Source organism: Ursus americanus, chromosome 27 (assembly GCF_024610735.1).
Source record: "Ursus americanus isolate L20-20 chromosome 27, mUrsAme1.1.p, whole genome shotgun sequence".
Taxonomy (NCBI): domain Eukaryota; kingdom Metazoa; phylum Chordata; class Mammalia; order Carnivora; family Ursidae; genus Ursus; species Ursus americanus.
The window spans coordinates 39,439,289-39,727,646 of record NC_142153.1 but is presented as its reverse complement, the minus strand read 5'-3'; the positions used below and the strand labels follow the sequence as shown (position 1 = coordinate 39,727,646).

General features: G+C 43.0%; 4 protein-coding genes and 3 pseudogenes across 21 annotated transcripts; 3 read left to right on the top strand and 4 right to left on the bottom strand.

The window, feature by feature from the left end:
- Positions 1–31,340: 31,340 nt before the first annotated feature.
- Positions 31,341–96,197, top strand: ACSL1 (acyl-CoA synthetase long chain family member 1). Of its 10 annotated transcripts, none has more exons than XM_087856521.1 (23): positions 31,373–31,498; positions 43,607–43,691; positions 51,868–52,094; positions 66,201–66,315; positions 70,490–70,554; positions 73,108–73,209; positions 75,894–75,993; positions 76,428–76,606; positions 79,491–79,523; positions 79,688–79,739; positions 80,257–80,330; positions 82,729–82,806; positions 84,493–84,627; positions 86,011–86,145; positions 87,125–87,220; positions 87,899–87,971; positions 89,786–89,874; positions 90,848–90,964; positions 91,374–91,535; positions 92,502–92,645; positions 93,914–94,015; positions 94,111–94,182; positions 94,532–96,197. In XM_087856521.1, the coding sequence occupies exons 3-23, from the start codon at positions 51,900–51,902 to the stop codon at positions 94,670–94,672; spliced, it is 2,259 nt and encodes a 752-aa protein (XP_087712647.1). In that variant the 5' UTR covers positions 31,373–31,498; positions 43,607–43,691; positions 51,868–51,899; the 3' UTR covers positions 94,673–96,197. The 10 variants fall into 10 exon arrangements, with proteins under 10 accessions (XP_087712650.1, XP_087712645.1, XP_087712652.1 ...); XM_087856520.1 differs by having other exon boundaries at positions 31,384–31,498; positions 43,604–43,691; XM_087856524.1 differs by lacking the exons at positions 43,607–43,691; positions 82,729–82,806 and adding an exon at positions 82,878–82,955 and having other exon boundaries at positions 31,341–31,498.
- A 9,280-nt stretch (positions 96,198–105,477) lies between these two features.
- LOC148107656 (uncharacterized) lies at positions 105,478–106,497 on the bottom strand (annotated as a pseudogene).
- Positions 106,498–111,880: 5,383 nt separating this feature from the next.
- CENPU (centromere protein U) lies at positions 111,881–150,326 on the top strand. 3 transcript variants are annotated; one of them, XM_045785812.2, is made up of 13 exons: positions 111,881–111,967; positions 114,803–114,851; positions 116,459–116,576; positions 119,969–120,074; positions 127,152–127,212; positions 127,661–127,903; positions 133,460–133,523; positions 134,591–134,699; positions 144,395–144,473; positions 144,698–144,745; positions 145,893–145,954; positions 147,751–147,907; positions 149,672–150,326. In XM_045785812.2, the coding sequence occupies exons 1-13, from the start codon at positions 111,927–111,929 to the stop codon at positions 149,801–149,803; spliced, it is 1,269 nt and encodes a 422-aa protein (XP_045641768.2). In that variant the 5' UTR covers positions 111,881–111,926; the 3' UTR covers positions 149,804–150,326. The 3 variants fall into 3 exon arrangements, with proteins under 3 accessions (XP_045641768.2, XP_045641770.2, XP_045641769.2); XM_045785814.2 differs by lacking the exon at positions 111,881–111,967 and adding an exon at positions 112,029–112,148; XM_045785813.2 differs by lacking the exon at positions 111,881–111,967 and adding an exon at positions 114,024–114,556.
- Positions 150,327–152,413: 2,087 nt separating this feature from the next.
- PRIMPOL (primase and DNA directed polymerase) lies at positions 152,414–202,337 on the bottom strand. 6 transcript variants are annotated; one of them, XR_006777477.2, is made up of 17 exons: positions 202,128–202,337; positions 201,205–201,281; positions 200,760–200,828; positions 198,859–198,988; positions 196,925–197,164; positions 190,129–190,226; positions 189,117–189,246; positions 183,631–183,778; positions 176,139–176,426; positions 165,017–165,179; positions 163,270–163,358; positions 161,402–161,491; positions 161,216–161,324; positions 159,391–159,470; positions 157,870–157,952; positions 157,742–157,788; positions 154,792–154,884 (listed from the first exon to the last, which is right to left on the bottom strand). XR_006777477.2 is itself a non-coding variant. In XM_045785815.2 (16 exons), exons 5-16 carry the CDS (start codon positions 197,102–197,104, stop codon positions 154,636–154,638), a joined length of 1,674 nt encoding a protein of 557 aa, XP_045641771.2. In that variant the 5' UTR covers positions 197,105–197,164; positions 198,859–198,988; positions 200,760–200,828; positions 201,205–201,281; positions 202,128–202,337; the 3' UTR covers positions 152,414–154,635. The 6 variants fall into 6 exon arrangements, 5 of the variants coding, with proteins under 5 accessions (XP_045641771.2, XP_045641772.2, XP_087712654.1 ...); XM_045785815.2 differs by lacking the exon at positions 159,391–159,470 and having other exon boundaries at positions 152,414–154,884; XM_045785816.2 differs by lacking the exon at positions 159,391–159,470 and having other exon boundaries at positions 152,414–154,884; positions 161,402–161,488.
- Positions 202,338–202,634: 297 nt separating this feature from the next.
- On the top strand, positions 202,635–224,699 carry CASP3 (caspase 3). 2 transcript variants are annotated; one of them, XM_087856518.1, is made up of 8 exons: positions 202,649–202,760; positions 213,699–213,775; positions 214,649–214,713; positions 217,254–217,378; positions 220,339–220,467; positions 220,785–220,960; positions 221,383–221,503; positions 222,840–224,699. In XM_087856518.1, exons 2-8 carry the CDS (start codon positions 213,713–213,715, stop codon positions 223,067–223,069), a joined length of 909 nt encoding a protein of 302 aa, XP_087712644.1. In that variant the 5' UTR covers positions 202,649–202,760; positions 213,699–213,712; the 3' UTR covers positions 223,070–224,699. The 2 variants fall into 2 exon arrangements, with proteins under 2 accessions (XP_045641776.1, XP_087712644.1); XM_045785820.2 differs by lacking the exon at positions 213,699–213,775 and having other exon boundaries at positions 202,635–202,760.
- A 6,565-nt stretch (positions 224,700–231,264) lies between these two features.
- On the bottom strand, positions 231,265–232,022 carry LOC123784569 (calcyclin-binding protein pseudogene; annotated as a pseudogene).
- Positions 232,023–275,136: 43,114 nt separating this feature from the next.
- On the bottom strand, positions 275,137–275,780 carry LOC123784552 (protein N-terminal asparagine amidohydrolase pseudogene; annotated as a pseudogene).
- Between the last annotated feature and the right edge of the window lie 12,578 nt (positions 275,781–288,358).

Sequence of the window (288,358 nt, the reverse complement as noted above, 5' to 3'; positions counted from 1 at the left end):
CACCGTAGCATCCGCATGAGGCCGTATAACCAGCCGTCATAAATGAACTATAGTGGAAGTGATACTGGCCCTGAGGGGCTAAAGAAGTTCTGCCCCACTTTCCCCACCTGCTGACTGGATGATACCGGAATGATCTTGAGATCCTGTGTTGACGGTAGAACTGCATGAAGGAAGCCAGGTCCCTGAATGATTGTGGGAAAGGCCACATGCCTACCTCCTGATGGGACGTGAGGTGAATCACTGGAGTTCTGGGGCTGTTTGATGCAGTTAGCAGACCTGGCTGACACATTCCTCTCCTCCTTCACGTTGGACAACTTACACACTGCAGCCTTCGGAGCAAACAGCCTTGCTACATGGCACCGTCAAAGATGGCGCTTCATGCGTGACTTAACGACACTCCTGCTGCTTAATTTGCCTTCACGCCAAGTAATGTAAGTTACATCTCCTCAGCAGAATTAGAAGCGGGTTCAAAGTCATGAACACATTCTCTCCTTTCAGCCTATCTTTGCTGCTCAGCCATGGTGGCCAGTGCCACCTGTCAAACCTCACAAACTCGTCAAGATCACTGCCCATGTTGGCAGCTTCATGACTACGGCAAAATGGCTCTCTGGTGGGTCTCAGCCTCAGAAACCAACGCAAAGCATTCATATCTAGCCCCTTCATTTCTTTCAGGTCACTCAATAAACATAATCTGGTTTCTTTCAAAATAATGCAGTTATCTAATTTCCTTCATTAGTAGCTAGTTAGGCAAAGCTCTGGCTTCCCACGACCCAATTTACTGGGTCCCTGAGCTCATTTAAGGCTTCTCCTCTTACTCTTGAGGTCAGTCACAATCTTACTTCTGTAACCTAACCTCTGGGTTTTCTGTTGAAATATATTTCCTGTTTTTCCTGTTATTAAAAAAAAAAAAAAGAATGTCTTGGATCCTCTTTCGCTATTTCCAAGCTACTGATCCTCACTCTTATGTGTGTCTCTTTCACTATCATTCCCTAATAATGTATCTCAAGCCATTTCTTCGAAGTAAGAGTTTAGTAGTATAGAGATCTACTTTTCTCTTTCCCTAGACCATAGTTGTTATCAGCCAGTTTTCTGAACCACCTCTTCTAGTCCAGGCCTTATCTTATAGGATAAACTAAATGCAGACCATTGATTGCTAAATCAAATCAAACAATTTGCTCTCTTTTCTCTCATGCTTCTCCTAATGTTTAAATTTCTCCATCAATCGATTAACAAATCACTCCGGTACACTTCACCAGGACCTTTGAGATAGGAACAGAAAGAAGATAAGAACAGAAGAAATACAAGTGAGTGCACAAGTCATGTGTGGGTCTCATTTACAGGAAACCACCGGACAGTAAGATAGTATATAATACTAGTCATCTCGTATATACAAAAAGCGTATTCACAATTATAGAGGGGAGAGATCAGTGTTTGCTGGAGTAGAACAGAGTGTCATAATGGTGGGATTTAGCCTTTAAGAACTGTTAGGTTAGACCAATAGGAAGGACAAGCATTTCATATGTGGGGAAGATCATGAACAAAGGCAGAGGCAGAAATTACTCCATCGTCACAGTGGGTTCTGTTTATTATGCACCTGTTACGTGCCTCATACCATGTCACGCCCTGTATATTCATTATATCTAATCCTCACAGCAATCTGGGATTATAAGATGGATACTTTACAAGTAAGAGAACTCAAATTTAGAGAAGTACTAAATGTCAGAGTCGTGCTTCAATGTCTGTGCTCCACCCACTACATAGGAAGGTGGCGGCAGTTAAGAAGAAGGGTACCACTCTGGAGAGCAGATCGCAGTCAACTAGACAGCTTGGTGAAGCTCGATTATGGAGACGCTGGATGTTGAACAAGGGTGCTGGGCTTGACCCGATAAGTAACATGAGATGGCGGGAGGTATTTTAGCACATACGTAGCACAGTAGACTTTGGAATTAGACAAGATAGGAGTTCAAGGCCGTACTCCATGTTAGCTGAAGGACTCTGGGAGACAGCTGAACTTGCTGAGGTTCAGTCTTCTCACTTGTAAAATGTGTTTGACCGTAGCACCATTTATAGGGTTGAAAGGCTTGGGGGGGGTAATGTATTTAAAGCTTCTGCTAAAGTACTTGATGTACAGTAAGCGTTTGACACGTGGTATTCCTGCTACTATCACTGCTGCCAAAACAGCATTTCAAGATGATAATTTAGAGAAAACAGCTAGCTAGCTACACCCTGAAGACAAGTGATGAGGGGGCCTGGGATTCTTGGGCGAAGGAGAGACAGGTGAGGATGAATTTACAAACATGGCAAAGATGAGTCCAGGGGACATGGTGGCTGATGTAGGGGACAAAGGAAAAGATAAGCCCAAAGACACACATTTGGAAGCATCAGAGAAGTGTGATAACATGACCAGAAATTAGGAAGCAAGGGAGGAATTTAGTTTTAGGAGCTAGACGAAGAGTTAAATTTTGGATATTTTGAGTTTGAAATGATGGTAATGCATTGAGGACTAGGTATAGAAACTTTGACAAAATGTTGACTCTGGACACGTAGATTTGGGGATTGCTATAATCATTGTATTTATTTGAAAAACAAAAATGAACTCGAGCCCAGTATAAAAAGAGAAGACCAGAAGACTTGGACTGATATCTGGAGGTGCCTGCAGTTGGGGAACATGAAGTGGGAGAGGAGCCATTGAAAGACCAAATGAAGGAGCAGAGGGAGGGATAAGATAATAATCATAATTTAAAAAAAGACAATAACACAGATCACTGAAGTCACAAACCAGAGAAGGGATTTTCCAAAGCAGAGTGAGGTCTGCTGTGCCCTGGGCTGCTGAGGGGAGAAAAGACGGAGGGGGCTGAAAAGGAAGTCTACAGTTGGTGTGGTGACAGCTAGAACCCAGCTTGGGAGGAAGCAGGTGGCAATAAAAGTCAGAGGGCACTGCCCATTCATCCATTCACTGGAGATGTAAGGGTACAGGGAGCCAGGCTGTGGCCAGAGGTAGCAGCAAAGGAAACATGGAAAGTTATTTTTGTTTTTTGGAGAGGCCAGTACCACCAATAATCCTCAGAGTGCATTTCAGTTCCTCCCCACCCCTTCCCACAGCATATTTCTTCGTGGACATGTCCTCTTTGCCCATCACTAGGTCTGCAGTCTTTGTCTGACCTCTGTGAACTTTTGTCTTCTCCTTCAGGTCTCATCGCTCTTCACCCTGACCCATTTGACCCCAGCCCCACCATGTCTGATGATATCCTGGGTCCTATGACCTTTAACAAACATCAAACATTGTTTCTCTTTCAAAGTATCATCAGGATTGAAGGTTATTTTACCTAATTTCTTTTTTTTCTGGTTTGATGCAGATGTCTAAAAACATGATAGCAATTGTTATCATTGTGGGTTTTAGATCACTCCACAGACACACTCAAAGTTCCCACCCCTCTTACACTGGAATTCCATCATGAGCTGTACCCCCCAACTGTTATTTGGAGCATGGCCTGGGAATAATCTCCCTGCCCCAGCCCACTTTGTAAGTCATTCTTAGGATCGTATTTCCTCCACAAAGCCTCTCCAGTTGGATTTCTCGAATTCCTGCCCTGGTGAAGCATGGGACTTCAGTGATTCTTTTCCATCTATCTCCTTCCCAAACATGACACCTGTATTTCATCTCAAATGACAAATATTATATGCCAATGAATAACGTAGGCACAGTTGCCACATTGTATAAGTAATGTTTACTTTTCTTTCTGTTGTTGGTTTCACCCAATGAGCTAGCCTGAGTTAGCTTCAGTTGACACTACCTTGTATCCCACAGGTTGGAAATCATGTCTAATTCAGTGTGTCTAACTAGCCGTCATCTTCTGCACTCCAGTATCCTCACCCGGTGTCATGTAAAGAGTGGTACTTTATAAGTGCTTTTTGTTGCTGGTTGATAATGATTGTGACCCCACTCTTCTCTGCAGGTTCCTCTTTATGGTGACGACTAGGTAGCCTTATTTCTCTTCCACCTCCTGAACCCACTGCAAGCTTCACTTCTTACCTGTTAGCAGCTCCGAGAGCCAGTCTTCCTTTCAGAGACTCTCAGGACAGACCCTCTTTCTTAATACTTGTATCATAAGTTTTCTGATTTCCTTGCATTTTTTCCCCACCTTTGAAAAGGTACAGCAATTATGTCCTGATCAGAAGCATCCTCCATGGACAAGCTTCTGGTTATGTACATTTTAACTTTGTTTCTCTACCACTACCCATATATTTCCATTCTAATTCCAGATACCACAGGGCACAGTCAAATCACAGCATAACCTCGAGTCCCAGACTTCAGTATCACAGGGTTGGGTGAGTCAGCCAATAAACTCTAGGAGTATTCCTGGAAGTCATTCTACTTTGGGATTCCCAGTAATACCTTAACTATATGTTGAAGTTCCTGGAAAACACATCAATCTATCCTACTCCACCAAAAATAAATGTATCCGTAATTTAATTTCTCCTTAACTAGATCTCCAAAATGCAAATTTCCACTCCAATGACACCTGACACAAGGAACAATGTGTTGGAGGGGAGGTTGAAGTGAAAAAGTTCGGTAGGTTTAACCAATTGCAGTTAATATCTCTTACCTCTGAACATTTACCAAACATGACTATGTGACCACAATTCTGGGCCCCTTCTAGGGCTTTGGAAGAGGTGTCAGTGTTAGTGAGGGGCTCTGAAGCTAAAGCTTCATTAAACTCATGGCAAATCCACTTTCCCACACCATCTCTCTGAGTGTCTTTTCTCATCTGCAAAATAAGAATGCTATTTCCTTTGCCTATTTAGAAGGCTGGTGTGATACATGTAATGAAATCATCTATGTGTTTAAAAAGCACTTGAGATTACTATTTAATGCCTTATTGGAGTTTCTTCTCATATAGATTTTCTGACGTTGGCTACAACATCTCCCTTTGACATTCCTGTCATTGAGAGCTGTGGTCTCTGTTCCTACTCTTTGAATTAGGGGTGGGCTTGTGGCCACAGCAGAAGTAATATTAGGAACCCCCCCCCAAAGGTCATAAAAGGTGAGAGATCTTCCATCTGGCTCTCTTGAAATGTTTACTTTTGCAACCCAACAGCTGTGAGGAAGCCCAAGCTATAGAGAAGCCCACATAAAGAAGAGCAGATAGCCACCTCCAACTTCCTGGCCATGTGAGGGGGCCATCTTGAAAGTGCATCCCCCAGCTCCAGTTAAGCTGACACTGATGGGACAAAGCTATGTTGTAGAATCCTGAGCAAGATAAGTGATTGTTGTTGTTTTAATAAACCTTTAGGTTTTGGAGTGGTTGGTCATGCAGCACTAGATAACTGATATACCATCCATGTTTCCAATTAAACCCCTCTCCGCTTACTCCAAACTCAATCTCGTGATCACACCTTACAGTTCTCTGCGCCTATGCCTTTCCTCGTACCATTTCTTCCATTGGAATGTCCCCTTCCCATTGCAATCTTATCTATCCTTAAAGATCTCCCTCAATTGCCACTTCCTCTGTGGAGCTCCCATCACTGCTCCAGCTGGTTGTAATATCTTCCTTCTCTTAAATCTTGATGAACTTTGTTTCTATTATTTATATAGTACTTATTGCCAGGATGGATATGCAGAATGTTTACCAACTAGCATGGCCAAGTACTGATCAGTCAGAAGGGGGGCCTCCTGAATTATCAGTCCTGGGATTGACCTCAGCCATGCAGCAAAGTTGGTTCCACAAGATCTTAGCTCCTCCTCTGGCCTGTATGCACCTTCAGGGCAGCCACCTCATATATTTTTGTAAGTATCCCATCCCCTGTGTAAAACATAGAGTCTTGCATGTAATGTGCTATGTACATTATTTTTAAGTAATTTGCTAAGACTTAAAAAATAGATCTCTTGGGGTGCCTGGGTGGCTCAGTCGTTTAGCGTCTGCCCTCAGCTCAGGGCCTGATCCCGGGGTCCTGGGATCAAGCCCCATATCAGGCTCCTCTGCTTGGAGCCTGCTTCTTCCTCTCCCACTCCCCCTGCTTGTGTTGCCTCTCTTGCTGGCTGTCTCTCTGTCAAATAAATAAATAAAATCTTAAAAAAAAATAGATCTCTAACTAATAAAAGAGAAGGCACAGAGAAAATACCCAAGGGGAAAAGGAACTTAAAACTTTAAAACTGTAAATCACTGAAAAACAAGATAAATTTTCTCAAACCAGGGTCATGAAGCCACAGGATTTTTTGATCTGAGAGCTTAGACATCATCTAATTGGGACTCACACTTCTGTGGGCAAAGAATCACTTGGGGAAAATTAGTGTATGTGTGGAAACAATAGAGATGGGCATTCTGTACCCAGGCATTCTGAATAAGTAGGTCTGGGTGGGACTGATGAAGGTTCCTTCCTTCCTTCCCTCCTTCCTTCTTTCTTTCTCTCTCTTTTTCTTTCTTTCTCTCTCTTTTTCTTTCTTTCTCTCTCTTTCTTTCTTTCTTTCTTTCTTTCTTTCTTTCTTTCTTTCTTTCCTCATTGTGTTTTTTTTATTGAAGTATAATTAACATAAAATGTTATATTAGTTATGTTCAGGTGTACGACATATCGATTCAACAGTTCTATAAATTACTCAGTGCTTTCCAGGGTAAGTGTAGTTACCATCTGTCACTATATAGCAGTATCACAATATTATTGACTATATTCCCCATGTTATACTTGTCATCTTTGTGACTTACTTATTTTATAACTGGAAGTTGGCACTTAATCTCCTTCACCTATCTCACCCGTTCTCCCATCCCCATTCCCTCTGGCAACCATCAATGTGTTCTTTGTATTTAAGAGTCAGATTTGCATTTTCCTGATGATGAGTGACTTGAGCAACTTTTCATGTGACTGTTGGCCATCTATATGTCTTCTTTGGGAAAATGTCTATTCAGATCCCCTGCCCAATTTTTAATCGATTGTTTGTTGTTTTGCTAATGAGTTGTATGAATTCTTCATGTGTTTTGGATATTAGCCCCTCATCAGATAAATGATTTGCAAATATTTTCTTTTTCTTTTTTTTAACACAGTAGTAACATTACTTTTACTATTGTTAGCTAATGACTTTGATGCTGGCTGATTGACATTTTCTTTCATTTTGCTTCTTATTTGCAATTCCTGGGAAGCTTTTTTTTTTCTTCCAAATTTTTATTAAAATTCTAGTTAGTTAACATGTAGTGTAATATTGGTTTCAGGAGTGGAATTTAGTGATTCATCACTTACGTACAACACCCAGTGTGACGAAGCCTTCTTAATGAGCTCTCCAGGTGACTCTGAAGCAGGGACTCAGTGGATCTCACTTTCAGAAGCCCTGGCTTAGTCAGACCCCCTCTGTCCGGGTCCAGTTTATTCCCTCTTGCTGTAGTCATGTGCCCCTTGAACTGGCCATAGATGCAGGACTGCCATAAAGTAGAAGAGGTAGCATGGCCAGAAGGAAGGAGAAGTTGGGAAAGCCATAACTTTAGGGCTGCCTTTGAAGGAGAAATCACTGCCTTTAATCTCTGGGTGGTGGCAAAATGAAACAAAGCACTTCTCTGAGATCAGCAGGGAGACAAGCAGCCTGGCTGGGGAATCTTCTGTCTGGGGCGTCCTCGGGTGGAGCGACATGTTTCTTCATAGTCAAGTACATTGTTACTGGGCTGAATCACTTGGTATAGTTCAGCCTCCACCCTTGGCTACCCGGTTCCTACCAGTCCAACATCTCATTTCATTTACGCACAACCCCAGAGCTAACATTAGAACCCTAGAGTCTAACATCAGATTAGCTACTTCCAGCCCCCACCTCCCCCTTTTTTTTTTCAGAACAAAATCTACACCATTCTAAATCCTTCGACTATTTAGAAATAAATCTGTGGAGTCTTTCCAGCTTTGTTCTTCCAGCTTTCCACACTCCATCTTCTAGAATCCTTCACAAACTGAGTGATCTGAAATCTGAGTGTCCGGATGAGCTCTCAGGGCCACTGCTTATGCCTGTCGTCTTATGCCCTGCAGTGTCTAAGCGAAGTCTGTGCTGCGTTTCAAACCTTAGTATTTGCCAAGACTATGAACTGAGGGACATCCTTTAAAACAGCTTTGCATCAGCAGGAAAATGCTGCTGACCCTCGAAGGCAGAAAAGGCAAGCAGGGCAGTGAGCCGCTCCCACTGACGTAGCATGAATTATCATCAACGGTGCATTATTTGGGAGCAGCAGAATAGCCCTTTCTAATGGAATGTTAGGTCTTTCTGAAAATACTCTGTATCTCCCCTAATCCCTGTGCCTTTTTAAATTTTTTTATAAATATCTGCGTAGAGAGTATAATCTAGAAGCCAACATCTAGTAAGTGATGAGACCCTCTAGAATCTGAATCCTGGACGAGGACACAGTATTGTACAGATGTGACCACAAAGATGAGCAAATCTCTCTCATTGCCACAGACTTTTCTGATGGCAAAATTCCAGACTTTCTGTCGTTGGTCTTTAATAACTGTGCTTTGTTGATTTTGTTACAAGGGTGCGTTCGTATCAGCATTGTACACAGCACTCTACACCAGGTGCGCTCATTTCATTCCTCACCACACTGTGAGATAGGTGATACTTCAAAATCAAGAAACTGAGGCTCTGAGAGGTTAGGTGACTCATCTAAGGTCACAGGGATAGTGACAGTCAGGGACTCTGGGCTCAACCACCCAGAACCTCGGTGCCAATTCCCCGGGCACATTCCACCATGTCACATGGACTTGCTCTGTGTATGAGCCAAGCTGGGCCTGCACAGCTCATTCAAGAGAGAGCCTGGACATGGGCCTACAGGGGTCCCCGAGGATGCAGACCTCCAACTACTAGGGGCATAACTGGCCCACGGCACCAGCCGCTGCACTCTGCTCTGCAACCCATCTCTGCCTTGCTGAGGTCACCCTTCCCACAGGCTGCACCCCACCGATGACCCACGTGGTGGGACGCTGGGAACAGGCCCCTTTCCTGGGAGCCGTGGGATGCATCTGACTGGTGACTTTGTCTCAGGATGCCCTTGGGCCTTGCCCAACTTTCCTGATTGCACGGAAACCAAGGAAGTGTCCACTCCACCATCCTTCCCCTCCTTCACTCAAGGTCACACTTGCAGGACAGCCGGATGGCCATCCCACCCTTCTCCAGCTCCCGAAGCAAATCCTTGGCTGCTGCTTCTCAGGGACCCCAGATTATCCCAGCCTGTCGAATGGAGTCACTATCACATGGCAAGGGAACAAGACAAGAAGGGCTGTCTGGGGAGACCCTGGGATTTCGTCAGCTTGATTTACTGAAAATCAACTTTTTTTTTCTTCAACCCTACTCTTACACATATTTACCCTGGTGGCGATGTTCTCATTTTAAAAACACACAGCAATTATCCTCCAGTGGGTCAACAACTAATCCGGGTGTGGCTGGGGATAGCTGGATACTGATCTGTGTCTTGATGGCGTCTGTACCATCAGGCTGCCACTGCCGGCCCTTTGGGGAGCGTGAGCAGAAAGTTTTGCTCTGGGGTTGTGATCCTCAGAGTTTTGGCCTCACTATTTGACAATATCCTGGAGCTCCAAATGGTCCCCAGTGTCCCGAGATGACCGGTGCGCAGAAGGGAGGGCTTTAGACCTCAAGGAGCAAAGTTGCACAACACCCTCTGGATCTGGGCTGTATGTGGCTACTGAGTCCCTGAAGTGTGGGGTTCGTCTGAACTGGGACGTGCTCTATGTCTAAAATACGCGATGGATTTTGAAAACCAAATTTAAAAAAAAGAACATAAGCTATCTCGGTAATCATTTTTGTATTGATTACGTGTCGAAATGACATTATTTTGGCCATATTGAGTTAAATCACATATATTATTAAAATGAACTTTGTCTATTTCTTTTTACTTTTTTAATGTGGCTGTTAGAAAATCTAAACTTAGGTCAGAAGCTCAGACTGTATTCGCAGGGCTCCTCTAGAAGCCAGACTCACTGAGGGCGGGGCTTGCACCTGTCCGTGTTCATCGAATCACCATTGTCCTCATAGAATGTAGCACAGTATCTAGCACTGAAAAGAACTGAATAAATAATTCGAGGAATGAATGACACAGTGAGCAAATGGAGATCAGTTATTCATATCTCTGAAGCAAGAAGCATTTCTACCCCCTCTGACCTCCTCTGACATCTGAGAAAGAGGCCAGAGATTTGCAAAAATCCATCTCCCAAATTTGAATCTCCAGCCCTGAACTCCCCTGAGTGTAAATCTGATGCCTGCTCAGAAACTCCACTGAGGTCGGTAACAGATGTCTCAAACTTAACATCTCCAGAGCAGAATTCTTTATATTCTTCCCAAACTGGTTCCTTCCCAAATCATTCTCATCTCGATAAATGGCACCGTGATCTACCAGTCTTTCAGGGCCAAAAAAAAAAATCCCAAAACAAACCCTAGTCATTCTGGAGTACTCTGTTTGCCCTGTTAATACCACCACCCAATCCCATCCAACCAAGAAATAAGATTTATTGGTTCTACTGCAAAATATATTCCAGATATACCCAGATTTCTCCACCATCACTGCTGCCACATTGGTAGAAGCCACCATCATCTGTCACTGGCATGGCTGTTCCCAGTTGGTCCACGTGTAGCTGCCACGGCCCTCAGAAATTCTGTGAACCATTATTATCCTTCCAACAAAGACAAAGAAATGGATGCCCAAGAAACTCTAAAGATGACTTTTATTTGTATTTAACAGGTGTGTTTCAATAGAGCACACAAACTTCAGGACGGATACAGGTGGGCAGTCATCAAAATATACACCAGCCTTCGGACAGGTCTTGAGCTTGTCCAGACAAAACTCTGCTCTGTTTAGAAAACACTCCACAGATGTGGGACCCGGAGACAGGCTGGCAGAGGCTTTAACCCCATTATTTAATAGCTGTATCACTCCAGCCTTTCCCGGGGGTAGGTACAATAGCAGAGCAAGCATCACTCCCCCTCCTAGCACAGTTTCCTGCTGCCTTTTGGGGAACCTCATCAACAGTGCCCCCCCCCCCAGCTCAGAGCAAGTGAAGCACACCCCTTACCCCCATGTAACACACACAAAACATAAAATAACAGTTTTCATCTGCTGGATCACAGATAAGATGAAGGAGATATCAAACACTTACGGAAATAAATTATGGTCACCCTTTGCTGATTTGGTTATTTAAGGAGTTAGCATTGCTACGGAACTGCAGGGGGAATTAGCTTAAAGGAAGACGGCACACTGAGCTGGAACATTTCACATGGGATTCTGCCTGCCCTCTTTCGTACGGGAAAGTAGGCACCTTCGATGCACATCTCTGCCATTGGACTGGGGGCTCTACATCCTCATGCCCTCCCTCCCCCCACCCCTGAATTCACCTTCTCCTAGGACGACCCTCCTCAAACACCCTCCTCCCTTACAAACACACCACTATCCCTCTGGTCCCTGGTGTCATCTTTGGCTCTTGCTGGTGTGATTTTTGGCTCTCCTTGTGATGCCACATTTCCCAGGGGTGGCCCTCTCTTCACTCTCTCCCACTCTGCTGTGCCAGGCGAATCTTCTAGAAGCACCATTTTCTTTAAGTCATTTTCCTAATAAGAATCTGCAGTAGCTCCTATGGCTTATTCGTTCATTTTTTAAAATTCATTCATCCAACATATATTTATGTCAGGCCATATGCCGGGATGATGGTGAGCAAAACAGGCCAGTGCTAACTCCCTGAGTCTGATTGAGCTCCATACTCTTCCCTATGATTTTTAATACTTTACTATCTCTCAAATGGGCCGTTGGTGTCATTATTTCCCCAAACGGGAGTTCTTCCTTCACTCATTTTCATACTATGAATTTTGCTCATCTTGAAAGACCAATTCAAAGCCTTTCTCCTCAATACTTGTCTGAATTTATATCATTTATTTTCTGTAAACCACTAATTTGGTTCCTATCCTTCATTGTCTTATTTTTTTTAATGCAGCTACTTTCTCATATGTGTGGGTAAATATAAATATAATTTATATTATATTTATATAATATAATATAATATAGTTAAATATAAATATAAATACCTTGAGTGGGATTCGCCCACAGTGTCTAGTTGGTAGAGTGTTTTGCAATATTTTTGATGAATTGCTTGATCTATATAGAAATTTACTATTTGAGAGATCTACTCCATTATCAGTGAAAGTCCTATATAGACTACAGTTGACCCTTGAACAACACGGGTTTGAACTGTGCGGGTCCACTTGTACATGAATTTTTTCAGTAAAATATTAGAAAAATTTTTGGAGAGTTTCAACAATTTGAAAAACCTCATAGACAAACCCCATAGCCTAGAGATATCGAAAAAATTAAGAAAAAGCTCTGCGGGGCACCTGGGTGGCATAGTCGGTTAAGCATCCATCTTGGTTTCGGCTCAGGTCATGATCTCAGGGTCCTGAGATCAAGCCCCATGCTGGGCTCTGTGCTTAGCACAGAGTCTGCTTATCCCTCTCCCTCTGCTCCTACCCCCACTCTCTCTCTCTCTGTCTCTCTCTCTCTCTCAAATAAATAAAAAATCTTAAAGAAAAGAAAATCTATGTCATGAATGAATAAAATATATGTAGAGACTAGCCTGTTTTATCATTTGCTACCATTAAATACACACAAATCTAGTATAAAAAGTTAAAACTGATCAAAACTTACGCACAAACACAGACTCTACATGCCACGAGTTGCAGTCGGGAGAAATGTAAACAAACAGATGCGGTCTTACAACCATAACTGCATTGAACTAACTGTAGTACATAAGACATCGCACTAATAATTTCGTAGCCGCCTCCTGCTGCTCTTGCGGGGAGCTTGAGTGTGGCAAGTATCCTCTAAAATCGCCCTGTGGTGCTAATATCTCCATATGGGCGGTCCATGTCTCCAGTAAACTGTGTATCTCAGTAAAGAGTGATCCCTCACAAGTCTTGCATGTTTTTCATCATGTTTAGTGCAATACTTTAAATAACGCCATGGAATCCATAGGAAGTGCCACTGGTGATGCTGAAAGTGCTCCCAAGAAGCAGAGAAAAGTCCTGACCTTACAAGAAAAAAGTTGAATTGCTTGATATGTACTGGAGATCGTGATCTATAGTTGTGGTTGCCTGTGGTTTCACATAAGTGAGTCCAACATAAGGACCATTGTAAAAAAAAGAAAATTCATGACGCCATCGCCACAGCTATGCCAGCGGGCATGAAAACCTTGCACTCCTTGCTAAATACCCTTTATCTCATACTGAAAATGCGTGCGTGTGCAAGCTGGGCTGGGGGGGGGGGGCAGTGAGGGGAAGGGCCAGAGGGAGAGGGAGAATCTCAAGCAGGCTCCATGTGGAAGCTTGATCCCATGACCCTGAAATCATGACCTGAGCCAAAATCAAGAGTCAGACAGTTAATGAACCGCAACACCCAGGCATCCTGAGAATGCGGCTTTTGTCTGTGTGCAGGATTGCTGTAAGAATGACCTACCTACTGCCTCTAACATGATTCAAGACAAAGTGAAGTCCTGACATGACAACTTGAAGCAAAAGGAAGGCAAATGATCTAAAGCTGAAGAATTAATGCCACCGAAGGATGGTTTGATTTTAGAGAGAGGTTTGGCTTAAATAATCTCAAGATAACAGGAGAAGCAGCTTCTGCTGACTGAGAAGTACCAGGTAAGTTCCCAGACACATTAAGATAACCACTGTGGAGAAAGATCTGCCTGAACGTTTGTCTTTTTAATAAACTTTTTTAAAAGATTTTATTTATTTGTCAGAGAGAGAGAGACAGAGCGAACACAAGCAGGAGGAGCTACAGGCAGAGGGAGAAGCAGACTCCCTCCTGAGCAAGGAGCCCGATGCAGGACTTGATCCCAGGACCCCAGGATCACGACCTGAGCCGAAGGCAGACACTTCAACGACCGAGCCACTCAGGTGTCCCCCGAATTGGTTTTTAATGCAGACGAAGGGCAGAAATGCCACAAAAGATATTTATTAGTAACGAAGAGAAGCAAGTACTGGGGTTTAAGGCAGGAAGGGATAGGCTAATGCTCCTGTTTTGGGCAAGCGGAGTTGGGTTTATGATCAGGGCTGCCCTTACCTATGAAGCTGTGAACGCCTAGCCTTGATGGGAAAAGATAAACACCAGCTGTCATCTTTTGGTTGTACAACAAGAACGCTTTTTTTCTGGATTAGTTCCATCAATACGTTGTTCCTGAATTCAGGAAGTACCTTAGCAATAAGTGACTGCCTTTTAAAGTTCCTTTGGAAAAAAATAAAAAATAAAGTTCCTTTGACATTGGACAATGCCCCTGGCCCCCCATAATCCCATGAGTTTAACACCAAAGGCGTCGGAGTGGTCTACTTGCCCCCAAACACCACATCTCTGATTCAGCCTCTAGATCAGGGGTCATAAGGACTTTTAAGGCTCATTATACACAGTACTCTGTAGAAAGGATTGCCAAAGCTATAGAAAAGAACCCTGAGAGAGGGAAATCATGAAAGTCTGGAAGAATTACACCACTGGAGAGGCCATTGTTGTTATAGAAAAAGCCATGAAAGCCATCAAGCCCGAAGCAATAAATTCATTCTGGAGAAACGTGCTCAGATGCTGTGCATGACTTCACACGAGTTACGACAGAGCCAATCAAGGAAATCAAGAAAGAGATTACGGATATGGCAGAAAAAAGTAGGGGATGAAGGGTTTCAAGATATGGGTCTTAGAGAAATTCAAGAGTTAATAGATACCGCACCAGAGGAATTTAGGGGATGACCTGATGGAGGTGAACGCTTCCCAACCAAGGCCAGACGATGAGAGAGAAGATGCAGAAGGGACATTGGACAGTCTGGCAGAAAACAATCTGATTATTCAAGACTGCTTTGACTTCTTTTTTTAAATAACATGGACCCTTCTATGATACAAACATTGAAACTGAAACAGTGGAAGAAGGATTGGTACCATATAGAAACATTTTTAGAGAAAAAGCAAAAAAGTTAGGCAGAAATTAGGATATATTTCTATAAATTTACACCCAGTGTGCCTGCCTCTCCTGCCTTCCTTTCTACCTCCTCTACCTCTTCCTCCTTTGTCTGCCCTGAGACAGCAAGACCAACACCTCCTCGTCCCCCTCCTCACCCTACTCAATGTGAAGATGATGAGAATCGAGACCTTTATGATGACCCATTTCCACTTAATGAGTAGTATATCATTAGCAAGCCACTCCATGAAGAATGATCTGCCATGTATGTGTATGTGGCCTCTATGAAAATCAAACATCAGTAGGGCAAGAACTGTACGAGACCTTCCTGTGTCATCATCCTCGCTATGGCCTCCTTGCTATGGCCTGTGTTCACTGCATAGAATACCGTGAGCAAGACTTGTATGGAAATGCGTGGCCTAGCCTTATGTAGGCATAGCATGAGTGGTATTTAATATAAAATAATGTGTTCATTTTCTTACTGTTTTATAACTTTGCTTTCAAAGAATTACATCACTATACAGTATGTCTCTCTTTCATAATTGGAGAAATTCCATATTGGCCAATCATGGGTAAGTGGTTTTAAACAGTGCAACAGTGTATTCAGTACTGGGCTACTGTGTTATGAATATGACTATAATGCTGTGTGCCATAAAAATTTTATAGCAATTCATTCATTAAGGTATAGGCTAGGCTCCTATGAAGCAATCATATGGCATATACGAGGCTACCATAAAGCAATTGTCTTGCTGCTTTTTCATTATCAATGCATGAATTATTATACCTGTACATAAATAAGAATTTTTTTACATTATATTTTCATCTTTTGATGTCTAGTGTTATTGATGTATATTAACATCTATAGTGTTTTGTATCACATAAGACAATATTGAGGTAGGTACTGACAGATAATTCATTTTGTAAACATGATATAAAGTTACAGTATTGATAAATGAAGTACAGTTCTGTAAATGTATATTCTCTTCTTTATGCTTTTCTTAACATTTTTTTTCTCTAGCTTGGTTTATTATAAGAATACAGTATATAATATATATTGGGGCACCTGGGTGGCTTAGTCGTTAAGCGACTGCCTTCGGCTCAGGGCGTGATCCCGATGTTCTGGGATCGAGCCCCACATCAGGCTCCTCTGCTAGGAGCCTGCTTCTTCCTCTCCCACTCCCCCTGCTTGTGTTCCCTCTCTCGCTGGCTGTCTCTATCTCTGTCAAATAAATAAATCTTTAAAAAAACACATATATATATATATATATATATATATATAAAACATACAAAATATGGTTTAATTGACTGTTTACGTTATTGGTGAGGCTTCTGGTCAACAGTAGGCAATTAGTAGTTGAGTTTTTTGGGAGTCAGAAGTTATACACAGATTTTCAACTGTGTGTGGGAGGGTCAGCAGCCCTAGCCCCCTGAATTGTTCAAGGGTCAACTGTATTTTTGTCATCATACTAAATTATCCAATTGTATTTCTATTATTTGAACTTTATATGAAGACTTTAATCAACAGATATTTAATATCTTTCCTCTACACTGGAAAATTGTTTACAAATTCTTTTTTTTTTTTTAAGATTTTTATTTATTTATTTGACAGAGTTAGAGACAGCCAGTGAGAGAGGGAACACAAGCAGGGGGAGTGGGAGAGGAGCCTGATGTGGGGCTCGATCCCACAACGCCAGGATCACGCCCTGAGCTGAAGGCAGACAGTTAACCGCCGTGCCACCCAGGCGCCCCATACAAATTCTATTTGTAAAACAGGAGATACGCTTAAAGTCAGGATTTGGTATTTCACTTTTTATTATTATTCATTGTGTTAAATATTGGCATTGGGCAAACAGGAAGTACCTGATTACAAAAACAATCAAGGGGCGCCTGGGTGGCTCAGTCGTTAAGCGGCTGCCTTCAGTTCAGGTCATGATCCCAGTGTTCTGGGATCGAGCCCCACATCGGGCTCCCTGCTCAGCGGGAAGCCTGCTTCTTCCTCTCCCACTCCCCCTGCTTGTGTTCCCTCTCTCACTGGCTGTCTCTCTCTCTCTCTGTCGAATAAATAAATAAAATCTTAAAAAAAAAAAAGCGATTGATTGTAATGTTTCCTGTATTTCAATGGTTGATTTTCTTGTCAAACTGTGCCATTACATTCTGACTTAATTGAAAGCAGGATTGTGTTTTGTTTACTGCTGCATCAGCAATGCCCAGGACAGACCTGCTACCTGTTAGAAAGAAGAAGAATCAAAGAATAGTTTGGACGGACAGAATAAGAAATTTCCTGAAGAAACTGGTATTTGAGCCTACTTTAAAGACTAAGGAAGCTTTAGATACATAGGTTGATAATAAGGACAAAGCCGGTCAAAGGAAACATGTTTAGCAACAGCCTGATGGATCAGAAGAGTTTGACTGAATTGGCAAGACCTGAAGTGCTGGAAAATATGGCCGATGACTAAAAATGTGTCTGACGAACTGTGAGTGCATTAGAAGCATTTTAAGCTCCTTGAAGCCATGGCCAGTTGATGGGTGTGTCCCCAGAGCTTAGCCCCGTGCCTGCCACACTGAAATAATGGAATAAAAAACAAGTCATGGAGGAAGGTTGGCCCATAGCCACTTCTCTGAAGTCATCTAATGAAACCCTTTTCCTGGCTTGCTCCGTTCTACCATATTGATAGCCCTGTCCTTTCAGAAAACATGACTCAGAGCCTTTGCCTTCTCTCTTCCCTTTACCTGGAACTTTCCTTACTCTGCTCTGCTTCATTGACCTTCCTGCTCTCCTTCACACATACCTCCCTGACACCTCTGCGGTTGCCATTTATTTATTTATTTATTTATTTATTTATTTATTTATTTATTTATTTATTTATTTTAGTTTCAGAGGTAGGATTTGGTGATTCATCAGTTGCAAATAACACCCAGTGCTCATTATATCATGTGTCCTCCTTAATGCCCGTCATCCAGTTACCCCACCCCCACCCACCTCCCCTCCAGCAACCCTCACTTTGTTCCCTAGAGTTAAGAGTCTCTTATGGTTTGTCTCCCTCTCTGTTTTTATCTTATTTTATTTTTCCTTCCCTTCCCCTGTGTTCATCTATTTTGTTTCTTAAATTCCACATGTGAGTGAAATCATATGGTATTTGTCTTTCTCTGACTTATTTCGCTTAGCATAATATCCTCTAGTTCTATCCACGTCGCTGCAAATGCAGTTGCCTTTTATTTGCTCACTTTGCTGGGAAAATCCTTCCCACCTGTCTTCATGGCACTTGATCCCTCCTTCATTTAAATATCTTCTCAAAATCTTTTTTGCTTCCTTGAGAAGCCTTCCCTGCCAGCACAAGTAAGGAGTGCCTCTCTCCTGTCACTCTTAAGCCCCCGCAACTTTTGTTTTTCTATTGCTTTATTTATCTTGATAGCACAAGAAATCCACCTTATGTTGTTAGAACAACTGTCTCTTTATTGTTGACCTCCCATCCTGTTAGAATGCAAGCTCTTATTCCAAAAAGCTCACATAGTGTTGGGGAATTTTCTTGTCCTCTGCTGTGTCCCTAGAACAGTGCTTGACATAGAAAACTCAATAAATATTTGTTGAATAAATAAATAAGTAGTTCAAATACCTTACCCTAGAACTGAAGGCCTTTTATACTTGTACTCCAATCTTCCTTTGGGGTGACTAAACCTAGAACTTCTAAAGGGAGAATGGACCACATTCAGATTATCTTATCTATAACCCGGGGCGCCCGGGTGGCTCAGTTGGTTAGGCATGGGACTCTCGATTTTTGCTCAAGTCATGATCTCAGTCAGGGTCGTAAGATTGAACACTGCCTCAGGCTCTGCGCTCAGCAGGGGGTCTGCTTAAGATTCTCTCCCTCTCCCTCTGCCCCCCCCATCTAAAATAAATAAATCTTAAAAAAAATATCCATCCAAAGCATTTTATTTTATTTTTTTTTTTTTTTAAGATTTTATTTTATTCGACAGAGATAGAGACAGCCAGCGAGACAGGGAACACAAGCAGGGGGAGTGGGAGAGGAAGAAGCAGGCTCATAGCGGAGGAGCCTGATGTGGGGCTCGATCCCATAACGCCGGGATCATGCCCTGAGCCGAAGGCAGACGCTTAACCGCTGTGCCACCCAGGCGCCCCTTTCCAAAGCATTTTAAAGATGAGAATAATGAGGCCTAAACACGCAAAGCCTAAGTTGGAGGCCAAATCACACAGTTAATAGGCGAAAGAGCTGGAAATAGAAACTCGATCTCCCATGGCCTATCAGAGTTAACCCCAACCCACACCCATTCCTGTTGTCCACCCTCCATCAGGGATCAGAGTGCGCTTTCTAAAATGCAAGTGTGAGCCCCCTCTGTTTGAAACTCTTGAGTGCCTCTCCAACACCCACTGCAACCAGCTGGGCTGGCTGAGAGCAGCTGTCATGGCGGCCCCACGTCCTTGTTCTACTCCTGGTACTTCACGGTCAGTGCTGTTTCACACATCTGTGCCTCCCTCCGTGCTCATTGGTGCCTGGGCTTGTTATTGTCAGCTTGATGAGCCTTATGCATTTATCCTTCAAAACTTTGAGGGGCTACTCCACCCTGAGGCCTACTGTAATCCCATCACCCTAAGCCCTTGAGAAATAAGTAACTCCCCTCCTGTACATTAATTCCAATCCTAGTACTTGCCTCTATCATTGCATATATTATATATGCATATCTTTGCATATATATGCGTATAAGATATATGGTATATATAACCGAATCCCTCCCTGCCCTCCCCCGCCCTGCCACGAGGTTACAGAATGTGGTGGACATTCGTCATTTTTTACTCTGCAGTGTTCAACCCTCCTGCTATTTGGGGATCACACTACCTTGTCAGCAACTCCAGATGACAAAGCAGAGAGATCCTCCCTCTTTCTCTCTCTACAGCTGGCAGCCAGGGCGCAGGCACAGGGCCAGAGCCTGGCAACAAGAAGCTCGTCCTACAATTTGGACTTCTGAGTAGGGCTAATAGATATAAAGGGAAGGTTGAGGTCTACGTATGGCGGTTACCGAGGCTGTCGTGGTGGCATTCTAACCAGACTGTTCTTGCTAGGAGATGGCTAGGCTTCTCCTGCTTCTCGGCTTAGATACCAGGCCAATGTCCTGAATGTCCTGTGAGTTCTTTCCAGTGTTCTAGATCTATCCACATTAGTCATAATGGGCTTCTATTGCTTACAGCTAAGCAGCCAACTGTTCGGCATGGGTATAGGGCAGGTGTATGAATCCCCCCAGGCTCTACCAGTGGTGGCGGAGTGAAGACAGTGTGCTTCTGCCGCAGACTGCCTCGGTTTGAATCCTGACTTCTGTGCTCACCAGCTTTGTGGCTTCAGGCCAGGAGCTTGACCACTCTAACCCGCAATTCCTCTAAAATGAGGAGAAATCTCATGGTAGAATTAAAGAAACGTATACTTACCTAAACTCCAGGTGCCAAGTTCAATAAATAGTAGTAGTTACCATCACTTACCCATATATAGTGATTCAAGTAGTTCAACCTTTCTCCTAAACAACGTGCCTCCTCCAACCCTATTCTTTCTGAATTGTCTATTTCTTGTCATCTGAATATGTCTTGGGCACTTGGCCACCGCATCTAAAGGGCCCGGCACCACCCCACCTCTCTAAATCCTAGCCATCGTTCAAGGCCCCTTTGGTGGCTCCAACTGAGGGCACCGCCATGACTACTCTTGCCGGAGGGCTTCCCGCCTCTTGCTTCCCGGAGCGCTCTTTCCCTGTGCGGTTTAGGATAGATGGTATTCTTGGGCCCTGTTACTTGAAGCCTTTCTTGTGGAAGGATTATATGTCACCCTCATAACTTAAGGGGGCCAATAAAAGGTGAGCAGAAGTGGCATGGGTCCCATCCAATCAGAGCCTTGAGGGTGATCTCGTGGCCCTCCCTGTGCACTTCTTCTCACCACGAGTGGCATCTCCTGAGAGAGAGGCTGTCCCTCCAACCTGGGTCCTAGAGAGATGAAGATCTGTGGTGTCAACAGTTGATCTCCAGTTCAGTTGTCATGAGAATGAAAAAAGAAACTTGTGTTGTTATCAGCCACTGACATTTTAGAGTTCATGTTACTGTAGCAAAACCTAGCGTAAGCTGACTGAGGCGCCACTCATTCACATTTTTCATGTGCTCTTTGGTATTCTTATTTATCTTTAAATAAATATCTGTGTTTCTAGGGTATTTTCCAACACCAGCAGCCAATTTTCCACTGACGTCAACGATTCAATTCTGTGCCTAACCCTAGAGTCAACACACACCCCTGCAGGTTAAGGGGTCGGTCCCAAAAGACTGCCCCCCAGCTTCAGACGTCAAATGCAAGTAGTGAGGCCCCACACTTATGTCTGATTTGGCTACAAATTGGGGGTTCCTGGGACCCACTTCTCAGGTTCCATAATTGGCTAGAACAACTGATAAAACTCAGAGAAACAGTTATATTTACTGGTTTACTCTAAAGGAAAATATGAAGGATAAAAATAAACCTCCAGATGAAGAGGTCCGTAGGGCAAGGTCCAGGAGGGTCCGGAGTGCATGCACCCACTAACCCAGAGGCTCATCAAATTTCTTCTTTTCGGAGGTTTTATAGAACTTAATCTCCAGACCCCTGCCCCTTCCTGGAAGTCAGTGAGTGAGGCTGGAAGTTCAACCCTAGCCAGAGACCACCCCTAATCGCCTCATTAGCATAAACTCAAGCTAAAGGAACTACTAACTTTGAGTAACAAAAGACACTTATCACTCGGGAAGTTCCAAGGGTTTTAGGGACTCAGTGCCAGGAATCAAGGACAAAGACCAAATACATTCCTTATTATATTACAGCTCCCAATTTAACTTAAAAACCATTGCAGACAGAAATCATGTCTTATACCCACAACAGTTCCTAGCCCCAGATGGTGCCTGCTCAGTAAAAGTGAGTGGATAGTAAAGATTTGATTTACCAAAGGTATGATTTCTCGATAAACTTGAAAAGGAGACAAATTAAAGCAGACCTATTAACCCAACATTTAGACTAGACCACTATGCTGTTTTTTCCCCATCTAACATGAAAGTTACAGAAACTAAATAGCATGGGGTACCTCAGTAAGAACAACACCCAGGGGAAAGAGATTTCAGAAAATTACAATTATTTAAGTCTTCAGTAAACTCTCCAGATTATTACCAAAATGCCAAGCGCTTGGCAGAGTGGGAGCTTTGTAAATTCTGGCAAATCAACCGACCTGAAGAAGACCCCATGAGAGTAGAGGCATCTAAATGTTTTTAATAGGGAGTCCAAATGACAGAAGCCCATATACACGTACGTGAGCTGCCTGCATTTTAAATGGAAGAATAGCCTGTCAGCTAAAAAAAAAAAAAAAAAAAGTATATAGATTTTTAACAGTGATGCAAAACCAGTCCTGTACAAAACACACTTTAATAGCCGTTAGCTGGGCAGAGTGAATATTATAATCAATTTTATTCAGCCAGTGAGAACATTGATACTTACCACATTGAACTAAGAAAAAAAAACCCAAAAACACATGTATTCTGTGTATTTAGGCCGAAGACATCTCCCTCAGTTCTGACTCCGTAAGAATATTCCTGAAGGGGACACTTGGCTTTGACTTTAAGAGTCAAGGAAGAGAAGGTATTGTCACAGACAGAGGTGGGCACCAAACAAGGGTCAGACTTGGATCACATGGCCAAAATGCTGGAGGCACCCATACTGTTTTTTTTCGTGAGTGAATTAGGTAAAATATTTTGTGCTAAAATGTTTGAGAGTCTATTCTAGAGATAGAGAGGCACGCAGTCATCATACTGTGAGCTGCGGTCCCATATATGAGTCAACTCTGTACATCTTTCATGAGCAGGTGTACATACACGTGGACATGCACATACCTGCACGCTCAGCCCCTGGCTTCCGGACAGCATCTAGTAAATGCCCAGCAGGTGTTTTTCAGTGGACCTCTGCTTTGCTGCCTACAGGTGCCAAACTGATAGCACCACGCGCTTAAACATGGTTACAGCATCCCTGAGAGCTTGGGCTGGGGAACCTAGAACCAAGGACCTATTAGGTGGCAGGCCCCTTACCACCTATGGTTTCAGATGTGGGAAATGAGGCTCAGAGAGATAAGTTACACAACTTGCATGAACACAAATTTCTAAGCTCAAGATGGATCTGCTTCTGCCCAGGGTGTACCATCAGTAAACCAAAATTCAGGTTACTTCAGTGTCCCTGTAAATGTTCCACTTGACCAGAAACGCAGTATATTGAGTTGGCCAATCCCCAAATGCCAAGCCAACTCAAGCTCCATATTGTATTTCTTTGTTCCTTCTCACTCCAATCAAGGTTAACTGAGTAGCCGCAGCCAATCAGATATTTTCTGTTCTTCTCTTCCCTGTTTTTTATTATTTATCTTATAAACACTGCCTTCCTTCCTCCCTGCTTTACAGTTCTTGCATGGGGACTATTGGCTCCATGAATTGTTAAATAATTTGTTTATAGTAGTGTAGTTTGGGAATGTTGGTGAGGTCCAGAGCCGAAGGCGAAGAAAGAATTCTCAAGATGTCTCTGGGGCAAAAAGGTGATTTTATTAAAACGCGGGGACAGGACCCATGGGCGGAAAGAGCTGCTGCACTGGGCTGGTGAAGGGTGGCTGATTTTGTACTTGGGAGTTGGGGGAGATAAGGAAAAAGGAGGTGTTCAAAAGGACTTTGATATGCTAAGGAAGATTCTCAGGATCCTGGAGGCCTTGCTATTGTCAAGCTAGGGTTGTTTTTTTCCTCTAGCAAAGCATTAACATTCAGACCTTTGGGAGTTTCCTGGAGGAAGGTTCTATTCTGCCTGCCACAAGTACTTGTCGTTGGGCTGCAGGTTGGGAGGAAATTGTATTTTATTTACATTTCCTTCTACCTTTGATTCCCACATCTCTTTGGATCAGAGGGTGGTAGTAGGGCTCCAGGAAATTGATTCTAGGGGGGTCTATCAATAACCTAACTTCCAGAGACCCATAAGAATGCTTTTCTCTTGCAAATCACAAAGACGTTTGTAAACTTACAGAGACTGGGTCGAGCGGGGCTGCAATCTCTGCTAATTAACCCTGTGTTTTTTTACATCCCTTAATTTTAGGGCAGTCAGGAGTGCCTGAGGAATGTCACACAGATCCCACCTGGATTGGGGGTGTGCAGTGTTGTGGGGTGTCAGCTTGTGCTTTGCCCTCAGTTTGCTTTCTTCTCCCTCATCAATATCACTTAAATTGTCTTCTTTACCCATTTTTAAAAAACCGCTAAGAGGCAGTGTCCAGCCTTGAACTTAGATCTTTAATCTCCAAATTGAATACTCTTTCTAGTCTATCAGAGACTCTTAACCTAGGGACCCTTGGACACCGACAGACAGCATACGGAAAACATTTATGAAGTGAGGATCCATATCTTCCATGAGATTCTCAAGGTGGGCCGTGGCCTCCAGAAGGCTAAGATGTGGGCTTGGGGTGGCAAACAGGGGCTGGGCTGGTGCGGGGGGGTGAAGGAGAGGCCAGGGCAGATCTGATCTTGCCCCACTCTCCCAGTTTCAACACCTCTCCGAGTTGATGTGCCAACCCTAGGGGGGTTACCAGTGTCCTGTCCCCAGGGACATGGGGTGACCAATGATGTGGTCCAAGTCCCTTGCACTCCCTGTGGTATTTTTAGACATGTTCTATTCACTGAGAGAAACTTAAAATACTGCTGGGTGTCGTGGGCCTGCCACATAATAGTTCCTTGGGTGGGGGTGGGAGGGTCAGAGAGGCCCCAGGGACAGGGGTGGGGTGGGGTGGGGTTGGGGCCTCTCTAAAGCTCTCAAGCAACACTCTCTCAAGCACGTGGTGAGGGAGAAGTGTTGTGACCTGAGAGGAGAGGGAAGCCAGGGAGCTCAGGTTCTAGGAAAGGACTAGAACTGATGAATTACATACTAAATCTAATTTTTCTCTGGACTTCTAAGCCACAGGCCTTCCTGAGTATAACTAGAACGGGGATTTGAAACACTGTTTTTATTAATTTACAGGACTCTATAGAGTACTCACTGCTACCATCTGGCACAGTGCAGGGAAGCAGGGGTGTGGAAGGGCGGGGCGGGGGCTCTGTGTGATATAAAGAGAATAAGGCACATTCTATCCGTGTGTGTATGTGTTACACAAACAAGTCATCACAACTGAACATGACAAGTCCTATGATGGAAACATTACAAAGAGCTGTGGGAGCCCCTCCGGGGGAGAGAACAATTATACCTAGGGAATGAGAAGCAGTTCAGTTGAATAAATGTGTATCGAGTGTCAGGCGTTGTATTGGCATGAGGTGGGAGATGGCTAGACCCCGAATACCCGCCCTCAGGGAGCTCAGGGGCAGGCCCGTGGGCCTAAAAGCACGGAAGTGACAACCTGTTGGTTACAACAGGTAACGCATCTTAAGTGCAGGCTAGCCCTGCTCTGGGGACAACACGTTGTGTGTGTCTGTGTGTCTATGTCTGTGTCCTGAAGAAACGGAAGCCTGAGTTAGGTTTTGGATGATAAATACGACCTTACAGGGTTGCAGGTAGAAAGAAGCATAAGCTGCAAAGGCTTTCTAAAGAGAAGCAAAAGTAAAGTATTTACAGATCATTCATGGGGTGGGCGTGGCAAGCATGGTCCTAAGTGCTTTGCAGACATTATCTCACAGAGCGACTCACTACCCCCCACCCTGCTTTTTTAAAAAACATAATCATCTTTTCTTAGATCGAAGATGACACTTGGTCCCCAAAAGGCCCACCATACTTGAAGCGTATCTATCTCTCTGTCCATCTCTATCTATCTTTCTACCAACCTGTGTATCTATCTGTCATTATCTATCTATCTATCTATCTATCTATCTATCTATCTATCTATCTATTATCTATCTATCTATCTATCTATCTATCTATCTATCTCTCCATCCATATCTAGCCAGTGTTTATTCAGGAATCAGATATAGGACTTTGTTTTCTTAAGAAATTATGGTTTTCTTCTAATAAGCAGAAAACACACTTTCAAAAGTGTTGGCTTGTGTATTCCTCTATTAGGTCAGTGGAGGGATTATTGAACAAAAAGAACACAATGTTTGGAAGGCAGGGGTGTGATTAATATTTAAGTTCCCTGCAAGGAGCTCTCTTGGTGATATATTTCATCTTGTCACCCTAAAGTCTTTAAAGGGACACTCCAGATTTTAAAGCAGAAATGCATGTTTCGTCCGAGCATGAGTGGTTATGAACTGGGAACTTTAGTTCGATGAGCTCTGCTGGCTCACTAAAGTTTACGGAAGGCTGGACCTGCCAGGGGTGCTCAGAGGTTGAAACTCTTAGGGGAAACAGTATATATTAGCACTGTCCATTGAACTGCCATCACACATGTTTTCAGATGGACCAAGGAACTATTTCCTTGGCTAAAACTCACAGAAGCCTGCTTTTTCCCGAAAACACATTATTTCTTCTGTGAAAACATGGGGAGCACAGGACTGTAATCTCTTGAGGAATGGGGAGGGGGAAAAGGCATCACAACTATATATTTTTTAGAATGAAGAATATTTGATTTACTTTGGTCACAAGAGTGGAGGGCAGGATTCCTTCCTCTTTCAGCTCTACCATTTTCGAACTTTATCTGTATCCACTTGAACTTCTTTCCCTCCAGTCCCAGAAAAAGGTCTTTTCCTCTGCTAGAAGCTAATGATTTCCCCTGCTTTCCAAAATATTTACCTCTCATCTCCTGGAGCATTGGGGTGTCCCTCACCAACAAAGCTACAAACTAAACATTCTTAGACTCTACCTTCACTTTGGCTAATATGTTTCTTCTTTACTTTCTTAAATTGAGATATGATTGACATATAACATATATTAGTTTCAGGTGTATAGCATAATGATTCGATGTATGTATTTGTGATATGATCACCATAATCTTTAACATCCATCACTACTACTATATTTTGTGTATTCTTAAATGAATATTTTTTCCCCAGATTTTAATATCTGGCATCAGGCTGTGTAGATTTTTTGCAATGTGGTCACCATAGTTCCCCTGTGAATCAATGTCCTTGAGTAATCCTTTCCCACGTGGATACTTGACTTGGTCATGTGGCTTTCTTTGGCCGATGGAATAGTGGCAAACATGAAGTTTGAAAGGCAATTGTACTTTGGGGCTTGTCCTGTTTGTTGAGCTTGGAGCCCTGAGACCACCATTTTAGCACACATAAACTAGCTGACTGGAGTGGGCACGTGGAAGAGAACTAAGGGACCCCAGCAAACAGCCTGGCGACCAAGTGAGTGAGGCCATTCCCAAACCAGCCAGCTCATCTGTCTACCAGCTAACTGGCTGCAAGACAGAGAGCTCAGGAGAAACCAGCAGAAGAACTACCTGGTTGAACCCAGCCCAGGTGCCAAGCCACAGAACCATGAGCTAAGCAACGGTTGTAGTTTTAAGCCACTACGTTTTGGGGTTTTTTAAAGATTTTATTTATTTATTTGAGATAGAAAGAATGAGAGGAGAGCACAAGCAGGGGGAGGGTGCAGGGGCAGAGGGAGAGGGAAAAGCAGACTCCCCGCTGAGCCAGATGCAGTTGCTCGGATTCCAGGACCCTGGGATCATGACCTGAGTCGAAGGCAGACGTTAAACCACTAAGTTTCAAGGTGATTTGCTATGTAGTAAAAGCTAAGCAGTATAGGGTGCTTCTCTCAACTGTGATGTAATTATAATGCAGAGCATTTTTTTTCTTTCTCAGAGATACATAAAATAATGGTGCATCTTACAATGGGTTGTGACTTAGATTGGATGCCATACGATATTATTCTCACTTGGCAGACAAGAAAGCTAGGGATTAGGGCGCCTGGGTGGCTCAGTGGGTTAAGCGTCTGCCTTCCACTCAGGTCATGATCTCCGGGTCCTGCAATCGAGTCCCATGTGGAGCCCAGTGTCAGGCTCCCTGCTTGGTGGGGAGTCTGCTTCCCCCTCTTCCCTTGGCTGCTCCCCCTGTTCATGCTCTGTCACACTCTCTCTCAAATAAATAAATAAAAATCTTAAAAAAAAAAGAAAAAGAAAAAGAAAGCTAGGGATTAGGTGGTTTCTTGCCCAAGATCTGGAATCAGTAAGTTGTGGAATTTGAATCCAAGCAGACTGACTCCAAGCCTTTGCTCTTAACCTGTAAGTATTTCCATCCAGCCGGACAGGACAGGAGCCTGGGCGAGCCTCCCAGTGGGAAGAGGAGCACACCCATGTAAGTCACTGCCTACAGAGCTGTAGACTAACTCTCCCTCAGACAGTTAATGAAGTAAGAGGATAAAATGGACATCAACAATAAAAGGGATGTGGAAGAAAGGAGGATTATGGCCTCAGTGCGGGCCACCGGAGACCACGTGATAATCACCAATAGTTATAGAACAGTGTCTGTTTGGTGGAAACGTCCTTTTTCCCTATTGCTGGAAGCCCAGCAAATCCGAGATTAATGGCATACAGTGCCTGCTCTGTAGGCACTAACAGTTACATGGGGGAGATGGATATATGCCTAACATAGATGTAGCCTCAAAACAGTCTGAGTGAGGAGCATCCAGCCACTGATGCCAACCCTTTCTTCAACCATCCTGGAATTAAAAGCACATTGGCCACTATTAATTGATGTGGCTATCCTTCAGATGACCATGCTCGAAAGCAGTAGATACTGAAGATTGATGATAGTCACAACTCTGCAGTTAGCAATCACAAGTGGGAGCTTTTGAGACAAGATCATTATCAACCTGTCCCCCATCTTGTCCCCAAAAGGACACTGACTCTCTTTAGCTTCTCTAGAAGATGGATCAAGCAGTGTTCGATAGATTTGGATCTAGCCAGAATTATCCACAACATTTTAATCAAGCCATAATGGGGCTGAGAACAACTGATCAGGGACTCAAACTTCCATTAGGAGATTTACTCCACTGCAATATCCAATTGGCTACAGAAATGTTTGGGGAAAAAAGAAGCTGGAAAAGAGACTTGAGACTGTGTTTCTGTGTCTTCCCTGAGTCACAAAATGGAACCCCCGACTATGGAGTCTGGAACCTTCATTTAATGAGAAAACTGAGGCCACGGGCTGACACCCTTCTAAGGTGGGTACCATGATTCCTGTCTTGCAGAGGATGAGATGGGGATTAATGCCCAACTCCGAAGCCTGTGTTTTTAACCATTATGCCATACTGCCTTCCTTCAAAGTCTTTATTTCATGGTCATGGGACAACCCCATAAATTGTGAAACTTTTTGAAATGATTAGGGAGATAAGTTTTTTTTTTTTTTGTTAGCTCTGAAAGGGACCTGAGAAATTATTTAGTCTAGTCCCCTTATTTCCAGAGGAGAAACCTGAACTTGATTCCCTGTGTCACACAGCAGTTTTACCAGAGAGTAGGAATTGAGGTGTAATCCTTGGTCTTGTCTTTCCCACTCTGGAGCTGTCAGTTACCTGCATTAGGGCTAGAAACCAAGGAAGAGCATACCGACGAGGAGAAAAGTGTCTCGGAGGGTGAAAGGACAGGGAAGACAGTCAGTGACAGCTGTCACATGTTGTCCCCAGATTTATTTATTTATTGAAGTCTGAACCCCCAGTACCTCAAAATGTGACCTTTCTTGGAGATAGGGTCTTCACAGAGGTCATCAAGTTAATGCCCTTAGGGTGGACCCTAATCCACTATGACTGGTGTCCGCATAAGAAGACACAGATGTGTACCGTGGGAAAACCAGCTGAGGAGACACAGGGGAAAAGACAGCTTTCTCCAAGCCCAAGAGAGATGCCGGAAGCAGATTCCTCCCTCGCTGCCCTCAGAAGGTACCAACCCTGCCCACACCTTGATTTTGAATTTCCAGCCTCTAGGACTATAAGGCAATACATTTCTGTTGTCTGAGCTACCTGGTTGGTGATACTTCATAATGGCGGCCCTGACAAACCACTACAGAGGAGAACTTTGAAGTGCCTAAGGAGGGGCTGGAGGACTGGTTGGAGAATCAGGAGAAAAAAGAAGAGGCTAAAAGGATGAAATCACGGGTGAAGAGGAAGAGACCTGAGCAGAGAAAACAAGGGTTAGCCAAGTGAAACCAATAAAAAGGACAGTGGAGTACATTTTTAATTTTAGACGGAGAGTCGATGTGTAGAAAGGGGTCTTGGAGCACTGAGCTGCTACAGAGGCCACTGGAGTGTGGGCTGCCCTCACCGTCACTGTCCTCTGGTGCCCGGCACACTTTGGGAGGAAAGCCTTAGGATATTACTTGCTCGCCTCAACTTGATATGCTCGAGGCCTCCAGTGAGCCCAGGCTCACAAACACGGAAGTACCAAGTGTGGTCCCGTGGTTATTGTGTGCATGCTCTGGAAGCAGACTGCCTGCGTCCCAGGTGCGGCTTTGCCCCTCTGTGACTCAGTTTCTCCCTCATCTGTAAAAGGGGAATCATGTCATCATCTGCCTCGTGGGGTTATGATGAAGATTCAAGAAGGTAATGTGTGTGAACGGTTTCAGTAAACCGTAGCTCTTGTTATCAGAGGGTTTTATCATCACAATAATGCTTCTCATGCTTCAAGTTTAAAGAAGTACTAGATAGCAGACCTCCCAATACTGGGCGCAAGTACCACTGTAACCCGAACCGCGGTTGGTAGAGGTTAGGGACACCGGCAGGCCTCAGGTGCTGGGAGGAAAAATAACATTTGGGATAGGACCTGAAAAAGTTCATGCCAGATGGAATCGCATGGATGCAGAATCCTTCAGAATCACAGCCAGGGCTGAGTAGGATATACAGGCTCCAAGAACTTGGCAGGTGCATATTGCCCGTAGTAAAGTTGGGTCTGCGTTCTGCTGTTAACTATAGCCAGTATGATAGGTCCAGCGTTGCTTCACGACCAAGGTATTGCAAAAGTCCCGACAAGAGTCTTCCCTGCCAGGGACTGTGGCGAAACCCCATGTGGGGACCGTGGTGAAATCGGGTAAAATGGGGCTCCGCAAGTGGTCAAAAAAAATAGGCAAGGGAAGCCCTCCGGCCACCAGGGTCCCTCCCTGCAGAAACCCCCTACTGCCAAGAAGTGGGCAAGGCAGGCAATTGGGAGTGGAAGACGCCAAAGGGCGTCTTCCGGTCCCCGTGGCAACGGGACCCCAGGGCTGGCCGGGCTTCTAGGTTGAGGCTCTACAATGTACCCTTTGCCCTTCCACAGATTCGCTATGAAATCGAGGGCAGGCGAAGCGACTCTTGCTGAGTTTGCTCGCCGCCTCCCGGCACCCGCCAGCAGGCAGCCGGGCTCGCGCTTCTCCAGACTGGAGGCCGGCGCGCGTCGGGGGCGGGGCTTGCTGGCGGGGGCGGGGCCTGAGGACGGGGCGGGGCCTGCGGGGCAGGCGCGGCTGGCGCACCGGCAGCAGCTTGGCTCTGCGGCGGCAGCGGCTGGGGCGCAGCCAGGGCGCAGCGGCTACGGCGGCGCCCTTAAATAGCCTCCGGAGCCGGCGCCGGACAGGCAGTGGGCTGCGGTGACAGCCGGCGGCGTAGCGGCCCGGCCAGCCGAGGAGGTGAGTGCTCTTGCCGCGGGGAGCCGCGTCCTTTCTGGCTGCGGCTCCGGTGGTCTCGGCGGAGACGCGGGGGCTCAGGCTGCCCCGCCGGCACGAGCCCGGGGGGCGGCGGCCGCAGCGGAGACGCGTGAGCCTCCCCTCGGCTCCCGGAGACGTTCCCCTTTTCCGGCCTCTGCCCTCGGCTCCCCTTCCCGCGGCAGCGGAGGCCTTCGGGCCGCCCGAGCCGTCGCCGCTTCCTGTGCCTGAGCCGGGGATGCCCGGCCGCCGTTTCGCGCGGGCTGCGCGGGCGCGGGGCTGGTGCACGGCGGGGTCCGGGTGACGCGCGCCGCGGGACCGGCCTCTTGTTTGTGTGGCGGCGGGGACCGGCCCGGCCCGGAAGCCGGACCCCGAGCTTCAGATGCGAGGGATGATCCCGCGGGGCTGGGGCCGGCGGTCTCTCGGCCACGGGCATCCCTCCTGTCCCAGTGGCAGGGTTTCTGAGGCGCTCTCGGACCGCGCCTGGAAGCCTCCGAGCCGGACGGTCCTGCTGCCTCGGTGTGATGGTGGCCCTTGCGCGGAGCGCTTGCAGGAGGGTCAAATGCAGCATCAAAAAGCCGGTTACCAAATGTAGAAATTCTCGCGGTGTCTCCAGAGGAGTGCCCATAGCCGCTGCACATAGCGTGTTGCAGTCATTGATGCACGAAGCCTGGTGTTTTGAAATTAGGAAGCAGAAATGATACCTGTCACCTTGCAGCGTAGCCGGAGAGGGGTGGTAAATGACTCGAATGGACACGTGGACGAGAACCTAGAGACAGACACTAATCAGTGTGTATGTTAGGATCTCAGACCCCTTCCCCAGTCCAGCCCCTTTCAAGGTTATGGAGCTGAATTTAGACCATTATAAAAGTGCTCTTTGCCCTTTAAAGTTAACACTTTAAAGCATCTTCTTGGTGCAGGAGTATCCAAAGTGCCCCCGACTGTCAATACCCTTCCTTTTATTTTTTTTGTCTTTGCTTAGCACAAGAAAAACATGAAATCTCACAGTTTCCGACACAAATTTCACCTGTGATTATCCCAGTGTAAACAGTTATTTGCTTAACACAAACAAAACGTCAGTCAAAAATTTCTGGTTGATTCTACACTTTCAAGTGGAGATGGCGGGTTAGATTGGCAGATGAGTGGGGTCGAGGAGGTCGAACTTTTAAAGGAAATCTTGCTTCCCATCATTGTGGAGCCAGTCTTTGGAGATGTTTTTTCTTGTCCTCACTCAACTGGGAGAATCCCTTCCCAGTCTGAAACTTGACTCCTTATTTGTGAAAGGACTGCATTAGGCTAAAGTCTTTCATAAGCTAAGATTCTATGACTGGAAAAAGAAAATCCTTAAAAGAGGCAAACCTCACACCTCCCTTCTTCACTTAAAATAATATAGATATATTATAGACCATATATTATAGATCTCTGTTTTCTGCATTTACTGTAAACAGAAGAATTTTTTTAAATCACCTTTCCCTCACAATTATAAGCATTTTGACCTGTTTCCTTCCTGTCTCTGTTATGCATATTTTGGCAGTATTTTTATTATTATTGCAGGCATCCTGACTAAAAAGAGATCTGTGGGCTTTTTAATTTGGGGGCATTTAAGAGATAGCTATTTGGGACAAATGCAGGTAAGGACAGGTTTCAGTTTGTATCATAGAGGTAGTTTTCATGGCTAGCTCTCTTTTGAATGAAGTTTGAAAGAACTGAAAGTGTCCTAGCATGCCGCAGTGTCCATGCCTCAGGTCCAGGCCCTACTACATCTTTCGTTTTTCATGTAGCTGTCTTGTGGAAAATGGACGTGTTCAGAGGAGGGGCCAGGGAAAGATCAGACTATTTCCTCATTACATCTGGGGATTTCTCCTCTCTCCCTCCAAGTTTCACTTTTCTTTTTAGATTTTATTTTTATTTATTCGACAGAGATAGAGACAGCCAGCGAGAGAGGGAACACAAGCAGGGGGAGTGGGAGAGGAAGAAGCAGGTCATAGCGGAGGAGCCTGATGTGGGGCTCGATCCCATAACGCCGGGATCACGCCCTGAGCCAAAGGCAGACGCTTAACCGCTGTGCCACCCAGGCGCCCCCCAAGTTTCACTTTTCTGGAAAGAGCAAGACTATAGGAATATTAGTAATTTTTAGATGTTGATATTCAGTAACCTGAGATGAATATATATTTTAAGGTCAGTTGCTGAATTTATTGTGCACGTTTGCCACATAAAGCGTATGTCCATTATTCTTCTGCACTTACTCTCTCTTGTTTCCAAATTCTGTTGAGTTAGGATCCATTGAGAATGTTTTATGAACAGTATGGTTTGGATGACACGATGGGTTAGACTCTTGTGTTAAAAAATACAGAGGAACTTCAAGGCAGCTCCAAGCTGCTGGTATCCAATGGCCTAACTTGAGATCTTGGTCTTCAAGCCTTTCTTTCTCACGGTAGGGTCAGTCCGAGGAGGTGGACTGAAGATGCCAAGAGTTTTTACTGAAGGTTGTCACTCCAACTTGGGCAAACATCTTAGGGTCACTTTTCTTTGATACTCATGCCTGGAGACAACCTCTCAGTGAACAGTGCTGATCTGAAGCTGCCAGTGGTTGAGTTTAGTTTTAAATATTGTTGTACTTAAAGGGGCTCTGAGAGCTTTTTTTTTTTTTTTTTTTTTTTTTTAAGATTTTATTTATTTGAGAGAGAGCAAGCACGAGCACGAGCAGGGGCCGGTGAGAGAGGCAGAGGGAGAAGCAGACTCCCATGAGCAGGGAGCCCGATGTGGGGTTTTATCCCAGGACCCTGAGATCATGACCTGAGCTGAAGGCAGACTCTTAACTGACTGAGCCCCCCAGACGCCCTCCCTCTGAGAGCTTTTAAAGAAACCCAAGTTGGTAAAGCTTATGGACTAGAATAGAGGCAGTTCTACCAGTGTTTGTGGCTACAACTCTGAAATTATCATTTTATCTCCAGTTCCTTAACTAAAAGCTGAATGATAGCTCATAGGAATTTCTAGTTTGTGTTAAGCCCAAGGTGATACATAATTTGAAAAAATTGTCCAGACCACAGGGACAAGAGAAAACTAGTCCGTGTTAGGTTACCTTTTCTGCTTTTTTACATGCTGACATTTAGAAGTTCTTGACTGAATTGTAACCTTTGTGGAATCAAGAGGGGACAATGAAATACGGAATGAGCCTTGCTTGAAATATGACTGGCTTGGAGAGAGGGCACATTCTTTGGACGAAAGCTTAGGTGGAGCTGAGCGCCCCGTTGCCCTGTGCTGCCTGCCTAGAAGAATACCTTTGGCTGGAGGCAAATGTCTCATTTCCAAAATCTAAGATTTCAAAACTGGTGGCTCTGTGTACCTGGGCTAATTCTCTTCATGAGTTAGATGCCAGTCTTCCAAGTTTTTTTTTTTTTTTTAAGATTTTTTATTTATTTATTCGACAGAGACAGAGACAGCCAGCGAGAGAGGGAACACAAGCAGGGGGAGTGGGAGAGGAAGAAGCAGGCTCATAGTGGAGGAGCCTGATGTGGGGCTCGATCCCATAACGCCGGGATCACGCCCTGAGCCGAAGGCAGACGCTTAACCGCTGTGCCACCCAGGCGCCCCCCCAGTCTTCCAAGTTTTAAATGAAAATTTGAAAGCTGTCTAATATCTAAATCAAAAACCGTTTGCCTCAGAAAACCTATATATATATATATATATATATATATATAAAATAAAAAATTATAATTTTTAAAAGCACATACAGTATGTAAATATGAAAGTATTTATAATAGGACTGTATGCTTTCATTATAGAATTATATGAAAATAGGAATATATATTATATGCTTCTTATATTATAACAGGAATCTATGCTTATAGAACATTTGGGAGCTATAAAAAAGGTCTTCAGGAGAATAAATGCTAGTAAGGTTTGTGTATTTCCTTTATGTGTTTTTTGAAACAATTTTTTAAATTTATCGTTTTAATTTACTATATCGTTTTAATTGAAGATAAAATTTTGATAACTATATTTTAATTACCTGTTATATTGTGAACATTTTTCCATGTTGTTACCTGCTCCTCAAAAAATGAATTTTGAGGATAACTGCATAATGTGGTGTATGTGATATGTCCCAATTTCTTTGCCCTTCTCCTATTGTTGGATGTATATTTTTAAAGATTTATTTATTTATTTTAGAGAGAGAGGGTGCCTGTGTGTGTGTGTATGGGGGGAAGTGCAGAGGGCACTCCTGCTGAGTGCAGAGCCCAACATGGGGCTTGATCCTAGGACCTTGAAATTGTGACCTGAGCTGACATCAAGAGTCAGACGCTCAACTGACTGAGCCACCCAGGCGCCCCTATTGTTATATTTAAGAATAACTATTTCAGAACAGTTTGCCAAGCATCTTATATATTTAAGTGTATCTTTTAAAAAAATTAGGGCATGTTCTGCTCTAAAGCTGTTGAAATTGACAACGATTTGAAAATCATTTTTGTTAGTGAATAGTTTTATTGGACTTTTGGGTTCATGTGTTCTAGTCAACAGCTGTCGAAATAAGGATTTCATGGTCTGGAGAGATAAATGGAAAAAATTAGGGCATCAAAGGAGAAAATGTGGATTGCTGTTTATACCATTTACTCATTCTGGAAGGCCTTCTGATAAATGTATTATCTTCTACATGCACAATTTTGGCTGTGGAAAAAATTGGTGCTTTCCCCCTCAGGTTTGTTATGAGAGAAATGTCTGTATATCTAAGGCCCAAATACCTCGAATACCATTTATTCTTTTAATAACTAGAGTAAAGAGAAAGTTGCTGCAGAGACTAGTTTCTCCCTCAAGGCTCAGCTGTCACCTACAAAGCAGGGCAGTGTCAGCTGACTAACCTTATGGCCACAGCTCGGGCAGGGGCAGGCTCAGGACATGATAGGTGGTGATAACAGCCAACCGTGCAAGGCCCTGTTCTCAGTTCTTCTGATGTGTTAACTCAGTTAATCCTCCCAACAGCCCTGCAATAGATCTTACTATTATCCCTATATCACAAAAGATATAAAAACAGGTGCAGGGATTAAGTTGTCCAAACCAGGATTTGAACCTACACAGTCAGGCTTCAGGGTCAGAGCTCCTAATTAATTGGCTCGGCTGCCTCCCTAGAGCTCGAAAGGTTCTTAGTCCAGGGAGTGTCTGGAAAGTTCCAGGTTACCCAGCTAGTGGCGAGACTGAGGACAGAGCTGGTTCTTTTCCATGCCACTGCTCCTTGATATTTCCCTGTCTCATTTTTGTACTCGGTCGTATGCCACCAGAGTGCTGAAAATGACGACAGATTTTGGTTCAGCTTGGTTTGGTGAGCGGCAGGATCACCTGCTACACGGCTATGACTTTCTAGAGAATTAAAAAGTAAAAGGCTTTGCCTGCTCTAGAAGCTGGTCTCCTAAGAGTGGTCAGCAGTCGAGGCGCATGGTTAATGCACCAAGTGTGTGGAAGGAAGAGAGCACGCGGCTGGGAACAGGAGCCCGGGCTTAGCAGACGTGGTCGAGCGTCACTCACTTAAAGAAGAGATTGGCTTCACCATGGCACATAGGTTTGCTTTCTGCTGCACATCTTAGGGTACTTTGAACCAGAAACAGACTTTCTCAGCATGTTTTAGACAAAACAACAGAACTGTGAATTTTCAGGCTTTGAAGATACAGTGGTGTCGTCTAGTGGGTATGGGTGCCTTTTCTCTAGTACAATTTTAGGCAGAACCCCAAGATAGCATAAAAAGCAGGGCTGCCACAGTCGAAGGGGGCAGGGGTGGGAGCCCCAGCTCACGCACATGGACTCGCTTCCGCAGTCACCCTGGTCTGAGGGACTTCCAAATGACCCCAGGCCCCAGGAACACTGAAATAGCCTAACTTGCTCCCTTGGCTGACCTGTTGTGTGGGAGCTGGGTGACTTAGCCCAGGTTATACAACCTGTGTTCCCCTCTGGCTATGACACGTAGTGGAGTTTGTTCCTGGGCCTGTTCGGGGAATGACCGGATCTCGATGTACTCCTTGATTTGTGCCCTGCAATCTGTTTTTCCTAATTTACTCTCTGTACAGTATTGCACAATACATACCCATTCTTCTTTTTTCTCCTGGGCATCACTGCCCAATCCATAGCCCTTCACCTCTGCTTTAGACAGCAGAGACCCTTCGTTTAAAAAAAAAAAAAAAAAAAAGAGGGAGGGTGATTACTTTTCCTAATGCAGAGCTCTGATTGAATCCCTCCTCTGGCCAGAAGCCTTCCAGGGCTCCCTCTAGAAGGCCTCAAGTCTTTATTTAGCTTGGCTCTTGGGAGCTTCTAGAGTCTGCTTCCAACTTGCTGTTTCCCTGCCTCTCCTAAACTACCACATCCTGGGACTTCTGGAAAGCAAACTCTGGAAGCACAGGGTTACATCAAGATCTCCGCATCCCAAGACCCTTTCTGTGAGCTCTCTCTTCTGCCTGACTGGCCTTCCTGTGTCCTGGAAGGGCCTCGTGGACCCTGTACACTTAGCATAAGCTTTCTGCAATTCCTCATCGCACCCTCTTGCCTCACAGCCCTGCTCCTTAGAGATTCCAGATCACTCACTGGAACCCTAGGCTGACATTCAGCTAGGTGTGGTGCGCCAGCAGCCACAATGATGGTTAAAATGCTGAAACACTCCCATATTGGTTAGAAATAGTTGCCACCCCAAGTGCCCCCACCCCTAATTCAGATTCGGAAGACTTAATGCCTGGTTCATCCTGGGATCTCCTGAGCCTGTTCTGGGCCAGTGTCCTACTTCTTTCCCAACTGGTTGATGTCTAGCTGTACTGGTTATTCAGTGTGTGGAATAGCACCCCTCCCTCCCTCCTTCATTTGCCTTTCATGTGAACATATCTTGCTCCTTCACATAGCTACGTTCTAAGGCTCTGGGCATTTAATAGACCTCGTCATTGTCATTTGTGTGTTTTAGGCAGCATTTAACACGGGACCTTACTGCTAGTAAGCACTTAATATTGGCCGACGGTTGGTTGAGACCAGGAGACGTTCAGATGGTCGGGTGTCCTATAGAGGGGGGTCACTGACAAGAATATACATTTAAATGTTCCCAGTTTGTGTATTATGTCATCAAAAATCACTAGACCAAAGCCTGAACTTTCATTGGGTTGAACTTAGTGTCTAGGGGTACATCTGAGGTATCTCTTTCAGGGTACTTTCAGAGATTTTCAAACAGCAGGTGGTTGTAGGCTTTGCAGGATGTGGGAGGGAGGCAGATCAGTGTCAAGTTCTAGATAATCTTACATAACTGTACTGTAGTCTTCATTTACCTGGTATTTCTACTTAAAACCATACCTTGTTTCTGTGCCACTAGTGAAAGGGTCAAATAGCTTATTTGTTCCTTCTGCAGGGACACTTACCCACATTGTGCCTCAGGCAAGCTTCTGAGGTACCCCAGAAGGTGGAGCTGGCAGGGGACTTGCCTGTCAAGCAGTCCAACCAGCCACCTCCGGGAGGACAGAACCGCGATCGAGAGGCGTGGCTGTGAGCCCAGAGACAGGCTAGACCCCGAAGACAAAGCCAGCCTGTGTCTTCCTCTCCTGACAGGATTGAGAGATAAGCGCCACCAAGGCCAGCACCTCTCTAGAGTGTAGGCTGGCTGGAGATCCCTGGTCCTCGAGGCAGGGGCTGAAGCTTGGGGCTCCCCAGGAGAGGCCTACTCAGATGAGGCCAGCCTCTTAGCCGTGGCCCTGAGGCCTTGATTCTCCTTCCTCCAGACTAGCTGGCCCAGTCCATTTGGGCTGTCACGTTTGGCCAGGCGACGTCACTGGCAACGTCCTGTCCTTTCCAGGATACTTCTTGCCCTCATGGGCAACGCTGAGTATCTTTGTCTCCCTCTTAGATGGGAAGTCTGTGTGTTGGCTTTGGCGGCAACTGTTACGCTGCCCCCTAGCTGTGCCAGCTTTTCAGGGTGCTCCAATAAGCACTTTTATTTATTGCCTCGAATACTCAAGAACCGACAGAGACTCTAGCCAGGCAGGTGCCCAGAGAATTCGCAGGTACTGCTCAGTAGTAGTCTCCAAAATGGGGCACATGGGCTCCGTAGTGAGGGCAGACCATGCAGGGTGCAGAGTGACTGTATTAGAACTTCGGTAGATATTTATTTTTTAGCTCAAATTCATAGATGTGTATTTTATAATGTTCAGAAAATATTTGTCAATGTCTTGAGTTCATACGTGAGTGCATTTACATATTAAGCACGCATTTGTTTATTATTTTGGATGCATTTTAAAAAGTTTAGAGAACCAGAAAATTAAGTCCTCTACATCAGCATGGCAAGATACCTGTAAATGGCTTTTTAAAAAAAAGAGAGAGAGAGAACTCAGTTTGTCAGTTGAGGGGGGATCAAAACTGTTTTGCAAAACTAGGTTGTGATTCCTGTCAAATTGGCCTCAAGCGTCAGGAGAGTCTGTTAAATCCAGAATATATTTTGACTTTGGACCAAAGCTTAACAGTGGAGAAGCCTCATTAGGACAAAAATTTTATTTTATTTTTATTTTTTAAAGATTTTATGTATTTATTTGAGGGAGAGAAAGAGCATGAGGAAGGGGAAGTGCAGAGGGAGAGGGAGAAGCAGACTCCCCGCTGAGCAGGGAGCCCAACACGGGATTGGATCCCAGCACCCAGGGATCATGACCTGAGCCGAAGGCAGCGCTTAACTGACTGAGCCACCCTGGCATCCCCAGGACAAATATTTTATTTATTTATTTTTTTCTGTTTTATTCACTACTGTGAGCCTGGAGCAAAGTTCTGTACAAAGTGCGTACACAGTAAATATTCTCGGATTGAACATATGGACTTTTTCTTGTGTGACAATTAAATATCATGGTGGGTATGGCGCTTTGTGTCAGTATTTAGGTTGGCTTTCTTTGTCGAAACCTTGAGTCGGTCGGCAGGACCCAGTGAAGGTGTCAGGTCAGCGCGACCCCCAGCAGATCCGTTCGCAGAGCTGTAGGAGCGTCGTGCTGGATGGGCCTCCGACGCGCCACCTGAATGAGAAGCTCTGTGGGATTGGCTTTAAAACCATTTTTCAAAAAATGGGTGTAAAATGAGACCGTAGTCGCAAAACGTTGATCATGATTAAAGGTGAAGCTGGGATTAGGGGCACGTAGTGCCTTCTTACACTATTCTATATACCTTTGAATCCATGTGGAAATTTTCATAATAAAATTTAAACAAAACGCAAGGGGAAAATAGAGACCCCAAACTCGTGTCACTTGTTGCAAGTAGGTAATAGCCAGATGAGACCATCTCTTTTTCTTCCTACCCTTTTGAACATGGCGTCATTTTTCAACAGTCCTCTGCAACTTGTTGGATTTGTTTTGTTTGTAGCTTCCCTCGGGCCAGCCACCTCCTCTCCTAGTTACCTGAACTCTGGCTGTTATTCTAGCCCTTGTCCCGGGGTTGTCACCAAGCCCCCCTCCCTCCCCTCCACCTACAATGAGCTTAATCCTTCAGCCCTGTCTGTGTCTCCTGTGTCACTTCCTCCACCACCACTGAGGTCTCCCACAGAGCTGACGACATTTCGAGGTCACAGCGGGGTCCCACGCTCTTCAGAGGCTGTTTGGTCTTGAGGAAGCCCACGGTGTGAGAATATTTGGTAGGTTCCCTTCATCGCTGCTTTTTAGGGACACTGCTTCATGAAACAGTTAATTTCCGTGCTGAAATCCACACACACTCCAAAGCGTCCCCATCCGTGAGTGGCTGGCCTTCCTCTGTGTGGGTAGAGGTCTGTCTGTGCTCTGTCTCCCGCTTACCCTGTGCGGCTAAGCCATTCCTCTAGTGTATCAGTCCCCCTGAACCGCAGTCTATTTTAAGAGGTGTAAGTAACTCTACCCAACCTTGTGTCCCTTCAGCCTTCTTATCCAGGTCACTGCTATTTGATCGTCGTGACCTCTGTGAGCAGCAAGGACTGGGCCTTGTTCTTCTCTGTCTCCCGCACCAGGCCTCGCCCTGGTGGGGACACGGGATACTCTGCAGACGGCGCCCCGCTGCAGGGGGACAAGCTTCAGCAGCTGGCCGGGCTGAGTCTGAGCACTGGTGGCGTGACCATGACCCTGGTTTATGGCACCGTGGTCCCTGCCCCGCCGGCCAGCCGGGGCTGGCTCTCAGGCTGTTTCCCCACCCCCACAGGTCTCTGCCTGCTTCCAGCCAGCTCTCTAGAAGGCCCTGCCTTCACAGTCTGGCCCATCCATAGGCTTTCTCCCTCCTGAAGCCCGCCACCGCTTGCTTCTTCCCCTTCTGTCTGCATAGTTTGGTTAAATCTTTCCTGCAGGTGCGTTTGTTTTCACTGATACCGTGAACTCGTTGAAGGCAGAAGGAAGCGCTGCAAAGTGTTGGCCTTCTGTTGGCAAGGGACGAGGGGGAGTGGCTTTTTCCCCTGCGATTTTGTTCATTCGCAGTGGGACCTTTCTCAGAGGGACCCTTGTGTGGAAGTTGCCACGTAGTTGGTCCATGGCTGTGCCAGGGTCCCAGACGGGGCGGATAGTGAGAGCCTAGGTGTGTATTATCTGGGAGGGGCTTCTCGCCATCTGTCTCCTCTTAGCTGGAGACGTTGCCACCCTTGGCCATTTTCTGGAGTAGGTGGGAAATACATATGTATAAGAGGAAGTGAACTGACCTGACCTAGTGATATCATCTTTATCTGGAGAAATAAAAAAATAATAACACAGCAAAGTACATAGAATAATAAAATCACAAAACAAATATCTATGTGGCACAGCATAGAATTGACGGTTTTTAATGTTGCTTGTTTTCTTTCTGTGTCGTGCTCTCATCTGGAGTTTCTGGGTGGAGGTGGAATGCTGTTATTGAGTCCCGAACGTTCAGGGCCGTGTGGCCATCTTTTGCTTTCTCTAGCATCGTCTTGGAGATGCTCCGTGGTGTCGGTGACAGAAGGGGGCGTACATTTCCGCTGTTCCCACCCTTTCTTTATCCCCTTTGAGGCCCACAGGGCAGCAGCAGAGTGGGCATGAGACTTTGCAGCTCATCGGGGGCACAGCCAGTACCTAGAACAGTGAGGTTTTTGCGTCTGAGACTAGTATCTCTTGGACACAACATCTGAGGGGACCCCGGGACTTAGGTACCTTCTCTGTGTGCAGTTTCTCAAACAAATGGGCCCTCCTTCCCGTCCTGGGGCCCCAAGTGGAGAGGAGTTCCTGCCTTGCTGGGTCTAGCTGTGGCTATTGTAAAAGGACGGTTGTCCTCTTTCCTATTAAGTTCTTTCCCTCCCAGGAGGGGGAGCCTCCTGCCTCAGGGCTCGCTTTGTCGTTCGTCGCAGGCCAGGAAGGTGGAGAGTCCATTCTGAATTATATTTCCTTCCCTAGTTCTTGTCATAATAGGCTCTGCTTGTGTTGCCCTGCCCCCTAGCCTATGGTGTCATGTTCTTAAAATGCAGTCCTCCAGACATATTTAGGGCTCTTCCTGTGCCAGATGTCAACTGAGGTAACGTGCCTTGTTGGATTCAGTGGATGAGTGGGAAGCCGGACCTGCAGAAGCATCTTCTGTCTCGGTTCCTGCAGAAGGCTTGGGCCGGCCTAGCCAGCGGGTCTTGTGTCCATCAGCTCAAGTGAGGCGACTGACTGTGGCCCGTTCTGCCCAGCCCGCCCCTTCTCTAACACGTACCAGGAAACGTCCCTGCCTCATCATGGCTTCCAAGGACTCACTTAACAATATTAAATCAGTGTTTGAAGACCAATGGAAAAATCTTGCTTCCCTTAGGATTTTTTTTTTTTTAATGGAAACGTCTTCTCTTAAATCCATGCCACCTCACATCGCCTGGATGTCTACGCTGGGCATGTCCAAACGGTAATTAGCCTTCTCCTAAGTGGCTGTATGGGACACGTGTTCGTAGCTATGTTGAAGGGTGATGGAAGGAGAACTTGTTGGCTTTCTTCCCCTCTCCTCTGGAGAATGCTGGGCAGGTCCTGCTTGCAGCATTCCTTACATCTCAGATGGCCACCCACCCGGGGCCCTGGGCGTTTGCAAGGGCTCTCCTCGCTGCAGTCCTGCCATTGCTCCCCAGCAGCTTCTGAGAGGTTTCTCTGGTTTCAAGGCTTCTCTTTTCTGTCATAGAAGACTTGCTTACAGAAGCTGGATGCCAGCCTGGTGTCGCGCTCTGGATTCCAGCCTTCTCCTGACTCTGCAGTTCTACTTAAGAAAGGTATTTGTTTGCTCTCGTCCCTTCCTTATGGGCAACCTTGATCTTTCAAAAAGTGACCCACAGTCTCCTGTCTGAATATATGTCTAGATGTCTGCTAAGGAGAGGAGAGGACCCTTGTCCTTTGTTGACCCTGAGGTGACATACATAAGTGAAACAGTCTGAGAATTGAAAAACCTCATGGGAAGATGGGCAGGAGAGTAGTTTTATGTAGCTTTGAATCAGTGGTTTTCCACCTTTTCTGCCCCCGTCCACGTCACCTGGGAGGTGGTGCTTACTCCCTTCGAGCACACGGGCTCACGGCAGCAGCAGCCACCACCGCAGTGGCGGGTATGGAGGCAGAACGCTCAAGTTTAGAAATACTTTGAATGCCTCCTTTCTGTTTGGAGAATCGTTGCTCTATAAATACACCGTCCTGGGGCCTGTAGCAGAGAATTGGTCGGAATCACAGAGGCTTCTTCGTAACTCAGGAACGGTTAATGAAGCACCTGTCCTGGGCAGGGCGTCAGGGGCACATAAAGTCAGATGGACAGAGGCCCTCACCCCGAAAGAGAGAGGCGCATACACTCCCCACAAGCAAAAAGTAGGAGGTGCTAAGGATCGCACACAGGCTGCGAGGACCATACTCCTGGAATTCAGAGGAGGACTGACTGCTTCTGACTCTGACTGAGGAGGAGGTCGTGTAATCATGAATTGATGAGAGAAAGTGGCCTATTTGGGTAGGGCTGGACATCTTAAAACAGGACCAGGGAAGGGGCTGTAGGTGAAGGAGACGGCAAGGGAGGGGGATGCAGAGCGGGCATGGAGACATAGGAAAGACTTTCTGGTGGCTTCCAAGGAAGGGCAGAGCTTAAACTTCTTATTGTAAAATAGGCATAACGCAGAATTTACCCTTTTAACCATTTTTAAGCATACAATTCATTGGCATCAAGTATGTTCTCAATATTGTCTAATCATTAGCGCTGTGGAGTTCCAGAATTTTTCATCATCCCAAACACAAACTCTGTACCCGTGAAGCAATAACTCCCCTTTCCCCTCCCACCTCTATTTCTGTCTCTACGAATTTGCGTCAAAGTCCCTAGAACATGTACCCTGTTTTCGAGGTTCATCTATGTTATGGCGCATGTCAGAAATTTCTTTTTTTTAAAAGGCTGAATAATACTCCATCGTCTGCTGGTACCACATTTTGGGTGTCCTTCTATCTGTTGATGAGCATTGGGATTCAGATCCTGGCTTCTCAAAGCCATGTGTGTCATGGCTGTCATCCCGGTGGCAGCACGTGCCTTTGAAGGTCCACAGGCTTTGCCTTCAGCCCCGGCGTTTAGTCCCGTTCTCGCATGGAGCTGGGGCAGGACATTGACCTTTTCCCGGGCACGGTGTCCTGTCTTTGAACCGAAGCTAATAACATGTCCCTGCGGCGAGGACTGTGGTGAGGATTGCATTTAGTCATGTTTGTAATTGCTTAGCACAGCGGCTCCTAAAGAAATCATTTCAGACTGATTTTCCTGGACTGTCTTCCTTCCCTTCTCCTGAACCCGATTTAATCCTGTCACTCCGTCCAGATTAACTTGCCGGAAGTCCTAGAGCTGAGCCAGGGAGTTGCTTCTAGACGTCCCGTCCCGTTGGTCCGCACACCCTGAAGCAGAGCTAATGTTCTGAGACCACCCTCATCCCTTGAGGACCAGCCCCCCTTGTGCCTTCCACAGGCGTCCCCTCCTTGAGGGCGTGTGACCTCTTTCCTCATTTGCACTCACTGCGGCCTTGGTTTCACTATGCTGTATATATATTTGTGTTACGTCTTTGACTTCCAAGCCTCACGAATGGGGTCCACAACTTTTTCACAGTTTGGACTACATGTGAAGAGTAAATAATGTACATGCCCCAAGAGAGAGTGAGGGTTTCCCCCAAACTCTGTCAGTCATCACGTGTCCCCCAGGCTTCCATTTTGTGAGGTGTCCTCTCTGTCACCAAGGCTCTCATTTTGTGGGGCATCCTGTTGGTCACTTCAGTTTGAACACCCATCAGGCAGAGAAGGCCCCTTTCCTGAGACCACCTCTGCCAGTCCTAGTCTTGGGTCCTCACAAAGCCCCCCTCACTGATTTCATAAGCCAGAGAAATGTAACACTAGCTGGGTTGTTATTTCTGGAGGCTTGACCTTACAAAGGCAAACATTGGATATTACTGTCAAAAGCTTTTAAAAGTCAGTTTTAAAAAGCAATCAAGTATGAGGTCGAGTTATATGAATATGGACCCATCAGACACATTTTTTAAACTGTCCTAACATTATACAAATGTGTTCCTGTGACATGGAAGAATTTGTTCAGTGGTCGCCACACATGTGGCCCCACAAAATCCTGTTTGAAGAAGCATGTTTGAAGATCCTGTTTGAAGAATCATGTTCAAAGAATTTTAATAAAATATCAGTAAAATGTAAATAGGGAAAAAGCACACACTTTTCAAGTAACTTTTTTTGCCGTGTGACTGAAATATATATGTAGCTTACTGAGTACAGAAACTATTACAAGTAGACATTGGACCATTTCTTCTAACCCTAAAAGTTGATCTGTTCAAGTTGGACACATTATGATTGGAATCTAGTACTGGGGGCATATGTGGAAGTTGTGGCTTGGTGGCCAATATGAACAGGTGAGGTATCGCCCTATTCTTACTGGTCACAGATTAGTCAAGCTTGATGCTTTAAAAGCATTATGTCCTACTCTTTCTGACTTTGGGGAGATGGGCAGGGAGTGGTTTAGTAGAGAATTTTCAACTTGACTTGAATATTTCAATAAATTCAGGTTTCTAAAAGCAGAGCATCTCTACCTCATTTCTCCTTTTAAAATCTTCTTGGAAATTGAATTGATGATCCAGAGAATCGCTTTAATGGAAATGAACTGCGCTAAGGTTTACTATACTTAGTTGGGAGGAAACACTCCAGGCAGTGGAAGGGAGTAATTAATTCCCTATGGAAGTACTTGCCCACTGCTGTGTGGGATCCCGAAGTTTCCTGGATGGTCTTTCTCCTTTTCATGCTCAGAATGGGAAGATGGTCCAAGGGCAGTGACCGTGGTCAGGAGTTCCTGTATAGCATGGGGTTTGGACAGCGACTTCTGTTGTTCCTCTCTGACTGGTGGACCCTGGCATCCCTACATCCCTCTTCAGGGAGAGCCCGGCTGCTCTTTTGGTTCGAGAGGGGATGGCTTAAGCAAATCTAGCCTTAGGTAATTTGCCAGCCAGGGTTAAGGATCACGAATCCAACGGTTTTGGAGTGGCATGCTGAAAGAACAGCACACGGTCTGGCTGCTGCCCTCTTGTTCGTCCCGGAGGCCGAGCTCTGCCCAGCCAGCGCAGGACAAAGGGGCAGTTTCAGCCTTCTGTAAATGGCCTATTGTACAAGGGGAGTAGGCGGAGCAAGGAATGGCAGCGTCTTGCCAGCTTGGCTCGCTGCTTTTAAGGAGAGATGTCCAGATTTCTTCATTCGCTGCTGCCGGGGCAGGGGTGCCATTTATGTGGGTTTGCTTGAAGGCTGCATTCCTAGTGAAGTATTCCATCAAACCGCGATTATTCAGCTGAATGGAAGCTTGAGGAACTTTAGAAGGGGAGACACGTCCAGATCACCCATTTTTTTCGTTCGTAAATGATAGGAAGAAAATAAAATGCTGATGTAAGTATACATCTGCGGAATCACAGGAGCTGTGTGTGTGTGTGTGTGTGTGTGTGTGTGTGTGTCTGCACATGCGCCCATGTCCCTGTGTCCTTAGAGAATGATGCCCTTGTGAGTCACCTTTACCCCAAAGCACTTTTTCCTTGTGTAAACAAAATGGTAAGAGGTGAACCTTTGTGTCCGGGTGGCCTTGGACCCATATGTTTGGAGTCCAGGGTGATGGGGCAAACGCTAGCAGTTATGTAAGACACGGAGTGTTCACATGGAGTTCACATGCTAAGCTCTCATCCTGCCATGGAAAGTGAGTGCGCGAAGGACACTGCGCTCGCAGTTCCTGAGCCGGGGTGGGCTGCAGGGGACTTGCGAGCCCCCCGTGCAAAGCAGTACGTGCGGGTTCCCAAAGCAGAGGTTAGGAATCGTTCCCCTAGAGGAAAAAGCATGACTTGAGAGTCAGGTCGGTGTCCCCGTCTTGCGCCACACCTCGGGGAAGCCTCTTAGATCTCCAGCCTCAGCTTCCTTATGATCGTTTTGTATCGTGATACAGTGTGACACAGGATGTGAAAGACTTTCCGAAACATTTACTCTGCGTTTGTTGGGCTGCTAGCTAGGCTTCCCAAAGTTTGGGTTAATAAGTCCCAGGATTTCTGTTTTCTGGCAGTCATGTGATCCAGTTTCTATCACTTGGCCTCATCTATCTATTTCTGCCCAGGTCTGCGCTCTTCGCTCCGGTTCTTTGCCCCGGACGTGCACCATGCTTCCCTGACCACTGTCACTGTGTCCTCTGTCGTTCTGTGGTTTTAGACTCCAGGACCCAAGTGAGCAAACCCACCTTTCGTAGGTGTGAGGAAGAAGGGTATGCGGGAGTAGCTGCCAGGGAAGGAGACGCTGGCTGCCAATAGGCTCGTGCGTTCTTGCGGGAGAAACACTGACTGCTTAAGCCTTTAAGCTGATTGAATCATATTCTTAGCAAACAGCAGCATTGTTATTTACCTGGCCTGCAAACGTCTGGGAGGACGATGTGGAAATTTGCTTTGGAAAGAATTTTTAAAATATTCCAACGAGAACACTATTGGAATAAGAATAAAATCTGTCTGGTTTTCAATCATTTGTTGGCAAGTACGAGTCTTGATTCTTCTTCGAGACCTGTTAGGGGACTGTCTTGAAGCATGGTGTTTATATTCACCTGCGGCATTGAGAGGCTATTTATTGTGGCCGATTTTCTTTGAATTGGGTCTGCCTCCATTTCTAAATACCCCAAGCACTTTTTCCTTAATAGAAGTTCCATAGGAGGGAGAAGATTTATAATGCTTTCCATTCACGTTTAAGAGTTGTTCTTCACGTGAATCTAGAAGAAGGATTTGTCATAGTTCTTTATTGAATGGACTGCAGTTTTCCTGTGCACGGCATTAACCAGTTGGTTCAGTGAAGTTGGTCTGCAGCCTGTCACCTGGCTGCCAGCTGAGAGGCATGAATTAAACCGCTATACCTTGTCATTACCCACGAAAGATAAGAATGTAGCTGGATTTAAACCCTTAGCATTACAGGCTTGTGTCTGATTAAATGTTCTTGCATGGGTGCTATTAAATCAGTAACTTTCTGAAGCTTTAATTTTTTTCAAGTTTTCTTTCTTAGTTTTTTAGTTTCTTAGTTTATTTCTTCTCTCTAGAAGTAGACTTTTTTTTTTTTTCTTTCTTAGTCTAATGCTGTCTGCAGCTTGGCTACTGCTGATGCTTAAAATAGAAAAAAAATCACCAGCTTAGGACTGCATTTGGGGGGAATTATTTCATATTCTCACACAGGGATGGGATTCTGTTGAACAGCCCCTGCAAATTCACGCAATCTAGGTTTTATGGAAATCAACTCAGGAACCCGTGGGAGAGAAGAGACAAGGGCAGGGGTTGTGTGTGTGTGTGTGTGGCGGGGGGGGGGGGGAGAGTCTATTCAGATTTGGGGAGCCATGGGTATGAAGACGGCTGGAAGGTGATTGGAGGGGGAGGCAGGTTTGCACACTGTACTCGTCAGGTTGCTCCGAGTTCACAGGGTAGCCGTGCTGTTTATGAAACCTGACCGTTTGGTGCCAACAGGAGCCGGACTCGATTTGTCTGCTTATCCTCATGGTCTCTGTGTATGCGTGCCCTCCTCACAGAGGCCTTGCCTCGTCCCCAGCTCCCACTGGTGGTAACGCTTCTCACACCTTGCAGACATGGCTTGCTTCATTTTGTGCCTTCCCCAGCAGCCGGTTAGCCCACGGAGAGCCTGCACCAGGTCATCAGCCCCTTCCTCCCGGCTGCCGGCACAGGGCCGGGCACACGCTGCGTGCTCTGTGATGGGCACCAATCAGAGTAGCTCAATTCCTATGCATTCACCTAGAATAAATCTGCTGGGAGTATACTCCGGACAATCTGTTTCTTTCTTGGTCTGTCTCATGTTGGTTCGACATAACCACCCAACATCCGATCGTGTATTTCACTGGTTTTTAAAAATATGTCCTTTGTCTCTTCTTATTAGGAAGCTGAGCAGAAAGAAAACAGTGTCTGTTTTCAGATCTAGCCCTGGCAGTGACACTGATGCCTGTCCCTGCCCATGGGTGGGGCAGTGGGGTGACTCTGCTCCCAGCTGCTCATTGGCCCATCCTCCACCCTCTCTTCTCCCGGGAAGTCAAGTATGAATTTTGTCTGCTAGTTACCTTTAGCCCAGTGGGCAGCATCGCAGGACTCGGCATGTGACTAATGCCCTGAGAGACCTTGGCAGGTCGGGTAAGCGGCAGCTGAGCTCCTGCAGAGCCCCCCACCCCTCCCCCACCCTCGCCACCTCTTCTGCTCTGCAGTGGCGTGTCACCCAGCAGTCAGCTCGGGGTGGCACAGATGGTGAGTGGCTTTGTAAGTCCTGGAGCTCTCTCTCCACAATTATGACCTGAAGAAATCTTGCTTCTCTGTTCCTTCTCGATTGTTATGTAAAACCTGGAAATTTCCTCTGTGTGGGGTGTGTGTGTGTGTGTGTGTGTGTGTACACACCTACACAGAGCTGTTGCAGCACAAGACTGCCTGAGCTGAGCAGATATGCTGCAGGATTGGAGGCTGGTGAAAACAACAGATCCTCTGCTACTCCACAAAAAAAATTACGATAGTATGAATTGAAATGTAAAGATTTCTGTATTAGAAAAAAGGAAATCCTTCAGCTTTGTGACCTAGCTATTTGAAAGAACATGTAAGAAGTAGATCACAAATACCTTCTAAAGGACAGCTAAAATGTTAGCACCGGGTGGACGAGGAAAGCCTTCAGAGCATTTACTGTTACGTCCTTCGCTTTACTGCCGAACGTGCTTTAGGGCATTTACTCGTCAATGATTCTCTCATAAGAATTATTCTTATTTATTGTCTGTACTGCCCACTTTTTATATTGATGTATATATAAGTTGTCTATAATATCCAGGGCGAGGCTTTTCAAATAGTTTTCTTTTGTGTGTTTGACGTCTTAATTTTGTCTGTAAACTCTTTGTGGTGGGTCAAGCATTGTTTTTAATTAACTCTGTCCCTGATTGTTCTGCACGCAGGACTAATCACAGAGTCTTGGTAGACGAAATAATAATGGTACCTAGAATGTATCGAGCAGTTTCTGGTGCCCCATGCCATTCTAAGCTTTCCGTGTAAATCATTTAGTCATTCTAAAAGCCCCACGGGATCGCTACTATTTTCAGCTTCCATTTATACTGAGGGAAACAAGTCTCAGGGAGGTGAAGTAATGTGTCCCCAGTCCTACAGCTAATAAGCTGGGAAGACGGGATTTGGCTCTCGAATCTGGGATCTTAAATACCATTCTATACTTTTGGTCAAATACTACGCTGCAATCTCTCCCTAGATATTTGGTGGTTGGTTTAAAGTTTATGTGCACCCTTTTATCATTATTCTATTTTAACTATACTATCTCAAGGAATATAAAAGAAACGGATCAGAATACAAAGTACAGTTCCCCTACATTTGTATTGCTGCTTTTGTGGTATAGAGTATGGGGAAGGCGAGAGGCACGGTGAAATTTAGGTTGGTGTGTTTTACCTTTACCCATTGGGAGCTAGTTCTGAGATGTGTGGGAAGAAGTGGGAGCGGACGGCCGGTAGGGGGTGTGGGCTTCTTTGTGCCTCTCCTCCTTTGCTCTCATTAGCCGTGATAATGTGAGCTGAGTGGAATCAGGTGCAAGAGGACAGAGACGGTGTCAGGGAAGGAGGTGGTGACTTATACCACTTGAGCATGTTGTGGCAAGAATTCTTCGTGAGTAAAACCTTTTTAATGTGGGGAATGGAAGCTCGACTCAAAACTGGCAGACATAAAATGAATTTCTAAAGTGTTTTTAGAGAAATGAGATTTGACAGCCAAGGAAAGAGCTGGATGGACCGTTAGACTGTGGGTTTAATGCCTTGATGGGTCAGCGAGGCATCAAGTCGGCTGGTTGGCCTTTGGGAATTCCGGAGACAAGCCTTGCCTTCCTGGGAGGAATGTGACATTTTTTCTCTCTTGACAGAATTCAGCTTAGGGAACCACCAGCGCGGGACAATGCAAGCCCACGAGCTGTTCCGGTATTTTCGAATGCCAGAGCTGGCTGACTTCCGACAGTACGTCCGCACCCTGCCGACCAACACGCTCATGGGCTTTGGAGCTTTTGCAGCCCTCACCACCTTCTGGTACGCCACGAGGCCCAAAGCCCTGAAGCCGCCATGCGACCTCTCCATGCAGTCTGTGGAGGTGGCGGTAAGTGGAGGGGCTGGCCTCCCTGCCGGGTGCGTTTTCCCTGCGTTTCCCCAGACTCCCCATTGAGTGCTGTACTGGTCCAGATCAGTCACCATCAGATATTTGCTTGCAAGGGCACTTTGTAAGCCAAAATGTGCTCAACACACCAACGTGGGTCAACAGGGTAATAGATGGAGGGTAGGGGCCAAAATACAGGACAGAGGGACAAAAGAGGTGGTGTTGGTGGGGTATCTCCCTGTAGTCACATAGAGGTTCACTGCACAAATCCTGTTGAGTTTCTACCCTGTACGAGGCACTGCAGTAGGCCCGGAGTATTCTGTGAGCGGGAAAGGACAGGCATAGAGTCCCTGCTCCCGAAGGGCTTACGTTCCAGCCGAGAAGAGAGTTGTCGAACAAACATTCCAGAAGGAAGGATTCTCATCTGTGGTATACCTCTACTTAGAACACATCGCGCAGCTTTTGAAAGGGGCTCTGAGATTTCACCTAGGAAAAGGTGAGGCTAGGAACTGGGCAGGACACGGGCTAGGAACGTGGCCACAGAATTTCAGGCAGGACGTGAACAAGCCAAGGGCATTCGGGAGGTATCAGACGCTGAGTCGTGGAGCACCATGGTTGTAGAGAACTTGGGCAAACTACAGGCCGCCTTGTTGTCATCACGAAAATGAAACCAGAGCGTGTGTTCCCTAATTAGGGCCGAATGGGTGGGATGGCCCAGCGAACGCTAAAGTCCCCTTTTGAGAAAGATTCTTTCTTAATGCTTCTGCTCTGCCTTCCTTCCCTTCTGAATCTCTTTAGTACAAAACGTGAGGCCTTGAAAAGATGAAGCAGCCAGGTTCTCACTGATGCGGGGACTCTTGGCCTACTCTCTGCGTTGTAGTCTCTCGCTTTCCCCTACCCAAGGCGGAATCGATTTCAGTATTTATAACTTTCAACGCATATGATGTTTCTTCTTCCCCATCCTGTACCACTCCCCAGGCTGATGGCCATGAGCAGGAGAGATGCCCTTTCAAAGGGAGCCTTGGCCCGATGAGTACCTTTTTTTTTTTTTTTTTTTAAGATTTTATTTATTTATTTGACAGAGATAGAGACAGCCAGCGAGAGAGGGAACACAAGCAGGGGGAGTGGGAGAAGAAGAAGCAGGCTCATAGTGGAGGAGCCTGACGTGGGGCTCGATGGCGTAACGCCGGGATCACGCCCTGAGCCGAAGGCAGACGCTTAACCGCTGTGCCACCCAGGCGCCCACCGATGAGTACCTTTTTGTTATTTATAGGGTTTTAGTTCTTTGCTTTCCTTTAGACAATTGCTTGGATTCATTAATTTGAAACTTTTAAAATATATGGAAGATATGTCAGTCTAATTCGTGCCAAAATGTAAAAATAGAATGACTGAATTATTGCCAAGGAAAGTTGGTTTTATACCTTATTTAGAAGGTAAATGTGACTTAATAATTTTTTACTTCAGCTCATCACAAACCAAGAAGCAGTAGAATTCAGTTTTTCTAATAGATGTGTGTGAGGTTTTTGACATTCCTTTTCTTCTGGAGGAGGGCCTGGTGTCTCATAGTAGCATTGCTATCACTATGAAAAGAGTACTTGGCAAGTGCAGATTTAAGATATTTATAATTCAGCAGTAACTGTAAATGCCTAATTCGTATTGTATGAGAAATGTGGAGGCACTTACAGTGTGCCTTTTAAGCTCCAGCCTAGCATGAAGTCATTGTGAGACTTAGGAAAAGAAGCATGCATGTCCTGTGTGGAACAGTTTAAGAATTACCGATAAGCAGAAAGAAAATTAAAATCTCTAATTCCACTACCTCATAGAGAGGCTTCCTGATTTTTCTCTTCACTCGTAGAAGTGGATTTACCTCTGATTCTCAGAACTTGTAGGTCTTAGGAATAGATACAAAATTTGCTTTGCATGTCTAAAAAAGAACTTAAAATATTGAATTTAAGATGAGCTTTGAGTTCTGATGCTCGGTAATTATAGATGCTTTTATATAGCTAGCGTGGTCATACGGCTATGGCAGAAAGAAGCACTTAATTCATTTCCTTACGTATTCACAGAGAGCCTGCGTGTCTGGCACAGTCGGAGCAACTGATTGCCAGAATAAAATATTGCTGTTTTGTTCCTACTTTGAAAACAAGTAAGCACCATACACCCTGATCCCCCGCCCCCTGCCCCCATTTTGCATCCAGATTTTTACCCTCCTCTTCCCATAAACCTTACCTGGATATTAACAGGAGAGGAATCTGCACTTCTCGGTTTTGCTGCATCTCATTACTACCCACACCGGCTGATTCCAAGCTACACCTTCTTAAAGTGGCAGCACAGAGGTTCCTGATAAGTTGGAGCTTCTGACATTTCCTTTTAAAAGTCAGGGTCATAGGGATGCCTGAGTGGCTCAGCTGGTGAAGCGTCTGCCTGCGGCTCAGGTCATAATCTGGGGAGTCCTGGGATCGAGCCCTGCATCGGGCTCCCTGCTCAGCAGGGAGTCAGCTTCTCCCTCTCCCTCTGCCCCTCACCCTGCTCTTGTGCTCTTTCTTTCTCCCTCTCTCACTCTCTCAAAGGAATAAATATAATGTAAAAAAAAAAAAAAAAAAGTCAAGGTGATAAAGAGGATGTTAGCACTCGAGCTGTAGCCCCATGTAGGCAGTGAGGACATAGGCTGTGGAACAGGACAGAGAAGCCAGAGTTTGGAACAGAATCCAACAAGCCTTTCTTTCTTTCTTTTTTTTTTAATAATTTTTTATTATGTTATGTTAGTCAGCATATAGTACATCCTTAGTTTTTGATGCAGTGTTCCGTGATTCATTGTTTACGTATATCACCCAGTGCTCCATGCAATACGTGCCCTCCTTACTACCCATCACCAGCCTAGCCCATTCCCCCACCCCCTCCCCTCTGAAGCCCTCAGTTTGTTTCCCAGAGTCCCCAGTCTCTCATGGTTCATTCCCTCCTCTGTTTACCCCCCCCTTCATTCTTCCCTTCCTTCTCCTACCGATCTTCCTACTTCTTATGTTCCGTAAATGAGTGAAACCATATGATAATTGTGTTTCTCTGCTTGACTTATTTCACTTAGCATAATCTCCTCCAGTCCTGTCCATGTTGCTGCAAATGTTGTGAAATCGTTCTTTCTGGTAGCTGAGTAATATTCCGTTGTATATATGGACCACGTCTTCTTAATCCATTCATCTGTTGAAGGGCATCTCGGCTCCTTCCACGATTTAGCTATTGTGGACATTGCTGCTATGAACATTGGGCTGCATATGGCCCTTCTCTTCACTACGTCTGTATCTTTGGGGTAGATACCCAGTAGTGCAATGGCTGGATCATAGCCAACAAGCCTTTCTTAACTTTCAACCGTGGTTTGATCTGGACCATGTTTAGAGGGCTGTGCCCCCGCGTCTGTGGTGGCAGCTGACACCTGCCTGCAGTAGCAGGACCCGAAGGGCTGCCTTTCCCTGTGTGTCGGGGAGGAATTTCCATCTGCCACAGAATTTTTCTGCTGCTGCCCCATACCTCTGAGCTGTGGAGGGAAGCGAGGTTTTCTGTGTCCGTGTGGCCTATAATCACTTTCACAAGTGACGTGCATGTTTCCTTGCCTCTGCCTGTTGGCCAAGATCCCCGTGTTCTCTGGTGAAGATGACCTTCGCCTCAGTGACTAGAAACCCTTCGGCACCCGTGAGGGCCCGGGCTGTAGTGGTTGCAGCTAAGGGACAGAGGAGAGCGTGATGGTGCTGGAAGGGACCAGGGAGGCCGAGGATGTGGCAGAGGCTGGGCCTGGCTCCTCTGCTTAGACCAGGCCACTTTGGGCAGGTTCCCCTGACTTTCCTGACCTTCAGCTTCCTGGAAAACAGGAGCGACAGTACCTGCCCCCCCTCATGGACATTAAGAGGACTGCAGAGACATTTGCAGAGTGTCCACTCGGCCCATACTGAGTGTTCAGGAAATGTTCGTTTTCTTCTCTGTAAAGGCCTCCTCTTTTTTTTGTTTTTTAAAGATTTTATTTATTTATTTGACAGAGATAGAGACAGCCAGCGAGAGAGGGAACACAAGCAGGGGGAGTGGGAGAGGAAGAAGCAGGCTCACAGCAGAGGAGCCTGATGTGGGGCTCGATCCCAGGACGCCGGGATCACGCCCTGAGCTGAAGGCAGACGCTTAACCGCTGTGCCACCCAGGCGCCCCAAGGCCTCCTCTTTTAAACATCATGTTTTATATACAAGAAAACAGCTGAATCCAAAGAGGCAAAATTGTATCGTACAGTTAGTGGAATATTGAGAGCTCTGTTACTCTGCTTTCATTACAGTAATTGAAAGTTACATATTATAACTAGGGCTTTTCAGGGGCAGGAGGAGGAGGATAAATAAGGATAATAAGGAAAGTTGGGGTCTGTCTAGATTGTTTTAAAGATTTTATTTATTTATTTGACAGAGAGAGAGAATGCACAAGCAGGGGGAGCGGCAGACAGAGGGAGAGGTAGAAGCAGGCTCCCTGCTCTGGCCCAATGAGGGGCTCGATCCCAGGACCCAGGGATCATGACCTGAGGTGAAGGCAGACGCTTAACTGACTGAGTCACCCAGGTGCCCCTGTCTAGATGAATTTGAAGAGCCAGTGGCTAGACCTTTGAAAGCAGGAGCAGCCTCTTCTGAAAATGGGCATTGCACAATGGCAAATGAGTCTGCAGGCAGTGATGGAATGGAAGGAAGAGAAGGAACAGGTAATAGAAGACTGGAGTCTGAGCTTCCGGCAGAGGGTGAGGTTGGGTGTGGGATCAGATACTGTCAAGGATGTCACGGATGGGGTGGGAGTGAGGCCCGGGGCCGGGGGCATGGAGCTGTCTGAACCCGGGCTGCAGGAACACAAGTGTATTTCTGATGAGCTTCTGCCTCCCCTCCTCCTCTGCCCCTGCACCAGGTTGGACATGGATGGGGTCAGAGCAAAACTTGGTGCTGATGGGATCATAGGCCCACCTACCAGAGTTTAAGGGATTCAGGCAACAAACCATTCCAAAGTATAAAAGGGAATCATTGTAATTGCTGAAGGAGGGAGTAGAAAGAATATGAGAATTCCTTTAACTGGTGAGAGATGTCCTATAGGCCTTGAGATGGCTTACTTGTCAAATTAGGATGGAGAGATTTCGGGTAACTACTGTTAGACTGTAATGTATTAAAATGAAAACCCAAGTTATTTGCTTTGCTTTTAAATATTAGAGAAGGGAGTAAATTGTAGGATGCAAAGAGCTTTTTTTTTTTTTTTAAGATTTTATTTATTTATGCGAGCGAGTGCACAAGCCAGAGGGAGGGGCAGAGGGAGAGGGAGAAGCACACTCCCCACTGAGCAGGGAGCCCGATGCGGGACTCCATCCCTGGACGCAGAGATCATGACCTGAGCTGAAGGCAGTTGCTTAACCAACTGAGCCCTCAGGTGCCCCCCAAAAAACTTCTTTATACCAATAAGCCCACAGTCTTTTTGAGACTTCATTTTGAGAATATCACAACTTCGTTTCAAATTTACCTCTGGCAACTAAACCAATTAGTCTATAGCAGATTCACTGTTTAAACTTGTTAGTTACAGCTCCTTGGTTCCAGTGTGGGTTCATATCTTTCAAGATGCAGAACCGGTTCTTTGGATATCACTCATCTTGTCTAAGTTGGATGACTTTCACACCAGGTGATCTAATGACATTCAGGCGCATGCTCGCTGGCTGGCTCTTCGGCATGAAAGCTTGAGATTGACCCGTCCACATGGTGGGCTATATATGGTTAGCAGCTTGCTGTAGCGTTTTAGTCTTGTGCTCCAGACGGTCTCATATGGTGGAGGTGACACTCTGGATTTAATCCTCCGTGAGTCACAGAGTAATTATCTGACAGGCATCCATTCAGAAGCACTTGCGCATCGGCCAAGCAATGTGTGCCCCGTCCCGGGGAAGAAGAGGCTGCTGGCCTCATGCAGCTTGCTGGTCGGAGGGCAGTACCGCCAAGGACTCCGTCTGTCCCTGGCAGAGGGCGAGGAGTGTCCTTAAAGCCACTTGTTCTCATGCCCTGAAGCTGGAGCTCTGGTTCACTCTCTGCTAAGAACTCTGAAAGGGGCAAACTAAATGGAATATCTCTGGCCTGTGGAAGCAACACTGAATAGATAGCGTGGTTTTAAGTTTTGACAAAGACTCACATAGGACTTGCACAGACAAACTGCCTGCCTCTGGGGTAATGACATTGGCAATTCAAAGAGTGAAAATGACCCAGAGAAGCTGACTCATAGAAGCAGTGAGGAGAAGGGTGGTTGCCCGGGGCTGGGGGTGGGAGTATAGGGAGAAAAGGGCCTAAACTGTCAGCTGCCAGCTGAGCAAGGTCTGAGGCGCTCACCTGGAACATGGCGACCGTGGTTGAGAACACTGCACTGTACAGTTGAAATTCGCTAAGAGAGTAGGACTGAAGTGTTTTCACTGAAGTAGAAAATGTAAATCTGTGAGGTGATGGAGTGTTAATGACTCCATGGTGAGAATCTTTTCACAGTGTAGACGTACACTCTAGGTACACTCTAGGGGCCTCATGGTTTTATCAATGACACCTCAGTAAAGCTGAAAAAAACAAAAGGCAAAGAATGGCAATGCGCTGGACTTGAATGGCTGGGGCTGGTTCTGAGTGGGGGCACTGTGTCCAGCAGGGAAGGGGCAAACATCGCCATAAGGCAGAGGCGCAGAGAGGGTCCGCATGGGAGCTGCCAGGGCAGAGCAGAAAGAGATGTTTTCTGGGAAAGGCAGGTGCATTTGGATGGTGGAACCATGGCCGCCCACCTGGCGGTCTGTGGCAGAGCACCTGCAAGAGGGGGTGTTAGACTCACGAATTTGAAGCCGGTGGGAGGTAGCGGGGAGCATGAAGAGGAAAGGAGGAATATTAGGAACAGTCCAGTTGTTTCTGCAGTCATTTGTAAGTAGAAAACATAAATAAAAACAGAATTCTCATCCCTGGGAAGACTTGGAATGGTTGACTGGAAGTATGGGTGGGACTTTCGGAGAATCTCCTGGCTTCATACCTGTCAATAGTACTTGTGTAAATTCCCATTTGGGGGCATTAACCTTCATTTACTTGCCATTTGCAATTGCAGGTTTCTGGTCAGTACTCGCCCACTGCCCATGCTTCCCTGGTCTGACTGTAAAATAATTGTACGTGTGGTCAAACAAAGATGTACACAATTTGCCTTTTTAATTTTATCCATAGCAGCTTGGCTGCTGTGGTGCTCAGAGCTTTCAAACACGTTTTTCTGAAGCGTTACGGCATCTGAGGGCATTTTCAGCAAGTGGTCCTAGCAGTCGGGGCAGTGGGACTGGATGGAGAGCACGTATTTGGGGGGGGTGTTTTTGTTTAGACGTATTATTCTGGGGGTGTGCAAACATCAGCATTTTCCTACTTTGCGGTAACTTTAGCACCTCTCCTAAGACTACAGGCTTCTTCATAACAAAGTATGAAACACCTTGCTAATTACTTTTTCTTAACTAGACTCATATTGTCAGAAACTTAACTGAGCTTCCCTGTGGTTTTAGCTCCTCTACTCACTGAAAGTGACCAGGGTTTTGAATGAGGTGGTGCTGGTCATGGGGCAGTGGTGGGGGGATGAGTGGGCTGCAAAGCGAAGGGCGGGCATGACGGAACTGAAGGCCGTTTCTGATCTCCGTGCCAAGACCAGGCCACAGACGTATTAAGTAGCTGCCTTTAGGAATTCAAAGAAAGAAAGATGATTGTTTTAGAAAAATTTATTTCTGGGTTCCATTTAACCGGGCAGTAAAAGCTTAATACGTTCACTGAATAGGAATACGGTAGAGCAGGTCTGACAATGCAGTGTGATTTTGTACAAAGGACGCTGCCTCTCAGAGCTTCATTAAGCAGGGAGTGTGTGTTTTCATAAATGACAGAAGTGTGTGCTGGAATATTTATTTAAATTTAAAAATAGCCTCCTCCCGCAGGCAGGGTCAACTCGTGCCAAATGAAAAATGACGAATGTAAACTTTCTGAGGCTCTCGACAAAAATCCCTCCGTCTCACATTCATGTCTAGAAGGCCAGCCGTGGATGAGAGATAGACGCTGGTTCCCTTTAGAATAGTCGGAAGTGGAGCAGAGCGTCTCGCATATTCTAGACGGCAGGCACGTAGAGATGCCGCGGGCAGTCTCGCGTATTCTAGACGGCAGGCACGTAGAGATGCCGCGGGCAGTCTCGCGTATTCTAGAAGGCAGGCACGTAGAGATGCCGCGGGCAGTTTTGTTTTGCTGGAACAACGTGTGTTTGTGGGGATTTGGATTTGGTGCCTCCAGACTTTCTTCCCTCTCACGGAGGTGGGAGGGTGCTATTTTCCCTTCTGTGGTTGGTGAGACTTCCCCTGGTGATGACACTGAAATGTGCTTGGCTGCACAGAACTAGAGTTTCTAAGTACTGTGCCAGCCCCTGCCCCCCACTGAGGCACACATCCTTCTCTTGGGAGAGCGGGGGCTCAGGAAGTAGGAAACTCGAGGGTGAAATGGAAGTCCTTCTGAGGATGAAGGGAAAGTGTTGAGGAACCAAAAAAGCGAGTCGGCCACTGGTCATCTGGGCCTGGCTCTTCGAAGATGGAGACGAGCAGCGTGGGTGAGTTTGAACCTGCTCGCGATCCACAGAAACCTCTTACCGTACTGGATGTCCATGGAGCTGGGTCCAGGACATTTTAGATGTCTTGCCAAAGCCTCCCTCTGGGGCTGTTTTCTCACCTGCAGAGCGGCTGGCATGTAGCAGGCGCTCAGGAAATATTCACTTAGCCTCCATTGTTCCTGCACTCAGATGACAGAACCCAGCACTGATGGTGACGTGAGGGTTCTGCCCTTTCTTTCCTCTCTGGGCATAAAGGATCTCAGGAAGTCAGCGAGGTCAGTGGTGAGCATGAGCAGTGAGCCTGAGGGTTCCCCGTTATGCTGGGACATAGACAGTTTATCATATCATGGGGAGTCTAAGTGTGTTTTGGACGTCCTGTCTGTTAGCGTTCAGGAAGTATGTTTGGGAAGGTCACTGACTGACAGGCCTTTAAAGGCCCTGGTTCAATATAGCAAAGATCTAGTGTTGCTGGAAATGAGACTCGATGGCCAGAGAGTCTCTCTAAGAGGTCACTGGATGGAAGAGTGGTTTTTGTGCCCGAAAAGCAGACAGTGGTGGTTCTGGGCAGGGTAAGTTGCATGTAAAAATGTAAGTGCTGGGAAGAGTATTTCACATGGAGGCTATTGGCAACAGGAAAAAAAAAAAAGCAAAATAAAACAAAAAAACCCAACAACAATCCCCAAAAAGCAACACAAAAAACTATGCCCCCAGGGCTATGATTCTACCTGCTGCTTTTCCCCCTGGAGATGGATTTAACACTAAAATCCAGCTGCGTTGTCAACAGTTTCCTTTCAAGCTACACAGTTCTCCTTCCTTCTCGTCTCCCTTCCTCTTCCTGCCTCTCCCCCCTTAGCGAGAGTAAACAGTAGTGACACAAGGGGAACTTGAATGTCTTGGCCTGCAGATACCCATTTTCTAGATTGAGATGAATGAGACCAGTTTATAAAGCCTGGGTCTGTCTGTCTTTTTTTTTTTTTTTTTTTTTTAAAGATTTTATTTATTTATTTGACAGAGAGAGACAGCCAGCGAGAGAGGGAACACAAGCAGGAGGAGTGGGAGAGGAAGAAGCAGGCTCATAGCGGAGGAGCCTGATGTGGGGCTCGATCCCATAACACCAGGATCACACCCTGAGCCGAAGGCAGCTGCCCAACCGCTGTGCCACCCAGGTGCCCCCTGGGTCTTTCTATCGCCCAGAAATCCTCAAGGATGTAATTCCCTTTTTGCATTTAAATAGGAGCATGCGCAAAAGGACTCTCACATCAAGAGTCCTTTTTGTCAAATACAGGTTTCCTCTGCTATCCAAAAGTAGCGCGCCCCTGTGAAAGCTTTTGTAAGCCTCAATGGCATAAAGCAAGAGTGTCCCCCACTTTCCAAGAGTTCAAGTTATGCCACTTCCCTTTTACAAAAGACCAACATAAACACAAAACTCCTTTTTGGATAAATGCGAAACTCCTCTCCAGATTTCTTCCAGTTAGTGAGAACAGGTACTGATGTGGGTCTTTTGTAAAAGTCCCGTGTCATAAAATGAACTTTCAGAAAGCGGGAGCAAGGGCCGGTATTGGCAAAGGTTCTGGTCTTGGGAACCACAGATACGCAGATGTCCACTGTGGTCTTGCCCTTACTGGTCCCGCGTGGAACTTGAACTTTCATTTCCTAATTCAGCCCACGTGGGGAGACTGACCTCAAGAGGAACCTTAGCTTATACAGATGTTGCAGAATGGACTCAGGACCACTGATGTGTCTGTCGTGTGTTTGACTCAGAATTCCAGAAGTATTTTTTTTCATTTAAGTAGATGTTCCTAGAAATAGTGACATGTACTTGTATGACCCTGTAATGAAATACCCTCCTTTTGAAATGGCTCAAGTTTGTAGCATATATAGACATTTGAACTCAGTTGTGCGAGCTGTGATTCCTGACACTCGGAGTGCAGTCCCTCCCCTTTGTAGGTATAATTAAGGTTGCTAACACCCAGTGTTTACAAATAACATTTTTGTTCAAGAAGAATAGGACATATGCACATCAAAGAGCAACAAATTTCAAAGCACAAATCTTTGCTTAGTGGGCCCCCCCCACCCCCGCTCCCCTTTCACTCAGACTCCTCTCTTGAAATTACAGAGTATATTACAAGTAAGTGACAGCGTGACTTTTTGCCCAGTTTCACCTATGCCTTAAATGGGTGCCTTTTTGGCATAGAGCTCAGTTATTGCTTCATCTTCACACCTTTGCTAAGTATTCTAATTGCTAATTAGAATAATAATAAATATCTTGTCTTCAAGTTACTTTGTCAAGTTGATGGCTGTTAGGGATATAATTAACTTCTTTAGCTTGGATTTGGCTGTTTACCTCCATGTTTCTCAAAGTTTTGAGGATTGTATACCACACAAAAATTAACCTTAATTATAGAATTATTTAACCAAAAGTTTGTTATAAAATTATACTCTAGAGCAGCGATTCTCAAAATAGGAATTGGGAGGTTGAACTACTATCTTGAAAGGGATATGGTCTCCATATATCCAAAGCTAAACTGACTCTCTTCTCAAACCTGGCCCCCATGTCCAGTCTTCTATTTTTGATTAAATGGAACTACCGTTTTTAGATCTCCTTCTTTAGACCCAGTGACTGGCCAGATCCCATTCATTAACCCTTCCTACTTCTGCTGCCACCCTTCTTCCCATTCTCACTTGCCACTGCCCTCACCCAGGCCCTCATGAGTACATTTTTCTGGAGTCCCTTTCCCCTCCACCCATTCTTCATGTTGCTTACCCGCTTCTTGTAGATTTCTTTTGAAGCATTATTCCGATTTTCACTACTTCTCTCCAGGCGAGTGGTTCTCACTTCCGCATGCCCCAGAATCCCCTGGAGGGCTTGCTACAGCTGCTGGGTCACTCCCCCAGAGTTTCTGATTCAGTAGATCTGCTGAAGGGCGAGCTGATTTGCTTTCATTAGAAGGCCCTGGTGTTCCCCAGACCTTCCTTTGCGGACCTCGTCTTGAGGACGAGCCTGTGCTCCGAAGATTCCAGGCTACTCCTGTCTGTTCATTCTGACTTCCTGCTTGCTCTTTGCTCAGCCAGTGCTCCGTGGAGCCCCTCTGGGGATGTAAGGATAAGACTCAGGTTCCTTTGGAAAAAGCTCTGTGTCTTATTCACCTGATTCCCCTCTGCCCCTTTGACAGCTGTAGGAGTTCTCAGTGGAATGCTTGGGGAGGGCAGTAATGCTTTTGCAGAGAAACGGCTGAGTGAAGCTACGCATGAACGAATGTCAGGATAAGAGGTGTAGGAGGCCCCATCCTAAGCTGAGGTCATGAGGACCTGTCTGGGCTACCAGGCTGCCTGTGCCTCCTGGCCATGCTTGATAGGCAGAGTGGGCTGGGCTGGGCTAGGGGCCAGGAGGCAGTTACTTGCAGCCGTCCGCTCCTCTCTACCAGGCACACCTCTTTTCTTAGCTTTTTTTTCTTTCCCATTTTGTGTCACTCCATCCCTTGCTCCTTTTTCTCCTACCTTAGCCGTGATGCCCTGGCTCTTTTTGGTGGGTGGCTTCCTGGATTGAAAAGGCTTCCAGTGCTAAAAGCCACAAAATTGCTTCTGAATTTTAATCCGAGTATTTGTTGAAGAAAAGATACAGGCTCAGCAGGACTGGCATCGTAGTTAGGGCATGTTATAGGGTGTCTGAGTAGTATTCTACATACTCCTATTTCATAAGACCAGTTTTGTTCAGCTAAAGATAACCCTGAATGTGGACACATGGTATCCCCATTCTGCAGACAAGCAAACAGACTCAGAGACTAGGAAATAATAATGCATGATTCCACAGAGCAGAGATTTCCCCACCATTGTACACACACAAAGAATAACTTCTTTGCTTTATAAAGGAGTGTGTTATAATTAATAACTCTGTTTGGAATCATGGCTGCAGGTATTAGAAAGTGTGTGCCAATGTAAAGAAGACTGGGATGCTGAGTAGAATATACCACTGGGTGATCCTTATTCCAGAAAACTATTAGTAGCTTTAGATCAAGTGTCAAACACATATTTAGTACATAGTAGATAGTGAAAGAGTTTCTATAAATGGAAAGCATAGAAAAAAGTCTACAAGGAACTCATTGAACTGATAATAAGGGCTAGTCATTTTTTTTTCTTAATACACTTCTGTTACTGCTGCTTTTTTTGAAATATATACATGATAAATTGGTTGGGGGGAGAGCTTGTAGGAGATATGAAGAATCCTTCCTAAATCCTAAAAACAACAACAGCAACAAATAAACAACAACAACAACAAAAAGCAGCAGCAGAAGAAAAAGGATCCATCAAAATCTGTCTGGCAGTCATGACCTTTAAAGGGTCTCCGTGTTGGTTCCTCCCCTGGAATGCATCTGTGTCTCCATCAGCTCTGCCTCTGCTCAGTCTCTGCGGTCTCAGACCCAGCCCTTGGCTCCTTCTTCATGAAGGCTTTCCTGTCTGCTTTCTTCAAACCTCATGCTAGAAACGATCTCTCTCACTTGTGCATGGTCCTTGCTTGTCATACCAGAAGTTCTTGTATCCTCGTCTGGTCTCCCTGAGAGAGTGTTTCCTGACCATTGCAAATGTGAAGACCCCTCTCTGAGATTAAAAAAAAAAAAAAAAAAGAAGAAGAAGAAGAAGAAAGGAAGGAAGGGAGGAAGAAAAAAGAAATCGTCGGCTCTGACATCATAGTAGTTAAGCTTTTATTTATCAGTTTCTAAAGAATGCCTGGAAGTCTATGGATATCTGGACCCTCGGTATCTCTGTGGCCCCAGAGGGCTGTGCAGCTCACAGGCTGAAAGCTACTACCTCTTACAATGGCCTCTGCTACGAGTTAGGAGTTGTGGGTAGCAGGTGCGCTTTTCTCACCAACCAGCGAAGACCCCGTAGAGAAGGATGCACAGTGGTATCAAGTTGGTGCGCCTCTAAGCGCAGCGAATCAAAGCAGTGTAGACATGTCCCTGCACCCCATACCTTTGTAGCTGGTGATTGTGACCATTAGATGCTGGGTGAGAATCCAAAGTTCCTAACAGGTTACACTGCTGTTGACACAGAGATAAAACAGTGGACGTAATCTCAAAAGGAAAATACATAACATGATGGAAGTTGTGCTGAGTGATGTGTCCTTTCCGTGAGAGCTGGCGCCCCCTCGGTCTCCTGTGCTGTGGTTGGTAGAGGTTTGAGGATGCTCACGGCATGTGTGGTGGTCGCAGGTTTCCAGGCCTCCTGCTCTCTTCAACCTTATCCAGCCAGACCCCTGCTCCGAGGTGGGACCCTCTGACAGCCATTTGGTCTTAGCCTTGATTTTCTGAAGCCTGCACTTGACCCCAGGCGAATGAGTTCTCCTAGCAAATCCTGCACTTCCGTTCACTCAACAAGTACTGAGCAGCTCCCCTTCAGGGGCCTCGTGGAGGGCCTGGTGGGCATGCGTGTTAGCCTTTTTATTTTTAACGTTTTCCTCTAACAGGCTCATGCTTCTTTCTCTTTCCACAGGGTAGCGATGGTGCTCGGAGATCCCCACTGCTGGATAGTGATGAGCCTTTGGTGTGTTTCTACGATGATGTCACAACCTTGTACGAAGGCTTCCAGAGGGGTATACAGGTGTCAAGTAAGCATTTGCTGAACTTGTGTGACTAATGCTCAACGATTTTCATTCAGAACAAGCGGTCTCTCTTGAGGAAGTCGTATTTGCTCTCATCTTCCTTCTCCTTCCACCTGTTCACGTCCCCCTGTCTCCTCCCATACCATCTCCAGAGTGAGCCCCAAAGCACATGAGCCCCTCTAGCTGCTCCCCGGGCAGAGCGGGTTCCATGGTCAAATAGGTTTTCAGCATGTCCTGGATTTTATGGAGAGTCTCACATACATTAGCTCATTACTGGGCTCTGACATTTCCTGAGGTCAAAAGACAGGTTTAATGGGGCCCGATCCAACATTTTCAAACCTACTTGACCATGAGACCCGTATTTTGAGAAATAAACAGCAACATCCCAAGGAAGCAGTGTTCTGTGAGACACTTTGCAAGTGTTTTCTCACGGGACCACGCTTCCCTTCTAAAGGAGGCCTGAGAGGCCCACCTGCACTCCCGGCTCCTGCCTGCCCTTCGGCCTCTCTCCCTGCCAGGCTCTGGGTAGACCCTCCTCAAGTTACGCTGAACTTCCTGCAAAACCAGGACCCCCTCCCCTTTCTCACAGCCGCACGCCTTTGTGCGCTTGTCTTTTCCCTGATTGTAAAGCCTCTTCTTCCCCAGCTCCAGCCCAGGGTGCCTGCTATGTGCTTACTCCTATCCTGTACAGCTCCTACTGCATTTCGATCTGTTCTGTAAGGCCGCTCTAGTCTGTCGTTTTCATCTCCTGCCTCCAGGTGAGGTGTTTCCCCCAGCATCTTGTACCTATTTCTGTAATAGCCCCTCCAGGGAGCAGAGGCCTTCACCTGCTGCCCTGTCCCACTCGCCAGGGCTCCTTGAACAGGGCGCCATCTCTTGTCTCGGCGCTGGCACATGGCCTGGCACACAGTACGTGCTGCATTCATGTGGCCTCAGTGATGGAGCGAGTACCTTCTGCTTCCCACACTGCTCTTTGTGTTTTAGCCTCTTCATTTTGGCTTGTTCCAGGTTATTCCCTAGAAATGGTCTCTGGAATCCATGGTTTGTTACTTAAGTCTTTTGGTGGTTAGCTTTTATTTTTGCTACTGCTAGCTAGACTATGGTCCCCTGACTGTGTGCTGTTGCCGTCTCTGTCCCCATAACGTGTTGCATGTACTATGTGCTCAGAAGTGCCTTTTTTTTTTTATTTTAAACTGGGTACTGGTAACTTTGGATTGCTCTAATGCGTTTTTGACCCAGTATTCCTGTAACAGATTCATTAAGCCCCACTCTAAAGGGAAAGCAAACTTATTTCTATATTATGAACTTCTTCAAAGTTAATGTCAGGGTCAAGGTTTGTCTGTGATAGTAAATATCCATACGGCCACTTCAAAATATTTATATATTAAGTATTTATATATGTATATATATGTATATAGAATCCTTACCACTATCACAAAGTCATGTGTAGAAATGTTTTTATATTTTTCTCATTGGCAGCAGAGAATGAATTCATCCTGGTCATACAGTGACTTACATTATACTTCTGACTCCTCTGACCTTAAGACAGTGACTTTAAAAAAATTTTTTTGGGTCACTTTCTCTACTTAGAAAATGAAAGTCTTATATGAATGTTTCAGAGAAGTTGAAGAAAACAAAGTTCACTCTTCTTAACCTTTACTGATTGAAGGAAGCTGCTTCACAGGTCACTTTGCCGCCTTCTTTTTTTTTTTCCAGAGGAGCTTTTTATTCTAAGCTTTTTTTTCTTTTTTTTTTTAAAGATTTTATTTATTTATTTGACAGAGAGAGCACGAGCAGGGGGAGCAGCAGCAGAGGGAGAGGGAGAGGGAGAAGCTGGCTCCCCACTGAACAAGGAGCCCGATGCAGGACTCGATCCTAGGACACTGGGATCATGACCTGAGCCAAAGACAGACGCTCAACTGACTGAGCCACCCAGGCACCCTTATTCTAAGCTTGAATTTTCCTAGACTACCATAACATTAAGGCTTTAAGCCTTTATAGGAGAGCAAAAACCAGCATCTTTTTTTGTTGAATGACAGGAGAAGCCAGCATGGAGTTTTTAAACCTCGTCTTTTCAAACTATACGTACATAAAGAGGGAGCCACTTAGAAGGAGAGACCCTCTGCCTGTGAATCCGTGGATTCTCATCCCTGGCTGCCCTGCAGTATCACCTGGGGAATTTTGAAAAAATACTGAGGTCCAGGCCCCATCCCTGTCCAATTATATCAAAATTTGGCTGGATGATGGACATTGGGGAGGGTATGTGTTGTGGAGAGCACTGGGTATTATGTAAGACTGATGAATCACTGACGTACCCCTGAAACAAATCATACATGATATGTTAGTTCATTGAATTTAAATTTTTAAAAAAGTTTAAAAAAATTTTTGTTAGTAGGGCCTTGATATGTATTTTTTTAAGTGCCCACTGGCCTGGAGCTGGGGTCTGCAAACCTTTTCTGTAAAGGGCCAGATAGTAAATATGTAGGCTCTTTGGGCCACGTGGTCTCTGTTAAGCCTGCTTGGCTGAAGGTCTTAGATAATATGCAAATGAACGAATAAGGCTGTGTTCCAGTAAGACTGCGTTCACAAAACAGGTGGCAGGCTTGATTTGGCCGAAGCGTATATATTGCCAATCCCTGTTCTTGGAGAATAAAATAACATTATTTCATATGTGACATGTCTGAAAACAACTTCTGATGGAACTTGCCTGGTCTTTATCACAGTCCCTGTGAGTGGCAGGGGGTCTGAGAACGAGGTGCTTTGTGCTCTTTGGGTTTTCACCAAGGCTGCAGTAGAGACAGCCAGAAGTCGGTGTGAAGCAGTGAATCGGTCCAGCCTGGGTCCTCCCGGTCCTCACAACTGACCCGTACACGCGCAGCCCACTTCTCTTCTCCAGGCATAACTCTGCGTCATAGGCCCAGCCTCATCAGGGCTGCCAAAGGGGCCATGCTCTTGTTTTCCTACCCCCGTCCTCAGGCCCCCAAACTGAATCAGGACACCTCAGCTGACACTCAAACCCAGAATGGGGGAGCCACATACGTTACAGTCTCAAAACAGAAATGCAGAGGGGAGATGACCAAAAATGCCCTGTAGAAGGAGCTACAAGGCCCGGCTTAACACAGAGCTGGCGGGCGAGCCCGTGTTTTAGTTAGGAAGCGTTCTCGTATGTGGTCAGCTCTGATCATCGGAACATGGCAGCTTTTTCTTTTTTTTTCTTTCTTTTTTCTTTTCTTTTCTTTTCTTTTTTTTTTTTTTAGGTGGACATAGCATTTCATTCAACAACTACAAACTGAGCATAAAGTTAGCATGGATTTAATCTGTAGAAGGAAACTCCCACAATTCCAAATATAAATGGTTCGGGTGGTATTTATTACTGAGCTAGCCCTTAGCGTGAATGCTTAATATGGGTTTTCTTGCTTCCTGCTTATTCAGTACCTAAGTTAGAATCAGGACACATCCTGATATTTCTTAATTTTTGCTTTCACATATACCCACTTATTTTCTCTTTATTTTGCACCTTTTCCTCATTTTTGTTTCTCTACAAATAAGACTTCACCTGTGTAAGTACATCCCAGGTCATCAGAATTTGGGCATTTAAGAGTCATATTTTCCGTTTTACATTCTGAGAATGCTTTACAGTTCAGAAATTTTGAGGGATTTTTCTGAAAACCCACACCAGGATTTCTATACCATGCAGCTACTGACTCCTTTCCAAACCAATAAGGTATGGAAGAATTAATAAATTTTATTGGCCTCATATCCTTTTATTTATTTATTTATTTATTTGAGTGAGAGAGTGAGAGAGATCACGAGCAGGGGGGAAGGGTAGAGGGAGAAGCAGACTCTCTGCTGAGCTGGGAGCCCTACGTAGGGCTCGATCCCAGGACCCTGAGATCATGACCTGAGCCAAAGGCAGATGCTTAACCAACTGAGCCACCCGGGCGCCCCTGCTTCATGTCCTCTTATTTTTCCTCTTCTCCTGCCCCATTTAAGAAACAAAATAGAAACAAATAAAAAATCAGACCAAAACCCAGGGAGAACACATTTCCAATCTGAACTCCTTATTTCTAATCTGGGGATCAAAGTCTACCTGATACTTTGTAGAATGAAGTGGGATACAAATTGGAATATTTATGCACATTAAACCCATTTTTTGTTTTTTGTTTTTTTCTTTTTTTAGATAATGGCCCTTGTTTAGGCTCTCGGAAGCCAGACCAACCGTATGAATGGCTTTCATACAAACAGGTGAGTTTTCTGCTCTGTGGGTCCTCATGGATGCCATGGGGCTGAAATCCGTCTGATCTTAGAGGCACTGACTGTGAGGGCTGTAAACTTGCTACAGAGTCTGTGCTCTGGACTGGCTCAGAGCTCTGGGGTAAACGTGCAGCGTCCAAAGGAAGAAGAGTTACACAAAGATTTGGGAGAAACTGGTTGAGTAACAATTGGTGGTTCAAAAGCACTTTCTTGTAGAACTTAAGTGGGTGCATTGTGGAGTAAAATATAACTCTAAGATAACATTCTAGAAATGTGCTTAAAGCAGGTGACTCTCTCCCAGAGCTCGTGGGGGGATAGAAATTGTCCTCTGCCTTGCAGGATACTGGAGAGATTGAGAAGCCCCAATATAGAGCACCTCTCTCATTTTATAGATGAGAAAACATCCCCTAGGAAAAGATGGGACTCGCTCGAGGTCACAGCTGATTAGTGGCAGACACAGGACCAGAACTGAGGTTCACATCTTCTGGTCTAGGGCTCTTCGGTGTGTCGTATGAACCTGAGCAACTTGAGACTGTGTGACATTGAACTCCATGGCAGCCATGGCGAGCAGTACAGATGCTCAGAGGCGACACCTGCATTACGGTATAAGCACAGAGGAAGCTGGGATCTGGGTGGATTTATTCTTGTCCCTCTGCAGTCCCAACTGGTCCACAGCTGCAGATGTTTAAATAGTTTCTGGTGGCAAGGAGCAGAGCCGGAAGACATGGCTTTGTGTTTTTATCATGACGACAGGACGTCTTGAAGCCCCTGTTCCTCCCTGTGGAAGTAGGACCCCAAGGGTGTATGGGAGCCACTGGCAGTGTCTACTCTGCTGTGTTTCGTTTCCAGCACAGCTGTCCAGGAAGTGGCTCCCTGCTCTAGGGGCAGGCCATCCTGTGGCATTCATGAATACAAACGAGCCTCCTCCTTCCATATTTGGTGTGAAGGTTGTGTCTGGCCGCTGGCTTGCTCTGGAGTGTACGTGACGGGGCGGTCACGAGGAGCCCCGAAGCCGGCTCAGGACGCGTGCTGGCCGGCCCTCCCTAGACTGAGACACACACCACGTTTTCTTCCCCTTCCCTCCTCTGAGGATCGATGCGATGCAGAAGGGCTTTGCTTACGTAGCTCTTGACAGAGAGCAGAGAGGCCAAGCAGCTTGGCGTTCCTTTCTTGTGGAAGGAGTGATGAGCTGTGCAGCCGCAGGGACCAGAGGGAACTTGCCGCTTTTATTCTGCTTTACCAGAGCCAAAATAAAGTAGTTGCCGAGCTTCCTCGTTTTCACGCGTGGTGTATAAACAGTTGATGTGTGTTGGACACATCATATTGTGTGGTGGGCTTAAGGCCTCGCAGGATCCCCAAGTGCTATCTGATTCCTTCTGTTACACGCTGGCCGGAAGGCAGAGAAGACAGGTCCCTGGCAGGTTGGATTTTTCGAGGCGGACTGAAAATCACTGCGGTTTCGGAAGGTGTTAATCTGTGTTTTGTACATTTCAGCCAGAGGCTGGGGAAGATCTAAAACTAGACTCACGGAAGCCAGCTCTGGGTGTGTACATTCAAGTCTTTCCGTTAGCTTAGTGACTCTGACCTTGGCGGGGCTAGGAACCCCTTTGAGGTTTTCTGAAGAGAGGTATGGAGCCTCTTTCTAGAGCTAGAAATGCCTGCAGATTGTCCTAATAGGCTCTGCAAACCATGGCAACATTTCACGGGTTCCCATCCCTGACATGCGAGCAGAGGTTGTGAAACAGGCTGTGGGTAGAAACACAATAAACATATTCTTGCTGTCACCTCACCTGTGTCAGCTCTCGTCCCCGTAGGCGGAGCGCGGTGGTGGACAAACAGAGTTTGGGGCCATAACAGGTGGCTTTACTCCCTGCGGGCGTGGGTGCGATTTCACAGTGCTCTTGAGAAGCCACCAACTGAGAATCAAGAAAATTATTCCAAATTTTAAGATGAAAAAAAATTTTTTTTTAGTTATTTTGGGATAGGAATGGGGAGAGGACGGGCGCAGGTTTATAAGTTCTACCTAATTTTTATGAATCTACCTATTTTTACTTACAATAAGAGTATTTTCTTATTTATTTATTTTTGTTAAAATTGTTACAAGTTTTTTGAAGGTGTCCCCCAAATTTGCTATTTCTGTGTTTGTAGCAAATGACAAGTTTTGGCTGCTTTGCTGCTCTTTATAACTACAAATTGTCATCATCATCATCGTAATAATAATAATAATTCTGTGTCCTTGGATTACCTTTGTAATTTTATAAAGCTAACGTATAAATTAGAAGTGTGTAAGAAGGCCTGGCATCCAGTGATCTGTGACCTGCAGCTGTCGGAATCCGACTCGTCTGCTTTGCAGGACGATTCCTATGATCAGTTCCCTTAATAGTGAGTTCTGGTGAATCAAGCCTTGCGTTTTACAGAAATGTAGAGCTAAATGCCTGTTTGCTCCTGCTCTCCTCCTCGGGGCGGTGCTGCTTTTCACCCAGTGAGCTTTGCTCCCTGTGTTGGGCCTGACACGGTTCCTGATGTTCATCCTCTCCGTTCTAGGTTGCAGAGATGTCCGAGTGTGTGGGCTCAGCACTCATCCAGAAGGGCTTCAAGGCTGCCCCGGATCAGTTCATTGGCATCTTCGCTCAGAACAGACCTGAGGTATTGACCATTAGACACCCAATTGCATGTGGTGTTGAGAGTTCTCAGATGGAAGAGCCAGTTGGGAGTTCACACCTACCTTTGCTCGGGACCCGATTTTGTGCTCTGATCACTACTGAGAATATGTCTCTGTGTTATTCCTTAGAAAGTGACACAATTATCATATGATCTCACTGATATGTGGAATTTAAGAAACAAAACAGAGGATCATAGGGGAAGAGAGGAAAAAATAAAACAAGATGAAATTAGTGAGGGAGACAAATCATAGGAGACTCTTAACCATAAGAAACAAACTGAGGGTTACTGGAGGGGAGGGGCATAGGGGGATGGGGTAACTGGGTGATGGGCATTAAGGAGGGCACGTGATGGAATGAGCAGTGGGTGTTATATAAGACTGATGCAACACTGACCTCTACCTCTGAAACTAAGAATACATTATATGTTAATTGAATTTAAATAAAAATATATAAATTAAAAAAAAAAAAAAAGAAGGAAGTGCCACCTATGAAAACCCAAGCCGGGGCCTCCTTGGCCCTTATATGGGGGAAAACAAAAAATCACTTTTTGGATTATTGGTTTTTGTTTTTTTTAAAACCAGGTCCCAAACAAAAACTAACAGAGGTTATTAGAACAAATAGCTCACAAAGAAATCTTCTTACCTTAAGGCTTCTGTCTGTGATTAGAAAAATAGCATCTGTAAATTGTAGAGAAATTTGGACATATTTTTGTCAGTTGCAGACTCTCCTCTTAGCTCTCTGGAAGGCAGGGACTTGCCCTCTGATCAGTTTACCAAGTTTAAAATACCATGGGCAGCAGGGAAAGTGCCTTGATGTTGAGTCAGCCTTAATGTGGGCGTGCAGTCTGTCTGGCTGTCAAGGCCCCTGCATGGTGCTTCTGCAAATCCTTGCATTCAAGGTCAGTTTACACGAGAAGCTCTTTTGGAGCTGTTGCTTATAGCGTTCGTGAGCAAATTAGTGGCATGACTTGGCTTGGAAAAATTCAAGCAGCTAAGCTTGAAGAAATTGAATTGATTCTTGTGTCCAAAAGACGTGTTGGCTCCATCCCTGTGCTACCAACTGTTTTATAAAAGAGAATGGTTTCCCACAGTTTTATGTATTAGTAAGGGAAAAACAGCGTTTTCCATAGCTGGACCATGACCAGGCTCATGAAATTTAGTTTCTTTCATTTCAAGTAAAACTTATTCAAGGGAACACATCCAAGATTATTGCATGAATGGAATTTTATAATGAATCTGTCCCTAGGACAGGTATTCCCTACTTCACAGAGTAAGTTCCTTCCTATATTTAAATGGGATTTGTCAGCTAGTTTAATAAATGTTTATTGAGCACCTGCTGTATGCCAGGCGCTGCGAGGCACGAAGCACAACAGTGACTTGGATCCTCCTTGTAAGATACCATGTGAGGGAAGACCGGCCCATAAGCTGATGCTTTCTCTGTAGTGTGGTAAGCGTGGACACAGAAAAAAAGGATTATATGAGCCCAGTCAAGGAGGACTTCCTGGAGGTGGCCTCCCAGTGGAGTGTTGAAGGATATGAGGGTGGGGGGCGCCAAGGGAATGTCAGGAACAGCCACATGTTTGCATCAAGCAGCATGTGTGTGTTGGGGAAGGAGGCATTTTCCTATCTTAGAGCTTGGAGGCGCAGGAAGGACAGGACCACACATACCACACGACCCAGCTGAGGAGCTTGGACCTGACCTCCATGTTCGTAGCTTGAAATTGGTGCCAGGAAAGAAAAGGGGAAAGTAGTTCCAGGCCAAGTGAATGTGAGTGCATCGTGCTCCCTTCCCACAGCAGCTATGCCTTTATCTGTGCCGTGCGCCGGTGTTCTGCAGGGGATTCGAGAACTGTGGCGGGGGATGGTGGTGCTGCCAAGGATTTTAAGTAAAAGGCTGGTCTCACCATGTTTGCCGTGTAGGCAGAATACTTGCCACATGGCTGCTGAGTCTAGAGGCAAGGTGACCAGTTACTGTATCACATCTTTCCTTCATCTTTTCTGGGGAGATTTTGCCAGAACATTTTTCTTCTTTCCCAAGTGTGTGTCCCTCCTTCCCCAGTTCCCAGATGCTACTGCACACAGCTGCCAGGTTGGTCTTCCTCAGACCCCAGAGCCTCTACCTTGCCAAGAAGCCCTCTGTGGCTGTGCGTCCCCCGGGGAATGGAGCCAGGCCCCTCACTAGTCACAGCCTTGCTCCAGCCCACTGTAGCCTTGCCTGTTGGAACAAGCAGGCCAGCCAGGGTGCTCGCCCACCTCCTTGCTGCTCTCGGTCGTGCAATCCCCACTACTGGAGTCTCCTTGCCTTTCTCTCCATCTGTCCAAACCGTGCTGCCCTGGCAAAGGGCGAGCTCCATTACCTTCCTGGCAAAGGTGGCCCACCATGGGCTCCCTTGTGTCCGAGTCGGTCCCTCTCTTGTACAGTTAATTATCTTTTCACATATTTGCCTCAATTCTCCCGGCAAATATCTCTTTCCGTCTAAGAAGGGGGCAGGTGTTTTGTTCTCATGAGGAGTCCCTCATGGTGCCTGGCACATAGTAGTAGACACACAGATGTTAATTTTGCCACGTCTAGTGTTTCCACTTTGAATCTCTCTAGAGTGGTGTTCACCTTGAAGTGGTTCCATGATGACATCTCATTTTCTCTCTCCGATCTTTACTGTTCATTTAGTGGGTGATCATTGAACAGGGATGCTTTGCTTACTCTATGGTGGTCATTCCCCTCTACGATACCCTTGGAACGGAAGCAATCACCTACATAGTCAACAAAGGTATGTCTGTGGTCTCTGGGTGGACGTCGGCCTCGTTATCAACTAGATTTTGGTGACTTTACATTTGGTTATATTTGATTTGATAGGGATTTTATGTTTATTTTTTTTAAAGATTTTATTCATTTGAGAGAGAGAGGGAGAGGGAGAGAACACAAGAGCAGGGGGAGGGGCAGAGGGAGAGGAAGAAGCAGACTCCCCGAGGAGCAGGGAGCCCAACATGGGACTCGATCCCAGGACCCTGAGATCATGACCTGAGCCGAAGGCAGATGCTTCACTGACTGAGCCACCCAGGCGCCCCCGGATTTTATGTTTAAATGCACATCTGTCTTTCTATTCAAAGACTGTGGACCTTAAAATAACCTGGTGTCAGATATGATAGAGTCAGGCTTTTAATATCTTAGAGCTCATTCTTCATTGTATCTCTTCCTTCCCAGCTGAACTCTCTCTGGTTTTTGTTGACAAGCCAGAGAAGGCCAACCTCTTATTAGATGGTGTGGAAAATAAGTTAACACCAGGCCTTAAAATCATCGTCCTCATGGACTCCTATGGCATCGATCTGTTGGATCGGGGCAAAAGGTGTGGTGTGGAAATCATCAGTATGAAGGCGATGGAGGTGAGCCATCCTTCCCACTTCTCTGATGGGTGTTCCTCAGGCCATTCTGGCTCAAATGTGGTATCCAGTGCAACCACGCAATCCCAGCTCTGGTTGGTCATCTCAGCAACCCATAAAAGACCCAGAGTGGAAATTGCTGTCTCCTCACTGGCAAGAATTCTACGTGCACGCCCCACTGTGGCTCCATCACGTAGAAAGTACTCTCATAAAACAAGTTGTAATGCTCACATATTTATTTTGGAGTACTGACAAGCCATGCCACTGTATGGTAGAAGTGTGAATTTCCAGTTTAAGTTTGTATGTCCTTTATAGGCTTTTGTGCCGTTTACTTACTGATTTATTTCTAAAACAGAGCAGCTACATTATTCTTTTTCCCAAGTTGCCTTTGTAGCATCCTGGTGAATTTCCAGCATAGGTGTTGGATTTGGTTTATTTTTATATTAAATTTCTTAAGATGCACATTAATCAAAACTTTAAAAGTAACCATTCTAGGAAAATGAGTGGGGCCCATATTTAAATCGGTTGTTTGACATCACATCATGTAAGAATCTGATTCTCCCAGTTGGATCTGGAGTAGTTTAATCCCAAGAAGCTGGTAAGAGGAGGATCTTACCAGGTACGTATCATAGGAATAGGCCAAATACAGTAAGTTGTTCTCCTTCCGAAAATGTTACAGATATTTTCCTGGAACTGTTAAAGATAGGGTTTCGAATTGTATTTATAGTTCTCTTTCTGCGAGGAATTGGAGGCTACAAGCAAGGGTCTATGTAATGCCTTTCCGGAGGAACTTAGCCATCCTAGGGAAACTGTAATTTGTTCTAACAGAGCCTCTGCCTCATACGTGTACACACACACACACTGGCAGAGAAGCTGAGTCCCTAAGAACAGGTGTGCTGTCCTCTTCAATTAGGCTGACAACTAGCTTTTTACCTAGTGTTTCCGCACTTTGTTTTTTTACTTGTGATCGCCGCTCACAATAATTTTATTTCCCCCATTTTTCCTCCTTCTCCCTAACCCCACCACACGAACATGCCCACGGACACACGTGCACACGTGCACACGCATACACACACACAGGAATATTTTGGTGTTTTTTGAAGGCTCTACAATGAAGTAGTTTTAAGATGAAAAAATTCAGGCAAGTGAAGATCGTAATATAAAGTTTATATTAAAGCTTTATTTTATAAAAGACATTGTTCTACACTTCCCTGTGTAATAGGATTCATGCTTGGTTTTTAAAAATTTTGTAAACAGAAGGTTAATTTTTGAGAAGTGGATTTAAAATTGGCTTTATGGTTGATCATATAATCAAGTTTATATTAATAGATAGTTTCATTGTATCAAAAAGACAAATATTGGTATTTGGAATTTTTGCTTTTTTTGGATATTTTATTGCGAGAATTTTCAAACATGTAAACAAGTTGAGAGAACTGACAGTAGACCGCCGTACACCCCAAGCACCCCACAGCTAGCGTTTTCATGTTTTTGTTTCATCATGTACTCGTCCATCACTCCATCCCTCCATTCATTCATGAATCTTATTTTTTTTAATGCATTTTCATTAGGCTGCAGTTTTTATCACCCTAAATATTTTAGCATGCTAATCATTAACTAGAATTTGGCTTTTCTCCTGGTTGAGGTTTTTTTGTTTTTTGTTTTTGGCATTTGGAGCCTGAAGATGGCAACTCGTTTATTTTTATGGTTGCTGTACTCTCTTCTGCATGATGTCTTCAGACAGGTTTGAGGCTGTGGACTTTCTTGGCCAAGAGGGGCACTCATTTGGATAATGTTTGTTCCTGATAAATTAAAAATCAAATCACATGTAACTATTGAAGTTATGTAAGAATTCTGAACAGATGGGTGGAGATTTGGGTCTGATGAAGATTCTTTTGGGGGAAAAAAGAAAGAATTACCATTGCTTCAGCTCTTGGTTGACTTCTATTTGGACTTCACTGTTCCTGTTTTGAATCAATGGTCTGTTATAGATATAATTTAAATGTAATTAAGATTAAAAAACAGTTTCAAACCATATGCTGGGTAGAAACTCCCTGAGCCCTGAGCACACTCATCAGATTTCCGCTTAGTTCTAGGCATGCTCACTGCATATGCTCATTCAAGCCGATCAGTTTTAATAGGAAAAGAATATAAATAGTTCATTAGAGAAATTAAAGCTAATTAAAGTGGCCACCGAGACACCTGTATGCAGTGAACTGAACAGCATCGAAATGACCCCCTGGTAGTGACAGGGAGCCAGCCGCTGGGAGACGCGCCCCTCGGAAACGAGCCTGCCCCTCTTCGTGTCCATTCAAGAGGACTGTTTTGTAATTGGAGGTTCCCAAATCCTTTTTTTTTTTTTTTTTTAATCCACGCCATGTGGAGAGTACAGATATTTGAACCTCTAGCATTTCATCTGGCAGAGACTGATTTTTCTCTCCAGACTGAAGAACATGCCAGTTACCGGGAATTGGGTGATTCCGGGAGGATGCAGAACATCTGCAGTTCTTGGGTTACGATTTCGGTTTGATGTCGGTTAAGGGCCGGGCTTCACTAAAGGCCGTACGAGGGTGTGGGAGTGGGGACAAGAAATCCATCGTCAAAGACTGATTCCTGTCTTGTGAGTAAATACTGTTAAAAAGACTAGTCCTCATACCATTTATATGGTTTTATATATGAGAGAAGACAATTGGAAAATGGTGTCTGGGAACAACGTGTAAATATTTCTCTTTAGGTTCATTGAAATTGCCAGTTTCTTTCATATGAAATGTCTACTGTCTTTGAGCCAGTGAATCCCACGGTAAAGTCAGCTTGAAGTGACTGGATATCACCTTCTTCTTTACATTTAGAAAATGTTTCCATTTAAGATTTTTTTTCTCTTCTCATTTAGGACCTGGGAAGAGCCAACAGACAGAGGCCTAAGGTAAATTCCTACTGTCAGTCCCCTGCTACAGCCTTTCCAATATCTAGTTGTCTCCGAGACTAGTACAGGTCCTGGGGGGTTAGCGTGTGGCTTGCAGTTTTCTTTCTGTTCTGACTTATACCACCTTGGTTGTGTGTGTTTTGTTTTTTTTAAATGGGCCGTAGCCTCCCGCACCTGAAGATCTCGCAGTCGTTTGTTTCACCAGTGGGACTACGGGTAAGTTGTGAAATGCAGTCACTTCTGAGTGGTATCTGGAGGTGTGTACCCCCTGCCCCCTTTCTTGGATGGCGGGTGAAGGGGGACTTAGTTGAGCTACAGATGGACCAAAAGCAGAGGACACAGAGGGGTTCGAGCACTCCTCCCTCGTCGCCGTATCCGACCTTCTCAGAATCTGAGCGTGCCGTGTACTTCCTCAGACGCTGATGGAAGGCGACAGTAGATTCCCCCATTTCCTGGGACAAACCAGCATTTCATTTCCAGAAATAAAATTCCTGCATTTTCTCCCTTTCCGTGACCTCTGAAAGTCACCCGTGTTGATAAAGGTGGTTTAAGATAAGATGTTTCATGTAAAGGATGGCAGATTGTTCTGGAATGTAAGGTCATTCCACATTTGGCTTTCCTGGTTGCACCTGATGCTAGAGGCATAACCCAATTATACAGAGTTCTGGGCTTCCTTAATTTCTGTCACTTTTGGATGGACTTTAACTTTGTTCTGCTCCTGTGTGTTCCTCAGGCAACCCCAAAGGAGCATTGATCACTCATCGAAATATAGTGAGCGATTGTTCAGCTTTTGTGAAAATCACAGAGGTAAACTTTGGGGATATTGTCATCTTTCTTCGTGTTCCTTGGTTGGCATGAGGCCTTAAGAATGGGAGTGGTAAAGGCAGTCCCGCCATGTTGGGCCCCTGCTGTATTTGGAGTAGAGATAAGATCTGAGTTTTAATATGGTCTAAGGTCACCTGTCCTCAGATCGTTTTCTTGGTGGACCTAATCTCCAACTCCTGCGTGTGACCATAAAGCTGAGTTGACAGAAGTTATTAGAACTTTTATAAGGTACAACTTTATTTGGATACTGCCCTATAAATGTTTCCAGGACAGGACCAAGAAGAAATGACTCTCTTGTGCTCTTATCTACCTACTATTCCAGTGTGGGGAAGATAATTTCTTTAAGTGGACAGATGAAATGTTAAATGGTACATGGAAGTTTTCTGAATTATTATTCTTTATTACAGTCGACTTCCATTTTATTAGAAAGATTAAAGCCTTGAACTTGAGTTGGTTTCCTATAGTCTTAAAGTTTGCCCCCGAAGTGTCGTGGTCCTCTGGGCTGCTGTAACAATATCACACAGGCTGAGTGGCTTAAACAACAGATACTTATTTTCTCACAGTGCGAGAGGCTGGAAATCCATGATCAAAGTATCAGCAAATTTGGTTGCTGGTGAGGGCTTCCTGGCCTGTGGGTAGTCGCCTCCTCACTGTGACCTCACCTGCCCTTTCCTCTGTGTGCACATGGAGAATGAGGGAGAGGTTTCTGGTGTTTCTTCCTCTGCTTACAAGGACACCCATGCTGTTGGATCAGCGCCCCCCCCCCGACCTCATTTCACCTGAATTACCTCCCCAAGGGCTCCATCCCCAAATCCAGTCACATGAGGGTTAGGGCTTGAACAAGAATTTGGGGAGGAGGGGGATACAATTTGGTCATAGCAGCAAGGGTATATTTCAAACTTGTTTTAAAAGTACTTCTCGAACAATATAATGCCTTTCTCTCATACCTTTGCACATTTTATGTAATTCACTTTTGCAGTCTCTGGGAGGGTTCTTCTGTGAGCTCTGATTTTCATGACAGGAACCCCCATGCTTAATGGTTTTGGGGAACGTGCGTCCTTGGTGGCTGAAGAAGGCCTGTCTCACTCCTGCCTACACCTACACTTTCTTAGTCCCAAATACCTTTTTTGGGGTATATTTCATAAACAGAATTCAACATTGAGTACCTCACCTAAGTGGAATTTTAATTTCCTAATTAGCCTTCGAAGAAAACTTAAAATACACTCATGGCTTACCGAGGCAAATGGTTACAGACTTTGTTTAAAATTAATTACACGATCAGGGGCATTCCAACTTTGTAGAACTTCTTCATGTTGCTAATGCACATTTTTGGGGATTCCAAATAGAAAACTGAAAAGTGTAGAAATTACAGTCTGACTTCTCTTTATATAAACAGTTTCCTCCTGAGATGAACTAGTCGGGATGCAGATCACACTTGAATAAAATTAATCTAAAATTATGGCAGGTTCAGGCTACATCACGTGCTTCCGGGGCTGCTGGGTTTGCTCAGGACTGGTGGGGGATGGGCACGGCCTGGAAGAGGTTGTGTAGGCACCTGATGGGGCCTTCATTTCTTAATTGGGGTGCGTGGCTGCTGGAGGCAGTCTCTGCTTTGGCCAGAGTTCCTCACATGTGAATAACATGAACATTCCACGCAGACCCTCCCTGCGCCTGGCCCTAAGTAAAGCCCCTTCTCAGCCTTGAAATGGAACCCAGATGTCCAGCTCAGCCTCGATGCAGACCTTTATCACAAAGCAGTGTTTTATAGGAGATGATGCCAGATCAGAGCTTGCACTAAACAAATCGAGACATTTTCATGGGGTGTAAAGTAGGCCGTTCAGGTAAAGATGTTGATCAAACTAAAATACTCAGAATGCATTTATACTGTATGTTAAAAGAGTTTAGCAATCAGTTTCTCTTATATTCCCTCCTCCTATCCTTTTACAACATAAAATGCTATTTTATGTTCAAATAGATCTTCTGTTTCCACAACATAATATGCTATGTTATGTTGGAATGAACCTTTTATTTCTTACTTAAGGTGGAATTGAGTTTGCTGGGCCATGGGGGACGGTAACTTTGAAATACTCAATGATTAAAAGCACATGATCCCTTAATATCCCAATTTGGACCAAATTTTCCCTATGTGGACTACAGTCCTGAGTGGGTTTACTTTATCATGATGAATGACCTCCACTCTAATTGAATAATTAAAGCCATAAAGTATTGCCTTTTCATTTCATACTTTGGTGAGAAATAACTGCCAATTGTAAGCAAAAGCTGTTTCTCCTTAGCATTAAGGAGTTATGTGCTCTGAAATAAAATGGGAAATTACTGGAAATCTTAATGCTTCTCTGCTTGCTGGTGTCTTTGCTTACAGAGCACAGTCAATCCTTCCCCAGATGATACTTTGATATCTTTCTTGCCTCTCGCCCACATGTTTGAAAGAGTTGTCGAGGTAGGCCTTGTTTTGTTTTTGTGCTTGCTCGCGTGTTTGTTTGCGTTCTGCTAAGTTGTTGTGTTTTACAGAAAGCACTTGCCTTGAATGCCAGTGACACACACATTTCGTTTTTACCACTGGCACACATGTATGAGCAGCTGCTGCAGGTAAGATTCACGGGCGCACTGTCACCCCCAGAGAGAATTCTTTGCGCAGCCCCATTTTAGAAATGGCGCTAATGACTTAAAAGAGTATAAATGTGGGGGGGGGGTCTGAATACTTGAACTTTAATCATTCATTTTAAAATTAGAAGCTCAGACTTCTGAAGGATATGCACATGGCATGATTCCAGAAAGATTAACTGTAAAAGTAGAATTTTTATGAACGCCATCCGACAAAGCCTCGTGAAGCTTCTGCCTCTGTAAAAAGCTTCTGTATTTCACTGGGCTTGTTCATAATGCACAAGTTGGCTTAAGATTCATTTTTTCCACCAATATTCTAAGTGCCCTTGGAAAAGCAGCATGATCTTTAGCTGCCCTTGGCCTGGGTTCCCTGTACACAGTGGTGTGACAAGAACCATCTCTTTTCCTTCTTGGACAATTTTGGATCATATACGTCTAGGAAAAACCAGTGGGCACCATTCATTCATTTAACCAATATTTATTGAGCACCAGCTATGTCCCTGACACTGTGCTAGGTGTCAGTAACCAGACTAATGGAGAGGTGACTAACTGAGAGCGAGCGGCCCTTTGATTGGCTGCTGGCCTGTAGGATGCACTTACCCTAAAGGATCAAGGGTCACGAGATCCCATCTTGCCTCTGTTACCTCTGCTCCTGCACACCTCAGGAGGTCTTGTGAGTTTCCAAAGCGATCTCAAACGAGTTGATAATGGCCCGTATATACCTAATTGCAGTTTTGGAAGTGTGCCTGGGAGGCAGGCCACCCTGAACAAAAGCCCCCCTCCCTGAGCTTGAATTTTGAAACCATGAACCAGGGTGTACCTTTCTAGTGGTTTCTGCTTTCAAGCCTGAGACCGTTTGTACTTCCGTGGCATCATCTTTTGAATCACTCTTTCTCTTTAAAATTTAAAATAGGCGGTCTGTGGGTCAAGAGCATATGGCTTGCCGGTGCAATTTGCATCAGGCAGGAACAAATCCATGCAGTAGATTAGAGCTGAACGTCAAGCCACTCTGCTCTTTGATGCCAGTGTCTCAACTGCAAAATAGTCAGTGGCTTTTCAGACACTTTTCGTGAGATTTGGATTTTAAAAATGAGACTTTAATAAGCTTGGCAAGTAGCCAGGTTTGCGAGTAGCTAAGTTTTTGTTTTGAGAATAAATCAGGCCTGAAGTTTCCAGGCGAGTAAAACATTTGGATTACATAACACCGTGTCATTCATTCACCAGCTATCAATCCTGAAGCTAAAAGAGCAGAAGCTCCATGGTCGTCACTAAAAATAACACAGTCTGGTCTCTTACCAGCTCCTTTATCTTCGGGGTGATCAAGAGAAATGCCACACTTTGATGTTGTGCAATGACCAGGGAATGCAAGAACGTTTTTTGAAAAGCTGCTGACATGTAGGAACTTCATAGTTTCTGGACACTGATCCAAAATGCTAAAACGGAAGCCTTGTGTGTCTGTGTGTATGTTGTGTAGTGCCTGCTTTGATGACGACATGGGGGTTATTTTTATTTACTGCCCTAGTGTGTGATGCTGTGTCATGGAGCTAAAATAGGATTTTTCCAAGGAGATATCAGGCTGCTCATGGATGACCTCAAGGCTCTTCAACCCACAGTCTTCCCTGTGGTTCCCAGACTGCTGAACCGGATGTTTGACCGAGTGAGTTCCAAGGAGCAGTGGAGTGGGGGACAGAGCCCTGGACCCGGAGCCCAAGACTCGGGTTTGAACTGGGCCAGCCGGGTACCTTCTATACTCTTGGTCTCGCGGAAGTGTGCTTTACCCATCAGTAAAACCAGAATGCGTTGACCTCACAGAGCCACTGGTGAGGATTATAAGAGAAAACACGTGAACACACTTTGTGCACTGGAAGGCCCAATACAGGTGGAAGGCGGGAGGTCACATTATTTGTGCTGTAAACTCTTTAGAGCCTCTGTTTTCTCATCTGTGTGATGGACTGTTACCTCCTGCCCCTGCCGTCTAGCTCATAAGGTTGCTAATTGCATCACACGAGAACTCTAACCATGAAATGGTTCTATACATTGTAATGCCCAAGAGCATGTAACATTACTTACTTAGCCACATGGAAAGAAGGGCTTAAGCCAAGCCAGGGATGGAGAGAATGCCAGCCCCTCTGTGGGTGGTCATTGTGGCATGGACCACCCATCCTGGGCAAGACCAGTGTGTGGCAGTAGCAGTCTTCAAGATACATTTGGACGGGGCAGTTTTCATGCTCTTTATTGTAAGGCAGGGCTTCTGTTATCTGTGAGAACCTTCTCTCTTTTTTTAAAATGGTCCTTTAAAAGAAACTTTTAAAAACAGCTGGATTGAGCTATATAATTCACATTCCGTAAAATTCACCCATTTTAAATGTAGAATTCAAAGGTTTTTTGGTATATTCACAGAGTTCTGTAACCATCACCACAGCCCATTTTTATCAGCTCAAGAAGAAACACTGGCTCTGCCCTGTGGCTGTCCTCTACCCTCTTCTGCTCCCAGCCAAATGCATCTACTTTTTGAATCTAGATTTCCCTATTCTGGACTCTCGTGTGAATGGAATCACGCAACATGTGTTCTTCTGTGACTGGTTTTTGTCACGAGGTTCGCCCATGTGGTAGCACGTGACAGTCCTTCATCCCTTTCAGTGGCCAAGTAGTATTCCACCGTATGGATAGAACACTCGTTATTTACCCTTTCATGCATCATCGGTGGGCATTCGAGTTGTTGTCACTTTCTGGCTCTTGCGTATGATGATGCTGTGAGCATTCGTACATGAGTGTCTGTGTGGACACGTGTTTTCATTTCTCTTGGGTGCTTACCTAGGAGCAGAATTGCTGGGTCCTGTGGTAATTCTGTGTTTCGCTCTTTGAGGAACTACCAGTCTGTTCTCCAAAGCAACCCCGCCATATTATATCTGCCCCCCTCACTGAGCAGCGGATGAGGGCTCCAATTTCTCCACATCCTCACCAACACTTGTTATCATCTGACTCTCTGATTCTAGCCGTTCACGTCATTTTGAAATCGTCTCTTTTCTTGACCCGTCAGATTTTTGGGCAGGCAAACACCACCCTGAAGCGATGGCTGCTGGACTTCGCCTCCAAGAGGAAGGAGGCAGAGCTTCGCAGCGGCATCATCAGGAACAACAGCCTGTGGGATAGACTGATCTTCCACAAGATACAGGTGACACATTCACAACCGTTGTCTGCCCCGGAAACTAACTTGGGCCGCGGGTTTCTGTGCGGGCTCTTTCTGAAAGCAAGGTTTGAAGGTGAGAGAGAAGGCACGTTTTTAGTAATGTGGGCACATTTCTAAAAATTAAGGACAAAGCCAGTATGTAAACCGCAGTATTGCATGCAAACCCGAACAGCATGGTAACACGGAAGGGCAGAAAAGGAATCAGGGTGTTAGAGCCTTTCTAATTTTTTTTATTTTTTATTTTTTTTGTTTAAATTCAGTTAGCCAACATGAAGTACATCATTAGAGTCAGGTGTAGTGTTTAATGATTCATCAGTCTCTTTTTAAAAAAAGATATATTTGTTTGAGAGAAAAAAAGAGAAGGAGCGCAGGGAGGAGGGAAGGGGGGGAGAGAGAGAGAGAGAGAGAGAATCTTAAGCAGGCTGCCTGTCCAGCACAGAGCCCCACCTAGGGCTTCATCTCACGACCCCGAGATCATGACCTGAGCCGAAATCAAGAGTCAGATGCTTAACCGACTGAGCCATCCAGGTGTCCTGAGCCTTTCTAATTTTTTATTTTGCTTTCCTTTTCTGAAACAAGTATGTTACTCTAGGCGTCATTTTTTAGGCACGAGTGATAAAGAACGTGGAATAATAATAATACTGTGTCCCCCAAAATGCCCAAAATGGGGCAGTTGCCTGCAAACCCACCACTCTCTTGTTCTAATTCCTTCAAAATCCCCGTGGGTAGAGGTGTTGGCTTGTTTTTCATACCCGTTGAGAGAGCAGGGTGTAGCTGCAGGTGGAAACCAGCTCCAGCCAGGCCTTCCTTCTTGAACGCCCGTGAGTTCTCTGTGTGTGGGTGAGCTCCCTGCGGCCTGCAGAGAAGGAGCTGGTGGATCTGGGTTCCCAGAAGGGGTCTTTGAGGGGCCCACCCCTGTGCAGCCATCGGACCCTCACTGTCTTCCCTCTCCTTGCCTTGTAAGTCGAGCCTGGGAGGAAAAGTCAGGCTGATGGTCACAGGAGCCGCGCCCGTATCCGCCACCGTGCTGACGTTTCTGAGAGCAGCGCTCGGCTGTCAGGTGAGGCGGGCATCACTGCGGCTGCTTGTCTCAGGCTTTTTCAAGCCCAGGACTCTCCTTTCCAAAAAGTCTTTCTTATAAGTGTGTGTCTTATTCTGGTTTGGAAGATCACGCTATTCCCAGGTTGCTTGGAGACAGGAGTGTGTCTGTCTTTTAGCCTAGGCAGGAGATGACACGTCTGTGGCCACATAGACTGTGTCATTTTCTCTCGGGTAAAGCACCAGCCATGAAACTTGACTTTATCAGACCTGAGGGTATGGGGATGGGTTGCAAGTGATAAGCCGACCTGCAAACCCTGGAGAGAACCTGCCTTAAAGGGGAGGGGGAGGCAGCAGAGACTGGGCAACCAACAGGACAGGTGTGGGGCACGGCTGTGAGCGGACAGCGCGAGTGCATTGCTGGGTGGGTTGTGTGCAGTGTGACCTGTCAGGCCATGTCGGTGTCCCCCTCACCTATTTGCAGGAAGGCGAGAAGTAGATGACCACGGACAGTGGCCAAGGTTTCGTGTTGGAGTGAAGATGTTTGGGTGCTATCACAGTAGTTCTGAACAGATTTTAAAAAGAGCTGTGTCACCACGGTTAGCTATCACTCAGGAGTGAGAAGAGCATCCTGATTTGTGCCCTTGCAGCACAGGTGTGACTACTCTCTTTAATAACGTTTCATCTCTTGGTGGTCCAGTTTTACGAAGGCTACGGACAGACCGAGTGCACCGCTGGCTGCTGCCTGACCATGCCTGGAGACTGGACAGCAGGTACAAGCCGTGGGACACTCCTTACAGGAATCTCATTATGCTGGTGGGAATTCTTGGAATTGGCTTCATCCTTGGTTTGTTGACCACGGAGTTCTGTGTCTCGAGGGATCAGGCCTTAGGGCAAACGGTCTTGTAAATCAGGGATCTTCATGGAAAAGGGCTGCTATGGTAGTGCGTCGGGCTTGGAGGACCAAGTAGAGATTCACCTAGATTCTGAAGCTGGCAGCTGAGGGGTGAAAGCCCTTTCCGCCAGGTTCAGAACATTTAGCCCCACAGAGCTTTCCAGGAATGGATTGGGGTCTAATTATTTGCTGGTAAATTTGACTCGAATTTACACTTGGGTGCTGGGCTTGGTGTTGAGACCACAGAGAGAAAGAGACAAGTCATTTCTCCCAAAAGGCACAAGGAGAGGCAAATACAGAAATACTCAATGGAGCAGCCGTCCTTAAGCACATCAGTGCATTTCGTCCCAGCAGCATCCCTGTGGCATAAGTCCTGTTACCTCTGAGAGGAAATGATTGTTGGTGAAAAAGCATGTAAACAACGTATAAGAATTTACCCAGCATTATGCTTCGGAGCCAGGGTTCCAACCCAGGTCTGACCGGTGGTACCTTCTGCACTCTGATATGCAAATGCCACTGGTTTATTTGGTATATTAGAAATATGAGCACCGTCTAGGAACATGGATTCTCATGTCTAGACTCTAGAAGCACAATTCTGCTGGGACTAATACTAACAGTCTCTGAACCTTCTTTTTGGTTTAATTTTTAACCCCTGGTTCCTTACCAGCCTAAAGAATTTATTTTTTTTATTTTTTATTTTTTAAAGATTTTATTTATTTATTTGACAGAGAGAGACAGCCAGCGAGAGAGGGAACACAAGCAGGGGGAGTGGGAGAGGAAGAAGCAGGCTCATAGCGGAAGAGCCTGATGTGGGGCTCAATCCCATAACGCCGCCGGGATCACGCCCTGAGCCGAAGGCAGACGCTTAAGGACTGAGCCACCCAGGCGCCCCCAGCCTAGAGAATTTAGAACAGTGATCTCTTTACGCAAACATTATTAAAACATAAGAGGAATTATTTGTGATGCTCTTTTTTTTAAAAAAAGATTTTATTTATTTATTTGAGAGAGAGAAAGAGATCACAAGCAGGGTGTGGGGCAGAGGGAGAGGGAGAAGCAGACTTTTGGCTGAGCAGAGCCTGATGTGGGACTCGATCCCTGGACCCTGGGACAATGAGCTGAGCTGAAGGCAGGTGCTTAACCAACTGAGCCACCAGGCGTCCCTGCACCATTCTATCTCAATAAACTTAAATCTAAAACGTGTTCACCCATACTTACGGAAGTAAAGACCATTTTGGTCAGAACCAGGTGATGTTGAGAGATAATCCATTTGGCAAAGTTGTGTATTTTCTCTTCTTAGAGAAAGTAGGGGTGTTAGGAAGAAGTCTGTATGAGGGAGAGGTGCAATGATGAGCAGGGGCCATCAGATGGTAGGAGCCGCATAAAAGTTTTAGAAAGCTTGCTTCCAGGTATTTGTAGAAACCCTTACAATCAACAGCCAGATGTTTTATAACTGAAAAAATAATTTGGGGCATCAAACTGGGGAAAGGTCCTAAGAGACTTTTGAATGTTTGCCTCTATTCTAGGAATACACTCTCTGTGCTCATTTACCGGGGGAGACGGGTATCATTGCAGCAAACAGACGTTTCTACCAGCTGTTCTCATTATGAGAAGGCCTGTTGGCCATGAAAGTAATTTGGCTTAAGGATAGTAGGAGTTCTCCTGGGAATGATCATTGTTTTATTTACCACGCAGGCCATGTTGGTGCCCCAATGCCTTGCAACCTTATAAAACTTGTAGATGTGGAAGAAATGAACTACTTGGCTTCCAAGGGTGAGGGTGAGGTGAGTGACCACCCCCCCCCCCCCCCGCAACGTTGTTCAGCCACGTTGCCATTCCCTCTGCTAGCTCGGCCGCTTCTCACCAGTGTCACGTAAAGTCACTGAGCTTGATGTTATTGGTGATCCTGGATCAAACAGGCTTCTCTTTGAAGGTGCCTTTATGTGGGAGGGGACCACACATGTGTCTTCCTCTAGACACCGCAGGGACTTGGGCTCGAGAGCATGCAAAGGTTTCCAGTATCTTCAGGCCTGGAGCACAGCTCCTGTCAGCCAGTGGCCCTGGATACTATTAGTGAGCTACTGGCTAGTGGAAGGAAAGCCTCATGACTTCGAAGTGATTTCGTCCCCTGTGGGGCTTTGAGCCGGAACCTCAGGCAAGCATTAGCCCTACAACTTGACCGCAGCTGACGTCGTTAGGACAAGGGAACAGGGGCATTGGACATACCTCCAGGATTCCAGTGTGGCTCATTAGCTCCTCTGGATCATGGAATTCAGGGCTTCTTGCTAAAGGTGGAGATACGCACCACACTGGAACACACACACACACACACACACACACACGCATTTTCTCTGGGGAACCCCCCGTAAATGCTGTTAACAGATCCTCTTTGTCCCCTGCTGTTCTATCGAGATGGCTGTGACGTACACACTGTATGCGTTTAAAGGAGACAGCATAATGATTTGGTATCCATCTATGGTGGGGTGATTATTCCCCACAATAAGTTTCGTTAATATTCCATCATCTCACAGAGATACAAGAAAAACAGGAAAAAAAGAGATTTTTTTTCCCCTCATGATGAGAACTCTGAGGATCTCATCTCCTTACTTTTAAATATAATCACATATCCGTGTGAGCCATGGTCACTGGGCTGTGTGTTTGGTCCCCGGTGCTTACCTGTCTCCTAACTGGAAATTTGTACCTTTCCACCCCCTCCACTCCCCCTAATCACCCCCTTCCTGATCTTTCTCTCTTCAGGTGTGTGTGAAGGGGCCAAATGTATTTAAAGGCTACTTGAAGGACCCAGCAAAAACAGCAGAAGTTCTGGACAAAGACGGCTGGTTACACACGGGGGACATTGGAAAGTGGCTTCCAGTAAGCGCTCACCTCCCCTGCTCACAGATACTTTTCTTCTGCCTTTTTGCTGTTGTGCGACCTCACTTTTCCCTTTCCCTGGGCGGGGGGGGGGGGGGGGGGGGGGGGGCCTCTTCCGTTTCCTGCAGGGAACAGCTTTATACGCTCAGCGTGCCTGGGTAGGGTTTTCACTTGAACCATAACGAAGATGTTTGGTTTTGATGCGTGACGTCGTCAGTTCTGGTTGCTGCTTCCCATTCGAAATCCAGAGAGACGGTGCATGGTTTTTTCTGTATCGGTGCTGGGCCTCAGTGTGAAGGTCTTAGTTCAACAAGGTGTGGGGGACATTGTGGTCTACGGCCAGGAAGGTGTGGTGGGCAAGACGTGGGAATATATGTGTTTCTTAGGCTTGTCATCTCCTTAAAAATAGGGTAAGCGTCCCACGGGTCAGGCCAACGACTTTGAACGTAGTCTCGGAATTGTTACTGCAGACAAATGCCAGGGTCCTTCGGAGGAGGAGGGAAAAGAACCTACAAGAAGCCCCACTGTGGGTTTGACCAGTTTGGCTTGTTGTGGGAACAGCCACTGCTTTGTAAGTGGTCGCTGTGTTGAGTGGCTGTTACTAACGTGGCTAAGGCAAGTTTTATCGCTGTATGCCGATTCTTGTAGATTTAAGGTGCATAATACTCCCGGAAATTTTTATTGTTTTGAAAAATGCTCCCCCTCTTCACCCAATTAATTCAGACTTCAGAATGCCCAGGTTATTCAGAGATAAATTAAGTCCTCTTTTCAAGTTCAAGGGGTTAAGATTAAGCGTCAGTTCTAACTCTGGCTCCGGCTCTAATGAACGCATTTCGTCCTATCCCTGGACCTCAGTCTGCAACTTGGGGAAGTGGCACAGAACCAGCGTGCGATGAGGGCCCCAGAGAAACTTCCCTACAGCTGACCTTTGGAAGCACAGGGAGGACCCCGGGGGTGGGGATGGGTTGATAGGTGGGGGTTTGGCGACCAGAGGTGGACACGATGGCATTGGGCTTGTCCAGTGCAGGGGTCGTTGTGGATTTCCCATGGTCCCGACGGGGGCTGCTGACAGACTCTGCCCCAGGGGCCAGGAGCGAGCCCCTCCCCCCCACCTTGAAACAATGACAAAGGTGGCATTTGGCCTTTCTGTTGGAGCTTTTACTGAGCCCCTGCTCTGTGCAGAGTGCTCTGGGAGGACAGTCTATGTCTGTACCCGCAAGGAAAATGGCTCCTCCTTGGGGAGGCACTGCTGGTGGGCTGCCAGGGGTGAAATGAAAGGCGTGAGCTCTGGAGTCCCTTTTTTCCTCTCTACTTGGCTCACTGGCCTTGGGCAAGTTACTCAGTCTCCCCAAGCCTTAGTTTCCATCTCTGTAAAACGGGCTGATACACTGGCCCCTGGGCAGTGTTACCAGGATTAAAGGCAAGCATGTGAAAAGTGCCCTGGACTGTGTGATAGATATGGGGCAGGGAGGGGGCAGAGCAGCCACGGACCCACTCACAGTGCCTCCCCTCCCCTCCCCTCCGCTCTAATAAACAGAATGGCACCTTGAAGATCATTGACAGGAAGAAGCACATCTTTAAACTGGCACAGGGAGAATACATAGCACCTGAGAAGATCGAGAACATCTACCTGCGAAGTGAACCTGTCGCTCAGGTGTTTGTCCACGGAGAAAGCTTGCAGGTACGTACATTCTGGGCTGTGAGCCCTGTTACACAGGCGTGCCCACGCCTTGGACTCCGGGTGTTTGCGATGTGATGGAAAGTCCGCGATGAGTATTGAATTGGCTTCATGTGTGATGTGCTGGAATATTGGGTTTTGCTGCTTGGCATTTCTTATCCAGAAAAGTTTTTCTCTTGGAATTCTATATTTCTTTTTTACCTAGCTAGAGTCATCTCGTGTACCAAGGGGAGTGGAGAAAGATATTAGAGAGTGGGTAAAATAGCCTTCTAATTTAAACTGTGAAAGGAAATATTGATGTATTGATTATTAGAAAGTTTAGAATTTTCAACGTATTAAACCCAACATATTTATGCTACGTCTCCTAAATCATGTTTGAGCAGTGGGGATTGTGAGCCAGTATATACGTAAAGTTGAAAATCAAGGTCAATATTATAGTGGAATGTCTCTTCGCCAATGTCAGTATTGTAGTGGAATATTGGGCAGATGATGGCAAGGAAGAGAAAGGGGTCTGGTTTCCTGAAAGCTAATCTTTTTACAAATCTTGAGACTTTTAAATACTTGTAGAAGAATATTTTAAGGAATGCACCTATTTTTCTTTGACCTGGAATCTTTTTTTTTTTTTTTGAAGGAGAGAGAGAGCACAAGCAGGGGAAGTGCAGGCAGAGGGAGAGGGAGAAGCAGGCTCTCTGCTGAGCAAGGAGCCCGATGCAGGACTTGATCCCATGATCCTGGGATCATGACATGAGCCAAAGGCAGACGCTTAACCAACTGAGCCACCCAGGCGCCTCTCTTTGACCTAGAATCTTAACATGCCTTCGATTTTTATTTAGCTTTGTTACTAAATTGTAAAAAATGTGGCATTGGAGGTCTAAAAAAAATGAATATGTATACATTTTTTTCTCTCCTTTTAAAAGCAGTTACTTGCTATTATCTTGTCTGCTTATTTGACCCTGTTTTATTTAAAAAAGAATATATATATATATATGTATGTATACAAAAATAAATAAAAATTAGGGTTTTGTTAGGTTCTGATTCCCAGTGGTCCTTTTAAAACGTTTAACTGCAGAATTCCTGATGCCATCTGTATTTTAGATCCAAGAGCTCGTAACCTGGGCTCGGTGGACTCCCAGGGCTGCCAATACGTTCTGAAGAGAGGGTCTGTAACATCTATCAGATCCTCCCGGGGTCCATCGTGCAAAATGATAAAGAATCACTATTTCAGAACATCTGGATCAAGCCACATACTAACTCACTTGTGTGTGTTAAAGGCATTTCTCATAGCAATTGTGGTACCAGATGTTGAGACATTATGTTCCTGGGCCCGAAAGAAAGGATTTGAAGGCTCCTTTGAGGAACTGTGCAGGAACAAGGTAAGGTTTGGGAGTGTGCGGTACTTTGGCTTGGCATCGAGCATGCCTTCGGAGACCTTGAACACAGCAAGTGTGTTGTTTCCTCACCTTCCTAGGACGTCAAAAAAGCCATCCTGGAAGACATGGTGAGGCTTGGGAAGGATTCTGGCCTGAAACCATTTGAACAGGTAAGATTTGCATCAGCAAACATGCAGCCCTACAAAACGGTTTCTGACTTGAGGATTTCGTATGAATAGGTTTGGAGCACGAGGGGATTTAAAGAAACCCATGAGGAATGAATAAGGGCGAGCTTTGGCCGGGGGAGGGATTTCTGTAACTGAGGGCAGGCATTCTCTTTCCCTGGAGGTCAGGGTCCAAGCCCAGATCCTGTCCTGGGAGCAACTCCTGCCCTGTGTTGAGCGAGGCCGCTGGCCTGAGTCCAAGCCACGGGGTCTCCATCCCTTCTGAGCGACTTGCTTGTAAGACCCAGGTTGTGTCTGCCCTTGGTTTTGCTTTAATGGCCTCGTTTATCTGCAGGTCAAAGGTATTAGTCTCCACCCTGAATTATTTTCTATTGACAACGGGCTCCTGACCCCAACGATGAAGGCGAAACGGCCAGAGCTTCGGAATTATTTCAGGTCACAGATAGATGAACTTTATTCCACCATCAAAGTGTAATGCGAGGAAGAAACCCAGGCCTCCACAGTCCCTGCTTATGGCCTTCACGTTGGTGATTTTGACTAGAGCGCGCGTAGGAAAGGGAGCGTCCGCGTTCGACTTGTGCATTCGGGGTTCTCGTCATAGGAATATTCGAGGAAACAGAACACTGCCTTACAGTCACCTCCTGTTGCAGACCATGTTTATGGTGATACACAATTTCCAAAATGAGCCTTAAAATCGTAAAGGGGAGACTACCCACGTGCTAAGTTATTTGAGACTTCCTCAGTTAAAAAAAAGGGAGGGGTGGAAACTTCTGTCTCCCTGTTTTTCTAACCAAGGGATGAGGACTTGGCTATTTCTGGGATGTCCACTACTTGCTGCAAATTCTGCAGTTGTCTGCTGCTCTGGAAAGTACTGTGCACTGGAGGGAAGCTGTCCCTTAAAAACAAGAACTGTCCCGGCTGGAGAACATCACAAGTGGACCAGAGATTCTTTTTTGACCCCTTCCTCCTTCCCTTCCCCGCCTTACACGGCTCTCCGATGAGCCTTCTGCAGCTGGGGCCCAGAGCGGCTGCGCTTCTCTGCAGGCCCTGTTGTCCTGTGGGAGCAGAAGCTTCCCGGCGAAGAAGAGAACAGATCCAACTCAGACAGCACAGACCTTGAGTCTCGGATGCATGGCTGCTCACCTGAGCGAGCGGATTCTGGCGCCCAGGGAGCAGAATGTTCTCAGACCCTCTTCTCCAGAGCCGATTCCCTCCCCACCGTCCTTCCCAGGGTTATGAAAACATCTGCCTTAGACTCTGCAGTGAAGACACGCATTTCAAGAAGGAAATAATTACCTGGATCAACCTTGCTCAGCTATGACGCCTAACGAACTGGCCCCTTTATCTCCGCCGAACCAGTCATTCTTTGTGATGGCCAACGGATTTTTAATGTGGTTTTCATATCAAAAGATTGAGTTGTGATTAACTGGCTTTTTCCACCCCCAAATAAATTCTCAGGCAGGGCATGTCTTTAAACCTATTAAGGGAATAGCTATACTTGGGTACTTACTGAAATGGACAGTAATAAACAAAAATGCTCTTACAATGCTACCTGATTTTTATGAAATGTGTTTGATAAGCCAAAATTCTAGGATGTAGAAATCTGGAAAACTCATTTTCTGGGATTAACTTCTCAAGGGATCTTTTTTTAAAAAAAAGTTAATTTGGGAAATTAGCTGCATTTCACTTTACTGCAAATCTTTGCCACGTGTAACTGAATTAAGTTGTCATTTATACACTGAAAGAAGTTGGTTTGGGGTTTGTGAGAGTACATGTATTAACAAGCACAACAGGGTTGGCACTGAAGAACGGCCATCGTAGTAACACTATTTGTAGCCTAACTTCATATGTATATTCTTAATTGCAGAAAAAGTCAATAATTTGTCACTTTGGGGTTTTGAATGTTTGCTTTAAGTGTTGGCTATTTCTATGTTTTATAAACCAAAACATAATTTCCAAAAACAATGAAGGAAACCAAAATAAATATTTCTGCATTTCAAGTGAGTGAAGGCCTCTCTTTTCACGTCAGGGGTGATGTGTGGGACAGCCTTGGATGTGCGTGAGCGCAGAGCAGGAAGGGCCCCCGGCCTTGCCCTCCCCACAACTTCCCTGACACCCACGTGGGGTGACCTGGGGCCTCCGGCCATGTTCTCTGGCAACAGCACCGCTATGTTGTGCAGAAGAAAATCATGGTGTGAATAATGTGGATATTCTTAGAAATGCAAATTCTTTGCTGGGAAGCTCTGTTTCCAGAGACGTTGGCTGTGGTTGGTGGTTCTGTGGCAGGTTTAATTCTGTGTATTTTACTAATTCTCTTACTAAGCACTGTTTTAGAAGCTGTCTCATTTATAGCAGCCAACTTTTTCCTTTTCCTCTGGTTTCCACGCTACACTATCATTGTAAAGATTTCCTGTTCTGCAGGTGTTCTTCAGTGAGCCCCCAGTGCCTTACATAGTCTGTGGTGGTGAAATCCCCGCCTCCCTCCCTTTAAATCTCGTGTTTGGTGTGGAGATGTTGGTTTTTCCCTCTAAAGCTCAAGCCCTGTTGGCATCTCTCTGGTGAGGCTCCGAATTCGTTCTGCCTTTTGTTTGAGTTGATACACTCCTTATCTTGTCTGTCCTCGTCTCCCCTTTCTCTTCCTCTTCCCCTGAGTGGAGGGAGCGTGAGTGTCTGCGCTCTGGGCATGACCTTTCTTTTCCCTCCATTAGCACCCAACACAGCTTGCAAACCAGTAGGTGTTCATTAAATCTCATGTGAACAAATACCTGCAATTTTGAACAAAGCTTCTCTTGTAATGAGGTTGATGTTCATGCTGGATTTTATCCTTTAAAAAAAAAAGTGCTAAAACACACATAAAATGTATCTTTATTTTTTTTAAAGATTTTATTTATTTGAGAGAGAGAGCGCATGAGTGAGGGGCAGGGACAGAGGGAGAGGAAGAAGCAGACGCCCTGCTGAGCAGGGAGCCTGACATGGGACCCAGGACCCCGAGGTCACCACCTGAGCCAAAGGCAGACGCTTAACCAACTGAGCCACCCAGGTGCCCCTCAGCTTCATTATTTTTAAGCACAGTTCAGAGGCATTAAGTGTGTTCACACCGTTGTGCAACCGTCAGTGCCATCTGTCCACGGAACTCTCTTCATCCTGCGAAACGGAAACTCTGCTCATTACACGGTAACATCCATTCCCTCCTCTCCCCAGCCCCTGGCAGCCACCGTTGTCCTCGCCGTCTCTGTGAATCCCGCTGCAGGTAAATCCTGCAGTGTATCTTCTTTGGGACTGGTGATCTCACTTATAATGTCCTCCAGGTTCACCCGTGTTGTAGCATGGGTCAGGGTTTCCTTCCTTTCTATTTTATTTTATTTATTTTTTTATTATGATAGTAAATTTTATTTAGTGCCAGGCCAATTTATTGTGCCAAGATTATATTTCCTGCATTACAAATTCAAAGTAATGACCTCTGGCCTTTTTGGAGGAAAATGTATATACTCTTTGTTACACTCTTACTAATTTCCTTTCATCTTTTTTGTTTTCTTATGTTCAGTTAGTCAGCACGTAGTACATCATGAGTTTTTGACGTAATGTTCATGATTCAGTAGTTGCGTGTAACACCCAGTGCTCATCACCACACGTGCCCTCCTTAGTACCCATCACCTCATTTCCTTCCTTTTTAGGGCTGAATAATAGTCCATGGTAGGCACAGACCACATTTTCTTTATCCATCCATTTGTTGATGGACATTCGAGTTGTTCATATCTTTTCGCTATCGAGAGTAATACTGCTGTGAACACGGGTGTACAAATATCTGTTTTAGTCCCTGCTTCCAATTCTTCTGTGTATGTACCTAGAAGTGGGATTGCTGATCATGTATATGGTAATTTTATGCAGAATTTGTTGAGGATTTGCCATCTCGTTTGCCCCAGCGGCTGCCTCACTTGACATTGTCACGAACAGAGCACAATGGTTCCAGTTTCTCTACATGCCGTCTGTAAACGTCCTCTCTGGCCGGTTTCTGTGTTTGTCATGACACACATCCTGATGGGCGTGAAGTGGTATCTCACTGTGGTTTTGCTTTGCGTTTCCGTGATGATTAGTAAGGGCGAGCATCCTTTCCTGGGCTTACTGGTCATTTGCATATCATCTTTGGAGAAGTGTGTCTTCAAGTCCTTTGCCTATTCTTACAAACTGAGTTGTTCATGTGTTTTATTGATCTGTACGTGTTCTTTATATATTCTGGATATTAATCCCCAAACACCGTCTTTCAGTTCTTTTTTTTTTTTTTTAAAGATTTTATTTATTTATTTCACAGAGAGAGAGAAGGCCAGCGAGAGAGGGAACACAAGCAGGGGGAGTGGGAGAGGAAGAAGCAGGCTCCCAGCTGAGGAGCCCAATGTGGGACTCGATCCCAGAACGCTGGGATCACGCCCTGAGCCGAAGGCACATGCTTAACGACTGTGCTACCCAGGCGCCCCACCGTCTTTCAGTTCTTAACTGCCATGGTGCACTGTTTGGGGTCCGAGCCTGTTTAACAGCAGTAGATACCCCGTGGCACTCTTCCCACAAAGCAGACCACACCTCCAGAGCCCGGTGGTCTGGGGCTCAAGCCCAGCCGGGACAGAAGACGATGGTTGACTCGGGGTGAGGCAGTCTTCTCTTCTGTGCAGACCCCCTGCGTGTTAGGCTTCTCTCAGGAGCAGCCAGAGAGCAGGCCTCTCCCCACAGATGAGGAGCGAGGAGGCGTGAACAGGGTAATGCTGAAACCACAGTCGTCTCTCTGCCCCCCTAACAGCCCTTCCTGCCCCTCCCTGCGCCCCCCCACCGTGACACACCCACATTCTAGATCTTTTTTTTTTTTTTAAGATTTTATTTATTTATTAATGACAGAGAGAGAGAGAGACAGCCAGCGAGAGAGGGAACACAAGCAGGGGGAGTGGGAGAGGAAGAAGCAGGCTCCCAGCAGAGGAGCCTGATGTGGGGCTCGATCCCAGAACCCCGGGATCACGCCCTGAGCTGAAGGCAGACGCTAAACAACTGAGCCACCCAGGCGCCGCCCGCACTCTAGATCTAAACGCAGAAAGGCAGCTTGTTTTCACTATATTTGGCATTTGGCAAATGCTTTTGCCTCCCACTTTTTTCGATTACTTGGAAGACTCATCATAATAACTGAAATGCATCCAATGTTGCCACAGGCCAGGCGCTATTCTTAGCATTTTACCCGGATGACCCACTTTACGTTACCACCCTGGAGCCAAATGCTACTGCTGTCCCCATTTTCCAATGAGGAAATCAAAGCACACGTGTGACATGGCCAATGTCACACCCCCGGACAGGACGGAAGCTGGAACTGAGCTTTCAGCCTCGTGGTGTGGACGTTTCTTCTCGTCCGCCTTCCGCCGTGAGCGTCCTTTCTCAGTGCTACCGCTTCTGCCTCTAAGCGTCAGTACGAATGGTTTTGACTCCTGTCCTGGATTGTTCTTTGTCACAGCAGGGCCTAATACCACTTCCCACAGTTTTGTGCTGGTTTTATGGCTTATCAAAAATTAAATACAGTTGCTCTCTGTGGTGTTGGTAACCCCGGTCCGTCGAGGACTAAAAGTTTGGTAGAACCAGCCACTGTGTTTTAGAGGAAAATGTGTGTGAGGCTGTGTTGCAGGCATACAGCCGTTCATGAGATGCCTCAGAGAAGTTCTAGAAGTCCTCAGCGATGCGGGTCGTAGCAGCTGCGGGATTATACTAGGGAGTACTCTGTGCTACACTCCTGTGTGATGCCGTGTTCATTCCTTACGCATGTCCCCGTTCAGTCCTCATAGAGACCCCTTAGGGGGTGAGTCCCCAATTACGTGTTTACTGTCTGCTAAGTGCCAGGCACGGTTCTGTGCCGTGGGGCCACAGCGGTGAGCGCAGCAGACAAGATCCTTGCCCTGCAGAGGCTCACTTTGTAACACAGAGAGGACGGACCATACACACAAAAGCAAACGGATGAGTTCAGATTGTGATGGGTGCTTTGAAAAAAGCAACTGAGAGAGTATTGTTTTAAGTGTTGGGGTCAGAGAAGGTCCCTTTGAGGAGGTGACACTTGTGATGACCTGAAGAATGAGGAAGGGGAACCGTCCTCACAAGGTTTGGGGAAAGAGTTCAAAAAGCAGAATCGTGAGTGCAAAGGCCCTGAGGTGGGAAAGCATGTGAGGTATTCCAGGACCCGGAAGAAAGCGAGTGAGGCTAGAGCATCATAAGCGAGGGCAAGTGTAGTACTGGAAAAAGTTAGAGAAGGAGGACCAGATTACCAGAAAGGAATCTGGGTGTTACTCTGGGTTCAGGAGGAAACCAATGAGGGGTTTCGAGGCAAGGACTAACATTCCCTGAATTACCTTTGTCAAGGACTACTCCCGGCTGCCACAGAGGGATCAGAGGAGAAGCACGGAGACCACACAAGGACAGTGTGGTGCATGGTGGCGGCTTGAACCAGGTTGGTGGCAGTGGAGATAAGAAAGGGGCTGGGGGTGGAACCACTGCACGTGGGGAACCAGGGAAAGGGAGGGATCGGGGCGTGAGCTCCGTTGGGGAGATGTGCAGCTGCACTCACTGAGCTGGGAAGACTCGCAGGGGTTTTGGGGGAGGCAAGTGGGAGGTCGAATTTGGACAGTTTCTATTTGAGGTGCCTGCTAGACAAGCCCGTGAAGATAGACAGGAGGCTGTGGTTCAGAAGACCGTCAGGTTGGAGAGAACACATTGGCGAGTCAGCAGCATACAGAAGGTCAAAGAGACTTTGCCAGGTAACCTGGGGAACCAGAAAATCTAAATGGGAAATAGAGGAGGTCCCAAGACAGAACCAGCCTTGCATATTTGAAAGGGAATTAAGGAGCCAGCAATGGGGACTGAGAATTACCTCCCATGGGGGAGGGTGGGCAAGCAAGCACGTGGTGTCCCGGAAGCCAAGAGAGAAAAGTTTCAGGGAGGGAGGGGATCAGTTATGTCATATGCTGTTGAAAGGTGGAATGTGGTGGGGACAGAGGAATGTCTGCTGGATTCTGCCATGGTGACAATTCTGGACATAAGTGTTCCAGCAGAGCAGGGAGGACAGAAGCCCGTTGGGAGCGAGTGGGGACGTGGGCTCCTGGAAAGTCAGGAAGATCCGCTAACTAGCCCTGAATTTTCCCACTGCATGATTTCTTGTGCCTGGATCACCTTTTTCCTGTGCCTTCCCCTCCATGGTGTGATGCCCATCACCATGCTGGACAAATTTCCTTCGTTAGCCAGTCCCCAGGTGCCCCCAGTCTCTCCACTGTAATGCACAAAGTGGAGGTGGGTCGATGCTGTGGACTCTCGAATTTTCATCCATATTTCTGGCAATTGTTTTTTTTCATGGCAGCACCAGCAGAAGAGAAGCAGGCCAGCCTGTCCCAGTTACCTGCCACGGCAGGTAAACAGAGGGCAGAAGGCCCTGGCGGCAGCTTGAGAGGCACGGACCCTGGGGCTGTTGGACTGAGCGTCCCTCCCGTTCCGCCGCCTCGAGCCCCGTCGGCATCTAGCCTGGAGAGTGGCTGTGGCCACAGTCTGCCTGCACGAGACCATTTGTCCATCCGTCTCAGCGGGAGCAGCCTCAGCATGAGACCATTTGTCCATCCGTCTCAGCAGAAGCAGCCTCAGCACCCGGAGCGGAGAGAGAGCAGCTCCCGGTTAGCGCGAGCCTGCAGATGTGAGGTCCCCCAGGGTGGCCCCTTTCACCACTGGGGCCCGGAGGAGATCCCCAAATCGGAACGCGCTTCCTCACTCAGCACGAGACATTGGGAAATCGACCCACCTTACGTATTATCCATCTACTTGGCGTAAAAAGAAACCCACATTTTTCCTTTTTGACTTTTAACTCCACTCTGTTGACTTGCTCAAATGGTAGAAGTCTTGCAGGATGACTTCTGCTCCTCAGCCCTGTTCCTGAAGGTAGCGAGATGTACTGTTTTGGCCAGAAGCAGGGGTTTGTCACAAATATATTTTCTATGTAAGTTCTTTGTCACTCACTTTTGTTGCGATTTCTAACGAGGGGAGGGGGGATGGTTTTGACTGTCAAATTTCCCTTACAGAAATTGTCCTTGCTAAATAGTAAGGCTACTGGACATCCCCCCCAGGACTCGAGGCAGACTTCCTGCTTTGCATGTGGCCTGTTAATATCGGAGGGTGAGTCATGGCAGGGGTGGGGGGGAGGACCCTGCCACAGGGGTACCTAAGCACCAGGCACTGGATGGGACACGTGTGAGGCATGCGTGGAACCGGTTTGCTCGCATTCTGCGCTAAGTAACATGTGCAGACACAGAGGGACTCTCCCTTAAGAGCCTGTGCTTTCCCACACCCACTGATACTGCCTTCCCCGCCCTGGAGCTCACGCCTGCTCCCCGGCCGCACCCGGCCAGGTGGGCAGTGGGCCCTGCACCTGGGAGGAATTCCGCCCACCACCACTGTCTTGTGGATGCGTTCTCCCATCGCCCATCAGCTGTGTCCACTCCCCACCCCCCATCCCTGCTGCCCAGTCAGGGTGGCAGCCATCTCTCGCCGGGACAACTACACCAGCCTCTTAACTGGCCTCCGTATCTCTATATGGGTCTCTGCTGACTCACCCTCTCTTCCTCCACTTTGCAGCAAGGATGAAGTTTCTAAATCACGAGTCTTATCACATGGTTCCCCCGTGTTATCGGTCAGAAAGTTCCTGTTGCTCCTAAGTCTGAACTGCTTAATACACTTTGAGGAGGGCTTCTCCGGATTTATTGTGCATCAGCTCCCTTGGGGATCTTAAAACGTAGATTTGGATTCAATAAATTTGGAATTGGGCCTGAAATTGTACATTTTGAATAGGCCCCTCAGGGAATGCCAATGCTGCTGGTCTGTGCACGACACTTTGAGGAGCAAGGAACTGGAGGACCCTTGCGTGTGTCCCTAGCCTCATCTTTTGCCACCTCCCCAACTCTGTTCCAGCCACACTGAATGTATTCTAGCTTCCAGAATGCATCCCACTTCGCTCACCACTGGGCCTTTGCACATGCTCTCTCCCTAGAGCACTGTCTTACCCTGGCCTAGCTGACTCCTATTCCTTTATTCCAATTAGATTGTAGGTAGATGCCGCTTCCTCTAGGAAGTCTTCTCCTATTTTCCAAGCCCAGGAAATAAAGAGTCAGTCATGTGTCCTGGCAGTGGTGTGAGTTGGTAATGATTTTCTTTACGCTAAGTGACAAGGTTAAAGAGGTGAGTGAGCTGGCTTGTGAGACACAGGGTGGCAGCCAGAGGGTGTGTGTGTGTGGGAGCTGTTTACTCCTACAGAAGGTTCCAGAAAAAAGGTTTTTATGTTACGTAGGGGTTTGAGAGGGAAGCCTGTCTGACCTGAGGTTGTCTGGCTGATGGCACTTTTACTATTCCGTTCTCGACTGAGCAGAAAAGTATCCTTGAGGTAAGGGCGCCAGCTGCCCTGAGCTCTGGGAACAAAGTCAGCTGCACAACTGTGAGTGCTGTCAGGCCACTCAAAAGTCCTGTCAGAGTGAGCAAGGTCGTTACAAGGATGAAAACTGTTTTAAGAAACTTCTTTTTTTTTTTTGACCACAGCTTGAAAGTGAATCATGGAGACAATTTTCTACTGCAGAAATTTTCTCTTATTTTCTTACGAAAATCTCTTCCTGTGGAGCTTTCTTTCATTTCTCTTTCTCTGCTTATGTGGTCATGTGTCCCTTTTACAAGTTTGAGTTATAAAACGAATTCCTCTGCAGGTCGGAATCAGCGATTTGCTGGCCGGAGAAACCCTGGATTTTGCTAGAATGCTCCTGCCAGGGTTCCTGCACCAGATGCAGCCCTGCGGGGAGCCGGGAATGGAATTCGAAGCATGTGACATGGCCGGTCGTGATGCAGTGGTCAGACCTATTAGCCATGCGATCTCAGCTTGGCGAGGAGCGGTGCCAGTTAGGTCTGGAAAAAGTAGGACGTTGGTGGCAGAGCGAATAAGTTCAGCAGTGGCGGCTCGGAGCCAGGGAAATGCCAGCGAGCTTGTGACACACGGTGGGACCTAACGTCATTGCAGTTTGCCACTACGGAAAAATCTCTCTGCCTTCCAACTTCAAAATACACCGAATAAAACTTCCTTTCTGTGTTTTATTTCCTCTTTCTCTGAAAGGGAACATCCGAGTGGAGGTCTCCTCCTTCCTCGCCCCGGCCTTGCCCTCCTGGGACATTTTTGGGTAGTTTCCCAGTGTCACACTCACAGACGTGGAGCAGTTGGTCTGTTTAAAACAGATAACGACTTGAGTTTCTTCCTGAAGAGAACGGCCAAGGTTAGTGGGTTATTCCTGTGCACCCAGTAATTAGTAGGTGTTGCAGGAAGTTAAAAAACACAAGAAGAAAATTTAAGAAAGAAATTATTTTCTGTATTTTCCATAATAGAAAATACACCCTTTGCCTTCAGGGAAACGTACAGGAAATGAGGCTGAGAGATGATAGAGGGCAAGGAAAAATGAGTTGAGCAACAGGTAGTTAAGATATGTAGTCTTACTAATCTTGAACAGACTTTTAAAAAATTTTTGTTTAAAATCAATTAACATATAGTATATTATTAGTTTCAGAGGTAGAGGTCAATGACTCATCAGTTGCATAGAACACCCAGTGCTCATCACATCACATGCCTCCTTAGTGTCCATCACCCAGTTACCCCACCCCCACCCACCTCCCCTCCAGCAACCCTCAGTTTGTTCCCTAGAGTTAAGAGTCTCTTATGGCTTGCGTGCCCCTCTGTTTTTATCTTATTTTATTTTTCTTCCCTTCCCCTGTGTTCATCTGTCTTGTTTCTTACAACATCTGAAAATGCGAGCTCTAGTCTCCAGTTACATTTTCAAACCTGCAGGTCCCGTCTTCGTCTGCCCTCTGGTGGCTGCGGTTCGGTACAGAAAGTTCAACAGAAGAGCTCACTTGAAGAAAAGCAGAGGCCCAGTAAGAAATGATGGGTTTTTTGTTTTGTTTTGTTTTGTTTTGTTTTGTTTTAATGCCAGAAGTAGAATATCCATTTGTAATTTATTTTGTAAGAATACAAATTTTTGCCAGGAGTTTAAGGAATTGCTCTAACTTTGCTTTGGTTTTTGTTTTTTAATGTAAATTCAAGTTAGTTAACATATAGTGTATTATTAGATTCCAGGTAGAGTTTAGCAATTCATCAGTTGCGTATAACACCCAGTGCTCATTACGTCACGTGTCCTCCTTAATGCCCATCACCCCGTTACCCCATCCCCCCACCCACCTCCCCTACAGCAACCCTGTTTGTTCCCTAGAGTTAAGAGTCTCTTATGGTTTGCTTCCCTCTCTGTTTTTGTCTTATTTTATTTTTCTTCCCTTCCCCTGTGTTTATCTGTTTTGTTTCTTAAATTCCACATATGAGTGAAATCATATGGTATTTGTCTTTCTCTGACTTATTTTGGTTAGCATAATACACTATGGTTCCATCCACATCATTGCAAATGGCAAGATTTCATTTTTTGATGGCTGAGTAATATTTCATTGTATATATGTACCACACCCTCTTTATCCATTCAGCCATTGATGGACATGTGGGTTCTTTCCATAGTTTGGCTATTGTGGACATTGCTGCTATAAACATTGGGGTGGGCGCCCCTTTGGATCACTACATTTGTACTTTGGGGTAAATACCTAGTAGTGCAATTGCTGGGTCATAGGGTAGGAGCCTGATGCGGGGCTCGATCCCATAACGCCAGGATCATGCCCTGAGCCGAAGGCAGATGCTTAACCGCTGTGCCACCCAGGCGCCCCAATACATGCATATTTTTTGATAGCAGGGGGAAACCTTTTATGGGTAAGTTACAAAGAAAGATAAGGCAAATAAACAATTTTGTGTAAGAAATTCAACACATGCTGTACAATGTTTTCACTTCTCTGCCATCGTTTGTACAAACTCTTCCCAGTTTACTTTAGACCATCACCATCAATATCTGCTTCCCCGGTCATTTCATCGACCTCTTCGTCTGTTCACTTCTCTCCCAGGTTTGTCAGCACATGGCAAAGCTCTGCCGTGCTAATTAATACTGCCGTTGCGGTCGAACACACAGAATGCTTCCGTAATTTCTTCTTCACGGGCTGGTTCTCACGCCGTCACTGTCAGAAGTTCCCGGGAGGCAGCGGTGCTTTGCCGTCAGCATCTGCTGCATTAACCATGTCCTGGAACTGCTTCTGTGGGATTCTGCCCCATACACTCTATGTTAACTAACTTGAACTTAAATGAAAAAAAACAAAAACAAAAATGAAAAACCAAAGCAATGTTGGAGCAATTCCTACAACTCCTAGCAAAAATCTGTGTTCTTACAAGATAAATTACAAATGGGTGTTATACATATATAGACAGTCTGTATATCTAGGCTCCATATCCTTTACCTTTTATCTCCGTGATACACCTGTAACATAAAGCATAATATTCTCATTTATATTCTTATTTAAAATCAAACTAATAATCCCAAAACATGAAACTAATATGCACATCAACCAAATCCACAGGGAAGATGTATTTCCACAGGGGAGTGTCCATGCCCAACCATTCCATTCATCCCAGCGTCCAAGACGTTTTGTGGTTCTTTATTTTCTGCATCTGAATTATAAAAGCAATAGTTGTGTGTTTGTTTGTTTTTTTTTTCATTTTCCAAACATGAAAGTATGTTCTATAGCCAGGGGCCCCCGCCCACCCACACACCCACCCATGAAGATGTCCTCCAGCTTTTCTGCGATCCCGATCCCCTTTCCTCCTCTGGGCTCACATTGTCCCAGGCTACCAGGAGGGGTCGGGACCCTGCTCCCTCCACTCCTGCGTGTTCAGCCCCCTTCCAAAACCCATGCTTCACCGCATCCTGGCCCCTGTCCCTAATCCTTCACAACCTCCCTTAGGTACACCGAGACAAGGTTGTTGAATTTAACACACATTCACGAAAGGTTAATGGAGATGGAACGAGCACACACACAATGCAGGGACCATCTGAAAATAGAAAATATGGGCCGGGGCTTCCTTAAAAAGTAATCTGCATTGTTTTCACAGAGAGTTTCCCAGGGACCGGATCTGTCCTTGGCCGCAGCTTCTCTGATCTGCTGGGCTTCTCCTCTTCCCTTGGCTGACCCTTCTCCCCTCGCCAGCCTCCAGCCTCCAGCCCCCATGTTCCTCTTACTGTCCTATGATGAGCCTTGGTGTTTGCCTCCTCCCACCCAGACTCCCACATCTACATTCAGATGCTCGTGAAAGCGTCCTGGTCTTCGCCCCAGCAGTACAAATAACCACAGAAGCTTGGAAATTGCCATTCGACACTAACTTCTTAGGCAAGACTCCCACCCACCCTCTTTTTTTTTTTTTTTTTTTTTTAAGATTTTATTTATCGGGGCGCCTGGGTGGCTCAGTCATTAGGCGTCTGCCTTCAGCTCAGGAAGTGATCCCGATGTTCTGGGATCGAGTCCCACATCAGGCTCCTCCGCTGGGAGCCTGCTTCTTCCTCTCCCACTCCCCCTGCTCCTGTTCCCTCTCTCGCTGGCTGTCTCTCTCTGTGTCAAATAAATGAATAAAATCTTAGGGAAAAAAAAGATTTTATTTATCTATTTGTCAGAGAGAGAGAGAGAGCACAAGCAGGGGGAGCGGCAGGCAGAGGGAGAAGTAGGTTCCCCGCTGAGCAAGGAGCCCTCTACGACTCCGTCCCAGGACCCCGGGATCATGACCTGAGCCGAAGGCAGACACTGAACTGACTGAGCCACCCAGGCGCCCCTCCCACCCCCCTTTGACCAGAGCAACTGGGAGTCTTCTCCATGTTACAATTACTACTTTATCGTACTACGTGTGCCCCGGAGATCCTGGAATGTGCCCCCTCCCCTCTCCCCTTCCCTCCCCCCGTTTGAGAGTCACTGCTCTAAGCTAGCAGTTAACTGAGAAGGCAGCACGAGGGAGTGGAACAAATGTGAGTTTGGCGTTCGAACGCCTAGGCTGGCACCCTGCCTTCCCTGTGACTAGCTCCACCGGCGTGGGCAAGTTCCTGCGGAGGCCTCCAGGTGCCCGTGTCCAGCAGCCATTTCCCACTCTCGCAATTTCCACCTCCACCCACCACGCCTGTTCTAGTAGGAAGCTAGTGAGTGTATTCCAGTTCTCTGGCCACAGGAATTGGTTCGGGGTCACGTGTGTGTTCGTGTTATGTGTCAAGGCTATAGCACCCACTTGTTTGGCCAAACACCAGTCTAGATGTCCCTATGAAGGTATTTTTTAGATGTGATTAATCTTTTTTTTTAAGATTTTATTTATTTATTTGAGAGAGAGAGCGAGTGAGTGAGAGAGAGAGCATGAGCCGGTGAAGGAGCAGAGGGAGAAGCAGTCTCTCAGCTGAGCAGGGGGCCCAATGTGGGGCTCGATCCCAGGACCCTGGGATCAGGACCTGAGCCAAAGGCAGATGCCTAACTGACTGAGCCACCCGGGTGCCCCGTGATTAATCTTTAAATTAGTAGACTTTGAGTAGAGCAGATTATTCTCCAGGATGTGGGTGGCCCTCACCCAATCAGTTGAGGGCCTTAAGAGCAAAGACTGGGATTTTGCCCATGATAAAAAAATATTCTGCCTCAAGACTGCAGCCTAAAAATTCTGCCTGAGTTTCCTGCCTGTCACCCTGCAGAATTCAGACTCAAGCCTGCAACATCAACTCTTACCTGAATTTCCAGGTTGCTGGCCTGCCCTCTCATGGCAAACTCGCCAGCCTCCACAATCAATTGTGTGAGATAATTCCTTAAAATAAATCTCTCATGTACATGGATATAAATATTCCATCCAGAGTGCTGAACCTCTTCCTGTCTTGACAGTTGGGTACTTTCTTTTTAAAATACATATACATGAAAGAAAGATTTATTTTATATTTATAAATACACATACACACATATATAGGAGATGTGTGTGTGTGTGTGTGTGTGTGTGTGTGTGTGTGTGTGTCCCTCCTATTGGTTCTGTTTCCCTGGAGAACCCTGACTCACCCAGGCAGGTATGTTACCAGCTGGACCAATTAGAGTAAAGCTTAGGCCTTTTTCTGGGAGTGCTGGACACGGCTACTCCCTGTCTTTGAATGGTGGAGTTCGGATGTGAGATTGGAGCAGCTGCCAGGTGCCAGCTCTGGGCCCCAATCCTAAAATCTAATTCAGGTACCACCCCTTACCACCTGTGGGGCTGCTCCTTTGTTTCCTCATACGTAATGTGGGATTATAGTATTTACCACATAGGGTTATTGAGAGGTTTAAATGGTTTAATAAGTACTAAACACTTAGGACAATGCCTGGGTCATAGTAAATGCTCAATAAGTCCCAGCAATGATGATGGCGATGACGGTGACGATGACGGCGATGACGGTGACGATGATGATATACAGCCTGAGGAAAAGGCTGATGTACAAGGAGGGCCAGGAGATGGATTCAGAGCCCTGATGGCTTGTCTAACCTCTAGGTCAAACAGCTTGACAGCCATCCTACCTCTGGACACAAGCTCAGAAATTCCTTTTATTTTTTAAACCTATTTGGGTTGAGTTTTTATTCCATCCAGAGTGCTGCACATCTTCCTGTCTTGACAGTTGGGCAGTTTCTTTTTTCAGACCCACAAGCACAAGACCTGCAACCCTTTTCCCAGAAAATGGAGCTACCTGTCCACTCTCTTAAGGGTGACAGATTTCCATGGCTCCAGGAACCCTATTTCTACCCATCAGCAAATGGGATGTACTTTCAATTCCTCAAAGGTAATTTACTCTCCAATGGCAATTGCCCAAATAATTCCTGGGTGGGGTGATTTCACCAAGGAGGAATCAGGAAGGACCTATAAACAATGAAAAGCTGATGGACTTAAGGAAAATGTAAATAAAAAACAGAATAGGATAGCATTTCAGCTCACTAGTTAGGTAAACATGTAAAAGTCTTGAAAGCTGTAAGTGTTGAAAAGTCCAAGGGGACTTTTATATACGGCTGATGGGGGATTTAAATTGTAGTCTACCAAACAAGGTGTAAAAATTGACATTATCTTATAGAGCTGAAAATGTCCTTATCCTACAAAGCAACAATATTACTATTGAGTTGATCCTTAGAGAGACTCTCAGACATATGTCATGTGAGACACAAGAACGTTTAGCACTGCATTGTTGGTTAGAGCAAAAGACTGAAAACCACTGACATAGCCATACACAGGGGAATGAAGAAATAAAGTGTGGAATATTTAAAGCATTCCAAAGACAATGGAAAAGAATGAACTACAGCTACGTGCATGGATGTGGCTAAATCTAAAAATTGTAACTTTGATTAAGAGCGTTTGCAGAATACATACCAAATATCATTTATATAAAGTTTAGAACCATACAGTAATTCATACATTATTTAGGGATTTATCAAGGTAGCTCCATTTTCTGGGAAAAGGGTTGTAAGTCTTGTGCTTGTGGGTCTGACACAAGTCCGAAGAGCGGTTATAACGGGCCCGGGGGGTGGGGTGGGGTGGAGATAATTGTTTATTTTCTAATCCAGTGGTGAGTACATGGTGTTGTTGTTGTTGTTGTTGCTGCTGTTGTTTTGAGACAGAGGGGCAGAGAGAGAGAGAGAGAGAGAATTTTAAGCAGACTCCAAGTTCAGCCTGGAGCCCACGTTAGTGGGGTGGGGGCTGGGGAGGTGGGGTGGGGTGGGGAAGGACTGGATCTCACGACTCTGAGACCATGACCTGAGCCTGGAATCACCAGTCCAACGCTTAGGTGTTACTTTTTATCCTTACATTATATATATTTTTTGTATGCATGAGCTATAACTTTTTATTGTGATAAAATATACATAACATGAAATTTAGCATTTTAACCATTTTTAACTCTACACTTCAGCGGCACTACTTAAGTACATTCACGTTAGGCAATCATCCACCACTCTCCATCTGCAGAACCTTTTCATCATCCCAAACTGTGCTTTTGGCATCATATGCAAGAAATCATTGCCAAATTCAGTGTCATGAAGTTTTTGCTCTGTTTTCTTCTAAGAGTTGTATAGTTTTCAAGTTTAGGTCTTTGGTCCATTTTAATAAAGTTCATTTTTATTTACGATGTGGTAAGGGCCCAGCGTTCTTTTGCGGGATAATACATTTTTAAACAGAAAAGAATAGAATATTAGCTCCAGAAGGGACCCTCCCCACTTACCATGAGGACACTGGAATAGAGGTAAAATAACACGCAGAGCTCACACAGCTGTTGGAGGGCAGCAGGGAAGTCAAATCCTGCCTGTTCGGCAATGCATCGCTCTAACCCTCCAGGGACAAAAGCGCCTGGAGCTCCTGCTGTGATTTGGCTCAAGTCCACAGGGCGAGCGCACCACCTCTTTTCAGCTGCGGCTCCTCCCCTTCCCCGCCCCGTGGGCGGGCCCACGCGGCTCCGGAACTGTGGAGCTTTGGAAAACTGGCGCGGCGCGCGGGTGGGAGCAAAAGCCCGGCAAACTGATGCCGTCTCAAAGCCCTTCAGCAAGCGATTGGTTGAAAGGCGCGGACTCCAGCTTTCCTAGAATTCCAGGTCTGGTTTTCTCTCGCGCTCCAGGCTGGGGAGGAGCCCAGGGCCCGCTCTAGTACAAGGTCCGGGGAGGGGTGTGGGGGCGGGAGAGCATGCTCGGCCCCTATTGGCTGCTCCGAGCGGCGCGGGGTTTGGCGGGAACTTTACGGGCTCTGCCTGCGCGGAGAGCGGTAGACTCGGATGGCCCCGTCGCGGCGGGTGCGGTACCCCGGGCGGGGCGGGTAAGTTGTGCGGCCCGTGGGGACGCGGACGGGGGACAGGCTTTCTCTCCTTCCTCTGCTGCGGCGTTTGTGGCTCTCGGAGATGTTCGTGCTGAGTAGCGACGGTCCCCGGCTCTGCCACTGTGGAATTCGCCCAGGGCCTCTGTTCCACCTGGAAAATGGAAATAAAAATCCAGACTACGTAGGTCGCCGTAAGAGTTAAAGGAGTTACAGCTGAACATTGTGTCTGGAGGGTGGAAAAGAATGTTAATGTTAGCTTTGAGTGGGTGGGCGTAGTCTGAAGCAGAATCAAAATATTTTGAAACAAAATATCCGACAGTAACTCATTGAGTGCCTACTGCTTGCCAGACAGGACTTTCTAGAAACGTTAGCGCTCTGGCGGGTAGTCAGGTGTTCTTATTTTCAAGATCCTGGTGTTTTTGTAACACGGAACTTAAAGCTGAACCAAATCGCCAGCTAGGGGACCAAGCTGCCGCTTGTTATGTTTAAAAGGGGCACTGCAGGATGGGTCAAGCAGTTGGGTCTTTTGTTTGTTTTTTAATCAAAAAGGGCATGCATTTAAATATAGACTCCAAATCGCTCTCCAAAATATTAGTTTTAATGGATTCATTGACCATTTCTGGCTGGCTGTGTCTTGAGCGCATCCAAAGGCCTGGTGTGGTCCTGGCTAAAGGGGTTTCAGCTTGCTACAGTGGGTGCACAAGGTCATACAAACATCCAGGAGTTCCTCCTGGGCCCTGGGAAGACTGCCTGGAGAAGGTGGCATGTGTAGACATGAGCTGACTGTGGAAGGTGAGCCAAGCAGAGCATAGGGGAAAGGTTGGAGCAGGACAGAGCAGGCAGGTGGAATAAATTGAGACTAGACTCCTGTGGCTGGTGGGGAAGAAGGGAGGACTCTCCCAAAGGAGGGGAGGATCGGGAAAGAATATGGGCCTTAACATCACCTGATGAGAGATAAGCTTATTCTGATAGGCCAGGTAGGTTTTGTTTCTCTCCCCCGACTTCCCTTCCCCATTTCTCTCCCTCTCTGTGTGTGTGTGTGTACGTACGTACATATAGCATTATTGCCTTTGAGATTCCTGCAATCTGTTCATCCTTCCCCCTGAAACGCACTGGTGCGCATATACCAAAAATCTTACGTATGGTATCACAGAGGTTTCTGTCTTTGAGAAACCTCACCTTGCGCCTACCCTAAGGTAAGGACTTTCTCTTAAGCACAGAGGAGGCAGGAGCCAGTGGAGAGGAGGATAAGAAGTTAGGCAATCTGGGTTTTAGACCTATTTCTGTTACTTGGCTGTATGACCATTAATAAGTCACTTTTCTGAACCCTAGAATCATAAATGCCATAAAATGAATACCTGTTCTACCTTCTTGGGAGCTGAGAATCCAATAAAGCAGAGGTTCTTAAGGTGTGGTTCCTTGTTTAGAAATGTGAAATCTCAGATCCCATCCTGGGCCTACGGAATCAGAAACTCTGGGGATGGGGCCAAGCCATCTGTTTGAAGCCCTCCAAGTGATTCTGATGCCTGAAGTTTGAGAACCCTGCTCTAAGGAATTCAGCTTTTTCGTTTGTGATTCACAGTAATGATATTTTACATCACTGTACGTAAATGTGCACTGCACACATGGAGAACAAAGTTTATGACGATACGATGTCCAATGCAATCTTAAATTTTATAGTCTTTTGTATTTCCTTTTTGAAAATGCAGAAAAAAATTTTTAAAGGACACGGTGGGGCAATGGATGCAGTTCAGATATAGACTGTAGATTATATAATCATCAGTGTTAATTTTCTTAATTTGGGAATTGTACCGTGATGATGCAATATAATGCTCTCTCTCTTAGGAGAGACACTGAATTATTTAGGTCTCTAGTTCATATATACACACAGAAAGCATGTGAGACAAAATGTAAACAATTGGTAAACCTGGGTGAAGAATCTACAGAATGTTCTTACACTTGTAATGTTTCTGTAAGTTTGAAATTATATCAGATAAAACATTACTCAAATGTGGATTCAGACACACTAATTGATCTGTCCACAGACGGGTGTCTGCATGGCATGTTGTAAAGTCAGGGACTGCGTGTGGAATTTACCAGAGCATCCCCAGTCCCTAGTACAATGCCTGGTGTGCAGAGGGTACTCGGTACACACTCACTGGCGATGTTATTTCCCACCTCTTGTTTCCAGTTTGTATTTTAGTCCCTGTTTTTACATCTTGTTTACTTTAAGCTTGAAGATCTGCAGCTTTATCCTTTTATCCTAATGCCCGATGGAGGGACATGAAGTGGTGGAAAGAGGGAAGCACGTTTTAATGCAGGCTTCTCCTTCTTGGCCGTGTGCTGCTTTGGGCAAATGTACATCTGCAACATGGGATTCACTTCTACTTCATAGGACTGTTAGAGCCAAATGAGAAAAATGTACGCGCGAGAGCCAGGCACAGGGTGGGACAGGTGTCAGGTGCTTCGTAAATGCCAGCGGACCTCCCTTTCGCTCAGTTCAGCAGAAACTGTCGGTCGCTGCTGTTGACCTGTCCTCAGGGCCAAGGATAGCAGGATGAAGAGTGTTCGTGTCCCTGAGCGAGAGAGGTGTGCGACTTTCTATACCTGTGCTATGATTTGACCTGTTAAAAAAAAATATATGTGTGAGATACGGGTTCTGTTTTCTGAAAGGATTTGGCCATAACCTGACTTTCACTGTGTACACACTATTCATGCAACTAACAAGGAATATAATTTGGGGAGAAAAAAAAATGCTTAGAAAGGGTTGCAAGTTATGCTGCTTCCCAGTTGTTTTTAATATTTCCTTCTGTGTGTGTTTTTGCTGTTTAATAGTGTGAGATCTTCAAAGAACACTGTAGGAAGAACACATTCCACAAAAGATGTAAGTTATTTTCATATTTTAACGTGATTCTCTCATAATTGATGATATGAAATAACATGTTTTGTGGGAAGCTTCAAAACCCAGTAGATTTCACTGGGTAACTCACTGTTTTATTGTGATGGAAAAGCAGATTGCTTTTCCTCCCACCTTTGCCATATTGGAAGAAATGACCACTGTTAACATTTTGAATCTTCTCTTACTGGGCCTAGGGTTTTTTTGTTTGTTTGTTTGTTTTTTATGATTTCATGCTATTGATTTAGTCCATATTATAGTTTCTCTTTAGGGTCTTAAAATAAATGTATGTTAAAGGCAGGCACATTTCTTCAGCACTCTCCATAGCTCATTTCACACTATTTTCCAATGGCTCGTCACTCGTCGGTGGAAACCCCGCATTAATGACGTCTGAGAGTGGCTGCTTTCCGGGTGCAGGGAGTAGGGGGTTTTGTCTGCTCTCTGCCCTGCCCTCCTGTCTCGTGAGCTCTCTCTCCACCTGCTGCCCTAACCCCACCTTCAGAGGGTGGCCCTTGTCCTGCGGGAAGGCCTGGGACGCCTCCGCAAGGTCGCGCTCCGCTCTGGGCTCCCGCATCTGCCCTCGCTCGCTTGCTCTGTGGATGGATTTCTCTCGGCTCTCTGCCCTCGGTGCTAACATCCAGCGTACCTGGCATGGGTTTCTCCAAGTTCTCCTGCCCTGCTCCCAGCCTGCCTTAGTGGACAGTCCAGAGTGTCCGAGGAGCATTTCTCAGCTTCCCGACCTCTTTCTTTCCTCGGAAGGCCAGTTGGCCTCAGGGAGGATGGAGGGTCTATAAGTGGGAAAGTGGAGTTTTTTTGGTCAATTTATTCCATCTTCTTTATATCTTCCAGAATTTCCTCATACTTTATCTGTTAATGGCACCCTTCCACATTTTCCAGAGTTATGGTGGAAGTTTTTCTCATTTTCTGTATGTTTTTGTCTATTCATGACGATTTGGGGTAGCAAACTTCATGGGGCTCGTTGGTATATTGAACCATAAACCCTTGTCTCTCTCTCCTTTGATTGGGAGTTTTCACTCCTGTGTATCCTTGTGAACTTTCAGGTATGTGGGCATATTTCTGAAGAGAGGGCCCAGAGCTCTCCCGAGATCAGGAGTTGGCAAACTGTGGCCCATGGGCCACATCTTGCCTGCCCCCTCTTTTTGGACATCCCTGTGAGCTAAGAATGATTTTTACATTTTTAAATGGTTGAAATAAAATCAAAAGAAGAATATCTCATGATAGGGGAAAATGATTTGAAATTCAAATTTCCGTATTCATAAATAAAGTTTGATTGCAACACGGCCATGTTGATTCTTTCTGCATTGTCGCTGTCTGCTTTCAGGCTATGGCGGCTGCGTTGAGTAGTTGCGACAGATGCAGAGTGTAATATACTTACTGTCTGGTCCCTTACAGAAAAGTTTGCCAGCCCCTGCCTTAGCTTGTCAAAGGGGTCTGTGTCTCTCCCCGCAACAAGTGTTAAGGATCAGTTGATTAGGCAACACTAATAGCAGAATTATCCTTGCTAAATAAATCAGCTTTGTAATGTTCCTGTTTGTTAGAGCCAATTCAATGACTTTGACTTTGTCTACTTTTAGAAAGCCGGCCCAAAGCAGAAGCCCACTGATGTATTTGATTTTCCCGATAATTCTGTCATCTCCAGCATCAGCAGGCTGGGTGACAATGAGAAAGATGAAGAACCTTACGAGATCTTTGGTTAGTATTTTAAATCTTTATTCTAAAAACTTTAAAAGTCGTTTATCCTAAAAACTTTAGGCTAGTTACTGATAAAAATATGGAAATATCTTCAAATATAAAAACCCTATGTCTGCATATGACTATAGTGTTTGGGGCAGTACTTGATAATTTGAGTTAATTTTCCTCACTTCTAGGTACGTTGGAACTAAGAACTCTGTTAAACATTTATCAGGGTTGGGCTCTTCTAGTAGCATTTGTCAACAAGCCAGTCCTATCAGCACACCCGTTGTAGTACTCCGTAGCAAGGAGGATATGAACTGTATTTCTCCATATCACCAATAGAGTCATTCAGTACGGGGCTTTAATTTAGGGAGGGGAAGAGGGGCAATTTTCCCTGTTCTTCAATACACTGAGGCAGAGAGCCGAGGGAGAGCTTCCCCCGTGTTCCTTGGGGTGTGAGGAAAACAGGGCTGGTACCCAGTTGACCAGGAGTACGTGAGTTGTCCAGCTGGGACTGCTTCTGGCTGTGTCCACTGGCCACTCCACAGGCCAGCGCTGAACACAAAGTGCCAGGTGCCCCCACAGTGAGACCAGCCGTGATCAGACATTGTTGATGGAATACGTTCTGAGGGCATTTTGAAAACCTGTACCCTCTGACATATTTTTAATTTGGTATCTAATATCTTCTAGTCTAATCTTTTATTAATAAAAGAATGTTATACATTTTATAAAATGAAAAGTAAGCATTACCAGAATACATCTTTTGTTATGGCTTGATTAAAGTGTTTTAATTACTTATTTAAAGGAAATTTAAATGTAAAAGATCTAAATCCAAAAGAAACCATATAATTTTTTAATTTTTAATTTTTATTATTTTTTAGAGGAGGGCAGTGGGGGAGGGGCCGAGGGAGAGGGAGAGAGAGAGAATTTTAAGCAGGCTCCATGCCTAGCAGGGAGCTCGATCTCACGACCCTGAGATCATGACCTGAGCCGAAATCACAAGTTGGACACTTAACCGACTAAGTCCCCTGGGGCGCCCCCACATAATTTTTTAAATTGAGATGTTATTCACTTACCAAAAAACTCCCCGTTTTCAAGTGTACAAGTGGTACTTTCATGTAGTCACAGAACTGTACAACCATCACCACTGAGTATTCCAGAACCTTTTAATCACCCCAGCAAGAAACTCTGTACCCATTAGCAGCCACTCCCCACCCCTCCTTCCCCCAGCCCCTGGCAAGCCTCCACCTCCTTCCTGACTAGGGTGGGCCTGCTCACGTAAATGGAGTCATACGCTGTTCATTTGTGACCAACTTCTTTCGTTCAGCATCGTGCTTTCAAGGTCCATTTGTATCGTAGCAAGTGTCAGTACTTGTTCCTAAAAACATTTTAGCTCGCTAATCCACTGTTTGACTATACCTCACTTTGGTCTCCATTCATCAGTCGCCGTACACCTGGGTTGTTTCTCCCGTGGGCCCGGTAGGAGTTATCCTGCTGTGAACACTTGTGTACAAGTCTTCGTACGGACCCGTGTTTTCATTTCTCGTGGGTCCGTACCTGAGGGGGAAACTGCTAAGTCGTATGGTCATTCCTGTTCACTGTTCTGACGAACTGTTCTACCAAGCAGCTGCCCCCCACCCAGCAGTGCACGAGGCCCCACTTTCCCCACATGTTCAGCTCTTGTTATCACCTGACTTTCTGATTCTGGCCATGAGCGTGAAGTGGTATCTCATTGTGTTTGTGTGGTAACCTAGACTGTAAAATTGACCGTTTTTGCCATTTTTAAGAGTATGGTTCTGTGGCATCAGCACATTCACGCTGTTGTGCAGCTGTCCTCACCGTCCACCTCCAGAACCTTCCCATTTCCCCCTCACTGAAAGTCTGTGCCCGCTAGACAACAGCTCCTCATTCTCCACGCCTCCCGGCCCAACTTGTTGTTTCTAGAAATTTGACTACTCTAGATACTTCATAGGAGACGATTCCTACAATATTTTTCCTTTCATGCCTTTTTTCCCCATTTAACACTATGTCTTCAAAGTCCATCCGTGTTGTAGCGTGTGTCTGAATTTCCTTTTGAAAACCTGAGTCCTGTTCCATCCTACGCGTACATCCGTCATCTGTCCACGGACATGGGGGTTGCTTCTATGTTTTGATGGCTGAATAATGCTGCCGCAAACACGGACGTGCAAACGTCTGTTCGAGTCCCCGCTTCCACCTCTTCGGAGTGCAGACGCAGAAGGAGGGTTGCTAGATCCCGTGTTCGCTTTTTTGCGGCCTCGCTCTGCCATTTTCCGCAGAGGCTGCAGCATTCCTGTTACATTTCCACTAGCGATCCACGAGGGCGCCAGTTCCTCCACACCCTCGCTCGGTGTTGACGATCGCCATCCCAGTGGGTGTGAAGTGGTACCTCGTTGTGGTTTTGAACTGTGTTTCCCCAGTGGCTAAGGATGTTGAACATCTTTTATGTGCTTATTGGCCATTTGTGTATCTTTTTTAAGAGCTGTCTATTCAGGTCATTTATCCATTTTTAACCTGGATTGTTTATCTTATTAAAATTGGGTTATCTCTGTCTTTATGTGAGAGTCCAGTTTGGATGACTGGTGACACTTCAGGATTGGTTTATTTCTCTTTCATTCTTTGTCATTTGCAGTTGTCAATAAATCCCTTTGCCTGGTTGAGGGCAACACAGAGCATATTACTGACTTTAAAATCGTGCATTGATGCTGTTCACCACCTCAGCAGCTGTTTATGTGAACACCCGTCTTAAAGCTACACCATCATGCTAAAATGTGAGCATGAAGCAGTGGTCCCTTGGCTCTTACCAGGCACCCTGCAGCAATCCCTGGCCGCCTCCCTCCCGCAAGCTCCCCCTGCCTGCCAGTAGCCTGGCCTGGCATGCTGAGGTCCCATTTGACCTGAGCAGGTAGGAGTGTCCTCCTTCACTCTGAGTCCTCTTCTGTGCCTTTCCCAGCAGTGGTCTGTCACGTAGAGCCTTGGTGCTCCAACGGCTGAGAAGAGAGAATGCCAGCTTCCTATTTAGATTTCTTTTAGCTCATTAAAAAATTCCCACATAGGGGCGCCTGGGTGGCTCAGATGGTTAAGTGTCTGCCTCCAGCTCAGGTCTCTCTCAAAGGAATAAATATAATCTTTAAAAACAAATAATAGAAAATTCCCACATAGTATGTAAATACAGTAATACAAGTCATAACTGATAAGTCTCCACATATTTACTAGTGAAACGGTTTAAATTTCTGAGTGTTGAGGTGTGAGCTCAAAAACATTTGGGAAGGAAGTAGCCTTTGTGGTGGGGAGCCGTTCAGACTGAGATGGCCCTTGTGAAGGAGCAAACGTGAACACTGCTCAAGCTGCCAGACTTTTTAAGTTGTACTTTAAAAAAAACTCTTTTGTAGACCCTCCTTTACACAGCACTGCCATATATGCTGATGAAGAAGAATTCTCCAAACACTGCGCGTCAGCCATGCCCTCGACGCCTCGAGGAAAAGAAGTGGAGCAAAGGTACCGTTATATTTCAGGCAGTTGTTTACTGATGGTCAATGGGATTTCCGAGAAGCTCTCCAAGATAGAAGCTTATAAAACTAAAGCTTTTTAAAGATCTTTGGAGCCAACTTAGGTTTTTCCTCAAGAGAACCGGTACTTCAGGGGCACCTGGGTGGCTCCGTCTTTAAGCATCTGGCCTTCAGCTCAGGTCATGATCCCAGGGTCCTGGGATCGAGCCCTGCATTGGGCTCCCTGCTCTGCTGGGAGCCTGCTTCTTCCTCTCCCACTCCCCCTGCTTGTGTTCCCTCTCTCGCTGGCTCTCTCTGTCAAATAAATAAATAAAATCTTAAAAAAAAAAAAAAGAAAAAGAAAAGAGAACCGGTATTTGAAAACTTGTTCTCAAAAATTAACATTACTTATAATAACTAATTATAGGTACACATTTTCAGTCGTCGAAAACAGTCCTGGGGATGTAATTACGGCAGGGTGACTACAGCTAATACTGTGTTGTATATTTGAAAGTTGCTAAGAGAGTAGATCTTAGCAGTTCTCGTCACAAAAACAAATTTTGTAGCTCTGCGTGGTGACGGATGTTAACTAGGCTTATTGTGGAGACCATTTTGCAGTGTGTACAAGTAGCAAATCGTTACGTCGTACACCTGAAACTAATGTATGTCAATTACACCTCAATTATAAAAAATCCAGTTTAATCTAAAAAGCCCCAAAGTAATTATAATTGACAACGGACTATCCTAGAAAACATGGTTGTGAAGGGTTTAACTTTGAGGTAAAGCAAGGAGGGTGGGAGAAGCTTTTTTTTTTTTTAAGTTTTTATTTTAATTCCAATCACCAGGTGCACTACTTAATCCCATCACCTATTTCACCCCATTCGGTTACCCTCCTCCCCTCTGGTAACCATCAGTTTGTTCTCTGTAGTTAAGAGTCTGTTTCTTGGTTTGTCTCCTGCTCTTTTTTTCCCTTTGCTCCTTGTTTTGTCTCTTAAATTTCACACATGAGTGAAATCATATGGTATTTGTCTTTCTCTGACTTCACTTAGCGTAATACTCTCTAGCTCCATCCACGTCATTGCAAATGGCAAGAGTTCATTCTTTTTGATGGCTGAGTAACATCCTATTGTATGTATACACCACTTCTTTATCCGTTCATCAGTCGATGGACATTTGGGCTGTTCCCACAATTTGGCTATTGTAGATAATGCTGTTATAAACATCGGGGTGCATGTATCCCTTTGGATTAGTGTTTTTGTATTCTTTGGGTAAATACCCAGTGGTGCAGTTTGCTGGACGAGGGGTAATTCTGTATTTAACTTTTTGAGGAACTGCCATACTGTTTTCCAGAGTGGCTGCGTCTGTTTGCATTCCTATCAGGGGTGCATGAGGGTTCCCCTTTCTCCATATCCTCACCAGCACCTGTTGTTTGTTGTATCATTGATTTTAGCCAATCTGGGAGGTGTAAGGTGATACCACGTTGTAGTTCTGATTTGCGTTTCCCTGGTGGTAAGTGGTGATGAGCATCTTTTCATGCGTCTCTTGGCCATCTGGATGTCTTCTTTGGAAAAATGCCTATTCAAGTCTTCTGCCCATTTTTGAATTGGATTGTTTGCTTTTTAGGTGTTGAGTTTTGTAAGTTCTTCTTTTTTTTTTTTTTTAAAGAAATGAAAAATTTTTAAAGATTTTATTTGAGAGAGAGAGCAAGAGCCAGTGAGAGTGCATGTGAGTGGGGAGGGGGGCAGAGGTAGAGGGTGGAGCAGGCTTCCCGTTGAGCAGGGAGCCCGATGTGGGGCTCCATCCCAGGACCCTGGGATCATGACCTGAGCCAAAGGCAGACGCTTAACTGACTGAGCTACCCAGGCGCCCCTCCCAAGTTCCTCATATATTTTGGATACTAACCCTTTATTGGACATGTCATTTGCAAATATCTTCTCCCATTCTATAGGTTGCCTTTTAGTTTTGTTGATTGGTTCCTTCGCTGTGCAGAAGCTTTTTATTTTGATGTGGTCCCAATAGTTTATTTTTGCTTTTTTGTCTCCCTTGCCTCCGGAGATGTACCCAGTAAGAAGTTGCTATGGCCAATGTCAAAGAGGTTACTGCCTGTGTTCTCCTCTAGGATTTTTATGGTTTCAGGTTTCATAGTTAGGTCTTTTATCCATTTTGAGTTTATTATTGTGTAGAGTGTAAGAAGGTGGTCCAGTTTCATTCTTTTGCATGTAGCTGTCCAGTTTTCCCAGCACCATTTGTTGAAGAGACTGTCCTTTTCCCATTGGATGTTCTTTCCTGCTTTGTTGAAAATTAATTGGTCATATAATTAAGGGTTTACTTCTGGGTTTTCTCTTCTGCTCTATTGATCTGTGTGTCTGTTTTGTGCCAATACCATACTGTTCGGGTGACTACAGCTTTGTAATATAGCTTGAAGCCCAGAATTCTGATGTTCCCAGCTTTGCTTTGCTTTTTGAAGCGTGCTTTGACTATTCGAGGTCTTCTCTGATTCCATACAAATTTTAGGATTGTTTGTTCTAGTTCTGTGAAAAATGCTCTTGGTATTTTGATAGGTTGCTTTGGATGCTATAGACATTTTAACAATACCTGTTCTTCCAATCCATGATCATGGGATGTCTTTCCATTTCTTTGTGTCATCTTTGATTTCTTTCATCAGTGTTTTATAGTTTTCAGAGTACAGGTCTTTCACCTCTGGTTAGGTTTATTCCTGGGTATATTACTATTTTTGGTGCAACTGTAAATGGGATTGATTCCTTATTTTCGCTTTCTGCTACATTATTGTTGTGTGAAAATGCAACAGATTTCTGTACCTTGACTTTGTATCCTGTGACTTTACTGAATTTATCAGTTCTACCAGTTTTTTTGTGGAGTCTTTAGGATTTTCTATATATAGTATCATGTCATCTGCAAACAGTGAAAGTTCTGCTTCCTCCTTACCAATTTGGATTTCTTTTGTTTCTTTTTGTTGTGACCGCTGTGGCTGGGACTTCCAGTACTATGTTGAATAAATGTGGTGAGAATAGACACCCTTGTCTTGTTCCTGACCTTAGGGGAAAAGCTCTCAGTTTTTCCCCACTAAGGATGATGTGAGCTGTGGGTTTTTCATATATGGCCTTTATTGTGTTGAGGTATGTTCCCTCTAAACCCAATTTGTTGAGGGTTTATTTTTATCATGAACGGATGTTATACTTCGTCAAATGCTTTTTCTGTATCTCTTGAAATGATCATAGGGTTCTTATCCTTTCTCTTAATGATGTGATGTATGACATTGATTGATTTGCAAATATTGACTTACCCTGGCAACCCAGGCATAAATCCCACTTGATCGTGGTGAATGATTGTGTGTGTGCGTGTGTGCGTGTGTGTGCGTGTGTGCGCGCGCGTTGTTGGATTGGTTTGCTAGTATTTCATTGAGGGTTTTCATCAGCGATATTGGCCTGTGGTTCTCTTTTTTTTGTGGTGTCTTTATCTGGCTTTGGTATTAGGGTGGTGCTGGCCTCATAGAATGAATTTGGAAGTTTTCCTTTTCTGCTTTTTGGAATAGTGTAAGAAGAACATGATTCTATGCATTTGACTATTTTAGTTACCTCATGTACCTAGAACACCGCCTGGTGCACGGTAGGCGTTCAGTGAATACTTGACCTCATTCATGCAGTGTAAGTACCATGTGACGGTGAGGGTGAGTGGCCCACAGCCTCCCGTGCTGGCTCAGATCCTCGTTATGCCACTTACTAAAGTATTTGACCTTGGGCAAGACATTTAACTGCCAAAGTCCTTCATCTGGAAAGTGAAATGATGAATTTATCTTAAGCTCTTAAAACTGGTTGGCACATGGTAAACTTTCGAATGGTAGCTTCTTAGTATTTGCATTTCTCAACATTCATTGAGCACCAACTACATAACAGGCCCTGTGTTAGGCTCTTGATATATGTAATAACTCAGAATGGACAAAATCCTTGTTCTCCTGGAGCTTATGGGGCAGTAGATATTAATGAAGAACGCTTGAGGAACTTTGTGGGGAAGGGTGTGATGCTGTGGGGTGGTGGGTGGGGTGGAGGTGGGGGACGAACATTCCATGCAGGTGAATGGCAGGCAGAGGGGCACTGTGGTGGGAGGGAGAGTGAGTCCGTGGGACTGAAAAGAGCTGGGATGACTCCGTAAATAGGCTGAAGAGGAGGGTGCACTGCAGGATGGTAATTACTTTGTCACGGTTGGTAGGGTTTGCTGGCTGCCTGTGCCAGGGTGTTCTGCTTCCTCCTTCGTGATTGCGTATTCGGTTGTAGCTGGGACGTGGTGGTCGAATGAAGAATGTACCTCCCAGCTTCTCTTGCAGCTGAGGTGTCTTTACAGCAGAGACAAAGAAGCATCTGCAGCTTCTGTAAGTGTCTTCATAGGGAGGGTTATGCTCTTCTTTGCTCCTTCCTTCTTCCTTATGTTGGGAATGGGATGTGACTGCTGGAGCTTGAGCAGCCATGGTGGACTGTGAGGCAGTGTACTGAGAGGGTGGATGGAATCTGGGTCTCTGATCATGGTGGGATTGTCCACATCTCTCCAGATTATCTCTGGAGTTTTATTGAGAGGGAAATAAAGTGTCTTATTTAAACCATTTTGGGGGTGTATTTTCTACCGTTTGTAGCCACACCTAACCCCATCTTCTATACTTGGTCAGGAGTTTTGTCATTAAGCTCAGCAGTTAAAGAATTTTAAGTGAGGGCGGCGTGGCCAGGTCTGCATTTAAAAGCTATCCCTCTGGCTGCTGTGTGGAAAATGGATGTGAGAGGGGTGGGAGTGGGCTGGAGAGGCCAGTTTGGAGGCTGGTTTAGTAGTCTAGGTCCGGGAGGACAAGGGTAATTGGGACAGAAAGGGAAAAAGTGAATGAGTTCACGAAATAGGAAGTTAATCAGTGAGCTTAGTGATGGGTTGGCTCTAGGAGGTTGGGGGAGAGTTGCTGTCCGACTACTGCTGGCTTTCTGCTTTGCATACAAGGGTCAGTGATAGTGCCGTTGACTGAGCGGGGGTTACTAAAGAACTGAGGAACCCTGTCCTCGTGAGGGATCGTGAGTGCGCTGTAGAGATGTCAGGGTAGAGAGTTGTGTACTTGGGTCTGGAGCTCAGAGGAGAGGCCGAAGCTGGAGTTCTAGCTGAAGCTGTTTGCTTCTCGGTGCTATGGCGCTGTGGACCACGCGAGAACTCACGGGGAAGGCTGCAGCCTGAGAGCAGCCAAGGACCCAGGGCCAGCTGTCTTGAAAACCCACCTGCTGTTCAGTGGAGGGGAAGGAGCTTGCAAAGGAGAGAAGAAAAGTAGCTAGAGGCAGAAGAAGGAAACCAGAATAGTGTGTGGTCACAGGAGTAGCAGAGGGAGTGTGTGTGTTCGTGTGTGTGTATGTGTGTGTTCGTGTGTGTGTGTGTTGGGGGTGGGCAGGGGGGTCAAATGCAGTAGAGAAGCAAGTAAGGGAACGACTGAACACGTGCATTGTATTTAACCACATGAATACTCTTGGTCATCTTGGGCTTGAGGGTGTGATAGGTCCAAACAAAAGGCATTATTTGGGTAAGTTAGGGTCTGTATATGGACACGAAGGGGAGTCGGGCAGCAGGACGCACGGAGAGAGCAGCATTTCCCAGGACTCATGGAGACATCAGCATCTAGGCCCCAGATCCTCACCAGCGATGTTTGGGTCTTTGTTCCTTGATCTCCTTCCCCTCTCGCCTCTTTATGTGCACAGGTGATGCTGCTCTCAGCTCTCTCCTCTCCAGCTGCCCCCAGTGTTACTCTCATGGTTTTAGTTACCCAGATGCCACTGCGCCCCGAGTCTGTCTTGCCCAGCCTTTCTCCAGGGCCCGCCATGTCCTGCAGATTGGCCCTATGTCCCTAGATGCCCACAGGCACCTCGGATTCAGCAAAGGCAAAACCAAGCTCAGTCCTTCTCTCTCTCACCCAGTGTCAGCAAGCTCCTCTGAGATTCTCTAGATTAATGGTCCTGCTGTCACCTGGGAGTCACTCTGTTCTCTGACCAGTCCTTTGCCTGGCCTGTGACAATCTGGAGTCTCCAGATCCTCTCCATACCCCTGCCGTGGCCTAGGCACTTGCTCCCTCGCCAGCGTTCCTGCAGCAGAGCCCTGCCTGCTGTCCCTGGTCTCCACAATTGCTCTCTCCCCTCTGGCCCGCCCACCCCACAGCTTCCAGTGCCATCTTTCTGAACTGCCAGTCTTCTCTCCCTGGTATGCCTGCCACCTTCGGGGGGCTCCCGTGCTCTGTATGCATGGCATGGAAGGCCTCAGTGCCAGTCCTGGTGAGTACCCTGAGGCAGAATTAGAATGGAAGAGGTTTATTAGTAGACATTTTATGAAAGGTAAAGGTAGAAGAGTCTGGACAGAGCAGAGATGGCCTCAGACGGTGGTGCAGCCATCGCGGTCCTGGCCAACCCATGGGGAGCTCCGTGGGAGAACGCGCTTGCTCGTGGGGCCCTGTAGTGGTGGGCACAAATGGCCAGGCCTTGCACTGTCTTTGGCCTTCCTACTAGACGGTGAAGTTAAAAGAACGCTCCTCATTTTTAAAGTAATTGTATTCACTGCAGTTTGCATTTTGAAGTTGGCATTAATGAATGTTGAATTGAGTGAAAAAACGAACTCTCATCTCTCATCAGAAATTTAGATGGGTTTTTTTTTCCTTTTCAAAGGGAAAAAGAAGGTCTTCCGTTTTATATCCCCTAATGATGGGCCCAGTGTCTGTGGATTAGCTTTTAGTTCATCAAATGATGGCCCATATCTGTAGCTGGGAGTGGTAACGCGGGGAAAGTGCAGTTCTGGGGCATGACCACAAGGCGGTGCAGTAATGCGGCGCTTACTTGCCGGCCCAAAATAAACTGATGCGGCCTGGGCGTGGGAAGATGTGGGAGATGACTGGTAAATCTGGGAGGGTGGTGGGAGGGTGGTGGGAAGGTGGCAGGCCCGTCCAGGGCCAGTGGGAAATCTCCTCATTGCAGTGAGCTTGTTTTAATATTGGACCAGCAGCTTATACAGGACATGTTAAAAAAAAAAAAAGTGCAAGATATTGACAGTTTGTTCTTTGGTGCAGGTCTGACACTTACGAAATTGAAGCAGGTGAAAACGTGTCTATAGAGATGAGTGCAAAAAAGGTATGTAGGAGTGTTCTCTCTTCTGTCTCGCAACAGGTTTCCTTTTCTATTTCGATTGGATGCAAATAGAGAAAATGTGCTGTAACCACATTTTACATAGAGAAAGAATGTTACATTTCAGAAGATACTTTTATTGTAAAAAGGGAAATATATTTTCATATCTTAGGTGCTTTTATTTCTAGAGGTCTCAAATCTCTATGTCCCTAGTCGGTTTTCAGAGCATTCATGTCGTCTGTTAGGTCGCGGTCTGCAAAGGCAGAGGGCACTGTGGGGAGCATTTATTTGGAGCTCTTGAGTCTGGGTTCCCCACGTACCCGCTCATCCCGCTGCCATTTTCCTGTTATGCTCAAGCCGGAAGGTGGGAAGCGAGAAGGGCGCCCCACTCTTACAGTAAGGACGCTAGAGCACTTGTATTCGCTAAACCAGTAATGCTGCTTTCGTGCCGTAGCCGGGAAGAAAAGTCAGGCCCATTAGTGATGACTCTGAAAGCACCGAAGAAGGTGATATAAGGAGAAAAGTTCAACCAGCAGAGAAAATAAGGACACGACCACACGAACCTGTTCCAGAGACACCATGTACATCTTTGGAACTTCCAGAGAAACCAGCCAAGTCAGCCACTCCTAAAAAAACCGGACCCCGTGGTGCCAAGTCGGTTGTTGCCAAAGAGATGGTGACAGAGCCACGTCAGTCGGTAAGACAGTGTCTGCCATCCCCCCGGAGGGAAAAAAAGAGTTGACAGGAAAATGGTTAGAGTAAAGCATTTCCTCTTTCCTTTGTTTCTTTAAAAAGATAAGTTATATATTCTTGTTACAAAGATGTCTGAGAACATTCAGAAGGTATGGAAAGGAAGATAAAATCACCTACAATTCCATGTCCCGAAAAGAGCCACGCTGCTCCTGGTCTAGGCTCCTCCGCGCCTTCCCTCACCTTCCTCACCCCCAGCGGGGCCGGCCCGGCGCTCACGTCGCGGGCACCGTCTTACGCGCGCAGCCGTTTCAGGCCCGAGCGCGCCGCAGCGCAGCTAATCTCTTACCAACGGGTGTTTGCAACTCCAGAAAAGTTTAAGGGCCTTCGTGAATTTCTTTCTAGCTAACTGTTGGTATACACCCTCGATCATTTCCTTAGGAAAACAGTGGCTAAGATTTCTGGGTCATAAGCACTGTTTTAAATTCTTGACATTTATTATCTTTTGGTCAAGCTCTTAATATGTCATTTTACTCATTTGGTTTAATGCTTTGAATAATTCATTCTTACGTTCAAAAAAAATCTTAAGTTTAATGTGTTCCCGCTCCGCCATGTTGTGCTTTCCATCTTCCTCACCCAGGGGGTGTACACCCAGGTGACGTTCTCAGTAGGTTCTTATGTGTTCTTCCAGAGTGTCCTTCCCTTCTGCCTCCATAAACAAATGTGGATCTATTTTCTTCTTTTACTTTCCCCTTTCTACACACATAGAAGCATATTATACGTGTCGTTTTGCCTCTTCTTGTCTGTGTTGGTGAACATCCCACGTGAACTGGAATTTGCAGTTGTTCGATGTATTCTGGGAATGTGCTCTCAGGTCAAGGTGACTGACCTGCATTCAGATATTATTTCTCCTTACGGCCCTTTAATGGTGGGCGAATAGTCTACTTGATTACAAAGCGGGGTGTTAGGGTGGGTTTTTTGTTTTTTGTTTTTTAAGACTTTATTTATTAGAGAAAGAGAATGAGCAGGGGGAGGGATGGAGGGAGAGGGAGAAGCAGGCTCCGCTCTGAGCAGGACCCTGGGATCGTGACCTGAGCCGCCCAGTGGTTTTTAATATCCCAATTTTGTAGATTCTCCTTAGTTCTCCAGAGTTTTGCATCATGAATTTTGTAGCTTTGTTCTTTGTTTTCTTAATTTTAGACTTAAACAAAAGTTACAAAAATAGTTGAGGAAGTTCCCACATGTTTTTTACCCAGCTTCATCTAATTCTTACTTTTTACATTACCAAAGATTAAGACCAGGACATTAGGGGCGCCAGGGTGGCCCAGTCGGTTAAGCATCTTCTATTTGCTGTTTCTTCCAGTTTGGGGGGCCCTGGCATTCCTCAGCCTGTGGGCACATCGCTTCTGTATCCACCTTGCATCTTCACACCATCTTTTCCTTTGTGTGTGTCTCATCTTCCTCCGCCTCTCTCATAAAGGGTACTTGTGATGACGCTCGTGGGCTTGGACAGATCTTAGGGGGCACCATTCACTGCATACGGGCTTCCCTAAATGACCTTCCTTCCTCCCTTCTTTCCTTCTTTCCTTCCTCCCTCCCTCCCTCTGTCTTTCCTTCCCTCTCTCTTCTCTCTCTCTCTCTCTCTCTCTCTCTCTTTCTTTATAGAGGCAGGTGCAGAGGGAGAGAGAGAGAATCCCAAGCACACTCCATGCCCAGCATGGAGCCTGACACGGGGCTCCATCTCACAACCCCGAGGTCATGACCTCAGCCCAAATCAAGAGTTGAACACTTAACTGACAGAGCCACTCAGGCGCCCCCCCCTTCTCTGCAGATTGTAAATGGCAGATTGGTCAGTGAAACTGAAAACAAAGCAATAAAAGTTTTCCAATTTGCAAATCAGAAAGAAAAAGTTGGGGAAAAAAAAAAAAAGAACAGAAGGTCACAGGAACCTGTGTGATAATACTGAAGGATCTAGAATATATAGTAAGGGTTCTGAGGGGTGCCTGGGTGGCTCAGTTGGTTAAGTGTCTGCATTTGGCTGTGGTCATGATCCCAGGACTCTGGGATTGAGCCCTGCATTGGGCTCCCTGCTCAGTGGGGAGCCTGCCTCTCCCTCTCCCTCTGCCTGCCACTCCCCGGCTTGTGCTCTCTCTCTGTCAAATAAATAAATAAAATCTTAAAAAAAAAAAAAAGAGTTCTGAAAGAAGAGTCAGAATGGGGTAGAAAAATTAAATTTAAGAAAAAAATGACTGAAATTTTCCACCTTACAGATCCAAGAAGCTCAGTAAACCCTAAAGCAAGATAAAACCATACTTAAGCATATCATAGTTAAAATGCCAAAAAACAAAGATAAGCAGAGAATGTTGACAACAGCTGGAGAAAAGGGACAGAGTAAATATACATGGGAACAGTGGCAAGTCTCACAGAGACAGTAGAGACCAGAAAACAGCAGACACACAAAGAGCTGAGGAAAAAAATGTCAACCCAGAATTCTAGATCCAGTGAATACATCCTTTAAAAGCAGGGGTGAATGAACACACTTTCGGATAAAGAAAATTTGAGAGAATTTATTGCCAGCTGACCTGCGTTAACAGGGTGCTACAGGACATTCTTTAGGCTGAAGAGAAAAGGTATCAGAAGGAAACTCAGATCTATAGGAAGGAGAAAAGACAAATCAGTTGGGGGGGCACCTGGCTGGCTCAGTTGGCAGAGCACGAGACTCTTGACCTCAGGGTTGTGAGTTCGAGCCCATGTTGGGTGTGGAGCCTACTTAAAGAGAATAAATAAATTAAAAAATGAGTGGGTAACAAAACTACATGTTGTTTTTCTTTTGATGATTTCCTTAAACAGCTGTTTCAAGCAAAAATGACAACACTGTCAGGATGGGTTTACAACGTATGTGCAAGTAAAACCTGTGAGCAAAGCAGCACAGAGGATGGTGGACAAAGAGTAGTGTGGTTGTGTAATGAGGTTTACGCAGTGGGAAGTTAGCTCCCGGAAGCAGGACGTGTGAGGTGGGAACGGACTGATTCTGAGTAGACTTCGCTAACTGAGGGACGCGGGTTCCTAACCTGGGCCAACCGCCCTTAAACAATTCAGTGGCATAGCTAAGAAGCCGAGCAAAGAAAGTGGAATACCGAAATATATTCAGTTAATCCAAAATTAGCAACAGAAGGAAAAAAAAATGAAGGGCAAGTGGAAAACAATAAGGAGGATGGTAGACTTGGCCCTGATTGTACTTAACATTACGTGAAAAGTAAACGGGCTTTTGGAGCGGCGACGGCGGGACGGAGTAGATGAGCGGAGAGCGAGCGACACGGCCGACTTAAGCCTCGCCACGTCCACAGTTGCATCAGAAGTACGTGAACATTCCAGCTCCGGTGCGGAGAGTGCGGGTAGCCATATGCTGCGCCACAGCACATACGCTTTAAAGACAAAACAAGAGCGCGATGGCTGCGTAAGGAGGCCTGTGTACCCGCAGCAACAGCGGTCTGCATCCAGCCCAGACGCGTCTGTGTGGAGCTGCGGACCCAGCACCGGGTGCCCAGCGACCCGGGTCCCGGGGCGGAGTGCTGTCTTGCCACGCCTCTGTTTGGGCCCGGTGAAACTGATGTCACACTTCTGCCCCCCAGAACTGTTAGAGAATAAGTTTCTGTTTTAAGCCATCAAGGTGTGGTAATTTATAATAACAGCCACAGGAAACTAAAACACAACCCAGTGACTTCTTAGTTATGTGCTCTTTGGTTCTAGAATTTCCATTTGGTTTAGTTTAGTTTTATTTTTAAATATCGTTTCTTTTTCTCTGCTAAGGTAGCCTGGTTTCTTTTAATCATGAAGACCACTGTCTATGACAGCTGCTTTAAAATCCTTGTTCTGGGCTGAGTTGGGTTAGTTTCTCTTGAGTATTTTTTTCTGTTTTGACCGTGGGTCACAGTTTTGTATGACATTTTTAACTGAGTCCTTTTGGATTGTGTATTAGATACTGTTCACACGTTGTTGAGACTCTGAATTCTGTTACCTTCTTCCGGACGGGGACTCTTTATTCTAATTGGTAGCCTGATTATTGGCTGATCATATTTAGCTTCTGTAAGCTTGGTTTTATCTTTTGTTAGGGTCAGTTTGTGGAAAGCCTAACATATTTTCCAAGCAGTTCAAACTCACTGCAACTCATCCTCTGTTATAATTGTTGCATGATAAATTACCACAAACTTTGTGACTTAAAACAACACACATTTATATCTCACGGTTTCTGAAGGTCAGGAGTCCAGGCCCACCCCAGCGAGATTCTCTACTCAGGGTCCCACAGCGCTGAAATCAAAATGCTAGCCAGGACAGAACTCTCATCGGAGACTCGTGGTCCTCAGGCCTGAGGTCCTTGTTTTCTCTCTGGTTGAAGCTGGGGGTCACCGTTAGGTCTTAGTCGTGTGGCCCTCTCACAATATGGCAGCTAACATCCTCAGAGCCGGAGAATCTCTCCAGTCAGCGACAATGGCGTCTTCTGTAAGGTAGCCTAGGAGAGGGAACAAGTATCCCATCCTACTCGCAGGTGCCACCCACTCCCAAGGGAGGGAGTTTGACGGATCAGTGGGGGTCATCTTTGAATTCTGCTTACAGCCTCCAGTCTCTGTCTTTCTAGTGCACCTAGTCTGAGATTGGTTTTAGGGTTTGTTAGGATGGGTCTAGGGTAGGCCTTACTCGAAGGTAGAGTTTCTCAATCCTTTTGAATTACAGTCCTGCCTAAAAAGCCTTTTTATTTCTTTTTTCAAGTTTTTTTTTATTTGAGAGAAAGAGAGCACAAGCAGGAGGCAGAGGGAGAGGGAGAAGCAGACTCCTCGCTGAGTGGAGAGCCCGATGCGGGACTCGATCCCAGGACCCTGGGGTCAGCCGAAGGCGGACACTTAGACTGAGCCACTCAGGCGCCCCCACCTGTTACATTCTTAATCCCGTGCCAGCCGCTTTCTAGGAAGCTTGATGTAGTCTCATTCTGCACTCGAGGAAGACTCGGGACCTTCAGGGAGCCCCCACCTGGACTCCCGATGCTGTTTTTTGAGCAGCCTGCTCCCAGTGCCTCTGCTGGGGCTCAGCTTGCCGGCGGCTGGCGGAGTCACCCCGGCGCGGGTGCGGCGGGGGAGCGGGCATGCCCAGGGCCCCCCTTCCGAGCTTGCCCGCCGCGTGTCCCCGTTGTCCTACACCTGAGGGAAGGAGCCTCCGCCCCACGCCCCTCTGGCGGTTGGCTGTGGCGGGAGAGCTCGTCCAGGAGGTTCCTTCACTCCGGCTTGGAGCAGCGAGCAACCGGATTCCACACCTTATCACCTTCACTAATAAAAGTTCCGCTTCGGCCAAGCAACCATTGTTAAAAGCCAACTGAAAGTTTTATTTACTGTTTGAGACCGTTTAGTTTTTCAGTGTCTCTTTATATTAATTTAGATAGTATACATAATAATTTAGAACTAAATGAGAGTAACAGCCAGAATTGAGAGTGTTTGATAATACTGTGGTCAGTATACTCATGTTGTAAGAGAAGGAAAACTTTTCTGAAATAAATCTTTTTTTTTTTTTGTAGAAAACTCAGAAAAAGATGTTTTGTGGCAAAAGGAAGAAATCAAGAAGTGAAGCCACAGACTCAGGTACAGAATAGTGTTTTATACTTTGTCAAGCGTTCAAGAATTTTATTTTAAAAACTTCGTTGTTGTTAAAGTAGTAAATTGTAAATATACAAAATTGCTACTTTGAAAAGCTAAAAATATGTGATTTTGTAGTAACTGATTTTTTCCAACATCTGTCATGAAAATTTTCAACCTGCAGCAAAGGCGAAAGACTTTTATAATATGTATTTATACTCCTAGATCTGACTGTTACACCTGTTTTATCACCTTAATTTCTCATCACACAGTGTACTTTAAATACATCATGTGGTCTGTACCCTTTTGAATGAGGCTTTTTTTTTCACTTGGCATAACTTTTTTGAGATTCATCCACATTGTTCTGCATTTTTGTTGACACAAATAAAAGTTTATTGAAAAATGGGAGGAAAATAAAGCATTTTCTTTCCTTCATTTCTTTTAAAAGATAAGTCATACATGTTTAGAAAAATTTAGAAAGTATAGGAAGGAAGATAAAATCGCCTACAATCCCATCACCCAAAAAAGAGCCACCCCTGCTTTTTGGTATATAGTCTTCGGTCCTTTTACCAGAACTGCTCACCCCAAATGGGATCGTATCCTGATCAGTAAGTATTCTTACAACCCCATCTTACCGAATGCTTGACCCTTCATCCACATGACTAAGCCTAAATGAGCACACGGAAGAACCGTTCTGTGTTCTAGAAGTGGCCTGTTAGGGAGGTTAAAACGAAGCAGCTAGAATTAACAAGGAAGAGCCCCGCGACCAGTAGTGCTGGGTAGCCGCAGACTACTAAGTAAAGGGAGAGCGGGTAGGGCTGAGTCCGCAGGACTTTAGGCCGTTCCAGTAGAAATGCGAGAACCAAGGAGACAGCAGTTAGTGACGGTATAGACGGGGATTTGTGAGATTGCACTGGCCTTGGAAGAAGCGAGTCATGTCTCGTCCCATGTGCCTCTTCAACCATAGCTGTTTCTGGCAATTTGGTGGGACAGTTTTTGTTGTAGGCTTTCAGAACCCTGGGCCTGGAGCCAAAATAGAATCAGTATATTAAATTGACTTCTCAATATTCTAGATACTTCCGACTCTGTACATATTTGGTGTCTGGAAGGAAAGAAAGCCAGTGACATCACAGAGTTGGATGTCGTTCTGTCTGCGTTTGAGAAGACCATCCTAGAGTACAAGTAAGTCTTTTGATGTTGTGATGTAGGCGCCCAGTGAATTTTCCTCGAAGCACCACTTCTGCTCCTCCCATGGCTTTTGATGTATTTTCATCGTCTGGTTTATATATTTTTACATTTCCATTGTAATTTTTTCTTTAATTCTGTGAATTATTTAGTAGTATGTTTTGGTATGTCCAAATATGCGACTTTTTAATTTAGATGTTTGTAGTAACCTTGTGTCTTAAATATGTCATGATCAAATTTGATAGACCGGTGATATTTTTTGTAATTTTAAGGCTTTCTTTATGGCATAGCACATAATCTGTGGGGAATCTAATTATTGGATCTATGTAGAATCAGTATTATTTTTTCCTGATTCTTTTATCAATTTATGCTGTATATATTTAGGGACTATTTGTTAGGACATCATGTTTAAAATTGCTCTGTCTGGTAGACGGAACATTTTATCCTTCTGTAGTATCCTCTCCATTCCTAAAAATGCTCTTCTTGGTCTTCAAATCTGTTTTATCCGATGCTAGTGTTGTGTCATTAGACTTCTTTTGCTATTAGCATTTGCTAGAACTTACATTCTGTTTACTTCCTTTTCGTTCCAGCCTTTGACCTTAAAATTTTGTTCATAAGAAATAGTAAAGTTTAGGGGCGCCTGGGTGGCTCAGTCAGTTGGGGTGTCTGCCTTTGCCTCAGGTCATGGTCCTGGGGTCCTGGGATTGAGCCCCACATCAGGCTCCCTGCTCAGTGGGGAGTCTGCTTCTCCCTCTCCCTCTGCTGCTCCCCCTGCTTGTGCTCTCACTCTCTCTTAAATAAATAAATAACATCTTAAAAAAAAAAAAGAAATAGTAAAGTTTAAATCCAGTGTGTCCATCTTTCTTGACTTCAGTCCATTTAGTTATCAACGTATTTGGAAGACTGTGTTGATGTATTGTTTTTATTTTAGATTTTTTGGGTTCTACTTTGTTGTTTTTACTTATAACTTTAATTATAACTTTTTAAAAAAATAGAATTTATAACTCTCCACTAATAGGATTAGAACTTTGGCCAGCTCTCTTAACTCTTGGCTACCTCTCCCTTTCCTCTACCCCAGAGATTTTTAATTTTTAATTTGGGTAAGATAAATTTTTTTCTCTTCTCTCTTCTCTCTTTTTAAGACATCAACAAACCTTATTAAGGTATTTATCTGATCACCTTTATTTCATACATTTCTTAAAACAACCTGTGGTAATGTCTGTTTTCTTATTTAATGCTTCATCCCACACTTTTGAGTGTGGCTCTTTATGTTGTAAAATTTCTAAATCCTTTGGATTTTGGTTATGACATTGAATTTGAATGACAGTTTAGCTGGATATAGTATTCTGGGTTCTAAATCATTTCCTAAAATACTTTGGAGTCACCGTTCCTTTGTCTTCTTTTGCATCTAGTGTTGATTTGGTAAATTTGGTGTCTGTCAAAGTCTTGTTTATATGTGATCTGCTCTTTCTAAGCTTTTAGAATAGTTTGTCTGTGATATTCTTCAATTTCACTCTATTGGGTTTGACTTTTCCAGTCTAAGGTGGTTCTCTTTTAATTCCAAAATTAAAAATATTTTTGTTCTGGGGCGCCTGGGTGGCTCAGTCGTTAAGCGTCTGCCTTCGGCTCAGGGCGTGATCCCGGCGTTATGGGATCGAGCCCCACATCGGGCTCCTCCGCTGTGAGCCTGCTTCTTCCTCTCCCACTCCCCCTGCTTGTGTTCCCTCTCTCGCTGGCTGTCTCTCTCTCTGTCAAATAAATAAATAAAATCTTTAAAAAATATATATATATTTTTTTGTTCTAATGTTATATCCTTGTCCTCTGCTTTGTTTTTCTGGATTTCCTCAGTTTAGAAACTAGAAGTTTGCGAACTTATTTCTCTGATAGATCTGTTATGCCATTTATCCCATCTCCTGAGTTCCGTATGTAGCCTTATGACTTTTGTCTAACGTTTCTATTTGGTTCCCTTTATGTCATGTTTTCTGTCGCTGCTATCCTCTTTAGAATATTTACTGGGCTAATTTCAAGATACTGGGTCATCTGTTATGAAATACCAGCTTCTCTTAGAATTTCTGATCTAATAGCTTGTTTTCTCTTTGAGATGGTTGCATTCCTCCAGTGTGTTGTTACTTCCAGCCTATGAGCGTGTTCACCCCGGTCCGTGAGCTTCTTTGTCAGACAGACAGTGGATATAAGGGAAGGCCAAGCCTTGATTCCTGTTCATTCCCATGAGTAGGAGGGATGAGACTGGATAAGGCGGGAAGCACTTAGCCCACAAAGTAACCTGTCACGTCAGGATTTAACCTTTGCCCTCCAGACATAAGCAGCGCTAGGAGCTGCTCCACTCCTTCGATTATCATTCTCTAGCCCTGGGGGTTTGGCAGGGGAAGGTGGAGGAGACACCTGCCAACGGTTCTCTCCAGGCCCCTCAAGCACAGCCCAGGTTTTACTCTTACAGGCACAGGGACTGGGGTCTGGTTGGCTGCAGCTGTTAGGGAGGCACAGTGTGTGAGCATCACGCCAGGGAAGAAGCAGAGGCCAACCTCGACATCTCGAGACCTTCTGATCCTGGGCCACAGCCCCTGCCCCTCTCACCAGTTCACCCATTCTAAATACCTCTTCCTCTCACCTCAGGGATTTTCACGGCTTTCCCCCATTTTGAGGGGGTTTGCCCTCTTTGGTTCTTCTGGGGTTGATCTTGGGGAAAAGTGCCAGCTGGTCATGCTAATAACATCATCTTTGTGGGAATCGTCTGTTTTATTCTTCCATACTGTATGTTTTTTTTTCCCCAGTACTGTGTGCTCTAAAGCCAGTTTGCTGTTAAAATTGGTACAGAAGTTTTCTTACCATAGACTATCTTGACTGTGTTATCCTTTTCCCATTCATAACTCTCTTCAAAAGGAGGAAAAGACTTATAGATTTCTGATGTTTTAATGAAATGGTAGTATCTTGCCTTTTAACATAGTGTTCTTGATATAAGAAATTATTTAGAAGAGATTTTTGTTAGCCTTTTTTTTTTTTTTTTTTTAAATAGGCTCCATGCCCAATGTGGGACTTGAACTCAACAACCCTGAGATCAAGAGTCACACGCACTAGTGACTGATCCAGCCAGGCGCTCCATAGACTTAAAATTATACCCTTGTGTTTTTGTCATACCCCATGATTCTGGTAGAATCACTGATCTTGTTTTATTTTCTTAACATAAAGTATTCTCACCCACATGAAAAGTTTCGTTCTTTCAAAATCAAGTTAACTATTTGAGGATGTATTATTTTTAATACCCAAATCTGGAACTCACACCTGAATAATTTGTTGAACTTAAGATTGTAAGCAGTTTACCAATGTATATATAAGGAGGGGAGTAAGTATGCCGTGAAATGCAAACATTACAAACATAGGCTATTCTATTAAATGACTCAATCAGTTATTTGTAGGGAAGTGACCAGATTTTTAAGGTACTAGAATTTGAAAAAGCGGTGCCTGGCTATCATATGTAGACCACCACCATTTTAGCTGGTACAGTCTACCAGTTTACCATCATTGTAAGCCATATGTAGAAAGACCTAACCAGGTTTCCTGATTTTTATGTTTTTAACATCTTAAAATCATGATTTCATATTTGTATTAGAAATACCTTTTCTAAAGATAGAGCTGATGTATTTTTTAATTGTGAATCTTTTTTATTTTTAAAATTTGTTTAAAATTTATTTTTAAATGTGCATTTATATACCATAAAATTTACCATGGTGACGTTTTTAAGTATACAATTCAGTACTGTTAAGTATTGGTTTGCTTTCTCAAGATTGTTTTAGCTACTTGGTGTCCTCTGATATTCCATATGAAGTTTAGGATTTTTTTTTTTCTGTTTCTGCAAAAAGTGCCATTGGGAATTTGGTAGCTATTGCATTGAATCTATAGATTGCCTTGGGTAGTATGGACATTTTAATAGTATTAAGGCTTCCAGGCCATGAACATGGGATGTTTTTCCCTTTATTTGTATCTCCAAATTCTTTCCACAATGTTTTTATAGTTTTCAGTGTATAAATATTTTGCCTCCTTGGTTAAGTTTATTTCTAAGTATTTTACTTTTTTTGATACTATTATAAATGGGATTTTCTTAATCACCGTTTTGGGTTGTTCATTGTTAGTATATAGAAGTGCAACTGTTCTCTGTGTGTTGATTTTTGTAGCCTGCAGTCTTGCTGAATTTGTTTATTCTAACAATTTTGTGTGTGTGTGTGTGCGTGTGCGTGTGTGTATGGAATCTCCAGGATTTTCTACACATAAAACATGTCCTCTGTGACAGAGATAATTTTACTTCTTCCTTTCCAATTTGGATACCATTTAGTTGTTTTTCTCACCTAATTGCTTTGGCTAGTATTCCCAGTACTGTGTTGAATAGTAATGGCAAGAGAGGCATCCCCACTTTGTTCCTGGTAGAGCAATAGCTTTTAACTTTTCACCATTGAGTATGATGTTAGCTGTAGGCTTTTCATGTATGGCCTTTATATTGATGTAATTTCCTTCTATTCATAGTTTCTTGAGAGGTTTTTATCATGAAAAGGTGTTGGATTTTGTCAAATGGTTTTTCTGTATCAGTGAGATGATCATGTGGCTTTTGTCCTTCATTCTGTTATTGTGTTACATTGATTGTATTTCGTATGTTGAACTGTCCTTGCATTCCAGAAATCCACTTTCTTGTGATGTATAATCACTGAAATGTGCTGTTGAATTCTCTTTACGAGTATTTTTTTGGGCAATTTTGCATCAGGAAGGATATTGGTCTCTCATTTTCTTGTAGTCTTTGTCTAATTTTGGTATCATGGTAATGCCAGGCTCATAAAATAAGTTTGGAAGTGCCAAACCGCCCCCCCCCCCTTAAATTTCTTGGAAGAGTTTGAGAGGGATTGTTCATTCTTCTTGAAATATTTGGTAGAATTCTCCAGTGAAGCCATCTGGTTTGGGGGTCTTAGATGGGAGGTTTTTGATTAGCGATTCTGTCTTCTTTACGAGCTATGTGTTTGAACATACTTTTTGTTTCTTCCTGATTCAATCTTGGCACGTTTTATGTTCTTAGAATTTCTGCATTTCTTCAAGGGGTACCCAATTTATGGGGCTTATAATTGTTCACAGCAGTCTCTTATGAGCCTTTTTACTTCTGTGGCATCAGTTGTAATGCCTGCTCTTTCATTTTTTGAGTCTTCTTTTTTTCTTAGTCTATCTAAGGATTGGTCAGTTTTGTTGATCTTTCCAAAAACCTCTAAGGTTCATTAATTTTTCCTGTTTTTCATTTCATTTGTTTCTGCTCTAATCTTTACTGTTCCTTCATTATGCTAGCATTGTTTGATCTTTTTCTAGTTCCCTGAGCTGTAAAATTAGGTTGTTGATTTGAAGTATTTCTTCTTTTTTTTTCAATGTAGGTATTTACCGCTATCAGTTTCTCTCTTACTACTGCTTTTGCTGCATCCCGTAAGTGTTGGTACATTAAGTTTTTGTTTGTTCCAAGATATTTTTTAATTTCCTTTGTTATTTCTTGTTTGAACGATTGATAATTCAAGAGTGCGTTGTTTAATTTCCACATATTTGTGAGTTTTCCACTGTGGTCTGCAAAGGTACTCAGTAGGAGTTCAGTCATACTAAATTGGTTAAGACTTATTTTGTCACCTTACATGTGATCTGTCCTGGAGAATGTTCTGTGTGCATGTCAGAAGCATGTGTATTCTGTTATTGGGTGGAATGTTCTGTGTAGGTTTTTTAGATCCAATTGGTTTATAGTTCTGTTCAAATCTTCTGTTTTCTTATTGAGCTTCTGTCTGATGTATTATTGAAAGTGAGGTACTGGAATCACCTACTATTACTATGTTACTGCCTGTTTTCCCCTTCAATTCTGTTAATTCAGATTGTTGAATTGCTCCAGTGTTGGGTACACATATAACTTTTATATCTTCCTGGTGAATTGAGCCTTTTATCATTACATAATATCCTTTTGTGACTATTTTTGATGTAGTCTATTTTGTCCGATGGAAGTGCAGTCACCACTGCTCTCTTTTGGTTACCATTTGATGGAGTGTCTTTTTCACATTCAGCCTGTGTATTTCCTTCTAGGTAACTAAAGTGAGTCACTTGTAGACAGCATGTAGTCGGCTCTTTTTCTTTCTCAAATCCAATCAGTGGCCCCGTGTCTTTTGGGGAATTCCTGATAGTGACTTATTGCTGAATTTTAGTGTTTTCTCTAAGTCTTATAGTTATTTTGTCCTTCTTTTCCTCTCGTCACCTTCCTTTGTGTTTCATTGATTTTTCTTTTGTAGTGACATGTCTTGATTCTCTTTTCTTTTGTGCTTCTGTGGATTTCATGTGTGCATGTGTGTGCTTACCATGGGGAGGACATAAATCATCTTACAGCAGTCTGCTTTAAAATGATAACTTGACCTCAATCACCTACAAAAGCTCTACTCCCTTATGTCTCCCTCCCCCACTGTATGGGGATAACACTTTGTTATTGATACCACAGATTTCACCTTTTTTATTTTTAGCATTGACACGGTTTCATAGTTATTTTTTGTTTTTCTTTTAAATTCTGTATCATCATGAAAAATGACTTATGCGTCACTGTCACAGTATTATGGGGTTCTGTATTCATCTGTTTACCTTTACCAGAGACTTTTGTATTTTCATATGCCTTTGTGTTGTTATCTAGTGTCCTTTTGTTTCAACTCGAAGGACTCCCTTTGGTAATTCTTGGAGGCAGGTCTAGTGATGATGAAGCCAGCCTTTGTTTATCTGGGAAAGTCTTTATTTCTCCTTGATTTTTGAAGGATAATTCTGCCAGGTGTAGTATTCTTGGATGGCACTTTTTTCTTTGAGTGCTTCGTACAGGTCATCCCACCCTTCTGTCCTATAATGTGTCTGCTGAGAATGACAAGGACATGTTATGGCAGTTCCCTTGTACCTGACAAGGTGCTTTTCTCTTGCTACCTTCAGGATTCTGTTTTTGCCTTTGAATTTTGACAGTTTGAATATCATGTGTGTCAGTGTGGCCTCTTTGGGTTCCTCTTAGCTGAGGTCTTTTGAGCTTTCTGAATTTGGGTGTCCATTTCCATCTTCAGATTAGGGAAGTTTTGAGCCATTATTTCTTCAAATAAGTTTTCTGCTCCTTTCTCTCCCTCCTCTTTGGGGATATTGGCGCTATCGAATGGTTCCCGTGAGTTCCATACACTGTTCTCCATTCTTTTTGTTCTTCTGACTTGATAATTTCAAATGACTCATTCTTGAGTTTGCGGTTTCTTTCCTCTGCTTGATCAAATCTGCTGTGAACCCATCTAGTGAATTTTTCAATTGTCATTGTATTATTCAGCTCCAGGATTTGGTCCTTTTTTATAGGTTCTCTTTGTTGATCTTCTCATTTTATTCATGCATCATTTTCCTGATGTAGTTTATTCATCCGTGTTTTTTTGTAGCACATTGAGCTTAAGATGATTAGAGTTTTTTGTTACCCTATTCATAGGTCTCTATTTCTTTATTTAGTGTCTATTTCTGGGGATTTCCCCCCCACTTGATTGGGTTGTTTTCTTGTTTCTTGTAGTGCCTTGTTATTTTTTGTTGTGTTTTGTACATTTAAAAAGCAGCCACTCCTCCCAGTCTTTACATACTGGATTTGTACAGGGGAAGATCTTTGCCAGTCAGCCTGGGTGGTCCCTCAATCTTTATCTGATTTGTATCTTCTTTGGGCTTGTGCATGTGATTTCCCAACTAGAGAGGTTTGCTTCTTTCTTTTTTAGGGATCTGTAATCCTTAAAGACGCAAGCTCCCACTGGTGTGTCTGTGGCACTATAGGTTCTCATGCTGCAACAACCTGCTGAGCTCCTTTTTGGTCTCTCTGAGCAAAGGCATCCAAGATTTCAGTTCCCATCATTGCCCTACTACGGGTGACACAGAAACCATTCCAAAACATTGGATAAGCTTCTATTCTCTTTCCCTCCCAAAGGAGAAGGTGTGAGCTGGGCCATCTGTCCTGATCTGCTGTGCGTGGCATTGCTGAATCTCTGACTGCAGCAGCCGCTGGACTGTTTTCTCCGTGGCAGCCCGGCATCCCAAGTACGCTGGTTCCGTTAGTGTTCCAGATCGGGCGCGATGGAAAGGAGTCCCTCAGGCAGACCCCTGAAAAGCCAGAACTTTGGACCTATGTTCCACTCTTTCCTTCCCAAGGGAGAAAGCACGCACTGAGCTGCTCAGCTGAACCAGGCTGTGCTGGCTTGGGAGATGCGCTGTCCAAGTTGATATGAAACTGCTTTTTACCTGTTTCAGTAGGACTATTCCTGACTTGAACTTGCCTGCAACTTCTGAATTGGTTTCTGGCGTTCTCACGAGGTCTTTTGTGCTGTATATGGTTGTTAAGTTGGTTTCCCTGTGGGGGGAATCTGTTCTGGGGCCTCCTATTCCACTACCTTGGTGAGGTCACTAGAAACACCTTTTTTTTTTTTTTTTTAAAGGTTTTATTTATTTATTCATTCGACAGAGATAGAGACAGCCAACGAGAGAGGGAACACAAGCAGGGGGAGTGGGAGAGGAAGAAGCAGGCTCACAGCAGAGGAGCCTGATGTGGGACGCCCTGAGCCGAAGGCAGACGCTTAACCACTGTGCCACCCAGGCGCCCCTAGAAACACCTTTTAACACTCTTTTTTGATGAGACCTTTTACAAAGATCTCTATTCGAAAGTACAAGCCTTCTCTTGTGTTATGCTTAGCTCCTGAGTGACTTTTCTTGCTTGTGGATTTCCCCCCAAAAATAAACAATTTTCTAATTACCTGTCACTTATACAAAATATTTATTACTTTCAATTAAAAGGACCCTTTCTAGTATCCTGGGGCACCGAGTCAGAGTAGGGGGTTAGCCACTGTCCTGGAAGATGGCCTGCTGCCGCTACATGCTGGGGGTCTGCCATTTGGCTGTGAGAGCGCCAGACTGGGGGCTTGGGCCCTCTTCTTCTGATGACGTGGACCGGAACCAGTTAGGGTCAGCTTTGTAAGGTTTGGAAGAACTGGACTTTTGGCTTCTTCAGTCCAAGTGGCTTTCCCTACTTACTTGGTTAGTCCAAATGTCTTACAGTTATTCCTCCAGTTGTTGGCAGACAGGGGCTGAAGTCTGCTGCTCATTGGATCAGGTGGCAGGAAAGGACGGGGACTGGCTGTACACCGTTCTACATGGCTTGCCTTCACCTGTGGATGTAGCCAGCGTCAGGGAGTGAAGCTAACCATGTGCCTGAAGGTTTAGGGGAAACTATTTTCCTGTTCTCTTTTGTTGAATCTGTTTCCAGTATATATATATATATATATATATATATATATATATATATTTTTTAAGCTTTTATTTATTCAAGAGGGCATGAGTGGGAAGGGGGTGGGGGAGGAGAGGGAGAAGTAGACTCCACGCTGAGCAGGGAGCCTGATGACAGGATACAGTGGTCCTGGGATCATGACCCGAGCTGAAGGCAGACACTTAACCAACTGAGCCACCCAGGCGCCCCTTAAGTTTTTTTTTTTTTTAAGCCTGAGAAATCTCTCTGGCCATGCCATCTTAGATATTCAAAGTGGTGTATGCCAAATTGTGGTTTGTTGACGTGCTAAGCAAATGAAACACACCTTTTGAAATCCTTTATATAATACCTAGTTTGATCTTTTCTTTTCCTGCTATAGACAAAAAGCAGAATCTAAAATTTGTAAGGAAGCCATCAAACAATTTCATTCTAATATGAAAGAAGAACTCATCAAAATGGTAAGTTCACTGACATAAATTTGTTGGTCTCAATTTGTTTTGCTAATCCTGAGACAGCGTACGGTTATCTTAGAAAACACTGCATTTGCTGGTGACGTGGTAAAGAGCTCGTTCGAACTATTCATGTCTCACAGGTTGTTTTTTAACTAAATGCAATATATTGTGAGTTAATAAATATTTTAATTTTGGAAAATGCACACAATTATTTATTTTCTTTTGTGCAGCTTAAAGAAGTCCAGGTGTCAAAAGCTCTGAAAAGGAAGAACACGAAGGTAAATCCTGTGTGGGAGCGGCGGCCTACAGTCACACAGAGCGCTGGCCTGTGCAGAGCTAAGTACCACCCTGACTCTGGGTTTAGGACCTTCACTCTGTTGCCGTTTTTTTTTTTTTTTTAGTCAGGCTTTTATTTGGTTGGTCTTGTGGTTGTGTACTATTAATGCGTGCTAAGGGATGGGGGTCCCAGCCAGCCTAAAAAGGTGATTAAGCCCCAAATAACCACTTCCGTGGTATTAAGTAACTAACTAGTAACTACAAGTAATATATATTTATTGCTTTTGTGGCTGCCAAAGAGTAAAACCTTTTAGAATAAAGAGCTGTCTCATGTCTCACGTCAAGGGACAGCCTGGGAAGACTACTGCATTAAGGGTTAGGTGACCTCATTTCCTGTCCAGGTTCTTCTGCTTCGATGTTGTAGCAGCTTCTCGGGAACTCTGTACCACGAGGGTATGTGAGGAGAAACAAGCCAGTGGACACTGGGTCTTACCGGCCTGTCAATGTACAGGTGGACCAGATGACCTCTGAGCCCCACACTGGCAAGAATCCAGAAGGGAAGAGCAGCTCCCCTTCCACATTTATAATAGAAATGGATTTGAAATGCATATGTTTTTATTTCCGTGATTACAGGCCTTTGCTGGGTTTCTTTCTTCAGTTTTATTCTCTTATTGGTCAACTCTGCATTGCTTATGGTCTGAAGGGCCAGCCGTGGAGTATCTGGTAGTCCCTAAAAGAGATGGCTGAGATAATTTGTTATATATAAATGTTCTTTTTCAAATACGGATTGGATCAGGGCACTCCCTGCTTCAATATTTTCCTCGTGCACCTACGTAAAATCCCAACTCCTTAGCTGATGGCTCACAGGGTCGTAAAGATCTGGCCTCTGCTTCCTTTCTTCCAAGTTGTCCTGGAGTAAATGCCGCCGCCGTTCCCACTCTTCAGCATCCCGTTCTTTGCCTTCGACGCACGCCTCACGGGCTGTAGTTACGTGCGGCCTGTGTGCAGTTCTGTCTTCCCTTTGGACCAAAGTGCCACGGGGGGAGGATGCAGTCTCTTTCCCACTCCATTTCTAACACCTGGTACGGGGTCGCTAGCAGTGCTCCAACATTTAAAGAGTTACTTTAACAAATCATTGTGTTACTTTAGATTATTTCAGATATTGAAAAGAAAAGGCAGCGTTTGCTCGAACTCCAGGATGAACTGCTTGGGTAAGATGATGTCAAGGTCTCTGAGAACTCACCTAGGATTTAATTACGGTACATTGCGTGGGGCTAAATTCTGCTGTGTTGCGTCGCGGTCCCAGGTGTTCTCTGTGCCTGGAAGCTCAGCGCTGGTGGTCGTGCCGCTGCCGAGTTGGAGCCGTTAGCAAAGGCGAACTCAGCACTGATCGCTCTGCCATCAGACCTCTCAGCTCTGGCCTACGAGGCGGCCTCCTTAGAGATTCCGAGCACAGACTCTGGGACGAGGCTGCCCGGGTTTGAACCCAGGTTTGAACCCAGGTTCCGCCACTTACCGGCTATGCACCGTGGGGCAGGCTGCTTACCTTCCCAGGGCCTCAGTTCCTCATCTGTAAACGAGCCCTATACCCACCCCTCCAGGGTGCTGGGAGAAGTAAGTGAATAAATCGACACGAAGCGCTTCACGGTGGCGCGTTCAGTTCGGGCTGTGTGTTCCCGGCTCTCGTCAATGTGCCGTCGGCGTGGCGCTCGTGTGGACGCGTCCCGCGCGGGGCCGGGCGGTGTCGGCGGTGCAGGTCGGGGGCCGGGCGCGCTGCAGCCGTCGGGGCTGCGGTCGGCTCCACTCTGCGCTCGCAGGCGCCGCGGAACAGGGCGAGAGAAGGCTGTTCCCAGAGAGGACCGCCTGTGGCTCATTACGGTGCGGAGTTTAAAGAAGATGCCGGGGAAGTTAGGAAGACGGAGAGCTTGGGTGTCTAGCCCGGTGGCTCCCCGCCCAGCCTGTGGCCTGGGGTCAAGCTTCCACCGGCTCAGGCCTAAAGAAAACCGCGTTTGAACGAGCTTCCTGTGTGTGCCGGGCACTGGCCTAAAGCTTTGTGTATTCGCCCGTTATCCTCATAATCCTGGAGGTGGGTTGTCATGCCTGTTTCATAAGAAAAGGACATTTTAAAGTCCAGCTTCTTGGTTCCTTTTCTAGATACAGTTCTAGACATTGAAAAGTACATCTTGAAAAGGCCTAGAAAGAAAAATGCAGTGTATCGTTATTCTGACTTTACATGTAGAAAATCGCAGGCCGGGGGAGGTGACTTACCCACAACCCCGTCCCTAGAAGTCGGGGGCCAGGATCCCCGTCTGCAGCCGGACTGCCAGCCCCGCGCTCCTGGCCACAGCCCTTGTCAGCTTTTCCACAACGCTGCATTTGTTCAGCAGACTCACTGTTCGAAGGACTTTTCTAAAATTACATTAGAGGACAGTTGCTTTTTAAAGAATAAAAAACTGGCACCCTCTGCCCTTCCTTGTCCATAAAATTCAAGATCCCCCTTTTGTTTTATAGATAAGAGACTAAGACACCGGGAGGGAGGGTTTACCCGTGCATTTTTCATCCAAGCATTCTGGTCATTTCCCGCTGGTTTCATTGGATCTTGGAAAACGGGCAAAGGGAAGGCCTTTCATCCACACTTCTGCTGTTGCCCTGCGGCGCGCACGCCCTGGCCGAGGCTGGGAGAAGTGGACCGCGTTGTTGGAACTCAGTAGTTCCCCACAGCTCCCGCAAAATGCCCGGATGGGCTGTGGGCCGTACAAAGCATCTGCGGGTGTCATTTCTAATCACTCACGGTGTACTGTATTTCAGAGTTTGGTCTATATTTTAAATTGAAATCTAGACCCTGCCACACATTCATAATTTCAGAACTGAAGGTATTTTTAAAGACCAAGCCCCCATCCCCTGCGTGGCCCTGCCTCAGTGGACCCGTGCACTCAGCCGCTGACCCTGTGGGCTGTTGCACCTTCCTGCAGGCGTTCCTTTGGGGGACACCGTTTTGTTGTTGCAGGTTAGACCCGCAGCTGAAACAACTACAAATAAAATATGATGAACTTAAGGAGCGAAGAGCTTCCCTGAGGAATGCAGCTTGTTTTTTATCGAACCTAACACAGCTTCATCAAGATTATTCGGATATTCAAGAGAAAGAACCTTATGTAAAGGAAACGGTAACTTTAATTTTTATTTCTGTGATTCAGAAGATCCAGGGCATCTGCACCGTGGAGGCCTTCTGTAGAAGCTGGGGGTGCAGGGGAGAGAAGTGGGGACGCAACATTACAGTCCACCCGACCAGCGTCCCTGTGAACCCGTGAGAATGTATTCTCTCATCACCTCTTTTAGCTACTTCAGGCTAGAGTAGAGAACAATCTAGAAATGCCGATTTTGTTAAGGTCTCTGCACATTAAGAGAAATGACTGAACAGGAGGATCTCGAACAGCTATGCTTTGCTTCATGAGAATCGCCGTCACTGTCAGGCCACACGGAATCTGTTCTTTGTTCTGCCCGTGTTCACAGCAGCTTTTTTATCTGAAAAAATAAGCCATTATCGCCTATAAATGGTAGGTCTAATTTTAGAAGTTGGGAAACATGAAACTTTGTAGGGAAAGGAGTGGTGTATTATTGTTTCAATAAAACTTGTTGCTTCCGGGTTTTTGCTGCAGATGTTGCTGTTGTTACGACAGCCAGCTCAGATCAAGAGAAATTTAAGTTACAGAAAAAAAAAACCAGAATATAATTTTACATAAAATGTAAATACATATATCTTATGATCATACTTGTATTCTTCACTTCGAAATTCAATTTTAAGTTTTTTTTTTACACTGATTTAGAAGCCTTCAGTTTGTATATTAGATCCGAAAATAGAATGCTTTTACATCAGTGTTTCCTGTGACAGCACCCAGCGACTCTAAAGCTTGCTTGGAGCGGAGGTTTAGTGACTAACTTGGAGATGATCATAGCACTGTTTGATTTTGAACATAACTTTGGTGAAAACAGAGACTTGAGACTCAACTTTGTTCGGAATACACTACTCTTACGTGTCCTTTGCGTACCCACAGGCCTTCTGTGCTGTCTTGTAGGGTCTGTCTTCCTTCCTAAACCAGAACTCGAACACCAGATGTTAGTCCTACCCCTCAGGCCTCCCTGAAAGCAAGTGTCCCACGGCACCTTGAATACCGTAGGCTCTCAAATATCTGTTTGACTGAAGTCCACGGTAATAGGGTAGGGTAGAGTCTAGAAAAAATGATTATGCGGGTGGTAGTAACAGTTGCACAGCTTTTCTGCTCAAGGCTGCTCTTTTCATTACTAAGGAAAACACACTGAGGACATGAAATTCAACAATCACCCTAAGTATGAGCACCTTCTGTAGGGGATATGGTCCGTTACCCTTGGATGCAGTTCACAACACGAAGCTTGGGTTTGTTATTTCCAAGTCATGAGTTGGGTTCTGATTTCTGACTTATGTTGAGTTTGTATTCTAATTTCGTCTTTAGTCTTCCCCATAAATTTTTCTAGATGATGACTTCTTTCCTCATGAACTTTTATGGGCCTGGAATTCTCCTTCCAATAATTCTTCCAGTAAAAGTTAATCTGCCTTACAGTTTTCTGGGTTTAAAATAGGCATGAGGTCAGCAGACCTGCCCAAACCAAGCCTCAATCTGTACGAGGAATGATTTTGTTTTAAATAATTTAGATGCCATAGTTCTTGGAACCAACTGGTCTTCTGGGAGAAGATCAGCCTATGTTTTCTAGAGCAGTCCCTGGTAACCTTATTAATTATGCCCTAAGGAAAAGGATTAAACCAATTTTTTAAATGATCGTAATGAATTTAAAAAATGAAAGTTAATGAAAAACTCTACTTAGCACTGAGCTGTATAACAGGGTTATAAAAGTTTTTGATGCCTGTTAATCCAAATATAATTTTCCTTCAACAGTATGATTCATCCAGCCTTCCAGCTCTGTTACTCAAAGCGAGAACCCTTCTGGGAGCTGGAAACCACCTACAAAATATCAACCATCAATTAGAGAAGCTCCTGGACCAGAAAGACCAGTCTACTGGAACGTGACTATATACAGACCAGTCCCCTGCTCTTGCTGTTGCCGCTGATACTATCCTTTTGTAAATAAAAATTCTTTGAGAAGTTAAACTTGTCTACTACTTCAGGCTGGCTTGTCACCAGACTTTAATATTACTTTGTTCATAGTCCTTTGGTTTGAGTGACCATGTTCAGCAAGTTTGATTGTACAAGTAGTTTTAGAGGCCATGTTCCAGACACTAACCGACCAGACGCTGACCGACAAGAGTTCTAACCTGAATCGGCAGAGGGCGCCGTTCTGAGACGGCGCAGAAAGACCCTGAACTCGCTGAATGTACAGCAGTTCCCCCTGCAGAACACCTGAGGCCTGACGGAAGCGCCACTGCACAGACGCCGGGGGACCCCATGGTGAGAGATGGACGTGCGTTGACGGTGGGAACCCCAGCCCTGAAGTGATGGCCCACGGCAGGAGGACGAACACCGAGGGGCCTACACGCCGACTTGCCAGCCCGGGGGGGCACAGCAAAAAAAAAAAAAAAAAAAAAATCCAAAACCAAAACATCAGTTTGAAGGACAAAGAGACTTGTAAGTGAAGGAAACCCATTTACTAACCTTAGAACATCCGCCAGGCTGTAGGGCAACTGCTGGAACTCTCTGGGGCTGGAGGGGCTGTGGAGCACCATTGTTTACTTTCCCCTCTGCCTGGAGAGCCTGGCCGCAGCAGGCTCTGGGCCCTCGAACCCTCCTCCAGGGCTGTCCCCTTGAGCCCTGGGCCTCTAGACCTGGCAGCTGCAGGGCGGTGTGCAGAGCCCCAGCTGTTTCCCTGGCACTGCCTCCGCACCGTGTGCACCAGGACACCCGAGCCCACGCCAGCTCCAGCCAACCCCCCGGGACACCCCTGACACAGTGTGCCGGGACCCCCCAACCTGTGTACACACCAGCTCCAGCCACGTCGCTGGGGCGGCAGTAGTGAAGAGGAGACCAGGACTGTCTGGCCTGTGCCCACTGCAGCCGTTCTGGCCCAGCACACACACCCCCACCCCGGGCACAGAGGAGCCTGGGACTGCCTGGCCCAGGCTAGCCCCAGCCATCCCACCAAGGATTAGAAATGACTATCACTTTAAAATAGACTGTTTTATATATAGGTCAATATATATGAACCTTGTGATAACCAAAACCCTAAACCAGACAAAGTGAAAGGAACCCAAACACTAAAGAAAACCATCAAACCACAAGGGAAGAGACCAAGAGAAGAAAGGTACAAAGAACAACAAAAGCAACCAGAAAATGGTTAACAAAATGACTTTCAATATGCTCCAATCATAAGACACAGTTTTGCTCAATGGATTTAAAACCTGAGCCATGTACATGCTGCCTCCAAGAAACACGCTTCAGACCTAAACACAGACTGAGAGCGAAGGATGGAGAAAGATACTCCATGCAAACGGAATGGGGAAAAAAGCTGGTGCAGCGATACTTAGAACAGACTTTAAAACAAAGCCTGTAACAGGACAGAGAAGGGCATTCCATCACGATCAGGGGTCAATACAAGAAGAGGATAGAACATTCATCAACATCTATGTACCCAACACAGGAGCACCTAAACACCAAACGGGTATTAGACACAAAGGGAGAAATTAACAATACAATAATAATACGGGACTTTAATACCCCCACTAAATCAGCGTCATCCAGAGAGAAAATCAATGAGGAAACCTTGGCCTTAAACGACACATTAGACCAGAGGGACTTAACATATACAGAACATTTCATCCCAAAACTATGGAATGCACGTTCATTTCAAGTGCACCTGGAGTTTTCTCCAAGAAAGATCACATGTCTCAAATTCAGGCAAACCGAAATCGTATTAAGCATCTTCTCTGATTACAACAGTATAAAACTAGAAATCAATAAGAAAACTGGAAAAAATACAAATGTGGAGAATAAGCAACATGCTACTGGACAACCAATGAACTGATGAAGAAATCAAAGAGGAAACTGAAAAATACCGTGGGACAGAGAAAATGGAAACAATTTTCCACAATCTAGGGGACACAGCAACAGCAGTTCTCAGAGGGGAGTTCATAGTGATACGGGCTTACCTCTAGAAGCAAGAAAAGTCCCAAATAAACAATCTTACTTTATACCTAAAGGAGCTAGAAAAAGAAGACCAACAAAGCCCAAAGTTAGCAGAAGGAAGGAAATAATAAATACCAGAGGAAATAAATGGAGAATAAAAAAATGAATAGAAAAGATTAGTGAAACTAAAAGCTGGTTCTTTGAAAAGATAAGATGGATAAATCTCTAGCCAGACTCATTAAGAAAAAGAGAAGGGCACCAATAAAGTCAGAAATGGCTGACACCATAGAAATTCTAAGAATCGGGGCGCCTGGTGGCACAGCGGTTAAGCGTCTGCCTTCGGCTCAGGGCGTGATCCTGGCGTTATGGGATCGAGCCCCACATCAGGCTCCTCCGCTATGAGCCTGCTTCTTCCTCTTCCACTCCCCCTGCTTGTGTTCCCTCTCTCGCTGGCAGTCTGTCAAATAAATAAAATCTTTAAAAAAAAAATTCTAAAAATCATGAGATTACTACGAACAATTATACACCAACAAAATGGACAACCTAGAAGAAAGTGATAAATTCTTTTTTTTTTTTTTTTTTTTTTTTTTTTTTTTTTTTTAAGATTTTATTTATTTATGTGACAGAGAGACAGCCAGCGAGAGACGGAACACAGCAGGGGGAGTGGGAGAGGAAGAAGCAGGCTCACAGCGGAAGAGCCTGATGTGGGACTCGATCCCGGATCGCCAGGATCACGCCCTGAGCCGAAGGCAGACGCTTTAACGACTGCGCCACCCAGGCGCCCCAGAAAGTGATAAATTCTTAATACACAACCTTCTAAGACTGAATCACTAAGAAATAGAAAATCTGAGTAGACCAATTACAAGTAATGAAACGGAATCTGTCATTTAACAACTCCTAAAAAACAAAAGCCCAAGACCAGGTGATTTCACAGGTAAATTCTACCAAACATTTAAAGAGGTAGTACCTATTCTTCTCAAATTATTCCAAAAAATTGAAGAGGAAGGAATGCTTTCAAATTCATTTTACAAGGTCAGCATAACTGATAACCAAAACCAGACAAAGATACCACAAAGAAAATTACAGGGTCGTGAGAGCGAGCCCCGTGTTGGGCTCTGTGCTGGGCGTGGATCCTGCTTAATATTCTCTCTCCCCCTCCCTCAGCCCTTACCGCTCCCTCTCTGTTTTTTTGTTTTTGTTTTTAGAGGACCAATCTCTTTAGGCAAAGGCAATAAAAGCTGAAATTAACAAATGGGATTATATCAAACTCAAAAGCTTCTGCACAGCAAAGGAAACAATCAACAAAATGAAAAGGCAACCTACTGAAAGGGAAAAGATATCTGTAAATCATATATTCAATAAGAGGTTAATATCCAAAATATACAAAGAACTTGCACAATATAAAAAAAAATTTAAATGGGCAGAGAACTTGAATAGACATTTTTCCAAAGAAGATAAACACATAGACAACAGACATGTGAAAAGATGGCTCAATACCACTAGTCACCAGGGAACTGCAAATCAAAACTACAATGAAGGGGACGCCTGGGTGCCTCAGTTGGTTAAGCGTCTGCCTTCAGCTCAGGTCATGATCCCGGGGTCCTGGCATCAAGACCTACATCTGGCGCCCCGCTCAGCAAGGAGTCTGCTCCTCCCTCTCCCTCTGCCCCTCTACCCCACTCATGCGCTTGCGTGTGCTTTCTAATACATAAAATCTTAAAAAAAAAAAAAAACCACAGTGAGTATCATACCTCACACCCATCAGATTGCTATTATCAAAAAGATAAATAACAAGTGTTGGTGAGGCTGTAGAGAAAAGGGAACGCTCGTGCACTGCTAGTGGGAATGTAAGTTGGTGCAACCACTGTGGAAAACAGTATGGAGGTTCCTCAGAAACTCAGAAATACCATATGATCCAGTAATTCCACTTCTTCTGGGTATTTACCTGAAGAAAATGAAAACACTAATTCAGAGGAATGTATCATACTTACGTTTACTGAAGCGTTATTGTTTCCTGAAGCAGCCAAGATATGGAAGCAACCTAAGTGTCCACTGATGGATGAATAAAATGAGGGGGCACACACACACACGCAGGAATATTACACAGCCATAAACAGAATAAAAACCTGGCCTTTTGTAACCACATGGCTGGACGTAGAGTATATTATGCTGAGTGAAATAAGTCAAAGACAAATTCCATATGACATTTATATGTGGAATCTATAAAACCAAACAGTCTCCTAGACACAAGAAATCATTGGTTACAAGAGGGAGGAGGGCTTGGGGCGGTGAGAAAGGTGAGGAGATTAAGAGGTATGAATTTCCAGTTACAGAACAAGTCATGAGGATGTGATGTACAGTACAGGGAATATAGTCGGTAAGACTGTAATAACTGTGATGACAGATGGTAACTAGACTTATCATGGGGATCATTCTGTAATGTTTAAAGATATCAAATCAGCAGGATATATACCTGAATAGGATACTGTATGTCAAATATACTTCAGTTAAAAATTTTTAATAAGATTTAGTCTTAACCTATAAATAGACATGCAAAATTAAGCTGATATGAACACAGGCCAACTCTGGTCAATCAGTAAGATTTCTAAGCTCATTTTCAATAAAACTGGCTTACTTCAGTAAAAACTAGGAATTGAGAAGTGATGAAACTTGGTTTTTATAAACAGGTTTCATAAGAACTTACTCTAACTTAATATATTTAGGTTATTAAACTGTCTTCAGGCCAAATCACAGCCGGTTACGTCAGAGTCCACGGCTAATGGCTACTCTCGTAACACCTGCAGCATCAGTTCATCGGGGATCTCAGCGTCTGCGCCGCAGGAGCCGAGCAGACCGCCCTCTGCAGCTTCGGCCAGTTCAGCATCTTCAGTAGCTTCCACAAAGTCAGCCTCGTCAAGGCCATTGTCCCAGGCGGTGTCGGAAATGGCATCTTCTGACAACAGACCCGATGGTGGCTCATGAGGATTCTGGGTGTCCCTGTTCATGGTTTCAGCTGCCGTGACCTCTTCTTCCTTTGGTTGGAGAGGGGAAGGTGGGGGAGAGTGGGAAAGGGAGAAAATACAGGTCGGTCAAGGAGAGTATGTGCTGCTCTCACTCGACAGTCAGTCTATGTTAAATTAAGGTATTAGGTACAAGATCAGTTCTTGCACAGACACTGAAATAAATATTCTGGATGATACTGTCTCTAAGACAGTCGCCATGGGAATGAGTCCATTAATTCAACTGTTGCAGCCACCGTAGCTCAGATACTCGAAACTCTAAATTTGGAAATGCCCCCCCAGTACGTTTTTTTCAGTATACACAGCTGGGGCTAGATGGGCAGACTGCATTTTTTATAAAGCAGATAATCCAGCTGAAGACAAACTGGAAAGTCTATCTGCAATCTTACAAGACTGATTTTTCTATTTATAAAATATTTTAAGAATAACATGAATTTAAAAAACTGTTAAAAACAGCTGAGACAACTGGCAAGATAGTATGGATTTGCATATTAGATAACAGTATTGTATCAACATTGAATTTCCTGAATTTTAAAATTTTACCATATTCATTTAAGAATATTCTTAAGCTAAATATCGCTAGCTACATGCTTAAGCGTGAAGAGATGTAGGGTTCTGATGGCTGCAAATTCCTCTCAAGAGATTTGTTATGGACTGAATGTGTTACCCAACATTCCTGAGTTGAAATCTTAACCCCCGATGTCATGGTATCAGGAAGGAGGCTGTTGGGAGGCGATTAGGTCTTGAGGGTGCAGCCCTCATGACTGGGATCAGTAACCTTATAAAAGGGACCCCAGAGACCTCCTTCATCCCTGTGATGGAGGGTGGGGGCGGGGGGGGGGGGCGGCGAGAAGATGGCTATGACCCAGACAGCGACCGAACACCAGATCGGCCAGTGCCCTGAGCTCAGACTTCCAGCCGCAGAACTGTGAGAAAGGAGCTTCCGTGGTTCCTAAGCCACCCGGTGTATGGTATCGCGTTACAGCAGCCTGAACGGACTAAGACAAACAGTCGTCCAAAATAACGACGGGCGCCCGAACAGCAGAGGGAGAAAACAAACATGGCCACGTGCTGACGATGGCAGATCTAGGTGAAGGGAGAGCGTGCTGTCCTTGGGCAATATTTCTACAGGGAAACCAGAAATGTTTAAACAACTAGGATGACCAGTGCAACAGAAAAACAGGCACCGACACTGATCGGTGACTCATTTTAAAATACTAGAAGCAAAAAAGCCAGAGGAAGCAGAAATATATAAACTGTAAAAACGATGTGACAGGTACATGGGTATTCATTAAGCTGCTCCATCTTTTATTAATTTTCTACTTTAAATAATAAAAAAAAGTTCTGTCCGAGCGGCGGTAATACACATACCAAAATACTTTCAACTTGGCATTACTGGATAAGCAGAAAAAGCCATTTTTAAAAATTCACTGACACCACAAAAACGTGCATGAAACTCAGCCTCCGAACACACGAGGATGACACACACCTCCTCCTAGAGGCAAAGTTTACTTAAAAGATTTAATTTTCTCTTGGGTATTTCAGGAACATTTTCAACCTAATAGTGTACCAGGGAAGCTGGCTGTCAGCTACGCTGCTCCAGCTCCTGTCTATCTTAGATGTATGAATTTTTTCCAGAGATAGTTTTCGGTCCAATCGAATGGGAGGCAGACCATTATCCAGAATGTAGACTGAGCACGTAGCCTGTAGCACGTAACTTTCATTCTAACCAGGACACTAGAAAGGAAAAGGCGGATAGATGTGGGAAAAAGGAACACTAAAGTGTTCATTCTAGAAAATAACATGATCAAAGAGTTAATAAAAAGTTCCCGTAAAATATCAATAAGGCCTCAGAGAAAAGCGGACAGAGGACGGCTACTGACACTCGATAACAGAAATACAAACAGGAAATCTGAAAGAAGTTCCACTTCCTCAACACATTAAGAAATGTAAACTAAAACGACTAAAATACCACTTTTTGTATTTTATGGTATAAAATACCAAACAGGGTGGTAAGGACTGAAAGGTAAAAATAAACAATGTTGGCAAAACTGCAGGGTGAACTGGCGCTCTCTTTAATTGTGAAGCCTGATTTCCTGCCATGCTTATGGATACCAACGGGTAATGAGCACTCGTGAAAACGAGCTTGGAACAAAGCCTATAAAATAGGGTGCACCCTGTGACCTTGAAAATATACATGCGTGAGCACTCATCAACAGAAATTCTGGAAGACAGATGCTGAAACACATCAGTTACCCCTGAGTGGTCAAATTCTAGCTGAGGATAAGTTTATTCCCTTTGGCTTTTCATGTATTTTCTAATTTTTTCTCACAATGAATGTGAATGATTTGGGTAAATAAAACTTTTTAAAAAGGACAAGGTTGAGTAGGCCATCTGGTAATATCTACCAAAATTTAAAATGCACACACCCTTTGACATAATTCTACTTCTAGCAATTCTACCTACAGACAGAGTTGCTGAAGGAAACACAAAGGGGAGTATTTTGGTATTCTTTGTAAAGCCAAGAACGGGACACTTGTCCCCTGGCCGGGCGCGGCCACACAGGTGTGTCTGCAATCTGGTGTGAGAGCGTGCATTTTGGTATTCTTTGTAAAGCCAAGAACGGGACACTTGTCCCCTGGCCGGGCGCGGCCACACAGGTGTGTCTGCAATCTGGTGTGAGAGCGTGCGGGCGCGCACGAGCAGCTGTGTGGGGCCACTGGCACGGTCACTAGGGCACACTCCTAAGTGACAACATGTACTGAAGAGTGTGTTCGCAGACTGCACACATCCGGACATGGCGCACAGCTCAATTATACCGTCCTACCGAGAACGGATTAGGATGAGAGAAACTCAAACCCGCACCCACCTCTTTCAGAAGAAACAGGAGACTAACTTCAGCAGGTAATGGAAAACCTGAACAAGAAAAAATAGTTTTACTACTTTATGTAGATATCCAATTTTCACTTGATATGCACATAAAAATTAATAACTCACAGTCTGATTTGAAGTTTTCTGCTTTACATACAGGGTCATGACATTTCTGATACCAAAATTCATTTTTCAGATCGACCAAAATCCTTTCCATTGAAAAAAAAAAAAAAGGAAAAGTTATTACTTAATCCCCAGACTAGATGGAAAACAAAATTCATCTCCGTGCTGCTTACCAAAGATGTGCCTAAGACTTCAAGATGGAGACAAGGTAAAAAGTGAAAGGATGGAAATGTACACCAACCCAAAGAAAACTCTGGTTGTCAAAAATAGCACCCAAAATGGACTTTAGGGCAAAAAAATACACATCGACAAAAGTTCCTCTTGAGAAGACCTAATTCCTGACCTGTACTCACCAAATACGATAGCTTCAAAATGCATGAGCAAAACTGACAGGACTCCAAGGATAAAGCACTCATCTTCCATAAATCAAGATTTTAAAAAACATTCTTTTAGTAATTGATATAAATAATCACAAAAAATTCAGTAAGGGTACAGAAAATTTGAATGACCTAAAAAGCAATTTTTAATGAAATTAAAAGCAATTAACAAGTTTGCTATAATAGGCATATATGAACACTGCCTCAGGTCATTAGAAGCAGTTCTCTACAACCACATATAAAAAGCAATTATAAAAACTGACTATGCTAGGTACCATGTCAATTGCATTTAAAGTATTCACACAACACAGCTCTCACCACAAGGCAAATTATTTAGAAATAAGTAACAGAGGGGCACCTGGGTGGCTCAGTCGGTTAAGTATCTGACTCTTCGTATTGGCTCGGGTCATGATCTCAGGGTCCTGGGATCAAGCCTGGCATCGGGCTCCACTCCCCACAATTTGCTTGTCCCCCGTCCCACCCCCACCCCCACCATGTGCTCACCCTTTCTTTCTCTCAAATAAATAAAATCTTAAAAAAAGTAACAGAAAAATAGCTAACAGAAACCGATAACTTGGAAATTAAAACATTTCTAAATAAGCAATTACTCAAAAAACATGATGGAAATTAGAAAATGTTTGGAACTGAATGGAATTGAAAATACATGTTAAAATATGTGAGACAGAGCTAAAATGATCTTTGGAGAGAAATTCAGAATCCTAAAAGAATGATTTATAAAAAAAGAATGGCTAAAGACCAATAAGTAACTAACTTGGGAAATGAACAGGCTTCACGTGAGCCTTTGGACTCCTTGAATCTCTCAAAGCGTTAGTGAACCCCGACGGTGGGTAAGATCTGTTTCGGGTGTCGTCTGATCACCCAACCTCACATGCATTAGCGATCACATAGATTCAGACGAAAGCCACCGTACGGTCTTACACCACCAGACCAGCCAGAGGTTTTTAAAACACACCTTGAGTGCTGGTGAGAACATGGAACAGGAGAAAATCTGAAAACACTGCTGGTGGGAGTATACATTCGCTGACCATTTGGGGAAATACCTTAGTACCTAGTAAAATGAAATACGTGCATATTCTAAGACGCCGATTCTGCTTTCAGGCACATACTTTGAGAAACGCTCGCATACCTGCCGCAGGCGAGATGTACGAGAGTATCGTAGCTTCACCGCTCACGCTAGCAAGCCGCACGGCCACACGAGAAGACAGACTGGCACGTTTATGTTTACATAATGGCACAGAGAGTGAAAAAAAGAAAAGCAACATCTACATGTTGCATCACAAATTCAATGTTGACCGAAAAGCAATTCAAAGGATGCAATTTACACAAGATTCAAAAACATGTAAAACAAAACAATATATTGTTTGGAAATATAAGTATATATGGGGGAAAAACATTTAAAGAAAGCAAGGGAAAGATTAACACAAAACCCAGGATAACGGTTATTATTATCTCAGATGGTCAGAGGAAAGGAGGAAACTGGGGTTGGTCCCACAAAGTGCTTCTGGGGTTCGGTCAAGGTCTGCTTCTTACGGTGGGTGGCAGACAGGACAAGTGATCGTTTCAGTGTTAGTCTCTGAGGTGTACCTACAATATAATCCATGCTTTTTTTTTTCATAGTTCAGAAAAAGAAGAGATTATGGATACATAATGGAATCAGGTGATTTTTCAGAAAGAAATATGTAGGAACCTGGGAATCTCAAAAAGTTAACAGACGATCACCTTATGATAATGACTTTCTGGTGAACTTATATGCACAGAGTAAAAGACTAGAAAGATACACCAAAATCGTAACCACAGTTATCACTGGTTCTGGGCCGGGGGGGAGCTTTTCCTTTGTGTCATTCTATGCGATAGCTTTTGCATATTGAGCATACAGTTTTTGACTTTTTTTAAACTGAGCTAATCTACATACAGAAGGATAGCATTAAATGGTGCTACCCAAGATGTTTCCAGCTTTCTGGAAAAAGCTTCACGATCTTTTCTCATGTCTGGCACACAGGCTGTATACACTTGATATACAGAAGTCTCAGCTTTGATATTAAATATAAGACATAGCAAAATTTCACATATCCTGATAACTACTGGGTTTCTGTCTTATTCCTATTCTCACTGTATCATTGTATTATCGAAAATTCTGTTTCAGCCTTTACTTCCTCTCCTTTTGTCAGGGGGATTTTAAAGAAAACTCCTAAAACAGGGCTTGGTGTATACAGCAAGCACTCAGTAAACAGGGCCTGGTGTATACAGCAAGCATTCAGTAAACAGGGCCTGGTGTATACAGCAAGCATTCAGTAAACACGGATTCCCTTCAATACCACTCTTTGTCGTTTTTGGTTTTTTAAGATTTATTTATTTGGGAGGGGGAAAGCATAGAGGTGGAAGCAGGGCCCCCACTGAGCAGAGAGCCTGACGTGGGGCTCAATCCCAGGACCCTGAGATCATGACCTGAGCCGAAGGCAGACGCTTAACCCACTGAGCCACCCAGGTGCCCCAATACCATTCTTTGTCTTGACTATGTTAACCTTAACTCCAACTCTTAGCACTGAATAATTTCCCTTTCACCCAAATTTGCTCAATTTCAATTTACACTCCATAAGCTGTCAAGGACCAACGGGCAACAGACGAGGGAGAGACACTTCATCGTCCCTGTTCACTCACCTGTCTACTGCCTCTAATTTCCTCCTAGCCCCACTCAAGTCTGTCTTTCTCTTCTCAAGATTATACTATCTAAGGGATTATTTTACCGAATAAACTACAAATAAAGATGACTGCTATAAAGCAAGGTGATAATTAAGATAGTCAAATTCAATATTATAAAATAACCCAAATTTGATATAACTAAATTTATTGTAAAAACCAAAATCATTTTTATATTCAACTGTAAAAATTATAAACATTTAAAATAATTTTGGTTAAATACAAAGAACTCATTAGTAAACAACATTACTTACATGATATTATTGCTCTTGTGGGCTCTTCCAATGTTTTCGCACCAGCGATATTTACAAATATCATAAACCAGTAATTCTTCCGGGAAAAAGTAGCTCCAACGTCGAATTCCTAAAATACAAATAATGTTTCTAAAGGTATTAAAACTCCGTCATATTACAGTGAATAAGGAATAAGATTATCTTTACCGCCTTTGATGCCATTTTTATTCACCAAAGAAAGAACAAACCGGTCAATTTCAGGGTAGGGTGAACAATGATAACCTCCAATGTTTTCTGCTGCAACAGAGAGAAAAATTAATTACAGTTAAAGAGTCAAATGTTAAGCAGTTCTTCAGGACAATTCTAGGTTTTGGAGCTCCTGCAGGTTTTTTGTTTCCATGGCTTTTATGCAGTCCTGGGTGCTTGCTTGCCCTACAAGCAAGCAGGGAAAATTCAAACCTCTGAGTTAAGTCAAATGTTAATTAATATTCGTAAGAAGCACCTGTAATCATTTCAACTGCTTTCTTCACTTTGATAAAGAGAAAAGCAACCCCTTACAGCCAGAGCTGGTCTACTACTTACTATCAGCTAGGCCTTGGTGTTGTTACAAGCAGGCTGGGCACCCACAGCTCAGCCCTGGTGTTTTCCTTGCTAATCAGAGATTATTTCCCAGAATTTCAACACCAGATAAGGCCACTCTGTGGCCAAGATGATTCATGACAAAAACAAGACCACTCTGTATTCATGTCTGAATGCAGACAAAACATGAATTTTCCTAATGGCAAAAATGACCGACACCTCCCATCTTATCCAATATAAGTAACTGCTGATTCTTTACCAGTTATAGCTTTAACCTACTGTAATCTGCCTTCCTTCTAGATAAAATTTATGAAGATATTCAATCACAGAATCTCCTCTGACAGTACCCAATTCGAAGCAAATCCATGCCTCCTTAGACACTTCTCCAAAGCACCTAACTCAAGCCTGCATCCTACAATAAATCTTTTCTAATACCCTCTTCCTGAGATGCCCCACAGTTCCGCATGGCAGGAGCTCCCCACACCGAAGCCAGGACCAAACTCCACTTGTTTGCCATAGGTGTGTTCTCCCATGATCCTTAGCTGTAGGGCTCTGACAATTCAGTTATATTTTGTATCTAAGAATCTACTGGAATAATTTACGATAATTTATTTAAAATGTCATTTAATTTTTAAACACAGAATTACCTACTTTTCTTAAAGCCTATATTTCACTTACAAAAGTAATATACATAATTGGAGAGATTTTGGAAAATATATTGAAGCAGAAATGAGACAAATAAAGTCCAAATCAACGTCTAGAAATAACTGTGAAACAACCAGAAGAAAATAAACCTAAGAAAACGTTATACACGTTTTTAATGAACCTGGGATCACACCTCCCAAATAATTTTAGTCTACTTTTTTCTCTTAACATCATAAGTGGACATTTCCCATTTTATGTTGGCTTTATAAATTTAAATTAAATGGCCACAGAGTATGTGATAGTAAGTAACCAATCCCATTTTGTTGTACATTTAAATTGTCTCCGGTTTTTTGATATTATAATGATGGCCCAAAATATGTGTGTAAAATATTAGCTGCAGAGTTAACATAACGGATCTTAGAAAAAGCTCGTATGTTTTCAGTGTAAGAATGAAGAACATACACATTTCATAAAACACTTTGCAGCGATTAAAAGAATGAGAGAATACAGGGAAAGCTCCCCGGGTTCCGTGGAAACCAACAACGGCTGCCCATCTGTGACTGTGGACAGAGGCGAAGAGAACTTTTAGTTTTTCTTTTAATAGGGGTTTCTTTCACAAACAATCTACTCTATTTTCTTCTAGGTTTTTTTTTTTCCTCAAAATCACCATATAATAAAAATTAGTGAATAAGCTTTAAAAAATACCTTTTCTTTACATGTTTTCCATTTTGAATAGAAACTAAGTTGTTTTAAAGGATCAGTAGATACGAATTCTGAAGATTTAAGATTTTTAAGGCAAAATAGACTTCGTATCCTTAAATTTTCACAGGAAATTGTTTTCTTAAAATTACCTTTAGTCCTGGTACTGTTAAAACATTCAACTCGTTTTTGTTTATTCTGAGATGTGTCACATGTCAGAATTCGTAAAGTATCTGAGAATCTGAAGAAAACATCGAAAGAAACAAAGCAACGTTACCTAAGAATCAAAGAGAAACGGCTACAGAAAGGAAACTGAATTTCATATAGTTCCACATTAAAATCCTTTATTCAACAGCTAATTCTTCCAGGACAATTAAGTCACATTTGCCTACAAAACACCAATAAGAACAGCAGTCTGGTGTTCATTTAAAATACTTTCTTCAACTCCAGTGTGAATCAGAGGACTCTGGGACTGAAGCCATAGAATGAAGTGCGTAATTCTATTCAAACGTACAGAGCCTTTGAAATTTTTGTTACAATGATTTGAAAAGTGTGAATAATGGGGGGGGGGAGAAGGAAGGAGGGATGTGAGCAAAGGAAAAAATGAATTAAAATTAACTGAAAGACACATTCATAACCCTCAAGAATTTAGCCTTCATTTGAGGAAGAAATACACCTAGTATTCACTTGGACACACAAAAGAAAATTAAGGAAACCATATTCAGTAGAAGAACTCTCCACTTCTGTGGAATTAATACTGAAACTACAAAGGAAATGGAGTTTAGTGACAGGGAGAGAGGACTGCAGGCTGTCTTACGGGAAGGCTGTGGCGCTTTTCCCACACAAGACAAAGGAAGATCCCACTCTTGGGCCAGCAGTCGTCATACCATTTTCCCACCACCCCACGGCGCTTCCAGAATCGTGGAACTGCTATGCTAACAACTAGCGTCTACTGAGCAGGTGCCGTGGGCCGGACACGGCTGTCCGCTGACGTGCGGTTCTCACTCACTTGACGTTCCGACTCCCTGAGACGGGGGGGGGGGGATAGCATTTCCGTTTCAAAGGTAAGGAAATGAAGACTTTGATGTTACTTCTGAAAAATGTCATGAAAAAACTCAAAGTCCAGGAATAATATGAAGAAAACCCCCCTGTCTTTCCACCCCCTTGGGTAACTGCTGGCAAGTGGACGTCCAGACACAACTTCCCCCCCAGCGAAGTATTTTAAATATTTTATTAACATTTATTTCTATGGGATTTCTCCTGAGAATCAGATGTAGGGAAGGCAAAGGAAAAAGGAGCAGGCAACTTAATGGAGCAAGGCAATTCAGTCTGATCATTAAACACCTGGTTTGGACGAACAAAATCTGTCAGCCCAGACACAGGGAAATGAAGGCAAACGTTTCTGTTGAAAGAGGTCTTTTATACTTTTAAAAAGTGACCAAAATGTGGCAACTTGAGTAGTCAACAACAAAACTGACAGTAAGTTAACTAGCATAATGGAAAATTATATAGGCAGTAAAAGTTTTAATTACAACTAACTGTTGCAAGTTACTAACTTGGCAGATATTCATGATCTAATGTTAAGTGAATAAAACAACTGATATAACCATATAAATAGTGATCTCAAAAAATATTCTTTGAATGAAGGAGGTGTGTAAATTATATGTATGAATGTGGACACATGAAAAGTATATATTAATAGTAACTATTTCCAAATGGAATACAAGTAGTTTTCATTTTCTTTCGTATAAAAAAAAAAGTTAACCTAGAATTTAAAGAACTTCCATTTTCTTAAGTTAGAACGAATTTACACGATTCACATTTTGGTACTATACAATGCCATTCACTGTTTAATATGCATTCATGAATACACAACGGTTGGATTCTGGTATTATGTACCTGACATTGCTGACCAAAGAAGAGAGGAAATACTGATTTTCTTCAGAAATATTCTTGGACTGTTTGGGAAAAAATTTGTTGTCTTCAGCAACCTCCAAAGCCACCTGTTTTCCTATCTTTGATGATTTATACAGCCGAAAGTTCCTATTTCTTGTATAAACTCCTATTATCAAAAATAAAACAATTATGAATGCATGTTTTCAGTGCTTTGTTTTTATAGTCAGCAAATATTAAATTACTGTTGTACAGCATTATTAGAGAAACAATTGGCTCTGGGTCAAGGTGCCCATGCGGGAAGATCCTGAACTCCCCTCCACATGTGAACACACCAGATACAGCTGTATTGGGAACGATTTCCTCTGAAAGAAACCTAAAACTCGGCAGATTGACTCCTTCACCAACTGAGACTGAAACCACATGGAAGCCGGTGGGAAAGGCCGAGACACAATCTCGCCATAAGCCCCACGCTCAGTGCATCAACCTACAAATGGAAGGGAATTCAAAATCCAGAGCTTCTCCCCGATAGCTAAGGATTCACACCTCACATTAGGTACCCCAACTTTTAAGACCTGCACCTAAGAGATGAGCCCCAGAAACATCTGGCTTTGAAACCCCAACTGGGCTGCGGCAAACTGAGGAAGGCTCTTAAGGGCTCGCGCGCAGACTCACCCCAAGGCCTCGTGCAGAAGCGGCCCTTCGAAAGTGCCCAGACTTTATGTGAAGGAGACTCATTTCCAAACTTTAAAGCTCTGGACTGAGGGATACTCTCCAGGGATGGAGGTGGTGGGCACCTTCCTCTTTTCTGCCTCTTTAAAGCCAGCAGGTGCCATCGTTTTTCTTTTTCTCCCCCCCCTTTCCTCCCCCTCCTTTTCTGAGTGGGTGCCATCTTTGCCCGCCCCCTCTGCCTCACTCCAGCCAGCAGACACAATCTTTGGCTTCCCCTCTGCTGTGCTCCAGAGCACCAGTATCTCCTGGAGGAAAGTGTCTAGTCACGTTTGGTGCCCCAGTTGTTACATATGGTGACCCATTTTTCAGGTGATCCCTTGGTCACCTGGCTCTGAAGGCGAGGGAGGCTTGCGTTCCTGGGTGCCCAGGACTGTAACAACTGGAGGGACAGTGCTCGGGAGACTGCCACTCCCAGGGCACTGCGCAGAGACCGACTGAAACACACCCCCGTTCCTGAGAGCGAGGCCCGATCGCTTGTGCAGCAGCTCTGGCCCGAGGGGCAGGCTTCTGTTCTGGCGCGCTTACAGGAGCCTCCGGAAGGGCTCCCAGGGAACGGAGCTCAGTGCACGTAATTTGTGCACTCTTCCTCTGCGTCATCTGGCTCACAGCTATCTTCCAGAATGGAGCTTATGCCCTTTGTTCGGCGCCCTGATTTTTGCAGTTGCTGCCAGGGGATTCCTCTCCATCTGGCTCTGGTGGCTGGGGGGACTGACGCTCACAGGTCCTACGGAACTGTAACCAACGGAGAAGGAGTTCTTAAACCGCGACCATCGCCGGGGCACAACAAGAGGCAACAGGCCCAGGAGCTCAGCCTCTCTAAGCCTGTTAGCTTATCATCATTGGTGCAGCTGTTGGGACAGGCTTCTAATGAAACACACACCCAGGGGCTAATTGGAAACTTTCCTGAGACCTTGGCGGGCAGGTTGTATTTTCATCCTCTCTTGCTGTGCCTCACAGCACCGGCTCTCTCGGAGGGGAACTTGGATACGCGTCCCACACCCCAGTTTTGACATCCAGTACCCTGCTTTTTGGAGCGGCCTCCTAGGGGATAACCCTCAATCACCTGGCTCTGGTGGCCAGGGGGCTTCGGTTCCTGGGACTCACGAGACTCCAACAGTCAGAGACAATTCTTAGATGGCTCGCACCCTCAGGGCACTGCACAGACAGCAGACTGAAACACCCCCCGCCGTCTGGGAAAGAGGCCTACTCACTTGTCCTAGAGTTTTGGTTTGAGGGGCAGTCTTCAAGTTTGGCACACGTCTAGGAGCTCCAGAGCTGCTCACAGGAAACACAGGCCGGGGGAGGCTGTCTCTGTGCTCTCCTTCTACCTCACGATGGCTCACCAGCATCTCTCAGAAAGGAGCTTTATCTGCTCATCAAGGCCTGATTTTTGCGAGTACCGTCCATGGGACACCTCCGTACTACCTGAGGGTCAGTGGGGCTTACACCTGCGGTCCCACACGACTGTCCATATTTTCATTCTTTAAAAGCTGCTGCCTGAGGGTCTGGCTTCCAATCTCCTGAATCTAGGTGTTGAATGAGATCTCCCCTTTGGGACACTGACTGGGCCTGGCATACTCTGAAGTCCCGGAAACTATTAAAAATAAAACAGGCAGCTTGGATGATCATAAAAGTCTGAGAAACAACCAAGAGCTGGAACAGGGTTGAAGGATAAGGTTCATCTCCTACATAAGGCCAACCCTTCAAGACGGGGCGGGGATGCTATTTCATCTAACACACAGAGTCAAGCAAAATGAAGAACAGAGGATGCATTCCGAACAAAGACGACGAAACTCTTAAACAACCTTAATGAAATGGAGATAAGTAATTTACCTGATAACGAGCTCAAAGTAATGGTCATACAGACGCTCAACTTGGGAGAGGAATGGATGAGCACTGTGAGAGCTCGACAAAAAGGCAGAGAATGTAAGAAAGTAGCAAACAGAAGTCACAGAGCTGAAAATACAAAAACTGATCTGAAAGATACACTATGCTAGATGAAGCAGGGTCAGTGAACCCAAAGACAGGACAGAGGAACTCACCCAACAGAGCAGTGGAAAGAGAAAGGAATGAAACAAAGTGAAGATAGTTTAAGGGCCTTCTGAGACAACACTGAGCAGACTAATATTTACATTATACGAATCCCAGAAGGAGAAAGGGCCGGAAAACTTATTTGAAGAAATAACTGAAAACTTCAATAACCTGGGGAAGGAAAGACATACAGATTCAGGAAGGACAGCAAGTTCCAAGTCAAATGAATGCAGCACAGAGAGCCACACCAAGACACATTATAATTAAAATGCCAAAAGTTAAAAAAAAAAAAGAGAGAGAGAGAGACTCTTAAAGGAAGAAAAAAAAATACCTTGTTACATACAAGGAGACCCCATATGACTGTGAGCACAGTTTTCCGCAGAAACGTTGCAGGCCAGAGAGAGCGGCGTGATATATGCAAACTGCTGAAGGAACAAAACTCCCAACCAAGAATACTCTGTCTGGCAAAGTTATCATTCATAATTAAGGACAGATAAAGAGTTTTCCAGACAAGCAAGAGATAAAAAAGTTCATTACTACTCAACCAGTCCTAAAAGAAATGTCAAAGGGACAGCTTTAAGCTGGAAAAAAACAAAGTGGCGGTTGTTGCTTATTATTTAACAAAAAAATGTATGAAAGTGTAAATCTCACTGGTAAAAGCAACTACATATTAAAGGAGTATATCAATCAAGTGTGACGCTAGTGTAAAGGTTAAAAGACGAAAGTAGTAAAAACAACTGCGACTACAATAATGAGCTAAGGGATACGCAAGATAACAAGATGTAGAATGTGAGAGGCGAAACGTAAAACATGGGGGCAGAGCGTAAAAATGTACAGCTTTGAATGCGTTGTTATAAACCTAAGATAGGCTGTTACGAATGTAAGTCATTATATGTAAGCCCCAAGGTAACCACAAAGCAAAAAGCTGTAACAGCTACACAGAAGATAATGAGAAAGGAAGCACGCCACTAAGGAATTCATCAAACCACAAAGGAAGAGGGCAAGAGAAGTAGAAAGATAAAGAAGAATTAAAAAACAGCCAGAAAATAATGAACAAAATGGCTCCAAGTACATAAGGATAAGTAATTACTGTAAATGGATTAAACTCACCAATCAAAAGACATACAGTAGCTGAAAGGATAAAAACAAAACAAGACCCATCTATACACTCCCAGTCAGGAGACCCATTTCAGAAGCAAGAACACACACAGACTGAAAGTGAAGGGATGGAAAAAGATGTTCCACACAATGGAAACCAAAAGAAAGCTGGGGTAGCTCTACTTTGGTCAGACAAAATACTTGAACACAAAGACTGCAGTAAGAAACAAAGACAGGTATTACATAACGACAAAGGGGTCATTCCAAAAAGAGGATATAGCACCTACAAATATTTAGGCACCAACACAGGAGCACCCAAATATATAAATCAAATATTAACAGACCTAATGGGAGCAATAGACAGAAGTACAATAGTAGGGGACTTCAGTACCCCCACTTACATCAATGGATAGATCATCCAGACAGAAAATCAATAATAAGGCAACATCAACCTCAAACCACACATTAGCCAGATGGAAATAACAGATACATACAGAACGTTCCATTCAAAAGCAAAAGAATACATTCTTCTTAAGTGCATATGGAGCATTCTCCAGCACAGATCATACGTCAGGCCATAAAATAAGGCTTAACAAATTTGAGATTGAAATCATATGAAGCATCTTTCTGACCACAATACTGTGAAATTAGAAATCAATCCTAAGAAAACTGCAAAATTCACAAACATATGGGGATTAAACAACATGCTACTGAAAAAAATAGGTCACAAAGGAATCAATGGATAAATACCTAGAGACCAAAAAAAAAAAAAAAAGAAATATAACAAACCACAACCTATGGGATGCAGCGAAAGCAATTCTGAGAGGGAAGTGCACTGTGATAAATACCTATATCAAGAAGCAAGAAAAATCTCCAACAACTTAACTTGACACCTCAAGAAATGAGAAAAAAGACAGCAAACAAACCCAAAGTTAGTAGAAGAAAGAAAATAATAAAGATCAGAGCAGAAATAAATGAAATGCAGACTTTAAAAAGAAGATCAATGAATGCAAGAACTGGTTCCTTGAAAAGATAAACAAAATCGACAAACCTTTAGCTAGACTCACCACGGAGAAAAAGAGAGGACTAAAATGAGGTGAGAAATGAAAGAGGACACCTTACAACTGATACCGCAGAAATACAAAAGATCGTAGAAAACCACTGTGAGCAACTGCCCCCCAACAAATGGGGCAACATGAAAAAACGCACAACTTCCCAGAAACAGATAACATTCCCAGGCTGAATCATAAATAGAAAACAGACTGATTACTTGTCAGGAGATTGACTCAGCAATCAGACACCTCCCAACAAACGAAAGCCCAGGAACAGATAGCTCTCGAGGGGAATCTACCAAACATTTAAAGCAGAATACGTTCCTTCTCAAACTATTCCCAAAAACAGAAGAGTGGGGATCCCTTCCAAATTCACTTTCATGAGCAGTATTACCATGACACCAAAAATAAACAGAGAAGAAAGAAAATTACAGGCCAATATCCTTGATGAACATATGCAAATGTTCTCAACAAAATAACTAAATAACAAAATAACAGCAAACCAAATTCAACAATACGGGGGTATCCCCCACTTTCTGGAAGTTCACGTTACAACACTTTACTTTCATGAAAGATCTACATTACTACGCGTTTTCACTAACTGAAAGATTCCAAAGAGGATTTTCACTTCTACGAGAAAAGCTGCTGCCATACTACTGTGGGTCTTTCATAAAAGCAAAGTGGCTGAATAAAAATCAAATGATCATCTCAATAGATGCTGAAAAGGCATTTGACGAAATTCAACACCCACGTATGATCAAAACTCTCCACTAAGTGATCATAGAGGAAACACAGCTCAACATGATAAAGTCTGTATGTGACACACGCTTAGCCAACATCAGACTCAGAGGTGAGAGCTGGAAGCTTTTCCTCGAAGATCGGGAACAAGACAAGAGCACCCACTCTCATCACTTTTATCAACACGGCACTGGGTGTCCCAGCCAGAGCAAGTAGGCAAGAAAAGAAATCAAAGGCATCCAGATTCCAGGAAGGAAGAAGTGAAACTGTTCTATCTGCAAATGTTTATGTACAGAAATTTCTATGTAGAAAACCCCAAAGACTCCACCAAAAAAACTGTTAGAAAAAATGAATTCAGTGAAGTTGCAGGATACAAAATCAACAATACAGAAATCTGTTGCATTTCTATACAATAACTATCAGAAAAACAAATTAAGACACAATCCTATTAAAAAAAAAATCCCATTTACAATTGCGTCGGAAGGAGTAACATACCTAGGAATAAACTTAACCAAGGAGGTGAAAGACCCGTACTCAGAAAACTATAAACAACACTGATGAAAGAAACTGAAGATGACACAGACAAATGGAAAGCTATGCCAAGCTCCTGGACTGGAAGAATACTGTTAAAATGTCCATAGTACCAAGGGCAAGCTATGATTCAGTGCAGTACCTATCAAAATCCCAATGGCATTTTTTACAGAATCGAACAAAGAATTCTAAAATTTATATGAACTACAAAAGATCCAGAATGGCTAAAGCTACCCAGACAAAGAAGGACAAAGTTGGAGGCATCATGCTTCCTGATTTCAAACTACACCGCAGTGCGACAGTAATCAAAACAGTACGGGGCTGGCAATGAAAACGGATTCAGAGCGATGGAACAGAACAGAAAGCAAAGAAATAAATCAAGTATATCTGCTCGATTAATTTACAACAAAGGAGCCAAGAATACACAATAGGGAAAGAAGAGTCTCTTCAATAAAATGAGTTGGGAAAACTGGAAAGCCACATGCAAAAGAATAAAACGGTAGCACTGTCTCATACCATACACAGAAATTAACTCGAGATGAAATGAAGACTTGAATTTAAGACCCGAAACCATAAAACTCTTAGAAAACAGGCAGTAGGCTCCTTGACCTGAATCTTGGCGATGGTGTTTTAAATTTGACACTAACAGCAAAGGCAACAAAAGCAAAAATAAATAAGCAGGACATCATCAAAGTAAAAAACTTCTGCAGAGAAAGGAAACCATCAACAAAATGAAAAGGCTACATATTGAATGGGAGAAAATATATGCAAATCATGTATCTGATAAGATGTTAATAGCCAAGATATATAAAGAACTCATACAACTCAATAGGAAAAAGAAACCAATCTGATTAAAAAATGGGCAGAAGATCTGAATAGACATTTCTCCATAGAAGACATACAGATGGCCAACAGCTGTTCAACATCCCTAATCATCAGGGAAATGCAAATCAAAACCACAACGACATATCCCCTCATACTGTCAGAATGGCTAGTATCAAAAAGACAAATAACAAGTGTTGATGAGGGTATGGAGAAAAGGGAACCCTTGTGCACTGTCAATGGAATATAAACTGGTGCAGCCGCTGGGGAAAACAGTACGGAGGTTCCTCAAAAAATTAAAAATAGAACTCCCACACGATCCAGCAATTCTATTTCTGGGTATTTATCTGAAGAAAATAAAAACACTAATTCAAAAAGACAGACATATCACCATGTTCACTGCAGCATTATTTACAATAGCCACGATATGGAAACAAACTAAGGGTCTATCAACAGATGAACGAATAAAGAAAATGAATCAAGAAAAAATATGTATCTCCACAAAATGGAATATTATTTAACCAACTAAAAAAAAGAGAGAAAAATCCTGCCATTTGTGACCACACAGACGGACCTTAAGGGCATTATGCTAAATGAAATAAGTCAGACAGGGAAAGATAAATACCATATCACTTATATAGAGAATCTAAAAATTAAAATTAAGAAAAAGACAACCCAAGCCAATAAATACAGAGAACAGACTGGTGGTTGCTTGAGGTGGGGCGGTGGGGGTCGGCCAATAGGTAAAGGGAGTCAAAAAACACAAGCTTCAGTTTTAACATAAATAAGCCAGGGGATGTAATGGACGGCATGGCAAACACGGCTAATAACACTGTACTGCATATCTGAAAGTTGCTGAGAGTACGTCTTAGAAATTCTTATCAGAAGAAAAAAGTTCTGTAACTATGTATGGTGATGGATGTTAGCTAGAGTTACTGTGGTGATCATTTTGCAATATATACAAATATCAGATCATTATCAATATCAGATCAGCACACCTGAAACTAATGTCATGAGGCATGTCAATCACACCTCGAGAAAAAAATGAAGGCAGAAGAAAAACGCACCTTCACGTAAACAAAAATACAAATGAAAAAAGTATTTTTTATCAGCTGTAAACAAAATAAAAGCAATATATAAATTAAGATAAAGTGGACTTGGTATGGAAGAATGCCACATGCAGAAACAGAAAATGAGATGAGATTATTTGGGGGTAACCCTCCTGTTGTAAATAAATAGAAACACGGGGCAAATCATTTAGGAAAAAAAGTTTCAGACAATTAAAGAGCTTCCAAGGCGGTGAATATTTCTGGTGCTAAAATCCCAAAGAAGGGAGGCATCAAAAAATCAAATACCGCTCTCTCCCCACTATGTGAGCATACAATGAGAAGACCGTGATCTGAAAACCAGGACAGGGACTTCACCAAAACCCACCCGTGCTGGTGCCCTGATCTTGCACTTCTATCCTCTTCAGCTGTGAGAAATAAATGTTTGTTTTTAAGCCAAACAAACAAAAACAACCCAAATACCCAGAATAAATCTAACAAAAAATATATAAGTTCTCTGTTTAGAAAATTATAAAACATTGAGAGAAATGAGAGAACATCTGTGTTAGTGGAATGACAAAGCATGTTCACGAAATGAAACACTAAACGTTATAAAAATGTCAATTCTTTCCAAGTTGATCTCTAGATTCAATGCAAACGAAATCAAATTCTAGCAGAGTGCGTGTGTGTTTGCGTGTGCATGTGTAACCTGACAAGTGGATTCTAAAATTTAAATGGAAGTGCAAATGGTCAAGAACAGCCAAGAAATTTCAAAGAACAAAGTTGGTGGACTTCCACTGGATATCAAGACTTAAAGAAAACACCTATATTAAGACAGTAATGGTACTGGCACAAAAATAGACCAATATAACAACGGAACAGAATATAATCCAGAAAAGACCAAACATATAGACACTTGAATTATGACAAAGATGTCCTTTTAGGACAAGGATAGTTATTTCAACAAACAGTGTTGAGACAAATGGATATTCATATAGGGGAAAAAAATGAATCTTAACTCCTCTTCACACAATAGGCAAAAATCCACTCCAAGTGGGTTGTAGGTCTAAACATAAAAGGTAAAAAAAGAAGTCTTCTAGAAGATAAGTAGGAGAATATCTTCATAATTTGGGAACAGTGAAAGATTTAAAAAGATACAAGAAACACTAAGAGGAAAATGTTGATAAATTAGACTACTACTATTTAAAGTTACTTTTATTCATCAAAGACACCATTAAGAGAGTAAAAAAGCAAGCCACAAATACTATAGGATTCCAATGATAAAGTTCAGAAACAGGCAAAACTAATCTGTGGTGTTAGAAGATGGATTAGCGGTCACCTGCGGGGAGGAGGAAGAGTACTCACTAGAAGAAACATGGAGGAGAGTCTGGGATCCTGGGAATCTTCTGTTTCTTATCTAGGGAGGTGTGCTGACAAGGGCATGATCATTTTGTGGTAATTCATTGACCTGTATACTCACAAATTACTCATGTTTCTGTTTGAATGTTATACTTCAATAAAAAGCTTCCTCAAAAAATTCTGGCCCGTGGGGTGCCTGGCTGGCTCAGTCAGGACAGCATGCGACTTTCGATCTCGGGGTTGTGAGTTCGCACCCCAGGTTAGGTGTAGAGATTACTTTAAAAAAATAAAATCTTTAAAAAACAATTTTGGCGTGTACTATTAAATCCCTGACCTTTTCAAAAGATGCCTTAAGGAATGTCCTTTTTGGTACATAAATTATTCTGGATATACTCTTGAAATCCTTCTTTCAAGTGTATCGTGGACATTTCCTTGCTAGTCCAGTAAACTGACCTCTAAGGCTAACCATCATGAACCGGGGTATTCTGCTTGGGGTCTTCAGTACTGGGGTTGAGGCAGAGCACAGTGATCGGCTATTTTGCTCCCCCTGAACCACCTCCTGTTAGGCATTCTCCCTGCTTTACTGCCTGCTGGCACAACCTGGAGAGGATATTCTGCTAACAAAACAACACTTGTCACTTGGAAGAACGCTCCTCTACTCGTAACTCATGCTTGCTCACACCCAAACCACCGCGCTGCGCTTATCTATGTTTCCAAATTCTGGCACCTGGTTGTCGGGGCGGCTAGCTAGGAAGGTATAAACTATGGCAGGGACCCTTCCCTACTCGTGGCCTGGCTGGCTTGATAATCCTGCCTGCAAGTTAAACCTAGTTTCCTTCAGCCGCTACACACCGAAACCCTCTCAGCTGCTCTAACGCTCAATGCCAAAATGTGTTCTTCACGGCTTTCAAACCACAAGCTGGAACCACGTATAAAAATGAGGTTTAGGGGCGCCTGCGTGGCTCCGTCAGTTGGGCATCTGACTCTTGATCTCAGCGTCGTGAGCTCAAGGCCCGCGGTTGGGCCCTGCGATGGGTGTGAAGCCTACTTGAAATTCTTAAAAAAATGAGGTTTAGTTCACCAGATTGGAGCCGGCTAAATTAGGGGTCCTGAGTGGCCGATGTGTTACCCAACCAGGCTGCATCCTGCCCAGTGCCTCACACATCCTCAGCCTTGGCACCGGAAGCAAGGTGGGTGGAAGAGAGCATGCGTGAGGAAGGTACCAGTGTGAGGATAGTCAAAAAGCTGATGAAATGACCCTCTGGCACTCACTGCAAAACTCTTCAGTGAAGAGACCAGTGGCCTCATTTTGCCACATAAAAGTATCATTTTTATACTGTCGGTTTTTAACATGTATTTCACCTAATTAAACCTGTTACCAGTACTGGAGAGCGCTGGTCCAACTGCCCCGTTAAGAGTCCCCTGACACAAATCCTCTGGACCCTCCGGGGGAAGTGCCAGCTCTAAGGATTCTCTTTTGGAACTCGGGGCAGCCTGGGGCCTCTGTCCCGCAGGAACTGCTCTAAGATCTCTGAACAGAAGCCTCGCCGCGTCCCAGCACCCTAGCTCAGGGATCACACTCTGCTAGTGGTTCCGTGGTCAGTATGGAGCAATGGTGGCAGCAAGAATCCTAAGCAAAGTGACAAATGGGCACTGGGGGTCACTCAGGGAGGTACATGAAGACAGCCTAACAGGCAGCTGAGCTGACATCTTACTTACCGAAGTCTACAAAAAGATGCTTTTCTCCTACGTTATTCTTCACAACTAAAAATGATAGGTCAGGACTGCTTTGCTCAGCTGACCCCAGCCTCTCCTGTTCCTTCGAATTCCGTGTCCGGCTCTCTCCTCTATCTTCATCTGAGGACATTTCGCTAAAGGAAATTCCTTGTTTAATTGGCGTTTCAGGAAAATGGGAAAATCCGTGGCCCGTGGTCTCTGAAATACTATCATCATCTTCACTGGCAATTAAGTGAAAAGCAGGCTGCAAAATTTTTCTCACAAAATTACCTAGGAGAAAAAATATTATAATGAATCTAATTCACAACCTGGAGAGGATATTCTGCTAACAACTCAAGATCTAGGCACAAATCTACACATGACAACTTTACACAGTAAGGTTTCTTTTCTTGACTTCTGGATTTAAAAGTGAGTTGTTATTACAAACTGTAACATACTTCTCCTGTTACTTCCTTCCCCTTGTGCAATCTTTTACTTTTTCAACTCCCGCTGGCAGGGTAGCTCGGTGGCACTTACAACAAATATCATCAGAGACGCCACCAGGAGCACCTGGGTGGCTGAGTCGGTTAAGCATCCAACTCTTGATCTCAGCTCAGGTCTTGATCTCAGGGCCGAAAGTTCAAGCCCTGCACTGGGCTCCACACTGGGATGGAGCCTACTTAAAAAAAAAAAAAAAAAGATTCCACCAAAAAACTGCTAGAACTAAGACATGAATTCAGCAAAATCACAGGATATAAAATCAATGTACAGAAATCTGTTGCATTTCTATACACCAATAATGAAGCAGCAGAAAGAGAAATCAAGGAATCAATCCCATTTACAATTGCATCAAAGACAGTAAGATACCTGGAAATAAACCTAACTAAAGAGGTGAAAGACCCGTATTTTGAAAACTATAGAATACTTAATGAAAGAAATTGAAGAGGACACAAAGAAATTGAAAAACATTCTCTGTTCATGGATTGGAATAACAAACATTGTTAAAATGTCTGTACTACCCAAAGCAATCTACACATTTAGTGCAAACCCTATCAAAATAACAGCAGCATTTTTCACGGGAGCCAGAACAAAAAATCCTAAAATTTATAGGAAACCACAAAAAACCCTGAATAGCCAAAGTGATCCTGAAAAAGAAAACCAAAGCTGGAGGCTTTGTGATTCCAGACTTCCAGCTTTATTACAAAGCTGTGATCATCAAGACAGTATGGTACTGGCACAAAAACAGACATAGATCAATGGAACAGAACAGAAAATCCAGAAATGGACCCACAACTATATGGCCCACTCATCTTTGACAAAGAAGGAAAGAATATCCAATGGAAAAAAGATGGTCTCTTCAACAAATGGTGCTGGGAAAACTGGACAGCAACATGCAAAAGAATGAAACTGGAACATTCCCTTACACCATACACAAAAATAAATTCAAAATGAAAGAACGACATCTAGATGTAAGGCAGGAAACCATCAAAATCCTAGAGGAGAACACAGCAACCTCTCTGACCTCAGCTGTGGCAAATTCTTACGAGACACATTGCCGGAGGCAAGGAAACAAAAGTGAAAATGAACAATTGGGACTACATCAAGATAAAAAGCTTCTGCACAGCAAAGGAAACAATCAGCAAAACGAAGGCAACCTATGAAATGGAAGAAGATATCTGCTAATGACACATCCGATAAAGGGTTAGTATCCAAAGTCTATAAAGAACTTATCAAACTCAATACCCAAAAATCAAATAACCCAGGGGCGCCTGGGTGGCTCAGCTGGTTGAGCATCTATCTTGGTTCTGGCTCAGGTCATGATCTCAGGGTCCTGGGACTGAGCCCCAGGTCAGGCTCCGTGCTCAGTGGGGAGTCTGTTTGAGGATTCTCTCCCTCTGCTCCTCCCCCCAATCTCTCTCTCAAAACAATAAATAAATCTTTAAAAAACAAAAAGAAATAATCCAGTTAAGAAATGGGTAGAAGATATGAACAGACATTCTTCCAAAGAAGACATCCCGATGGCTAAAAGGCCTATGAACAGATGCTCTACATGAGTCATCATCGGGGATACAAATAAAACCACAATCAGATGCCACTTCCTATCTGTCGGCATGGCTAAAATTAACAAATCAGGAAACAACAGATGTTGGCGAGGATGTGGAGAAAAGGAAACCCTCTTACACTGTTGGTAGGAATGCAAACTGGTGCAGCCACTCTGGAAAACAGTATGGAAGTTCCTCAAAAAGTTAAAAATAGAGCTACCCTGTGACCCAGCAACTGTACTACTAGGTATATTTACCCAAAGGATGCAAAAATACAGATTCAAAGGGGTACCGGCACCCCAATGTTTAGAGCAGCATTCTCCACAATAGCCAAACTCTGGAAAGAGCCCAAGTGTCCATTGCCTGATGAATGGATAAAGATGTGGCGTGTGTGCGTGCACGCGCACTCACAGACACAGACACTGAAATACTACTCAGCCATTAAAAAGAATGAAATCTTGCCATTTGCAATGACATGCATGGAGCTAAAGTATATTGTGCCAGGCAAAATAAGTCAATCAGAGAAAGACAAATACCATATGATTTCACTCATATGTGGAATTTAAGACACAAAACAGATGAACATATGAGAAGGGGGAAAAAAAAGAGACTGGGAAGCAAACCAAAAGACACTCTTAACAAGAGAGAACAAACTGAGGGATGATGGAGGGAGGTGGGCGGGGGATGGGCTAAATGGGTGATGGGTGTTAAGGAGCACTGGGTGCTGTATGTAAGTGATGAATCACTAAATTCTACTCCTGAAACCAATATTACTCTATCTGTTGGCTAACTAGAATTTAAATAGAAATTTGGAAAAAAAAAAAGACAACTTTCTAGTGACCTGACTTGCAAGATTCTCTAATTACTGTTATTTTAAAATAAATTTTATTTTATTCCATTGTAAAAATTAAAAATAAGTAAATAAATAGATCATCTTAGGAAGGTTGGTTCGAGAAGAAGTGTCAGTGTTGCTAGCATGAGCCTGAGCCTAACGTACTACCACCAAGAGAGCACCACTTTTATTTTATTTTTAAAGATTTTATTTATTTATTTGAGAGAGAGAGAACAGAGCAAGAGAGAGAGAGCGCAGAGTGGGGGTGAGGGGCAGAGGGAGAAGCAGACTTCCCGCTGAGCCACGACCTCAGCCACAAGCGGACACTTAACCGACTGACTGAACCACCCGGGCGCCCCGAGAGCACTACTTTTATTAATACAAATTGAGTAGAACTTATCTTGACAATTAATGGGTTAAAGAATGAAAGGTGTATATGCATCTACAGGGCTACCGAGATAAGGCATAAACAGAGAGAATCTCTGCCATAGCCTTGAGTCAGGATGTCAGCAAATTTCTCCGGAGCTGCTTTTCTCTCCTCTTCCTGTCATAATACGCCCTAGGAACCCCGACATTCACAGCCATCACTTCCACAACTGCTGTTCCTCCTGCTTTTCCCTCTCGTTGGTCACGAGACGGGCTGCGGCATCATAAGTGAGGCCCAGACTGAAAGCAGTTAAATACGTGTACTGCATTCGAAGAGTTCTGACTACTGGTGGTCCTATCTTACCGAGAAAGATGATCTGACAATCCAGAATTTCCTTAACTCTCATGTATTACTTATACCATAAAATCAAGCGAGAATTTGGTTAGGTTGCTTCGTGTATAACAATACTGGGGAAACACAGTGCTGTAAGAGAAACTTAAATTTTAATTTCTAAAACTGCTACTGTCTCTTTATTGACCAGACAGCTTAAACTTTTAAATACACATGCTCTAAATTTAAAATTCTCTTTCTCCAAAGTAATTACTCTCTGCCAATGAAACACACCCAGTGGCTCATAAAACACTATACATCAAAATGAAAGGAAAAGCATTCGATCCTTGCAACGACATACAGGCAGGATGGTCTCTGGAATGAGGGAACTGCGGTAAACACTGAACTCTTTAAAAAGAAGTCATGATGTAGCACGGACAACAAAGCAATACAAACACAAATTGGTAACGTTAATGTTCCTGGAAATGTAAAATCACATGTACTTGATGGGGGGGGCAGTGCGAGAAGTGAAAGCAGGGCCGCAGAACGGCTGGGGAAGGTAGCGTTCGGCGGGCCGGGCAGGGAGCTGACGTGGCCGGGACACAACAATGACAGTATCAGAAGCATGAATTCCAGCATAGCCTTCCAGAAAACGACTCTGCTTTCTTCTTCCCTCCCCCAGTCTTACCACCCTCGCCCTCATCATTAATGCCGGGACAGGCCTTTTATTGCCTGGGGATAACTCAAAAGAATGTACCAATCCTAGGAATTTCAGGTCTATGGCAGGCTGGCAGAGGGGTATTTTAGGCAGATCAAACTTACACATTTTGCAAACATTCTCTGATGGCTTCCGCTTACTCTAATTGTACTTTCTGAAAGGCTGACAATGGGAGCTAGAAATGTCACCAGGACATACATGGAGGGACGGGAACTGAAGGGGCAAATCTTGGACTAATTCGTCATCTCTGCATCTCCGGTCCTGGCGTTCATAATTTTGGAGGAAAGAGGTTTCGGACCCCCTCTGCCCCGAGGTTAGCCTCCAACTTGTTATTTCCATACTTTTGTGTATGCTGTTCTGACAGTGAAGCCTTTCTCACTTTGGTTCTGTGAAGGAATCCGAGCCAGCTTGAATGTCACCTGCTTTCAGAAGCCATCTGTAGCAGAGACTGCTGATTACCTGACAGGTCTCTGTTCTCCCGTCTTCCCTGGCGACCAAGCTCAATTTCCAGCCTTGCGGCTACGAGACTACAAGGACTGAATAGAATCAAAGAAAAATCTTGCTCGAGACTCCGCAGAGCGGAGAGCCTGGCACTCGGGCCCGCTAACAGTTCAGCATGTACCGACCAAACGCCTGCTTGTATTTACTGCCATTGCCGCCACTGCTCCATCACGAGTATTACTGACAAAGATATTATTACGTGCTAAGCTCTGGAAATAAAAAGTGAACAAGAAAGCGTCCCTGCCCTAGACACATGAAGTGGCACATAAATCAAGACGACAAAACCACCACCGCACAGAAAGCTACCTCAGAAGTGCTGACTGCTTGGACACGCGGAGCCCGGGGCTCTCAGCACCCTGGACGAAGCGCTGCCCTGAGTCTTCGGGCTCGGGACATGGCAGAAAAGGCTTCTCATTTGACGATATCTACACGGAGTCTTCACACCCCAGGTAACTGGAGTCCGTGTTTTCAGAGAGCAGCATCAAGAAGTGCAAAGGCCCATAGACAAGAGACAATGTGGCCCCAGCGGGAGCTAAGTCAAGGACAGAGTGAGAAGGCCTATTTTGGACCAGGACTGGCCCTTGTGGCTCTCATTGCGACTGTAAGAGGCCCTGCAGTAACAAGCAATGCGAAACTTTGAAAATAAAAATAAAGGTTTATTACTTTTAAGTACCTGGGGCCACAGAGCAAGCTCTTGGGTAGAGAGCAGTAGAAAGTGTAGGCAAACGCAAGGGTGGGGGGATTCTGTTTTTATTGGGGTTGAGGGTGGAGCCCTAAGGTTTCCTGGGCTCACGCCTTATTGGTGAATTTAAAACAGAAGAGTAGGAATTTTTTTTTTTTTAAGATTTTATTTATTTATTTGAGAGAGAGAGAGACAGCCACTGAGAGAGGGAACACAAGCAAGGGGAGTGGGAGAGGAAGAAGCAGGCTCCCAGCAGAGTCAGGAGCCGGATGCGGGGCTCGATCCCAGGACCCTGGGATCAGGCCCTGAGCCAAAGGCAGACGCTTTATGATTGAGCCACCCAGGCACCCCAGAAGAGCAGGAATTTAAAGCAAGGAAGAGAAAACAAGAGGCCCAAAGGTCATTATTGACATCAATCAGAATTTCTGAATCTAAAGAGCCTGGCTGGGTACAGTGTGGCTGACAATGTTTCTTGAAATAGTGGTCTTTGAAATGGATGCTTCAACAATCGAAGCTTAACTCAGGCACTTGGATTCCAACAGAACAAAACACTGTCAGGGTTTACACTACAAGGGTCAGGTGGTGTGAGGGGAGGCTAGGGCACAGCGGGGCCTCTGCAAACTGAGACATCCGGGCATCTTCCTGAAGGCAATGAGCAATCCCTGAAGGGTCTGAGGCGCATCAGTGGTATAATCAGATCACTCCAGCTGGATGACTAAATAAGCTGAGAGAAAAGAGCTCAGAGATGATACCAATATTTCCACTTGGGTAGATGATGGATACTACTCATTGATATACGTATCACAGGAGAAAAGGGCAAGTTTAGGGGAAAAATGAGGAATTTGGTCTGGGAATGCTGAGTTTGAAGTATCTCTGTGGGAATGTTTAATAGGCAGTTGGCTGTAAGGGTCTGGCATCAAGGAGGACAATCTTGGCTGAAGACAAAGACTTAGGGCTTTGATTACCATCTATGTGTTGATGACTTGAGACTGGATGATAATCAAGGTTAAGGACAGAATGAACAGACGGTAAGGATAGATTTTACAATTATCAATATCTAAGGGATGAAAGAAAGATGGAAGGAATGTCCAACTATGAAACACAAAATAGGGAGATAATAGGAGCCCCTCATATATAGCAAACTAGGTCACTGTGACCTAGCATTATCTAATTTAGCAATTAGGTTCCTGACTTCTATGCTAGTCCTTTAGCAACTATGTTCATGCCTTTTCCCCTAGGTACCCCTGAAACTATCAAACAAATGTAGTTCTGAAATGAATTACCTATCACGGGAACTTCAGTTAGTCATCTGCCATTTAGACCTAGAAACACTCACTCTACTGCTGCTTTGATAAACACTCAGGATTTGGGCTTCTATTTAGACCTTGATTTTCAGTGTTCCCATTCTGCCTACTTGCCCCCCCTCAGACGGACTTCATTTTATACCGGGGCCTGCATCTCTCAATGTCCAGTCCCAGATAAACACCCTCATTACCTTCTCGGGCTTACATATGTAGACATTTTCCCAATCCTGAGGTTCGGCCTGGAGCAATAATCAATAAAAAAGCCTCTCCAGATGTGGTCTGGAGCCCAAGCCCCAGTCCTCATGGACTAAAAGCCAAGGCCAAGGCAAGGCTGAAGTGAAGGACAGAAATACAGCTCTGAGGTATCACAGATAAGACTTGAATTACGCCTCTCATGCATTACCCAGAAAACTTCTGAAATGTCTCCTGTTGGAGCAGAAACCAGTACCAGGCACTGCATGGCCATCCCAAAATCTCTAGCAAGAGCCATTAATGCCAAGGACCTCCTGAGTAGGTTAACGTGTCTAAAATGTGTCTAGAAGAGGAGGGTAGGTCTAGAACTAAAGGCAAATCCCGAAGATGTGAAAAATCACATTTCATTATTTAGGACAGGTTAATAACCATAAAACCCAACACATACTTACAAAACTTTAGGAGGAAAAGGAAAATATGAGGATTTTAACAGAATTCCATGACTTTTTAAAAAACAGGATACCTACCAACATGAATGTTATCTTTAAAGGCCACATCATGGAGCTGAAATATTAGATGGCGGCTAAATTTTTCATCAGTGCTGGAATCCAAGTTGAAAACATCTTCGGCTGAACAATGAACCCCGTATAGCTCTTGAAGTGCTTTACAAACATGCTAAAAACACAGGTAAAAGGTAAGTAATTAATAGTTCAAATTGCTTTAAAATTCTTACGTGAGAAAATTCAAATATCTTGGTAAAACTCTAGCTTTTTTTATTATTTGCATATTTACTATGTAACAACTTCACCACATTACTGATGTATAGAAGTATGCAACATATTTAAATTATCACACATGTTCAAAAAGTCACAGGCTCTCAGGAGTATAGACTTCCTAGAATTCAAAAAATTTATCTTATAATCTCTAAAATCACAATAAATATATTTATTTTTTAGCACAACAAATACATTTCTTTTTAAGCAGCTCTTTATCATCTATGAGTTAAAAAGTCACTAATTCCATTTTTCATAGTTTCAGTTTTTGGAAGGTTCCTCAGACATACTGAGCCGTCTACTCCAAGAACACAGCCCTCTGGGGCTAGACGCTGCTGACACTGAAGGCAGTTATGCATTATGAGAAGGCAGCAAGCACGGGGATAGGAACACAATTTGGAATCAGAAAGATCTAGGTGTGAGTACTGGCTTTCCCACTTACCAGCTCTGTGACCTTGGTCAAGGCCAAACCTTACATCCCTCGACTGCAAAATGGGATAATAATCTGACCTAACTTTTGGGATTATTGTTAGGAGGAAATGACAACATGAGAGTAAAGAGTTAGCACAGTGCTCAGCACCTGTACCTGCTTACAAGCATTGGCCCCGCAGCCACAAGTCTCTTCTGAAACCTGTCTTCCCACTCGCAAAATGAAGTTACTAAGAACTACCATACATGGTTATTTTGACATTAGCAAAATGCTTGTAAACTGCCAAGCACTTAGATACCTAACAGTTACATAATCACTTGTATTTATTCATGTTATTTTGGCATTATTATAGCAACGCCTTCCACGCGCTCTGTATTCTTCAGTAAATTCTCACTTTCTCAGAGGCCTCCTCAATTTCCCTCTCTACATCAATTCCCCCTTCATACTCTGTCCCCGGTGATAGTACTTACACAACTACAGTCTTATGTTCATTTGTGTGATTATTGTGACTTCACTTTCTGCTCCATTATAGGGGCTGTCCCTCACTATCTGTTCTCCCCTGCTTCTGTAGAGATGGAATGCTGATTCCCTGGATAACAAGGCCATCCAGAATAAAGACCACACTTCTCAGACACCCGGCAGTAAGGTGTGGCCACAAGTTCAGGCCAATGGAATGTGAACAGAAGGAAAGCAGGTGACTTCTAAGTTACACTCTTACAGGGGAGCGGAGTGCCCGTCCCTTCATTATCTACCGACTGGAAAGCAGACATTGTGGTAGTGACCATTTGGACAATGTACAGAAAAGCAACATCTCAGGAAACAGAGAAGCAACAAGCCCAGTCTCTAATGTAATGGAGCCATATCCAGACACTCCATGAGGGAGAAATAAATTTCTATCTTGTTTAAGCCACGTTTTTTTTTTATTATGGTAACTAAACCTATCCTAATTTGTTATTCTCTATTAGACTATAAATTCTATGAAGGCAGAAGCATGTCTCTGTGGGCTAAACCATGGTCTTCCGGGGCCTAGACACACTGACGCTACCTAGAGGCTGAAACGTTGATAAATGAACAGAGTCTAGTGTTGTACTTTGGAGCTATACAGAATAAATGTAGTAACTCCATAGGTTAAACAAACAAACAAAAAGCAATCCTAATCATCTAAGTTAACTTTCCCAAGTAAAACTTTAAATAAAAATTTAAGACATTTAAATATTAAAACTATAAAATCCACAAGTTAAAAATATGATTATTTGTTACCTGTCAGCAGGGAAGGCTTGCCTTACTAAAATTTGTCAGTTAAGTCATTGACTCAAAGGATGATATGTTATCACTAGCCATTGTAAGTTAGTTACTTCTTAACCATCTGTTAAGATAAGAATTAATCTAATTTATGCCTTTTCACCTGGAGACTCAAAGGGAAAACTACCTACTGGATTTTACACTTGTTATACAAAGTAACCAATAAATGAAATTAATCTCCATGTAAATATGTATGACGATTATATTATATCAAATAATCCTGGGGCACCTGGGAGACATAGTTAGTTAAGTGTCCCACTCTTGGTTCAGGTCAGGTCGTGATTTCAGGGTCATGGGATGGGGCACTCAGCTCTGCTTCAGATTCCCTCTCCCTCTGCCCCTCCCCCTGCTCGTAGGGGCATAACATTGCTACATCCAGCAGGTGAGCCCAGCTGTGTAGAGACTGCCACAAAAGATCACAATTAGATAAAGCAATTTTTAAAAAAAATATTTTATTTATTTGACAAAGAGAGAGACAGCCAGTGAGAGAGGGAACACAAGCAGGTGGAGTGGGAGAGGGAGAGAAGCAGGCTTCCCGCTTAGCAGGCAGCCCGATGTGGGGCTCGATCCCAGGACCCTGGGATCATGACCTGAGCCCAAGGCAGATGCTTAACGACTGAGCCACCCAGGTACCCCTAGATAAAGCAATCTTAAGAAAAAAGAACAGAGCTGGAGGTATCACACGTCCAGATTTCAAACTATAATACAAAGCTATAGGAATCAAAACAGTACGGTACTGACACAAAAGTACACATATAAATCAATGAAACAGAATAGAGAGCCCAGAAATAAACCCACAGCTAAATGGTCAGTTATTCCATGACAAAGAAGGAACGAATATACAATGGATAAAAGATAGTGTCTTCAATAAATAGTGCTGGGAAAACTGAACAGCTACATGGCAAAGAATTCACTTTCTTACATTATATACAAAAATAAACTCAAAATGGATTAAAGACCTAAATTGAAGACCTGAAACCATAAAACTCCTTGAAGAAAATAAAGGGAATAATCTCTTGGACATTTGTCTTAGCATTATTTTTTGGATCTGTCTCCTCAGGTAAGGGTAACAAAAGCAAAAATAAACAACTGGGACTACATTAAACTAAAAAGCTTTTCCACAGTGAAGGAAACCATCAACAAAACAAAAAGACAATCTACTAAGTGGGAGAAGATATTTACAAAGGATATATCTGATAAGGGATTAACATTCAAAATACATAAAAAAACTCCTACAACCTAACACCAAAAACAATCTGATTTTTAAAATGTGCAGAGGACTTGAACAGAACCTTTTCCAAAGAAGACATACAGATGACCAAGAGAAACATGAAGAAATGCTCAACATCACTAATCATCAGGGAAACGCAAATGAAAACCATAATGAGGTATTACCTCACACAAGCCAGAATGGCCAGTATCAAAAAGATAAGAAATAACGAGTGTTGGCAAGGATGTAGAGAAAAGGAAACCCTTGTGCACTGTTGGGGGGAATGTAAATTGGTGCCGTGTCTACAGAAAACAGTATGGAGATTTCTCAAAAAGTGAAAAACAGAACTACCACATGATCCACCAATTCCATTCCTGGGGCTTTACCCAAAGAAAACAAAAGCACTAATTCAAAGAGATACACGCATTCTTATGTTTATTGAAGCATTATTTCCAATAGCCAAGATATGTCAGTGTCCACTGACAGAGGAATGGCAAAAGAAGATGTGTGTACATACACAATAAAATTATTCAGCCATGAAAAAGAATAACATTTTGCCATTTGCCAGCACTGGTATTATGCTAAGTGAAATAAGTCAGACAGGGAAAGTGAAATAACACATGGTTTAACTTACCTGTGTAATCTACAAACCAAACCAAACCAACACGGACTAAAAACTACAGAGAACAAGCTGTGGATGCCAGAGCGGAGGAAGGAGGAGTACGGGCGAAGTTCGTGACGCAGATTAAGAGACACAAACTTGCGGTTATAAAATACGTAAGTTACAGGGATGTATGCAGGACAATATAGGGAATATAGTCATTAATATTATAATAAGCTTATATGGTGACAAATGGAATGTATATAAATGTTGATCACTACATTATACCCCTGAAACTAATAAAATATTAGACGTCAACTATACTTCATAATAAATAAATAAATCTAAGCAAAGAAGGGGAGAAGCCAAGAGAAAGCTAACATTCCATGATTTTTTAAAAAGTATTTGCATACATTTTTCAAAAAAAATTTTAAAAAACAGTGATTCAACATAATCATCAGATACTCTTTATCAAAAACATTTTAAGATATATTTTTAAAGTTATAAAATGGGTCATCCATAGTTAACGTCTAAAAGAAAAAAATTAAGGGGCGCCCTGGTGGCTCAGTCAGTTGTGCGTCTGAATCCTGATTTCGGCTCGGGTCATGATCTCAGGGATTTTCTCTCTCTCCTTCTCCCTCTGTCCCTTCCCCCTGCTCACACATGCATGCACTCTCTCTCTCTCTAAAAAAATTAAAAATTTTTAAAAAAATTTAAAAAAAATTAAGGGGTGCCTGGATGGCTCAGTCAGTTAGGCATCCAACTTTTGATTTCAGCCCAGGTCACAATCTCTGGGTCAGGGGATTGAGGCCCACATCTGGCTCTGCACACAGCATGGAGTCTGCTTGGGATTCTCTCTCTCCCTCTGCCCCTCTCCTGGCTGACTCATTCTCTCTCTCTCTCAAAGTAAAAAATAAAATAAAAACTTAAAAAAAATTTTTAAAAGGAAAAAAACAAATTAATCAACAGATGTTAATACCTACTTTGAGCCCAAATAGCAGCCAACAGAAGTTTAATAAAACTTAATATAATAAAATCTTAAAAAATTTTATAAACAAACATTAATAGACTTTTGTTGAACAAGCCCATATTATTCCTTTTGTTAGTAACTTCCTGGTTGCACTGCTAAAGCAAAAACATATACTAGAGTTACAGTCTTTTCTCTTTGTTAAAAACAATGATAACTGTATTTCTCAATCATGTTTTACCAATACTACAGGACCTGGAATAGGAATTAAGTTTTTCTTAACCTTAGCCTCCTCATTTACGATGTTGTAAGACAGAATAATTGCCAAAATTCATTCCAGCACAAAAATTAGGATACAATTTTTCATCAAAATCTTCTTGAAATTCATCTCAGTAACCTATTTTTATAGTAAAAATTACTTTAACTTTTACCAGAATCAGCTACTTGCAATAGTTAATATATAATTTTAAAAAATAAAGTTTCCAAACTGCCACCTTTCTCAAGCTCGTTTTTTATAGCAGATGTACTAATATTACAATATATATGGAACTGAACCTCTGACCGTTTTAGAAGTTTACTCAGAGAAGTCATATTAAGAAACAAAAAGTCAAAAGGAAGAGAAGAAAGAGGAGGTGAAACACAGAACCCAAATATTACATAGGGTGGATTCACTTAATGAATGAATAAGTGAATGAAGAGATATAGAGATATATCTGAGTTTGTAATTTACCTCAATGAGTAACGCAACCATCTTTTTCCCATCAGCTTCCTGATTGGCAAGTTTGTTAAATTCCAAATCAAAATAAAGCTTGCACACAGCATTTTCAGGAATGACTTCATAGCAGTGTAAGAGATTTTTTCTGAATTGAATAATTCAAGATTGTTAGGTTTACATCTTATACCTTTTAAATCATGGTAGCTGATCTCACAGCTCAAGATAGTGCATTAACCGTGATTTAATGACATATAACTATGGCACAATAAAGACATGTCAAAGTGAACCACCCCTCCCCATGGGTTTACAGATTGTATTATTAAGAGCTTCCATCAAAGAAGATGTAACAATCATATTCTGTAACATTATATAGTCAATCTCATGCTGTTATTTATTCACAGATAATTTTGACATTGTATGACCCTTCTTTATTTTTGGTGTCATGATAGAACGAATCTTGTCTGAGAAAAGAACTGTCTTTCTCAAACTGGAATCCCAGGGTCACATGTATTCTTGGGATTTGATAAGTTTTTTACGAGAATTTTTAAGTTTTGTATTTTCATTAGGAAACAGTATTCTAAAAATTGGCTAAAAACATATTCTGAATCACCTGACTTCAAAGAGCTTTCAATGCTCACATGTGGATCAAGAGATTAGACTTTAACATGGGTTAATAAAAATAGATACTGCTCAGGAAGTAAATGATGACTTGTGCAATGTGAATTCCAGATGGCATCCTATAGAAGTAAAAGGTTTGTAATTTGAACAAGAAGTGACAGGGGAATTGTGTCATCACATGCAAGGGGACTCAAAACACACACACAGCTGCACACAACTTTTCTCCCAGCACCTGGTAAGATCATTCAGTGTTGCCATGACAGTGAAGCTCTAGAATTCAATTCTACTGGTAAAGGAGTAACCAATGTGGGATTGAGATCTACAACAGTTAATTCAGCCAAAATTAATCTAACGAACTTTACTAGAGGAAGGAAATGTAATTTTAATGTGTTGTCCTTTACAGACTTACCGGGATTTATAATAAAACCAAAGTTCAGCATAGGTTGTCACTAGGTAAATACGTTGTCCATCGCCCACTTTGTATTCCAAAGCAAATACATGAACTTCCTTTATAAAATCAAAAATAATATTTAAAAAATTAATAAAGCACAAATCCAAAATCAACTGTAGCCATTCAATGTTCATGAAGAATTTTATCAAATTTTGGAAAACTGGAATTTGAACATCTTTATTACTAAAAAAAATAATTATTGCATCTATGCCAATCAAAATCTAATTATATTTATTTTTATTCACACAAGTAATACACATTCAAGGCAGAAACAAGCCAAATATCCACATCAAAAAGAGACAAAAAAGGAGAAAAATTACTTTTCAATCACTCCAGCTTGACTTATTATAGCTTCACTTTCTAGTTTATGAAATTAAACTTGTTTCTTTTAAAGATTTATTTATTCATTTTCGAGAGAGAGAGAGCACACAAGCTCATTAGTGGGAGGGGCAGAGGGAGAGACAATCTCAGACTGCACTAAGTACGTTGCCTGACATGGGGCTCGATCTCACAACACTAAGACCACGGCCTGAGCCAAGAGTCTGACGCTCAGTTGACTGTGCCACCCATTTAAACTTTCTTTTTTTTAAACAACCTAAATGTTACTATAAATGACTTAGGCTAAAATTAATAAATTCTCTAGTATATATAAAAACATGTGGGAAACAAATTTTTTAAATGGCATATTTGCAAGTTAATATTAAAAGCTTAAGTTTTAAAATGTTTACTTTTAGCAAGTAACTGTAAATAGTCTTTTCTATGAGAAACACTTTTTTTAAGGTTAATGGCTGTGGCACTTGATATAACCATTTCTATCTGTTGCCACAAAGAGTTTCTTCTAATAAAGGGATACACAAGTACTTTTCTTTCTACTTAGTTAATGGTAGCTGTTGAGCCTATAAAGGAAATAAACTTCCATTTTCAGAAGTGAGATTTCAATGAGGGACTAAATTACTGACATTAAAAAAACTTCCTGAGATAAATTTTATAGATTGGTGATTAAGTTTAGCAATCATATTCTTATTTTTTTTTAATTCAAGATCAAATGAGCCTGTCAGGATTTTAATTTCCAATACTTGAATTGGGTTTACAAAAAATGAGCACAAAAGGCTATTGTATTTCCTAAACTATTTTTTCCTTTTTTTTTTAACATTTATTTATTTGAGAGAGAGAGCGCGCGCGTGTGTGCATGAGCAGGGGAAGGGGCAGAGGGAGAAGCAGACTCTGCTGAGCAGGGAGCCTGCCATGGGGCTCGATCCCAAGACCCTGGGATCATGACCTGAGCTGAAAGCAAATGCTTAACCAGCAGAACCACCCAGGCGCCCCTACTTCCTAAACTGTTCTGATGAGATCTGAGTTAGCTTCTCTTTACAAGGGAACAAAGGGTCTTCATCCCAAAAAACTTTAAGCACGCTGAGTTTTTATATAGTACCAATGATCAGAATCACAATCTATGCTAGACTTCACCTATGCACCCTTTCAGACTTTATATTCCCCACAGTGCCAAACCAACGATGTGCAATACATATCTGTTTATTTCTGAGCCTCACACCATTTGCAAGGCTAGCAGGCAGCAATCACTTCTTAATCCCACTTACCTAATATGTTGGGAATTATTATTATAAATCCACTCTACTACTCCAAAGCACAAAAGCAGAGCACAGGAAGTTAAATACATGTTTGCTTTGGTGGTATGATTTATAAGCCAGGGCTTATAACTCTAAACCATACTATTTGAGACATTTTGTTTTCCTATTGCTTCAATTCAATTTTCCTTCCTCCTCATTTCATCCTTAAAAGCTTCATACTCCACTCACTTATTTCCCCATATTTCTGTGGGTATCGTTTTAGTTCTCCACTTATATCTAGTCATTCTATTATTTTTCAGTCCATGGATATGGCCATTCTTCCTCTAAGCATAGCTTCTTTTATTTTTTTATTTTTTAAGTTTTTTAAAAAAATTTATTTATTTGACAGAGAGTGCACAAGCAGGGGGAGCAGCAGGCAGAAGGAGAGGCAGGCTCCCAGCGAGCAGGGAGCCTGATGCGGGGCCCGATCCCAGGACCCCCCGGATCAGGACCCGAGCCGAAGGCAGACTCTTAACCAACTGCGCCACCCAGGCGCCCCAGCATAGCTTCCTTTAAATGTCATTATGTGAGAGCAGGACAAAAAGGCTGAGTAGGAGGATGCTGAGCTCACCTCCCACGGACACACTGAGGTAACCACCGCAAGTAAGGAAACTTGCTCTGAAAACAGTCAAAGACCAGCAGAGCAGATCTGCCACAGCTAAAGACGTAAAAACAAGGCCAAATCAAGAAGCGGAGGAGAGGCTAAAACAAAAATAGGAACCAAACCCTGGTACGGAGAACCACAAGCAAGACACAGGCACAAAAGTCCTCCCTGAGGAGAAAAAGGATCAAGCCCCACATCAGGCAACCCCAGGCCTGGGGACCTGCCGCAGGAGAACTGAGAACAAGTACCCACTCCCTGTTATGTCTGGTTTTGAAAGTCACCAGGACCTAACTCTCAGACACACTCCACAGTTAAAGGGCCAGCACACTATATTACTTGGTCCAAGACCCAGCACACAGAAGCAGCAGTCTGAAAAGCAACTGGGTTATATACATGAATATTTATTGACTAATTTTAGGACCAGTGCCAGAGCAACAAAGATAGGTAGGAGCTTCCTCTGGAGACACGAGTGCTAGCAGGTGCCAGTTTTATTGCCCTCCTTTGGCCTAGCGGGCCCGACACTTATGGGAGCCAGTCCTGACTTTCTGTCTACCTACCTAGTACTGCCTGCCTCTTCTCTGTGTTCCACGGTGGACTGGCCCCATCTAACCTGCCTGCCCCAACAGGCACTCATCGAAAGTGGCTCTTGCCCCACCATACCTGGCAGACAGCCTTGGTTGGGACCAGCATCCCCAAAAAGCAAAAGCAACACCAGCCTGGCTACACCCAGCAGACAGCTCCGGCTGGTACTGGCACCCCTCGAGAGCAAGTCCTGCTCCAGGCAGGTGAGGAGCCAGCTCAACCCCCCAGGATGGTCGCAGCAGTTGCATCAGGATCTACCCCGCCAAGCAGCGCACCCGCAGCAGCTGCAGCCAGCGCTCTCAGGCAACAGCCCCGGGGCCAGCCCTTCCTACCAGCGTGCCTGCAGTAGCTGCAGCCAGTCATTAGAGTCCGCTGATCTGGGGGCCAGGGTGGCCCAGCAGTGTGCCCAGAGGGGCCACAGCTGGAGCCAGTGCTGACAAGAAGGCTGAGGACAAAACCCAGTAACCAGGGCACAAGCAGCAGTCGCAGCCTGGTCACAACAGGAGGTCACATGCAGTCACAAAGGGACACCCCCACAGTGACCGTTTCTTGTGACCAGTGGGGGTTGTGCTTCTGGGCCCCACAGGACACCTGTGGCATATAGCTACTACTCTGAAGACTGGGAGAGAGAGCTGACCTACCTAATACATAAAAACAAACACAGAAAGTCAAACAAAATAAGGAGACAGAGGACTATGTTTCTGTAAGGCCACCAGCACTACCCTCAAACCAAACCGGACAAAGACACTACAAAAAAAGGAAATCGCAGACCATTATCCCTGATGAGCACAGATGCAAAAAGCTTCAACAAAATATTAGCAAACCTAACACAATACAGTAAGAGGATCATACACCATGAACTGGGGTTTATTCCAGGGTTGCAAGGATGGTTCAAAATCCACAAATCAATCAAGATATACAGCACTTTAACAAAATGGAAGGATAAAGATCAGATGATCATCTCAACAGATGCAGAAAAAGCATCTGACCAAATTTAACATCATGATAAAACTATCAACAAAGTGAATATAGAAGGAATACACCTCAACTTAATAAAGACCATATATGACAAATCCATAGCCAACACCATACCCAATAATGAAGAGCTGAAAGCTTTTCCTGTAAGATAAGGAAAAGATAAAGATGCCTATTCTTCCCATTTTTACTCACTGCAGTACTAGAAGTCCTAACAGCAATCAGACAAGAAAAAGAAGGGGGAAAAAAGGTATCCAAATTGGTAAGGAAAAAGTAAAACTGTCACTATATGCAGATGACATGATACTACGTATAGAAACCCTAAAGACTCCACCACGAAACAATTAGAATAAATGAATTCAGTAGAGTCACAGGATACAAAATTAACACACAGAAATTGAGTGCACTTCTATACACTAATAGTGAGCTATCAGAAAGAAATTAAGAAAACAATTCCATTGACAGCTGCATCAGAAAAAATAAAATAGCTAGGAATTAATTTAATCAAGGAGGTGAAAGACCTATACTCTGAAAACTATGAGACACTGATAAAAGAAACTGAAGACAACACAAATGGAAAGATATACAATGCTCATGGATCTAAAGAAGTAATATTGCTATAAGGTCCATACTATCCAAAGCAATATATAGATTCAATGCAATCCCTACCAAATTACCAATAATATCCTCCACAAAACTAGAACAGATAATCCTAAAGTTTGTATGGAGCCACAGAAGACCACAAACGGCCAAAGCAATCTTCAGCTAGAAGAACAAAGCTGGAAGTATTACAACCCCAGATTTCAAAATATATTACAATGTTACAATAATCAAAACCGCATGACACTGGCACAAAAGTACACACACAAATCAGTGGAACAGGATAGACAGCCCAGAAATAAATCCACAATTATATGGTCAATTAATCTATAACAAAGGAGGCAAGAATATGCAATGGGGGGAAAAGACAGTGGTTTCGATAAATGGTGCTGGGAAAATTGGACAGCTACATGCAAAAAAATGAAAGTGAGACACTTTTTTATACCATACACAAAATTAAACTCAAAATAGATTAAAGACCTAAATGTAAGACCTGAAACCATAAAACCCCTTAAAGAAAATATAGGCAGTAAACTCTTGTACATCAGCCTTAGCAATATTTTTCTGGATCTGTCTCCCCAGGCAAGGGAAACAAAAGCAAAAATAAACAATTGGGACTAGACCAGATTAAAAAGCTTTTGCAAAGCAAAGGACACCACCAACAAAATGCAAAAGCAATCTACTGAATGAAAGAAGATATTTACAAACGATATATATGATAAGGGCTTAATATCCAAAATATATGAAGAACTCCTACAACTCAACACAAAAAAACAATCTGATTTTTAAAATGTGCAGAGGACCTGAATAGGTATTTTTCCAAAGAAGACATACAGATGGCCAAGAGACACATGAAGAAATGCTCAACATCACTAATCATCAGGGAAATGCAAATCAAATCAAATCAAATCAATTGAGATATTACCTCACACCAGTCAGAATGGCTAGTATCAAAAAGACAAGAAATAGGGGCACCTCGGAGGCCCAGTTGGTTAAGTGTCCAAATCTTGATTTCAGCTCAGGTCATGATCTCAGGATCCTGGGACGGAGCCCTGTGTCAGGCTCAGCGCTCAGTGGGTAGTCTGCTTGAGTACTCTCTCTCCTTCTCCCTCTGCCCCTCCCCACTCTCTAAAATAAATAAATAAATCTCTTAAAAAAAGACGAGAAATAATGCTGATGAGGATTTGGAGAAAAGGAAACACTTACAAACCACTGGTGGGAATGTAAGTTGGTGTAGCCACTATGGAAACAAGAATGGAGGTTCTTCAAAAAATTAAAAATAGAAATACCATACAATCCAGTAATTCCAGTAATTCAGTATTTACCTGAAGAAAATGAAACCACTAATTCAAAAGAATATATGTACCTATATCTATTTATAATAGCCAAGATATGGAAGACACCTAAGTGTCCATTGATAAATGAGGATAAAGAAGATGCAGTATATGTACACAAAAGAATAGTACTCAGCCATAGAAAAAACAATGAAGTCTTGCTGTTCACAACAACGTGGATGGACCTAGAGGATATTATGCTCAGTGAAATAAGTTAGAGAAAAACAAAGATCATATGATTTCATTCATATGTGGAATCTAAAAACAAAACAAACGTGAAATAGACTCACAAATACAGAGAACAAACTGGTGGTTGCCGGAGCGAAGGGGGACGGAGAGAGAGGAGAGATAGGTGAAGGGATTAAGAAGTACAATCTCCCAGCTACAAAACAGATAAGTCATGGTGATGAAAAGTACAGCATAGGGAATACGATCAATAATAGTACAGTAACTTTGGTGATAGATGGTGACTAGACTTATCACAATGAGCATTTTGTAATGCATATAATTGTCAAATCGCTACATTGTACTTCTGAAATTAATACACTATGTCAACTATATTTCAAGTAAAACTTTTTAAAATGTCATTACAAATTTTTTAAACTAATTGTCACTACATAGGTCATTCTTTTTCATTATTAATATTAAGCAAATGGCCAAAAATTCATAGGGATTATTTTCCGCAAATAGTGTGGAATTTAGGGACACCTGGGTGGCTCAGTGGGTTAAGCGCCTGCCTTCGGCTCAGGTCATGATCCCAGGACCCTGGGATCAAGTCCTGCATCGGGCTCCTTGCTTAGTCAGCAGTCTGCTTCTCCCTCTGCCTGCTCTGCCTGCCGCTCCCCCTGCTGCACTCTCTCTTTCTCTGACAAATAAATCTTTAAAATAAAAAATAGTGTGATACTTAGATCACAATTAAATTCTTTTGATAGATCATGTGGACTGAAATGAAGACAAACAGACTTTTTTTTTTTTAATCTTAAGTTATAGTAACTTCAAAAAAAAAAAAAGGTAGGAGATGAGAAAATTACCTCTTTACAGCTTTTAACAAAATTAAAAGCGTGAGTTTGCCGATGGAATAGTTTCCAAATGGAGGGTGGTTCTTCTGACTTGGACAACCTTGGTCTGTATATTGGAGACAAGGGATTCCTCTCATAACGAGATGCCCGTTCTTCAATTTGCTTCAGTTTTGCTTCCCATTTTCTCTCCATTGGTTTAGAAGTTACGGGGGAACTAAATCCTATCCCATGTAAGATTTCTGTCAGTTAGTACTAAAACAAACAAACAAGGACATCAATTTCTTTGTTTAGAATATAAATATGGCAGTTAAGGAAATAACCATTATAACCACTTTATTGCATATAAGCATGATCTATCTTGCCCAAGTGCTATTTCCTAGTGCAGAGTTCATTTCTAGACACCACTGTGCAGTTCTCTTTGCTTCTGTTTCTATCCATTGCTCTTCTTTTCTCCCAACACAACTGTTAGTTGGGAGAAAAATTTAGTGCATAAATGGGAATTGCATCATTGGTTAGTTTTGGTTTAGAATGTCTATGTCAAGCATAAGCATGTTTAAAGACAGGAATAAACACATTTTATTTTTTTTTAATTTTTTTAAGTTTTATTTATCTATTTCTTTATTTTAATAATATACATATATATATATTTAAAGATTTTATCTATTTGACAGAGACAACCAGCGAGAGAGGGAACATAAGCAGGGGGAGTGGGAGAGGAAGAAGCAGGCTCCTAGCGGAGGAGCCTGACGTGGGGCTCGATCCCAGAACGCCGGGATCACGCCCTGAGCCAAAGGCAGACGCTTAACGACTGTGCCACCCAGGCGCCCCTTAATTATATTTTTTTTATTATATTATGTTAGTCACCATACAGTACATCCCTAGTTTTTGATGTAAAGTTCCATGATCCATTGTTTGCGTATAACACCCAGTGCACCATGCAATACGTGCCCTCCCTAATACCCATCACCGGGCTAGCCCATCCCCCCCCCCCTCTGAATTCCTCAGTTTGTTTCCCAGAGTCCATAGTCTCTCGTGGTTCATACCCCCTTCTGTTTATCCCCCCCCTTCTTCTCCCCTTTCTTCTCCTAGGAATAAACACATTTTAACCTACGTCTGTTAATTTAATGACTGTATTTTTGTCATTAGTCAATGTGAAATGGCAGTCTTTTAATCCTTGTTTATTAATGACATGTGTTTTTTGTTTGCACACAATGTTTCCATGTTAGCCATGCCAAGGTATGGGGGCCAGGAAATACTTTTATGATTTGGGATTATGGTTTACTTAAAAGATAAAAGAAAAAGGATAGGCTTTTAGAAGGGAAGAAAAGCTTGCATCGTAGGTAAGTAATGGCCACAAAATCTCTGCCATTCCTCCTATCAAGAGATGCTCTCGGAGCCCATTCACTGACTCTACGCTTGGTCACGCGACTTCTTTTGGTCAATGTCACATTAACAAATGTGAAGCAAAACCGAGGTGTAATCAATGAGTAATGCTTCTGCGCTGGATTTGGCTATGCTGGAGTCCTGCCCTGAGACAGTCGTGTTAGAACTCTAGTCTCACAGAGGATAAAAGGACATCTGGAGAAGAACCGAGCTACCCCAGCTGACAGCAAACACCAGCTATCGGATATATTGAGTTAAGACATTTTGGATCATCCAGACATCTGAATTCAACGCCTAAGTAAGCTTGGGTGAATTCAGGGGGGATCTGCCAAAGACCTGTCCAGTCGACCCATAGAACTGTAAGAAAAATAAAGTTTTTTTAAGCCAAGAAGTTTTGGTCTGCTTTTTCACATAGAAATTGATAACTGTTGTAGTCTCCTTCATTAGTATCATCTTCATTAATAATATCATAATTTATCTATGTAGAAAACACATGTATTAGTTTTTTTTTAAGTGAAATAACAACATACACTAAGGCGTTCGAGGGAAAAATTCCTACTTACCTCTGACAATGCCCTTCCAGTACTTGTGCTTATCAAGTCGATAAATATTCTCTTGAATTTCTGCAGAAAACTTTGCAACACAAACTCACTGGCAAATGATATATTCCCGGGAAGGAAAAACAGGTTTATCCTAAAAGATCGAGATGACAGAATATCATGACACTGTTAGATTTCACGTTGGACTTTAAACATATCAGACCCAAGAAAGATTATTCTCTCAGAGTTACACCTGATCCACGTGAAAATTTTAAATTATAAACCAAGAAACAAACATAAATCTAAAGGTATCAACATAAATTTCATAACAGATATACCTAGGAACAGAATACAATTTCACCAATTGAAGAGCTGGGATAATTTTTAATAAAATGGCTTTTTTCAATACAAAGTGACATAGGACTCCAGATTGCTAGATTCTAAGTATCCAGTTTATTTTAATCTGCTTCACATACAGACAAAAATCCTCTACATTTAGACAACCTAAGTGAGAAACTGACTTTCTTCTTTGAAATGTATTAACTTTTAATAAAGCCCACGGATGACTTAATGAAGAAAATAAACACAGAATGCAATTAGACAGGATTTGTAGCTCTAGGACCTAACCAGTAACTGACAGAATAACCATGTGGATGTTCACACTTAGTGACACGGACACCGGGAAAACTTTTGATTTTGTAAAAATATTGGTCTGACCATGGGGAATACGTCATACATGAAAGTCATGGAGACACAATGGAAAACCAGTCTGATGCTTCCTGGACTGAAGAAACCACAATGCCAACAGAGGAAAAAGAGGAAATCAATATATGTTATGCTCTCACGTTGTCTGCATAGTTCAAAAATTGTAACAGCTGGGTGAGGGTCAGAAGACAACTGGGGGCTGGACTATTTGGAGCAGGAGGGTGGAATGACAAAAGCAAAGGAAATGGAGATGAGGAAGCATCTGGCATTCTGGCTTTGGACTATCATATTACTCATCCCTACTCTCTGGGATAAGAAATAGGTCACCATTTTAGAAATGTTTTTAATTCCTGGTGGGGAAGGACCGCTGTCTTTCTTTTATATAACTGTACATCAAAAACCCCTTTTCACACAGGGGCTGTAGCTATTTTTAGTAAGTTTCCAAGTTCCAAAGAAAAATATTTGTTGTACTTTAAAATAGTAGGTTTAAGAGCTCTATTATTTATTTCTTCACATTGCACCACACTGTTAATTTCTTTTTTTTTTTTTTAATTAAGCTCTAGGCCTGATGTGGGGTTTGAACTCACGACCTCACAGTCAAGAATCACATGCTCTACCCACTGAGCCAGCCAGGTGCCCCCCCACCCCGCCCACAATGTTATTTCTTAACATTGCATTTAACCATGGTCAATACCAATTTTACAACTAAAGGGGGTCAGGCTAGAAAAAAGGCTGGCTTAGTCCTTTTAGAGGAACTATAGTGGGAGAAGAGGCAGAAGGAAGGAGCTAGAGAGATGACACGGAAAGCCAACCTCAGTAGCCCTGGTTTCCCTAGGTTTATGCCTCGACTTGCCCAGCTCGGACACTTGATGGCCTGAGTCCCAGGAGCAGCTGGGATAGACAGCACATGCCTCATGAATCCTGGTCTCTACGGAAGGCTTCTTTCCTCTTTCGTCTATCACAAGTCAACTCCTGTTCCCTCCGCCCTGAGAAGAGATTCATCAGTATTTTGTGTTTTCTGGCATATATGTTCCAGTTCTAGCATTTAGTCATGTTCTGGTAGTTGGCATTATTTTCTTAACATAATCCCCTTTATGGCCTCTTGGAATACATTTAGACTATTTCTCTCACTGCTAGAATATTCATAATAAAGCATGTGATTAGAATTCATTTATAGTAATATTGCTATATAAGAGTACATTCCAGATGAGTCCATTCACCTTTTCCACTTCGGTCATTTTGCCTCTCAATGCTTGAACAGAAGTAACTCATAATTTCCCCAAAATCTCCTGTAAGGGATAAGAAAACATACAGTGATCTATTGTTCTTTTCCAGTTCCCCCTTTCTACCATCCCCACTGGATCCCCCAATCCAAATAGCCTAACTCTGCCAGACTAACCACCCTTAAAACCAGATTTGTAACTCCTCATAGCAACACTCATTAATGATTCAGAACATCACTCAATTCTCACTTTGGTTTACCTCAAGAAGTCCAAACTCCCTCGAGAATCTGGACCAGATTCTAAACCACTTTACAGTCTCCAGAATCTAAACCACTTCATCATTTTATTTCTTATTGTTCAGCCATCTCACCAAATGTATGATAAGGCCCACATGCTGTCCCTGAGCCACTACAATCACCCCGGGCATATATATTTCTCTCACCTGGAATGCCTAGCTTGCTTTTCCCAAATTCTTCCTCCTCGAGGCCCAGATCAACGTCTGCCACCTCTGGGACAATTCTGTAAAAAAAAATTACTGGATTCAGTCAGGACATCGCCTCTAGCCAACCCTTTTACTACAGTGAAGTTTCACGAGACTAATTAGTATAATTTACAGGAAAACAGAAAACCGCTGCTGCTGCTTTAACTGAATTATCATTTTGCTAAGAGAGTTTAGCACAGGAAGGGGTGTGGGCATCACGATGGGGTGACAGGACTTGTGCAACTATACTAGCGCCTTCCTTATGACGAAGGACATGCTGAACCACTGCCAGGGTTTGTTCAGTTTTACCGCAGCAGAAAAAGGCCTGCCAAACACTGGTCCCCTCTCAATTTGGGAGAGAGAAAGAAAGGCCCAGGTGTTCTTGGGATGCAAATCTGGCTCTGGTAATTCTCTTAGCAAGAGCAAACGACTTAACTTTCTTAAACCCGTGTAGGGATTGGGACTCCTACCTCCAGGAGTTGTTGAAAGGATAAAATAAGAAAATGTACTGCGAAAAAGGTACTGAGCACTCAACAAAGGGCTGCTACATATATATATATATATAACGACGTCTATTTATGGACAAACTACAGCCCCTGATTTATACCGGACTAGGGAGAAATGCCGGGGGCAGGCTAGTTCTTAACGTGGGGTCCCTGACTTGGAAGAATGTCCTTGAAGTTTGATGCAGAATTTCCTGCTCGACTGTGTTGATACTTTCCTCTGCGAAAAGGACTCATTGTTTGCATCAGGGTCTGAACCTAGTTCGTGAACCAAAACAGGCGCGGAAGCAGTGGTGCAGGGAAGGAAGATTTAGGGGCAGGGACCTGGGGGTGAGTGAGCTAAGGAAAGGCCTCGGGCACCAGAGGGGAAGTACGGATTACCAGCGCGGGTCGCGACCTGCTCCCCTTCCTCCGGGAGGTCTGAGTGGGCGTCAGGCCCGCCTTTGACTCCCTCCTCTCTGCTCCTTGGGCCTCCAAGGCGTTCAGGTGTCCCTCCTTTTACTTTCAGAAGCCCGGGCCAGGAGCGGAAACACAGCAGTCCTCAGCAGCAGGCGGGACCAGTCTTCAAACCAAGCACGGGGGCGAGGCCAGAGCGCGGGAAGGGCGTGCCGACAGGAAGGGGCGCTCAGGCCTATGAGGGAGCGGCATGGGGAGGCGGGGGCGGGGAGAGGAATGAGCCGGACCTATGAGGGAGCGGCATGGGGCGGCGGGGGCGGGGAGAGGAATGAGCCGGACCTATGAGGGAGCGGCATGGGGCGGCGGGGGCGGGGAGAGGAATGAGCCGGACCTATGAGGGAGCGGCATGGAGTGGCGGGGACGACAGAGCACGGGCTGGAGGGAAGTGTCAGAGCAGAAGGGAGAGCGAGGAGGCGGGCCCGGGGCGGGGCTAGCGGGGGCGGGGCCTCCCGGGAGCACACCTATTAGGGCTGCGGGCTGCAAGCTGCGGACTGCGGTCTGGGAAGCCTAACGCGTGGAAGAGGAGTCAGTACGTGGCTGTTGTTCGGAGGCTGTGCGGTGAGTGGTGCCACCGGCCTTTCCCGCCGCGGCCCGGTCAGCCCTGGGCCGGCTCCTTCCATCCTCCCAAGCCCTGCGCCCGCCCCGGCGACCTGCCCGGGCCTGCGTCTGCTCCGGGGAGGAGGACGTGAGCACGGACCGTGCGGCGGTTCCTTTGTTATGGCACAAGGGGTGCGAGAACGTGCCCAGAAGCCTACTTAGCGAGACACCCGAGGGGGGTGGGGGAGACCAGGGGATGTGGAGGCCGGGGAACGGAGATCTGGCTGCAGATGCGGAGCCCGGAGGACTGGAGGATCGAGAGGCTGGGCCGAGAGCGCGGAGGCCGGGTTGCAGGAGAGTTTGGACTCGGGGCGGGGGGAGGGGGGGCGAGGCCAGGTGGTAGGAGGTTGGAGCCGAAGGCAGGGGGATGCTTGGGAAGTGAGGGCGGCCAGGACCTTAGGCTGACATTTGGATCAGGAAGAGATGAGCGGATGATCGGCGCCAAGAAATGGAACCCCGAGAGGGCCTGGGGCGAGCCTGGTGCTGCTGAGAGGCGCGGGCTGATCTTCCTGTTACTGGAAGAGCGTTTGGTCTCTGCTGCTTTCTCTGTCACAGACCTACATTTTTTCGGGTTGACTGTGCGACTCAGTTTCCCAGAGAAGTAAATTTCAAGCCTTGAATTCCATTTCCTTTTCAGACCTGCAGGCTTCCATAAATCCTTGCAGCTCTTCCCTGTGCGTACCTGTTGCCAAAGTCACCTAGGAGCTGCTTTGAGATCCCCTCAGGCCATGTGGAAAAGAGTGCCTTTCTCACACTTGTCACTTTTTATTTCAGTGGGTCTGTTCTCAAGCCATGCAGAAGCTACCTCTGTCCCTGTACTCAGTAAGTGGCATCCAAGCCAAAAACCAGCCTTCTCAGCTGCCTCTCCCTGTTCCTTCTCCAGTTAGCCATCAAGCCACCTGGACCTCCTAAATATCCGTGAGCTCTGTCCACTTCTCTCCATTTTCCAGAACCACTCTAGGCTCTCACCTGGCTACAGCAGCCTCCTCATTGGCCTCCATACTTTCAGACCTTTTCCCCCGTCCTTCATTCCGTTCTTCACAGCACAAGCTGAGTGATATTTATAAAACAGAATTCTAGAAGGCTGTTCCTTTGCCCATAGAACAAACCCAATCCCTTAACAAGGCTAACAAAGCCAAGCATAGGTTGGCGCCTTGGTCCCCTCCCCTGTCTTATCTTTCATTATACCACCATTTCACTTACTGAACAGCCAGGCGGATCTTCATACCTGTTTTCTGCCTGGAACACTCTGTGTTCCCTCTCTCTCTTCATTACATCACATTTGCTTGAGGAATTCCTACTTAGGTTTCTATTCTCATTAAGTACTTCAAGGTTAAGTCTTCCTATTATGATTTCCTTTTGCATCTTGCATTTCATAAAATGCAAATGGCATATCCTTTGCAGTTGCTTGTTTACTATCTTCCCTACTAGTTTGTAAGCAAATTCCATGAGGGACTATGTTTATGTTGTTATCTTGTTGTTCCTTATTGTTTTTCCCCATTTATAGGGCCTGGCACATGTAATGCCCGTACTACAGTATTATGCTTTTTAATAATTATGCCCTATCTAGGAAAAATAAACCTATTTTAGGTTTACTTAGCAAATCATAATTAAAAGATGTGAATTAGAAACAAACAGAAGCGAAATATGGAGTCACTGTGACAATGCGAATATGCAAGACAGTAACAGGTGCTAAGCAAGGTATTTAGACCAGCCTCTATCAAAATGTGCTCAGCCACTTTGTGTTGGAGTTACATGCCCTCCAAGAACGAAATGTAAAGCTTAAGTCATCCCTATCACAACCTGATGTTTGAGCTTTGGTTTGCTTTGCTCTTTTGCAAAAGAAGGCTTTGGTGAAAGTTAGAATGTGTTTCAATGAACAATTTATTGAAGTGTGGCAATAAAACCTGTACACAGTAAAAAAAAAAAAAAGAAAGAAAGAAAGAAAGATTGTACCAATTAAATCAAACTTGCTTTTGGTCTCTTTAAAAAGGGCCTTGCTTCCTGCCATTTTAAGAGACTGACATGTTATCTGATATAGGCAATTACAATGCTTCTTTACTGTTTTGCTTTCAAACCCAATTTAACACAGTCTACTGCTTCATCCCCCTTCAGTGCTAAAAAGCAGTCTTTATTTTCATGTATGGCTTTAAGACAATTTTGGTGCCTACTATTAGATCTTTAAACTCTGCCTCAAATATGGGAAGCAGTGGTGTTTGGGCGCAGAAAAAGAAGTGGGTATTCTTAGGCTGTTAGATAATGTTTTGTACACATTTAACAAATGTAATGGAGGGGAACAGGTGCTTTGTTGTCAGACCGCTCAAGGCCAGGTCCCAAGGGTGCCACTTACTACCTCATTCATAAATCAGGCACAAATCATATACACACCTCATAGGGTTGTTGTGAGGATAAAATGAGATGTCTGTTGACTGTACTTTTTAACTACGTAATGTTATTTCTCTGCCCATTTTGTTCTCGCCTGCAAATTGCTTACAGAGCTTCTGAATTAAAGTAGAGCAAGATAAAGTTATCTGATCCCTACTGAGCACTGTCTGGCATCTGCCTGTGGAGCCACTTTTGAACAAGGGAGTACAGGTGTGAGTCCCACACAGGGATAGGATCCATGGCTCTGACCATCCCTGCATACGCTCAGGTTTACTGCAGTATTCCGCACACAGTTCAGTAAATTATTACAGTGCAAAAGACAAATGAATAAATACTACTGACTCTGACTTTTCCCAGTTTCAAACCTTCTCTTGGAGGCAGGATTTCTTTAATCAGGTAGTTGTAAACCAGAATCTGCTTCTACAGAGGAGTGGTTCTGAGTGGAAGGGAGGAGGCCTTGTAGGTTACCTGTAATTTTTATAAAAGGCATCCAAGATCCTTCATTCTACATCTATTTTATACAACATATGGCTTTGAACAGTGGGGAACAATTCCAGCCTGTCTTCCTGGTCCTGGGGCCCTTCCAGAGAAAAGGAAAGAATGGTTCGATCTGTTTGTACGGCACAACTGAACTTAGTTTACTCTGTATTTCATTTTACTTGCTGCTCAGTGTGTTTTCACCTTAATTACAAAGTAAATATTAAGAGACTGACTACCAGGTCCAATGGCAATATCCAATTTGGTGATTCTTATAATTCCCCAGAGAAATTCAGAGACCGATGAGAAAGAATTTCAGTAAAACCTCTAGTACATTACAGCTGAAATCTGTTCTTATCCAAACTATCGTGAGAAGTCTGTTCTTTCTGTTTCACTTACTGAATCTGGATATGTGACTGCTTTTGAGACTTTGTCCTCTCTAATAGGTCATAAATACAATCCTGATGTTTTTCAAGCTCTTTGGCAAAAGTATAGTCTTTGCAGTAGTCATAATGGAAAGGCTTCACCTTTACTTTACGGGCATATAGAAATGTCTAATAACATGAAACCAGATATTTTGCTTTTAGAAGTAGATTACCCAGTGGCATCAAAAACACCATAACTGACATTCTTATTTTGTCCATTAATTAGAGTGTCTCTGCTGTCAGTTTCTGTCATGTTATTTATGCTCTCTGTCTCATCTTAATTAGAGCTTCTAGGTTATGGATTTTAGTTTCCTTCCTTGAAACTGTAGATAGTATTACCCCTCCTATGGGGTAGAAAGTCATGTAGAGGAGTGGGAGTCTCCCCTTTCAAGGCAGACAGATCCTGGTTTGAGTCCTGGCTCTGCCACGTAAGTTACTTAATTGCTCTGAGCCTCAGTCAGCTGAACTGTAAAATGGGGACCATGATGTCTCAGACCATTGTGGAAGGATTAGCCAGAAACACATAAGTAAATAATAAATGCATACCTAAATAAGTAAAAGTACCTTTTGGCTCAGAGTCTAGCCAAGATGAGCCAGCATCAAGAGGAACTGTTGTTACACGACACTTGCACACAACCCTCAAATCACATATGGCCTTGTGATTCTCTGGCCTTTTCTTTGCCTATGTGTTTTGGCAAATCTTTACTCATAATTTTTTTTTTTTTTTACTTTTTATTTTTTTAGATAGATTAGATCCATGGAGATGATTCATAAGTGAGCAGTATTCATTCTGAGGTCACATTTGGAGATTTCACACCCTTTTGAGAGGTTTATCCTTTCCCTCAGTTTCCTTTTAGGACAGGCCCTTAGAACAGCCTACTGCTGGGTGATAGGTTAGCGGAATAGGAATCTGGCAAACTGTTGATACTAATTTAATATCTTATTTTGAAATCTCTACCATAGGCACGCTTTCAAACTATTTATTTTTAATAACAGGGTTTTGTGGGCTTTTTAATTTTTAACACTTCATATAGAAATTTTCAATTTTAGAAATTAATTTCCATTCTGCTGTCTTCACTGTAGATCATTTATTCTGCTTCACTGCATTATTGCAATATACAATGGTCCCTTTAGTTGGCTAACTAGAATATAAATAGGAAAACATTACAACTTTTCAGTTGTTTAGGAAAACAGCATGAAATCTTTGAATATCTATTTTAGAGTGACAGTACATTTATACTGACAATCTTTTTTTAGTTTTTGATGGTCTGTTTGTAGCAGCTTCAGTGGTAAGTGTTAAAGGGGTCTAGGAACTAGAGAAGTGAGTCTAAGACCCAAGTTGAAATTGCCATCTAATGCCAGTTGGTCTGTTAAAATTTCTCCAGGATCTAATATATGTTCAGAACTGTTCTTTATTATCAACAGCATCCTGAATTGATGGAAAGAATTACATACATCAGTACAGGAAGAAACAATTAGTGTTAAGTTCATTGCTGTGCTAGGATATATTTTTTAAAACCTTTTGGTATGTTTTACCATTTATGTTTTGTGAAATGAAAATGTTCTAAGCACATGAACTCCTGTTATCACTTAAAGCGTTAAATATTTTCCTTGAGGGATAATTTTTTTATCCTTCTAAGATGAGATCACCATCCCCAGAATAATTTGTATTCAGCCCGGCATTAGCTAATGGAGGTGAGGTAATGCTAAGTGTGACACATTAGTAAGTTCTGCAAGAACCAAAGCTCTTCTCCCAAGAGTGTGGATATAGTGTTTTCGTGTGGAAAAAGCAGGTGGTGACAAGGAGAGAGCAAATGTGCATGTGTCTGATGCAATGAGGATTTTATTTATCATTATATAAATCTGTGATAGTATTTGAAGGTCAATTGGTACTGTTGCAATATATATGGTTCAGATACTGATAAAAAAAGCAATGAAACAGTATAGTCTCTGTTCCTGAGAAATCCTTATCAAATAGTATAAGATACTGTTTTAAATCCCATTCTAAAGAACTCGTATTTTTTTTCCTTTCAGCCACCAACTACCTTACTGAAACAAAATCGTCCATCTCATGCCTAATACCAGATCTCATTAAATTACAATCACTTGTATTAGGCTTGATCTATATGAAACTTTTTTTAACTCTTAAAAATGATTTGGTTAAAATTCAATACATGTGTGAAAAGGAAGTGACTACTTAAAAGTCACATATTATTTAGATGACATCTTTTTTTTTTTTTTAAGATTTTATTTATTTATTCGACAGAGATAGAGACAGTCAGCGAGAGAGGGAACACAAGCAGGGGGAGTGGGAGAGGAAGAAGCAGGCTCATAGCGGAGGAGCCTGATGTGGGGCTCAATCCCATAACGCCGGGATCACGCCCTGAGCCGAAGGCAGATGCTTAACCGCTGTGCCACTCAGGCGCCCCTATTTAGATGACATCTTAACATTGATATGAGCCAAGAAGCCAAATATTTTAAAACTCCGGAAAGCAGATCAATATTTAAATTTAAACTTTCTTTTTTTTTTTATTTATTGTGTTCAGTTAGCCAACATATAGTACGTCATTAGTTTTTGATGTGGCGTTCAACGATTCGTTAGTTATGTATGACACCCAGTGCTCGTCAAAAAAAAAAAAAAAAATTAAACTTTCTGTAAGGATAAAATAGTTTCATCCCATAGCTTTATTGTTGTCAAGAGATAAAAGGTTGTTAGAAGTTAATATTTCAGTCTAAGAATCACTACATTGTTTGCAGAAGTGTTTGACAAGAGATCTTAAAGGCCTCAATCATATGTGGGAACCTGTCAGCATTTAGGGGGTCCTGAACACATACTGTGTACCCTACATTTGGAAAACCCATTCACAGTGCCAATTTGAGGCAAACTCTGGGACTAGAAAGGACACTGGCAGGAGCTCCAGGTTCAGCTTTAGAAATGTCCATTTTTATTAAGTCTTCTTTTCCACTCTGTTTCACCACAGATTTACTACAGGCTGGCCATAAATAAAGTCTTGAAACATAGATAATACTATTTTCTTATGGATTGTAATATAATAATAGTAAATCACTTATTATGTATTTGCCTATGGTTTGAGAATTGTTAGCCACTCAGTAACTATTCTCTGAATTCATCAAATTAACCACAACTTTGTTTTTCAACCACAGATGGATAATTATTTTGCATTATAGTCTGCTCAGAATTGGCACGCATGGGACAATTTGGTCTCTATATTTAGGGTTCAAGAACGTTTGAGGTTTGTTGTACCTAATCTATGTTTGTTGTATGTGTGAAACAGAAAGAGAAAGAAAAAGAGGGAGACTAGGACTTGGTACAGAGCAGCCAAGGGAAGATTGCTACTTTCATAGTTATAGCATTCCCCTCTTTTTGGCACTCTTGAAACAGGGCTGAGAGTTGAAATTGACCACACAATCCTGATTGATGCAATCTACTCTTGCTGATAGATATTATTTTATAAGATAATCTTTGTTATTATTTTCTAAATTTAAAAACAATACAGATGTTGTAGAAAATCACAGGAAAATGTCAAGGAGTAAATAAGTTGCCAGTAATCCCATTGCCCAGAGATAGCCCCTGTTGAAAGGTTAATGTGGAAAGATGCTGGAAAATTACTTTGGGTCTTTTTCTTGTGTTTAATTGAGATGATATTATTTTGTACAACTTTATAACCTATTTTTACTTAGCCTTTATTATAAGCATTTTCTATATAATTGATAAGTTCTTTAAAAAAGTTTTATAGCTGTATTAACTAATATATGGATATACCACAATTTAATTATTCTCAATTCTCAATATTCTCTTCTCCTCTCCTTCCCTTTCCCTTTCCCTCCTCTCCCCCAACCCCTGGGGTTATTTTTTTAGGCTGCATTCTTATAGGTGTAATTTTACCAGACAAATTTCTAAGCTTTTATTGAGGGATAGGAAGACATATCAAGATGTTTTCAAGAGATACTACCAATTTATGCCCCTTCCAGTAGTGTATGAGAATGCCTATCTCCCATACCTCTGCTAGCATTGTGCGTGATTGGTTTTGGGTATTACTTGATTATAGTACATGGGTAAATACACATGAAACTACACCTAGGACGTTTTTAGATTCTTGTCTCATAGTTTATCTTCTAAATATAGAGAAAATAGGAGCAATCTTATAAGAAGTACCTCATCCTCCTTCTATCACATTCACCCTCCTTCACACGCTGTACCCCAATAGTTTGCCCTCCTTCTCCTTATGGGGGATGAACCCTCAGTAGTTCTTAGCTGAGACTAATGCCTCTCTAGATGTGAGCTAGATTTGCAAACCCTTTCATCCCTTCAGGATCTTTCTGTCCTCTTGTCTTATTAATTTCTCACTTTCCACATTGTTCTCATCAGCATGAAAGCAAGCCTTCTATGGCCCATCTTTAAAACCAAACAAGGCAAGAAATCTCTACCCCTTGTCCCCCTCCAGCTCTTATGCCATCTCTCCTTTCCCCTTCCCTGCAAAACTGCTTACTCACTTGTGTTATCTGTACTCATTTTTGTTCTCCTGTTTTCTCCCCAACCTACTGCCACAACACTGATCCTTTTAAACTACAATGTTTGAAAAGTCTAAAACTTGGCTGTTGTGTAAATGTAGAATAAATATGCATCAGATATTTTATTTAATTAATAATAGAACTAGTAAGATATTAAGACCAGTTCAAAGGAGAATCTGAAAAGCAAACATAGATGGTTGGGTATAATGAGATGAATTTGTTAATAGAAGCAGAACTGGTTAATATCCTGCAGGGTAGTGAAACGTAATTTGGAAGTGTCATTTTTCTATAGGTCGAAAATCAGTTGCAGCATTAAAAGACAAAATTCATTTTTGTTGCTATAGGGAAGAATCATTAGCACAGCTATCTATTTTCTATGACTTAATTTCCTACAGAGTTGTAAAATGACCTAGTCATTACAAGGTCAGATAAAGGGTTAGTATCCAAAATCAAAAAGAGTTTATCAAACTCAACACCCAAAAAACAAATAATCCAGTTAAGAAATGGCCAGAAGACATGAATAGACATTTTTCCAAAGAAGACATTCATATGGCCAACAGACACATGAAAAGATGCTCAACATCAGTCATCAGGGAAATACAAATCAAAACCAAGATGAGATACCACCTCACACCTGTAGAATGGCTAAAATTACAACAGAGGAAACAGGTGTAGGCGAGGATGCAGAGAAAGGGGAACCCTCTTACACTGTTGGTGGGAATGCAAACTGGTGCAGCCACTCTGGAAAACAGTATGCAGGTTCCTCAGAAAGTTGAAAATAGAGCTGCCCTATGACCCAGCAATTGCACTACTAGGTATTTACCAAAGGTAGAAAAATACCGATTCGACAGGGCTCCTGCACCCTGATGTTTATAGCAGTGTTATCAACAATAGCCAAACTTTGGAAAGAGCCCAAATGTCCGTTGACTGACAAACAGTCATTTATAATAGAATGTTACTCAGCCATCAGAAAGCATGAAATCTTGCCATTTGCAATGACATGGATGGAGCTAGAGTGTATTATGCTAAGTGAAATAAGTCAGTCAGAAAGACAAATACCATATGATTCCACTCATATGTGGAATTTAAGAAACAAAACATGGAGGAAGGGAGGGAAAAAAAGAGAGGGGGAGGCAAACCATAAGAGACTCTTAATATAGAAAACAGAGGGTTGCTGGTGGGGAGGGGAGTGGGGATGGGCTAAATGGGTATGGGTGTTAAGGAGGGCACTTGTGATGAGCAGTGGGTGTTGTATGTAAGTGATCAATCAGTAAATTCTACTCTGGTACCAATATTACACTATATGTTAACTAACTAGAATTTAAATAAAAACCTAAAAAAGAAAAAAGACACTCTATAAATTATAGTCACCTAATCCTCAAGATTCCTCTAGACCAAACCAGCACCACACTGAAATGATATACAGTAATTTCTTTTGCCCATTTCCAGGTGTTGGACAATTTTTCCTGATAATCCCCATTATACCCATGACCTTCTTGCCAAAGCCAGCAGTCTGTCCTCCACTGACTTGACCTCTTAGCAATATTTAAAGCATGGAACACTCCTTGAAAGACTTCTGCATGCTGTGGTATACCACATTCATCTGACCCTCCCCTCCCCATCCCCCTACCTGTTTCATCACCTCTCGTAGTCTCCTTCTGGCCCTATAAATACCAGAGTGCTCTGTGTGTCTCCAGTGCTGATCTCTCCCTGAGTTCCAGACTCTTAAATACCTATATCCAGTGATCAACTCTAATCTAAGCCACCATCATCTCTTTCTAGAACTATTCTGTAAGACTTTCCATTGGTCTGTGTGCTTCTCCTCCAGTCTTCTACAATTGATTCTCCACTCAGCAGCCAGAGTGATCTTTTTAAAGTGTGCCATTCCCCCCTCTACTTCAAACACACCAATGGTTTCTCCTTGCAACCAGAATAAAACCAAAGCTGCTCTCGGCTCCCAAGCACCCTATGTGATCTCACCTTCCCTACTTCATCTCTCTTTATGCTTTCTCTTCTTTTACCACGCACTAGTCAAAGTGGTCTTCTTTCTGTCATGAATACACCAAACTTTTTCAGGGACTTTGTACTCGTTGGTCCTTCCCGGCAACGATAGCCTCAATGTCATGTAGATCTTGATGTAAACGTCACCTGAGAGGTGGTTTCCCCAACCACCTTAGCTAACGTAGCTCATACTCCCAGTCTCTCCATTACTTTACCCTATTTTCTTTTCTTCATAGTCCCAATTAGTGTCAGAAATCTTACTATCAATCTGTAATTATTCTTCCTTTCTAGTATGAAAGTTTCTTGAAGGTAAGAACTTTGTCTTGTCTTCCACTCTGTCCTCGTGCCTACAGTGGTACCTGGTACAAAGCATGTGCTCACTAAGTATTTGCTTACTGACTAAAAGATAGTTCATCCCAGTTACATTCATCATCCTTCCTTGGTTTTCTAGAAAGTCTATAGGAAACAAGATGGTAGAAAAGCAAAGAGTCTTTGTTAGAAAAGCAAAATAAAGCCTGGCTTTGAGAGAAAGTAAAACACTGCTCTCCTCTGTGATTGAATTGAAATGGTGACGCTTCCCTTCCTCCATATTCTTGTCTCCATCTTTTCCCACCATCGGTTCACATGATATTTACAGAGAAGGCAGGAAGGAACTTAGCTTTGGAGAACAAAAGAGGTCTCCTTAGCTTTGGGCTTGGAAAAGGGTGGGCTTTGGTAGGGATTTTCAGTTTGGGAAGATAAAAAAGTAAGTTCTAGAGATGGATGGTGGTGATGGTTGTGCACTAATGTAACTATATTTAATGTCACTGAGCTGTACACTTAAAATAGTTAAGATGGTAGATTTATGTATGTTTTATCACAATTTTTTAAATTAAAAGTGGGGAGAAAGGCTTTTCTCTAAAGGCTATTGTGGTTGGTGAGTCCTGTTGATGGGCTTGTATATTCTTTTATGATTTCTGGTCTTAGCGTACGAGTCAGGTTAAAGTTGTATTTTGATTCGAATTTTCGAGATCACCAGGGCTTCTAGAGGCTGGAGAAAGTCGAGAATTTTTGGCCTTGTTTTTCTCTCTTTATTTAGGGAGGCAGATTGCCATGGGAAGTACCTTTACTTCTGGAAGGCCAGAGAAGACATGGGAGAACTCCGGAGGACAAGTAGTAAGGAACTGGCTTCTTCAGAGGCAGCAGAGCAGAGTGGGAAGGAGAAGGCCTGAGTCACTTAGCTCTGTGACTGTGGACAAAGTCATTTTATCACTGGAAGTGGGGTGTCCTGACTTTCAGGAGTGTTGAGAAGAGAAAAGATGAGATGCGTAGAGCCCTGCTGGCTGCCTAATAAGGGCCCCATACGTAGTAGCTGCTTCGACTGTGAGGACTTGGCTCACCTTGTCAGGTCCACTGGAATTGTCTGATGGGAGAATGAAAGCAGGAACTTTAGTTCTCACTTCCAGGTTTCCCTGGCCATTCCACCAGCCTAGATAAGTTGGAATTCTCAAGCCCAGTTTCAGGATAAAGATTATATGGAGGTTTGGAACTTCCTGGTGCCGTATCTCTTGAGAATCTAAAGCACTGTAGCATAGTATTATGTGAGGTATACCATTGTGATGGGAAGTTTCTGGGTTTTGTTTTGACTGTGCTGAGTTGGAAGGCTGAGTTCTTGTCAATGAAGGACCTGATCTGTTGCAGGAGAAATAAGTTACAATTTGTATCTTGATCTGGTGGGAGCAGATAAATGTAAACATTTATCAAGCTGCATGCTTCTTACCTGTACACTATATGAACTTCATAGCTCACTTAGAAATGAGAGAGAGAGAGAAATGGACTATATTACACATTCTTTTAGAAAGGATTATTGCTCCTAGGTTTGACTCACCAAATCCTTCAACAAGAGAGGTGAAGCTGGGCAAGGAGTGGTGATACCAGTGTGGAAGTGTCCATATACAGCATTAATTTGGAGAAATAATCATTGGAATAATTAATATAATGCAGTGGTCTTCTAATGACGGGTTAACTTCTGTCTTCTTTGTATTCCAGTTAGAGGCATCCATGGAGAACACCGAACACACAGTGGATGCAAAAGCCATTAAAAATTCAGAAACGTGAGTATTTCTAACGCTATCCTTTATAATCAGGGCGAGATGTGGATGTAATACAGCAAACTTTAAGGAACAGGGAAGCAGAAAAGGCTTTGAAACCAGAGTGAACCAGCTAAATTCCTACCTCAACAGTGGCATGGCTTTTGCATGTTAACTTATCCTCCCTGAATCTCATCTTTAAAATAAAACTTTCACGAAACTGTGGGGAGGCTGGAGGGAAAGATGAGGTACAGTGCCTGACCCACAGTCAGCATCCCCAGCCTGCAGAAGGACGCCACAGGAGAGGCAGAAACTCGCAAGTCTAGATGCTTCTGTGACTTCCTAAATCCGTCTGCAGGATGAGAGCTTTTGTGTTTGGAGGAGATTTTTGGCTTTCTGTTTATTTATGAGTTGTTGTTTTTTTTTTTTTTTAAGATTTTATTTATTTATTTGCCAGAGAGCGAGAACACAGCATGGGGAGCAGCAGGCAGAGGGAGAAGCAGACTCCCTGCTGAGCAAGGAGCCCGATGCAGGGCTTGATCCCAGGACCCTGGGATCATGACCCAAGCCGGAGGCAGACGCCTCACCAACTGAGCCACCCAGGCATCCCTATTTATGAGTTTTAAGACTAAAATGAAATGCCAGTTCTGTGTCTGGGGAAGAATTGCCTGGCTTTAGATGATCTTGTGCCCTTTGTTTTTCTGTCTTCCTCTTTACAGTACTTTGCTTATTAATGCTTCCTATAACCAGATGATGGATAAAATGCAAACACAATGCAAACACTTAATGTAATTCATGTCATTATCCACTTGGGATCTCTCATGGAGCTTTTAATTCTGAAAGTTTCTTCTGAGACCCGGTATTATTATTTTGGACAAAAATAATAGTAATTATTTAGTGATCTTAGTACTAAATGAAAGTATTACAGAATGATTAACAGGTTACCAATAAAGATTTAGCAGTGTCCGTTTAGCTAAGGAGATTTATTAGAAATGAAACTTTTGAAATACAATCTCATTTTAGAAGGTTTGCGGTCTTTTTTTTTTAAACCTTTTTAAGTGATTTATATATTTTCGTACCTTTTCATATCATACAGAATATAATTTAATAGCAGGGGCGCCTGGGTGGCACAGTGGTTAAGCGCCTGCCTTCAGCTCAGGGCGTGATCCTGGCGTTATGGGATCGAGCCCCACATCAGGCTCTTCCGCTATAAGCCTGCTTCTTCCCCTCCCACTCCCCCTGCTTGTGTTCCCTCTCTCACTGGCTGTCTCTATCTCTGTCAAATAAATAAATAAAAATCTTTAAAAAAAAAAAAAAAAAAAAAAAGAATATAATTTAATAGCAAATTGCATGGGAGGCCAAAACAGATTTAGGTCTATTTTTATCCAGTGATAAGTTATCCTCGCGTCCCTCGGGCTTTTTGAGTCTCTGGTCTGCCTCAGGCGTGCCCCCTCCCCACGTAGCTATCCTCTTGCTGGTAGAGGAGCCTACCTCCTAAGGAGGCAGCAGGAGGTGGTGGGGAATTACAGTTCTGGGATCCCTAATCTATATGATCTTCAATAAGTCCCTCGGTTTTCTGAGTGTTCATTTTCTCACCTTTAGCTAAATATAATCGTTTCTGACCTTGACTGCTTTAATTTACTATTTTAATCTTTTTCCAACAATGTTTGGAGAATTGTATATAATTTGAAATACTCTCAGGTTAAATGCATGAGGACATGGACTTTAAGTATTGATGTTTGGCTGTCCCTAGACCTGGTCTATCCTGATCCTTGGGCTAGATCAGGGGTCAGGCTTGCAGTCTATTTTGGTCAAGTTTTATTGGAATATAGCCACACACATTCCTTTACATGTTGTCCTGGGCTACTTTCATCAGCAGAATGGAGTAGCTGCTTCAACAGAGACTGTATGACCTGCAAATCTCAAATACTTAATGTTTGGCTCTTTTGAAAAAATGTTTTTTGACCCTGGTCTAGATAACAGGTTTTTGGATAAGTGACCTTCAGGCAAGTATTTCGAATTCTTTACAACAGTGATTCTGTGTATTAACTATTAATTTGTTGAGCCCATAGTGTTTAAGGAACAATTTAGGAATTGTGATAAATACCTTGCTTTGAGTCATATTTGCATTTTGTCGATTTCCTGTCATTTTCAGTGTAATTTTTAAGATCTTCCTCTTACCTTGAGAGATAAATATCTCACAAAGTTATAAGAAATTTAAGAATTTTAAACTATAAAATGCATTTGGTGAAATTTTATAAAAATTTAGAGGAAAACCTAAAATGTGGAGAGTAAAAGCCTGAACTCTGAAGTCCGACAGGTACACTCAGCCTTGGCTCTGACACAGTGTCTGTGTAACCCTCAGTACTGAGCCTCACGGCACCCATTTCCACATCTGTGAAATGGTTTCTCATGAAATTTAAATCAGGAAAGGCCTGTAGCACACAGCCTGACATTCATTCAACAAACGTGAACTGTTTGTATGTGTTATAAAAGTTGTATTAATGTGAACAGCAGCATTGGTCATTTCTACCTTTGTAAACTGTTGTTTGATTTCCAAACAGAAAGATCTTACATGGGAGCAAATCAGTGGACTCTGGAATGTCCTTGGACAACAGTTATAAAATGGATTATCCTGAAATGGGTTTATGTATAATAATTAATAATAAGAACTTTCATAGAAGTACTGGTATGTATCCTAACATAATTTTCAGTCCTCTTCAAATATTGTACCATTTATGTTTGGTATAATATAAAAAATAGAACTGATGTTATTAGTTAGTAAACGATAACACAGAATAGCCACAAAGTAAAGATAGAGCAGGACCCTGCACATCCTCCATCACGAGCTCTTGAGCTTCTGCCCATCATCAGAATTTCTCCTTCTTCCAACAGCTAGCCTCCCATCTGTATGTTGGCTCTCCTGCCCTGACTTCTGTGTAACCTTTGCTTCTTTTATGCTCCTGCTCCCTTTTTCATTCTAACAGAAGGATCGCAACAAATGAGTAGTATTTTTTTCTTTCCAAGAACTGGGCAAGGCACCTCATAGGTATTATCTCATTTAATTTTTATAACAACTCTGAAAAGTAGCCACTATTAGATGCTGAGAAATGAAAATTCTGGCACAGAGTTCACACAAATGACTTAGTAGCAGAGCTGGGACTTGGCCTTGGTATGTGCCTGACCCGCCCCCACCCCCCAGTCTGAGCTCTGACTCCACCTTCTGCCCTGCTTCACTTGTCTCTTCATTTGCTCTATTAACTTGTTCGTTTCCCCCCACAAAAATAATAGAATCCCATCTTAGACAGACCTTTCTTTTACTCTGCTTCCTCTTAAGCTTTGATCTGATTTTTGTCTCCTCTAAATTTTGAAAACATGTGCTTTAAGCTTGCCATCTTCACTTCTTTCCATCCTTCTTGAATCTGTTTTCTACCTCTACCTCTACTGAAATTGCTCTCTTAGGTCCACCATGTCCTGATCACCAAATTTCCCTTCTCAGTCTCTGTACTGGGTGCGACTTGAATCTACCAATATGGTTCAGACTTTTTTTTTTTTAGAGAATATAAACAATAAAATCCTTTATGATCCCCAGAAGTTAATTAATATCTTAATGTATTACCTGATTCTTTTTTCCTGACAGTTTCTTTCAAAGCTTAGTTTCATTCACAATATGTAAGCAATATTGTATCCTCCTTGTTCCACTTAATGTAAGATAAGCATTTTTCAGGTTGCTATATGATCTTCAGATCTTTTAATGATTGTATAATATTCCATTTGCTTAATTTGCATAATTTACCATATGCATGGCCATATGGGCTATTTCTCCATTTCTTATTTTCATATTGATGCTGGGATAATTCTTTGAATTGGCATATTGATCACATTAGACTTGATTTTTAATTAATGAAATTAGAAGCTGCAGACCCAATTTAGGAGGCCATCTACTGGGCCGGTGGTGAAAATGACCAGAACAAGCCAGATTGCACTGGAACGAGAAGCAGAACTTGGTGTTAGATTAGTTATGAGGAAAGAGTAATTGGAAAAATGGGTGTCTAAATCTGAATGGGAGCCTTCATATTGCTTTTGGCTCTAAGTTGAGATGCCACCTTCAACCATCCGATACTCTACATCACGTTGCTAGTTGTGATGCCCACTTCTGGTAGAATTTTACGTGGTGGAACCTATTCTTTAATAAGCATAACAACAAATTACCTAATCCAGGAGTCTGGCTTTAGCATTCGAGTAAGCTCTTCTTCTGCTTTGAAATGTTAAGGTCAGGTCCTCACAGTGATCTCCTGACGGTCTCATGTTTTCTGTTCTATTAAATGGCTCACCACCCAGGACCGGAATTCACTCATCTTGTCACATGGCTGCATGGTGTCCTCAGCCTCTCCAAAGTCAACACTTTGATAGGCTTATTTTAATTTTATAAAAATTACCTATGGCCATAATAGAAATTTCAGAAACTACAGATTAGCAAAAGAAAAAATTGTTAAGATCACTCATAGTCACACTATTCAGAGATGCTCTCTCAACAGTATTTTGTAGGCATAGACATTGAGCCTTTTTTTCTATTCATACATGTTAATAATTTCCTCAGTTCTAAGATGTGTCCTCCCTAATGTTTTTGCATTTTTAGCTCTGAGTGCATTGTATAATCAGTCTGTACGTTTATGTGGAGGGTACTGTAAAGGACAGACAAAAGCCCAGTACCCCTGGGTACAGGCCTAATGCTAGCCTTATTACTTTCAACAAGTTCCTGAACTTCTCTGTGCTCCCTGTCCCACATCTGTACAAATGAAGCTGGTCACAATCACGGTCTCACTGGTGTTTGGAAGGGCTGAAGGAAATTACAGCAGGATGCCTGGTGAACAGTATTAATGTGGTAGTGATTTGTGGGGAGGGGTTTCTGAAAACATATTATTAAAGTAGTAATGGATCTTAAAATTGTTGGGAACTTAAAAAAAATACAGTTCCTCTATGTGTGTGAGATGTGTGTATTATATATATCATTTTTTCTTAAGCAAAAGTAGGATCCTATTGTTTTATAGTTTTTTTTAATACAATGACTATTTCCCATGGTAAAATTTTGTCTACAGAAATTTATTTTTACAAGATGTATTTATTTATTTGAGAGAAAGAGAGTGAGCAGGGTGAGGGGCAGAAGGAGAGACAGAATCCTAAGTAGACTCTGAGCTGAGCTTGGAGCCCAAAGCAGGGCTCGATCCCACAACCCCAAGATCATGACCAGCGCCGAAATCAAGAGTCAGAGGCTCAACCAACTGAGCCACCCAGGCTCCCCTTGTCTACAGAAATGTTAATGGCAACACAGTATTCCATTATGTAAGTGAATCGTAATTTAACCAGACTTCACTCAGTAAGCATTTCAGTTGTGTTTTTCACTGTGTAAGCAGCCGGGAAAGAGATCCTTATGACCATAACACTGATACAGCTTATGTTATGAAGTGTCTTATACGCTAAGTAACTAAAGAGACTTTGCGTTACCACGATCATAGACTTTTCTTAGCAGTTGAAAAGAAGAATTTATTGTGGATTGTGTGACTTGCTGAATAGTTTATTTCAGAGCGGTTGCTCTCTCTCTCTTTTTTTTTTTTAATGCAATTACAAGTAATCCTTTCTGTTTTCAAGGAATGACCGCTCGGTCTGGTACAGATGTAGATGCAGCAAACCTCCGGGAAACATTCACGAACTTGAAGTATGAAGTCAGGAATAAAAATGATCTCACACGCGAAGAAATTTTGGAATTAATGGACAGTGGTAAGAAATAATTAAAAGAGTGACCTACCTTCATTGTCCAATTTTATATTATGGGGTAGCTGTAATTATAAAGCACAAGAACCGTGGCACCATACTCTATATAATCCCACATTTTATATACGTAAAATAAGTTATTCATGCCATCTCCCTAACGTGGTTTGAGGTATGCTGACTGCCCCACATTGGGTTTCGATGATCTCTCAGTTCTGTCCTCAAACTTCTTCACCTTTCCCCTGTATAGTTTAATAGGAGATTGATTGGTGAGTGAAGTTGTGTTGGTTTTTGTCTGTTTATTTTCCTTGTAAACATTTTTCCAGTCTCTAAAGAAGATCATAGCAAAAGGAGCAGTTTTGTTTGTGTGCTTCTAAGCCATGGGGATGAAGGAATAATTTTTGGAACAAATGGACCTGTTGACCTGAAAAAATTAACAGGTTTCTTCAGAGGGGATTACTGTCGAAGTCTGACTGGAAAACCCAAACTTTTCATTATTCAGGTAATCTAGAACTAAACAACTTGGTTATTAAGGATTAATTGGATTAATTTACTCATTTGTGGATTAGCCAATGGATTTATTTTTTTCCCCTGAAGCTACTCAACTACTGTAACTTTTTTATTCATTTAAACTACCAGTTACAAGATATAGAATAAATGTTCATTTTAGATTTGTATCAAAAAGATTCCTCATTTTAACATCCATTTTTACACAGCCTTTACATTTCTTAGAAATAACAGTTATGTGAATACACTCATACGGTTTTTAATAAATTTTTTTTTTAAGTAGTCTCCACACTTAGTGTGGAGCCCAGCACGGGGCTTGAACTCACATCCCTGAGGTCAAGACCTGAGCTGAGATTGAGAGTCGGATGCTTAACCGCATCAGCCAGGGCCCTTACATGCTTATCTTCTAACCACTAGGCCTGCCGAGGCACAGAACTGGACTGCGGTATTGAGACGGACAGCGGAGCAGAGGACGACATGGCCTGTCAGAAAATACCAGTTGAAGCGGACTTCTTGTATGCCTATTCTACAGCCCCTGGTAAGACAGTTACCAATAACGAACGTTACCTGAACACAAAGCATGTGTTCCAAAGGCTGTTAAGATTTCGATATTCATAAACAGCTAACTGCTCTGTGTTTTAGGTACCGTAACAACAGAGAAGTGTCAGAAAGTTGTCTTTACCAAAGTTTGGCTGGAAAATATGCATTTATAAGAAAATGGGAGGAGGGGGTAAGCGGATGATGGGTATTAAGGAGGGCACGTGTGGTGACGAGCACTGGGTCTCATACACAACTAATGAATCGTTGAACACTACATCAAAAACTAATGATGTACTATATACTGGCTCACTGAACATAATAAAAACAAAATAAGAAAGCATACGTCCACAGTGTCATTCATGAACTTAATGCCAGATAGGGTACTGTATTGTAATCTAGAGTAATGAACTGTAATCTTGTGATACGGTACAATATGTGCTATATTGTCATATGCATGGTAATCAGCAGAGCTTTGTCTACCTTCTTAGAATAGGAGAGAGGTATGTTTTCCAGGAATTCTTTGGAAGATAGGAAATAATAAAGATAAAACTGAATAGTGTGTGAGAGGGTAAAGTAGAACGAGGGAAAAGAAAGAGGTTATTCCACGTTTTTGTGGTGTGTTGTATCTGTCCTCCTATAAATAAGCAATGATTGATCATGCACTTTATTAAACAACTAACTCAAGGTGTCACAGAGTTTGGAAATGGAGGACAAATGTATTTTTAAACAGTGTTACATTTTTAAATATGCTCAATGATTTCTTTTTAACCTCAAGACATCTTTCCAGGTAAAGTACTTCCAAATTAGAAGCAATAGATTCAAGAGTTTATTGGGAAAAAGCACAATGAAAACGTTGTGTTCCCTTTTTTGGAGTTTTTGAATACTCTGTAATGTCTTTATCATACTGTATTCAGACGCCTTGTAGACAAATTTAGGACATGCAAATGTGTGTGCATACATAAGCAATTGATTGCTTGGATGAATCAATAACCTGATGGCAACACCATGCTCCTTATAATGGTGCTTCTTATACGTTTGCCTCTGCATCTTTTGCGTGTTTCCCTCTTCGTCCCTGTGAGGAGGGAAACCCAGACAAGAGAGCTCACCATCATTCAGGGGGGAAGGTAGTCCACACTCTTTCCCTTGCCAAAAGCAGAGGTGTATGCACAACACCCCCCTCCCACCTCCAGCATCATCTCCCCTGAAACGAGAGGTGTTGTTTATTTTCTTTTTATGGCGCTTGTGGAAGTTTGTGCTGGTTTTTACCTTAATGATTATGGAATCATCTATAAAATCAGATACTCACAGTGCTTTGGTTGTATCCCACCTTGTAGGTTACTACTCATGGCGAAATTCGAAGGACGGATCCTGGTTCATCCAGTCACTTTGTACGATGCTGAAACTGTATGCTCACAAGCTTGAGTTTATGCACATTCTTACCCGGGTTAACCGGAAGGTAGCCACAGAATTTGAGTCCTTCTCTCTTGACTCTGCTTTTCATGGAAAGAAACAGATTCCGTGTATTGTGTCGATGCTCACAAAAGAACTGTATCTTTATCACTAAAGATGGATGGGTTTTGGGGTTTTTTTTTTTTGTTTTTTTAGTTCGTATGCCAAGTGAGGAAATGGTTTAACCGATCCTGTATTTTCCTCTCTTTTAAATCTAATTGAATACTTCACGTGGTACTTTGGAACCTGCTACTTTCATAGCAATAGAACCACGAGGCTACCTCACACTCAGAATCAGGTAGTCAAAATCGAATTTAATTAGGAATAAATAAAAATGGATAGTGGTACAATCGTTGTGAGAGGAAGTGTTTCTAAATTAACTGCCCTGATAATTAGCAAGTTTTAGTGACGCTGTTATGAATTTTTAAGTAATCATGGAAGAAGTTAAACATTGTAGTTATGAATTTCACTGATCTTGATATGCTCTCATATGAGAGTATGTACTCTGGCTTTTGTCAAACTACAGATACAATGATGGGGAATAATGTACCCTAGAATGTGGGGCTCTGTGGGCACGGTCAAAGTCTTAAAGACCTACCTTGATTTTAGAATCAGGATTTGGAGATGAGTCAACTGTATTTCTTGATCATTTGTCTGAACACATGGTTTTGTGATGTTTGTTGAAAAAAGTCATGTTTAGTATTGAAAAAGAAGCTAAATATTTTGCCAGAGGAAGTGTGAGCAAATCCCATTGACTCTTGTGAGGCATTTAGCTACATGCAAGGTTAACGGAGGGAGGCAGTGAGAACCACAAGGTGCTAAAACACAGCTCATCCACCAGCATCCAGATCCTGTCCTTTGTGCCTGAGCCAATCTGTTGAGCTTCACATACCAGCAAATATGTGAAGAGCTTTTATGTAAAAACCTCAAAACTGTCGATCATGCTGATAGCTGTGTGAATTGAAGACATTCTACAGGAACATACTAAAATACAACTTACATAATAGCCAATGGAATGCCACGAAGAAACAATAAATCCATAGCTGGGCAGTCCATCGTCAGCAGATGGTTTGAGCCTGAGCAGAGACACGGCGGGCTCAGCCAGTGTGATGAGGGCAGAGCTCTAGACCAGCTTTTTGGAAAAAGCACTGCTAGCTAGTTTCTCGTCTGGATGGGTGTGCGTGGAGGATGCCCCCCAAGGCACAAATCTCCAAGAAAGCTAACCAAATCAGAAATTTCCGAGATGGAAATTTTCCACAGACGCTGGAAGTCACAACAGATACCATAGCACATTTTATGGTATGGTTTTTAAGCATGTTAAGTTATTTTCTGTTGAAGTTTATGGTCAAAGGTACAAAAAATGGTAGTTATAATGATGTACTATTCACTAAGTGAGAGGCCCGTGGCACCCAGGACCTTAGAAATCACCAGTCTCCCCCCTCCTCAGGTGATGGGGAGGCAGCCCCCGCCAGGGGGCCAGCCGTAGGCCTCCTCACTCCGCAGGCCCTGAGCCCTTGCTGCATCCCGGGCCTCACGGGTTTTGCAGTCTGACATTTCATGTAAACAATCTTTTGCTCAAAGAAAGAAACTCACATTCATAAGTGACCACTCTTTGTTTCACCTTTGGAACTTTTTCTAAGTAAATGAGGCATGTAATGGTATCTTGAGATGTGTTCCTGTGTGACTATTTTGTAAACTTTTGGTATGCATTTTTATTTCAAAATACAAATTTTAACTTAAAATTACCAACATGTTCAAGTTTTTGTTGTTCTCGTTTCTGATATCGTTCTACTAACTCTAGTTAAAAAATGGTTTTAACCAAGAGCTGGAGCTTGATTTGGAACCACGAGAGAGGGTTCAGCAGGACCCTGTAATCAAATATTTTGAGACGGTGGCAAATTACTGAATAGGATAAGCAGAGCTCTCTTTTTCCCAGGCCCTGTCACTGGGGCCCTGTTCCTAAGATAACCATGAGGCCCAGAAGGATAGCAGGTCTGCAGAGATCACAGTCCCTAAATATGATCATGTTTTTGTTTGTTTCCTTGCTTTGCAGAATGGTAACAGTATAAAGGATAATGCTGAAGGACAACATTTTCCACCACATACATTTTCAACAGGGCTAATAGAAGGGGAAAAAGAGCTCAGGGGACGTGCATGTCAAACCACTGATGTCACTGGTGGCCACCTCTGGGGAAGTATTCCCTTATTTTATGCACTTAGAAAAGGAATATAACAAAGTGCAAACATGTGCAGCTTTAAATTCCTTCCAGTGTTTCCATAATGAACATGGAATACTTTTTAAGTCAGAAAACTAAATTAAATGATCCAAACTGCGAATAGGGGGATTCCTGTTTCCAAGGAATAGAGGATGGCATGAGTAACTTTTTAAAGACTTCTTAAAGCGATAGTTCTGTAATGGGTTGAGAAAACCAGCCCATTCTAATCTCCCTACTATTTAAAGAAGTTGTAGATATTAAAAAGGAAAAAAACAGCAATTGAGTAGAAAAATGGACCAAGGGCATGAACACAGTTTACAGAAAAGGAAAGACCAAATGTCCCTAACACTCGGGTAAAGAGCTTAATCTCCATCATAATAAGAGAAAAGTAAATTAAACTAAGGTATCATCTGTCTTCTATCAGATTGACAGGTGTCCCGGAATTAGCTACCATTTCTACGGGCAACACAACAAGGAAATACCTCCTCCCACTGGTTGGATTGCAAAATGGTATTATTCCCTGTGGAGGGGAATCTGGCAATACTTATCAAATTATTTACTCTTTGAAGGAGTAATCTTCATTTCTTGAAACTCAAACAACCCATACATCTGTACATGTACAAAATTTTATGTACAATTAGTCATTGCAACATTGTTTTCATGGTTAAAAAAAAATGGCATTGAACCATCTGTAAAGAAGGCAAGTTAAATACACTGTGATACGTCCACATCACGGAACATGATTTGCTGTAAGAGAGTGAGGAGGAGCCCGCTCAACTGATAGGTAAAAATCTCCCCCATGTATGATTAAGTAGAAAAGGATGAAACAGAACACTATAGACAATATGCTGTATTTTGTGTAAACAGGGAGGAGGGAGATAAGAATGTGCATTTTCATAAAGAAAGACCAGAAGGGTAAAAAAAGAAGAAAAGAGACGGAGAAGGAGAAGAAGAAGGAAGGAGGATGAAGAAGAAAAGAGGAGGAGGAAGGAGAAGAAGAAAAATGTAAATGGTGGATGGGGACGGGGATGCAAGTGAGATTTCACATGGGTTCACTTTTCTAGATGACTTTAACTTTTTGGAACCATGTCAGTGGTTCAACCTGTGTCGACTGAGAAAAGCAGAACTGAATCAAACAAACATTTATTTTGGGTCTCAGAATGGCAATTTGGGAGCACAGATTCAGGAAGGAACCCAAATTTTGACCCACTAGGGAACAGAAGTCAGGGCTTACTAAAGGCAAAAAGGAATGCTGTCTATGTTGTTTGCAAAGAATTTGGATTAGTGTTGGCAACAGAAAACTAGTCTCGGCTAACCACAGTAGCTTGCGAAGGCTATCACTGAGCAAAAGTTCGTTCCTATACCAAATTGCAGGTGTTCATGCAGAATCCTGGGAATATATGCTGTTTGGCCCAGTGCAAGTCCATGGTTCCACCGTGTGAGGAGTGTGCATAAGGCCCACCTTAATGGCCTCCCAGCTCCATTTTAAAACCCATCGATATAAATGACTCCTTTTTATTGTACCTTTCAAGCCTTGAACAATGAAATTAGATCAAGGGGAGGTGGAAGGAGCACAAAACTCTCCCAATGATGAGAACACGGATTGTACATGATAAGTACAGAGGGGAAGGGTGGAGAGGGTAACATACATATCCAAAAGCCATGTTATGTGATTTTGTTTAGCTTATTAACTTTCTTCTTTGTCTCAACTTCTGTAGGTATTAATTGAGAAATCATAACATACTTCTCAGGGTTTTGTTGTTGAAGGAACAAACTAGAGTATTAGTTTCTTGATTGATTTTTCTACTTGTTTCATCCTTATCCTTTACAATATGATTATAGGTAATTATCACAAGGTAAGCAGACCAACAAATATCCACAAAAGAATTTTCACGCCCAGAATCTCTACCTTTTACTACCCTGATAATGAAAAGACCTAACAAGTACCATATGATTTCACTTGTATGTGGAATTTAAGAAACAAAACAAAGGAACAGAGGGGGGAAAAAAACAAACCAAAAAACAGACTCTTGACTACAGAGAACAAACTGGTGGTTCCCAGCAGGGAGGGGGGTAGGGGGTAAGGGAAATGGGTGAAGGGGATTAGAAAACACTTACGATGAGCACTGAGTAATGTATAGACTTGTTGAATCACTATATTGTACACCTGAAACTAATGTAACACTGTATGTTAATAATCCTGGAATTAAAATTAAAAAAAAAAAGATAATGAAATGACTCAAGAACTGAAATGTTTAGGAATCTTCAGAAGAGGCAAGCATCTCCCTTTCAATAACATGTTTTTGCCAAATTTAAACTCGGTACCAAAGCTCTTAAGGAGCATGTCTGAGCTGAAAGAGTCCATTGTCTAATCTGCTCCTTATGCTTTGGTTTTATGTGACTTAAATACAAGCTCAGGGACCTGACAGCCCTTCCTTCGAGGGAACCGTGCTTGTCCAGTGTGTTGAACGCTAATTCACTGATTTTACTGAAGAATTTCCAAAAACCCGTTTCTGCCTGGCAGGTGGAAGGAGCGTTAAGAGGGCCATGGTGGTTGGAGAAGAGTCAACAAGATGGGGAGTAGATGAGGTCAAGAATGGCCCTGCAGGTGCTTTGTCTAGAGGGGCTCCTCAGGGAGAACACCTGTGGGAAAAGGAAGCTCCAACATTTGAACCCCTAGGAAAGGAGACAAAGGACCTCCCAAGTCAAAGATGGGAAAACCCTATAGGCTGAGAAAGCCACAGGAAGAAACTTTCCAGAGGAATTGTGACAAACCACTGAGAATTGAGAAAGAGAGAGAGAGAGATTTTAAATACTTATTGGATTTGTGACAACAGCAGGTTTTGTAGGTTATCCCGACAAAGGGGACTCTGCAAATATTGAGGCAGAATCCAGCTTAGAGTGGATTGATTCATTAGTGGAAAGTAAAGAAACAACAAGTATAAGAAACTTGAGAAATTGGCTTTGAAGGACAGGGAGAGAGAGAAGGGAGTAGCTAGAGCAGGAAGTGAGTGAGGGTACATCGAAGCATGATTGTGAGGAAGAGGAAAGGAGACCTCTTTTTAAACGGGGAAAGCGTGAGGCTGGGTGCTAATGAAGCTAGCTTTATGGTTTTGGTGGCAGGATGTTTGTTCCTTTATAAGAGCCTCTATATGTTCTATGAAGTAGAAGACAAGGTCTCTGCTCGAAGGTAGGGAGGTGATAGTGGCATCAAGGAAAGTTTGAAACAATCATTGTCAAGAGTGGGAAAGGGAGTTGACCAGAGAAGCTTGGTGAGGTCGCTGGGCAGTGCTGAGGGTCCCCTTAACACCAGTGATTATGAATCATTCCACGATGGCACCAGCCTGCCCCGCGGGGTGATTCTAGATAGTTAGACTCAGCTGCTTGGGTATAGGCGTCGGTTGGCTTTATCCAGCTTTGGGCCATTGCCCATATTTATTGAAAAAAAAAAATACAGAGGACTTCAGGATGCTGAAAAACGAGTTACTGAATGGATGAACCATGGAATCTTAGCTGGCTAGAGAAGGCAATGAAGACAGAAGGGGGATGAATGTAGGGAATAAGAGGAGGGGTCCAGAGCCTGATGGTCCTGATAAACTTGAATATCCACTGTAGTGCCAGTAATGGACTAAATGATGAAAGAACGGGTGGAAGGTGGGGCAAATCTGATCCCTAAAAAGATGTGACTGAATAGAAGGAAGAAGTAGCTTGACACAGACCATTTTGGAAATAAGGTCATGAAACTAAGAGGTGAGAGTGTCGGGTATGTCCCCACGCATGTGAGCACTGGTTTGCTGAAATGAGATTCAATATGAGGGAGTATGGTAATAAGATAATGTCAAAAAATCTAGTTGTGTTTACAACTTTTGATTTCATGGAATTAAAAATATCCAACTTTTGTTTTTGCCAAATAAGAACATTTTTTAGAATACCACCTATTATCACCATTATTCATTTTTTAAAAAAGACGTTTTAACTCCCCGCTTCTCATTTCCCCCTCCACCTCCAAATAAAGGAAGACATAATCTCAGATTAAAGGACCAACACGTCCCAAGAAAAGGTGGTGTGCTTATTATATACACACGTACAAACACATTCTACTATCTTCACTTTTCTCAGTTTGCCAGGATCAAACTTCCTGCAGGTTGAAATGGTCCAGGTGATACTGTGATTTATAACAAGAAATAGATGTTTGTTCTTCATCCCTGTTCTGACACAGAGCTCCTAAAAACCTTGGAATTTCCTAAATGATAAGAGAGATAGAGGTGCCTTTTATATATCAATGAGATGACTTTTGGAAAGTGGACAGGTAACCTAAGGATGGGGGCTGGTTGCTAGGAGAACCATGTGATGAGAAGGTTGGAACTTTCAGCTTCCCCCTCCTCTGCCTGACCCCTGGGGAGGGGAGTGGAGCTGCAGGTTGAGTTCAATCACCAATAGCCAGTGATTTAATCAACTACGCCTATGTAATAAAGCCTCCATAAAAACCCACAAGAACTGGGTTCAGAGAGTTTGCAGGTTGGTGAGCTCTGCACCCCTTCCCCATACCTTGTCCTATGCATCTCTTCCGTCTGGCTGTTTCTGAGTTATATCCTTTTATAATAAATTGGTAATCTAGTAAATAAAATGCTTCTCTGGGTTCTGTGAGGCACTCTAGCTAATTAATGGAACCCATTAGAAGGGGATCCCATTAAGGGCACCCATAAGGGGATCACTGGAACCTCTGATTTATAGACTGTCATCAGAAGCACAGGTGACAATCTGAACTTACAATTGGCATCTGGGGGGTGGGGGGTGGCGGTCTTGCAGAACCGAGCCCTTACCCTGTGCCTTCTGACACTCTCTCCAGGTAGATAGTGTCAGAATCAAGCTGGATTGGAAGACACCTTGGGGGTGTCCAAGAATTGCTTGGCGGGGGGAAAAAAACCATACATGTTGAAACTGGTATCAGAATCTGAATCTTTGATGTAGCATTCAAGAAAGGCTACTCTTACTCTAGTCCAATAAAATTCTATTTGCCACCTGAAATAAACTGGTACTCTTAAAAATGTCCTTCCTTGATGAGACTTGAGCAGTGAGAAGTGGCAGTGACTAGAAATGGCCCAGAACTGTCTTTTAACAGAAGTCTGGTGACCAAAGATCCTCCTTGTACACTGTTATTATATCATCATCATTAGCGATTTGCCAGAACTTTCCATAGATAAAATAAAAGATTCCAATTTAAGTCTTCATTTCTTTTCAGATTTATCTAACTTTTCAGTTGATTCTGAGCAAGAGAAAAAAGTGAATGTTGCTGTGGGAGGATCTCTGTCAGTCCGTTGCACAGATGATGAGGAAATAATGGCAGATGCAAATCAAATGCAACCACACGTGGTTGTTAGGAAGGAGGATATGTGGGTCCCAGTCTTACTAGGCCCCTAATAGTAGAGTGATTGTGGCCAAATTACAGCTTGTTTCCTAGTGTCCACAGGCATAAAGTCAGGGGGTTTCTAAAGACTCTTCCAGCGCCCACATCATATGTAAAAGTAAGTGGTACTTTGAGCACGTCTGGAGAGAGCTCACAATCTTTCAAACTTCACATGCCTCACAATCACCACGTGAAAAAGAAAATACCAGGACTCCATGCTTGGAGATCCAGCTTCAGGAGGTCAAGCACGACGGGGCCCAGGAATCTCCATGTTCAACAGGCCCTTTGGGTGATCCCTGCATCTTTGTTTCTAGGATCACATTTGGGTTTTTTGTTTGTTTGTTTGTTTTTATGCAAAAATTCAGGTTTTATTTTTACTTATTCTTACATTGGTGGGAGCTGATATCAGGAACTTACAGGCAAACAAGAACTTTTGTTTTCTACCTCTTAGCTGAACAAAAATACACACAATGTGGCATTATCATTAGGCAAGACTTGCTTTTTTATGTTTCACACAAGAATACAATATTATCCTTTTTTAAACAAAATGCCCAGATTACTAAGGAAACCATCTTTGGAGGAAATGTTTAGTAAGCATATTTTATTTAAATAATTCCTCCAGGAGGAAATGGGAGAATCATTACCTTTACTTAGAAGATGACTGTATAAGTAAGTTATATGTCGAATTTATCTGTGCAGCTCACCAACATTTCCTCATTGGAAACATCAATATTTCCACTTCACAGTTCCCAAAATGACTTTAAAGTCTTAAAATTCTGTGTCTCCTTTGGCTTGCTTCTCTCTTGATTCCACCCAAGCTTTATTAATGGCTCGCTTCATATCATCATCTCCATCTTCATAAATTTTCTTTAGAACATTCATCAGTCCCTTAGTAGAATCTGTTTCATTGTCATAGGAGGGCTTTTCTTTCTCTTTGCATTCTTTTTCAACCTGAGTCGGGTAGTCCCACCGTGTGTTTTCTGCTTTCTTTCTACATAACATAAGAACTGTATCTGTTTTGACTTTTTTTGAACTGCCTTCCACAGAGATGGGTTTTAAGAGATTGTTCACAATCATGGAGTAACTCTTCCCATTTAAATTCTTTACCAAAAGATCAAATGACCTCTCTGTGAAATGCACCTGCACATTCTCAGGGGGGACTTGATGAACTCCAGTTAAGGTAATGTAGATTTTCACAAACTTATCTGACCGATCCCATCCGTAATTACTGATTTTCACTGTACATCCTGTTGTAATAGGAGCAACCACAGCAGCTGGCTTTTCACTGTCAAGACGTTCTGCTTTTATCTGTGATTTCTGCTGCATCTTGTTCTTGATTTCTGTCTCAATCTTCGCTTTTTCAGCTGTAAGGGCATCACGTACACTTTTTCTAGTGGCCTTTTCCAGCAGCACCTTCACCTCTTCTAGATCTTTCTGTAGCTCACAGAATTGAAAATACGTGTCCACATAAGAAGTTGTACACAGTATTCATAGCGGCACAGTTCATAACAGCCAAAAATCAATCATCCAAATGTCCATCAACCCTTCCAAAGCTGAAACCATGGTCAGGCTGATCAGGCAAGGCCCGAGCTGCCGCCACACAGGGGAGAGAACAGGAAACACTGCGCCGAACGCGCTTACCCGGATGCAGGCCCGACCCGCACGAGTCGCAGCGCCCCAAGCCTGCGTGCAAACCCCATCCGGCGTGAGACCAGGCCCGCCTCCTGCACGTGGTGCCTCTGGAACCTTCGTGAGTCCGAGCCGCCGCAAACCCCACCCCCCCCTGCACGCGCGCACCGCCTGTTTCTTTTTTTATAATAATTTTTTATTATGTTACATTAGTCGCCATACAGTACATCCTTAGTTTTTGATGTAATGTTCCATGATTCATTATTTGCATATAACACCCAGCGCACCATGCAATGCTCTCCTTAATACCCATCACCGGCCTATCCCAGTCCCCCACCCCCTTCTCCTCTGAAGCCCTCACTTTGTTTCCCAGAGTCCACAGTCTCTCACGGTTCATTCCTTCTGTTTACCCCCCCTTTCTTCTTCCCTTCCTTCTCCTACCGATCTTCCTGCTATTTCTTATGTTCCATAAATGAGTGAAACTATATGATAATTCTCTTTCTCTGCTTGACTTATTTCACTTAGCATTATCTCCTCCAGTCCCATCCATGTTGCTGCAAATGTTGGGTAATCGTTCTTTCTGATGGTTGAGTAATATTCCATTCCATATATGGACCACATCTTCTTAATCCAGTCATCCGTCGAAGGGCATCTCGGCTCCTTCCACGATTTAGCTATTGTGGACAATGCTGCTATCAACATTGGGGTGCATATGGCCCTTCTCTTCACTACGTCTGTATCTTTGGGGTAAATACCCAGTAGTGCAATGGCTGGATCATAGGGTAGCTCTATTTTTAACTTTTTAAGGGATGTCCACACTGTTTTCCAAAGTGGCTGTACCAACTTGCATTCCCACCAACAGTGTAAGAGGGATCCCCTTTCTCCACATCCTCTGCAACATTTGCTGTTTCTTGCCTTGTCAATTTTTGCCATTCTAACTGGCGTAAAGTGGTATCTCAATGTGGTTTTGATTTGAATTTCTTTGATGGCTAATGACTTTGAACATTTTTTTCATGTGTCTGTTAGCCATTTGTATGTCTTCATTGGAAAAGTGTCTGTTCATATCTTCTGCCCATTTTTTGATTTGATTATTTGTTTCTCGTGTACTGAGTTTGAGAAGTTCTTTGTAGATCTTGGATACCAGTCTTTTATCTGTAGTGTCATTTGCAAATATCTTCCCCCATTCCGTGGGCTGCCTCTTAGTTTTTTTTTACTGTTTCCTTGGCTGTGCAGAAGCTTTTTATCTTGATGAAGTCCCACAAGTGCATTTTTTTCTTTTGTTTCTCTTGCCTTTGGAGATGTGTCATGAAAAAAGTTGCTGTGGCCGATGTCAAAGAGGTTGCAGCCTATGATCTCCTCTAGGATTTTGTTGGATTCCTGTCTCACGTCGAGGTCTTTCATCCATTTGGAGTTTATCTTTGTGTATGGTGTGAGAGAGTGGTCAAGTTTCATTCTTTTGCATGTAGCTGCCCAATTTTCCCAGTACCATTTATTGAAGAGACTGTCTTTTTTCCACTGGATGTTTTTTCCTGCTTTGTCAAAGATCAGTTGCCCAAAGAGCCGAGGGTCCATTTCTGGGTTCTCTATTCTGTTCCACTGGTCTATGTGTCAGTTTTTGTGCCAGTACCATGCTGTCTTTGTGATCACAGCTTTGTAGTATAGCTTGAAATCCAGCAACGTGATGCCCCCAGCTTTGTTTTTCCTTTTCAACAATTCCTTGGTGATTTGGGGCCTTTTCTGGTTCTACACAAATTTCAGGACTGTTTGTTCCAGCTCTTTGAAAAATGTCATTGGTATTTTGATCGGGATGGCATTGAAAGTGTAGATTGCTCTGGGTAGCATTTTAACTATGTTTATTCTTCCGATCCATGAGCATGGAATATTTTCCCATCTTTTTGTGTCTTCTTCAATGTCTTTCAAGAGTGATTTGTAGTTTCTAGAATATAGATCCTTTACCTCTCTGGTTAAGTTAATTCTGAGATAACGTATGATTTTTGGTGCTATTGTAAATGGAATCGATTCCCTAATTTCTCTTTCTTCAGTCTCATTGTTCGTGTATAGAAATGCAACTGATTTCTGAGCATTGATTTTGTATCCCGCCACATTACTGAATTGCTCTGTAAGTTCTAGTAATTTGGGGGTGGAGTCTTTTGGGTTTTCCACATAGAGTATCATGTCATTTGCAAAGAGAGACAGCTTGACTTCTTCTTTGCCGATTTGGATACCTTTTATCCCTTTTTGTTGTCTGATTGCTGTTGCAAGGACTTCTAGTACTATGTTGAATAATAGTGGTGAGAGTGGGCATCCTTGTCGTGTTCCTGATCTTAAGGGAAAGGCTTCCAGCTTTTCCCCGTTGAGAATAATATTTGCTGTAGGCTTTTCATAGATGGTTTTTATGAAATTGAGGAATGTACCCTCTATCCCTATACTCTGAAGGGTTTTAATCAGGAAAGGATGCTGATTTGTCAAATGCTTTTTTGCATCAATTGAGAGGATCATATGGTTCTTGACTCTTTTCTTGTTAATATGATCTATCACACTGATCGATTTGCGAATGTTGAACCACCCTTGCATCCCAGGGATGAATCCCACTTGGTCATGATGGATAATCCTTTTAATGTACTGTTGGATCCTATTAGCTAGGATCTTGTTGAGAATTTTGGCATCCATATTCATGAGGGATATTGGTCTGTAATTCTCCTTTTTGATGGGGTCTTTGCCTGGTTTGGGGATCAAGGTAATACTGGCCTCATAGAATGAGTTTGGTAGTTTTCCTTCTCTTTCTATTTTTTGAAACAGCTTCAGGAGAATAGGTATTATTTCTTCTTTCAATGTTTGGTAGAATTCCCTGGGGAATCCGTCAATCCCTGGACTCTTGTTTTTGGGGAGGTTTTTGATCACTGCTTCAATCTCCTCATAATTAATCGGTCTGTTTAAATAATCAATTTCTTCCTGTTTCAGTCTTAGTAGTTTATAGGTTTCCAGGAAGGCATCCATTTCTCCCAGGTTGCTTAATTTATTGGCATAAAGCTGTTGATAAAAGTTTCTAATGATCCTTCCTATTTCATTGGTGTTGGTCGTGATCTCTCCCCTTTCATTCATAATTTTATTAATTTGGGTCCTTTCTCTATTTTTTAAAATAAGTCTGGCCAGTGGCTTACCGATCTTATTTATTCTTTCAAAGAGCCAGCTTCTAGTTCTGGTAATCTGCTCTACTGTGTTCCTGGTTTCTAATTCATTGATTTCTGCTCTAATCTTTATCACCTGCCTTCTTGTGCGTGGGTTGGGCCTGTTCTTCTGTTCCAGCTCCAGCTTCTTGAGGTGAGAATATAAAAACTGCATTTTAGATTTTTCTATTCTTTTGAGTGAGGCTTGGATGGCTATGTATTTTCCCCTTAGGACTGCCTTTGCAGTGTCCCATAGGTTTTGGACTGATGTGTTTTCATTTTCGTTGGTCTCCAAAAATTGTTTAATCTCCTTCTTAATTATCTAGTTTACCCAATCATTCTTGAGCAGGATGGTTCTTAGTTTCCAAGTGTTTGAGTTTCTTCCAAATTTTTCCTTGTGATTGAGTTCCAGTTTCAAAGCATTGTGGTCTGAGAATATGCAGGGAATAATCTCAGTCTTTTGGTATCGGTTGAGATCTGTTTTGTGACCCATTCTGGAGAAAGTTCCATGTGCATTCGAAAAGAATGAATATTCTGTTGTTCTGGGGTGCAGTGTTGTGTATATTATCTGTGAGGTCCATCTGGTCCAGTATGTCATTCAAAGCTCTTGTTTCTTTGTTGATTTTCTGCTTAGGTGATCTGTCTATTGCTGAGAGTGGAGTGTTGAGGTCCCCTACTATTAACGTATTTTTATCTATATGTCTCTTTATTCTGGTTAAGAGTTGGCTTGTGTATCTAGCTGCTCCCCTGTTGGGGGCATAGATATTTATGATTGTCATATCCACTTGTTGGATACATTCTTTAAGAATAATATAGTGTCTTTCTGTATCTCTAACTACAGTCTTTAGTTTAAAATCTAATCTGTCTGATATGAAAATTGCTACCCCAGCTTTCTTTTGAGGTCCATTGGCATGAAAAATGGTTTTCTATCCCTTTACTTTCAGTCTGGATGTATCTTTAGGTTCAAGATGAGTCTCCTGTAGACAGCAAATGGATGGGTCATGTCTTTTTATATAATCTGCAACGCTGTGGCATTTTATGGGAGCATTTAGGTCATTCACATTGAGAGTGATTATTGAGAGATATGATTTTAATGATGTCATGTTGCCTGTGAAGTCTTTGTTTCTATAGATTGTAAATTTCTGTTCTGTATCACTCTTGGGGTCTTTTTACTTTTATAGAATCCCCCTTAATATCTCTTGTAGGGCTGGCTTGGTGGTCACATATTCTTTCAGTTTCTGCTGGTCTTGGAAGGTCCTTGTCTCTCCATCAATTCTGAATGACAGCCTTGCTGGATAAAGGATCCTGGCTGCATGTTCTTCTCAGTTAGAGCTTTGAAATATCTTGCCAACCTTTCCTAGCTTGCCAGGTCTCTATAGACATGTCTGACATTATTCTGATGTTCCTCCCTCTGTACGTAAGGATTTTCTTCCCCCTGGCCGCTTTCAAGACTTTATCCTTGGATCTAATATTTGTGAATTGCACTATGATGTGACGTGGTGTAGGTCTGTTCTCATTGATCTTGGGAGGGGTCCTCTCTGCCTCTTGGACACGAATGCTTGTTTCCTTTGCCAGATTAGGGAAGTTCTCAGCTACAATTTGTTCAAATATCTCTGCCTGACCTCTGTCTTTCTCCACCCCCTCGGGGATGCCAATGATTCTGACATTGGAACGTTTCATTGAGTCAGTAATCTCCCACAATCTACATTCTTGAGAATGGATTTTTTTTGAGCCAACTTTCCATTTTTACTTTCTCTTCTACCATCCCATCTTCCAATTCACTAATTCGTTCTTCTGCCTCATTTACCCTGGCCATCAGAGCATCTAGTTTAGACTGCATTTGATTCATAGCATTTTTAATTTCTGCCAGATTCACTCTCATTTCTGCCCTTAGAGAGTCTATATTCTTGTTAATATTTTCGTTAATATTTTTTCAAGCCTACACAATCTTGACCATTGTTATTCTGAACTCCCATTTCTGACAATTTGTTTATATCCATATCTATCAGTTCTGTGGCAGAGGCCACAGTTTCTGTGTCCTTTCTTTGCTGAGGGTTCCTCCTCTTCGTTATTCTGATGAGGAGAGGTTGTGGGGATGCACAGAGCCCAAATTGTTGACCAGGACCCAGGCAGTGTGCATTTGTTTTATAGGGACCTTAGGGATGTGGGCTTCTTGATTTTTCAGCCTGCCTTCTGGGGGAGGGGCCTGCCGCACTGATACTCAGGCAACCCTGTTTGGGTAGAGTTGCCCTGTCCCCTGAGAGGGGGGATGGGGATGGGCACAATGTGAACCAGTATTTCCGGGCTTTTGTTCTCTGGCGGCTTTCCCTGGCGGTTTTCTGTAACTCTTCTGAGAGTCAGAGCAGCAGTGGCCATATCCTAGCCTCTGTCTCAGAACAGAGAGATCACAGTCCGCTCTCCACTGAGCTCTCCTGGCCACTTTAACTCTGTTTCTGTCGGTGCTGCTAAAAACCATGCAATATCCTGGGATGTGCGCCCCACAGCCACTTTCCCAGCCCTCGCTTCCAGGGCCAGCACATTTCTGTCTTTTGTGCTTCTAACACCGCCAGCCACCCCTGGTTCCCAAGCACACTCCCGAGCTCCCTGTTTCAGTGTGGTTCGCACGCACTCCGGAGCACTGGTTTTCAGTCTGGTCGCGCGCACGCCCCCGAGCTCCTGGTATCCGACCGGTCTCAGTGAGCGCTCCAGAGCTCCAGTTTTCAGTCTGGTCGCACGCATATTCCCAGGGTCACGATCTCAGTCTGCTTTCTTGTGGGTGCCGGTCTGCAAGTCCAGTCCGAGAGTCCAGCCCGCTCCCCAGTGCAAGAGGCTACTGCTTCCCGGTGCCCGAGCGGGGCGGCTCCCTCCCCCTTCCATTTATCTTCTGATATCTGTGCGCAGATTCATGGCTCCCCGCTTCCTACCTCAATACTCAGCACTGGAGATGTTCGTTTGTAGAGATCCACATATATCTTCCTACATCTCGGGCTGATTTCATGGGCGTTCAGGATGGTCTGGTAGATATCCAGCTCGATTCAGGGGACCAGCTGAAAAAAGGGTCCCCTACTCCTCCACCATCTTCCCCCCCCCCCCAGGATCACATTTGGAGAAACACTATTGAGGGCCTATTTAATCATCTTTGGTCTTACCCATGAACCAAATGAGAGGAAAATCTTGGCCGACACCTGTTCTGCTATTTCTTCTCTCAACTCAGGTTTGGACTTAAGACTTTCATCTCCCTTTCTCTCCTACTCTCAAGTTGTATGTGGAAGTTCTGTGACTAAGAATTCATAACAGTACCTGTGGGCAGTGTAGGCAGTGATCTTTCTCACTAGCTAAAAATAGCCAGAACAGAAGCAGCGTGGTAAAGATGGATGGACAGCAGAAGAAGCCATGGCAGGAAAGGGGAAAGGTGATCTGCATTTGGAGGCTCAGAAGACGGTGGCGAGCCAGGGAAGAAACAAAACTTAATATTCTGTAACATAACCGTATCTAACGCTATCTAACAATCTTCTAAAGAAGTAAGTATCTTACAATATTTCCAGATCCTATTGTTCATTTATAGTATTTATTTCTGGGCCTTCAAGTTTTCCAAGACTTTTTACCATTTTTAAAGTTTAAAAAAACCTGATTCTGCTCAAAACCTTAGTGTGTATGTGTGTGTGTGTATTTGTTGTTGTTTGTTTCCAATTTTTAATCAGAACATAATAGAGTCAAGAGCACCATGTAGAAATAGTAGCTCCCTGTTTCCAGCCAATGCTGCCGTGTCTCTATTGTGAACATTTGCCTCCAGAGCCATTGTTGCCAGTGCAAATTCAGATGGAAAGGATTGAAAAATAAAATTTGCAAGTGGTGACTGTTGAGAGTTTCTACTATTTAAAAATCTGTAAGAATGAGTTGGACTACCACTGAGGTGAGGGATGAAGGCAGTATGTGGACTGAAATCTTGTTCTGCACCTGCACATTCTCACCCTGCCTTCTCCATCTCCTGCTCCCCCGCCACCCCCCATAGCTCTCTGTTTCCTGCTATGAACTTGAGACTTTGGAATGAGGGGGGGAAATCAGATTTGCCTGGCTTGCGCATACCAGCTGTGGTCTGATTCAACACTTCCTTGAACCAACCCAGGCTGATACCAAATTTAATGACTTAAATTAATTAATATTCCATCCTTCTATTTTACTTGCAGTTCTTTATCCCTATTGATCAACTTGTTAGCCTTTGAAAACGTTTTTTCAAAAATCTTCAATGTGAGAAATTGAATATGAACTTTCTAGATATAGCTCTCTGATGTTCAAACCAGTCAAAGATCATTTATATTTCACTTGAATTTCTAATATTAGTTTATAATCATACAAAATTAGGATCTGATTTATCCCTTCCCTCTCCCTCTCCCATCATACATCCCCTCATACACCCTCAAGCATAGAGCAGAATTGAAAGGTTGAGATGGTTGAACCAAAACAGTGGTTTGGTTTATCCAATGAGAGCATAAGAAAGGCTAGACTCAGAGCCACTATAATACATTCATATCCTTAAAGTTAACCACTAAACCTTTTAAATTATTTGTTATAGATTATCTTTACAAATTTCTTCTTAAAACTCAAGTCACTGATGGAAGCTTATTGTGAAAGTTTATCTGTGAGCTTTAAGGCCGTCTACTTTGTGTTGAAGAACTGATGTATATGTCCCTTCAAGTCACTGCATTTGACAGAGCTACCTTAGTTGGAGAGCAGCCTAATTTCAAGTAAATTCCAGAAAATGCTGAGTTGACGTGCACTATCTCTGGAGGTATTATGGTTGTTGGGCAACTCATTTTCCAGCATATGAAACTTATAGTTAAACTATGACTAAGAAATATTTTTCACAGAACATAGTCACAGTTCATTTCAGTTCAGAATTTCCCATGCCCACTCCACCGCCCACCGCTACACATCCTCTGTTGGGTTTCGTGTAGTTAAGTAGCACCGGTTCTATTGAGCTAACTAGCTACCTCTTCCCCAGTCTGAACTGTGGTTTCTCCTTCTCTAACATGAGGGCCATAATATCTTCCTTCCAGTAGGAGTGACATGAGAATTTGTTAAAAGATAATGACAGAGGGGCACCTGGGTGGCTCATTCGGTTGTGTCCGACTCTTGATTTCTACTCAGGTCATTATCTCAGGGCCATGGGATCAAGCCCCACATCGAGCTCCATGCTGGGCATGAAGCCTGCTTGGGATTCTCTCTCTCTCTCTCCCTTTCTCCCCCCACTGCCATGTATGTGTATATATGCTCTCTCTCTCTAAAACAAAACAAAACAACAACAAAAAACCCCACAAATAACAAAAACCAAAAACAAAAGCAGCAACAACAGAAAGATAATTACACAGAAGTTGTCTGACAAATTAAAGCACAATAGAACCATGGTAGGTTATTTAGATATCCATTAGTTTGCTGTCATTGAAAATGTCAGTAGAACTATGAAAACTATTTACTTATCAACACATATAGCTCTGAACTTTATGCCCCTCTCTTCTAAGTGGTTTTAAATATTAACTCATGTAATGCTCTTATCAACCTTGCAAGGCAGCCCCAATTTACAAAGGAAGAAACTGAAGTAACTTGACCAAAAGCACAGTGAAGTAAGGAGCAGGGCCAGGATTTGAACCTAGGAGTCTAGCTATAGGGTCTGCCGGCTTAACCACTATGCTGAGCTACCTTGAGAGAGATCCTGCCTGACCCTGGCAGCCATGTTAGCAGGTTCAGTGCTGAATGTGCAGACAGTCTGGGGGAATTTAACATTTTTATTCAACAAATACTTATTGAGTATTTATAATTTCTTTGCCAGGAGCTGTGCTAGGTACTAGGACTATAAAGATAAAAGACACATTTCATGCCCTTGTGGAGTTTGTCAGTGGTTGTTGAAATAAACGGGAGCATGTGATAAGAAGCTATTTCCCTTCCTTTCAAGTCAACAAGAGTAAGCTGAGTCAAAGAAAATTCCAGAGTGTGTGAAGTCTAACCCCTGCCTTATCCTAGGTAGCCTTTGACTAGCCTCCCAATCTTTCCCTATTTATCTGTCAAAAAAGAAAGCAAAGGAAACCTGGATGGCTCAATAGTTTAAAAGCGAGGTTGCTTCCGGCTGATCCTAGGGCAGGACAAGTGCCTGGTCCTGGTATAGCCTCCTTCCCCTCCGACTGTACAGAGACAAGGCCAAGCTAAGTCAGAACAGGTCAGCTTTTGAGGGAGACTGGTCTTAACACCCGTGTGGGGTACACAGGGTACGCTGTTCTGGAGGCAATGTTGATTTCCTCACCGGGGCTGGGTGTGGAGGGGAATGAACATCACACCATCGGAACAAGTGATGAAAAGAAACTGGCCATTTGTCCTCATTGCTAACAAACCAGTGCCTCAGAAGTACAGAAAAGGGGTATACTATCGTCTTCATGTTGTTGCGTTTTTAAAGGAAAATAGCAATAAAGGTCAAGATAATACAGGAAACATTTATGATATGTCTATGCTCAGGAAGTATATGGAAAAATAGCAAATGAAAAATGAGGGTTTAGAATACAGATGGAGGCTCAGAACGACCTACGCAAATAAGCACATTTGAAATCTCCTTGTGTGGGTCACAAATCTCTTCCCACTGACATCCAATTAGGTCTTGGGTTGTGGACAAGAAAGTGAAGCTGAGGAGTGAGAAGTGTGACCCCAGGTCACAACCCTATGTGTCATCTCTCAGGCCCAATGTTAGCCAATTACAGAGGCTTTCCCTGGAGGCCTCGTGCGGGGAAGTTGACCTTCCCATAGCACACCTCACGCAAAGCCAATGCGCAGTGTCTGCGTGCAGCGCACGGAGTCTCTGCAGGGATCCTCAGGCCCTCCTGTCTGGTGATGTTTACATATACCTGCTTCCTAGCCCTATCACCTCCATTTGGAGGCCTCCTTATTGGGGGGCCCATGGCTGAGTCATTTTTCAGGCACCTCTGCAGAGACCACCTTCTAGGCTCGGGGGGAGGGGGCCCCTGAAGACACTTGCCTTCACTCGGACTCAGTATTCAGTATTTTCACTCTTACTCTTCCCCAAGCTCTCTCCCATGCCCTCCTGCTCTCCGCAAACTGGCAGGAGCATTTTGTCTGGGGCTTCCTGTTTGTGCTGGCCCTGTTCCAGGGGGAAAAAATAAAACACTGGGAGAGCTAGTGCTTCCCTAATTTGCCTCTTGCTTCTCCGACCCAGTAAGCATTTGAACGCTCCACTGTTACTCTCACTTTGGTTTGTCCTAATTGATCACCTTGATACCTTCGGCTCTCTCCAGCTCAGCTCCTGCCAGGCAGGAGGCTCAAACAAAATGCTATTTCCCAATTGTAATTGAAAGGTATTTGGATTGAGGTGACTCTCGTTCCAAGGCAGCCTACATAAGCAGACCCAAACCTAGGCCGGTAATGCCTCAGGGCTAAGAAATAAAAACCTAAGGACAACCAGTCACAAACAGCCAACTTTTCCAAAGAAGGCAACTGCTCAAGCTAGAGCCAATCGAACAATTTCCGAGCTTTGCTTCTCCCTCTTTTCCATGCAAGTCTTGCCCCGAGGCTCCAGGGGGTTCCTAACCACTTATGGTTTGCTGCTGCCAGATTCAAATCCATTTCTACTCAAATAAACTCTTAAAAATATAATATGCCTCAGTTTATCTTTCAACAGAAGTATCCTAGCAAAAGTAACCAAACAACTTTCAAGGAAAAGCTGGGTCAACTGCTGCTTTTCTCTGAATTGCCCTGGTGCCATTGCCACCCTGATAAATTCATCGGTCACATGAGCTTCAGCTGAATCACATCGTTGTTTCTCAACCAGGATGTTTTGGATGACATTCAACTGAAGAAATTTTCTAGTGTACAAATAGTATCGATAATCTTTCAAAGCACGACATGTAAGGAGAGTTAGTCAAATTTTGCACCCCTCAAAGTCAACTGCACTTCAGACCACAGAGGAAGGTTAGTTAGCTGTTTCCTGAGTGCTGCTGGGACAGGCAGGGTGTCCGTGAGCCTGCTTTTCCTATGGCTACTCTGATGGGGGAGTACTGTGGGAGCTTCTCTTTCAGGGTTCCAAGCAGGAAACCAGCAGCAGTCTTAAAAATTAACTTCTCCTATGGCTCAAATTAGCAGCTGATTAGATAGAAAGGCAAATATCCTAGGTGAAAGAGAAAGCTGTACCTTCTGGTTCTTGGGTTACTTTGACCTAGAACTGTGTATGTTAGAAAAACTAAGCTGCTGGGGCGCCTGGGTGGCTCAGTTGGTCGGGCATCCAACTCTCGGGTTCCCCTCCGGTCATGGTCTCTCAGTGGTAGGATCGAGCCTCGCATGGGGCTCTGCACTCAGGACAGAGTCTGCCTCAAATTCTCTCTCCCTCCCACTCTCTCAAATAAATGAAATCTTAAAAAAATAATAATAAGCTGCAATAAACATGTGAGTTTGCTTTAAACTGTCTTTAACCCCAAGTATAAGAATAGTGAGAAAGTACAGGGTGGCAGGCCCTTGGCAAAAGAGGAGATCACTCCCAGGGGCGAGGAGAGCAGGGAAGGATGCCATGATGATGTGTGTGTTTGTGTGTGTGTGTATGTGCATGCCCATGTGCATGCACACTTGCTCGGAGGTTCAATTCACTGGGACAGCCTCTATTTTGTGGGGGTACAAATTAACTTCAGCACTCTGCTAATTAGTCAAGTTACTTGAACCTCAATTCTATTCGGTAGTGGAAAACTCATCAGTTTAGGGCAAACTCACTCCATTCAGAGTTAACTCGGCCAATTTGGGGCTCTCTCCTTGCTTGGGAGTTTGTGAAGAATCATGTCATGGTGGTAGGAAGAGGTTGGACAGTTGGAGGTATCTGGTCCTCCATTGTCACAGGTGCCCAGTGGGTCCTGCTGAGACTTACATCATTCCACTTGGTTGTCCTCACTTCCGCTCTCTGGCATCCATCGAGATATCTGCATTCCCATTGAGCTTCTGCTTTTATGGTTTACTCTGTTGCTACTCAATGTTCTCGAATCCTGGAGGTCCCTGTGGGGAAAGAAAGATCATTTTCCCTCTAAGCTTCTGAGTTCTTGGCTGAGACCCCTGTAATATAAGTCAGATTAACAAGAGAAAGAAACCCAGAAGTTTACTAACATGTATACCTCATGTGTAAACGGAAGATAGCCAGGGAAAAGTGAGTAATTACTCTCTGAGATGGCTTAGCCTCTGGCTTAAATACCATCTTCAGCTAAAGACAAAAGAAAGAAAGGTGAGGTGGGCTGGTTATGGGGGAGGTTATCAGGAAAAGCAAGGTAAGCAAGAGTAAGGTTGTTATATAGATTTAAGTCTGTGCCTCCTCCATCGATAAGTCTCTTATGTTTAAGAGTCATCCTTCTCTTCTTGGTATAGAGAGGGAGACATGCTTACAAGTGGCGGTTTCCTTTATAAATATAAATTTCTCTTGCAAAAGAGTAACTTCTATTCCATTTTCAGAGCTTCTCTTGAGTCTTCAGCTACTCGAAATAATCCTGTGCCAAAGAGGCCTATATAGGGATGGCATATTTTGCACCCCTCAAAGTCAACTGCACCTCAGACCACAGAAGAAGTTTAGTTAGCTGTTTCTTGAGTGCTGTTGGGACAAGCAGGGTGTCAGTGAGGCTGCTTTTCCTACAGCTACTCTGATGGGAGGGGGGTTATCATGGGAGCTTCTCTTCAGGGTTCCAAGCAGGAAATGGGCAGGAACCCACACCAGTGACTCACTCTGGCACTCTCCTCACTAGGTCTCCTCCCTTCTCCAGCTTGGAGGACTTTGACCTAGTGGCAGGAAGGCAGGGGTGGGAAGAAGGAGATCAGCCCTCTCATTCTGTGTCAGCTTCAGCTGTTAGACATCAGAACTCAAGAACATAATGCCCTCTTTCTTCTGCTGCAACAATTCTCCTTGGGGCCACAAAGACCTCTTGTCTAACAGCCAAATGGACGGTGTGGGAATAGGGAGCATAATAGAGTAAAAGAAAGTGGGGATACAGATGATGGGACTGCATAAGTTAATATTTCCTAACATCATTTTGCCACATGTGCTTATAGTAGTAGCTAGCTCTGTTATGCAATTTCTCCATGCCAGAGGCTTTACAAACATCATCTCCTGTAGTTTCCATACAAATCTTATGAAGTGGGTATTATTATCCTAAATACGTAACTGAGGAAATGAAAGCTCGGAGGTTGAACAACTTGCCTAAGGTCACACAGCCTATAGGTGATGGCGCCTGAACACAAATCCAGATATTTCTGACTCGACTCTTTGCTCTTTCTACTATTTACTTCTCCAAAAGATACAAATCAAAAACACCAGCCAAAGCAGGCGCTAGAATCTAGCAGAGAGCTGGTATCTGTAAAACAGATTGTGAAAACACCCTATCCTTGATTCTTAGAACTTTGGCCTTTTGAGATACTGAAGCAGCATGTCTAAGGAGAGTCTGTCAAGCGGATAGAAGCTCATAAAGGACTGGCCCTTCCTTGGGAATGGCTGCAGGAAGGAGCAGAAGGACAGATGATCTCAGATCCTTAAACACAGTCTGAGCAATTGGCAGAGATCATTTTCCAGAACCTGCCCTCCGGAGAGCTAAGAACTAGACTTTATGGCATCATTTAAAGAAGCCAAACTAAAGAAGGGTGAACAAGTCCCAGGACAGAGTTGGAATGCTACGGAGTTGGGGAGTCAACTTTGGTTGTAAATGGGCAGATACCTATTCATAGTTTTCTTTTTTTCTTTTTTTTTTTTAAATGTCTCTCCCTGATTTTCTATCCAACTTTACTCTTCTCTCACCTGTTACCATAGGATCCAGAAAGCAAAGGAACAGCAGCTGCTGTCGCTAGGGGATCGAAGCCAGGAGCATCTGTCCACGGTGGTGTGTGTAAGGAGCCGCAAACATATGAGCAAGGGGACAGAGGAGGAACGTTTTGGCTACAAGGGTTGCTCTAGGCAAGGGGTAAAACCGCATGAGCACTCCAGAGTCAGGCACTCGGGAGGTGGGTGATAACGTGGCCCTCGGGACTTCAAAAACAGAGTGGAAATGAGGAATAGGACGCAGCCTATAAAATGCAAAGCTCACTGACTTTGGAGTCATCAAGATCTGGCCACAAAGCCTGACATCTCCGCTTATCAACGACATGACCTTACACATCTTGATTAACCTCCGTAGACATCTGCTTTCTTATTCATAAAAGGGTTCTAACAAATACTATTATCCTTGTACAGTGGTTATGAAGCACACAGCTTAGGACCGCATAAACAATGGGTCCTGTCCTACATCAAAGGCTCATGTACTTCCACCTAAGGGATCCCCCACGGTTTCCATCAGATCCTTAGAGCTCACACCAGGTTGGACTCTCCGCCCTGCTATGTGCAAGGCCCTGTGCTAGGACTGTGAAATTAAGGGGCACGAAGCTGGGGGAGGGTATGTGCTGAATGGTCCCTGATCTATTCGTTTTCTGCTGCTGCAGACCCAATTACTACAAGTTTAACATCTTTAAACAACATGCACTTTTCTCTCACCATTTCCATGGTCTGGAGTCCAGGCACAGTTGAGCTAGATCACTGTTCGGGATCCCACCAGGCTGAAGGCAAGGTACCAGCTGGGCCATGTCCTTGCCTGGGCATTTGACTAGGAAAGAAACCATTTCCAAGCTCGTAAAAGTTATTGGTGGAACTCCGTTCCTTATGGCTGTAGTACAAAAGTCCCCTTTTTCCTGCTAGCCATTGACCAGAAACCAATCTGAATAGCTACAAGCCACCCTTGGGTCCTTGCCACGTGGCTCCCTCCACAGGCAGATTCTAAGGTGCTTCGAGGCCAGTAGGAGGATCTCTCTCTCACTTCAAACCTCTCTTCCCTTCAGAGAAGGCCCAGATCTGCTTTCGAGGTGTTCACCTGCTCAGGTCAGTCTCAACCAGAATAATCTCCGTTTTGATGAATTCCTAGTCAACTGATTAGGGGCCTTAGTCACATCTGCAGAATCCCTTCACTTTGCCAGGTAATCCAACCTCGTCACAGGATGAAATTCCATCCTATTCCCAGATCTCACCTACACTCAAGGGGGAGAGAATCACATGAAGCATGGACACCAGGGGGCAGACACTGAGAGAACATATGAGAATTCTTCCAGCTAGACCTGCTTAGTCGTACCCTACTCTAAGGGAGGACTGGGGGCTGAGCCTCAACACAGGGTGAGTAACACCTGGTGGACCTGTGAATCAGCAGTCGATTCACTCGGAAATTAACAAGGTGATTTTTCTCCCTGCTAGATGGTGTATAGAATCATGGCGAACATTTCAGATACCACACCCTGAAAGAATATTGTCCTTCTGGGAAATGTTTCGCCCTGGGGAAGCATTCTTACCATCTCAGATAATTTCCATTCCATCTGTCCTGCAGACATCTTAAGGCTATAATGGGTATCCAGAGGAATACAGGTCCTGTGGCCTGAGATCTAATTTTAGAAATACTCTCAACCTAAATACGGGGAAACTAAGGCCCAGATAGGACCAAACTCATCTGGCCCCCTGCTCTGGGATCTTGCTGTGAAGTCCTGATCAAAACCAGATTGGTTTGCCCCAGCTGTCAAAGGAGAGAATTATCTGCTAAGTAGAATTCCAGCAGGTTGTCTAATGAGTAGGTGACAATTAGGGAATTGACAAAATACTAGCTGGTGTTGGGTGGGTCGAGGGATTTTCCAAATAAAATTTAATATCCTGCATGATTATTACTGTAAAGAAAAAGAGATTGGTAAAAATTATTTTCAAATTAATTGAAACTGAATTAATGGAATTAATTGGGGAATATTTCCTTTGCCTAAAGACTTTTTTTCTCATTTTCAATGAAAAAACAATTTTGTATTAATATTAATAGATTCCATGAGACAAACCACATTTTGAAAGTAAGTAACTTGCAAATCTTCCAAGGTCTATTAGGATGAAAACAACTACAAAACTATCTTGCTCATTACCTCTATCAGATTACTGATAGCTGACTGATCTACTGGGCTCCACCACCCTTGCCCCTCCAAATGATTTTTTTTTTTTACATCTCTTTCAGGCTAGGTTTCTTAATGACACAGGGCAGTGTTAGTTTTCCCTTCAGGAAGGATCTCCTATGCTGACAAAAAGTGAGGTTAGGCTTGAGAAAGACTTGCTAGATTCAGAATCCAGAATTCAAAAGTCAAATGGGGAGAGTGGGTCTGGGTATGTATGTGAAGGGAAGACCCCAGAGTCTGACCTGACTCAACCCTTCAGTGCAAGGGAATTTAAAGAGCTGGCATGGTGGGAGCACGGGCTAGTTTTAGTAAGAAATGCCGCTGGCTGAGCCTAGCACTGAAAACACGCTGGCTTTGGAGGGATTCTCATCAGTGTTGGTGGCAAGGACCAAAGCCAGAGCCCAAGGAAGTGAAGTAGTCAGAATTCTCACATACTGCTGTTGGTAATGCAAAATTGGACAGCCACTTGTGAAATCAGTTTGGCAGTTTCTTATAAAGTTAAATATACATTTACTGTATGAGCCACTCATTCCACTCCCAGGTGTTTATTCAAGAGGGATGGAAATATATGTCCAGCAAAAAACTTGCACATGAATGCTCATAGCACATTTATGTATAATGACTTACATGGAAACAGTATAAATGACCATCAAGAGGTGAATGGATACACAGATTGAGGGATAGTTGTACTGTGAAGTAGTCATTATCAATAAAAAGAAACAAATACCAGTACACACAACATGGATAAATTTTAGCAGCATCTTGCTAAAAGAAGCCAGACAAAAGAGTACACATTATATGATTCCATTTCTTTAATTTCTTTTTTTAGAGAGGGAAAGATGGGGGGAGGAGCAGAGAGAATCTTAAGCAGGTTTCACACAGAATGCAGAGCATGACGTGAGGCTCGATCTCACAACCTTGAGGTCATGACCTGAGTGGAAATCAAGAGTCCAACACTTAACTGACTGAGCAACCCAGGCACCCCTATGATTCTGTTTAAATAAAGGATTAGAGCAGGCAAAATCAAAGCTGTATGGAGAGAAATCATCTCAATTCTTGCCTGAGGCAGGGATGGGGCTCTATCAACTGTAAAGGGGTACCAGGGAGATTTGGGGAGTAATGAGAATACCTCTTAATGGTGGTGATGGCTATACAGGTATATATATTTGTCAAAATTCATCAAACTGTAGTCTTATAATGAGTGCATTCAGTTGTATGTAAACTATTCATTATTATATGAATATTAAACCAGACAAAGTTGATTTTTTAAACACGACCCAGGCCCAGGGTTTCCACTGGAGAAAATTCTGATCTTGATTACTCTGCATATCTCTAGAGACATCAGAAATTCATGCTGTTTCTTAATTACAATGGAATTCCTATTTCATTGATATAAAAACACTGTAGGAACCAAGATGGAATAGGGAGTGCATCCAGTCCATCTTGGTTCCTACAGTGTTTTTATACCAACGAAATACACTAAAAAGCCTGGACATTATAAAGCAAATGTAAGACTTTTAAAGTGGACAGAAAAAGGAAGTCTGGGGAGAAGCCTCAGAACTCAGGGGATGATGTGACAGTGAATTTCCTGAGTTTTGTTTTTGTCTCATGTATCTGGGATCAACCAGGGAGGAAACTAGCCACCCATAAACATCAATGGGTACACACCAAAATAGAAAAAAGCCTCCAAAGAAGTCTGCTCTTTCTAGCCAAAGGACCAGGAAAGCATATGCCTAGCAAGACAGAACACTTTTAGACAATAACCACCCTACTCAAGCCAAACACCACAGAAACAACTGAGGCCGCACCCCTACCTGGCCATCAAAGGCACCCCCAAGCAGCAGAACTTGATGTTCTTCCTTAAGTGAGTACTGTTTCTTCTCAGAACAACAACGACAACCAAAAAACACAAAACCCAAAAAACTGTTAACATTTTCAATGGCACTGGCTGTGCTTTGGGGTAATTATGGCTAATGGTGGCTATAATACCATAAGGGTGCCTCGCTTCTGGAGGAGCCAAGATATCCAAATGGCTCTTATATCACTGTCTTCTGTGACTATTACATTGTCAGATCTCTAATACAAATATGCTATTCCTCATTCTCAGATTGGACCCTTGGTTAATAAAACATAACCAGTGTTCTCTGACAACCCTACATTCAAGGGGGGGGGGAGGTAATACTTAGCAAACTATCAGGGTGACTTGGTAACCAAATCATTTTTGGCACTTCCTAGATGGCCACTTGGTATTGCCAAAGTACTTACTTCTACTTCCCACTAATTTAACTCCTGGCCTGGCACACACGAACAAAGAAGGAATTCTGAGAATAATTAGATGTGAGTTACATGCTCCACAATTTTGCCAGTGTAGCTCAATAGTACCGTAAGAACTGCCTCATTTTTCAGGCCCACAGTATGAGAAGAACTCTAAAGACAGAGAAGGTAACTCGTCCTTTCTCTTGAAGAACATTTATAATTATTCAGACTTAATCTATTCAAATAAAATGTTACCCTTATAAATGTATGCTTCAGTATTTATTTATTTTCAGGATGGACAGAAGCAACTCCTACATAAATATCTGTCAGTCAATGTTGGAAAAGACCTTATTCCGATGTTTGAAATGCCTTGTCCATTAAGACTGAGTGGGCATTTTACAGGATGTTGTAAACAGTTTGTAAAGCTTTATAACGCCAGCGGTTGTCTCCACTACCCACATCATCCAGATCCAGCAGGAACAGTAAAAATCTGAAAATTGCATTTGGAAAAGAAACTTGCCATAATATATGTTAAAAATGGCCCTGCCCATAGCATGAACATGCAATTGATAGCTTATAAAAGACTGTCATTCTCCTCATAAGAAATACTAATTTGTAGGCCTTTGGGTCTTCCCAGAACTTCTGACAGACTATAGATTAGTTAAATGGTGCTGCGTTGGATTATAACAATACATATGAGATGCAACATCTCATTTACAAGGAGGAGAGGCTCTACAGGTTGATCCAGCTGATCATGAAATAACACTGCTTTCACATTTGGGTTCATCCATTTTCACATTGCTTAAGCCTCCCTGCAAGGGGTTTTACCAAGCCCCGCTAACTAATATGGCTGTCAGGTACTAAGTTCTTATGTCTTATATCCTACCTCTCACAATAAGCAAGTGTCAGTACCCCTCATTTTATAAATTTATGCTATTAATATCTCTTTTTCTCCCTAAACACAGGGATTAGCAACCTACTCTTCACCACGTTCCAAATCAGTAGTGGTACCATCATGTGTCCCAAGGGTGACCTTAGGTCACAAAGACAAATGACAGACCCGCTCCTCTAACCTACACCTGCCAAGGAATAAATTCCAACCTGTGTTCCTATGTTGTTCAACTATTTTCCTGAACACTAAGTCCATCCCAATACAATGAAAGACTGAAGAAAATCTCCGAGGAGATATTTTTCAACCTACCTGTCGTCAACAAGAAGATAGGTCTAGTGTCCATTGCAGGTATCAGCAGCACACGACGGTGATCAGACACCATGATGTTTGCTATTTTGCTGCATTGTTCCATCTGAACTTTCTGGTTTGGTCAATGAGTCATGACTAGGAGGTAAGGGGGATTCACTCTCAAAGACCAAGACTAACTCTCTCTGATACCATGCCTTGACCTAGTATACTGTCACTCTGGTCTTGTGTTCAGGAGCTAAAAGATACAATAACATTTTGTTCCTTTAATTGTCACATTAATACACAAGCTATTTAAATGCTTCTAAATGGTGGGTCTGCTCTCATGTGCCACAAGGCACTAAGGGAAAATCCCTATAGGAAGAGTGTCTTTCACATGCAATAGGAAGTGTGACAGTTAGGCAGCAAAAGTTTAAAAAAAACCAAGTTCCCTAAATGTTATGGGTAACACAGTTAGGCTAACCTCACAGAGTTTGTACTTTTCTTTTCCACCTTAGTGGAAAAATACAGAGATAACTAGCAGCTAATAGATTAGTGTGCTAGGCCATTGAAGAATCTGTGTTGTTAGAAGCCAACATCTCATCCTATCCTAGGCCACATTAAAAATCAACCCAAACACCTGTAGAGTATAAAGCCATCCTGTTTCTAGATGACAGTTACAATTAGAAAGGAAATCAAGGTTTACATGAAACATTAGTACTTACAACATGTTGCAGAAGCTGAACCCTGAAAAGAATGTATTCTAAACTTTCTCACCTAGATACTAACAGATAGTGAACACTACATATTTAAGAGTAGACTTGGAAAATAAATCTGAAGAATGAAATGTAAGAAATTTTATGAAAAATCAAATTTAAAATAAAACATTAATAAAGAGGCAACAAAGAGAATTGTAGAATAAGAAAAAGACAAGAAGCCCTACATTCCATTAGTTTAAAATTCTGTTGTTTTACTTTTCTTTTGAAAATGACTTAAAGTACATAAAATAGATAAATCATAATTCTTGGTTCATAGGACACATTGGTTCATAGTTCATCCTGGACTGTTCTTGGGCCTCTATATATTTGAATGTACTTGAATAATACAATGATCACCTGATATCACACCACACAACGCAAGAATTAGAACTGTGACCCTAGCATCTACTGATAACTACTCTTCCCCTGTGTTTTCCCCTGTTTCACACCCTCCAGCCCAGGGGTAACCACTATCCCGAATTTATGTTTATGATTCCCTTGCATAAAAAATATTTTATCACATGTATATGATTACCTAAATAACATATTATTTTTAAGTGTATAACTTATTTATCCATTCTCCTGCTAATTTACCCATTCTCCTACCAATGAACATTTGGTTTTATTTCTGGATTTTTGCTATTGTGAATGGCACTGGGTATTATTATTAGCACTACTGTTATTATTTTTAATGTCTTCTGATGCACATGGGGAAGAGTTTCTTTGTGGCTTATAGCAGAGGAATTACTCCGCCATATGATAGGAGAACAATCCAAATTGTTTTCCAAAGCAGCGGTTCTAATTTAAACTCTCACCAAATTATAAATAGGTGATCACTTGGTCCACGATCTCCAAATCTGGTATTATCTTCTTAATAGTTGCCAACAGAATAGACGCAAAATGTCTCGTTCATTTCCCTGATTACCGAGGTTGAGCAAAATTTTGTGTTTATCTGCCATATGTTTCCTCTTCTGTGAAATCCCTATTAATGTCTTTTGCCTATTTTCTACCAGGTTGTCATTTTTTTATTAATTCACAGGAGCTCCTTATACTGCATTGATATATTAACCCTTTGTAGATTTAATGTACCGTAAATATCTACTTCCAATTCAGAGTCTGTCTTTTCGCTTTTTGTTGAAAGAAGTTCAATTTTATGTTGCTACAATCAAAAATTTCATTCTCCTTTTATGCCTAAATGTCTTTTTGCATCTCATTTTCCCATATTTTCTACTAAACATTTTAAAGTTTTCTTCTGACACTTAAGTCCTTGATCCATCTGGAATTAATTTTTGTAGATAAAGATAAAAATATATTTTTCTTTTTCCTTTATCAATAACCATATCTTTTTCTAGTCCTATTTATTGAAAAGTCCCTCCATTCTTTGCTGATCTGCCATGCTACCCATATCACATATCAAAGACTAAATAGGTGGAGGTCTGTTTTGGAGACTATTCTGCGTTATGGGCCAGTTTCATTGTCAGTTGGTTTATCTTTGTGGCAATACCACACTATCTTAAGTCCGTAGCTTCATAGAAGTTCTGATATTTGGCAGGGTAAATCTCCCGTCTTTCTTCTTTAATAGTGTCTTGGATGTTCTTGGCTCTTTTCATTTTTTCTATTTTAAGATCTAATCTTCTAAAGGCTGTTTTTTCCTCTTGGTGCTGTTTGGAACTAGTGTACTTAAGCCTTGAGAATGCTGCTAGCAAACATTAATAATCGAAGGAATATAAAAAAAATAAAATATTTTCTCTTCTTTTTCCATTGCAGAAAGGCAGGAACTCTCCTGAATCATCTAGTTAGTTCTGATAAATTGGTACACTGAAAGCATTCACAGTATCTTGTTTTAATTTCTGCTTAACTATGGAGTCTCTTAACATACATAGACTTAAAAGGTTATTGCTATAGGCTAGGAAATGTAACCTATAACCACTACAATTCTGCAATTCTAGCTCATTGTCTTACTTGATAATCAGTTGCTCTGTTTAATAATATCTATATTGGCATCAATATCAATGAGGTTTCTTAGGTAATATAGAAGAAACCTCACCTTCATTTATCAATGTGACTTACGCATAAGAGTGATCAATCTTTCAGCTCCTTTTTTTTTTTCATCACAGTATGCACAGGAAATAACATTCCTATAACAGACAGGGATAAATGGACAATAGTGCTTGTGGCCAAGGTGAATGGCTTAGGGCTCCAGTGCCCCAGGCCCCAGGCCCCACTGAGCCTTCCTGATGGCTGAAAGCATCGGTCATCTCTACATACATAGAACACATGGTGCCCCAGAATATAGATCAGGAAGCTCTACTTTATTCAAATGAAGCATTGACTATCTCATTTTAATTAAATCAATAAATAAGCATTGGTATATACTTAAAATCTGGTTCAATTTATGTCCCTTTACAAAGCAAGTTGCTTAAACTGAACCACAGGCAAATACACAGTGAACGTAAGCTGAGCACATCTGCTTTCTGTGAGACAGTATTCCAAAATCTAATTTAAATCTAATTAGAAATGCCAATAAAAAGTTCAAACACTGAACTCATTAATTTCTACATTATTTTACTTTAATGTAGCTATTTCTTTTTATGCCTTTATTGTTTTTAAAAATGCTCATCTTAAAAAATATAGCAGACTAATACAGCAAAAGACAAAGAAGATGGTAAAGAACGACTCTCAAACCCCACAACCTAGAAAAAAACCATCATTAATGTAGGAAAATACCACACCATCCACCTCTCTGGGAACATAATAAATAGGAAGATAAAAAGATAGATGATGGAAGGATGGATAGACTAAAATAATTCTGAATAAATGGAATCACTATAATGCTAATTTTGAGTAAAAATTTTACATTTGCCTTTATTTGAATTTTGAAGCTCTATTGTTTGGTACACACACAATTAGTATCTTTATGTCTTCTTGGTGGATTTTTAAAAATAATTATATAGTGCGCTTCTTTATCCTTTTCAATTTTTTCTCTGAAGTCTACTTTATCTGTTATCTGTTATCAATATTAATATTAATGCAATATATTTTTTCATCCTTTAACTTTCAACCTACCCATGTTGTTGTGTTTGAAGTGAATTTCTTGTACACAGCATATAGTTGAATTATGTTTTCTTTTCTTATTTTAAAATCTATTCTGTTAATCTTTGTCTGTTAGTATTTTTAGATCACTTACCCTTAAATTCTTAAAATGTTGGAGGTTAAGTCTGCTATTTTATTGTTTGTTTTCTGCTTGTTTCCTCTGTTTCTCTTTTCTTGCCTTCCTGTGGGATGTTTGATCATTTTCTTAGGATTCCACCTTGTTTAATTTATACTGTTTCTGAGTAAATTGCTTTGTATAGTTTTCTTACTGGTTGCTCTAGGTATTATAACATACCTACATAACTTATCACAGCCTACTGGTATCAGTGTTTAACTCCTTTAAGTGAAGTATTGAAAACTTACTTCCATTTAGTTGCTTTTACCCTCCCTCCTTTTTATAATATAATTGTTTCAAGTCTTTGTACATGTTTTGAACACCAAACAGATGCTATTATAACTTTGGCATCAACCATAAAACATGATTTCAGAAACTCATGAGCAGGAGAGTTCATTATATTCACCCCCTTTTTCACCCATTCCACTGTTCTTTTCTTTCTGAAGTTGCAAACCTTCTGCTATCATTTTCTTTCTATCTGAAGAACTTTCTTTTACCATTCGTCAAGGGTAGTTTGCTAGTGACAAATTCTCTTAGTTTTCTTTCATCTGAGGATGCTTTTATTTTCCCTACCCTTCTTTCCTGAAGGGTAGTTTCTCTGGACACAATTCACAGTTTCCTATTGTTTTCTATCAGCAGTTGAAAAAATGTGCCACTTTCTGCTGACCTCCATGGTTTCCAACGAGTAATCTTCTGTTGTTTGAGTTGGTGCTCTCCAGCATCTTTCTCTGATCGCTTTTAGATATGCCTGTTTTCAAAAGTTTGATTACGATGTGTCTTGGCACAGATTTCTTTGATTTGGGATTCGTTTAGTTTCATGCGTCTATAGGTTTATGTATTTCACCAAATTTGGGAAGTTTTTAGTCATTATTTCTTTGAATGTTTTTCTAGCTCCCTATGCTTTCTCCTCTCATTCTGGGACCAATGATACAAATATAACTTTTATTATTGTTCCACAGGACCCCGAAGCCCTGTTTATTTTTTTCCCCAATCTATCTTCTGTTTTTCAGGTTGAGTAATTTCTATTCACTGTTCTTAAGTGCACTGCTTTTATCTTTTGTCATTTCCACTCTACTGTTGAGCCCATCTGGCCAGGTTTTTTCCCCCCAGTTGTTGCATTTTCTTGAATTTAACAGAAAAATAGATAACTGAAGTAAAAGTGAAATCAGTGCTGGCCTTTAGAAAAATTATTTTTTTCACTCCATGACAAGATAAAGCTATTCTCTCAGTCCCTTTCTTTTCAATATGGGGCATATTAGCAGGGCCATTTAGAAATTATGGTGGGTTCTGGACACTCATTTTTGGAGATGCTCTTGTTCTTTGTCATATTAAACATATCAGATCACATATTTTACAGTAAAAATAATTTTCCTATAAAAAATTAAAAAATTTTAAAAATATAACAGCATTGAAATTTTCATTAATTTAAATTCTTGTCTCATTTTGAGACAATAGCAAACATTCTTGGAGATCCTTGTGGTTTTGTGGTCTTAGACTCTGTGCCTGCACTGCCCAGTGGCTCTGGCCTCATTTTGTTGATGAGAGTAGGTCTGACATCTGGCAGAGCCTTGTCAAAGTTTTCTTTCTCTTTCGTTAGCCAGCATCTCCTTCTGAAGGTTATAACCTAACGTTATGCCATGTTTAGTTACTTTAGGGGAGCTCTGCTGTTTCTCTTCAGGTAGTTTATATCATTAGGGAGATATATCATTGAGGGAGGTAGATCCTGTGATCCAACTGCATTCAATCATTTTTACCCAAAAGTCTAACATTTTCTTAAAAAGTAGAAATTTCCATTTGTGGTCCTTTCTCAGTGATATGTGTCCAAATCAAGACATTGTTAGTTTTTGATATTTTAGAATGTGTCTGTCATTCCTTGTCATTTATTTAAGTAACATTTACCCTTACACTATTAATTAAATGTAATTAAATCTTAATTAAACTAAATTAATCCTACATTTTGGCCCAATTTAGTTTCAGTTACTTTCTTTTTAAATGGCTCAAAATTGCTTCCATCCTTTCAGCAAAGGTTGGTTAAATCTAAAGCATTATTCCTTTTGTTCATCTACTAAGGATGAATGTATTTCAGTCTACTTTTTACTGAAATGTGTTAATATATTCAGATCAAAGCATATCACCTCTTTTCCATCTTCCATTTTGCATGACAAAGACATCCAAAGCTCAGGTCACTGCATTTATTTTCTTTCATAATACTGCTTGCTAAGATTTTTGCTGTTTGCTTCATTACCAACCATTTTCTATTTAATTTGTAATTTGGCATATTTTAAAAGTTTGCCCTTTCTATTGCTTTATTCTGACAACTCTATAGTTGCCAAGTTATTTTTTTTCTCCCCTGATATCTCTGATGTTTGATGCTCTTAATAATATTAGTGGAAAAAGCCAATTTGTTGCTATAACAGGGCACATCACAATGACTGTAATGATTTGTTGATTGTTCATTCCAGGGAAAGAATTGTGTGTTCCTCTAGCTAAAGGCCCCATTTTATTGATCTTTCTATTCCAAGGGCCTAGAACAGTGCCTGACCCATGGTTCATTTCAGTAATGTTTGCTGAATAATACCTGGAATATTTAAAATATTTTTCTAAGACCTTGTATCTGGAGGTCAAAATTTTGATTTTTTCAGTGCTAGTACATAAAAGGTGTTTACTCATAACTATAAAGATAACACTTTCATTTCTGAAGAGAAGGACCAAATCTACAAGGTTATTGTAGCATTGATTATAAGGATGGGTAGGTGTCTATTCTTAGGTTTGTAAATGTTTCCTGGATGCACTAAGGGCAGGGCCCACTCCTGGGTGTGCCTCCCTACCTCCACCACTGGGGGTCAGCACAGATAATGAAATCAATTCCTTTACACCTTGCGGGATCCCTCCACACCAATTTACAATACAAAATAACCCCTTGACAAGATCATTAAATTGCAAATGGTTGCAATATGCAACCATTTAAGGTTTTAGGATTAATTTTACCAAATCTACAGAAAAACCCAATATATTATCTTAGGCTATAAGTCTATGGCAGAATCTCATCTGTTAAGTGAGGGGTTAGTCCTTCCAGCTCTAAGATTGATGGTTTACAGGGTTGATCCTCTCTCTGCCATCCACCCCATTTTTGGTTTTTAAATTGGGGAGGTAAATAGTAGATGGTTAAGTTCACCTTTAGGTCATGAGTGGCTCCCTCACACAGGGGCCAAAGTCTGGGTGCTACGGTCTCTACTCAGAGCCTGATGCAGGGGCAAGGTGGTTCCAGAGGCCAGTACTAAGCTGGCTTCAGAGGGCTTTCTGCAATAGGGTACCTCTGACAGGGCTAGGCTGTGCAAGAAGTGGTGTTTGTTGGTCTTGTCAAAAAGCTTTTTCCCATTGGCTTCCACGAACTGTACATTATGCACCCTGTAGGAAGCTGATCTTAAGGCCCTGGCTCTGGATAAGGCACCCAGGCAAAGAAAGCAGCCCCTGGCCTGGTCATGGCTGTGGATGGTCTGTGACCCTAGTTTCTGCAGCTTAAATCTGGACGACAGTCTGGCCAGAGGAATATGTTTATGAATCTCATGTCAAAACTTTGAAGTGGGGACTGTCCAGGAAATTCTGGGATATGCAACCCTCAGCCCAGCGGTCAATTGCATAAAGGGCCTATTTGCACTTTATCTTGCTCATTGTAATCTTTGCTGTCAAAATTACTAACAGCTTTTTGCTTCTGGTCTGCTTCCCTTCCTTCTTCACTTTCCATAAGCAGCTGCTTCCATCCTGCCTCCCAATAGGCTATGGTTGATTTGGGAAAATTTAGCCATGGGAGTGAGTTAGACATTCAAATAGAGGAAAGACCAAAGGGACCACCCCCTCAAAGGAAAAAAAAACACCACCACAAATCTCTCTGATAGGAGTTTAGGTTATAATAGAAACGTGTTGGAGAATACTTTTTACCTTCAGACAAGTTCTTAAATGATTGTTGATGAAGGACTCCAGTGAGCTTGGGCTGATCATGTGGTTGTACTTGTAAGGGGCTGGTCCTTTTATTTCTTAGATGTGTCCCTTTACTCTGTTGAGTATCCCAAAAAGCAGAGCCTGAGGCACAGACTTGAGTGTGGGGCATTTATTTGGGAAGTGATTCCAGGAAGCAAGAGTGAGAGAGCAGGGTGAATGAGTCAGGGAAGGAGGAACAGCCAAGATACGGGTATGTTGTTGAGGTGGCTGCTCTGAGCAGTGGGCTTGTTTCTATCAGGTTCTCGAAAGAGGCTCAGGGAATGTCCAGATTTGTCTACCTGAAGCAATGGGTTGAGCATTTGCCCTCCTGCTTCTGTCCTGTATTAGTTGAGGCTTTCTCAGAGATGGTTAACTCAGAGACATTTCTGGTCTGCATTTGTATGCAGGCGAACTCCTACAATGTTGGAGATGGCTGTGGGGCAGAAAGTTGAGCTTGAGCTTGAAGTAGCTTGAGCTTGTGCTGGCAGCACAAAAGAAAGTCTGTGCTTCCATGGAACTGTCCACTGGGGCTGAGCCTGAAATGAGAAGTGGGCTGAGAGGACATGACACACCGTTGGGTTGAGCAGTTGACTTGGGCAAGAAGGCCCCAGCCTAGACCCTGTGCTTTAGAAGGTTCCTCTCTGGTCTTCCCCTGACTGCACTCCTTCCTACCTGGAGCTTGCACCCTCTCTTCTAGACCACATTCTGGATAGTCAGGTCCCTGTCCAAATGGCCCTGAGCCTGCAGGGCCTCTTCCCTGGGTCCGTCTTCAAAAGACAGACTGTGCTTGCCCAAAGGATACCCAAGGTACTGCTGTCTGAAGGGAGTGAGGATGCATGGCTGGAGCTTGAACGAGGCCTAAGGAGTCCACACAGGGGGATGCAAGGACCCTTATGTGAGGTACAGTGCTGGGGTAAAAGGGAAGGGGACTGGCTCAGGGCTGGGGGCCAGTGTTCCCTCTGTCACCATAGTCCTGTACAGAACACCAAGGAGTCTGAAAATTCTAAGTTCAACCTTGGCTTTATAGGTCATTACCATGGTATATTTGTTAAGATTTAAGATAGGAGAGTAGAATGTGCTTCATTTAACAATTTGTTAGCTTGATTTATAACTCATAATTATCTAGACACAAGGCAAACGTGGGCTGGAAGTCAAGTTCCATCATATTCCAGTTCTTGTGGCCTTGAACTAAGAAAAAGGGACCTTGGAAAATAGGCTTTAAATGCTTGGATGATTTCATAGAATTCCCAAGTTTTTCGCTTCTGTAATGACTCATGGTTGTTACTAAAATAAACTTTATATTTAAAAAACTGGGGATAATTTTTAGGTCAGCAATTAGAAGGCACTAGACTCAACATTTTGGTGAATCAAAGGATATAAATGACTAAAAGTGGGGGAATTATTACCTGAGGGTTGAATCTCAGAATATTACATGTGGAAATTTTCCTGATGACTCAGTGCTGGCTGCAGGGGGCGCAGGGGAGCGCCAGAGCCACTGCCTATCTGGAAGAGTAAGGAATGTGGGAAGCAAAGTGGAGAAATGGGCTCTGTTTTAGGCAAAGATGAATCTTACAAGAAGAGAAGAATTTTAGAATAAAAATAAAAAGGTGGATTGTGCGGTTGAAGTCAAGGGGATTGCAGAAACTGAATGGCCAAGAGAAAGAACCAATTTAGCAATGTAAAACTCCGTATCAGAAATTGGACCCATATCTTACACCATATACAAAAATCAACTCAAAATAGATAAAACTTAAATGCAAGATCTGGAACTGTAAAACTCCCAGAAGAAAATATAGGGGAAAATCTTCATGACATTGGCCTTAGCAATGATGTTTTGGATATGACCACCCCAAAAGCATAGGCAACAAAAGCAAACATAGGCAAACATGACTACATCAAACTAAAAAGTTCCCACACAGCAAGAAAAACAATGACTGAGTGAAAAGACAACCTATAGAATGGGAGAAAATATTTGCAAACCATATATCAGAGAGAGGGTTAATTTCCGAAATATTAAAGGAACTCGTATCACTCAGTAGCAAAACAAAACAAAACAAAACAAAAACAAACCCAAATAAACCAATTTTAAATGGGCTAAAGACTTGAATAGGCATTTCTCCACAAAAGACACACAAATGACCAACAGATATATGAAGAGATGCTCAGTGTCACTAATCATCAATGCAAGTCAAAATCACAATGAGATACAATCTCATACCTATTAAGAAGGTGATTATAGGAAAAAAAAGAAGAAAAGATAGCAAGCATTATTGGGGATGTTGAGAAATTGGAACTTTGTACACTGCTGGTGGGAAAGCAAAATGGTGCTGCTGCTGTGGAAAACACTTCCTTAAAAAATTAAAAATAGAATCACCATAAGATCCAGCAATCTCACTTTGGGTACTTACCCAAAGCATAAAAATCAGGATCTTAAAGAGATATTAGCATTCCCATGTTCCTATTCACAGTAGCCCAGACGTGGAAATAATCTAAATACTCAATACAAGTAAATAGATAAAGAAAATGTGGAATATCCATACAATGAAATATTATTATGTCTTTAAAAAGAAGGAAATCTTGTAATACATGACACCATGGATGAACCTTGAAGACATTACGCGAAGTGATAAGCCAGTCACTAAGGGATGAATATTGCATGATTCCACTTACATGAGGCTTTTAAAATAGTCAAACTCATAGAAGCAGGGAGTAGAAAGCAGAATGGTGGTTTCCAGGGGCTGGAAGGAGGGGAAACGAGGAGCTGCTAATCAATAGGTATAAAGTTTAAATTACACGAGATGAACAAATACTAGAGGTCTGCAGTACAACATTGTGTCTATAGCTAACGATACTGTAAAGTACACTTAAACCTCTTAGGCGGGTAGATCTCATGTTAAGTGTTCTTACAATAATAGAATTTTTTTTTAAAGATTTTATGTTTAAGTAATCTCTACACCCAATGTGGGGTTCGAACTCACAACCCTGAGATCAAGAATCACATATTCTTCTGGCTGAGGCAGTCTGGTGCCCCACAATAGAATTTTTTAAAAAATCACATCAATGTCATTTCCTTTCACATCTCCTGTCTCTGCTATTTTTTTTTTTGAAGATTTTATTTATTTATTTATTTATTTATTTATTTATTTATTTATTTGAGAGAGAGAGTGTGTGCACAAGCAGGGCGGGGAGGAGCAGAGGGAGAGAGAGAAGTAGACTCCCCACTGAGCAGGAAGCCAAATGTGGGGCTTGATGCAGGACCCTGGGACCATGACCTGAGTAGAAATCAAGAGCCGGACACTTAAACGACTGAGCATCTGATGCTTAACCAACTGTGCAGGTTAGCCTGTTTGGTATTTTTAAAAAGTGGCTATGAAGTAGCTATCTCTGAGTCTATTATTACTATTATCATCATCATCATTATTATCATCATTAAATAGTAGATGACAATTATCAGGTGCTCACCATGCAACTAACTCTCTCCAAAGAACTTCACACGTATTGTCTCCAACCGTAAGTGTTAGGTATTATTATTACCCCCATTTATAGGTGAAGGAACCGAGGCCTAGAGAGTCTAAGTAATTTGACCATGGTCCAGCAGCAAATAAATGATGGCTCCCAGATGCAAATCCAGGTAGTTTTCTTCTATTGTATGAAATTCAGTATTTTTCTATCTTCATTCTGTGGTAAATATACCTGTTTCCAAAAGGGTTTTGAAGCTGCTTTAAAAAAATTTTTTTTTAACTTAAAGATTTCAAAGCTTAGCTGTTAAATAAGGGATGAATTCAACAAGCATTTGATGAGGACCTACTGTCTGTTAGCACTGTGAGATGCTTAAGGATGACCCAACTGTGAATAGGCAGCAGTTAATAATTCATCCCTCAGTCACTGAATAGATTATGACACAAGGCAGAAAGTCGCAACTGTTCAAAAAGAAGAGGTACAAAGTGCTATGAGAATGCAAAATTCAGTAGGGTTATCTCTCTGGGTTGTGGAAGGATTAGGGGCTGTCCAAGAAGAAGTCACTTTGCTCCTGGCTGGGTCTTTAAAGACGGGTAAGGTTTTGACAGTTGGAAACTGAATTTTGAGGTCCTGGCCATCTCAATAGATTGTACTCATATGTATTTTTATATCTAGCAAGATTTATTCTTAGTACATTTTTTTAAAAGTACTTACCGAGAACCTACTGTGTGCTCTGTGCTTAGCTAGGCATTAGGGGTACAGGGAACATATGACGCACTCTCTGCCCTCAAATAACTTATACTCTGGAATAGGAAACAGATATGTATATAATATAATGTGATACACATATGCAGCAAGTAAACCATTTTCTAGTCTATTTTATAGAATATGAAAGTATTTCCTCCCTCTTCCTAAAAAAAAAAAACCATTACATAAGCACAGAAGAATTTTCAATTTGTAATGTTCATATAAACTGCAGTAGCATCTGCTGGTGAAATATTGTTTTGTAACTATTAGAATAATCCAGACACTAGAGAGAAAATCCCATTATTTTAGAACTGTAAAAGGTACTGTCCACAAATCTCAGAAAAGGAAAGAAAGGTCTATGGTAGAGGAATAAGATGACATCCAGACTGTTCCCTTAAAGCTCTAAAAGTTCTAAAAATATCTTGTGGGCACAAAGCTCCAAGTATATGCCAACAAATCCTTGTGACATAAAATTGACACCTTTCCCATCCACTTTTTAACAACAGAAATTTCCAAATCAGTCTCTCCCAAGACTGTTCTTTTTTTTTTTTTTGAAGATTTTATTTATTTATTTGACAGAGAGAGGGAGAGAGAGCGAGAGCACTTGTAGGGGGAGTCGCAGAGGGAGAGGGAGAAACAGACCCCCTGCTGAGCAGGGAGCCTGCCATGGGGCTTGATCCCAGGACCCTGAGATCATGACCTGAGCCATGATTTAACTGACTGAGCCACCCAGGTGCCCCCCGCCAAAGACTATTCTTGATAGTAGCATATTTCCAATTTCGTAGTGCGAGCAAAAAAAAAAGGTGGGAAGGGGACCAACATTTGTTGAATGCCACCTGCTCTGAGGACTAGGCACTGCCCATGGTATTTGCTTTCATTCTCTTTACCCCCACATCAACCACGGATTTTAATCTCCTTTTTGCAGATGAGAAAATTCAAACTCTGGGAAAGTACATAATCTACCCAGAGTCATGCAGTTCATATGTATAAGGGCTGGAATTATAATCTAGTCTCTTTGATTCCCAAGTCCTACTCCACCAAAAAGTTCCCACTTTATTTTGCAATCAATGTAACGGAGCTATTTCTGCCCTAAAATAGTAAGTACGAATAATGGTCTCTATACCTCAACTTAACATCCATGGATCTGCTTTTAGTATTTATAGGTGTCATTACAGTACAACAATTTGCTTTTATTTCAATAGCAGTCATTATACCACTCAATCTAGAGATTTGTGATATTCTGGTCTAAATTGAATGAAAGCTAATAGGTTCTTTAAGATTAACCTGGTATGTAGTTTTATTTTTTTTTATTTTTTTTAAAGATTTTATTTATTTATTTGACAGAGACAGCCAGCGAGAGAGGGAACACAAGCAAGGGGAGTGGGAGAGGAAGAAGCAGGCTCATAGCGGAGGAGCCTGATGTGGGGCTCGATCCCACAACGCCGGGATCACGCCCTGAGCCGAAGGCAGACGCTTAACCGCTGTGCCACCCAGGCGCCCCTGGTATGTAGTTTTAAAGCAACTCCCTGACATTGTCAATTTTACTGAAAAAAAAAAAAGATTAACCTAGTATGGTATCATACAATAGAAATAAGTTAAATTGCTTTGGAGTTGCTACTGCTGAATTTAAAACTAGTCAAGATGAAGCAGATGTTCAGTATGGAGGTTACTCAAAAGGTTAAAAATAGAGCTACCCCACGACCCAGCAATTGCACTACTAGGTATTTATCCAAAGGATGCAAACATAGTGATTCGAAGGGGCACCTGCACCCCAATATTTATAGCAACAATGTCCCCAGTAGCCAAAGTATGGAAAGAGCCCAAATGTCTATGGACAGATGAATGGATAAAGAAGATGTGACATATAGATCTGGATACAGATAGATACAGATATAGAATGGAATATTACACAGCCATCAAAAGGAATGAAATCTTGCCATTTGCAATGATGTGGATGGAACTAGAGGGGATTATGCTAAGTGAAATAAGTCAGTCAGAGAATGACAAATATCATACAATTTCACTCCTACTTGGAATTTAAGAAACAAAATAGATGAACATATGGGAAGGGAAGGAAAAATAAAATAAGATGAAAACCATAAGAGACTCTTAACTCTAGGAAACAAACTGAGGGTTGCTGGAGGGGAGGGAGGGGGGGGGATGGGGTAACTGTGTAGATGGGCTTTAAGGAGGGCACGTGATATAAAGAGCACTGGTGTTATATGCAACTGATTAATCACTAAATTCTACTCCTGAAACTAATAATATAGTGTATGTTACTTAAATTTAAATAAACATTTTTTTAAAAAAGGAAAAAAAAAGATGAAGCACATGTTCAAAAAGATCTCTATAATTTTTACTTGAATAATACATTTTTAAAAAAGATTTTATTGATTTATGTGACAGAGAGACAGCCAGCAAGGGAGGGAACACAGCAGGGGAGTGGGAAAGGAAGAAGCAGGCTCCCACCGGAGGAGCCCGATGTGGGACTTGATCCTGGAACGCCGGGATCATGCCCTGAGCGGAAGGCAGACGCTTAACGACTGCGCTACCCAGGCACCCCAAATAATACATTTTTTTTATCAAACAATATATATGTTTATGTATGGGCAAATAAAACTGATCTTAAAATGCTAATGTCATTTTGAAACAAAAAACCTCCCAAAAAACAAAAAGCCAAAAATATGATGCTGGACTATTGACTATTGGACAGCAACACAATGTTTCAAGGAAACCAATTGACTTGAATAAGTAAATAAGATTCTCACAGATGGGGGCACCTGGGTGGCTCAGTCAGTTAAGCGTCTGTCTTTGGCTCGGGTCATGATCTTGGGGTCCTGGGATCCAGCCCCGTGTCAAGTTCTCTGCTCAGCAGGGAGTCTGCTTCTCCCTCTGTCTCTCAAATAAATAAATAAATAAATCTGAGAAAAAAAAAAAGATTTTCAAAGATGAGTGAGTCATAAACCTGCATAGAGCATGGAACCACATTAGTGTGTTCAAACTCCAGCTGCCTCACAGTTTTGACAGGAAGACTGAAGCATATATAAAAATAATCGTATATTAGTTACATCTGATCTGGAAGTCAGCGGACTACTTCTATGAACAGTGTCCGTGTTAGTTTGTTTATTCTCCATATTCTTCCAAAAAATACCTAAAATCAACTGCTTATTTAGCTTTTAACAGTGTGACTTTGAGAAAAAATGTATATATATTAGGTTTTCTACACCATACTTTTTTTTCTTCCTAAAAATACTGTAAAAAGCAGCAAAAATTCTTGGTGGATTTACTTGCATGTAATATTATTATTCTTTTATCTTTTGTTGTTTGCTTTTTGTTGTAACCACAAGGTTAACCTTCATACTATTCCACACTTCTAATAGCTGCTTTCTTATTACTTTCCCTCCAGGGTTCCTGACTCTCATGAAAATAAAAACAGGTTGCCTGGCTCAGTTGGCTGAGTGTCTGGCTCTTGACTTCAGCTCAGGTCATGATCTCAGGGTCATGGGACTGAGCCCCAGGTCGGGCTCTGTTCTCAGCAGGGTATCTGCTTCTCCATCTCCCTCTGCTCCTCCCCACTTATGCTCTAAGTCTCTCTCTCTCTCAAATAAATACATAAAATCTAAAAATAAATAAATAAAAACAGACACAAATTGAGTTTTCATAGAGCTCCTAGATAAACTGCAAGAAAGACCCAGGCAGAAGAGACATGGTGTTGTGGTGCAGGAGATGTGAGAAGACAGGAGGTCAGAGATTTTGCTGGTAATACTTTATTAAAGTGTGCACAGCTAACTGATGGAAATTTGGCTACACCTTCCAACCAGGAACCTGGGTGTCACCAGACTGGCATGTAAGAAAGCAAAATTTACCACCCCAAAATATGTCTATTTGGCATGTGGATTATTTTAAGCTGATTATTTTTAAGAACAGAAGGATCAGAACCTTTGACCTTCCCCCTACCTGCCTAAAAATTTTTATTTTTTAATTGTTTATTTATTTATTTTGCCTAAAAATTTTTAGATAGAGGACCAGCTAGCTCCAGGAGGAAGGTACCACCATAGATAACCACAGTATAATATGAACAAGGTATGGTAGACAGGGAGTAACCCAGTAAGGCCTATTTGATAGAAGTCCTCTCTATGTCCCATTCTTTCTGGATGGCCTATCAAGTATTTGTTTACTAACCATTTGCTCTTTCCATTATTTCTGTGAATTTCTGAAGCCTCAGACCCCCAACCCCTTCTCCTTAGTCCAGAATGACATATATACCTCATTTTGTCTGTCTTTGGATATCTCATGTTTATGTGGATTCCTCATATATACATAATCAAATTTGATTTTCTCCTGTTAATCTGTCTCTGTCAATTTAAATTCTTAGACCAGTCAGAAGAAACTTGTGGGGTATAGGAAAAATTTTCCCACCCTAATAAGCACCAAGTCCCCCAGTCACAATCATATTAGCTACACAGAAGTTTTGCCAGAAGAAAATCAATCTACAAGTCAAAGATGCTCTACAACAGATTGATTTTAGTAAATTTCCATCATACGTTTTCCCTGGTGTCCCTTAAATACCACAATGGACCCCTTTCATATCAAGGGTCTCACGTCCTCCCTGCCCAAGGTTTCCCACTGCCCCCACTTTTGCCTAGGTGGCTGGATTGCTACTGCCTCATGATCACACAGAGTGTGGCATCCCGCACTGGTGAAGTCAGCTCCTGGTTCCAGGCTTTCTTCAGTGGACACACGTCTGTGCTCTACCAATGAGAGAAGTCCCTTGCAATCAGGCTGGGGACATCATTAGCAAGTAGGTCACATCATGCTGGTTATCTTGTCCTCAGTGGAAACATTTCTCATCTGCCTAGGAGACTGTAAAGTAATAAAGCCCCGGGAGATTCAGAGCATCTAGAGACCTTCAGAGGCAAGCGATAATCACTGTTGACCTTCCTGCTGTATCCTATCCAGGTGAAGCTCTGTGTTTGTGGAGCAGTAGAAAGGCTATGTACCTTGGGAATAGCTTTCAATCCTCCAGAGGCAGCACAGGGGTGGGGTAGTTTGCTCTTAGGAGAAATGACTGGAAGATCAGCAAAGAAGGAACAAGACCCTAAAGGAAATACGTCTTTGACTGACTGTCTATCCAGAGCCGAAGTCTTGAGGAAGGCAAAGAATACGCCCAGGAGGAAATACAGCTGATTGAGTCTAAAGGGGAGGCCTTGCTCTCACCTGGGTCCCTCAGAGGGCAAGACTTCTGTCAAATCTCCTCAGGAGTTGATTGGAAGGTGTGAGCTTCTGCCCTAAACTTTCATATCTAGAGCAACCTGCTCCCATTGGCAGAGGGTAAACGAACTGAAATGTTAAGTTTGAATGTCTTAAGAGAGTGGGTTATAAAGGGCAACAGTGATCCAGAGGCCAAAGTGTCCTACAGTCTATAATGAGCCGACAGCCTTTAATGTCTTAAAGTACACATTTTAATACAAAATTTCAGGAAGAGGTCAAACCCTTCTGTCAGAATAAGCAAGGGTTTTCCGCCAGTGTGTTTACCACCTTGTATCCCTCAGCAAAGTGAAGCTCCCCTTTTTCAATCTTCTAGACAAAAGCCTTCCTAATATTATTATCTATTATCCATCTTATCCTATTTCATCTTATCTCAATCTCATCTTCACACATTGTCTATTTGGTCCCAAGAGGGCTTTGTGTACTGAATGCCACTCCTGCACTTTGGGGATTCTAAAACAAACTTCTAGGACTGATTAGTAAGCTCCTGGCATGCCGAACCCTCTGTTTGCACCTGGAAGATTAATAATTACCTGAGTTTTCCATTCCAATACTGAAATTATACTTATTCTCCACCTCAAAATGCATTTACCTCTGACCAAATCTTAGCAATTAAAAGGACCTCGTCCAGTGGTACATAAGAGGCAGGAGACGTGATATTTTTTTAAAATTAAAAAATAAAAGTTTTCTGATACCCAAAACACAGGCAGCAAAAGAAAAAATCAAAATAAGAAATTTCTTTTTTTTGTAAAGATTTTATTTATTTGAGAGAGAGAGAGAAAGAGAGCAAGCTCGAATGAGAAGGGGGAGGGGCAGAGGGAGAAGCAGACTCCCTGCTGAGCAGGGGGCCCAATGTGGGACTTGATCTCACAACCCTGAGATCATGACCTGAGTGGAAATCAAGAGTCAGACACTTAAGTGACTGAGCCACCCAGTGCCCCAAAATAAGAAACTTCTGTATATCGGGGCTCAGTCAGTTAAGCATCTGACTCTTGATCTTAGCTCAGGTCTCAATCTCAGGGTCATGAACTGAAACCCCGCATTGGGCTCCATACTGGGCATGGAGCCTACTTAAAACAAAACCAAAACCAAAACCAAACCAAACCAAACCAAACAAAACAAAAAACCCTTCTGTGCATCAAAGGACATTATCAACAAGAGTGAAAAAAGAATTCATGGAATGTGAGAAATTGTTTGCAAATCATCTATCTGATTAGGGATTAATATCCAGAATATATAAAGAACTTGTACAACTCAACAACAACAACAACCAAACGACCAATTAGAAATGGGCAAAGTTGGGGCGCCTGGGGGGCACAGTGGTTAAGCGTCTGCCTTCGGCTCAGGGCGTGATCCCGGCGTTATGGGATCGAGCCCCACATCAGGCTCTTCCGCTATGAGCCTGCTTCTTCCTCTCCCTCTCCCCCTGCTTGTGTTCCCTCTCTTGCTGGCTGTCTCTATCTCTGTCAAATAAATAAATAAAATCTTTAAAAAAAAAATGGGCAAAGTATTAAGTACATATTTCTCCAAAGAAGATATGCAAATGGCCAAGAAGTACATGAAAAGATGCTCAACATCACCAGCTACTAGGGAAATGAAAATCAAAACCATAATGAGATACAACTTCGCACCCATTAGGATAGCTATTATAAAGAAACCAAACAGACAGAATATCAGTGTTGGAGAGGATGTGGTGAAATTGGAACTCTTATACACTGCTGGTAGGGATGTGAACTGGTATAGCCACTGTGGAAAATGATATGGCAGTCTCTCCAAAAACCAAATGAATGGAAAGAAGGAAAGAAGGAAAGGAAAGGAAAGGAAAGGAAAGGAAAGGAAAGGAAAGGAAAGAAAAGAAAAGAAAAGAAAAGAAAAGAAAAGAAAAGAAAAGAAAGAAAGAAAGAGAAAGAGGGAGAGAGGGAGGGAAGGAAGGAAGAAAGGAAGGAAGGAAGGAAGGAAGGAAGGAAGGAAGGAAGGAAAGAAGGAAGGGAGGGAAGAAGAAAGAAAGGGAGGGAGGAAGGAAGGGAGAAAGGAAGAAAGGAAGGAAAGGACATAGAATTATTGTATGAGCCAGCAATTTCACTTCTGAGTATACACACGACGGAATTGAAAGCGAAGACTCAAATGGATATTTGCCAAACCATGTTCATAGCAGCATTATTCCTAATAGCCAAAAGGAAGAAGCGCTGAAGTGTCCATTGACAGATGAATGGATTTTTTTAAAAATGTGGTATATACATACAATAGAATCTTATTTAGCCTTAAAAAGGAAAGAAATTTTGATACATGCTACAATATGTATGAACCTGGACATTATGCCAAATGAAAGAAGCCAGACACAAAAGGACAAATACTGTATGATCCACTTCTATGAGATACCTAGAGTAGCCAAATTCATAGAGACAGAAAGTGGAATGGTGTCTGGGACAAGGGGCTGTGTAGGGAGGGTAACAGGAGGTTATTTGATGGATACAGAGTTTCAGTTTGGGAAGATGAAAATGTTCTGCAGGTAGCTGGTGGTGATGGTTATATAACAATGTGAATGTACTTAATGCCTCTAAACTGTATACTTCAGAATGGCTAAAATGGCACATGTTATAGATATTTCACCACAGCAAAAAACTAAAAGATTTTTAAAACTTAGAAGCTTTAAAAATTTAATTAAAATAAAACAAAAATTAATTACAATGAAATTAAACTTAAAAGTAAAATGAATTCCTCAGGCCCCATATCTATGTGCCAAGTGTGCTATTTCTGCTACTCTGATCATCCCTCTGACTGCAAGTGCCCATCTGTGGCCTTTCGGCTGGTTCATCAACATCACCTTGGATGAACATCCTTTCTTCTAATTCTCTTCCTCTAGCCCACCAGCTACCTCCTACATCCTGCAGACCACACCTGCCAGCTATTAATTATTGCTCTGCCCCTCCCCAATTTCCTTGGCTCACCACCTCCTGGTGCTCTAGGCTCAACCTCTCTGCATTTGGACCTGTGGGTATTGGTATCTACTGACCTGGATAAGCAAGAAACACAGTTAAATGGATGTTTCTTTTTGCAGATGATCCTGGAACAGGAGAACCTTTGGGTGGTCTACCCATGTCCATTTTTTCTTATTAGCATTGCAACAAATGTTTTGTGGCTTAGGATTTCAAAGAAAGGGAGTTTTATTAATTTATCAGCTGAATGAGCATTACAATAGATTACGCAGAGTTTGCAATTGTTTGGGTTTAAAGCACAGACAACATGAAACAGTTAATGAAAAACTTTCACAAAACTTCAACTATTTCCAGCAGTTTAGCATGTGAAAATCACTTTTATGTGCTGACACACCTGAAAATAAAATCATTTTTTACTTAAAGCAGTTCTAGTTGCTGTTTTAAACTTTATCCCAGGAACAGAGATGCTATTCAGTAAAGTGCAATTGCAGCCTTCTCAACAAAAAGGTTCATTAATTGTTACATGTTTTCTGGTGATGATTTTTTTTATTTGTGAATTTATAGTGATAGCTATGAAAGAGATTGTCGATAGTATTACTATAATTTACTTTCTAATAGAACAATTTTTATGTGTTAGTGCTATAATATTTCTGATAATATTAATAGAATTTATTTTGTGTTCTATAATGATACTGGGAAATTATTCTCAGCAATATTTTTCAGTGTTTCAGATTATTTTTTTAAAGATTTTATTTATCTGTTTGAGAGAGAGGGAGGGGGAGGAGAGCAAAGAGGAAGAGAGGGAGAAGGAGATTCCCTGCTGAGCAGAGAGCCTGATGTGGGAGTCAATCCCAGGATCCCAAGATCATGACCTGAGCCAAAGGCAGACACTTAACTGACTGATACACCCAGGTGCTCCAGTGTCTCAGATTATTAACAAAATTATCTGTGTTTTAAAACTATGGCATTAAAATATACCCTTAATAATACCATTATAATGTTCAGGTCTTTAAAACTTGTATGATGATGATACAAACATCTTTCTCTAAAAAGGAAAATCTTTATTTCTACTAGTATAGAGCCCTTCTTTGATTAGAACTGTGATTCCCGCAAGCTGGTACAGCCACTCTGGAAAACAGTATGGAGGTTCCTTAAGATGTTAAGAATAGAGCTACCCTACGACCCAGCAATTGCACTACTAGGTATTTACCCCAAAGATACAGATGTACTGAAAAGAAGGGGCATGTGCACCCCAATGTTCATAGCAGCAATGTCCACAATAGTCAAAGTGTGGAAGGAGCCAAGATGCCCTTCAACAGACAAATAGATAAAGATGTAGTCCATATATACAATGGAATATTACTCAGCCATCAGAATGGATGATTACCCAACATTTGCAGCAACATGGACAGGACTGGAGGAGATTATGCTAAGTGAAATAAATCAAGCAGAGAAAGACATCATATGGTTTCACTCATTTATGGAACATAAGAAATAGCGGGGAGATCGGTAGGAGAAGGAAGGGAAAATGAAGGGAGGGAAATCAGAGGGGGAGATGAACCATGAGAGACTATGGATTCTGTGAAACAAACAGAGGGTTTCAGAGGGGAGAGGTGGGGGGATGGGTCAGCCCAGTGATGGGTATTAAGGAGGGCACATATTGCATAGAGCACTGGGTGTTATACACAATGAATCATGGAACCCTACATCAAAAACTAATGATGTACTGTATTGTGACTAACAAAACATAACAAAATTTTTAAAAATGAAAACAGAAAAACAACTGTGATTCCCAAATTGTGAGCTAAAGCTCCTTGAGGTGACTCCAGAGGCAGTGGGGGGCCATTAAGTTTTTGAGGGACACAGTTGGACACCACATGAGCTGCTGCTATTAAGTTGTTTAGACCTAACTACTTAATAAAGGCAATTATTAGGTGTTTCTTTTGGCCTCAGGGCAGCAGAAATCAGGGAAATCTGGGAATCTCTGGATTAAAAAGATGAGTGGACATAAAATATAAGATAACTGAGAAGTACTTATTTAGTGTAACCTTGTCGTTTTATACAAGAGAAAACTGAGGTACCACAGCATGGTTAAAATCTGAAATCTGGTGAAGCTGAAACACTTAGCTTCCTGGTTCTCCGGCCAGGGCTGTAAGTCAAAAGATTTGAGGAACTTGAAGTCTGTTGAGGCTTCCATGCTTATGCTGCCCCTCTGCCTCGCTACTTTCCTGCCGCTAGATCCAAGCTTTGAAGCCCCAGCTTGACCATCTACCAGCTGAGTAGCTCAGGCCAAGTTCCTTGTTCTCTGTGAACTGTAGCTTCCTCATTTGCAAAATAAGTGGGACGATGATAACTGTTAGGTAAAACTGAGTCACTTCTAGAATCAGTAGAAATGATGTGTTTGAAAAAAAGACTTGTAAACTGCCAACCGCTTTAGAAATTGTTGGTTTTCATTAAATAGTATTTAAACATTTATGTTACAAGCACTGGGGAGACAAAAAGAAACTCGAAATCACCTCTATGTTTGAGAGGCTTATCTCTCCTGGAGGGGAGAAATAGAAATGATTATAATAAAAATTGATTAATGTTACAATGAAGGTAATGACCAAGTATAATATAAGTAGGGAAGAAGGTCCTCCTGAGGGGGTCGGGAAGACCTGGCAGAAGGGGCAGGGCTCCAGGTCTGACTTGGAGGGTGAGTAGGTAATGGATGGGGGACGGAGAGTAGGCCACAGAGCGGGAACAGCCTGGCCCAATGAGAGAGGTGAAGGATTAGACTACCTTCTGGATGGCACAGCATTCCATAGGGCTGGAGGGAGAAGGACGGAGATGAAACAGTACAGATGGGAGATTAACTGTGCGTGTTGGATCTTGGTTGTTCTGGGCCTGGTATTCTTTCAAAGGAGTGGACATTTCCCTGAAAACCCGGTGCAGTGCACAGCTCCTCCTCCCGACCTCGAACTCAGAAGGAGGCTCCGTAAATCTCCCCAGTTTCAAAGCTGACAGCAATACCTTAAGTTACTGGAATGTGGGTTTCATTTTCTTCGCGGCCATTCAATTCTGTCACACACACTGTCACTAAGTGTCATCTTCCTGTCAGGACGTTAAGGACGCTTGGGTGACAATGCCTGTCCTCACTGAAGCCGACCAGGAGGCACGCCAGCACCCTTCCTCACGGAGCGCCGGCGGAAAAAGGATCTTGTTATGGAATTCGTGATCAAGGGGACCCCAGCTTCTGTGTCGGTTCCCTCACCATGTGTCAAGCAGGTAGCCCCATTCTCTGTGTGTCTCAGGACCACAACGTGACAAGCAGTGGCATCATCACAACCCAGAATGGAGACGGAGTCATGTTCTGGGGAGCTCTCTCTGCTGAACATACAGAAGGCCCTGGGGTCCCAGCTGTGGAAGCGACTGACCTTTGAGAAGTCTGGCTCTTCCCTCCAGAAGCAAACGCGCCCTGTGGAATCCCCTGCATACGGGTTCAGCCTTCCGGAAGCAGATGCTCCTCCTGCTGACGAACGTCAGAGCGTCAGAGCGTCCACAGGGGCGGAGCTGCGTGTCCTGCGCGCGTGCGTCCTTCACCTCGCTGCCTCTCCTCGTGGGCATTTAATCGTCTCAAGACAAGAAGGCCCAGTACGGTATGGCAAGATATTTTGAGACATAGAAAGGCTGTATTCATATAGCTTTTATTCTAGCTGTGTTTTATTATTAGTTGTTGTTAATCTACTCTAATTTAGAAGTTAAACTTTACAGGTATGTGTATAGGAAAAAACCGTAGTGTATATGAGGTTCAGTACTAGCCACAGGTTCAGGCATTCCCTCGAGGTCTTGGAATGTATCCCCATGCATAACGGGGGACTTCGGTGCTTCCAGAGCCTGTCAGGACACAGGGCTCCGCCACCTTCTCAAAGAGATAGCTGTCTCGTTTTCTGTCTTGATCATTCACATTTGTTGCTTCCTCTCAAAGTCGCACATTTGCTTTGGCGAGCAGTGACTAACCCATGGGTAGATTCAGGCCTCAAAATCCCGGGGAGGAGGCCGGCTTCAAACCGAACAGAGAGGTGGCCGGTGTGCCCCTAGTTCAAGGCGCCACACGGCAGAGCATGTGGGGTACATGGCACCTCCCTCCCTCCTATGCTGCTGTCAGAACTGATCCACAAGCCTCTGTGGTGTACTCTGGGAACTGGGCTGGTCGGCCTCCTGGATTAAGGACTCCGTGATCAGGGAGTTGCTACCATAGTTTATTATTTACTCACTGTTTATTATTATTATATGCCAGGTGTTGCGTTAAATATGTTAATCCTCATAATTCACCTTTGCATTAAGTTCCGTTATCACCTTTGAATTAAGTTATAATTTTATTACCATTTTACGGATAAGGAAACTGCAGCTTGTAGAAGCTAAATAGTTTCTCCCAAATCACATAGCTGTAAGCGGCAGAGCAGGGATTTGAACTCAGGTCTGACTGACTCCAAAGCCCCAGGTCCTCACTGGAGGGATGGGGGCAAGAAGAGAGATTCTGCAAGAAGATTCCAGTATTCTGACATTCCTGTATGTGTTCAATATCACCGTGGGTGTGTTTGTCTCTCTTGACCCGGGGTATATCAGTGCTGAGTGGTTTTAAAACTGGTATCGGAAACACTCAGAATATGCACAGGAATTATCTCAACCCAGTAACTTGACCTACATTCCCTCATGTCGTCATTGATACTTGAATGATTATCAGGTACTTTCACATTCATGATCGCACTTGCTTCTCTAGAACTGAAATAGGTTAATGTGCTTCTTGAAGCCAACATAGAGATTTAGAAGAGTTAGGTGCATACAACACAAGACAATGTCCACTGATGATACTTCCGCACTGAAAGGTCTGGGTCAAACCTATGTCAAATTCTTCTCTGACAAACTTAGAATTCTCTATGGCTTCGATGAGCCTAAGTCAGCTGTTGGGGGGTGTGCTGGAACTGACTTATACTGGCTCATGAGAACCAGCCATGTACAACCCTTCCAAACTCTGCATTTGGTGAAGTCATATCAAATGGCCATGATAGAAGTGTTTATACCTGTCTCTTATTCCTGGGGTTGCCTTAGCGATGTACCACAAAGTACCATAATTGAGAGTTAATTATTACTATTTCCGTATTAGTTATTTATTATGTAGCATTATTTTCTTAACCAATGTAATGATGTAACTAATTGCTATTATAAAGATAATATCAATGATATACATGTACTGTATTCTCTTATAGTTCTGGAGGCAAGAAGTCAAGGTGCCAACAGGGCTATGTTCCTCTGACATTCTGGGTAGAATCTTCCTTACCTCTTTAGCTTCTGGTGGTGGCCATCAATCCTTGGCATCCCTTGGCTTGTAGATACATCTCTCCATCTCCAGTCTCCACCTCTGTGGGCCCTATCCCTCCACCTGTGGGCCCTGGCATTCTCCCTGTGTGTCTCTCTGTGTCTTTTCTTTTTATAAGGCCATCAGTAATATTAGATTAAGTGCACACCTGGCTCCAGCATGACTTAATCTTAACTAATTATATCTAGAATGACCCTATTTCCAAATAAGGTCACATTTGGAGGTACTGAGGGTTAGGACTTCAACATATATTTTTTGGGGGCACAATTCAACGCTTAACACCATGGAAATCAGAAAATGCTACAAATCAGGGCTTTTTTTTTTTTTTTTTTGAGTTAGTTTCCAGTGTTTCAGTGTATTGGTCTGTCACAAGACATCAGGAGAGGGCCACTCACCTCAGATATCACTTTTCCATGGGGGTCTTCATCAGAAATGTCCTCATACTCCAAATACACTATATTACCCTCCCTAGCAGAGTAAGAATTAAAGGTGGAAGCGTGCTAGTTGGGATTTACCAGCCATTTTTTAGCCCTTTAAAAAATCTCTTGTATGTATTTCCATTGTAAAAAAATTGAAAAATACAGAGAAGTAGAAAGAGAAGTTAAAAATAAATCCTTCATAGCTTCTTCATCCAAAAAGAGCTGTTATTAATTCTTGATATGTTTTCAAAATATTTTTGGAACTTTTTTTTGCTATTCATTTTTCTCTTTTTGTGCCTCACCAGTTTGAATGCTTTGTCCTCTCTTCTGCGTGCTTTTTATTTGACAAATTTTAAAGATGTATGAGTAATAATACCTGAAGATGGCATTCCAGTTATAAAAATCACACTATAAAATTAAGCAAAATCTGTTTTGACTGTCACCCCCAGTCCCAGTCCTCTCTCTGGAGGTAGACACTATCATCCATCTTAAGTGAATTCTTCCAGAACTTTTAAAATGCACTTTTATGAATACATTTCTTCTTCATATAAATGATAGTTTTTTTTTTCGCAGACACAAACCATAGCATACTATATACTTTATCCCACGACTTACTTCTCCCCTTCCCTCCTCCCACCACACTGTCTGTCCTTGAGAATTTCTTTTATATCAGATTTCACTTTTTCCTCTTTGATTGCTGCAGTCTATTTTTACTCTATGGATATGCCATAATTTAGTTATTCTCCTAATGCTGAGTTTTAGGTTGTTTTCAGTCATTCATGATTATAACCAAGAAGCAAGGAAAATCCTTGTACATACCTCTTTGTGCACATACACAAGTGTTTCTTTTCTTATATAACACATTTTTCGAAATTTAAATTCAATTAATTAACATATAGTGTATTATTGGTTTCAGAGGTAGAGTTCAGTGATTCATCAGTCTTATATAGTGCCCAGTGCTCATTACATCACATGCCCTCCTTAATGCCCATAACAGACTCTTAATAATAGGAAATACACTGAGGGTTGCTGGGGGGGCTGTTGGGGTAACTGGGTGATGGACATGTACATGTGTTTCTTTAAGATAGATAACAAGAAGCAAAATTTCTGAGTTGAAGAATATTTAAAATTTTAATTTCATGTCAACTTTCCGTGAAAACAATACCAATATACCCTTCCACCAACGGTGTAGAAGAGGATCCATTTCTCCACATTCTAACCCATATGGGATATTCTGTTCTTCTAAAAGCTTGTCTAGGGCACTAGAAACATGACCACAGCTTCTGCCGAGCTGGAGGGATTAATCGTTCTCAATGATTTGAACCCAGCCTTTCCCTCCCTTGATACAGACAAGAGATACAGAGATATAGAGAGTTAACTATTACTATTACTATTTTACGTATTCAGTAGTTATTTACCATGTTGTATTATTTTCTTAGCCCATATAATAATGCAACTAATTGAAATTATAAAGATAACATCAACACTACTAATGATTAACTATTAAATAATTGAAGAAATAAAAACCACAAGCCAGAGGCTCTACGTGGGATTCTATATTTGTTTGTTTATATATAAATTTCAAGGAAAAATCCAATTTGTCTTTTCTGAATTTCCTAGGTTTCATGAAATTTCTCTGAATAACCTTATCTTTTAGCTCCAACTGTATATTCTTTGATTGTAGGTTCAAATTCCGAGGTGGTCATCTTACCAGAAGCCATTTCTCCCCTTCCGCTGGCAGGAGCTTATTAATTAGGTTAAAGCACAGTCCCAATAAGACTAATTTTACTATGTTTCATTTAAGTAGTAAGGCTTCTCTCTTGTGATATCCTTCTATTTAATGCCAGGAAATAAAGATCTTCTTGTCAAAATTTATTAAGATGTTTACATCTGTCCTGTAATCTTCAACCTCCAAACGTAAGAGAATTGTCTGGAGACATGACGCATGTTTTTGTAAGAAACTGTACAAGCTTATGAAATGCATGACTGATATTTTTCTCTGAAGGTATAAATAGTGACCCCAAATACGTTTTCTTTTCTTCTTTGTTTTCCAATATTTATAAAACTGAGAACAGCTTTTGTTTTTTGGGATGCATGTTATGATTGGTTATCTTATTTTTGCAAACAAGTAATGAAACAGTTTATAATAATGTATATTTGGAGGCTGGCTAGCCCCAAATCTGCAGGATAGGCCAGGGCTAGAGACCCAGGGAAGTCTGAAGGTAGTTTGCTGCCAGAATTTCTTCTTTTTTCAGGGCGGTTGGTCATTTTTATAGTAAGAACTTCAACTTACTAAATGAGGCCCACCCACATTATGGGTCTGCTTTATTCCAAGTCTTCTTTTTTTTTTTTTTTTAAGATTTTATTTATTTATTTGACACAGAGAGAGACAGTGAGAGAGGGAACACAAGCAGGGGGAGTGGGAGAGGAAGAAGCAGGCTCCCAGCGGAGTAGGGAGCCCAATGAGGGGCTCGATCCCAGGACTCTGGGATCACGCCCTGAGCTGAAGGCAGATGCTTAATGACTGAGCCACCCAGGTGCCCCTGCTTTATTCCAAGTCTTCTGATTTAAATGTTAATCTCATCTGAAAAAATACCTTTGCAGAAATATCTAGAATAATCTTTGACCCAATGTCTGGTTACCCTGGCCTAGTCAAATTGGACACATAAAATTAACCATCAGAGATGGCTTCACTGGTGAAAAATAATGCTAATTTTACACAAAGTTTCTTCAAGAGGATAGAAGAGAAGATATCCTAATTCATTTTATAAGAATAACATTGCCCTGATGCCAAAACTAGAACAAGGCTTTACAAAAAAAAAAGAAACCTACAGACCAATATCCCTCATGAACACAAACACAATGATTCTCTACAGAATATTAGCAAGTAAAATTCAGTAATTAATAAAAAGAATAATGTATGATAACCAAATAGAGTTTATCCTGGGAATGTAAGGCCAGTTTGACATCTGAAAATCAAGCAAGGTGATTCACCATAACAAGGAACTGAACAAGAAAAACCACATGATTGTTTCAGTAGATGAAAAACAGCATTTGACAAAATTCAACATGTTTTTATCATTTATGACAAAAATTCTTAGAAGACAGTGAATAGACTGGAAAATCCTCAGGCTGATAAAGGCATCTATTAAAAATCCTTAGCTAACATCATATTTGATGGTGAAAGACTGAATGCTTTCCCCTAATATCATAGGAACAAATCAAGGATGTCCACTTTCATCACTTCTATTGAACAATATACTGATGGCCCTAGCTATTGCAAAAAGGCAGCAAAAATAAAGCACATATACTGGAAAATAAATAAAACTGTTTCTATTGGCAGATGACATAGTTGTCCATGTAAAAAAAAATCCAAAAAACCTTTAAAAAGCTATGGGAAATAATAAATGAGTTAAGCAAAGTCCCAGGATGCAATGTTAACATACAAAAACCAATAATATTTTTATATACTAGCAACAAACAATTGGATATTAAAGTTTTTTAAAGTACCATTTACAATATCACCAAAAACGTGAGGTATTTAAGTATGATCTAACAAAACATGTGCAAGATCCATATGCTGAAAACTATAAAACATATGAAGGGAGCAAAGAAAACCTAAAGAAATGGTGAGATATATAAATTTAAGGAGAGGGAGAAGGAAGAGGGAGGTAGAGAAAGGGGGATTACGAAGAATCGGTTTATGCAATTGTGAGGGCTGGCTAAGCAAGTGCCAATCCCATGGGAATGGCAGTTAAGATGGAAGATCACATTCCGGGGTTAGAAAGGCATGGGTCAAAGCTATTGTCCATAGGCAGAGTTTCTTTTTTTTATTAATTAGAAGAGTCAGTATTGTTGGGAGTCAATTTTTCTTTTTTAAATAATATTTATTTTGTTATATTAGTCACCATACAGTACATCCCCAGTTCTTGATGCAATGTTCCATGATTCATTACTTGCATATAACACCCAACGCACCATGCAATATGTGCCCTCCTTAATACCCATTGCCAGCCTATCCCAATCCCCCACCACCCTCCCCTCTGAAGCCCTCAGTTTGTTTCCCAGAGTCCACAGTCTCTCATGGTTCATTCTCCCTTCTGTTTACCCCCCCTTCCTTCTTCCCTTCCTTCTCCTACCGATCTTCCTGTTTCTCATATTACATAAATGAGTGAAACCATATGATAATTGTCTTTCTCTGCTTGACTTATTTCACTTAGCATAATCTCCTCCAGTCCCGTCCATGTTGCTGCAAATGTCGTGTAATCGTTCTTTCTGATGGCTGAGTAATATTCCATTGTATATATGGACCACATCTTAATCCAGTCATCTGTTGAAGGGCATCTCGGCTCCTTCCATGATTTAGCTATGGGAGTCAATTTTTCTAAAGTTATCTATAGATTCAACACAATCCCAATACAAATCCCAGCAATTTTTTTTTAAGAAATCAATGTTTTCTAAAATTTTTATGGAAAGCGTAGGAACAAGAATGGTCAAAGCAAATTTGAAAAAAAAGAACATTAGAGAACTCACACTGTCTGATTTCAAGATTTATTGTGAAGTCACTTTAATCATGACAGTGTGGCATTGGCATAAACATCGACAAATAGATTAATGGAACAAAACAGAGTCCATGAATAGACCATACATAAATGGGCAGCTGATTTTCAACAAGGGCAATTCAATGGAGAAAGTATAGACTTTTTAACAAATGGTGCTGGAACATTTGGATAGCAATATCCAAAAAACAAAAACAAAACCCTTGATCCAAACTTTATATCACACACAAAAATAATCCTCAAAATTTATCATAGACCTCAATGTAAAAACTAAAATTCTAAAACTTTCAGAATATATGTGATACAAGCCTTGTGACCTCAATTAGATTTCTAAGAGATGACACTAAGATTGATCCATAAAATAAAAAATTTAAAAATAGAACTTTATCAAAATTTTAAAGTTTTGCATTTTGAAAGACATTCTAAAGAAAATGAAGAGACATATAAAGACTGAGAATATTTGCAAAACACATATCTGATAAAGGACTTACAATGAATTTATAAAGAATTCTCAAAACTCAATAATAAGAAGCCAAATAAGTCCATGATATATATATCCATGAAAATAGGCAAAACATTTGAACAGACACTTCATTAAAGAAGGGTAATGGAGGCACCTGGGTGGCTTGGTCAGTTGAGCATCTGACTCTTGGTTTTGGCTCAGGTCATGGTCTCAGGGTGGTGAGATGGAGCTGAGCGCAGAACCTGCTTGAGATTCTTTCCCCTTCCCCCTTCTCCTCTCCTCTGCTTTTGCATGTGTGCACGCACGCTCTCTCTCTCTAAAAAATAAATAAACAAAATCTTAAAAAAAAGAAGGGTTATGAATGGCAAATAAACAAATGAAAAAATGCTTATCATCTTTAGTCATTGGGGCAATACAAATTAAGACCATAATGAGGAACCAGTACACACAGAGTGGGGAAGAAAAGGACACCACCAGGTGTTGTCAGACACAATTGTGGGAATACAAAATGGTACAGACACTTTGGAAACAATTTGGCAATTTCATATAAACACTTTTAATTATGACATACCAAACCCACTCCTTTATATTTACCTAAGAGAAATGAAAGTGAACCTTCAGGGGTGCCTGGGTGGCTCAGTCATTAAGCATCTTCCTCAGCTCAGGGCGTGATCCAGGCGTTCTGGGATCGAGCCCTATGTCAGGCTCCCTGCTCTGCTGGGAGCCTGCCTCTTCCTCTCCCACTCCCCCTGCTTGTGTTCCCTCTCTCACTGGCTCTCTCTCTCTCTGTCAAATAGATAAAATCTTAAAAAAAAAAAAAAAAGAAAGTGAACCTTCACCCAGTCACCTGCATGCAAATGGTCATAGCAATTTTGTGTATATTTGCCCCAAATTGGAAACACCAGAAATCTCCTTCAGCTGATGAACCCATGAACAGATTGCCATACATCTATGTATTGGTATACTACTTGGCAATAAAAAAAAATCTGATACATACAACATGTTTAAATCTTAAATGCATTTTACTGAGTCTCAAATGGCTACATAATATATGATTTTACTTTTCCCACTGCTATGAACTGAAACTATGTGTCTCCCACCCCCAGATTCCTATGTTGAAGGCCTAACCCCAAATGCAATGGTATTTGCAAGTGGAGCCGTTGAGAGAAAATCAGGTTTAAATGAGGTCATAAGTGTGCCCCCCCCCCACACCAGTATGGGATTAGTGTCTTTACAAGAGGAAGAGAGATCAGAACTCTCTCCTCCATGTGAGGACAGTGAGAAGGTGGACATATGCAGGCCAGGAGGCAGGCTCTCATCAGAAACAAAATTTGCTGGCGCCTTGGTTCTGGACTTCCCAGCCTCCAGAACTGTGAGGAATAAATGTTTGTTGCTTAAACCACACAGACCATAATAATTTGTTATAGCAACCAGAGCAGACTAACACAATCACGGTCTCAAAAAAGCGAAACCATAGGAACAGAAAATGATAAGTGGTTGCCAGGGCGTCAGGTTGGAGCAGTTGTTTACAAAGGAGCATGAGGGAATATTCTGGGCAGGATGGATCTGTTCTCTCTCTTGATTTTGGTGGTGGATACATCACTATATATGCTTGTCAAAACTTCTGGAACTGTACACTAAAAAGTGTGAATTGTACAATGTGCTGATTTTATGTCAATACACCTGATTCCTAAAATGACAGCAAGGTATGGAGTCAATGCCTGAAAAAAAAAATAAGAGAAAGAATGAACTGATTTAGACGGAAATGGGCAAAGCCAAAAGATCTAGGCCAAATAATCAGAAATGCTGAAAGTAAACAGAAGTAGGAAAAGCTAGTTTCTGGTGGGAAGCCTTTCAGGAGAAAAATGTGGGTGGCTTTCTGCGGCCTGCAGGTTCAATATGTACACGTACTCTGAGTACAGGGTACATAATACACAATACCGTCTGTTGCCATAATAGCTAAAAATGTAAGCAGCCTTAGGCAGAACTCATTAGAAATATACTGTTCTCTACATTAGCAAGGAAGCGTTGCTTAGTCCTTGACATTAAAGAAAGATAGCAAATAGTATAATAACATTAAAAATAACTAAAATATACAAGTAATGTACAATAGTACATAAAACTTAGAATACAGAGAAAAAGACTCCACTATCACAATGCAATCTTAATCTAAAATAAATTATCTTACTATATAAATATACATGTTTCTTGTAGAAAAGTCCCGTTTTCAAAATTTAAAAATTCTGACAAAGTCAAGTAAATGTACGTTAAAATAATAGATACTATTTTAAGTCAATGAAGCTAACAATGAGGAAGTTATGGCAACACTCAGTGATGGCAAGAATGTGAGTCACGGGGAATTCACAATCAATTTTGATAGAGTGAAAAGAGGTTCAACTACTTTGTAAAGCAATCTGGCAGCATCTTGTGAAGCTGAAAATAGGTACAATACCAAGACCTGGCAACTTCAGTCACACGTAAATGCCTTAGAGAAACTCATGCATCTGTTTAAGAATGTACATAACAATATTGTTTGTAGGAGCAAAATATTTAAAACAGTAAATATACCTTACTAGATTAGATAATTAAATTGTGCTGTTGTCATATAATGCAATGGTGTATAGAAGTTAAAATGAATTATTTAGAACTACACGTATTGTGTTTGATAAATCTCAAAAACAGAATGCAGAGTAGTGAGAAAAACCAATTACAGAATGACACATACGTAAGTATGACACCATTATCTGAAAAACATAATACACAAACATTTATATGTATACACAGAGACACATACATACTTTGCAGAATGTATGTGTGTGCATATGTGTCTGAGTGTGTGTGTACGTGTGTGTATTTCTGTGCATAGGAGAAAGGGCTACATGAGGGCATCTGTTTGTAAAGTTTTTTTTTCCTATATATTTTTTCCTCTTAGAAAAAGGAAATAGAGGGAGGAAAGAAGGGAAGGAGGAAGGAAGGATACTAGTATATTTAAAAAATTGTTCTGTATACTTTTTTTTTCCATATTTGAGGCATCTTTTATCAGAAAGGAATACTTAGCCCTTGTGAACGATTCAGAAAACACATAAAGGTGTAAAAAAAAAAAAGTAATCCCAAAGAAAAATAATCTTAACGTTTTGCTGCATATTCTTCCAGACTGCCATACTTTCATTAGCCTGCATGTCATAATTTTTTTGTATCCTTTTTGAAGAGGCCAAAATTTCTGAAAAACGTTCTTCTGATTCATGAAGTGAATACTGAGGTCTGTACTTTCTCTGAGTCTTTGGGGCGGCTTCCTTGATTCCACTGTATTTTCTCATCGTTCCATATTCCCGTTTGCAAATACGTTATGGGGCTTGTCTTCGTCCCATTCTCTCCACTTGGGGGCTATCTCAATCCATCTCAGATCTCCAGCTGAACGGAGGACGACCCACAGCGTTCCAAACTAAGTCTCCCTGTCCCACAGGTATTCATGCAGGGTACCTTTACCCTCTGAAATGAGAAGTCTTCCAACCGCACCGTCTGATTTTCTGACGCGACCTAATGTGTGTAATTCATAAAAAACTACAATCCCCGTAGGGCTCTGCTCCTGGGTGCCCGCCCCTCGCACCCCCCCACCCGCCTCCACCCCTGCGCCTGCGCGTTCTGAGCACGGACCACAACTCCCAGGATGCATCATGGTACAGCCCTCGCAGCCCTACTTCCTGCCCAGACGTTTCCTGGGTAACAGTGGCTCGGCCAGTCCGGGAAGTTTAAGGTGGGAGGGGCTTGTGGGCCGCCTGGAAAGCTTTGGGAGTAGCTTTTTCTATCCTGTCGCCAAAAGGCAGCAGGTCTACAGCAGAGATTCGGCTGCCTGGTTTTTTATGGTGTGCCCAGACTTTGCTTTTCTGCACCGGGAGATGGTTCTTTGCACCTCACTTCAGGCAGGACCTGCACAGGTGGTTCGCGGCTTGTTCTCGTTTATTGTCTTTCGGCCCCTTCTGGCATGTAAGCTCCACCAGGCTGGAGTTTTGGTCTGTGTTGTTCACCGATGTACCCTCAGCACCTACAACAGTACCCACCACGCAGTAGGCTCTCAACTCTCAGTACGTATGAATGCCTGGATGGAGTGCTAAGATGAACACCCAGTAAAACATTTGTGAAATGAATGATGACTACTGACTTCAGAGCAGTGTCAGTGGGAGCCAGGTAGAAGGGTGGAAGGATTGCTGAGTAATATTCCATTGTATATATGGACCACAACTTCTTAATCCAGTCATCTGTTGCAGGGCATCTCGGCTCCTTCCACGATTTAGCTATTGTGGACATTGCTGCTATGAACATTGGGGTGCATATATTACTCAGCAATCAGAAAGAATGAGTTCTCAACATTTGCTGCAACATGGACGGCACTGGAGGAGATAATGCTTAGTGAAATAAGTCAAGCAGAGAAAGACAACTATCATATGATTTCTCTTATCTATGGAACATAAGAACTAGAATGATCAGTAGGGGAAGAAAGGGATAAAGAAAGGGGGGGTAATCAGAAGGGGGAATGAAACATGAGAGACTATGGACTATGAGAAACAAACTGAGGGCTACAGAGGGGAGGGGGTGGGGGAATGGGATAGACCGGTGATGGGTAGTAAGGAGGGCACGTATTGCATGGTGCACTGGGTGTTATACACAACTAATGAATCATCGAGCCTTACATGGAAAACCAGGGATGTACTGTATGGTGACTAACATAATATAATAAAAAATCATTATTAATAAAAAAAAAAAAAGAAGGGTGGAAGAATAGCTGACTGTAGGAAAGAAGGGAGGAGTTTCGGTTTGATAGGTTGGTGGTGGAAGAAGTAGTGAAGAAGCAGCCCAGAAAGACGTGGGTGAGCATTCCCTGTACCCCCCCACCCACCCCCTTAGCTTTGTGGCTTTGGACAGGTTCTCTAATCTCTCAGAGCCTCGGTTTCTTCATCTATAAACTGAGAATAATAATATTTACTACATAGGGTTGTTCCAATTACGAAGAGTTGATGTATGAAATAGGTTCAGCCTAAGGCCTGGCATGTAATGAGCACTTATTAAGAGGTGGCTGTTGTCATTCTGGTCATTATTCAGTATCAGAGTGGGGACATTAATAAGAATCACTGATGTAGGGGCGCCTGGGTGGCTCAGTCGTGAAGCGTCTGCCTTCAGTTCAGGTCAGGATCCCAGGATCCTGGGATGGAGGTCCCATCGGGCTGCCTGCTTCTCCCTCTCCCGCCGCTGGTGCTCGCTCTGTCAAATAAATAAATAAATAAATAAATAAATAAATAAATAAAATCTTTAAAAAAAAAGAATCATTGAGGTAGACTAAAAGTAAAATTATTGGAATTGCAAAGATAAAAGACATGTGAGATTGGGAT

What these genes read in the sequence shown, in the direction of transcription:
- CASP3 (XM_087856518.1), top strand. Translation starts at nt 213,713, where the DNA reads ATGGGAAGTACCTTTACTTCTGGAAGGCCAGAGAAGACATGGGAGAAC. An exon ending in GAACTTTCATAGAAGTACTG is followed by an intron (nt 217,379 to 220,338) that starts GTATGTATCCTA and finishes TCTGTTTTCAAG; the next exon opens with GAATGACCGCTCGGTCTGGT. An exon ending in CCAAACTTTTCATTATTCAG is followed by an intron (nt 220,961 to 221,382) that starts GTAATCTAGAAC and finishes TCTAACCACTAG; the next exon opens with GCCTGCCGAGGCACAGAACT.
- CENPU (XM_045785812.2), top strand. Translation starts at nt 111,927, where the DNA reads ATGGCCCCGTCGCGGCGGGTGCGGTACCCCGGGCGGGGCGG. An exon ending in TGACAGAGCCACGTCAGTCG is followed by an intron (nt 127,904 to 133,459) that starts GTAAGACAGTGT and finishes TTTTTTTTGTAG; the next exon opens with AAAACTCAGAAAAAGATGTT. An exon ending in AAGTGAAGCCACAGACTCAG is followed by an intron (nt 133,524 to 134,590) that starts GTACAGAATAGT and finishes TCAATATTCTAG; the next exon opens with ATACTTCCGACTCTGTACAT.
- PRIMPOL (XM_045785815.2), bottom strand. Translation starts at nt 197,104, where the DNA reads ATGGAGAGAAAATGGGAAGCAAAACTGAAGCAAATTGAAGAACGGGCA. An exon ending in TAACAGTACCAGGACTAAAG is followed by an intron (nt 161,492 to 163,269) that starts GTAATTTTAAGA and finishes TCTCTGTTGCAG; the next exon opens with CAGAAAACATTGGAGGTTAT. An exon ending in TAAAAATGGCATCAAAGGCG is followed by an intron (nt 161,325 to 161,401) that starts GTAAAGATAATC and finishes TTTGTATTTTAG; the next exon opens with GAATTCGACGTTGGAGCTAC.
- ACSL1 (XM_087856524.1), top strand. Translation starts at nt 51,900, where the DNA reads ATGCAAGCCCACGAGCTGTTCCGGTATTTTCGAATGCCAGAGCTGGCT. An exon ending in CTTTTGTGAAAATCACAGAG is followed by an intron (nt 80,331 to 82,877) that starts GTAAACTTTGGG and finishes TGTGTTTTACAG; the next exon opens with AAAGCACTTGCCTTGAATGC. An exon ending in TGTATGAGCAGCTGCTGCAG is followed by an intron (nt 82,956 to 84,492) that starts GTAAGATTCACG and finishes TTACTGCCCTAG; the next exon opens with TGTGTGATGCTGTGTCATGG.